Genomic DNA, 288,358 nt, shown 5'->3' on the forward strand with positions numbered 1-288,358 from the left:
AAATATAACTTTTTAAGGTCTGATTGTCAAATCTTATCAGCTAGCATTGCGCGCACGTGCTTAAATTGGTGAGTTATGTATACCTCAAATATATATAAATCAAAGTACTTAAAATCGCCTTTTCATGACAGTTTTTTGAGTTAATAATAAGTTTAGTAAATTAAAAATTTGCTCGCAATTGCCGTTCGCATTAATTTCTAAAAGTACTTTAATTAATGCATCCTATTCATAATTACAAAAGTGCTTATAATGTCCAGGGTTAACACTTTAATAATAATATCAACAAATTTAGAGCTCTCATTAGGCTTATTAGATTAGTAAATAAGATATTAATAACATTTCATTAATTCCTAATACCATAATTAAGTTGTCACTTTTTCAAAATGGAAGATCGACATGTTTCTTTTTGCGCTTGGGAAGAGGAATCGGAAGACATTCATAATTATGATGAAAAAATGTCTTTAGAATGTCCCGGTCCTAGGCCAGAATAACTTCAGCTCATGCTTTGCAATCCATGTCCACTTCACGATTATTTTCCTACACAGTGCAGTGCTTAATTTGACCTTTTCACATCGGAATATCCAATATCAGTTTGCGCTTCGCGCTCACATTATTGATTTCCGTGATAAAAAGTGTATTAAGAATGCACAAATTCTAGAACACGCATGTTTATTGAGACGGGCTGCTTATCCTTTATTGAAAACAGCATGCTTAAATTATCTTGCTTCAGATTAGAATATAAAAAATTTTCTTCTCGCTCTTGCATTATAAAATAATGTAAGACGGTAACCAATTACCCACCCTTTTCACGATTTAGAAAACATGAATATAAAATAGTGTTCCTTTTTAGGTCTATATATCTCAATTGTTATCCGCTCACGCTTCGTGCTCCCACTGTGTACCTAAAATATTACTTAGGCCCTATTCTGTTCTGTTCATACACAAAGTGCTTGGAATGTCCATTTTTATGGTCAGAATTTCAAACATTTTAGCTCGAGCTTTGCGCTCGCATTATTTTGATTGAAATATGCATCGTCTTCTTGGCTAACTGTAAACCGCCATTAGCAAGTCCCTTTTCGATCAGGCCAGAACGTATATTTCTCTCTTTTCTTACTTACCTTTTTTTTTTGCTCCTTCGCGCTCGCAGCAATTTTAGTAAAATACGCATCTTGTTCAAGTTCACAAACATTGCCCAGAATGTTCAATTTTGAGGATAAAAAACATGAAATTTCAAAAATATTTTAGCTCGCGCTTCGCACTTGCACTATAGGGGCTATGAGATTATTGTATATTGTGTTTTGTGTATGCTGTTTAATGAGAATAAAGAAGTGACTGTTAGGACTACCCCTATTAACTTTGAGCGGCTGATTCTGGAAAATACGGGTGCACAACGTTTCCGCTACCACGCGTCACGGTTGGCGAGCGCCGCCAACCCTGAAAATTTTCAGGGCAAATCCGCCAACCGTGAACTTCCCCGCCAACCGTGGCCGACAACTGTAAAGCAGGCCTAGATCTACACAAAAACTGAATAATATATAAAAAAATAATCTGCTTTTCAGATCCTAAAATAAACTTGTCGATTATTTCTTCCCCGATTTCTTCCCGGGATTTCTTTGACTCACTCACTACTACTAGTGCGCTATATACGATACAACCTCGACTCGAGGCCCAATCTCTTTTGTGGGAAGCGCGAAGATGTTTACCTCGTATTTGCGTATCGCACTGCTCACATTATTTACGTCTTTAAAATGGTAGTAAATACGCTCAAAAACAAGTGAGGGGAGAGGGGTATCGTGGGTTACTGGCTTGGGCAATGTAATTTAGATTAAATATTTCAGTTGATATTGTCACTTATTATGTCAAAAATAAAGTGTGTCAAAATTACTATCAAAATTCGATAGAAATATAGTTTCATCTCGTCCCAGGCCCCAGCCTTTATAGCTACATCTACATGAATTCATTGAATGCATTTATGATGACACTGCCGTAGAGCGAATTGAGAAAACTATTCAAAGATCACTTTAATAATGACAAAGCCAATGGAATGGATAGGGACAGTGATTTTCCGTTTCAAAAAATTGCCTTTTCCATTTCAGAAAATCTCAAATTCCGTTTCAGCATGTCAGAAAACGGAAATTCCGTTTCCCCATAGACTTTGTACACACGGAAAAGTGACAATTCCGTTTACACATTGAATAGCACAACACGCACACTCGCACTGGTCAAAATTTGTATCTGCTACTGTACCAACAACACAATAAAATCCGTTCTAATCGGATCTATGCGGGTGCATAAAATATTTTTACACACCCATTTTGCATGCATACATCCTCATCTTTCATATTATTAGCATTATTTCACGGTGAAATGATATTTCATCGATAATTTTGGGGGTTTTTGGACATCGTTATCATCAGTCAACGGCTTTTCCCCAATCCGCCATCTTGGATTTGAAGACCACGATATCGTGCTGTTACATCTTCAAACGTAGAGGGCAGCAACACACGACCGTGTACATGTAGTTGAACGATATGTGTGCATGTGAAGCCCAACCCGGCCGGCCGGGTACGGGTACGGTGCGGGGTACAAACGAGTGTGCTGATGTCGAGTGCAGTCACGATGTGTGAATTGTCATGATAGTAGCGAAGTGAGATCGTGTTTTCTGGGTTTTTTTGGCCATTTAATATTCTCATTTTGCTGTGATTTTGGAGTAATTTCTGTTGCTATTCTGTGTATTTTGAGGGAAAATACGTTTTCTGTGATTTTCCGTTTGAAATGCCACTTTCCGTTTCAAAAGGCCCTTTCCGTGAATTCCGTCCGTTTTCCGCGATCGCGGAAAATCACTGTCCCTAAATGGATTGATATAATGTCCAACTCATTTACTTACATCAAAATGATTTATTCAAATTTAAATTCCGATTTTACTCCATTATTTCCAAAGTCTTGATCTCTACATCGATCTTTTGAAACTGTTGATTAATTTCGCGACGGCATGTCTACCAAGTTCTGTGCCACTGCACTTGCGCTCGCAACGGTCACATTCATAATACAAATCGCACATGACATCAAAATCCTTGATCCGGCCGGGGATCCGATAGTCTTTCAAAATTAGATGGGATCCAAAACTAATTTAATTTGATTTTTTTCATATATTCATTGAATCTGTTATAATTTTCATAATTAATAATCTTTATTAATATTATTCACATTTTTTATCATTACGACTCATTTTTAATGTGATTTATACGTACAGTGTATTTTCATTTGTATTGTTCTTTATTACTCTTTGCCTGCCAATTAAATAATGAGCGCACCTGTCACGGGCCTGAGAAATGTTTTTAGTCATCACAGTGAATGCTTTATGAATTTGTTGTACAATTGCTTAAATACGATTTGAAATAAAATATCATTTGAAATTAATTTGTACAAATTAATTTGTGTAAAGGAAAAAAAGAGAATGGGGGTGGCCGTGGGCAATTATTCACATTTTTTATCATTACGACTCATTTTTAATGTGAGTTATACGTACAGTGTATTTTCATTTGTATTGTTCTTTATTACTCTTTGCCTGCCAATTAAATAATGAGCGCACCTGTCACGGGCCTGAGAAATGTTTTTAGTCATCACAGTGAATGCTTTATGAATTTGTTGTACAATTGCTTAACTACGATTCAAAATAAAATATCATTTGAAATTAATTTGTGTAAAGGAAAAAAAGAGAATGGGGGTGGCCGTGGGCAATGTCATGAAAATGATGGGATGTTTGTGACTTTGTGGGGAGGGAATTGTTCGTAGCGAATGAAATTAATATTCATTTGTGGATGTGTCTACTGTGATTGTGGCTGCATAATCTTTATGGCGATTGGAAAATCCACCTTGGGTCGGGAGGGGTACGTGATTCAATAGATTTCGATAGAAGTACACATTCAACAAAGTGGAATTGGCAATTCATTCACAGATATTCGTTTCAAGTACGAATTATTGAAGTTGATATGTGTGAACGTTTTAGAGGATATCGGATATGTATATCGTTTTTTCACGCCCACAATGAGTTGCTAGTATAATTTGAATATCGTTGGATGAATTTTTCAAGTTCACTTAATATGTCTTTATGTTTTATATCGGAATTGTGCTTTTAATATATGAGTTATATCTTGGCAACGTCGTTAGCCTAATTATACTGCGAGTGGATGATATTTATGAAATGAGTTGGAATGTGAACGAGACGCCCCAAAGCCGATGGCACGTGATCTAATTAGTATTCACTTTCTGGGTTGAGCCAATCATTCTTCTCAAAAACTCTTCACGGTGTTTACGCTGGATGGGGGCTATAAAATTAAGAAGATCTTTCTCTTTTATTCATTTTTAATAAACTGTTCGTGATTTTCAAACTACACCTATAGTGATATTGTGATGCAATTTATTGAATCACGTACCTCGACCACTCATGGTGCAAGAAAATATTTTCTAAATTCACCAAAATATACATGTAAGAAAGATTATTCGGCCGTCATCATCGGTAGAAGTATAGACACGTCTATAAAAATGTATTCGCTTCGAATATTTTTTTTTGTAATTCATGTTTTATTGATCCTTTTCATCAAAATATACATAACAAAACATACATGATATAATGGATCACATATAAAAGTTCAGATGACGTTGGCATATAAAATAACATGTCTAACATACAGAATAGTATATAATAAAAAAAACATATGTTTGTATACAACAACACAAAAAAAAATCAGGCACTTGGCCTATAAAAAAAAATAAATAAACATAACAAAAACAGCCTTCTGCTTTATCGCCTCTTTAAAGTATTCAGTATGATAGCCCACTTGCCATCATGTTTTTCTAATTTGCATTTCCTTTGTGCTATGGTATGTTCAACAGTTTCAAATGATAAAAGAAAGTTACAAAAATGGGGGAGAGTAGGTTTTGTTTCGTCACATCGACATCTAAAAATATATTGTTTACCTGACAGGAGCAGAAAGTTCAATATAAATATATATCTTGGAATTTGGGGCTTACAGATACCAAAAAGAACATATCTTTCTGAGAGGAAATCAGGAAGATCTAGTGAAGCAAAAAGTGTACCAACATTATTCCAAAATTGGTTAACAACATGGCAAGAATAAAAAAGATGCACTAGAGTTTCTGGTGATACTTTACAAAATGTACAAAGTGTATCAGTTACCTTGTTAATACGGAATAACCAAACCTTAGTAGGAATAAAATTATTAATAATGTAAAGCTCGAAGTCTCGTATCTATAGTAGTACGTAGAGGTAGTTTTAAGAGTTCTCTTACTTCTTCTTGTTGAAACCCATAAGTGTCTTTTAAACGTGTAAATATATTCGAAATTGATGGGTTATTTTCATTCATAAAAAATGTGTAAAAAATATACTTTGGTACACCCGTTACTTCTCTAGTTTTGCTTCTCTAGTTTCAATATTCGCTTCGAATATTGACTTCTTCACCAATCCCACACACACGATCTCAACATCCCCTTGTCATTGTCCACGCCACGACCCCTCCCCTATCGCTCTCCCTTCGACCATCCTACAACACCACCCCTCTTCCTCTCTTTCACACACGCTGTATTTGTAGGCCTACATAATGTATTATGTAAAAATAGAAATCTTATTTCCTGTCAATTAACCTATACTTTCAAAACATTTTAAATCGCAGTTAAGAAAAACAAATTCGTAATATTAGAGTATTATGAATGACTAAAAATATTTCTCACGCTCGTGATGAAGCACAGCACATTCATTATTTTATAGGTGAGTAACGAACAATACAAATGATCACAGCAATAATTGACAGTGATAAAAGAATCTCGATTGGAAATTATTAGTATAAACATCATCAACAGAAGTCTTGAGAGTTATAGTTTCAGTGAGTATCGAATAAACCAAACAAAAAACCATGCAAATTATATAAGTTGGGGACCCCGTCTCATGAATACCGATGCCCATTATTTGGAAGCCTCGGAAGAAAACTTCAGAGGCTTCCAAATAATACCTCGGTCACATTTGCTCTACGGCGAGTACCACCTATATTCAGCTGGTACAAAAAATGTTAAAACGGCTGTTTTCGACTCGCCGTACGGCCACCGTAGAACAAATGTGACCGAGGTATAAAATCGGAACAATCTTTGGATTTAGTAAGGGCGTGACGCAGCGCAAGCTCAAAGGGCTACGCATGCGGTCCGTAGATGCAGTCGGTCATTGACATAAGAAACAACACGCATTCACAAAATTAATCGCACTTTCTAAGGATGTAGCGATATCGATCTGAACATTGGAAAGTATGGAGTTAATTTATCGATGTAAATAATCTATAAACTGTAAGTATAAAATGAGATTGACTTCAATTTTTAAGTTATCAGTAATTGCCTTTCTGCTTCAATCGCAATTCGCGCAACCGTTACGGCTGTGTGGCCGGAGAAGCATTAAATAGACATAAAATGTGTTGCATTTAGCAGCAATCTAAGCTCGTCGATATTGATATTTTCGATAGCTACCCCCCTCCCAAACCCTCCCCCCGTGTGTGCTTCGCACGCACCGAGGCCGCTGCGCGGCTTGCGTCGCTTCGCGCCGCCAAGCGTCAGAGTGAACCTGGCGAGAACGTTAAGTGAGTCAGTGTTTATTGAAAAACTCAAAGCTGTAGCTGCCCATTCACTGCTTGCCGCTGGGGCTCTGCAAGGGCAGTCGATGCTGCACATTATGCTGTTTGATCCATCCACAAAAGGCTTCATACCTTAAACTAAAGTCAAGGTAAGCATGTTTGGAAATTGTACTTGTATGGTCTGGTATCTGACTGACGATGCACTCAGGTCAGATGACAGATACAGATCTAATAATACCGGTAATTTTAGAATCATGCATTATTTCAAGCTGTACTAGTTGACTACGTATATAGGCCCTAAAGTCTTTTTTAAAAAGGTTTTTGCAGCAGATTTTTTCTTCAGTCAGATTTCTAAATAAACTGGCCAGGCAATGGCTTGGTTATACTGAAAAATCTGCGGTTTCGTTTCAGAGGAATGTTCAATTAAGCTTTTTTTTTCTACTTGGAATTAGGATGTCATGATTCATGAAGCCAGACAAAATTTCAGCAGTGGTTACCCTGATTCCCTGATTAGTATACTAACACTAACCTCGCAATACGTGTGAGTGCCCTGATTCCTGACCGAAATTAGAGTCTGGTGTTTCTTTCAAAAATGAAGATAAATGCACTCTTTGTTATGACCCGGAGAGCACGGCTCAAGTGATGTTCGTGTAGGCTCCACTTCACTTCCGCTACACTACGCTACACCTATACCGGGTAGCGTACATGTAATGTAGCGATAGTGAAGTGGAGTGGAGCCTACACGAACATCACTTGAGGTAGAGCACTGGTGCTCTGAGTAGAACTTTTCAGTCTAAACCCACTATTATTTATCGTCGACCATGAATTACATGCCACTACACCGGCTTATTCCTGTATCAGATGATGATAATCTGTGCACCAAAACTAGAATATAAACTGATTAAAGTCAAACTAAAAATGTCTGGTAGGCTTCCTACTAGTGTACACTTCCTACCATAGCCTGTAGTACATTTATTAACCAGTTTGTTCAAAAATATTGTGGCTGTTGAAGACTGTATTTCTTGTAGTCCTTCTTAATCATCAACATAATAAAATTAATACTTTGATTATTTTTATATTTAGACTATTTCTTTTTTCTCTCTCTCTTCTACATACAGATCTGCACACTTGCTGACTCTGGTCTCTGCTTACTACATCAATCTGGGAGATTCTGATATGGACATGTAGCCATTTTTTCTTCACTCTGCTTTCCTGGAGCTACGGTTTGCAAGTTTTGGACTGATAATGATCTTAATTGATCTTGGAAACAACAATTTAGAGCAGTTTTGGAGAGGACTATAACATTAAATTGTACAGGAATACAGCTTGTCAAAAATAAGAACACAATTTAAAACGAAAGAACAATTGTAATGTAACTAGGGCATTTTGTGAGAAATTTTCTTCTCAATCACACGTCCCAAATCAAGGGTAAGTCCTTTGATTAAACACAAACATGTAGTTGAATTGCACATGCAACTCAACCTTATTACACTCGAATTTGAATTTGAGACTTATGCTTTGAACATAAGTTTCTTGCAAACCCCCAAAGTTATATTTTGTTAGCAACTCTGTATCAGTTATATACCATGCTGATTGCTGAAAGTTAAGCGTCGTGTATACATAGTCAGAATTTTTTTCTCGAAAGGTATTATATATTTGTCCTTTTAAATGATATTGGAATATGGGTACGCCTTTTATTTGTTTTCCACAATATTCATTGCATGTATGAACAAAAGTGAAATATTTATTGTGAAGCACTGTGAATGTTGTTTGCAGTTGTGTGATGGTGCATCATGTTTGTTATAAGACTGTAAGCCTGGTGGATGTGATAGAGGAAGTGGCCTGGATGAAAGGAAAGTGAACATGTGTCCAATTACTGGTTTGCACATTTTAAGACAAATTTGTTTCTGGATAAATATTGCTATGCATTCCATGTAAAGAGTAAAGGAGAAGTCCACCCAACCAAAAATTCATTTGAATAAAAAAAAATATTCAGAAAATTTCATAAAAACTGATTCAAATTAAATAATAAAAAATAAAATGCTAAACAAAATTTGAAATGAATAAGATGTGACATAATCAACTCTAATTTGCATGTCATTGTTTTGTGTTTATAACTGTTTTGAGTAAAAAAACAAGGGAAATTACTCTATTCAAATAAATTTTACTTGATGTGGACTTGACATTTAACTCATCCTCTACCCCTCCCATCCCTGCCCAAATAAGAGTAGAATCTAATCAAGAACTTGAAAATCAAAAGCAGCAATTAAGAAGTATGATTTAATAAATGCAGGTCTGAATAGAATCTCACATGAAAATAAAAAGAGAAAAAAAGAGCTGGGTAGGAATGGGGAAGGAATAAAATGATTTTTAAAAAGATCCCCGAACAAAAAAATATCACGAGTTTCGAACCAGGGTCCTCGTACTCATCAAAATAATGTTTACTGGTTTGGCCACAGACCGCTTCTTACTCGCACACGGGTTTTTAAGGATATATAAAAAAAGACCATTCGCCGCTGTTGCCTCATAATGCTTCGGCAATTCAACTGCAATTCCAATCATTTCGCGATGGATATTGCCATGTTTTTTTGTGGTTCCTGACTTTGCTACGTAATGAAATTTCATAATTTTTGTTCAGTCGTGAAGAAGAATGTCTATGCTTTATATTGATTATAATATTAATGTGACGCAAGTGTGATTTCTAAGTGAAAATGTACTTTGTTTTTTAATATTCATATATATTTCTTGGAAAAAAAAAATCTATTTTTCTAAGCTAAATATCGGTTACCAAAATACGTTAAATGTGCATTTTTTTCATTGTTCAGTAAATTCAAACTTTTATCTATATAACAAGACCAATCTTATGAGGAATAAACAATTCTAAGAGCAAAAAATGCTGATTGGAAGGTCGTCTTCAATGGGCTGCTGTCAGCTCAGCTGCTCACCGCTCATTGTGTGACGTCACTCAGCTGGAGCTCGCAAGAGGACCGGTGGAAGGCAGAAATATGGCATGAAAATAAATCATTTTTGAGAGCCGATTTCTGCAAACTCTAATCACCATTTCAAAAAGTGAAGTTAGATATATGATAAGTAATCCTTCCCCTTTACAATGATGACCACAAAAATTAATTATAAAATAGTTTTGATTCTTCGGGTGTGTATTTTAATTTGATATATCGCGGCTTTTGAATTAAAATCTATGCAAGTTGATCGAACAAATAGACCAAACATACTAAACGCATCACGGCAGAAATTTTCATAAAGCGACTGGCATCGTCTATGCTTAATTGGTCGCTAGGTATAATACCTGGCCACTCAAGGGTTCATTAGCACCGCCGTGCACGGGAAAATCAAGGCACGACGCATGCAACTCTCTCTATGAGCTGATCCTTCCACTTTGGAGATTCCTAGAGTTCAGATAAAACACTTCCATGCGATTTTATGAAATAAATTATTTCTACGAAGTTTAAAATGTAATCAAATTGTTCTATTTCACTTACCAATCGATATAAAGTCCCTTTGGTGACTTCTTTCAGCACGCTGTTCCTCATCTTTTCTTACTCCTTACGTCGCTGCCTGTAGAACCGCGACATCAATTTTTTGCCTAAAGAGGGCACGCAATTTATATTCATATCAAAGACACGACAAGGGAAAGACTAGGCACCCAAGGGACCGTATTTTTATTATTGAGGTCCGTTCGCTTGCATGAGAACACTGGACAGTATCTAGAACGGGTTCCGACGATTTGTGGGCGTGGCATTGAACTTGTCGGCGGAACAAAGCTGAACGGTGATCGGCGGATATCAGCGGAATTGTACCCAGTCACATCGCTGGCATCAGCGATGTGAGAATTGGCAGAACGAAGCGGAATAGAAGCTTGTCACAGCGCATGCGCGATAACTGGCGAGGATCGGCGGAACGAAGCAGAACAGAGCATAGTTACAACGCACGCGCAAAACTGGCGCGCCGAGGATCTCTGCGCTGGCCGGTATAGAATGCTCGCTCAGCTCAGCTCAGCTCACAAGAAAACAGCACCACGAGTGCGCGTGCCTTATTTTAATCTAGAATTGAACTATCAGTTGATGCTTACCACCATTATCAACCTTTCTTCCCTTATTCCTTTTCTGGTGCATGTGATATGTGTGACACTTGACTGAAGCTCGTATTTCATTTTGGATTCGAGTACTAGTATGGAGGCGAAGTGTGTGTTCAAACATCCAACCTCCATGGTTCAAACTAGTTGTGTCGCGTCGGACGTGAATGAATTCGTATTGTTTTGGTTGGTTGATTGGTTGTATTTTTTTTGCGGGGGGGGGGGTTCATTTGATTTTTTTCTCCCATTGCTAATTGTCAGCATTGTGATATGAAATGATTTTGGTACAATTATTTTCTGCATTTGATGAATTATTGTATGCCTTTTCTCAATTATTTTTTTGACATAAATTCATATGAATGGTCTAGATCTACTTTACTTCAATTTATCGTCTTTGAATTAATTCCATGGTATGAATTTAATGAATTACCGTATGATAAAACTACAAATTGGAATATAGCGACATTCCATAATGATTTGACCTAACATACCGGTACTTCCAATGCTTAGAAATGAGCCACATCATGCGTCTTCCAAATGAGTGCTAGTTAGGTAGGATTAAATGTTGGTAAAATGTCATAAAGTTATTTTCATAACTATAAGGTTTTTATTATTATTTTGTAGTCCACCTATACGTTTTAAACAACCTCATAATAGAATAGCCTTTAATTTAAAAAAACAAACCGTTCGGCAGGAGGCAAGGTCAGGGCGACCTGACGGAGGGAGAGAGATAGAAGAGGGAGGGGGAAACGGGTAGAATCAACGAGAAGTGGTGTGATTTATTGATTAAAAAGTGAACATGCTGAGTGGGGAAACCTGTACAAGCCGACTCTGAGATGGGACTGGTTTATTATATTTTTGTGGGGGGGATGACTGAGGTTGACCAACGAGTATTAGACCCTTATACTATTTTTGTTAAAACGTAGTCCAACACGACTGATAGGCACAAAGAGCTATCACTGTAACTCGACAATGAAAAAAAAGAAAGAATAAGTCATTTCACAGAAGGTTTATTGGCAATTTGACAGATTTATTGATTTCCTGATAGCATACATTTTCCCATCAAGTGACAATGTGTTTATTTTTTCAATTGTTGAACACATCGCTCACATCCCATAAACGAGGCATGAAGACGGCATATCTCGAGCCATTTTCCAGTATCTGCCCATCCCCACTCTCTTTCTCTATACCACCCCTCCCTTTATTGTGGGGAGATCGAGAGGCTCTTATAATCACCTTTGCATTACTAATTAACGCTCAAGTGGGACTTGGAAATTCTCAGTCCAATTAGAAATAAAAGTTGAATCGAATTAAAACAAATTTTTAAACAAAAATTTCAACAACCAAAAAATTGCATTTTCAGATTATTTACAACATATATTTAATCAAATTTGGCATTTATTTCCACTCATTGTTTCGTTTTGGTATAGCCAGGGAGATAAGTTGGTAAAGCCTAAACTGGAGCTGACAACTCTGAAAGCAAAATTATATGTGGTATAGCGAATGTGGTGTAAGTGAAGAGGGGGGGGGGGGTTAATGATGATCCCTGTCTTATTTTGGAAAGGCAAGGACGAGCTAGACAAACAGATGCGGAGAGAGAGAGACTGGGTATGGGTGGAGGGCGAGGGGGAAATAGAAATAGGGGAATTGACGAGAGATACTTTCTAATATGAAAAGGAGATGGGGCAATTTTTAAGACCGACTCTTGGATTAGTCTGCAGGCACAGACCATGATTGAAACTTTGATCAAAAAGTGTGTCTCCAAATTAAGACTAGCACATACAAAACTTGCTGTTTCGAGGGCCTTCTGCACACAAGGCATGAGTAGGCTGCACATTCAGACCCTTAACTCGAGTAAAGGGTTTGCACAGAAGACTACTCTGGGATATCAGAGGTTGACTAGAATTTTGTCAATCTGGGGGGGGGGGGGGGAGGGGCTGGGGTTCACCGGCGAGGATAATGTAGGCTTATTTTGTCTTATAGTCGGGCAGCATATTGATTGATTGATTCTTTATTTCCATGCAAAAGATAAATCATACAACAGAAAATATATTGACAATATTTCACGGTAAAATAACAATAAACAATCATTGCATGGGAGGGGACAGTCATAAGCACAAAGGCTTGAAAAAGGACGCCCCTCAAGAAAGACTACGGCCCTGAATAAAATCAATATAAGTCATATTTAAACAATTAAAGCAGGGCCAAAAGGAAAACACATCAAGCATGTCAAGAATAAATCAAATGATAATAACACACCAGCCGTGTATCTATTAATATTACTATGTTTAACATAGATACGTCGTATAAAATAATACAAAAAAATATAGTATGCAATATGATGAAACTGATGATAGAACAATATCTTAACTCAAATAAGTGCTAATAATGGAATGCTTAAACTCAAACTTAAATTTGTTCAATGTAGGTGCACCACGTATTGCTAAAGGTATATCATTCCAGGTATCTGGACCAGTATGTCTTATTGACCTATGGGCTAAGGCGGTTAGCGGGTTTGATAAATGTAAATTTGTTGAGGTTCTCGTAGGATAATTATGAATAAATGAATTCAAAAGGAACATATGATCAAATGTTATTGGTAATTGGCGCTTGTGAAACCTAAACATAAACAAAGCAATTTGAAATTTATGTATATCATCAATTTTTAAAGTCTTGAAACGGTTAAAGAGGGGACCAGTATTTTCATAATAACCAGCGTCGGCACACAAACGAATAGCTTTCTTTTGAAGTAAAAGGATATGGTGATTTTTTTATTTGAATGAGCCCCATACAATATTGCAATAAGTGACGATGTGGAAGTAAAATAGAATTATAAATTGAGAGTAATGCTTGGGGAGGTAAATAGTATTTAACTTTAAACATTATACCTATACATCTTGATACAGACGTCAATATTTTAGACACATGGTCATCCCATTTTAAAAACTCATCTAAAATGACACCTAAAAATCTCACATTATTTTTTTGTCCGATAGAAATCCCACTTATCTTTATTTCTTCTGTATAATGATCAGCTATTGTTTTGGAGTTCTTGAAATTAACATAATATGTTTTTTGCAAGTTTAAAGACAATTTATTACTTTGAAACCATGTGGATATTTTGGGCAATTCATTATTCAACATTTCAAAAAGCATTCTTTTATTCGAGTTTGAAGAAATAACTGTTGTGTCATCAGCATAAAGAATATATTGTAATAAGGCTGAAGAATATACTATGTCATTTACATACAGAAGAAATAAAAGCGGGCCCAGAATTGAGCCTTGAGGCACACCACAATTAATATACTGTAAATTAGAACTGACTGAATTTATACATGTAAATTGTTGCCTATTTGAAATATAACTATCAAACCAATTAAGAACAAAATATGTTAATTTGTAAAGCAATATATTATGATCCAGGGTATCAAACGCTTTACTTAAGTCCATGAAAACACAAATTACATGTTCCTTTTTTGCTAAAAGAGAAGAAATTTTATCATAAAGATCAACAAGAGCTAGATCAGCAGAATGAAATTTGCGAAAACCATATTGGGATGGATTTAATAAATTATGTAATGACAAAAATGAAACTAATCTATTGTAAACAAGACGTTCAAGTACTTTTGAAAATGACGAAAGAATAGAGATAGGGCGATAATTCTCAATAAGTGTCCGATCATCCTTTTTATAAATTGGAATGATTTTCGCAACTTTCATATGAAGTGGAAAAATTCCAGTTGACATTGAAATATTACATATATGAACGAAAGGAGTTATAATGGTTGATATAATTTTTTTAAGGAGATAGTTACTGATCTCGTCATGTCCAAAAGAATGACTGTTTTTAAGATTGTTTAAGATTTTCAATATTTCCTCAGAATTTGTTGGATTAAAAAACAATGTATTTTGACATGAATTGCGTAGATAATCTGCAAAATTAGTTGTGGTACGTGGTATTTTTAATGCTTGTTCCTGCCCAACAACAAAATAATCATTAAAACCGTTAACAATATCATCTAATGATTCAAATACAAAATCACCATGTGAATATTTATGATTTAAATTTACATCCTTTGCTTTCCCTAATAATTCGTTAATATTTTTCCAAGTGGCTGACATATCTCCTTTAGCATTTTCAAATTTTTGTGAATAATATGTTTTCTTTGCATTTTTGATAATACATGTTAAAACATTTCTATATCTTTTATATTTACTAATATTTTCAGAGGAAGGATTCTTCAAACTAGTCTTATAAAGTTTGTTCCTTTTTCGAATTGACTTTACAATCCCAAAAGTAATCCATGGTTTTCTAGGAGTCATGATTTACCGGCTACTTCGACAAATTGGCTAAGTCTGATTTTTCACTTTTATGGGATTGGTGACATCACAAGGAACAACTTTCAACTTGGTGACAAATTTCTAATGGTCATCTTGACCATGTTAGGGGTCAAAATAAGGTCAATAGGGGTCAATTTTTTAAATTGCCCCAATTCTGTCGAGTGACACATCAAATTGTTTGTCTTGTTATACTGAACAAAAAAGTATACTCTTGACCTTCCGGTCAAAAGTTATGACTGGAAATGTCAAAGGTCAACAAATTTTCGTTAAATGGCAAATTGCACTGAAGGATTAGGGTTTGTCAAGTCGTTTCAAGGCATTCCTGCAATACCATGATACCCCACTGAATGTATTCGACGTCTATCTCTGTTTATCTATTTTGTTCCTAAATAAGCACATTTGACCCCTTTATATATAATGTCTTCTTAGATATAGACTTTTCAAAATAAAGAACCCACGAAAAATAAGACTTCGAAACTTCTAACCGCTTTTAGACGTGTATATTTTGGCTTCCAATGAATTTGGACCTTTCCCTGACCTTGTATTGACCCTTTATATCTTCTGGATAAGGACTTTTGACGATGGACTTATCAAAATCAAAAATAAAATGCACACATGCATAAAAACACGGAAAAATGAGCTTTCTTCACACCTTCAGTGTAATTTGCCATTTAACGAAAGTTTGATGACCTTTTGACATTTCCGGTCATAACCTTTTAACGGGAGGTCAAGAGTATATGGTTGTGTACACTTTTTTGTTCAGTATAACAAGACAAACAATTTGATGTGTCACTCGACAGAATCGGGGCAATTTAAAAAAATGACCCCTATTGACCCCATTTTGACCACTAACATGGTCAAGATGACCATTAGAATTTTGTCACCAAGTTGAAAGTTGTCCCTTGTGATGTCACCAATCACATAAAAGTGAAAAATCAGACTTAGCCAATTTGTCGAAGTAAATTACATATATGCCTGACTATTAGAAAACATCGCCAAAATGTAGTCCAACGAGACAAGGGGAACGGAGCTTGAAGAAAAGATTCCCTCGTGATCTTTAAAAAATTATTTATTCCTTGATAGTAAACATTTCTAGTATTTCCAGCATAACCATGGAGTAAAAGTAGTTTTATGAAGACATCTCGAGCGGGAATTTCCAACTCCCCCCCCCCCCTGCCGCGCCCACCCTCTCTCTCTCTTTAATACATCTTCAGCTCGCCCCTTGGAGGAGGGCTGGGGTGTGTATTGACGCAAAAACTCTGAATATCCATCTAATTCCACACTCCGTCATGAAAAACAGAATCAATCATAGCAGGTTTGTGTTGAATGAAACAAAACAAAAATCAACATTTCGGATTATTATGCCGATCGGTCAGACCATAGATAAGCATAGCAACATACTTTTTAACAAAATATTAAATCATATTCAAGAAATGCATGCAAATGAACAAAAGTGACAAAGCGACACTCAATTGTGACAGCAGCAGCCCGGGGGGGGGGGGGGGATACCCATTCCGCTGTGTCTGAAATACGTCGTAAAGTCAGTCATAGAATTGATCATATTCTGTGAAATGAATCTAAAACTTCGAAATAATATTCGAAAGGCGACAAAACCTGAGTGACCACAATGAGGAGGGGTAAGGGGGGGGGGGGGTTGGTATGTGAGATCGAGTATCAACGAGAAATTAACCCCTGCGAGTGTGCTCCACATGCATTACTAGTATGTATTACACGTATAGGGGAAGGCGGGGTAAGTTGTGACACTTTGCATTTTGCATGTTAGAATTGATTTGACTAATAATATTGTAGAAATAAGAACCTTGCCTTTTAATTTGATTCTTGGGAAATATTTTTCACCTATATATAATTTTCTACCCCCACACTGAAAGTCACTGTGACCTTTGAAAAAACCGATGTCAAATGGCTCAACTTGCCCCATCTGTGGGGTAAGTTGTGCCACATTCTGGGGTAAGTTGAGCCACAAAAACTATGTACAAAATGTATGCGGGAAGAACCCGAATGTCAATATTTCATTTAAAGCCTTTTCACTTGATAATTCTCTGTAAATAATAACATCCTCTAAAAGAAAAAGAACTGTCATGTGAATTTGCTCCTTTCTGGCTGCATATCAATGGCTTTTAAAGTTTTTTAATTATTATTACATTACCATAAGAATTTGCAGATGATACTAATATTTTTTATGCTCACACAGAACTAGAAACTGTAATATCTACTTTAAATGTTGAATTATGTAGAGTATCTACTTGGTTCAAATGCAACAAATTGTCCTTAAATATAAACAAAACACATTTTATGCACTTTAAGCATCACAATATACATGCTGTTAACAATACAATAACGATAAATATTGATAACGTATCTCTACAGCAAAAACAACATTCAAAGTTTCTAGGGGTAACTATTGATGAAAATTTATCCTGGAATAATCATTTAAGCCAAGTCACAACTTCCGTGTCCAAAGGTGTTGGAATAATTTCCAAATTAAAATACATATTACCTGAAAAAACTCTTGTTTTACTTTATAATGTTTTGGTGCTTCCTCACATATCATTATTGTAATATAGTTTGGGGTAATTGTGGTAAAACGAAACTTAATCCGATTTTCTTATTACAAAAAAGAGCAGTCCATATTTGCACGGGATCACAATATCTTGCTAGATCTAATCCTTTATTTTTTAAATTAAAAACATTAAAAATTTCAGATATAAATACATTTCATGCTGCTATATTCATGTTCAAATACAAAAAGGGATTACTTCCCCCTTCCTTTCAAAATATGTTCACCCTGAACAACACCATCCATTCTTATCCAACACGAAACTCCACAAACTTTCATTTAATAAATCCAAAACTAATAATAACGCACAAATCAATTAGACATTACGGTGCGGATTTGTGGAATAATTTATCACATGACATTAAGCTATGCACATCACTTTATTCATTCAAAGCTGTTCTGAAAAAAAAAAGCTTTCAAGCTATAATTTCTAAAATCTTTCTGTGTACCCAAACAACTGATAATCCCATCCCCCCTTGCACATGCACACTCGCACACCTGCACTTGCACTTTCACTTTTATCAACGTTGTTAATCTTCTCTCAATCAAATTTCTCTTCCCTATCCACTTTTGATATATTCCTATTATTTTGTGCAATAAAAGATAAGTCTCTTTTATTGCACTATACAGTCTGGTTTTCTATCCCCTTTCCTTTCGAGGCCTTCATCACTTTCAAGCTCCAAGCTTAAGATGGAGGTCTCCCACATTTCTATATATATGTTCAGTAATTAAAGAAAATGTATATATAGATATAATTTTCACAGTACAGTTGATATTTTATAATGATTTATGTGCATTATTCATTATGTTTAAAAAAATATTTGCCTATTATGTAATATTGAAAAAAAAATATTATACTTGTATATTCTTTGTTTTTGTTTTGAAATGTGGAAATAAAATAAATCAAATCAAATCAAATCAATTACCATGGCTCAACTTGCCTCATGTTGGCTGGCTCAAAACACCCCAGTCCGAACTTAATGCGATATTTTCACATCCACACATACCGGTATCTTATGCATCCATCATGTTAAAGACTATGACAAGAATGAGAATCCATACTTGGACTAACAATAATGTTCTTATTTCTTTATTATATTTAAAGATGTGTGTGGGTAAAAAGCACTGATCTATTTCACACCCTTTTTGTCTCGCCTGCATAGCAGAGCGAGACTATAGGCGCCGCTTTTCCGACGGCGGCGGCGGCGTCAACATCAAATCTTAACCTAAGGTTAAGTTTTTGAAATGACATCATAACTTAGAAAGTATATGGACCTAGTTCATGAAACTTGGACATAAGGTTAATCAAGTATTACTGAACATCCTGCCTGAGTTTCAGGTCACATGACTAAGGTTAAAGGTCATTTAGGGTCAATGAACTTAGACCATGTTGGGAAAATTATTTTCAAAATCTTAACCGAAGGTTAAGTTTTTGAAATGACATCATAACTTAGAAAGTATATGGACCTAGTTCATGAAACTTGGGCATAAGATTAATCAAGTATTAGTGAACATCCTGCTTGAGTTTCAGGTCACGTGACCAAGGTCAAAGGTCATTTAGGGTCAATGAACTTTGGTCAAGTTGGGGGTATTTGTTGAATTACTATTATAACTTTGAAAATATATGGATCTAGTCCATGAAACTTGGACATAAGGTCAATCAAGTATTAGTGAACATCCTGCTTGAGTTTCAGGTCACATGACCAAGGTTAAAGGTCATTTAGGGTCAATGAACTTTGGCCAAGTTGGGGGTATTTGTTGAATTACCATCATAACTTTGAAAATTTATGGATCTAGTTTATGAAACTTGGACATTAGGTTAATCAAGTACCACTGAATATCCTGTGCGAGTTTCAGGTCACATGACCATGGTCAATGGTCATTTAAGGTCAATGAACTTTGGCCGTGTTGGGGGTATTTGTTAAATTACCATCCTAACTCTGAAAGTTTATGGATCTAGTTCATAAAACTTGGACATAAGAGTAATCAAGTATCACTGAACATCCTGTACGAGTTTCAGGTCACATGACCATGGTCAAAGGTCATTAAAGGTCAATGAACTTTGGCCGTGTTGGGGGTATTTGTTGAATTACCATCCTAACTCTGAAAGTTTATAGATCTAGTTCATAAAACTTGGGATATAAGAGTAATCAAGCATCACTGAACATCCCCTGTGAGTTTCAGGTCACAAAACCAAGTCTAAAGGTCAGTTAAGGTCAATAAACTTAGGCCATGTTGGGTAATTGTTGAAGTGCCATCATAACTTTGAAAGTTTATGGATAGAGTGAATGAAATGTGGACATGGGTGTAGTTGACAGTCTTAAGTCTCTGTTCAAATGTCATTTATGGTCAATGAACGTGGTATTATGTCATTATATGAATGATGTTTTTGTGAATGATTATTTTATAGTAGTTTTCAAAGTTAGCACTGCTGCTATATTAAATTGCGTAATGCAGGCGAGACTGCCAGAGGCGTTCCACTTGTTTACTTTTTTGGCTGAAATTTGTATTTTTCCCTCTGAAAAAGTACTTTTTGTTTCAAAGTTGAAAACAATGTGGTGGGGTTAAGGGTTATGTAATGGGTTATCAATACATGACACCACCACAATGTCTGACTCATTCATTATTGGCCTGGGGGTGGTGGCTCAACTTGCCCCTATGCTCAACTTACCCCGCCTTCCCCTACTGTTTTTTCTATCGAGTGTATCGTGTGTGTATTAAGCCCGAGTCGAATCGATTTTAAAATCGGTGTTTGATCGATGTCATCGAGCGCCGGTGCAGATTTTGCAAAATCAGTGCATCGAAAAAAAAAAAAAAATGGTCAGCCGGCCGATTCGTTTGGTTCACACAATCATCAAAATAAACAGTAATGTCCAACTTGACTACTACTTACTTGATTTATATTCCCCCAAAATGAAACCGATTGTGCAATTATGATGCCTATTCACTATTAATTTGAAGTTTATTTTGATGATTTCGATCATAGTTCGAGTCTTACTCGTCTGCTCTGCCGAGATAATTTATGCACGATGAATTCATGAATGGAAGTCATCGCCATTGATCGTGCATGCGCAGTACTGTGCTTTAATCAAACCAGAAAATTGCCGGGAAATTGACGTGATCAACATAAAATATACCTTGAATTCATGAACAATATTAATATAATGACCATAGAATAATATGTAATCGTAATATTTAACAATAAATTGCATATGATAATCATTAATATGCATTTAGAGCTTGATGTGAAACATTTGTATTTCGTTTCAATCTTCAATGACGGACATCACATGACGATCGACTTGAGTGACTGCACTTGTCTAAAAAAAAAAATTATCACGTCAGGATTGATTCTTGAACATTGTCAACATGCAGAAACTCTTTTCGAGATCGTAATATCACCATATAATAACATTTTACATGACAAAACAGAGAAAATTGCGTTTGATATTTTTTTCCCCAGGAAACCTATTGATTTTGAGGTCAAAAGGTAAAGGTCACACTGACATGTTTATATTTTACCCTTCTGCAGTCCTTGTAAATGCGATAACTTCAGTTGAAGTTAACCTAGGCTCATATAATTTGGTGTGTATGATACTAGCATGGATCCCAGGAAGCTTATTGATTTTGAGGTCCAAAGGTCAAGGTCACAGTGACATGTTTTCATCTTACCCTTCTGAAGTCCTTATAAACGTGATCACTTTAGTTTAACTTAACCTAGGCTCATATGATCTGGTACAAGCAAGGATCCCAGGAAGCCTATTGATTTTGAGGTCGAAAAGGTAAAAGGTCAAGATCACAGTGACATGTTTTCATCTTACCCTTCTGAAGTCCTTGTTAAAGCGATAACTTTAGTTGAAATTAACCTAGGCTCATATAATTTGGTGTGTATGATACTAGCATACATCCCAGCAATTCTATTGATTTTGAGGTCAGAAGGTTAGTGGTGAAGTGGCCACCTACCACTTTTCTTGCTTAACCAATAACTCCATTTTCCACGTTATAGACGGGCATATTATGTGCTCGGCTTAGCGACACTCTTGTTGAAGCAAGAAATCTCCCAACTAAAGATATGCTAATTTCATGACCTAATTTGCATATGTAAACTATTTTGCATATCTCTTGTGCATTACTTATATAATATATTTTGAAATTTTCATGAAAAACAAGCATGGTTTGGCCGAGATATTCTCCCTTGATTTCATCCTATGTGTAGAATGTCTAAAAAATTGTGAAATAGGGCCATTTTGTAGTGACATCATATATTACCTCATTTCGGTGAGAAGACCAGGGATAAAACCCGGCAGCAATGCATTTTTGTAAACTTCAGGGTCCATGCCATCCAGCTATGGGGTCATTTGATTGTCCGGGTTTTCGTTGAATAAATCTCCTGGGCTGCCGGACTACATTGTTTGGAGTTGGGTATTTTTAAGGTATGAAAATTATTGTCAAAATTGCAGTCAGATCTGTCAGTATCATTACTATTGTCATGTTCAAAATTGTTATTACTATCTTATATCATTATCATTAGTACTATCATATTATTGTTATTATTACTATTATATTTTTTGTTATTATTAATCGTCATTATCATCCTTAATCATCATAACATTACTAGTGCTAGTATTATCATTATTAATGATATTTGTTATCATTTCTGCTTTCTTTGTTATGATGATAGCTATTGATAATGGTGATAATTACAATTGGTGGCACTGCTAGTACACCTACTACCACTGCTGCTTCTGACTGGTAGCTTTGGCCATTATTGTCATAAATATTTACCACAATTAAAACATTTTTAATTACTTATTAAGAACAACTGACAGTACAAAATATAAAATGCCTTGAAAAAGCCTTGAAATTTTAAGGATCCAAATCATCAGGCCAAGAATTTGAAATAATTTTGCCTAAATGTGTGTTAATGCCAAGTCCGAGCATCAAGGCACTACAACACTGATTCAAACGTAAAGGATATTTTCTACAGAATTGTAGATATGACCAATTAGTAATTGAATTTTAATTTGATTACAATTTCTCCATCAGAAAGACTCCACTACAATCTGTTCCCCAAATCCTTGGGTCAGGTCATTAGGAAGCATCAGGTCCAGGAATTACATCTTTCTCTGACCCAAGGACTGTGGAGGCATGACAAGTGGGGCTACCCCCCAAAAGGAGCTCCACCGGGCACACAGCTCTGGGTATGGTTCACAGAGGAAACTAAAGAGTAAGTTATTTACTGAATTTAAAAAAAGAAAACATTTTGGTTTCACAAATTCTTCCTTGCAGTGTTTTATAGGCATAAAGACATGAAACTGATAGATAAACAAAATGTATCCTTTTTGTCTTGCCCGAATGAAGTTCGGCAGAGACCTCATGATCACTTTTCCTGTTGGTCTGTTACAAAAATGGTTAAGTTTTTGTTTAATTTGCTCTCATTTCATTATTTCTGCGTCGATTTTGGCACATATGATCCTTGGGTAATACCACATATGGGCGATTCCAAGCAAAACTGGAAACTTTCCAAAAATTTATATTGGCTCTATTTCAAATCTGGATCAAATGTTTCTATCAAAACTCATATGGAATTTCATAAATATAAAAGGGGAACCTAATTAGCCACAATTTTTGTCTCCCCCGCAAAGCAGAGTTAGACTGTATAGGCGCCGCTTTTCTGACGGTGGCGGTGTCAACACCAAATCTTAACCGAAGGTTAAGTTTTTGAAATGACATAACTTAGAAAGTATATGGACCTAGTTCATGAAACTTGTACATAAGTTTAATCAAGTATTACTGAATATCCTCTCTGATTTTCAGGTCACATGACCAAGGTCAAAGGTCATTTAGGGTCAATGAACTTAGGCCATGTTGGGGGAATCAACATCAAAATCTTAACCTAAGGTTAAGTTTTTGATATGTCATCATAACTTAAATATATGGACCTAGTTCATGAAACTTGGACATAAGGTTAATCAAGTATTACTGAAAATCCTGTGCGAGCTTCAAGTCACATGACCAAGGTCAAAGGTCATTTAGGGTCAATGAACTTTGGCCAAGTTGGGGCTATCTGTTGAACTACCATCATAACTTTGAAAGCTTATGGATCTGATTCATGAAACTTGGACATAAGTGTAATCAAGTATCACTAAACATCCTGTGTGAGTTTCAGGTCACATGATTAAGGTCAAAGGTCATTTAAGGTCAATGAACTTTGGCCAAGTTGGGGGTATTTGTTGAATTACCATCATAACTCTGTAAGTGTATTGGTCTTGTTCATAGAACATGGACATGAGAGTAATCAAGTATCACTAAACATCCTGTGCGAGTTTTAGGTCACATGACCAAGGTCAAAGGTTATTTAAGGTCAATGAACTTTTGCCAAGTTGGGGGTATTTGTTGAATTACCATCGTAACTATGAAAGTTTATTGGTCTATTTCATAGAACTTGGACATGAGAGTAATCAAGTATCACTAAACATCCTGTGCGAATATCAGGTCACATGACCAAGGTCAAAGGTCAGTGAACTTTGGCCATGTTGACCTCGGGTATCTGTTGAATTACCATCATAACTTTGAATGTTTATGGATCTGATTCATGAAACTTGGACATACAAGTAATCAAGTATCACTGAACATCCTGTGCGAGTTTCAGGTCACATGACCAAGGTCAAAGGTCAATGGACGTTGGCCATGTTGGGGGTATTTGTTTAATAACCATAATAACTCTGAAAGTGCATGGATCTAGTTCATAAAACTTGGACATAAGAGTAATCACTGAACATCTCATGCGAGTTTCAGGTCATATGACCAATGTCAATGGTCATTTAAGGTCATTGAACTTTGGCCATTTTAGAAGTAATTATTAGATTGCTGTCATAACTTTCAAGGTTTATAGATAGTTTATAAGATGTGGATGTAGAGGTAATCAAATATCTCTGACAAGTCTTAAGTCGCATGATCAAGGTCATTTATTGTCAATGAACGTAGTATTGTATCATTATATGAATGGTGTTTTTTAAAATAATTATTTTATAGTTTTCAAAGTCAGCACTGCTGCTATATTGAATCGCGTGATGCAGGTGAGACTGCCAGAGGCGCTCCACTTGTATTTTCTTACGCATCTCCTTATAGGAAAATCCAAACCATACAAGAAATCCTTTACATGGGACTACATATGTTGTTTTTTACTTAATTTCAATTTAACAGAAAACTATTGCTTGTTTTGTAAAATTTTATCTTGGATAATCTGAAGGTCATCATTTTACATCATATTTAAAATATAAGTTCATTTTATGTTGCCTGTGTGTGGATATTTCTGATGTCACGTTTTAAGTCGTAATTAATGAAATAATACACCAATTTGTCAATGTAATGCAGCATATTAAAGCTAGAACTTAGAATCCCATCAATAAATCAAAATTGTGATAGCAATTTACAGATCACAGAGTTTAAGCGATATGTTTTCTCCTCAAATATGCATGTCCATTTTGCGTCACTCCGTAGCCCTGTTTATGAATATTAATTTCTCATTAATTCAGTGGATCAAAATAACAAATGTTATTATTTTGAAAAGCGGGTTTCAGCAACTACTGCCAGGTACCATTTCTTTGCAAATAACTATTCAAATATGGATGATATCTTTGTTTGAATGCAAAAATTTGTTTTTGAATGTCACTCCGTTACCTTGAAACTGCCCATATGTATCTACGAGGATGATGGGGTCAAAGGTCATCTCGGGGTCAAAAGGTCAAACTATATGAGGTCATGTCCATCCTTCTTTTGAGTTTTTGTTCAACTTGGATGGTAGATGAACTTGGGGGACCTGCATGCTATGCTGCAGTTGGAGGCCACATGGTAAGGTCAAAGGTCATTTTCAGGTCAATGTTAAAGTTTACATGCAAGACTCTCTTATGACACACAACTCTGCAACCGTAAGTAAGTTTTCAGCTAAACTTAGATGAAAGATGTACTATGGGGACCTGCATGTTATGCTGGAGTCGGAGGTCATATGGTAAGGTCAAAGGTCATTTTCAGGTCAACGTTAAAGTTTACAAGCAAGACTCTCTTATGACGCATAAGACTTTTCAACCAAACTTTATAGATGGTAGGGTATAATGACGGTTGGTCTTATCACTTGGTCTTATCATCAGATGGGCTAACAAAATTCAGGCTAAACCCACTTATTCCAATTCTCTTTTGGTCTAATGACCACTTGGTCTAAAAGCCAATTGGTCTAATGACCACTTGGTCTTTTGGCCAATTGGTCTAATGCCCAGTTAGGCTAATTGTCACTTGGTCTCATGCTCATTTGGTCTAATTGCCTTTGGTCTAATGTATTTTATTGTCACTTGGTCTAATTGCATTTGGTGTAATACCAGTTCGTCTAATAGTCAGTTGGTCTAATAGTCAGTTGGTCTAATATCAGTTGGTCTAATCCTCACTTGGTCCATTATTCATTTGGTCTATATTGCAGTTGGTCTAATGTGCAGTTTGTCTAATCCTCACTTGGTCTTTTATTCAGTTTGTCTACTGTGCAGTTGGTCTAATTTCCATTTCGGCTAATTTCCACTTTGTCCAATTTCCACTTCGGCTAATTTCCACTTTGTCTAATTTCCAGAAAGTCTAACATTCATTTCGTCTACATGCCACTTGGTCTAACTTCTAAAGTTTGGTGACTTGTTTTAAATTTTCTGGTAAAATTTTTAAAGTTTCTTTTCGCGCGCCGGCTTCGAATCTGCACACGCATGCCCCTCGATATTGGAGTACAGTTAGAGTGACGTATATTTCTATTCCCAAATTTTGAAAATATGGGGATTTCGAAAGCCTGTGGGGATGAAAAAAAATATTTGGGGATTTTTTTGTTGTCTGTTTAAGGGGATTTTTTTAAGGTTTTGGTGAAAAACAATAACATTTGCTATTTTTCTGTAAAATTACGCTATATACGATCATAGAGGTAGAAAAATAAGATTTTTATTTATCCACCTCTATGTATACGATCTACTAGTTAACGACTGGCTTAACCCAATCAGGGTTCCCAGCTTTTCAAGAAAACAAAAATCCCTGAATTTTCTCTGATGAAGTTTAAAAATTCCCTGATAATTATTTAAACCCATTCCAAGTTTCTCATATTTTCTAAGTTGCAGTGAATTATGTGTATTATACATAAATGAACACGTATGTATTATTATTTTTAATTATATGTACCAGTACTTGTACTTTAGTAAAAGAGTCTACACTAAAAAAAAACACCATAACCTATCATTCAATAAATGTTGTTTTGATTTACAACAAAATACAACAGAATCTGACTGACTATCGTGCATCGACTTTTGGGTCGATCAAAATTCCCTGATTTATCCTCATTTATTGAGGCATTTCCCCCTGATTTGAGGTAATTCCCTGATTTTTCCCTCACTGGAAAAATGTTTTTTTAAATCCCTGATTTCCTTGATTTCCCTGATTGGCTGGGAACCCTGTCAATCCATTTTAAGAAGAAGTAAAACAAACTAGATTTTAATTCGTCATGCGGACGAATAAGGTGGTCTGTCGTAGAAAGATAAATACTAGTAGATAAACAGACATAATTATTTAAACAAATGAGTTGATATTAGATTGAAAGATAAATAGACAGTCAGATAGACATACATATTTAAACAGATACACATAAGAAAGATCTATAAATAGATAGATGGATGGAGAGATAAATGATAAGTGGATAGATTAATAGAAGAAAGGTAGATAAATTATATCTTTAAATATAGATAGATAGATAAATAGATAGATATAGAAATATATATGAACAGATAAATACGTATTAGATAGATAGACAGATAGACATTAGATAGATAGATAGATAGATAAATAGATAGATAGATAACGATTGATGACAAACATTACGATGAGGATGATGATAATAATGGTTGATGACAAATAAGATGATGATAACGGTGATTATGATATTATGTATACACAGATGGACAGATAGAAAATATATCGATATATTTATTGATAGATAAACAGATAGAATAACATATTAAACAGATTTAATAGATAGATAGATATTAGATAGACAGACAAATAAACAGACATAATTATTCAAACAGATCAATAGACATTAGATTGAAAAACAAAAAGATAGACATACTTATTTAAACAGATTGATGGATAGTTGGATAGATAGATAGATGGATTGGAGGATATATAAAATATAGGTGGATAGATTGATAAAAGATAGATAGATAAAGAAACATACATAATAAATTGAAAAATATAAATATTTATTAGATTTAAAGATAAATGGATAGATATACCGATAGACAGACATATTCAAACAGATAGATATACGATCGATAGATAGAACATAGATAGATAGAAAATAGATAGATAGAAAGAGAGAGAGAGACAGACATACAGATAGATAGATAGATAGATATATCATGTAGGTAGATAGATAGATAGATAAACAGACAGACAGACATATAGATAGATATAAAAAGATAGACATATTCAAACAGATAGATATATATTAGACAGAGAGATAGATAGACAGACAGATAGATAGATAGAAAGATAGATAGATTTATAACATAGATAGCGGATAGATAGACAGATATGATTAGATAGATATAATATGAAAAAAAGTAATTATAATCTGTTTTATTTTGCAATATTTTAACTATTATTCATTGGAATTCTTATAAATGATCATGCGCAAGATAGCAAAAAAAAAAAATCATGTTCACCCTCGGACTCGAACCCCTGCCTGCATGACTGAAAGAGATGCAAGTCTGACGCCTTACCGATTGAGCTACAATATTTCCCATTGACTTTACACGTATGCAAAATACAAGAATCACTAAAAGCTCAGGGATAACTGACAAGAAAAAATGGAGATATGGCTCACGAAATAGAGGAATGTAGAATATAAATTTGAGAAAAAGTCATGTCCCATAGAGATTACACGCAAAATGAGTAAAAATGACATGCCTTTATTATTTGCAATTTTTCAGGATGATCCGTTTATTAAAATGAAAAATAAAGGAAAAGTTTAGAAAGAGTAAGACCTAAGCTACAACATATTCGAAATTAGGCGAAAATTGATCAATAATCACGGAGTTAGAGCCAAATTTGCATAATTATTATGACGTCATAACATGCAAAATGGATATTTTGACTTCCGACGCCATTTTGATGACGTCATAATATACGTTAGGGTCCAATGAGACAGGAAATCATATTTCTGATTCATACTTAATCGAAATATGAAAAAAAATTGGGGGTCCCCGTTTGTTCTGAAGAGCTACAGTGAATTTTTAATAGGCATGTTTTTTTTATATTTAGAGCCTATGGAAAAAGCTCTCGCGCGCACGTGCTGCAAAGTTTAATGGGCGCTCATTCCCTCATTAATGATCGTAGAGAGCTGATCGAGATATTAATTTGATCAGAATTATATCACTAATAGATACACATAGAAAAAGCAGCAAATTTTTGCTGCGTAATGGTGTTACGCACAAAAACGCGCGCACATATGTGCGCGTGCGCAAAATGTTGAAATGCCTTAAATGACCTGAAACGTACCCAAAATTAATTATAGACGATTTTGACGCGCACGTACGCGCGCGTCATGACCTTTGCATGACGTTTGATGACTTCGACATTTGACCTAAAGTTTAATGGTTGCTCATTCCCTCATTAATGATTGTAGAGATCTGATCGAGGTATCAATTTGATCAGAATTATATAATTAATAGATACACAATTTTTGCCAGTGTTACGCACGAAAACGTGCGCACATATGTGCACGCGCGCAAAATGTTGAAATGCCTTAAATGACTTGAAACGTACCCAAAATCAATTATAGACGATTTTGAGCCTTTTTTAATTTTAAAGTCAAAAAGGGGCCTAAGCTTTCGATCCTAGCAGAATCTTCGTCGGAGGCAAAATGACAAACATATAAAGTGGAACAACCATAATATAAACCACAAACAAGCTACAGCAACACTAGAAACAAGGAGACAAAAGGGGCATTAGTGAGTAGAGAAGACCAATCAGGTTAGTGAAGGGGATGAAAGAAAAGGAGTAGGCAGACACAAAGGGAAGTTAGTGTAAGTAAGGCCAAGAGGGATTAAGATAATGAGGCAGGCAACATCAAACAGGATCTGGAACAAAACAGTGATAGAGGGATGAATAACTAGAGAATTAGTGAGAGGTGGGTCAAACAGGTTACAAAGAAAGGCTTAATAAACTGGTGCATAAGAGTGGGGGGAAAAAAGAAGAAAAAGAATGGGGAACAACTGATAATGTGCAAAAGACATATAAGTATATATGATAAAGCATTAAACAAACTAAGAGAAGAAGGTAAGTGTAAATATGTATCTATAAGTGATATGTATATATATATATCCAAAAAAGAAATGTATATGAAAAAATATATAAATATATACACATATGGTGTGACTGATATGGTAATCCGCTAGGTGTGACGGGAAAAAACATAAGACTATATAGTAGGAAAGAAAAAAAATCTGTATATGTGAAAAAGAGGAAGCAAATTGCCTAAAAAGGTAAAAGCAAATATAGAAGAGAGGGGGTGTATTATGAAGAAACCATAGTATACATGTAAATAAGCAAATGTGGTAAATCTAAAAGAGGTGAGTGGAGAAAAAACAAATATATATATATATATATATAATAATTATTATATCGCCTGAATAAGGAAGGAAAAATTGGAGCTGAGCTTGTATGAGATATGGGAGGAAAGTAGAGTAAGAAACTATAATGTAACTATTCAAAAGAGCTGAGGGGAAAAATTATATGTATATATAAATTGAAAGTGGATAGGAAAGAAAAATCAGTCGTTCCCCTCTTGGATGTTCAGGCCATGAGGTTGGGTGGTGCGAAGTCGTCTCATCCAGAGCTTCTCCCTGCTAGTACGGACTGAGTCAGGACGGGTACCTAAAGATTCGATGCCCTGTAGCATCATGTCAGTGATGGAGTGGTTGGGGAGGTTAAAATGGCGGCCAACTGGAGTGTCCAGCTTTGCTGTGTTGACGGTGGATCTGTGCCCGTAGAATCGTTTCTTGAGTGTGGTCTTGGTTTCCCCTATGTATTGTACCCTACAAACTCTGCAAGTGATGAGATATACAACATTAGTGGTAGTGCATGTGATGTTGCCCTTGATTTGGTGAGACAGGCTGGTAGAGTTGCTGGTGAAAGTATCGCCCTCGTGAAGGTGTATTTCACATATGATGCACCTGTTGCTGGTGCATTTGAAGGTGCCATGCTGTATGGGAGAAGAATGGTTAGTGAGGGAGGGCACTTCAGCACGAACAATGAGGTCCCTGAGATTCGGTGGGCGTCGGTATGCTTTATTAATTTTGACGCGCGCGTCATGACCTTTGCATGACCTTTGATGACTTCGACATTTGACCTTTAACCTAAAGTTTATTTGATGTAAATATGATTGATTTATTTATTATCCGTTATGTAGATATGATGAAATTAGAATTTTACAAAATGGCGCCTAGATGACGTCATCATAACATGATCAGAGCTGCCAACCATTACGTTTTTGCTGTAATCATTACGTTTTTTCATTCAAATTACGGCATTATGGTTTTTCTTTTCAAATTACGTTTTTTGACAATTTTGATAATGTGTGTACATAATTGTATGTATGTGTAGTGCGTGTTGAGCCCGAGATGAGCCTGGTACTTGCGAGTGTAGTCGCCCGCCGGCCGGTTTTCCAACGCACTTTAATAATTTGATAGCGCACGCGTACATATTCGTTTATAGTTGAACATGCGAGCGGCATGCATGGCACGAATCGCGATGTACAGCGACTGGTAAATACGTCTGTAAGGATGACGTCATCCAAGATGGCAACTTACGATGACCAACGAAAGGATCGAGGATGATTATGTTTTGATCATCATTTGAAAGGAAATAGCAGTAACTGCGGTCTAAGGTACAATATTTCGGAATTTTATATATCTTATCTTAAATTTGCATGTAATTTCTTTCCTATAAAGTGATATTTTATGTACAAAAAACGATCCGAAAATCGGATTTCCGCCGAATGATATAGATCTAACGCTACTGTTAATACGTTGTCTTTACGCACGGGCCAACACTCTTCTGGTGAGTGGAGCCAACGTTTGTTCTGCAGCGCAGAGCGAGTAGTAAGATGAATTGGGTAGGGTAATTCCCCAAATATATTAAGAGAAGAGTCCATTTATAATGGAGGGGGATTTGGAGGTTTTGAGGGAAATTATTCCATTTGCAAAATTTTACAAAAATACTCATCATATATAATAAAGATGGAATCATCTTAAGATATTTTTCATATACTTTTAAATTAATTGTGGTGATAAAGAAATGAAATTTTGAGGCTATTTTCTTGAATTGATTAACATAAATTCCCTTCGGATAATGGTACTGTCTGGTTAATTTTCATCAACTCGTATCAAACAAATACGATAAATTCGGCTTTGAAAAGACCTGGAAAGCTCTTCATTGTCCCCTGAAGTACTAATTCTGGGTGAAATTCAACATTTATTGATAGTTTCACATGATATATACTAGAGAGATGTCCTACTCGGGGTGCTACATAACTTTTTTGAAGCACTAGCCCAGTCGGGCAAGTGAATTTTCAAATAGTTGGAAAATACTTGCCCGAAAAAATCCTTTAAAACAAAGTTTTATTGTTTCAAAACAAGTTATCAGGGATGCCACTTTTCCGTATTTATACAGAATTCTGGCTTTTTTCCTGCTATCTGTCTTATTTCCGTATTTCCGACTTTTCCTGTTTTCTGTGTATTAAAAAAACCCGGAAAGTCCTCCTTTTTTTCCCCTATCTCTCCCGATTGCGATGCATGTCGATCGACCGAGTGAGAGATATTTCCCCGAGATGTTTGCTTTTATACAGTACATAATTTATAAACGCGCGCACTGCCTACTATGTTCATTGAGTTATGCTTTTATCAAGGCTTTCTGATTAGAATTATCGATATTTTGGCCAATCAATGCGAGCGACAAGTTCCGAACGCACGCACAAAGACAAGCGCAAAGTAGCGGCACGAATCGTGGTATAATAGCGACTGGTAAATACGTCTGTAAAGATGATGACGTCATCCAAGATGGCAACTTACGATGACCAAACGTCCCGTTAAAGACAGCACGTTAGCCATTCTCTGATTGGTCGGTTAAGGATGTATATCCTGTGCATGTACGTACGGACTATACACTGGGCCACCGAAATAAAGGACGTTATTTGCAAGATAGTAATTGAAACGATCTTCACAGGTTCGCTATCACCGTATTCAGGTGGTCTTTTTAATATCATACAACTGCAAATGAAAGATTCTCCAAGGAATTCTGAATTGGACAACAGGAGGAATAGATGATTATCTAGCGAAGAAAAACAAACTTTTTGACACTGTGACGCGCGCGCTCAATCAATGGTCAGACTATAGACTTCGGTACCAGTCGTAATAAAAGAACATATTTCATGCACGTCGCCGAAGATACAATTTTTTGTGTATCAGACTCGTGGCTCGCGGCTCGTTGCACTAGAGCTAACCGATTTGTTTTCTACGTTAGCGGATGATATTTACAATATAACGACAGAGTCTTCTTATTCGAGTGGTGTTTTTTTTTATTAAGAAGTTCTTATTTGTCAACAACTTCAATTCATACATGTCTTATACAAAATAAAATACATACAGCGCGTCCCAAAAAAAATGTCCCTCTGACATACGGCTGAATTAATTCCAAAATGGGGTAGTATTTTGAATCAAAATGTACATGAGTAGAAAGCTTATTTCATAATCTATCTTCTATGAAAATTTCGTAGGTCTTGCTTGGGCGGTTCTATATACACAGTCTATTATGTAACAATGAGTGCTTTTCAGCCCATTCCAAGTTTGCATACATCCATCACTGCTACCACTGCATGCTGGTTCTGCACTGCCTATAGCATATATCAACCCCCTTTGTTCATTCAGAATCTGATCAGGGAATTCCCTAAGCTGACTAGGAAATCTCCATGGTCTAACCAGGCTCATCAATTTACAACCTTGCACATGTTAAGAAGGGCAATAAGAGTACTTGAGAATTCATTTCAAGGTTGATAATGGGAGACGCACAATCATGACAATGATAGAGACCAAAACGTGTGTTTCATGCGTAATTCCAACAATAATGCATTCTTGATTTCATTCCTGTTTTTATCATTAAGTTAATGGGCTCAAATTAATTCACTGTACCTTTTGAATAAAAGAAAAATCAATTTCCACAAGTAGTGTTCGCTTTCGCAAAGTGTGATACACTTGTGGCTTGCTCTTCATTGTTCAGCTTATTCATGTTATTGTACTCATTCATCATGTTCATATTTTCTTTCAAGTTGGTGCGCTGATCTCCTATCAATCATAAGAAATTTAATTTTTGACGGTTATAACCCTTCTGCACATGCTCAAGTTTATGATTTGATGAGCCTGGATTGATCAGGGAAATGTACCTGCTCAGATCATGGATGGTAAAGTGGGGGTTAACATGTTAAAGACAATGCAGAAATACAGCAGTACTGCAAACTTGGAATGGGCTGAAATGCACCACCGTTACGTAACAGGGTGTGTATTCAAAACCGCTGAAGCGCGACCAATGCAATTTTCATAGAAGTTAGATTATGAAATAAGCTTTCTACTCATGTACATTTGATTGAAAATCATACCACATTTTGGAATTACTTTAGCCCTATGTCAGAGGGACATTTTTTTTGGGACGCGCTGTACATCTAATACAATATATCTTTACAAATTAATATATGAATACATTGTAAGCCCATATAATTAACACTTTACATTTTCTCTTTTTTCCTTTAGTATTACAATAAAACTCAACGTACTCAATTTTTTTTGTCCAGTGTCAAAATATTCACAACATAACAGATTTTCAAAATACACAAAACCAATCATTAATACAACCTAGTCGAATTGAAGCCATTAACAAGGATTTTCCATAACCCCCCCCCCTCCCCACACCTTGGCCTTCTTCCTCAAATATTTCATATCCTCCAACAACATCAGCCTCAGGCCCTGAACCCTACCTACCACCCCCCCCGACCCTTTGTTGTTTATATAAAGGAGTTTGAAAATAGCCAAGAAGCAAGAAAAAAGAAAAAAAAAAAACATGGAAGCAAAACAAAACAATACAAACCCCCTTCCAACCAAAGGCATGTGTCCCCTCTACCCCTCCCCATAACCCTCCCTCCCATGCCCTTCGTCGTCACAAATGCTGATTTGTATAAATGATTCCGTGTATTAATTTAAATTGGAACTCTCTAATTCGGTTGTTTAACCCTATAGCACCTACAGATTCCTATGCATAATGGCAATTACTCACTGGAGGAAACAATAAAACTGGTAATAAGTAGGCATTGTTTCAAACAAATTGAAATATTTTTTTATAAATTTACTTTTGTTCATTACAAGTTATATTTATTTTGTAGCATAGGACCTGTTGAATAGAATGGTACATGGCAAAGTTCAATCAGATGTACGAATATTGACCTTTGACAATCGTTTGCAGAGCGAAAAGAAAAAAAACTAAAGTTCGGGTTTCAGCCGCCCCAGTCCCACGCCTTCAAAAAAATGTAAAGTAATACTGACAGATTACTAAAGTTTTCGCCAAATCTTGGATCAAATATGTCAAAAATTAATTCCAACTCACATCTAGATGTCACTCTGTGTGATATCCAATGTTTTGATGAACATATAGCAACGCCCGAGCTTCTTCGGCGAAGTAAGTGGTTTTCCGAGACATGGACGCAGCCATCTTTGCTGAGATCGACTGCGCAACAGTCTGGAACTTGCTACACACCGATGCATGTCAATCGGTTTTTCTCTATTATACTCAATAGGAGCATACACTTTTCTATGCAGATCTATATAGCAGCCAACCTATACGGTACGCACACGCAATATTACCACGGTAAATCATAGACAAGAGATACTATAGCGCGAAGAAAACGTACGGGCGGTTAATGGCGGTTCAGTGTGTAATAGGAAGGGCGGTCTCGGGCGGTTCAGGTGCTAAAGGGTTAATGTACATTGCCTTGGTCTTTAAAAAATATTTTCTATGTCTTTATCTGAAAGACGGTAGTTACATGTCTTGTGAATACTCCAGGTGTTATTGCTTTCTGGTAAAGAAATGTTGTATAAAGTTTTTTTGATGCAATATCCTTCATTGCTACAACATTTTTACCTAATAAAAAAACTATGTCAGGATCATCAGGAATTGTGTCTCTATCTGTTCTCATATTTCTCTTCCAGCTGACCGGAAGTGTACCATAGATCTTGCCAATCAATTCAATGTCATTGGATTCTAATCCTCGTCGTTGAAAGTATCTATGGGATCTTTCCGTCACTATCCATTATGTGGTTCAATCTATATATTTTTTTGTCAAAAAGCTTTCTGTCAAATATACACTTTCCGTTAACTCGTATGAATTTATTATTAAACATTATTTCATTTCCTTTGTAATGTTCATATTTCTGCTTGAAATTCCTCGTTTTTATCCACACTTCCAGAAGATCTGTATAGAACTTTGGCAATGTTAAATTCAAAGGCCAAGTAAATAGTCACAAGAAAAAATGAAACTTCCGCCTACATGTTGTGTAGCGTGATTAAAATATAACTTCCATTTCATTTCGTTATTTTCCATAAGTTTTTTGACCCACATAACTCTCTGTGCTTTTATTAACAGTTCAAAATTCATCATTTTCAGCCTCCCAAATGGTAATCCAGATACATCGTATTTTTATTAATTTTATTTCTTCCACCCCACAGGAACTCAGTTATCTTTTCTAACTCCTCATAAACCCATTTTAGAACAGGCATGAGGGATGCTGTGTATATGAATTTTGAATATATAAATAACTTTAGTAACTGTATACCCATCAACGTCAATTCCCTCTGTTTCCACCAACCTAAAAGTTTTTTTGTTTTACTTAATATTTCTTTGTAATTCAAATTTTCTTTTACTTCATTGTCCGAAGAAGAAAAACACCCCTAATATCTTAACAAAATCCACTCTCTAGCCAAAAGGTATTTCAGAAGATTTTCCTTGTAAAGCCCCAATCAAGAAAACTTGTTTTATCCTTATTAACACCAAATCCTGAAATATTTCAAAAATTCTCTAATAAACCTTTGACTTTTCTAATTGAATCTTCATCTTGAACAAAAAGGGTCATATCATTTGCATACATGATTTGTTTTATTTCCTCCTTTCCAAACAAAATACCTTTAACCTCCCTATTGTATCTTATATTATGTGTCAGTATTTCTAAACATAAAATAAACAGGTATGGGGAGAGGGGATCCCCTGCCTTACGCCTCTACGTACATCAAAATATCCCGTTGACATTCCTCCATTAAAAATACAACTTAATGAGTTTTTGTACAAAATTTCCACCCATCTGCAAAACTGTGGACCGAAGTTATAAAAATGTAATATTTTATTAAGAAAATCGTGGGACACCGAATCAAAAGCCTTTTGAAAGTCAATTGCTATCATATACCCTTGTAAGTCATTTTGTGTCGCATGCAACGTTCTCGCCAGGTTTACTCTGATGCTTGGCGGCGCAAAGCGACGCAAGCCGCGGAGCGGCCTCGGTGCGTGCGAGGCACGCACGGGGGGAGGGTTTGGGAGGGGGGTGTCCCCCCTCCCGCGCAAAGCGCGGTAGCTATCGAAATTATCAATATCGACGAGCTTAGATTGCTGCTAAATGCACCACATTTTATGTCTATTTAATGCTTCTCCGGCCACACAGCCGTAACGCTTGCGCGAATTGCAATTGAAGCAGAAAGGCAATTACTGATAACTCAAAAATTGAAGTTAATCTCATTTTATACTTACAGTTATAGATTATTTACATCGATAAATTAACTCCATACTTCAATGTTCAGATCGATATCGCTACATCCTTAGAAAGTGCGATTAATTTTGTGAATGCATGTTGTTTCTTATGACAATGCCCGAATTCATCTACGGACCGCATGCGTAGCCCTTTGAGCTTGCGCTGCGCCACGCCCTTACTAAATCCAAAGATTGTTCCGACTTTATACCTCGGTCACATGTCTACGGCGGCCGTACGGCGAGTCGAAAACAGCCGTTTTAACATTTTTTGTACCAGCTGAATATAGGTGGTTTGAATAAAAATTAATAAAACGGCTGTTTTCGACTCGCTGTAGAGCAAATGTGACCGAGGTATTATTTGGAAGCCTCGGAAGTTTTCTTCCGAGGCTTCCAAATAATGGGCATCGGTATTCATGAGACGGGGTCCCCAACTTATATAATTTGCATGGTTTTTTGTTTGGTTTATTCGAAACTCACTGAAACTATAACTCTCATAAGACTTCTGTGGATGATGTTTATACTAATAATTTCCAATCGAGATTCTTTTATCACTGTCAATTATTGCTGTGTTCATTTGTATTGTTCGTTACTCACCTATAAAATAATGAATGTGCTGTGCTTCATCACGAGCGTGAGAAATATTTTTAGTCATTCATAATACTCTAATATTACAAATTTGTTGTTCTTAACTGCGATTTAAAATGTTTTGAAAGTATAGGTTAATTGACAGGAAATAAGATTTCTATTTTTACATAATACATTATATGTAGGCCTACAAATACAGCGTGTGTGAAGGAGAGGAAGAGGGGTGGGGTTGTAGGATGGTCGAAGGGAGACAGCGATAGGGGAGGGGTCGTGGCGTGGACAATGACAAGGGGATGTTGAGATCGTGTGTGTGGGATTGGTGAAGAAGTCAATATTCGAAGCGAATACATTTTTATAGACGTGTCTATACTTCTACCGATGATGACGGCCGAATAATCTTTCGTTACATGTATCTTTTGGTGAATTAAAAAAATATTTTCTTCCACCATGAGTGGGATGATCGAGGTACGTGATTCAATAAATTGCATCACAATATCACTATAGGTGTAGTTTGAAAATCACGAAAAGTTTATTAAAAATGAATAAAAGAGAAAGATCTTCTTAATTTTATAGCCCCCATCCAGCGTAAACACCATGAAGAGTTTTTGAGGTCACGAAATCAGCTGATTCGCACTCAAACAACAGGTTAACAGGTCACACATGTGGGACACATTCCAAGGGCGGGAATTCGGGGAAACCCGTTTTCAAGCACAATGATTGGCTCAACCCAGAAAGTGAATACTAATTAGATCACGTGCCATCGGCTTTGGGGCGTCTCGTTCACATTCCAACTCATTTCATAAATATCATCCACTCGCAGTATAATTAGGCTAACGACGTTGTCAAGATATAACTCATATATTAAAAGCACAATTGCGATATAAAACATAAAGACATAAGTGAACTTGAAAAATTCATCCAACGATATTCAAATTATACTAGCAACTCATTGTGGGCGTGAAAAAAACGATATACATATCCGATATCCTCTAAAACGTTCACACATATCAACTTCAATAATTCGTACTTGAAACGAATATCTGTGAATGAATTGCCAATTCCACTTTGTTGAATGTGTACTTCTATCGAAATCTATTGAATCACGTACCCCTCCCGACCCAAGGTGGATTTTCCAATCGCCATAAAGATTATGAAGCCACAATCACAGTAGACACATCCATAAATGAATATCAGTTTCATTCGCTACGAACAATCCCTCCCCACAAAGTCACAAACATCCCATCATTTTCATCTACATTGCCCACGGCCACCCCCCATTATTCTCTATTTTTCCTTTACACAAATTAATTTCAAATGATATTTTATTTTAAATCGTAGTTAAGCAATAATTGTACAACAAATTCATAAAGCATTCACTGTGATGACTAAAAACATTTCTCAGGCCCGTGACAGGTGCGCTCATTATTTAATTGACAGGCAAAGAGTAATAAAGAACAATACAAATGAAAATACACTGTACGTATAACTCACATTAAAAAATGAGTCGTAATGATAAAAAATGTGAATAATATTAATAAATATTATTAATTATGAAAATTATAACAGATTGAATGAATATATGAAAAAAATCAAATTAAATTAGTTTTGGATCCCATCTAATTTTGGAAGACTATCGGATCCCCGGATCAAGGATTTTGATGCCATGTGCGATTTGTATTATGAATGTGACCGTTGCGAGCGCAAGTGCAGTGGCACAGAACTTGGTAGACACGCCGTCGCGAAATTAATCAACAGTTTCAAAAGATCGATGTAGAGATCAAGACTTTGGAAATAACGGCGTAAAATCAGAATTTAAATGTGAATAAATCATTTTGATGTAAGTAAATGAGTTGGACATTATATCAATCCATTCCATTGGCTTTGTCATTATTAATGTGATCTTTGAATAGTTTTCTCAATTCGCTCTACGGCAGTGTCATCAGAAATGCATTCAATGAATTCATGTAGATGTAGCTATAAAGGCTGGGGCCTGGGACGAGATAAAACTATATTTCGATCAAATTTTGATAGTAATTTTGACACACTTTATTATTGACATAATAAGTGACAATATCAACTGAAATTCGTAATAATCTAAATTACATTGCCCAAGCCAGTAACCCACGATACCCCTCTCCCCTCACTTGTTTTTGAGCGTATTTACTACCATTTTAAAGACGTAAATAATGTGAGTGCTCAATGCGATACGCAAATGCGAAGTAAACATCTTCGCGCTTCCCACAAAAGAGATTGGGCCTCGAGTCGAGGTCGTATCCTATATAGCGCACTAGTAGTGGTGAGTGAGTCAAAGAAATCCCGGGAAGAAATCGTGCACGAAATAATCGACAAGTTTATTTTAGGATCTGAAAAGCAGATTATCTTTTAAATATATTATTCAGTTTTGTGTAGATCTAGGCCTGCTTTACAGTTGTCGGCCACGGTTGTCGGGGAAGTTCACGGTTGGCGGATTTGCCCTGAAAATTTTCAGGGTTGGCGGCGCCCGCCAACCGTGACGCGTGGTAGCGAGAACGTTGGTCGCATGGAACATTACGTCGTCTATTATTCGGATTGCTTCTCCAATAGTTCTCCCGTTCATAAAACCTATTTGATCTACTGAAATAATGTCTTCTAAAACATCTTTTAATCTTGTTGCCAAGACTTTAGATAGAATTTTATAATCAATATTTAATAATGATATTGGCCTGTAATTCTTAAGTAAATGAGGGTCCTTCCCATCTTTGGCAATGCAGAATGACCACAGCTTGTTTTTGTGATGCAGTTAGTTCTCCTGTTTCAAAAGCCTCGTTAAAGGCCCCCAGTAATATATCTTTTATTTTTGTCCAGAATGTAGTAAAAACTCTACGGTCAGTCCGTCATTCCCTGGTGATTTATTTTGTTTCATTTCAGGACTGCAAAACATTCTCCTTCATAAACTTTCCCTTCACAATTTGTTTTGCTTTCATATGACAATGACGGTAAGTTTCTCAAAAAATCTATATCAGATACACTATCTTCTAAAACCTTGATGGTAATTCGCGATATTGATAAAATATGAGAATCTATATTTTTATAATAAAATTTTAATAACACACCTATATAAAAAGTACCGCATATCAAATAGAGATCGAAATGCATGGAGAAGATAAACCCAGCTAGCACAAAAACATTCTAAAAATATTATAATATTAATATATTATATATTAGGTAAATGCTATGAAAATTTTTTTTAAATGTCAAAATATATGGTTATATCTATGTACGGTTATAAGGAAACTTTTTTTTATATAACATTTAGCAATAACATTTTTAAAATGTTATTAAAACGTTTTTTGCTTTTTGGGAAACGTTATAACGATGTTTCAAAAACACTATTTTCTTTTAGCATAAACAAATTTTTGTTAAAACATTCAAATATTAAGATTATGATTAAAATGTTTTATTAATGTTATAAAAACGTTATTACAAAACATGATTTGGAAAACATAAATGAGACCTTTTCGAAAAGTTATTAAAACATTATGTGCTATGGGAAAATGGACCGTTTTATAGTGATAGACTTAAATATGCTACTTGTAAGGTAAACATATAGTGCATAAACTGAAGATTATATTATAATATATGACTCCTAACTATGAAAATGGCAACACGGCTGTCTCTTAAAGTGCATATAGACTAGGCCTATATGTCATGAAAATATGGCAACGTGACATTTTCATGACATATAGTTTATATGACAATTAGAGACAGCCGTGTTGCCATTTTCTTGACATATAGTTTATATGACAATTAGAGACAGCTGTGTTGCCATGTTCATGACATATAGTCTATATGACATTTAGAGACAGCCGTGTTGCCATTTTCATGACATATAGTTTATATGACAATTAAAGACAGCTGTGTTGCCATTTTCTTGACATATAGTATATAAAGCATTTAGAGACAGCTGTGTTGCCATTTTCATGACATATAGTTTATATGACAATTAGAGACAGCCGTGTTGCCATTTTCTTGACATATAGTTTATATGACAATTAGAGACAGCCGTGTTGCCATTTTCATGACATATAGTTTATATGACAATTAGAGACAGCCGTGTTGCCATTTTCTTGACATATAGTTTATATGACAATTAGAGACAGCTGTGTTGCCATTTTCATGACATATAGTCTATATGACATTTAGAGACAGCCGTGTTGCCATTTTCATGACATATATTTTACATGACAATTAGAGACAGCAGTGTTGCCATTTTCATGACATATATATAGTTTATATGACAATTAGAGACAGCTGTGTTGCCATTTTCTTGACATATAGTATATAAAGCATTTAGAGACAGCTGTGTTGCCATTTTCATGACATATAGTCTATATGACATTTAGAGACAGTCGTGTTGCCATTTTCATGACATATACATAAATTAGTAACAGGTTATGCAAACTTCTGTAGATGTCTAAATGTGCTTAAAAAGAAAATCTTGTTTTGCAATGGCTTTATGAAATTATAAAATGTATTTTTATTTTTGTATTAGAAATTCTATTACAATATTTAGGGCCTACTATAACACTTTTTGCCTTGTATATTAAAAATTATCATGATGAAAATATTTTTACAAAATTAAATAATCCTATCTACCCTACCCTAAAATTAAAATGTTTCGTTTTTCTAACTCTTAGTGCATTGAATCTTCCACCAAGTAAAAAAATAATTGTAAATTGTAATTTCATGAAATCATATTAAATTAGACTTATAGATGCTTTTATAATGGGGCAATATAATCTACGAGTTGATGTTGTTGATATGTTTTCAAATTTCAACTCCACATATGGTATGCTGCAGAACCCGCGCTCGCGTCCCTTGAATTTATGATTGAATTTGGAACTCTAATGGTGGTAATTGCAGTGTTTCATTTTCGAAAAACGACTGGTCTCCCATCTAACTTCGTACGCGCGCACACATACCTGTGCCTGTACCTCTAACGAGTATTGCTAGCTCTGATTTAATGCTGAGTTTGTTCTGTTTCGGGTTCATAGATTCTCTGTTGTTCACGATATCGTCAACATCAAATAGATCTACATGTGTTTTAACCCATAAATCATCTGAAATTAATTCGCACGAATCTATATTACTCATTAGTCGTAAACGAACGATAGCGAGCGTACGGCCACGTAGCCCACTACATAGACTGCACGTAACACACACACGCTGTACTATCGGACTTCCTTAATTGACCAATCAGAGAATGGCTAGCGTGCTGTCTTTAACGGGACGTGATGACCAACAAAGGAATCGAGGATGACTAAGTTTTGATCATCATTTGAAAGGAATTAGCGGTAACTGCGGTCTAAGGTACGATGTTTCTGAATTTTATATATTTTCTCGTAAGTTTGGACGTAATTATTTTTTTATAATGTGACATTTTATGTACCAAAAACGATCCGAAAATCTGGTTTCCGCCGAATGTTAGATCTAACGTTACTGCTGCATGCTGATACGGAACCCAGGGAGCTCCAGGGAGTTACGTATCAGCTACCCCAGGGAGCTCCCTGGGTTAGCTGATACGTTGTCTTTATGTACGGGCCAACAACTCTTCAGTCTATGTATTGGTGAGTGGAGCCAACGCGGTTCAGCTGAACAACCAAAATACAGAGACTGAAGCTTTTGGCCTAGCGTTCTATGAGAAACACACAACTAACTACCGTCAGTTTTTCAAACCTAATTGACTTCAAAGTCATCGATCACAACAAGGTGAGAAGCCACTTTGAGGTGGGGGCGGACCCCCCCCTCCTAATTTTTTTTTGCTTGTCCAATTTTTTACCTGTGACATGTGTCCATCCCAAAATTAAAGGTGGACCCCCCCAATTTTTTTTTTCTTGGACACTATCCCGGCCCGCGATAAGTTTCAGTATTTTTGGAGGACACCTAGTGGCATCTCTGAGTTATAGCCTTATGGTACATACCATACCATAGACGGCTTTAAAAATATATTTTTCAACATGACTACTGATGTACCTTGTAGTTGTATTTCTTTTTTTTTTTAATGATTTTATCTTGAACATCATGACAAAATATATTGTCAATATGCTCTTTGATTAATTTCCTAATCTCATATATTTTCCATATATTTTGGAGGGGACTAGGACACACAATAAAAAAAGGGAAAATCACTGAAAATAACCAGAGAAAAAAAAAAGAAATTAAGAGAGGGGGAGAGAATGAAAGAAAAAAAATAAGAAAGACAGAAAGGACAAAGAAATAAAGGAAGGAAGAAAGAAAAAAAAAAGAAATTAAGAAAGAGAGAAAGAGAGAGAATGGCTGCGGGGAAGAGAAAGATGGAAAGAAAGAAGGGAAAAAAGGATGGAAAGAAAAAAGAAAGAAAGAAAAAAAAAACTGAGGGAAAGAGAAAGGAAGGAAAGAAAGGAACGAATAAAAAAAGAAAAGAGTTAAAAAGAAAGAAAGGAAGAAAGAAAGGAGAAAAAGAAAAGGTATAATGATAGATGGAAGGAAGGAAAAAAAAGAAGAAAAAAAAAAAAGAAAGATAGAACGAAAGAGAGAAAGAAATGAAGGAAGGCAGAAAGAAAAAAAAGGAAGAAAAGGATGGATGGAAAAAAAAAAAGATCAAAAGAACGAAAGACAGAAATAAAGAAAATCAGAAAGAAAGAAGGAAGGAGAAAGAAAGAATGAAAGACATAAAGAAAGGAAGGAATGAAGGAAAGAAATAAAGAAAAAAAGAAAGAAAAGAAAGAATGAAAGCGATGAAGAAAGTAAGGAAGAAAAAAAGACAGGAAGAATTAAAGGGGAATCCAACCCAAATAAACACTTGTTTTTAGAAGAAAAAGAAAAATCAGACAAAATGATAGGTGAAAGTTTGAACAATATTGGACAAACAACAAGAAAGTTATGAATTTTTCAAAGTTGTAAATATTGGTAATCACTATACCCATGGAGACTTCAAATTGGCCGCATACGGGATGTCATAGTGATGTAAGGCAAGGACTACTCTTCCATGTACTCCAATACATATTATGACTAAAATGTCATTTTTCCCCAAAGTTTTATTTCAAATCATATTTTTCTTTCATGGGGACATAAAACAATATACTACCTGGGTTATATTTAGATTACTGCCCCAGAGGAATGGGTACTTAATGGAAAACCACAAATCCCTGATAATAAAGTACATGGCCTATGGGAAAGTTGTCCTTGCCTCTTGTCATAATTTACTTACCCAGTTGCCAATTTGAAATCTACATACTATTAATGATCTCAATTTTAAAGCAGCTATAACTTTCTTATTGCTTGTCCGATTTCTTTCAAACTTTCACCATTCTGTTTAATTTATTTTTCTCCTTCCCAACACAACATTTTATGGCCAAGGCTGGATTCCCCTTTAAAAGGTAAAGAATGGATGGACAGAAGGAAGACAGTAAGAAAGAATGAAAGGAAGGGGAAAAAGAAGGAAGGATTAAAGAAAGAGGACAGGTAAACAAAGGTTGGATGGAAGGAAGAAAGAAAAAAGATAGAAAGAAAAGAATGACAAAAAGAAAGACAGCTATATATAGTAACAGAAAAAATGAACAAAAGAAGGAAGGAGATTTAAAGAAATAAAGAGAGATTTAAAAGAAGGAAAGAATGAAAAGAAAAGAAGGAAAGATAGGCAGAAAGAAAGAAAATAGAGAGGAAGAAAGCTCAAACTATCCAGTCATAAATAAAGAAGAAAATTTATAAATTTCCTTGGCTAAAAAAAAATAGTTACGAAAGAAACCACGTTTATCAACATACACACAAATGCATATGTGGGACTGTCAAACAATGTATTTCAGTGTGTGCAATACAGACGATCATTCGAAACCCGATCCTTTTTAAGCATAACAGAAGTGAAAATTTCTCCTTTTACTGCTTACAAATGACAGAGCTATCCCAATTTTTAGGAAATATGGACATTACAAGAATTTTCATTGGTAAGAAATGTGAATTTCGACAGTTCTGTGGGAGATTTCTTCCAGAGAAAACTTCGTTCGTGCAGCACCGTACTCCGTAGAAACTGAACTACAAGCATCGGTTGCGTTAGCCTCTTGTCGAGGCCCTGTCGGCTGCTTTCCGAGCGAACATGGCAAAGCAAGGGAGAGAGCGAAGCAGAGCGCCGCAGAGCGCCGCGAGACAGGGCCTCTTGACATCTGTACCGAATTTCACCGACTTTCTTTTGTTTTTTATTGTTTTTACAAATTCACCGACCAAAAACTGGTCGGTGAAAATCATCCAATGAGAGCGCGAGCTGCTATGACGTCATATTAAATATTCATGAGCTCCTCTTGAATGGCAACCCTTGGATTCTTTGCGAAGAGTGACGACGAAATATCAAAGAGCAGTAGAGCACTGAATATGCCTCTAAAACGCTGAATATTGACCGATTTAAGGATTTGCAAGTCGATGAAATTAACTCTGCACTGTAAGGACGAGATGTCTTTGTAAATCTACCCACAGGATATGGAAAAATGTAATATTTCATGCGATTCCACCGGTCGATCCGGGGCGTCGATTATCGATCTCCGCTGTGCAGTGCAGTGAGGGAAGCTGGGGTGGAGTTGCTGGGAGTTGACTCGAGTCTGACCAGCGGCTGAGCAGTATCTCCCGGGAAGTTTCGGGGCGGTGATGGGTCTGTTACGGCCAGTAGTAATAGTTGTAGTAGTAGTAGTACCACTACTTGTAGCATTTTGCTGGTTATATCCCCTTTAGTGTCCCGCAATTAAATGAATCCCCTGCAGAATAGTGGACTACTATATAGTATTCCGAACCCAAGACGAAACAGCTCTGACATTTCATTGGTTTACTCGGTGACCGGTAATATCATGACTCATGTATATTCATTAGGAAGACGTTCCTCATGAATATATAATTCAGTTCAGATGTCAAGAGGCCCTGGCTCGCGCCAGGCCTAATTCGCTTTGCGAATTAGGAGAGCCCTCGCTTCGCTCGGGAAGCAGCCGCCAGGGCCTCGACAAGAGGCTACGGTTGCGTGGACTAGGCGCTAGCTAGGTATGCTAGACTGCCATTGATTCTGTGTGTGTGTGTACGTCTCTTAGCTGTGTGTTTATTGCAGAAAATGACGAAAATTTTGCAATTCGAATCATGACTTATAAACTTTTTTGAAAGAAGAAATTAATTATATTGCTTTTTTTTGTCTCTTTTTCTTTTCTATATGTTGATGGTGAAATATGGGGAATCTTTCTAAAATATAATTTCCATAGGAGAATTTTGCTTGCTCCATTCGGGCAATCAGTTTTTGTCTTTGCTTCAAAACACTTGCCCGACTCTAACTTTTACTTGCCCCGGGCAATCGGGCAAGCGCTTATGTCGCACCCTGCTACTGCTTTTGGAATTCTTTAAAAAAGCCGGCACTGTAGCATTCAGTTTAGCAGGAATGGGAAGATTTCTTCTCCGGTTCTGGCGGCCCAGATGTCTGCTCTATAGTGCTGTCACTGCTGGGGATGATTGAGTGTGCGGCACTGTAGCATTCAGTTTAGCAGGAATGGGAAGATTTCTTCCCCGGTTCTGGCGGCCCAGATGTCTGCTCTATAGTGCTGTCACTTCTGGGGATGATTGAGTGTGCGTGCAGTGTGATTGAGGCAGAGCTGTGTACATCTCGAAGTGATCTACGATGGGACTTTTGTGGAATGATTTCAACTTTTAGATCTATTAATTATATTTGAATTTTAGATTAGATTGATTTATGAATAATTTTTTTATATTTGTGGAATGTTACATGTACTTCCATTTTATGACACTTTAATTTTAAAGGGTACTGTTTGGCAAAAACAATGTTACTTGGGAAGAGAAGTCTGAATTGATGTGAACTTTTTTTCATTTTTCTTAGTCTACAATTTGGTAGTTTGTCAGGAAACTCAACACAAAACAATGTATTATTTTAAAAGTGGAAAGGTAGCCCCAGAAAAATGGAGCCCTAAAAATGTTCACCAGAACTGATTTTGGTGCCCCTGAAAGAATTTTTTCTCGACAGATCTTTACTCTGAATCTAAGGAAGTGCTGGAGTAGGTTGCACTACAAAATTAAAGTCCTACTTGTCTTTTTTTGAAAAATTTGCCTTGGTGCCCTTTTGACTAGAATAAAAGTGGCCTTCATGCCCTTTAGAATGGCGTTGATGCCCCTTGAAATTTTGGGGCATCCAAGGCCACTTTGCCGGTTGCCCCAAGCTGAAAGTGCCCTTATAAAAATGGCCTTGCCCCTCTCAATTCTTAATTCGAGCCCTGCTACTGACTTACATGTAATTAAAGTTGGTATATTTTGTCAAAACAGGCCCAAGACTAAGGGTCCAATTTGTATACTCGGTTACTTAGCTCAGACTAGGCCTAGAGATAAATTTTTTTTTTTAATTGTTCACTGCATACATACTTTTTGCATTGGATATTTGTCGCATGTGGTTTTAAGGTTCGTTTTAACACATTCCTTTTTTTTGTTGGAAATTCCTTTTTTTTGCCATAATGATTCCTTTTTTTGCTTGCACAAGGTTGGCAGCTCTGCATGATGACCTTGAAAAGCTTAGTATGGCGTCTCTATTATAGACTTTATATATGACAAAAAATTCAGCAAAATTGATGTAGTCAATTCAGAGAAAAGTTGGCGACAAACAGGTGCGAAAAATAAATAAATAAATAAAGAAAATTCTGACGAAAATAAGAGGTGATCTGTCAGAGACAGACCACCTAAAAAAACAATGTTCACCTCGGACTTGAACCCTTGCCCGCATGACTGAATGAGATGCAAGTCTGACGCCTTACCGATTGAGCTACAATATTTCCCATAGACTTTATACGAATGCAAAATACGAGAATCTCAAATCCAATTTTGCAAGTGAAATACTGGCATGATCCTGGCATCTGATCGGAAAATGAAGGCAACTTTGCGAAAGCTTAGAATCTCAGCTATTTAGGATATTTAGAGCCTATGGAAAGAGCTCGTTTAATGGGTGCTCATTCCCTCATTAATGATCGTAGAGATCTGATCGAGGTATCAATTTGATCAGAATTGTATAATTAATAGATACACATAGAAAAAACAGCGAATTTTTGCTGCGTAATGCTGTTACGCACGAAAACGCGCGCACATGTGTGCACGCGCGCAAAATGTTGAAATGCCTTAAATGACCTGAGACGTACCCAAAATTAATTATAGACGATTTTGAGCATTTTGTAATTTTGACGGCGGACGGCACGTACGCGCGCGTCATCACCTTTCCATGACTTTTTATGACATCAACATTTGACCTTTGACCTAAAGTTTTTTTGATGTGAATATGATCGATTATTGATGATCTGTTGTGTTGATATGATCAATTAAGAATTTTACAAAATGGCACGTAGATGACGTCATCATGACTTGATGACCTTGAAAAGTTACAAATTATCGTCCTATATCACTTTTACCATGTTTGTCAAAAATATTGGAAAAAAATGTGTACAAACGATTGGATTCTTTTTTGTTATTAAATACAATTCTTACTCCCGCCCAATTCGGCTTTAGAAAAAAAATTCTCAACCGATTTTGCAATAACTAAATTACTTGATAATGTTGTTAACTCTCTTTCAAAAAGAAGTCATATAATCGCTTTATTTATGGACCCAAGTAAAGCTTTCGACACCATTGACCATAAAATTTTATTACATAAATTATATAATTACGGAATACGTGGAGTTGCCTGGTCATGGATTAAAAGTTATCTTTCAAATCGACAACAATTCGTCTCTATTAATGATATTAGATCTCCGTTGTCCTTTCTTAATTGTGGAGTGCCACAAGGTTCGAGTTTGGGACCACTTCTGTTTTTAATATATATCAATGATATAGTAAATTCTTCCCAAATTCTTTTGTTTATTTTATATGCTGACGACACCATCTTATTATCTCACAGAAATTTAGATGAACTGATTAATAGAATGAATTTGGAATTAAGAAATTTTTCGTCCTGGTTTAAATGTAACAAGTTATCATTAAACATAAGTAAAACTCATTTTGTTCATTTTCAAACTACTCATAAGAATGACGATTTTCCCCAAGACATTGTAATTGATAATGAACCCATAGATAAAAAAGAATATGTGAAATTTCTTGGTATTACAATAGACAAACATTTATCATGGAACCAACATGTAAGCAATATATCCTCATCAAGGGCTAAAGGAACTGGAATATTATACAAATTTAAGTATTTTTTGCCAGAGCATTCCCTTTTAATGATATACAATGCATTGGTACTACCATATTATTGTAACATTATTTGGGGAGACTGTAGTAAAACTAACCTTTTATTACAAAAGAAAGCTGTTAGGATCTGCACGAAACCAACATATCTTTCACTAGTGCTGTTGTCGATAGGCCTCATATCGACATTGATGTCGACATTCGAAGGATTTTCAATGATTCCGACATGTCGACATGCACGCACCCACATCGACATGTAAACATAAGATAAAAAGGGGTCTATCCTAAACTTCACGAGTGTAAAGCTTACCTGAAAAGTTCAACATTAATTGGCGCGATTAAAAGGTTTATTAAGCTTAGCAGCGCATTAAAATAAGTGCGAGCTCACCGTGCTGCGCGGCAGCAGAAATACGTCAGTGCGGGGCCAGCTTGCCCTAGCCGCCCCTGATCCCGACGATCGCTCTCGATCTAGCTCTATGCATGCACGTACCCATCCACGGAAGTGTGTACCCATCGCTATTCACAGTGCTTGATAATACGCTGCTCCTCAATGCATTACTTTTCACATAAACGTGAGCAGCAGCGAACACGTGTTATTGTCAAAGTTGTGACCGCCGTAATAGAGCGACCGCCGTAATTGAGCGCTTACTTCATTTCACGAAGTCACAGAAAACTTCCATTCCTTCATTTGGAGATCGTTGCATGGATCGCCGCGGAAGTGATAATGAAATTATCGATCGATTTTCATTATTTTTTATTGTCAATTTGAGGAGCTTGCGTTTGCAGCACATGTGTACCAGCGTATAATAGGCAATAATTATGAGGCGCCGAATGTACCAATATTATATAGAACAATTATTTGTTATATAATCATTATTTATTAAATAATAACTATTATTTATATATAATTTACATTTTATTTGTAAATAACTACTATTATATAAAATATCATTTCTAATTATTTATATATAATTCCAAGTAATATTTCATTATTTGTAAATAATAATAGTTCGACATTCCATTATTTATAAATAATGATTATTTGTTTTTCATTATTTATAAATAATGATTATTTGTTTTTCATTATTTATAAATAATGATTATTTGTTTTTCATTATTTACAAATAATGATTATTTGTTTTTCATTATTTATAAATAATGATTATTTGTTTTTCATTATTTATAAATAATGATTATTTGTTTTTCATTATTTATAAATAATGATTATTTGTTTTTCATTATTTATAAATAATTTGTTGAGTTTTCCATTATTTATAAATAATGATTATTTGTTAAATAATGAAAACGTCTACTTCATTATTTATAAATAATTTTTTCGAGTGCACCATTATTCTCATTATTTATAAATAATCATTATTTAATGTTCGAGTTTTCCATTATTTATAAATAAAGATTATTTGTTAAATAATGAAATATCGACTTCATTATTTATAAATAATAATTTTGTTTCAATATCCATTATTTATAAATAATCATTATTTATAAACAATTTTTACAGTTTGCCATTATATACAAATAATCATTATTTATATACAAATAACCATTATTTATTAAATAATGCCATTATTTATTAAATAATGCCATTATTTATTAAATAATGCCATTATTTATTAAATAATGGAAAACTCGCTATAACATGCAAATGTGGGACCGCCCATGATATGAATATTCATGATGCGATTTCCTTTTTCGTGATTTTTCTTCACAAATTTTTGTCCATTTCCTCTTCATAATGACATTTCTTGAAGCAATTTTCTAGGGATATGGTCTGATTGTAATATTCTTCATTTTCTATATAACCTTGTCTTCGTAGAAATATCAAAAAGTGTAATTTTATACGATTTTTCCTACAGTTCACAATCCCCATAGGCGCGCGTGTATCGTAGGGACAACCGGTGAATCGACGGAGTGCTCTTCATCGAAATACTACGTTGGTTGGTCCCCGGAAGTGGCGGGCGGAATTTAGCCCGAATCCTCGATGGAAGTCGATCAAGTGCATATGAGCTGAGAGAGTGAAATATCAGTGTACTTGTACAGGCCCTTCTACTTTTTATAAATATTTATTGTTGCTTTTTTTGTTAAGTTAATTTTTCCTGGTGTAGAGATAAGTTTCAGTTCTAAATGCACTTCAAATACATTTTGGAGTGTCTGTTTGAGGCGTTTGGGGCGATTTCACCCTGGCCCCAAAATGCTCGCAACGACAATACGGGGCCATGCATGGTGACCCCTAAATTTTTAAAAACTTATTTTTCTATTGAAAATTATCACAAAATTCACCAAAAGTGTGCACGAAAGCCTTCGTATTTCACTTTTAAAACTCCAAAAAGTGCCCAAATGACAAGCTTGGTCGCTTCGCTGTGTCGCTTTCAACTTGAGAACGTTTACGCGTAGCTGCTTCCCCCCCACCCCCCTCCTCCGAAAGAAATTCTGTATACGGCCATGCTCTAAAGAGCCTGGCACATTGATTTATGTATACTTCATTATCATCATGGCCTTACGCAGAATTTTTTCCGGGGGGGGGGGGGGGTGGGGGGAGCAGGACGCGCGTAAACTTTCTCATAAAAATCTTAAAAAAGCGAAGCGACCAAGCTTGTCATTTGAGCTTGGTCGCCTCGCTGTCTCGCTTTCAAGATTTTTTTGAGAAACTTTACGCGCGTCCTAGCTGCTCCCCCCCCCCCCCCCCCCCCCCGGTAAAAATTCTGTGTAAGGCCATGATGATAATGTGATAAAAATAATGAAAATGAAAAGTACATATAAATCAATGTGCCATATGCTCTTTTGAGCATGGCCGTTCACAGAATTTCTTTCGGGGGGTGGGGGCCGACGCGCGTAAACGTTCTCAAGTTGAAAGCGAGACAGCGAAGCGACCAAGATTGTCATTTGGGCTTGGTCCCGTGGCTGTCTCGCTTTCAAGATTTTTTTGAGAAAGTTTACGCGCGTCATGCTCCGGCCCCGGCCCCCCTGGAAAAAAATTCTGCGTAAGGCCATGTTGATAATGAGATAAAAATAATGAAAATGAAGTATACATAAATCAATGTGCCAGGCTCTTTAGAGCATGGCCGTATACAGAATTTCTTTCGGAGGAGGGGGGGGGGGGGGGGGAAGCAGACGCGTAAACGTTCTCAAGTTGAAAGCGACACAGCGAAGCGACCAAGCTTGTCATTTGGGCACTTTTTGGAGTTTTAAAAGTGAAATACGAAGGCTTTCGTGCACACTTTTGGTGAATTTTGTGATAATTTTCAATAGAAAAATAAGTTTTTAAAAATTTAGGGGTCACCATGCATGGCCCCGTATTGTCGTTGCGAGCATTTTGGGGCCAGGGTGAAATCGCCCCAAACACCTCAAACAGACACTCCAAAATGTATTTGAAGTGCATTTAGAACTGAAACTTATCTCTACACCAGGAAAAATTAACTTAACAAAAAAAGCAACAATAAATATTTATAAAAAGTAGAAGGGCCTGTACAAGTACACTGATATTTCACTCTCTCAGCTCATATGCACTTGATCGACTTCCATCGAGGATTCGGGCTAAATTCCGCCCGCCACTTCCGGGGACCAACCAACGTAGTATTTCGATGAAGAGCACTCCGTCGATTCACCGGTTGTCCCTACGATACACGCGCGCCTATGGGGATTGTGAACTGTAGGAAAAATCGTATAAAATTACACTTTTTGATATTTCTACGAAGACAAGGTTATATAGAAAATGAAGAATATTACAATCAGACCATATCCCTAGAAAATTGCTTCAAGAAATGTCATTATGAAGAGGAAATGGACAAAAATTTGTGAAGAAAAATCACGAGAAAGGAAATCGCATCATGAATATTCATATCATGGGCGGTCCCACATTTGCATGTTATAGCGAGTTTTCCATTATTTAATAAATAATGGCATTATTTAATAAATAATGGCATTATTTAATAAATAATGGCATTATTTAATAAATAATGGTTATTTGTATATAAATAATGATTATTTGTATATAATGGCAAACTGTAAAAATTGTTTATAAATAATGATTATTTATAAATAATGGATATTGAAACAAAATTATTATTTATAAATAATGAAGTAGATATTTCATTATTTAACAAATAATCTTTATTTATAAATAATGGAAAACTCGAACATTAAATAATGATTATTTATAAATAATGAGAATAATGGTGCACTCGAAAAAATTATTTATAAATAATGAAGTAGACGTTTTCATTATTTAACAAATAATCATTATTTATAAATAATGGAAAACTCAACAAATTATTTATAAATAATGAAAAACAAATAATCATTATTTATAAATAATGAAAAACAAATAATCATTATTTATAAATAATGAAAAACAAATAATCATTATTTATAAATAATGAAAAACAAATAATCATTATTTGTAAATAATGAAAAACAAATAATCATTATTTATAAATAATGAAAAACAAATAATCATTATTTATAAATAATGAAAAACAAATAATCATTATTTATAAATAATGGAATGTCGAACTATTATTATTTACAAATAATGAAGTATTACTTGGAATTATATATAAATAATTAGAAATGATATTTTATATAATAGTAGTTATTTACAAATAAAATGTAAATTATATATAAATAATAGTTATTATTTAATAAATAATGATTATATAACAAATAATTGTTCTATATAATATTGGTACATTCGGCGCCTCATAAATAATCACTAATCACTGTTGTAATTGGTGATTCTCAAATTGGCTCCGAGTCTTATTGCGCAATGCTTTCGAGACCGGATCGTGATACAAAAACTTGATTCTTCAGAAAAAATGTGGATTAAATCGGTGACTTTGGAAGTGAATTCACTCTAGCTTAGTGAAAATATGTTTTCCCGAACTGAGCCTGTATTATATAGATCTAGATCTATCTAGTGTGTGAGGATATCACTCGTGTCAAGGTGAACACATTTTTGATTGAGAGTGTTATGTGCCGCAATCGAATGATTTTTTTTTATGTTAGGGAGCATCTATAGGCTGAATTACGGTCCCTTTTTCATGTCGACATTGTCGATGTCGGGATTAATTTTTAAGCGACATGTCGACATGGATTTTTGTTCCCGACAACAGCACTATCTTTCACACACTGATCCACTTTTTTATCGTCTAAAAACGTATAAGATATATGATATACATACTATACAAATAGCTATTTTTATGTAAAAATATCATTACAAACTGCTTCCTCCTGTGTTTACCAATTTCTTTTCATATGATAGCAACTTACATTCATACCCAACATGGACTTGTCAGAATATTCACTTTATTAGACAATCCTAGAACACTATTAGCACATAAAACACTTAGACATCATAGGCCTGACATATGGAATACATTGCCAGATTCACTCAAACAGTTAAGATTCATTTCTCCCTTTAAAAAAGGTATTAAAACATTATTATTGAATAAATATTCACAGAGTTAATTTTAAAATTGCTCTTCCTCTTTATCTAATGAAACACATAATTTCCAAAACAAGTAAAAAAAAACCAGAATGAAAATAAAACATACATTGTGAGGACCAAGCGCCCCCGTAATTTTGCACCTGCACCCTTACGTTAAGATATGTTGGATTAATAATTAGGTGATCTGTCAATCGACAGATCAACTATTAATTTCGTACGAATTTTCTTTTTTTATTTATTTATTATTTATTTTTATTTTTCCGCCCTTTTCTTGTGACCATAAAATCTCCAAATCGACTTGATCAACTTTCTTCAAAATATCATCAGATATGGGGACTTATCATGTCATCTGTGTAAAACAAGTTCAAGGTCAAAAGGTCATCGTGACGTCATCTAGACGCCATTTTGTAAATTCACTTTATCAATCATATCTTCATTAGCAATTATCAAAAATTAACAATATTTACATCACATTAACTTCAGGTCAAGGGTCAACTGCCCATGTCATCAGAGGTCATGTTAAGGTCACGACGTGCGCGTACGCGCGTGTCAAAATTTTAAAATGCTCAAAATCACTTTTTGACCAAAGTAGAGTATGAATCAGGTCATTTTAAGCATTTCAAAAATTTGAGCGCGCGCGTTCTCGCGCGTAACGGCACTATACAACATAGGATCGGCATCTTTTTAAATATCAATGCATTGATAATATAATTCTGAGTAATTTGATACCTTGATCAACCTTCTACGACAATTAATAACGGAATTAGCCTCCATCAAAGTTTACAGCACGCGCGCACTAACCATATACAATATATGTGCAAAAACATGCCTATACAAAACTCATTATAGCTCTTCAGGAAGTCCGTTGACCCCCAATTTTTTTTTCATATTCGAATAGAATATGAATGGGAGATATGATTTCATGTCACATTAGACCTGAAAGTTTATCATGACGTCATCAAAATGGCGTCGGAACTCAAAATTCCCATTTTGCTAATTATAACGTCATCATAATTATGCAAATTTGACTCTAACTCCATAAATATTGTTCAATTTTCGCTCAGTTTCTTATATATTGTAGCCGAGGACTCACTCTATCTGATGAGTTGGCATTTTTACATTTCAAGGAACGGATTATCCCTGAAAATTTCGATTTATAGGGGTATGTCATTTTCGCTCATTTTGTGTGCAATCTCTATGGGAAATGACTTTTTCTCCAAACTGGATTTTACATTCCTCTATTTCGCGAGCCATATCTCCATTTCTTTTTGTCGGTTTTCTCTGAGCTTGGAGTATGTTGTAGCTGAGATTGTAAGCTATCGCTAGTGTGGTCTTCATTTTCCGATCAGATGCCGGGATCATGCCCGTATTTCACTTGCAAAATTGGATTTGAGATCCTCTTGTTTTGCTTATGTGTAAGTCTATGGGAAGTGTGTAGCTCAATGGGTAAGGCATGAGCCTTGCGTCCTCAGGGTCCAGGGTTCGAGCCCAGGGGGCCGGGGTGAACATGAGAATTTTTTTTTCTTTTTCTTACTTTTCAACATTTCACAAATGGTCCTTTATGACCATTACAATGTATATTAAATAAAACATTGGACAATAAAAGAGATTAAAATCCCTTTTAATGTACAATGTTCCTGTACAATTATGTGTATGACCTACACTTTTTCACACAACTTTTTCATTTCCCTCTTTTTCAAGAGTATTCAACACGTTCTTTTCGTAAGAGAAGTTCAGTTTTCATCATGATGATCATATAGATCTCAATAAACATGCTGATTGTCTTCCTGATCATGAAATCAGAGACAGATCACCTAATTCGTCCTCATGACGAATTAAAATTCTAGTTATTATTGTTTTCTGGGGTTGCCACGCAGTCAAGCTTAGCTTGTAGTGGCAACCCCTGCAACCTTCTAACAATCGATATGTGCATGGCTCCAATCATGGGTACCCCCAACGATGCAGAAATGGTCAAAGATGATGCCTTAATGATGCCAATTTGCTGCACACAGAGTGGTTTGCGTGCATAACTCAGGACGCAAAAAAACCCAATATATCTAGCATCATTTGTCAGAAATAGCAGCAAAGTATAGCAGCACTTGCTTTAAGTTTTTGACCATTTGGTCAACCCTTGTACTAAAGTAACTAACTTTCAATGTCAAAGTGAATTAAGCTTTTATATACTGTACATAACAAGAAAAAAAATTTAAAAATAACATCAAGACCAATGTTCAGTTCAATTCTACTACATAGCATGAGAGAAGATACATAGAAAGAATGTATAAACTTATGTAGGTATTAACCTGCTTTCTCATTTTAGTTAGCAAAACATTATTTTTGGAGGTTTCTTTTATAGTTAACAGAAACTTATGATTCCCACTTTTCACAATATGAAAAATAGTAGGCCAGTCTAACAGTTGAAGTATGCTTGGAAGATATGATGTCCACAGACTGGAGTGAGCTGAAATCCAGCAGTCCAACTCAGACAGGAAAAATCTCCTGACGCTACTGCAAAGTACTGGACAACCTTGGATGCATCTGGAGCTTTATCTGGAAAAAAATGAAAAGGAAGCAGGAAAAAAGACAGGATGAAGTATAGGAGTCAGGACTGTCACAATGGAGCAAAACTTTATGATGAAAAACAAGAACTATGTTAAATGTAGTTCTTAAAAATTCCAATAAGGCGATATTTAACGAGTGAAGTGAGATTATTGGTAAAAACATTGGTCAATAAAACAATTTGTCAATGACACAATTTGAAGTCTGTTGTGTGTGTTTTTTTCTTTTTATGCATTACAAAGATCATATCACATTCTAATAAAATACACAATTTCTTCACACAAGAATACTTGAAATACAGTGCTGAAAGTACTACGATACAACAAAGAATGGAAACAGAGAATAAAGAAGAAAACGTGCAAAATTATTTCTCAATTTGTTAAAAATGCTGATATGCTTACAAAGTGATTCCAGTGTTGGCTGGTGAACATACATGTTCAGCAAAGACATGGTGACCATGAGAGTTGATTGATGGGGGCTGTAGCTTCCTCACTACAGCATTAAAATGGACCCAAGACCTATCTACAACATATGGCCAGACATAGAACTTTTCCTTGGATCTCATGAAGGACACCTCCACTTCAGAGCGTGGTTCATCTAAAGTTTCAATCTATAAAAGGGGGCAGGTAAGTGGGAGGAAGAGAACAATGTATGTATTTTTAAAATTGTGTTTGTACGTTCAGAAGATTGACATTTAATTTTCTGTAAGGACAGTTTCTTCATATTTTTTTTAATTATTTTTGTCGTTATTGCAGTCAAAGGAGTTTCTGTGATATGACTTATTTAAAAATAATAGTTTAAACACAATCAGAATTTGATATTGAAATTCTTCTACTTTTTTCATTATTTATTAATGGTATTCTTATTACAGTGCACTCTCGATATAAGGAAGTCCTTATGGCCCATCAAATTTGTTCTTTGTAAAAAAAAATCTTTGTATCGGGTTGCAGAAACAATACAAAGAAAATCCAAGATATGGAACCAGAGATTTTACTTCTCTATACTATAGTGAAATTTTGTTATGTCAGTATTCTTTATAACGAGAGTGCACTGTATTACCATTATCACCATTATCGTGCATTATATTATCATCATCATTATCATGCGTCATCATCATCATCAATAATGGGCAAGTCCAAGAAAAGGTCACCCTAGAAGGCAAAATTTCATCTTTAATTTAAGAAGTTATCTTTGGTGGGGTAAGAAAGCCCAAATGTGGAATTTTAAAATTTCATTAAGAAAATTTTGATAATATGCATATTTATGCTAATTTGGGGCACCTAATTTGCATAATTGGTAAAATGGGCGTTACATATGGGACAATTATAAAAACTCATAGAAAATGAAAACAAATCTTCTGAGATTTAGTCATAGGTGGGACATGGACCACCTATCATCTTATTACTTTTGGGGGAAAAAAGTGGTGTCATCCAATTAATTATGCAAATTAGGGCTTGTCCAAGGATGGAATGTCCCATACGTAACATTTTGAGGATGTTTTTTTAAGTTATTTGTCATAATACAACACTTGTATTGTTGCATCTCTGGGAAGTTCTAATTTATTAAGTATAAAAATGTTATACCACAAAAAGTTTCAAAAATAGCTTTTACTTTTTAATTAAAAGTTAATTAAAAAATTGTTACGTATGGGACAACATATTTTACGTATGGGACATTTACACACAATGTCAATGGGGAGATTTGTGTACAAAGTGAATGGAGAAAAACAAAATTTCAAGAGTGCTCTAAAAAGTGATTATTTACCTTTTCTTTATTTCTAAAGACTGATTTGTTATGATTACTGATAAATGAAAACAATCAAAGCGAAAAAATTGTGAAAATGGAAAAATATGAAAAAAAAAAAAAACAATAGAAATACATAAGGAATTCATGAAACCATGAAAAACAAGAAAAAAATGTTGAAATGGCTTATTTCCCTTTCAGTCATATCAAATATGTCTCAATAGAACATTTTAAAAGAAAGAAACTCATTTGTTATTTCCGTATTTTGAATTATTTCCATTTTTTGAATTATGGGGAAAATTGTGTACATTCTCTATGGGGACAAAATGTCCCATGGATACGTAATTGTCCCATACGTAACATGTCATTAATTTGTTTAATTAGAGTCTGTAATTAGAGGGTTTTGGCTTATGACATGAAACTTGCTTTATATATACTAGAGTATTGTGACTTCTATCACACTTAGTAACAAGTTGTCAAATGAAATACTTTCAGAGAATTCTCAACTTGAAAAAAATGTTTTAAAAATTGTCTTTTTTCTGCGTCCCATACGTAACGGCACATCTTTTCTCTCTAAAAGGTCAAGGTCATATGTCACCATTTTTTGCATGATTATTCTTCTCCTAGATGTCTACCATCATGAGGGTATTCAATCTAATCAAAGTCATTTAAAACTATTTTTCAGGTCATTAAAGCCTCTGAAATGTCCCATACGTAACGCACGCGAATTCTTGGACTTGCCCAATATCATTATCCTCATTATCCCTAAATTCTTATGAACAATTAGTTGGTAACAAATTGCCACATATTATAACTCTTGTCTACTGTGTTTTCAATTTTTCAACCTACCAAGCCAATGAAATTCTTGGGTTGTGTTGATCCACCAGCGAAGTTGACTTCCACGTAGTCTCCATAATTAAATTTGACCTGGTCAGCTGGCTCTGTTTCAGGGGTTGGTTCTGGTTGAGCGGTTGGTTCTGGTTGTACTTCATTGACAAGATCTCCAGTTGTGCTCTCAGTGTTGTCAGCAATATTTGAAGCACATTTCACTCCAATGAGCTTCACCGTTTTCCATTTCCCAGAGATTTCTTCGTAAGGACACTGCTCCCCCTTCCTACATGCTGTGCAGAAGCAACTCCGCTCTCTTGCCTTCATGGTATAAGGACACATGCCTCTCACGCAGTGTATTTTTCTAGTGTCCTTCACAGGTCATACAGCTGCTCTCTCTGGTCTGTCTCTGTCTACTTCTTCTTTGGAGACGAAGACAAACCTCTTCGTATGGATGTGTCCATCATCTACCTGACGAGGCAGGGTCAACCGCTGTTTGCACACACTGAAAAGCTGCGATGGTGTGCACACTGTAACCTGGCTTGCAGCAACGGCCATCTTCACCGACTTTTTTATCACCCCTATTTCACGGTCACATGGACCTTTGCCATGACGGCTCCCAAAGAAATGTTTTTCAGTTACAATGTTCATGTCATTGGTAGAGAATGAGCAGTCGACAAAGTTTATTCTACTCTTGTATTGCGTTGGTGATCCGTCAGAGTACTGCAAAAGCCGTGAGAATTTGATCCCATCTGCTTGGAGAATGTTGACTGACTTGTGCAGAAAAATGTGTACGCCGTGTTGATCGTGCTTCAGGTCATCTGAGAGATACACTATGGAGTCAGTCACGTTCTTCCCACAGTCTGGATGGGGACAAGAATACGTCGCAACAACAGGGTGAATGGTGATCTGAGTGTTTGTCCAGTGATACCCCTGTGGGGCATCTTGAGCTTGACATGTGTAATTTTCACCATAGTCCATACAAACAACAACTGTGTCTTCTGGCAGCTTTTGGGTGACATTTCGATATTGATCATGCTGCCATTTAGCATTAAACAGATGCACTGAAAATGGACCAAGTTCTTCGACTTACTTGTCAACGGGATCCTGTACAGTTCCGTCTTTTGTTACCTTCATTGTACGCCAAAACTGTCCGTTATGTGTGTTTTTCTCCCACTTCTGCCACTGGATTGGTTTCTCTGACGACTCACTGAGAACAGATTGGAGATGGCTGGTAACTTGTTCTGTGCCACAGTCTAGACATTCTCTGTCCAAGCACCTCTTCTTCCTGTCCTCACTGCCAGATGTGGGACACAATGTCATGCAGGACGCTTCATACTTGTTGCTGATCTGCAAGTCGGCCTTTCTGTTTGAACACACTAGTTTATTAACGGCTTTCAATTTCAATTCTACATTCACACAATATTCGCAGAGGCACTCTCGGAACCGATTTTGTGTGTGGGGTAAAACATGCCTCGGTCGTAGTTTCTTAAATTTTAAAAAGCTAACCTTGATCTCTGGAAATGTTTCCCTGAACTGTTGGTATGCGCAGGGAAGTGACACCGCCATGACTCTCCCAATGATGCTACCACTTTCCTTGATGGCACTTCTCACATTGGGGACATCTGCACTGATGTTTCCACGACTGTAAAAGTCCTGGATTGTTTTTACCTGATTAGGTTCCATGACGTCTCTCCTCTGGTCTCAATGTTCTTCCCATCCAGGCAGCTCACCGCAGGCTTTCACTCTACGTTTGATTTTCTTCGATACCCCTATGGATCTGAGCGTCTTCTTGCTTTGTTCTTTCACGAGAACAGCATGAGCAATTAGTCTTTTGTTCATTATGTGTCGTTTACTTCGTGAATCTTTCAATGTTGCCATGGTGGTTGAAATGGAATCGGCCACTAACAATTTTTTACGACGATCGGGACTCATCATACCAAGTTTGTGCTGAATGATTCTTTTTGATGTGGGTGTTTGCTGCTGAATGCTAGCATACAGTACCTCTGCTTTTAGACTTCTGGACGGTGGCAAACTTTTCATTACTTTTTTTTATATCGACATTTAGTTGAGCGTGCTGGAGCTGGAGAAGGTGGTGCTGGTCCTTCCTGACTAATCACCGGGGTGGCAACATTTTTTTTCACCTTTTTGGCATGGTACCTTTCTCTTTTCTTCTGATTGATACACGCTTTTTTTGGGTGGATAAGCTCTCCCTCCAAGCCTTCTTAGCATCTCTCCAAGACTTGCGTTGTTTCTCTGTGTTGTTCCTCGTCCGGTGTCGTCTTTCCTCTTGCCCTTGTTGTTTTTTCTTTGTCTATAACGCCGTTGTCGCTCACGTTGCAATTCTATTGCTCTTTGTTTGGCCTACTCACTTTGCCTATTTCTGTAGTCCTTGATCCTCGCGTTCTCTTGTTTTCTGAATGCCTTGTATATCTCTTTGCAATTTTTTCTTCTGCTGCGATATTCCCTGTGGTATTCAGCCTTTCCCCGCCGGTTTGATTCCTTGAGTACGATAGGAGGTATTGTCTTCTTTTTTGGTGCTCTTGGACGTAATGCTCTTTTCTCTGCAACAGCTGCACTCTCAGTCTCAGAACCATCCATCTTGCCTGATAAAAAAAATGTTGAATTGTCTACATATTAATCTAAATTCAGAAACACATGAATAAATAATTCCTTAACCCTAATCCCATTGGGCTTTTTGACGGTCTTGATTCCATGGGGGGTTTTGCCCCCCCCCCCAGATCTCGGCACAAATGCACCGATTGACTTGAAAATTGGCACGTTTGTAAAACACCTCGAGAAGAATAAGTAAATCAAATTCTTTTTTTAAATCGGACATTTAGTTTTTTTTTAATATAATTTATTAAGTATTTGAATATTCAAATTTTTGTTTCCTGCTCAAATACTTTCAAATAATGTAATTATCCACATCCATGCTTAATATTGTGCTAAATTATATCAAAAATTTGCATAAATTTGCATATTTCTTATGTATTTTATCGTTTTATGTACGCCCCCCCCAATGGGATTAGGGTTAAATATATCAAAATTGCCTCAACCCAAACATCTATCATCATATACCCCTTTCATAAACCCAATTATGCGGCTAATAGCAGCATAATTTGGTCGTAAAATAGGAGGAGGACCAGAGTTATCCGCATTATTTTGATGCTGCAATTATCCGCATAATAGCGGCATCGGGACCAGATTTTGACTTTATGAACGCAATTCCAAAGTAATGCGGATAATTGCCATGGTGCGGTCACAAGGCCACCCTTTTCCAACACAACCGCATCGGAGGGCGGTGTGCGGTTGCCATGACGATTATCCACCTTTTTCAGGACGGGCGCTCGTAAAAATAGTGCGGATTATTTTCGGAGTTTGTGAACGCAATTTTTATTGAATTATCCGCATTACTCTTAGGCGGCTAATTGGAGGATGGGTTTATGAAAGGGGTATAATTCACACACTTGTTCGGGTGTTCACCTCAACCAAATTTGAATTCGGAAGTCACTAAATGGGTTCAAGGAAGATGTAAAGTTTTTGTGTTATTGAACTACACAGCTTACGAACTATGTATGGAACTATTAAAGTCAGTGTGAGAAAGCTCACAATATTTCAACCAAAGAGCTGACCCCTTACATGATTTTTTCTATCATACAACAGCCATACATGTAGCTTTCTTTATGCGTTACTGAGCACACCAAAAAAACTTTTAAAAAATGGCTGGCATATGTAGGCCTATTGTCCCACACATAGCATTCCACGAAAGCTGTCACACACTGCAGCCTGTTGTCAGAGTTATGAACACAAATTTTTGCAGTGAACCACCTTAAAACACCTCACAAAAATTGAAAATTTATTATGTATTGCGTTGCTGAAGTTAATTTTAATTTCATATTGCATATGTTTCATCAATGATTTCATTGATAGATTTTTCTTTTTACTTGTTTGCGTTCATCACTCGGACGCCGTTGGCTTGAAGTCCTGGTTATGAACACAAATTAGATGACTAATATAGACTCAGTTTTATGCTAAAAATGTTTAATATTGCACATACTAAACTAATATAGCTTGTTTAAAGTCTATGATGAAAAATAAAATGAAAAAATATTGGCGGCGGAGCAGAAGATTATCTTTTGTGTTTGGGGGGGACGCCTATTGTTGCGTCCCCCCCAAACACAAAAGATAATCCTCTGCTCCGCCGCCAATGGTTACCTTCACCGTTGCTCTAAAATATATCAGAGCTTTTTGGTGCATAACCAGGACATAAATAATTGTTGTCCAAAGTTATGAACACAAATTGTACAAATAAAATCCTACACACCAGGCCACATCCAACGCTGTACTAATATGGAAGTTTTATAATAATTTGTCCCGAAATACCTACTTCAAACTTAGGGAAATAATTCAAACAAATTGATCGCAAAACTGTAAATTTCTCCATTCCATTTGCGTACATAACATAAGACGGCAAAACGCCTACGTCTGAGTTATGCACGCTAAGTGGGCTGCAAACTACGATTAAAATTAAGTCTCGTAAAATAATTTTCCCACATCCCATCTTCAAGAGTGAATTGTTGTGTTATTACACATCGTGGAGAGATATTTTACCGTTTCGACGGCATTAATTTCCAGGGTTTCATAATTTCTGATTGGTATTTGTCAGCTTGTCACGTCTTTGAAAACGTGGACATGATGGATGAAGGCGAAAAAGTATGATACAAAACACTCGATAAAATTATCATCACGATATCAAACAGCAATCACAGCATTGTAATTCGGATAAAAACAGGTTTATATCATACATCTTACCTTCCACTCGACGACTTCTTTTTCTTGGAGCAAAGTGAAGAACGAAAAATAACCAATGCACCACGGCATGCGACCCTCCAATTCAATTCAGTTTGCGTGCATAACCCAACTGGTAGGACGAGACACGAGCGATACAGATCGCCTGTAGCGTGTGCACTGCGTCGAAGTCAAAAGCTTTCACGCTGATTATAACTAGTGGCATTATACGTTGCCAAACAGCGGCATATTTTGACAATTACAAATTTTCATCTTTTAAAAAATGGTGCGTTTGCGTTCATAACGGGATGGACACAAAAAATTATGACAAATTTTAAAAATGAATTATGTCATCGGGAAAATCACAAAACCAAAAATATGATCGGTACTGTTTTGCCATTAATTGAAACTTCAAATTGGCCACAAATAAGACCCAGACGATTATTCTACCTATATTTTGAGCGGGACAAGTCAGTGCCGGGCCGGAGGACACGAAGCGTTATGTACGCAAACGCATATTTTGGCGGTTAATAAAATCTTTCAAGAAGTCAATCTCACAAAATAAACAAATCAGACACACACTACTGACATTTTCTTATAATTTTATTGGCATTTTGTTAACAGAAAGATATATTTCTTACAGCAGTAAATAAAACAAAATTTGTCATTCCCGTGTGCAACATTTCATATGGCAAAAAACCTTATTTGGTGCCTTAAAAAATTCAATTAAAAATCAGGAAAACAAGTTGGGTTATATTTTCAGGTCATTTCAGCTTATCTTATATTTTCTTCTGAAGATAAAAGTAAGTTTGATGGTTGGGATGATTTTATTTTATTACTGTGAAGATTTAAATTGTCCTATGACAAGGGGTACCCATGATTGGAGCCATGCACATATATATTAATAGAAAATGCAATTATGTTCAATGTTTTGCTTGTCAGTTATACGTATATTATTGTATTTTCTTTGTTAAAGTGTTTATGAAAAAGTGTTGCAGAAACCAATAAATGAAATGAAAAGCTTAGTATGGCGTCTCTATGATAGATTTTATATATGACAGGGCGCTACATAATTTTTTTGAAGCACTTGCCCAGTCGGGCAAGTAAATTTTCAAATAGTTGGAAAATACTTGCCTGAATATAGATATCACTTGCCCGAAAAAATCCTTCAAAACAAAGTTTTATTGCTTCAAAACAAGTTATAGCCTTATAGTTTTACATACCATACCATTGACGGCTTTAAAAATACATTTTTCAACATGACTACTGATGTACCTTGTAGTTGTATTTCTTTTTTTTAATGATTTTTATCTTGAATATCATGACAAAATAAATGGTAAATATGCTCTTTAATTAATTTCCTAATCTCAAATATTTTCCATATATTTTGGAGGGGACTAGGACACACAATAAAAAAAGGGGAAATCACTGAAAATAACCAGAGAAAAAAAATGAAGAGAGGGGGAGAGAATGAAAGAAAAAAAGTAAGAAGACAGAAAGGACGAAGAAATAAAGGAAGGAAGAAAGAAAAAATAGAAAAAAAAGAAATAAAGAGAGAGAGAGAGAATGGCTGCGGGGAAAAGAAAGATGGAAAGAAAGAAAGGAAGAAAGAAGGAAAGGAGGATGGAAAGATAAAAGAAAGAAAGAAAAAAAATAGGAAAAAAATGAGAGGAAAGAAAGAAGGAAGATAGGGAGAAAGAAAAAGTATAAGGATAGATGGAAGGAAGGAAAAAAAAAGAAAAGAAAGATACAACGAAAGACAGAAAGAAATGAAGGAAGGCAGAAAGAAAAAATAAGGAAGAAAAGGAAGGATGGATGGAAAAAAGAAAAATCAAATGAACAAAAGACAAAAAAAAGAAAATCAGAACGAAAGAAGGAAAGAAAGAAAGAAAGAAAGAAAGAAGGAAGGAAAGAAAAAAAATAGAAAAAAACTGAGGGGAAGAGAAAGGAAGGAAAGCAAGGAACAAATAAAAAAAGAAAAAGAAAAAAGGTAAAAGAAAGAAAGGAAGAAAGAAAAGAGAAAAAGAAAAGGTAAAGGATTGATGGAAGGAAGGAAAAGAGAGAAAGAAAATGAGAGAAAGGAAAGAAGGAAGATAGGAAGAAAGAAAAGGTATAAGGATAGATGGAAGGAAGGAAAAAAAAATAAAAGAAAGATACAACAAAAGACAAAGAAATGAAAGAAGGAATGAAGGAAAGAGATGAAGGAAGGTAGAAAGAAAAAATAAGGAAGAAAAGAAAGGATGGATGGAAAAAAGAAAGATCAAAAGAACGAAAGACAGAAATAAAGAAAAACAGAAAGAAAGAAAGAAAGAAGGAAGGAGAAAGAAAGAATGAAAGACATAAAGAAAGGAAGGAATGAAGGAAAGAAATAAAGAAAGAATGAAAGGGATGAAGAAAGTAAGGAAGAAAAAGACAGGAAGAAAAGGTAAATAATGGATGGATGGACGGAAGGAAGGAAGACAGTAAGAAAGAATGAAAGGAAGGGGAAAAAGAAGGAAGGATTAAAGAAAGAGGTAAACAAAGGTTGGATGGAAGGAAGAAAGAAAAAAAGATAGAAAGAAAAGAATGACAAAAAGAACGACAGCTATAGTAACAGAAAAAATGAACAAAAGAAGGAAGGAAATTTAAAGAAATAAAGAGAGATTCAAAAGAAGGAAAGATAGGCAGAAAGTAAGAAAATAGAGAGGAAGAAAGCTCAAACTATCCAGTCATAAATAAAGAAGAAAATTTATCAATTTTCTTGGCTAAAAAAATAGTTATGAAAGAAACCACGTTCATCAACATACACACAAATGCATATGTGGGACTGTCAAACAATGTATTTCAGTGTGTGCGATACAGACGATCATTCGAAACCCGATCTTTTTTAAGCATAACAGAAGTGAAAATTTCTCCTTTTACTGCTTACAAATGACAGAGCTACCCCAATTTTTCGGAAATATGAATATAACAAGAATTTTCATTGGTGAGAAATGTGAATTTTGACAGTTCTGTGGGAGATTCTTCCATAGCAAACTTCGTTCGTGCAACACTGTACACCGTAGAAACTTTACTAAATGCATCAGCTGCGTGGACTAGGCGCTAGCTAGCTAGGTATGCTAGACTGCCATTGATTCTGTGTGTGTGTGTATGTCTCTGAGCTGTGTGTTTATTGCAGAAAATGGCGCAAATTTTGCAATTCGAATTATAAACTTTTTTGAAAGGAGAAATTAATGATATTGCTTTTTTTTGTCTCTTTTTCTTTTCTATATTTTGATGGTGAAATATGGGGAATCTTTCTTAAATATAATTTCCATAGGAGAATTTTGCTTGCCCGATTCGGGTAAGCAGTTTTTGTCTTTGCTTCAAAACACTTGCCGACTCTAACTTTTACTTGCCCCGGGCAATCGGGCAAGCGCTTATGTCGCACCCTGTGTGACAAAAAATTCAGCAAAATTGATGTAGCCAATTTGGAGAAAAGTTGGCGACAAACATAGATGCGAAAAATAAATAAATCAATAAAGAAAATTCTGACGAAATTAAGAGGGGATCTGTCAAAGACAGACCACCTAAAAACAGAATGAGAAGATAAGATGAATGACTACTGTGGTGATAACTGATAAAGGCCTGAAAGCGTAGACTATACTATGTTATTACATGTGTCCACTTCTACGAAGAAGGTCAGAATGAGTCATGGCTGCTACCAAGAAGGTCGCAGTGATGGTGTTGCACCTAACCCAATAAACCTGTATAGTGTTATCAAATTATATCTAACTTGCCTTTTATTTGCCTCCAAACTAACAATTGAAATAACTAAACAAAAATATTCTTAACAAAATTACATGAGGGCATTTTCACCACAGATGGACTGTTATATATAAGTAAAATTGTAAGAGCAATTACATTAATTTATTTAGTTATTTTCTCTTTAAGGATATTCCTAGCATAGAATGATTAAGAATATTCCAGAATGTCTCAGTAAGGCTCTATAGTACAGCTTTGTTAGACATGAGTAATCTTTGAATAATCTTTGTTATTTCTGGAATTTGCAAGCAATAGAGAATGTAAACAATAGCAGTCAGACTGCAGGTCCCAAGAAAGTGGCTTCTTTCATCCAAGTGATATTCATGACTTGAGATGTTTTGCATATTTAATGAGCTTGATGCGGACCAAAACACCTCTTTTCATTCAGTCATTGCTGCTCTAATTATGTATCGAATTTCATGAATTTGGTACCATTGTAAAGAAGAAGAATCATTCTTTCAGGTCATGTGTTTGGATTTATTCAAAGATTTTGTAATATAGGTTAAAATTTTGATCTAAAATATGCTACAAAATAAATATTTTCACCTGACAAAAGCTGCTATTTTCACACTTTATTTTTGTTTGAGCCCAAATGATTTTTATATCATGATAAAGCTGAATATGTATGCTTTGAAATGATATAGGTTTCAAAATAAGAATTTGTTTAATCGGGTCAAGATCACACTTTTAATTTGCCAAGTACATAAAGCAGCTTGAAAACAAGTATACTGCACTCTGATTGGTCAAAAAGACCACACAATGGCAAATTCCAACGGTTCCAGTGCCTGGGTTCGTGGGAAGGTCACACTTCCCATGTGGTAATCTCCTCAAATACCACGCGCCTGTTGTTCTGTGACCCTTATCCAGCCAATCAGAACTCTGGATTTCATGCAAGTACAAAATTTCAGAAATCTCGTCTTGTACCTTGGTGGGAAAAGTGTGATCTTGACCCGATTAAAAGGTGCCGCATATGAAGAGTGGCATTGTGAGAAAGTACAGAAGTTCAGCTTTATGGTGATATAGATATCATTGAGGCTCAAAATAAAAAGTTTTGCACAATTTGCAAAAGAAAACAGAGGAAGAAAATTCAGTTTTGAGGCACAATTTCAGGCCAGAAATTTACTTATTTAACAAAATATTGTATACAAAATAAATGACCAATATGAAAGAGTAACTTTTACTCTATCTGATGGTGCAATAATATTTCATTTAACTTGAGGTTAAAACAGGTAAATTCTTAGAGAAAGAAAATCTCACGAATCACGAGATTTTGCAAGGAGGAGGATTCAGCCACGAGATGATTTGGATGAATCTGGCCTTTTTGCTCATTAGCATAGGGACCTGCGGTCTGACTGATAGAGCCCGTCCGCAGTGTAAAATGGACAATAGGATTAGCTATTTTGTTGACATTGTTAATTTCACTGAGGTCATTCAAGAATGTTCTAAAATTAGACTGCTCTAGAAATGGGCAGAATGTTCCTTTTGTAGGCAAAGCTTCCAGAATAGTGAATATTTGTATATAAGCTGGCAGTTTCTTCAAGGAGATCATCACATCAGATCAGAACTCAAGAGTTTCACGCCAGACTTTATGTCAGAGCAGAGTTTATTTCCACCTGGAATAGTTATCTTCTGTGGAATTATTTGCACGCCATCAATGAACTGTTTGCAGTTACTTTGAGTGAGGAATTCTCAGTTCTCATCGAGATCATCAAGCTGTTTTAATGAACGCTTTTCAAACCATGGATTGCTGAGATTGACTGTTAATCATCATCAACATCGTTTTCACGGACATTTCAACTTGTTACAGTGACTCTTGTTATTCATCGTGCTTCAACATCAATTTCGTCATCGCCATCATTGTGAACTTTAATTTACGGAATCTTCGCCAACCAACTTGGATTTTATTGGGATATAATATCATAAACTGGGATTGCACATCTAACTCTTCAAGATATTTTGTTTTTATTTTTGTTGATTGATCTACATGTATTTCCTGTTATAAAAAAAAGGAAATCAAATTTAAAACTAAATTTTCATTGTTATTTGTTGCAGTATCGTAACAGGACACAGAGGCAAAAAAAAAATCAAATTGATATTCATGTCAAGTATTTCACACTCTTCTGAACATGTATTGTATACCATGCTTGTTTTGTTTATCAGTTAGGTCTGAGTGTGCATTTAAGGCCTATTGTAGGCCCCTAATGCAATATTAACCCTTATCAAACTGGGGGGGTAAATTTGAGCCCCCCTAAAAAATGTCATCACTACGCCGTCGCGCAAAATTGTTTGACTACACTGCTCGCAGACTTTTTACTTTCAAGTCTTGTGCATCATTTTAGACCAAATTTGCGATGCCTGTGTGCCCGGTTTTGAAATTACGCAACATTTTGTACGTGCATGTCGGACCCAAAATTGCTCGAAAACGTGATTCCATGTACAAGGTCAATGCAAATTGTGTTTTTCAACCAAGAGTCATAAATGTATGATTATTTATTTTACTTTTGTTGGTTCAAATAGATTTATTTAATGCTATTTATGATCGCAAATGAGTCCCGACAAAGTCTATCGGAAAAAACAAAGGTTCGAAATAACAAAGAAATACAAATAAAAAAAAATACATAAGAAATTATATTTTCTTGCAATTTTTGGTGGATATTTGTTATAAATGTGAAAATTGATACTCTCACCAAAAATTAGCATTCTACTAGCTTAATAAATAGAGTTAAAGGCCAAAACATAAAAAAAAAAGAAATTTAGGGCAAATTTCATATGCTTATTTGCATGATTGATTAATGAAAAAAATATAAACAATTAATTTTTGTCTTGTAAATTTGATGCAGAAGTAGATGAAATTGCTGATAGTACACTTAATTGCATGTAAAATCAAACGCACCCAAATATGCGGAATTCTTTAGATGCAAGGCTAGGACCAACATTGGTAAAAAGAGAATTAAATGCATTAGCAATTTCTGAAGGGTCTTGCGTTTTATGCCCGTTTAAAAGAAATCAACATTGTTAAAATAGCGCGTTTTTATATTTAACATTTCATTTACTATCGCTGATGTGGCTTACGGTACACCATGTGGAGTGTTATAGAAACAGTGGATAGACGAAGAGAAGAAATGGATAGGCGAAAAAGTGGAGATTTGAGAGAAGAGTATTCTTTCTTGAAAGTAGTCCTGAAAAGGACTGTAAACCAGGAAAGATTGATGAGTTAAGAACAGCTTGAGTAGTAGAGCTGATGAGGAGATGCTGGCTTGAGTCGGCGAGTAGAGATGATGAGTAGTAGAGAGACTCGACGTTTCGGACAGGTTGATTGTCCGTCTTCAGGAGTGAGTGTTCTCTCGGCGTGCGGCGGCTCTTGTGGCGTGGGGGAAAGCGCTGGGCCAGCAGTCACGGCGGGCTGACGTCGTAGGTGGCGCTCTGTGCGTGGGTCGGCGGTTTTGGCGGGAAACGATTTGGCGTTGGTATGCGGACGCGGTTTGTAGACGGCGGGGTAAGTTGCGGCGGCGTGTGTGTGTGTCGGCAGCGTGGTAGGTATGTCAGTGGTGGCGTTCTGTGCGTGTTGGTCTGCGGACTCGTCGGGTAGGCTTCGGTGGTAGTGAGTGGGTGACCTGGTGTACAGATGAGGTGTTGGGTCTTCAGCGGAGGTGTTGGGTCTTCAGCGGAGGTTGTAGCGAGGTGTCGGTGGTGGTGGTGTGTGCGTCGGCGAAGTCGCTGGTTGAGTTGATGATGCAATCAGACTGCTGTGTTGGGTAGGAGGGCTTGGTGGGGTGACGGTGGACGGCGGGTTGGTTGTGGATTGGTTGGAAGTTGGGTGGTGACGTAGGATTGGGTGCCAGATGTGGAGGCCAGGGTCTTGAGGTACGGTGTTGTGTTGATGTATCTCAATGGCTTCCCTGACCCTTCTGGTATTCCATTGCCGGATGTTGGTGAGTAGGTGGCTCTTGTCCCAGTCTATGTGGTGATTTTCCTGTTGTGCGTTGTTTTGGTAAATGTTTGTCATCTTGACATATTGTGAATATGGGCAAATGATCTGAAATGTCATAGTAAATTATTCCGTTGTTGTCTTTATCATTCAAAGTACCTACATTGGAAAAAATATTATCTAGTATTATGTGTGTTGTACTAGTTATCCGCGTTGGTTTATTAATAAGAGATTTAAAAGAAAATGAATGATTTGACTGTCAAAGGAGTCTATTAATTAAACTTGTACTGTTAGAGATACCTGTTTTAATCTGAGTTCAGAATATAGGCGCCAGTGTACAGGAGATGTTTGAGGTAACACAAAACATGCAATTTTAGGTTCAGCATTATTGAAGGGCAGTGAATTGCACAGTCACTGCATTATCCAGTTAAATTTATAAGGATAAAAGGGTTTGTTGTAGTATTGGCCAGTCATGGGGGAGATTTTAGTGTGCATTTGTCAAAATTCAGATTAACCAGATCTATGAAAATGTCTTCCTTTTTTCTTTAGTATTGACTGGGCATGGGGTGACCTTGTGAATGCTCTCTCTGGACTTTTCTGTGCATCCTTAAACTTCATTGATGAAACAAGCACAGTCAGACATCCACTCTCTTTTCGACCACAAGGAATATCTTCAGGTATGTCTCATTATTATCATTTTACTTTCTCCAATGCTTTAGTTCAGCGACCCCCAGTTGTTTTTAACTTGTTTTATTCGTAAAGCTTTTCAGAGAAAGTAAATTGAACTTTCAACTATATATGAACAGTCAGTACTTCACAGTGCATTTTTAATTTTACCTTCATTTTATAAATATTTTTAAGCTATATTTTTGTCTCGCCCACCAGAGGTGAAGGCGAGACTTATGGATCCAAATGTCGTCCGTCGTCTGTCCGTCACAAACCTTATGACACATAACTCCACAACCGCTTTTCAATCGCTTTTCAACCAAACTGGTAGATGGACTGGGGGGACCTGCATGTTATGCTGCAGTCGGAGGTCACATGGTAAGGTCAAAGGTCATTTTCAGGTCAACGTTAAAGTTTACATGCAAGACTATCATATGACACCTAACTCTGCAACCGTAAGTCATTTTTCAACCAAACTTGGATGGTAGATGGACTTGGGGGACCTGCATGTTGTGCTGCAGTCGGAGGTCACTTGGAAAAGTCAAAGGTCATTTTCAGGTCAACATTAAAGTTTACATGCAAGTGTTATTCCATCCCAGTCATTTCACAATGAAGTTTTGATACAATTCTGTTGCGTGCCCTCGCAAATCACGATATTTCTGGTTATTTTCATCAGTGGGTGAGACACAAAATCGCTTTTGCCTTGTTGTTAAAAGAAAAAACAGTCCAAAATCTTGCCGCAGGCTTATGGGACAAGCAAAAGATTGATGTAATCCTAATTGATTTTTCGAAGGCCTTCAACTGGGTACCACATGAGCGCTTGCTGGTATCAGAGGTCAGTTCTTGTCCTGGATCTGTGAATTCCTCGTAGGACATATCCAACAAGTGGCACTAGAGGAAGCCAAGAGTGGCACATCAATTCTGTCTTCTGGAGTGTCCCAGGGGTCTATCCTTGGGCCTCTGCTCTTTTTGGTCTATATGAATGACCTCCCTGACTGTGTTTCAGACAGCAATCTTTGAGTATGAGTAATACATGGTGCGCCATTTCCAGCCGTTGCAAAGTGTAGACACGCGAATTTCACGCAGGAGCACATAGTGTTATGTTTTCGGGTGCTCTAATTTTGTCACAAGCTTTGTGTGTGTTGATATGTGAATGCTTTGCCGTATGTTAAGTGTAAGTGACACTTCGTGCCAGAGATAAACCAATGGTCACTAAATCCCATGCTCAAGCAAGTAGCGGCTGGCCCGCTAAATGATGCGGGCCGGCAAGCCATTCTGCTACGCCAGCTCCCGCTTACCGGTGCATAATTACCTTGTGAATGTGTAGAAAAATTGGCCTAGAAGAGAATAAAAATATAAATCTGACAAAACATTCACTGTGCACTTGCATAATGTAGTTCTGCATTGCAATATTTCATTTTAATGTACGTTCTCGGCGTTATCCAACAGTGTACGCAGTTTACACACCAGGCATGTTATTTATTTCAATAACTGGGATGCATCCCTTTAACTATTGCTATTCATCCACATGAATGACTAACCGAAGGCAATAACACAAAATTCCTTGCGCGGTGACCATCTCCCTGACCGGCTTATGACGATCGTCTGCGTTCGCGGAGTGGGGATGGAGCGGGGATGGCCCCACCCTTTCGTGAAACCGGAAACCGGGGGGGGGGGGGGGGCTTTTCTCGAAAGGGTGGGTTGAGGGAGGGGAGTCAAATTAACGCACCCTTTCGTGAAAACCGGGGGGGGGGGGGGGCTTTTCTCAAAAGGCTGTGTCAAGTAGTTTTCTGAACCAGTCGTTTGTATGAAAAATTATTCATCAAATAATAATATAATATTAATAGGTTATCAGGCTTCTCGATTAACTTTAATTTTTGGAAGTCAGCCAGGCACTCTGGACTGAACTTTAGGTGGTCAAATGGCAGTTTAGGTGGTCATCACATGCATATTGAAAATATTGTATCATGACAAATTGTAAAGTGTATCAACTCTGTATGTGTAAGTTTGCTGCGAAACACTACATTACTGGTGGAACCTTTCTGTGGATTAAAAGGACAAACTCAAGCCTTTGTTTCAAAGGAGATAAAAAAAATTTCTCATGATCCTTTTCTCTTTCTCTCTTTTTCTCTGTCCATGTTTCTCTCTCTCCCTCTCTGTAACTGTCTCTCTTTGTCCCTGTCCCTTTCTCTCTGTCACTCTCTCTAAGGTAAACTCTGAGTCTCTGTGCTTAATTTGTTTTCGTTTAATGCATGATATCCTGTACTCATAGTTAGTTTTTGGATATCATATTAGTATTTTAATTTTGCATTGTGTAATTATGTGATTATTTATGATGTTTATGTAATGTTTATATTTTTGATTTGTAAAAGATTCCACAATTCAGCCTCTGGCTTCGAAAGAATTTATAGCAACTTTTTATGAAATGGGCCCCAGAAGTATACATTACAGAAAGAGTGGGAACAAAACCACAAGTGGCTTGGATGAGGCAAAACATAAACAAGTGATCATGTCGTTGTCCATTCCCCAACATCACAAAATGTGTCCTTAATCACCAAATTACACAGAACAAGCTCACCACACGTTGAATTTGATACTATAATGAAAGGACTTAACTTTATTCAAGTTCAATGGGCCGAGTCGGCCGTGTCGAAAACATTCACATGCAAACACGGTCGTGTGTTGCTGCCCTCTACGTTCCAAGATGTAACAGCACGATATTCCGGTCTTGAAATTCAAAATGGCGGATAGGCTAAAGTCGTTGACTGGTCGAAACGATGTCCAAAAACCCCCAAAATTATCGATAAAAATTAATTTAACAAAAAAATAATGCTAATAATGTGAAAGGTAAGGATGTATTTATGTCAAATGTGTTTTTCAAAATATTTTGTGCAACCGCATAGATCCGATTAGAGCGGATTCTACTGCGTTGTTGGTACAGTGGCAGATACAAATTTTGACCAGCGCGAGTGATATCTTGCTACTGAATGGTAAACAGAATTGCCAATTTTCCGTGTACACAAAGTCTATGGGGAAACGGAATTTCCGTTTTCTGACATGCTGAAACGGAATTTACGATTTTCTGAAACGGAAAAGGCAATTTTTTTAAACGGAAAATCACTGTCCCTACGATTCGTTTTAGACCTAATCATTTTCGATTTCTACATTTATTTTTTCTGGTGGTCAGCCCGGGCACTATTACCCGACTTTTAGGGTGCCCGACGGAGCTTTAGGCGGTCAATGGCCCCCGGACCGCCACAAATTTCGAGCCCTGATTATGATGGGAGAAAAAGAGGAGCGCTTGCATTTATTGTTGATTTTAAAGTTCATAATTCTAGACCCCCCATCATTATAGAACAATTGAATCAAGAGAAATAGCGTGTTTTCTTCTATTCTAAAAAAATTGCATTTGTATTTAAGTTAAGAAGCTCCATCCAATAATATTGGAAAAGAACAGAATTAAACCAGCCTTAAATATAAAGGTAGCATTTTTGTTGATTTTTGGGCCGTAACGCACATAGGCCTTCTTCAGCCCTTTGATATTTCTCCTTAAAACTTTGTTCAGCGAGGACTTTAAAACCGAAGTGGTGCTACCAGGCTGGGGGTGAGGGAACGATATACCATCCCCTATGCATGGGTATCGATCGATGTTCACAGTTGGGGGGGGGGGGTGGTGACTGACACATATATTGTTCTTTGTTAGGGATTTTTATTTTAGTTTTCGGGGGGGGGGGGGGGTGGGGGGGGGTCAGTGACTTTACGAGTCTAAAATTTGTAGGGGGCAGACATGGCGTAGAAGGCAATATTTATTTCTTTAAATAGGTGCAAGGAGCAACAATTTTGACCTTTTCTTTCCCTTTCTTTCGTTTCTCCTTCTTTCTTGGTCGTGAATCTTGTTTGGGGGTCCATGGCCTCCAAGCCCCACGTTTACATGGTTATTTCCAGGCCCCCGAAGCTACCACCATTTTGTTTAATCCATTATAAGCTAAAATAAGCCCTCATTAATATTAATGAAGGCTCATGAATTATGTATTTCGTACGATGCTCCCTCGTCAACTGTGGTTTAGTACGTGTATTAGACAATACGCACATCAGCGCAATGACAAAGGTCGTAGTTCCATCTGACAAAACATTCTTATCAAATTTGATAAGAATGTTTTGTCAGATGGAACTACGAATTATGTATTCTCAAATAGTGATGAATATGATTTAAAGACTCTGCAAGCACGGCATATTTTGTAAAATTGTGGAGACGTTTTCAAAAACTCATCGAGTGAAGCAACAATTGGAAGTATTCTGTTTATTCTTAAAGGTACAGTTTAACATTTTGGGGGGGCTATGACAAAAAAATATCCAAATTGTGAAGGACAGCAAGGAAACCATGCAAAAAACAAACACCACCAAGAGAAATGTAGTTCCCCAAAGACAATATATTTTTTAAAGGTAAAATTTGTCATAAGTGCGTAAGGGGCAAATTAGTCTTTTAGCATATCAAACGATAATAATTTTGTTTGAAACTTCCAAGTGTGACTTTTCCAGCACATTAGAAATGATTTATGCACAATTCAAGCAAAATCTAAAATAAAAATAAAATGTTAAACTGTACCTTTAATGATGTATACACAACAAAAAAAGTAAGTCCCCCCTAAGTCAAATTGCTGTAACTTTTGAACGAAATTATTTTGAGATATAATATTTTGTAGGTGATTTTCTACACTCATTAAGCAACTCCTGGAGAAAAGATTGATCGGTTGAGTCATGCATGAGTAATTAAAGATTGAATTAATATGACCATCATTGAAAGTCACAAGAGTCGTTTTTCAGATTGTGCAAATACATAGTTGGGCAAAATTTGTTTTTAGGTGAATTTTATGGTGTTATGTTGTTTTACTATCCATCATTTAGCCACTCCACACTCAATTTTGATGTCGTATGTTCAGGGGCCGCGGTCCGGGGGGGGGGGGGGGCTTCAATTCCCCCACTTTTTTTCCAAAAGCATGTACAAAAATGTAAAAATGACCATATGATTGTGATTTTTTGCATGGTCAGCCCCCCCCCCCACTTTGAAAACCCTTCCCCGGCCCTTGTAAGTAGTATAGGTGTACCTATAACGTCATCACTAATCCCTATTGTTCTAAACAATAGAAATATGAATTATGATATGATCCTATTGTTCTAAACAATAGCATGAAATATTAATCCTCTTATAGAAATATGAAATCAATAAATATGAAATATGAAGTATGGATCATAGAAATATGAATTATGAATATATTAAATATGATATTGGAAACAATAGAAATATGAATTATGGAAATATGGAAATATAGATGACGTCAGCGAGAACAATGAAATATGGACTTATAAAAAATGAAAATATGGATAATGACATAAAACAATAGAAATATGAATTATGGAAATATGGATGACGACACAGAACAATGACATATGGAAATATTAAAAATTAAAATATGGTTTACGACATAAAACAATAGAAATATAAATTAAGGAAATATGGAAATATGGATGACGACACAGAGAAGAAAGTTATGAAATATGAATTATGGAAATATGAGATATGACATCATAAACCAAAGGAAAATGAAGTTGGAACATATGGAATTATGGATGACGACATCGATGGGTGCACCGTCCGTTAAGAAGGGAACAATGGGATGCAAAGAAACAAGAGAGTCGTAACGAGGACAGGCGGTTTCAATAGAAGGATCGAGGGTTCGTCTTTCGCAAGGACATGGGTCGATGAAAAGATGAATGGGTCGAGTGGATTTGAGTCAAATCCGTTAAGACGGGAACAATGGGATGCGAAGAAACAAGAGAGTCGTAACGAGCACGGGCGGTTTTAATAGAAGGATCGAGGGTTCGTCATTCGCAAGGGCATGGGTCGATGAAAAGTTGAATGGGGCGAGTGAATTTGATTGACGTACAGGTCAAAAGACATGTTGCAAGATTGGGTGACGACATTGTAAGACCACCGCGCATTGTTTTGAAGAGAGGGTAAAAGACATGTTTTGACGTGACAGGTTCAATGCCGAGTGACCAGGAAGAAACACCCAACATAAAAGACATCGACCTTGGACTGATATTTTTCATTCACGCTTTGAATTTTATCGTATCCACAACTACCACGTTTGTATGACCCATCATGAACTACAACGCCAAGTCTTACGATATCGAGAGGATCGAACTCATGATCCTTACCGAGTACATCACCTTGATGGAGATGGTGAGGACGGTAGAGACAATGCCAGACTTCGTCGAAGTGGACGGCGAATTAACCGAGCAGCAGTGAAAGTGAAGAATGCTACCAGCCAACTGCACATGGGGCTGATAGAACTTTTTTACATACAAACAGCCCGCATCATGTGGCTGAAACCCGAAGCGTTGAACTGCCTGAGTTTTGCGGGCTATCTGAAAATCAGCCTTCCAGAGATGACGGTAGCGGAGATGAAAGACCGTCTCCGCAGTCTCTTACGCCGCATCGAGGGGTTGTGGTTGACCCTCCAAATTGTACACCAGGCTTTTGGACGGGAGGAGCCGGCAAGACAACCCGCGGAAGCTGCGAGAAGACGTCCGGACTCTGTGTAGATAAAGGGGTCTTGTCACCGATGTTAAACAGACTGTCAGCTGATTTGAATTATTGCAAGATCGCAACAGAATGCCAAACTATTCTCAACATTTCAGATTTTCAGCGTTTGGATGTGATCGACACAGTCAACCTGCAAGAAACAGCGGACTACATCATCTCACATAGCCTCGACGGACAGAGGAAACCCCCAGAGTTATAGACGCTGCCTGGTTGCCATCTGCTACCTGATGCTGCTGTTTCAACGTAGACCTATAGAACTAACTAAAGAGAAAAGACAAGAATTGATAGACATTTTCATAAAAGAACTTCAACGCTATAATATTGACTGGACAGAGACACGATTCCCTCGTGTATCCAACCTCATTTTGATACTGTGTATACATTTCGTATGTTATATCTGTACTATTGATTTTGAACCGTTTGTAATGAAAACAATATGTATCATGTCAAAAACGCAGATCTGGAGAAGAGGCTTAAATTTGAATCGAGAATAAATTTTATGGAGTAATGTTAATTTTCATTTCTTTGAGCATTTTTATTTTCCGGTTGAATGTATTATGTGTTGATGATATAACCTGTGTCATGAACGGTGTTTGTGCTGTTGATGCTATGTGGGTGTGTTGTATGATTATCATTCCTGCGTAAAGAGCGATGTCTTTGTGACGTTTTTGTGGGTGCGAGTAATAGATATAATACATGTGCAATGAACGATTTGTGCATTTGCGGAGTGTGCATTGTGGGGGTGAGATGGGTCCTTTAGAGCAAACGTTAAAGAAGATATATTACGATCCCACCCATCCAGCCAGTTTTGGGGGTGTACAAAAGTTATTATTCCATCATTACATGACAGAAAACGAGACAAAGGCCAGCATTTTGGAGAGATTCAATATAACCCTCCGCACAAAGATGTGGCGATACTTCACTTTCAAAAACATGTTTAAATACATTAATATTTTGAAAGATTTGGTGGAAGGTTATAACAATACTGTTCATTCGAGCATAAACATGAAACCTGTTGAGGTCAATATCGAAAATCAAAAAAGGGCTTTGGATAACCTGTACCAAAAACGCCATAGAGGGCTCTATAAAAGAAACATCCGCCCTTTTAAGTATCGGGTGGGTGACCAGGTTCGTATTACTAAAACAAAGATGAGGTTTGAAAAGGGATACGAGGCCAATTACTTGCAAGAAGTGTTTACAATCAGCGGACGGGTGAAGAGAAAAATACCTGTGTATAGGGTGAACGATTATAACGGTCAAGAGATCAAAGGAACATTTTATGAACATGAACTTAAAAAGGTGGTGAAAAAGAAGGGTGATAAGTATAATATAGAAAAGGTACTTAAGACACGCACGCGGAGAGGAAAAAAGGAATACTTGGTTCGATGGGAAGGATATGGAAAGGAATTTGATAGTTGGGTACAGAATGTGACCAAACGTTAAATATTGTGTCAGCGGTGCCTTAAAACCATTTTATCAGTTGTTGATCTTGTGAGAGGTGTGTGTTAAAATGGGCTCCCACTTTTATGTTACGTTACCGAGCAACAGCTCCATGTCGTATTATCCCAATAACAAGACCTGCCAGTATACAACTAAACTGCATGGTCCGACCATTTTAAGCGATAACTTTGAGGTTGGCGTTGCTGAATTGCAATTTCAAAAAACATGGAACAACGTGAGTGAACAAAACAACGTTATTATTGTTCATGACAACAATACAGGCTCAAATCGTGCACCAAAGGCAAGGTCTATTGTCTGACCTACAGGTTATTACAATTCTGGAGAAGAGCTAATAACCGTCATCAATGGTACCATGGATCGGCAAACACGCAATGTTATTGGTTTCTTTTACAAACACACAATGCGAAAGTTTCTGGAGGGAGGGCCGTGTTAATACCATGTAGTTTAGCAAGGATGATGGGTTTTATAGGAGAATGTTATCTTACAGAATCAACTTTAAGCCCTCTTCCGATGGACGTTCACATGTATTTTCATACATTTTACGTTTATTCAGATATTGTGCAACATCAGCACGTGGGGGATGCATCTGTACCTCTTTTGAGAACTGTGGCTGTTCTTACAAACAAAGAGTCTGACAATATTGTTTGTACCTATAATTCCCCTCATTATGTTCCTTTAAAATTGTACAACTTTGAAACGATAGATATTATATTAAGGAATGAAACTGGCGAAGTTGTACCATTTGAACGTGGGAAGGTCATAGTGAAGTTACATTTCAGAGAACGCTCTTCTTTACTCAATTAGAATAACAAAATACAGGTATTAAAATAAAGAAAGAATTCAACAAATTAAAATGGTTCGTCCTATTGCAATATTTCACCGTCACATAGGTTCTGGTTTACCTGTCTTTAGAGGGGCACCCATGCAGAGAGGTCACGGTCTCGGTAGTTTGGTCAAAGGATTGTTTTGCATGGCCACACCGCTTGTCAAAAAAGGGGTGTCTGCTTTGGGTAAAGAAGTCATGAATACCGGTATGAATATCATGAATGACACCCTCAACAGTCAGAGTTTGAAAAATGCTACAAAAAAACATGTATCCAGAGCTGGAAAACGATTGGCTTCTAAAACTCTTCATGGAATTAAAAATTAAATGGGACGCCAGAAAGGGGGGGGGGGGCAAAGAGGGTGGTGATAAAAAGAGTTAAAATACAACGACGTGGGAAAAAACGTGCCATTCCCTCAAACAACGTCAAGTCGAAAAGAGCTCGACTGCAAGACATTTTCGATTAACATACCGCAAACACAAACACATTTCCAATGGCCTTATTACATGAAAAAACTTCAAGGAGGGACCGGGACAGAGTTACATTCACGCTTACAATTCGCTTTTCATGGGAACAAACAGACTATTCACGGATAAGGATCGGATATCGATCGAGAAGAATACATAGGCGGGTATACCCTCTTTGCATTCGACCTGACACCAGATCTTTCAGATGGATGTCACCTCAATCTTGTCAGACAGGGAAATCTATGTCTAGAACTGCAATTTGAGGCCCCCCTCCCAAATACTGTCAACTGTATCGTCTACTCAGAAGGTCAGGGACTCATCCAGATTGACAAAGCCCGTAACATCATTTACGATTGAGGAGAAACAACCTGTTACAGTATCCATGGATACCAGACAGATCAGCGATGTTTTAAAGAACCATCCCCTCACGAGCAATTTTTTTTAAAGGGTTTATGCAGCGGATCAACTACCGACCCGTGTCCAATGCGAAAGGGGGTGTTATGTTGTTAATACAGACCCTATGCATGAACCAGGGACCCATTGGGTAGCTTTTAATTTTTCAAAGGGAAAGGGTGAATTTTTTTATTCATTTGGAAGCGAGCCCTCGTTTTATAGAAAAGAATTTGAACTCTTTTTAGAAAGAAATACAATGTCTTGGAATTATAATAAGCAGAGGCTCCAGGGAACTTTATCATCTGTATGTGGACAATATTTTATATATTACTTGCTAAAACAAAACGAAGGGTTAACTATGAATAGGTTGCTTACTGTTTTTGGAAAAGATTATGATAGAAATGATAAGAAGATAAATGAATGGTTTAATCGTCGTTACGGACCAACTCTTTCAGTGACGGACCCAAAATTTGTTTTTGATTCAAATGGCACGTTCTTTTGAAAACTTGTAATCTCTCTCTTGCTTTCCCTTTCTCTCTTATCGTAATGGGTCTTTCATTATTATCATTTTGTTTTATTTACTGTCATATGTAAACCATCCTTTCCATTACACACTCCTCATACATGCGTCTTCCCCTTTTCTTTCTTTTTCCCCTCTCCTATCTCTCTCTGTCGCTCTCACGCCCCCACCTACCCACTCCCTCTCTCTCTATCTTTCTCCCTCTCACTCTCTGTCTTTCATTCGTTTTATTCATGAAGCTAGACGCCAAATAGAAAACATGATTACTCGTTTGTTTTATATGTATCTTTTGTTTGTATAATATTGTGATAATAAAATTTCATTAATGATAAAATATTTTGCAAACGTGTGCTTTTTTGGTGGTGCTGTGTTAACATAGATAATACATATACAAATAGTTATAAAATAATAATAATAATAATGATAATAATGAAAAAAAAAAAATAGTAATAATAATTCATATGTAAACAACAGGTATGATATAAACTCAACCCAACACGTCCAAACGTTGAAATGACAAACCAATCATATTCGAATGTAATTAATTAAACAACTTTACATGAAAAAAAAAAACCGACTTTACAAAATAAATCGTAGTTTTATTTTTCATCGGTCTTTATCTAATATTTTGTAAATATAAAAAATTAAGGTAAGAAATGAATGATAGTGACTAACACGTACGATACAAAATAAAAAACCAAATCGACCAAACTATGAAATGACGAATTGACCATATTCGACCGTGAGTAATTAAACATTCTTGTAAGTTAAAATTTAATTCTACAAAAGAAATCGTACGTTTTATCGACCATTGAAAGAATATGTCTCAACCTTCTTCTAATATTATACCTATATTTAAAAAAAAAAGTATGATAGTAATAACACGTACGATACAAAACTAAACCCCAAATCGACCAAACGATGAAATGACGATTTGACCATATTCGACCGTGATTAATTAAACAACGATATACAACAAACTATATCTCTAGAAAATGAAATGCAAAATGTCCAACTGAAATAATAACAGCTCGGACACGATTAACAAAATCTCATGATTAATACAAATATGTAACCATACCGTTACCACGTTAAAATGAACACCATTTGTGGTTATGGCCCTTTTTACGCCTGGTTGAGATTTTGCTAGAAGATAAGGTAGTTTTGGGGGTGGATAATGGGGGAGGTACATGATCTATCCCGGTGGCTGCACTGACACCACGCTTTAACCGTTGGGAGTTCTTGACATCGTGCAGAATTAGAAACAAAAGTCTCTGGTACATTTAAGTTCGCCAATGCCTTTAGAAATTCATGACTGCCGGTCGGAACGAACCCTTTACGTTCTCGAAAGATGTCGAACACCAGATCACACATGTTGCTTCCGTCCAGCTTACATTGTCGTGTTGTTTTATCTTTTGTAGCAACTGCGAAGCTCTTTTCAAAATGTTTTGGTACGTGGTGTAGAATGTCACGCTCGATAAGATCGCCTTTTGTTGACAGAGCCCCCGCTCTGTTCTCATTGTCATCGTTGGAAGTGTAATTCAGGAGTTCAATGGATAACGGTCTATTTAAAGACTTGTTTGCTTTAAGAAATTGTTGAATGTATTGGGAATAGAGTTTTGCCTTTTCATATTCCCCCAAGTCTGTACGGTCCAGTACCTCGCGAATCTGTTGATCCAAATTGGTGACCTGTTGTTCTGCAGGAGAAGGGGTTTGACTTTTGAGTGTCTGGAGGACCGTTTGAGGCACGAGGATCATTTTGCGGGCGTGTTCCATAACGATGAGGAGGTCAGAGTCATTTAGGGGCAAAAAGGTTTGCAATACCCCCAATCACATAGGGGATGATTCTTGTCAAAAGTCCAATGAATCCCCCCCCCCCCCCCCGTTGGTTTAGGATCGTTTTTCTCTCTGGGAGCGAAGTACGTCGATCAGCTACTTTTCGAAGTTTCAGTTTGTGTTTTTTCAGTGTCTTTTTGAGAGAGTTTGGAATGGTGACGTTGCCGCGAAGCACATTCAGCACACATTCGCAGATGGCATCGGCAAAGTTCTTATCGGCTATCTTGAGAAGGAGTTGTCGTTGTTGTGGTGAGCAGTGTGCCAGTGTCTTGAACAAGACTGCATGGTTCTTGACGCGAAGAGACATTTTAAAGAAATAAAGTCCATGGAACGAGGGATTCAAATTTATACTTTAGGGACATACACAGTGTGATTTTCACCGGGAAATATATTGGTTCTTAATCGATACTCTTCAGGCGTTTGGGGTTTAAGGTCTACAAATAAATAACCGTATTTATCATGAATGGCATCGTTATAGGCATCTTGGAAAAATTTGCTCTTGCCGGGATACATTTGTTTTGCCAAACAGTTAACTTGAAGTTTATATCGACAATTTTTTAACAATGCATAGTACTGAGTGTTAAGAGAAATTGTCTGGGATTGTTTACCACGGTGGAACAAATACTGTGTGATGTAAATCACACTCACGTTTCTATGACATCCTTTTGTGAAGAGAGCTGCCACCTGTTTGTCATCTCCCGCAACATCCATTAAATCATCAATGGTAAATAATGTGGGTCTCGAAGGATTCGTCAAGTCATTGAAGTCCAATGGTAGATTTTCACAAAATTCAATATTAGGTATCGTTGCCGACATTTCCGTGTATCTTGATTGATATTCCCCATAAAACCTAACAATTTTATGGGGTGTCGGAACAATCATATCCGCCATATTTTTCAATATTTCAACGAATTCTGTTTTTTCCGAAATGGAAGGACCCACGACCATCATCGAAAAACTATGTTTAAGACGAACATCCATCATGAACATAAAAAATAAAATTAAAATGAAACAATGGTACAAACAAATAGAGAGGTGAGCGTAAATCTTCTGAGACGTGCGCGATTCTTGTTACATTAAAAAGCAATACGCGTACCTTAAAATAGCAAATTAAGAAAAAACGTAATATAGAATAAACCCGTTACATAAAAGTACACCACACATCTAACCCACCGAAGACGAACTAACACTGTCTTCAATATCCGATGTGTTTAAATACTCTGTCATTCCGGTGTCAATGCCTTTTAGTCTAGTAGATAGGGGGCTTTATTCAGAATTTTTGGTGGGGAAGGTTTGACAAGCTTATCCGGGGTAAAATTGTGCGCTGATTCCAAAAATGTCACTCTTATTGACCGTACTCACGCCATTTTGTCAATTTTGGCAAATTTTTGACCAAAAATGACAATTTTGACCACTCTTTGGAAAATGGTCCCTCAACAGACTGCTTTTGTAGCCACATGCAATTAAAAGGGTCTATCTTAAGTAAAAATGCACCCAGATTCCAGATAAAGTGGTTTCATTTGCCAAATCACAATAGCAGTGGTCATTTTGGCCATGATTTGGCCAAAAATTACAATTTTCAAGATTTTTTTGTCCAAAATGTGTTACAAATATTGATCAGAGCTACAATTGGATGTTTTTAGAATCCACATTTATTTTCAAAATATGCACTGGATCCTAACCATCAACCTCATGTAATTTATTCCGCCAGTTTTGACCTATGAGGGTAATTTTGGGTACTTTAGACATAACTGACCATTCGCGCAGTTTGCATTATTAACTGTACAAATAGGCAGGAAATTGAGGTCTTCAGCATGTTTTATCTTCTTCCCTTATAAAATTAGAATGCATTTAAAGGTCCTTCTTGTGTAGAATTTTATGCTGATTCCAAATATATCAGTCATAATAACCCTATTTAATAACTTATGGTCATTTTGACCACTTATGGCCCTCAAAATGGCCAATTACATCAGTTCATTTTACCCCCAAATACTTCGAACATTACCAGAATCGTTACAAGGGTGTGCTGCGACACCTAACATTGGTGTGTTAATCCTTTAAATTGAACATCTCAAAATCATTTTGACCTCATGTAATTTATTCCATCAGTTTTGACCTATGAGGGTCATTTGGGGGTACTTTAGACATAATTGACCATTCGTGCAGTTTTGCATAATAAACTGCACATAGGCACTGAGGAATTTGAGACCTTCAGCGTGTTTTATCTTCTTACCTTATAAAATGGGAATGCATTTAAAGGTCCATCTTGTATAGAATATTATGCTGATTCTAAATATATCAGTCTTAATGACCCTATTGAACACCTTATGGTCATTTTGGCCACTTACGGCCTTAAAAATGACCAATAACATCAGTTCAATTTATCCCAAAATACTTTGAATGTTACTATAATCGTTACAAGGGTGTGCTGTGACACCTAACACTGGTGTATTAATCATTTAAATTGAGTGTCCCAAAAATATTTTGACCACCTTGGTCATTTTGGCCACATTGTCCCCTGCCCCATGTGTATGTTAAATCAGCCTATAGCAAACATGGTGAGGAGACAAGACAATTCAGGATTGTGTTAATATTAGAAAGAATTATTGTTAAATGGGAAAAGTTTGAAAGCTTTTGGGTGAAAATCAAAGCGATGATTCCATATAAACCGGTGTTATTGGCCGAACTATTGGACCTTGTGGTCATTTTGATCACTTTTCCTTAATAACGTCTAGTGACCACACATTATTTGATTTAAAAAGGGCTCAAATGTTGCTTGATATTATTTTCAGCGTGAGCTACTACATCAATAATCAAGAGTTTAATGAATGTGATAAAAACCTTCACATCAAGTATATATAAGGTTGTTTGACCATGCACTTTGGTCATTTTCATGATTTTAGGCACATTGACCATTTTGTAAATATTCATGGAAACGAATTCAAAAATGAGATATTATTAGCATCATTTAATGTTAGATAGGACATATTACAAAAACTTTCTGAATCAGATTAATACAATGATTTCAAATATATCAGTCTTAATGACTATTTAGTGGTAATTTTGGTCACCTTTGGTCCCTACAATTAGCAATGACAATTGCATGTATCAAAAGTATTCCAATGTAGTCGCTCTGTATTTTTGTAGGATTTGGTGGATCAATCATAATCAGTGACAAATTATTTAATTCAATATGATATTACTAATAGTACATAATCAAAATGTGACAATTTTGGCTACTTTGACCGTTTATCCAATGTGTGAATTTCGTAATAAACATGACTGAGCAGCAATTGTAGGTCTATGAACATGATGACATGACGAAAAACCTCCATTTGATAACACTATACCCCTATTTCCCTCCGCATCAATTCTCTTCTCCAAGTACAACAAACCCTTACTGCCCCAAGCAGTATCAAAACACCTGTGTCTTGACCTCGGTCCGAAGATAACACCAGCCCGGCATATACAGTCACAGTAGGGGGCCCACACAAAATGGATATATGGCAGAGCATAGAGCATAATAGCTCTATGCATAGAGCTCTATGGGCAATGTGTGAGCGCGGTAGCATCCCTGCAAACCATGTCGTCATTTTATCCCCCTACTTTCCTAATTTCGAGGTCGATTTTCTTTGTTCGAAATTGAAAATGGGCTAACATTGGATTTCTGAATACAATATGCCTTTGAAAACGTGATTAAATATCGAATACAATAATTTCATTCCGAAGGTCCTACTACAGGCAGAGAAGTCTTACGTAATAGCACAGCTGTTGTTTATCATTTCGTCCTTGGCTCAACGCTCATAATCTGGCCTGTGGAGGAGAAATTGAGACAGCGGGATTACCTGGCCAATCAGGGTTGATCGGCGCTTTGAAATGATTTTTTCAAATTCCAAACAGAAAAAGGGGTATAGAACCGCAGTTTGCAATCTGAACTGCGGTCTTTCTCCAAACGGGGGTTTGACGTAATGAAATAATAATAATAATAATAGAGTATTTCTAAAGCGCCAAATCCACATTGATTATGTGCTCAAGGCGCTGCGAAAAGGAAATAAGAGAAAAATTACACAGTACAGGAAGGGACAAAGATAAAAGAATGACAGTCATGACAATGAAAGGAAACTACTGGAAGGCAATTTTAAACAAATGGGTTTTTAGGGTAATTTTGAAATTATCGATATTTGAAATACTACGAATGGAATATGGCAACTGATTCCACAAGGATGGCCCAGCATGTGCAAATGACTGTGGCGGCCCTCCGTCTTAGAACGGGTCCTGGATGCTGGGGGGCCGGCTTGTCCCTTGCCTCTATCACCTTCATCCGTTGATGAATTATTAGCCATCCTTAATGCGAGCGGTTTCCTTATATCTGTATATATGGCGTAATGTAGAGACCCGGGCGTGTTCCGTTTTCCCAAAATATATGGGGGTGGAGTGTTGAGGGGTAGTCTGAACAGGTGAAATATAGAAGAACAGGGGATTTCTATTGGAGCTGTATAATCTCTATGGGAAGGCTTATACTGTAGAAGTCAATCGGATTCCATAGATCACACAGGTTGGAGACGATGATTACATTTGGTGTATGACAACGGTCATAATTTAATTATACATCATTGTTCAGCATTTGTACAGGTTATCACCATTAACACCGTCACCAATTATCCAGAAATGTATTTGCAGTAGTAGAAATTAAGCGAGCATTGTTCATTTCCAAATCTTTTCTTGATTCAGCCCAGTTGGAGAGGAGCGCAGAGGGTTCGTCGTCCGACTCCGACCTCAGCCGCCGTCGAAGTGACGAGATCACTGCGAAACTCCGCTATTTATAGTCTCCGAGAGCTGCCTTACGCAGTGCGTTGCGTAAGTCGATCATTAAGTTCTAACGCACCAAAAGCTATAGCGCCATCTACGTTTACTGCATTATAACCAAAACCTGTAGCGGACTGGTTCGCTACACAGCCCCCCTCTTCAAGGAATGTGTCCTCACATTTGTTTTATCCTCACATTTGCAGAGGGATTCCAAACAATTTGACAAAGCAACCAAAATGTATTGAATTATATGCATCGCTGTATTAATCATACTTAGAGTTATGTCCTCTTTATATACACTCCTTATATGGATACTATGTACAATCAATCTCTCTGCGGCTTCCATAACTTATTTCTGTAAGCTCTTATTGATAGCATCATTATCATCATTCTCATTAGCAACATGAAACGTGTTCACTCTGTGGACATTAACTCTGAATATAAACATTACAGCGAGTGCTTCTATGCAAAATTAGTTTCATAAGTATCTGTGAGTCGAGGACACCTCCTTGAACAATATTATCCGAAAAGATAATGGTGTGGTGTTTCACAAAACAAGTAACTAACACTACGACATAAATATGGCGAAACATTTATATATATATACAAGTATAGATTGGGTTGTTTTCCACATTGGTTCAACAGTTCGTGTGGATTAATGCTTCTATTTGATTAGTTCATTCTTCAACCGTCAGAATCCTTGCGTCTTCTGTTATGCCACGCAGTAGATCCATAGATCGATTTATATTAACAGTTTGTCAGTTTTAGAATACAGTTCCACGTCTGTCTTCAGATGGAAAGTTATGAGTGTTCAATAGAAATAGTCTGGAGGTCTTCTCCGCCTTCTTGGATAGCGTGAAGGGTTGACGTCTGAGTCACTAGAATCATCAGGTAATGGAATTCCTGGTTCCACTGTAGTCTCAGTAGAAGCCTGAGTAGGTTGTCCATCATCCACAACATCTGGTTCACGATTGGTAGTCACCTCGTCTGTTAGGTCGGCTGGCTGAGTCCTCCAGGCCTCCGGTACATCAGATCCGTTGTAGAGCTTCAGTCGGTCAAAGTGGACCACTCTCAGTTTGCTCCTGGGGAATCTCTGGATACGATAGGTCACGTCGGAAAGTCTGGACACCACTCGATAGGGACCTTCCCATTTTGGTGCTAATTTGGGGCTGACTCCTTTTTTCCTGGCATTGTTGCGGAGCCATACGAACTGTCCAGCTTCATAGAGTTTCCCATCTGATTTCCGATCATAGTTCCTCTTCTGGCGTCGCAGTTCTACACCCTTACGTTCCTGGGCCCTTTGGTACGTCTCTTCCATTCTTTCCCTTAGCTGCTGAGCATAGTCAGTCCACTCACTTCCATCCTGTTTGGAGAACTGCAAATCGATAGGCAGTGAAACCTCTCGGCCAAACATCATCATGTTTGGAGTCTCCTTGATTGTGTCGTGTGTAGAGCTTCTGTATGCAGCTGTGGCATAGGGTATATACCTGTCCCAGTCCCGCTGGTGCTTCTCTGGATCCAATAGGGTAGCAAGAATGTTGATTAGCGTACGGTTGAACCTTTCAACCATCCCATCACTCTTTGGGTTGTACGGTGTCGTCCTTGTCTTTCTGACACCCAGTAGTTGACACACTTCTTGGAAGATGTTGGACTCGAAGTTCCTGCCCTGGTCACTATGTATCTCATTAGGAACTCCATAGCGGCAGATGAATTCGTCCACAAGCTTCCGTGCCACTGTTTCAGCCTTTTCATCTGGTATTGCATATGCCTCGACATACTTGGTATAGTAGTCAGCTACCACAAGAATGTACTTGTTCCCGTCATTGGTAACTGGCAATGGTCCCATAATGTCCAGGGCGATCCTCTCCATCGGATATCCACTCTGCCTCTGCTGTAGCAGAGCTCTTTTCCCTGGTCCTGCCTTCTGTCGGCGAGCGCAGTCTGGACATTGCCTAATGAAGGATCTGACATCTTCCTTCATTCCTACCCAGTAGAAACGTTCCTGTACTTTGTGTAGAGTCTTCGTCATACCAAGATGTCCTGCCATGGGAGAAGAGTGTAGGTCCTGTAGCACCTCCGGTATCAGAGCTTTAGGTAGTACATAACGCCACCTGACATCACGTCCATCTCCTGATTCCCACCTCCTGTAGAGAACACCATCTTTGACCTCTAGCTGGTCCCAGTGATCCAGAAGAACCTTGACCTTAAAAGGATATGCCGTCGCCTCTTCCCGGGCTGGCTTCCTTCCTTCCATCAGTGCATTCCTGACTGGATTTATGTTAGGATCTTCCTGCTGGGCCTCTTGGATGTCAGCTAGGTTGTCATTCCTCAACGTGATGACGTTGATATTCCTAGTGTCTCCTCCGTAGATGCAGCCTCCTTCTCGCTTACACTGCCTGCATGGTCTTCGTGATAGAGCGTCAGCGTTGCTGTGAATCCTTCCAGCTCTATGTATAATCTCAATGTCGTAGCTTGATATGACTTCCAGCCATCTTGCCAGCTGACCTTCAGGTTGCCGGAAATTCATCAGCCATCTCAGAGCTCCATGATCAGTCCTCACCTGGACGTGGCGACCATATAAATACTGCTTGTAATGTTTGAGGTACACTACTACAGCAAGTAGTTCCTTACGGGTTACACAGTAGTTTCTTTCTGGTTTGCTTAGGACTCGGCTTCCATAGGCAATGACCCGTTCCTGGCCATTCTGTATCTGGGAGAGTACACCGCCGATACCATCATTGCTGGCGTCTGTGTCCAGAATGAATCTTTCCTCCTCGGTAGGGTATACCAGTATTGGAGCCATGACTAGTCTGTGCTTCAGTTCCTCGAAGGCTTCTTGGCAGTCTTGGTTCCACTCAAACTTCCGTCCTTTCTCTGTCAATTGATGCAGAGGCCTAGCAATTCTGGCAAAGCCTTCAACAAAGCGACGGTAGTAAGATGCAAGGCCTAAAAATCCTCGGACCTCCCTCACTGACTCGGGTCTGGGCCATGTCCTGATTGTTTCTGTTTTGTCCTTCTCAGTCGATATACCTTCTGCAGAGACGACGTGCCCGAGGTATGAAACAGAAGTCTTGAACAAGTTGCACTTTTTTGGCTTCAACTTCAGCCCTGTCTGTCTTAGACGTTCAAACACCTGCTGCAGCCTCATCATCTCCTCATCAATGGATTTCCCGAACACGATCACGTCATCCAAGTAGACCAATAATGTCTCCCAGTGCAGTCCTCTCAATACCTGGTCCATGAGTCTTTCAAACGTTGCTGGGGCGTTGCACATGCCAAAAGGCATGACCTTCCAGGCATACAGTCCCCCACCTGCTAGGAAAGCTGACTTCCTCTTAGCATCCGAGTCAAGCTCTACCTGCCAGTACCCACTAGCAAGGTCCAACGTTGAAAACCATTTGGCTCCAGAGAGCGCGTCAAGGGTCTCGTCGATCCGAGGAAGAGGATATGCATCCTTGATGGTAACATTATTTAGTTGCCTGTAATCAACACAGAAGCGTTGGGAGCCATCTTTCTTCCTGACTAAGACGATGTTGGCTGCCCATGGACTGTCTGAAGGCTCGATGAGTTCCCTGTCCAGAAGATCGTTGACATGCTTCCTGATTTCATCTCGCTGTCCAAATGGATGTTTCCGTGGCCTCTGTTTGATTGGTCTGGTCTGCCCGGTGTCAACTGTATGCTTCACCAGGTTGGTTTTCCCCAGATCATAGTCTCCCTTAGAAAAGACATCCTGGTATGTAGTCAGTAGCTTAGCAATAGGTGCATGGTACTGCTCTGGCACCTCTAGTATACTCCGCTCGTACAAATCAGTCAAGTACTCTGGTAGAATAATCTCCTCACTGGAAAGCTGAGATGCTTGGATATCTGGTTCTGATACTGCCGACAAATATCCTAGCTCTGTCCCCTTCTTTATCACACGTTGTGATCCTGTAGAGTTGTATACTCTAACTGGGACTGCTCCATTACTAGTTCTGACGAGGGTCCTGGCCAAGATGATGCCTTTCTGTGTAAGTTGACGTCTATCATTTGATGCTTCGACCATGCCTGTAACGTCATCTGAAACCCCATCCAGTACTTTTCCTGTAATGATGCCTTCTCGGCCTGCCGGTATAGTGTACATCTCAGTAGCTATGATGCGGAAGCAAGTTCTAGTGTTGTCTTCATGGCGACACTGAACTGAACCCCACTTGGTTTCCATTGTAGCAGTCTCCAAGTTAAGCCTTGCTCCTAACTGCAGAAGATTATCCATGCCCAAGACTCCATCGCTACAGATATCAGCGACAATCAGGGTGATCCTTGCCTTCCCCTGGCCTATTATCACTTCTGTGTGGATCTTTCCATCCACCTCTAGTTGTGAGCCATCTGCAAGCATAACCTTCTCTGTAGTAGTTTGAATTGTAGGCTTATCTTGTAGTTTCCTATAGCCTGACTTGGAGATGTATGTATCTGTTGCTCCTGTGTCTACCAGAAAACTCAGCTGTGTCCCACCGATAGTGACTGGCACATACATGCCCTTCAGAATTCCTTTGTTGATTTCTCCATTGTACCTGGTTGTAACTATTGGCTGTGTGGCATTTGGTATTGAGGGGCTGGTGCTTCCAGGTTCCACGGCCGCGCCATGCCCCCCTGGGGCGACCTTACTTCGTTTGTTGAGCTCTGATATTGTTGCTCGGCTTGATGAACCTGAGCCTCGTCTCTCATCCTCTTTTTGCACTTCCTCTTCATGTGGCCTTTCTTTCCACAATAGTAGCAGCTACCATCAAATTTACTTGAATTCCCCTGCTGCTGCTTTTGCTTGTCACTAGGATCATTAGTCTGAGGTTGTTGCCGTAATGCGGTCCTGATGGCCTCCAATTCTTCCTTCAGTGTGGTCATCTCAGCATTACGCTTGGAGAGTTCTTCGTTCAAGGTAGCTACCATAGCTTTCACTTCTGAGATTGGTTCGGAAGTTGGTTTATCTTCCTCATTCTCTTTTGTCATTGCCCTGCTGTACTTGGGTTTTCTGCTACTTCTCTGATCCTCAGAATGATGGAAGGCCTCAGCTACCACTGCTGCATGTACCATCTCGTCCAATGTCTTACATTGGTTGTTGAACACTGCCTCTCTGAGCTTGGGTTTCACAAGGGCATCCATGAAGTGTCCCTTCGCCAATCTGTCACGGACATCAAAATCCAGCTCTGGGTAGGCCAATGCGGTGAGCTCCCTGATGCTTTGTGCAAGCTCCTTTAGTGTCTCGCCCTCCTGTCTCTGTCTTTGTTTCAGCTCCAGTAGATGATTCTCAGCCTGTTTATTATCTGAGAACCGATTGGCCAGCATTCTCTTGAGATCACTGAAGCCTACTGTATGCCTTTGTTCCCGTAGCAGCCTTAGTGCCTGACCTCTTAAGCATGATGCCAGGATCCTCCCCGCTTCTTCATCATCCCAGCCATTCACTGCTCGGCATGAGTTGAAATGTTGGCTGTAATCAATCCATGATGAACATCCATCATATTTGTCTGGCTTGATAAATTGGGTACCTCTAGGCTTCTGTTGGGCGTCCTGTGATGACCTTGGTTTTGACGTCTGCCCATGTTGGAGTGTATCTTCCAATGCCTGATGGATTATGGCCTGAAGCCTACTGTCATCAATTGGAGGGTCTCGCACAGCAGTTTGTTTCATCACTGGTGATGCAGTTTCCCTGGCAGAATTTTGTACTGGCGAATTAATAGAAATGCCTCTCCTATTCCGCCACGTAGTATTGGATGGAACTTCCTCCTCCTCAGTTGATGATGCTGTTTGTGTAGACCTATCTGTGCTTCCCCGAGTACTCAGTTTTCTTCGTCTCCGTCTGGTAGGCTTACTCTGCTCATTAGAGAATGATAGAAGCAGCTTCTCCATCTGTGCTTGCATAGATTTAGCCTGTTGCATCATCATAACCTGGGCATTGGCTTGCTGTTTCATCATCTCGTCCTGAGCTAGCTTGGCTTGATTTTTCATCATCTGTGCGATCTCCATCAGAGCCTCGGTCTTCTGCCTTCTTCCCCTACTGGTAGATAACTTGATTCCGGAATGGGTAGAACCTGATTCATCCCCTGAAGAATTGCTGCCATCTGTTCCAGATGTCCTCACGTTCTCCATCCCACTTCTGACACCATTTGTGTGGCGGCCCTCCGTCTTAGAACGGGTCCTGGATGCTGGGGGGCCGGCTTGTCCCTTGCCTCTATCACCTTCATCCGTTGATGAATTATTAGCCATCCTTAATGCGAGCGGTTTCCTTATATCTGTATATATGGCGTAATGTAGAGACCTGTGCGTGTTCCGTTTTCCCAAAATATATGGGGGTGGAGTGTTGAGGGGTAGTCTGAACAGGTGAAATATAGAAGAACAGGGGATTTCTATTGGAGCTGTATAATCTCTATGGGAAGGCTTATACTGTAGAAGTCAATCGGATTCCATAGATCACACAGGTTGGAGACGATGATTACATTTGGTGTATGACAACGGTCATAATTTAATTATACATCATTGTTCAGCATTTGTACAGGTTATCACCATTAACACCGTCACCAATTATCCAGAAATGTATTTGCAGTAGTAGAAATTAAGCGAGCATTGTTCATTTCCAAATCTTTTCTTGATTCAGCCCAGTTGGAGAGGAGCGCAGAGGGTTCGTCGTCCGACTCCGACCTCAGCCGCCGTCGAAGTGACGAGATCACTGCGAAACTCCGCTATTTATAGTCTCCGAGAGCTGCCTTACGCAGTGCGTTGCGTAAGTCGATCATTAAGTTCTAACGCACCAAAAGCTATAGCGCCATCTACGTTTACTGCATTATAACCAAAACCTGTAGCGGACTGGTTCGCTACATGACCAATCCCCCCATGGTTTCTTGGATTTAGGAACTGTAAGCAATTCTGAATCGGAAGATCTTAAACGTCGAGGAGGATTGTATGGCATCAACAAATTAACATTATATTCTGGGGCAGATCCATGGATGCAGTGAAAAACTAACAATAATAACTTAAATACAATACGATACTCAATGGGTAACCAATGCAGTGAGGACAGAACTGGAGTTATGTGAGTAGAGCGTCTGATAAGCGTAACAATACGGGCTGCAGAATTTTGTAATTTTTGCAACCGTGAGAGTTGGGATTGTGGAAGCTGAAACAAAAGAGAATTGCCAAAATCAAGTCAAGATGATATCAGAGCATGTATTATCTTTTCTGTAGCGGAGCGGGTTAAATACTTGCGAATGATGCCTAAATTACGCAATTGATACCTGACTGATTTACACACGGCAGTGATCTGGGTAGACATAGACATTGTTGAGTCAAACAAAACTCCAAGATTCCTGCATGATTTGGATGGCATAACATTATCATTACCTATTCTCAAAGAGGGAAGTCTTATCTTATCTAGTGCAGCTTTAGAGCCAATAAACAACAGCTCAGATTTATCTTCATTTAATTTTAAAGAATTGTTGCTGATCCACCTATTGATATCATGAACACAAGCCTCAAGATTTTTTTACAGTATCAATGGCATTGGTCTGGTTAGGTAGGAATGATGTGTAGAGTTGAATATCGTCTGCATAACAATGATATTTAAAACAATGGCATCTTAAAATCTGTTTAAGACCACCCAAGTACAATGAGAAAAGGGTCGGGCCTCCGACTGATCCCTGCGGTACACCATGAACTAATTCAGCAGGATTGCTCTTTGAATTGTTAATACAGACTACTTGAAACCTTTCAGATAAGTATGACTTAAACCACTCTAGAGCTATCCCATCAACCCCAAGGGATCTCAGAGTATTTAGCATGATTCTATGATTGACAGTGTCAAACGCTGTAGATAAGTCAAGAAGTAAGAGAACAGTAATTTTTCCATTATCCATGTCTTTCAAGATGTCATTAGATAGATTGACAAGCAAAGTCTCAACGCTATCGATGCACTCGATATGCTGACTGGTGATTGTCCAAGAGATCATTCTCCTGTAGATATTCTGATAGCCTTGAAAAGACCACACGCTCAAGGATCTTGGACAAAAAAAGGGAGGTTTGACACAGGTCGGTAATTCTGAATAGCTTCAGCATCAAGAGATGGCTTCTTTAAGACTGGGTGGATGTAAGCTAGCTTCAGTGAACTCGGAACCGATGCCTGCTGAATACTCTTGTTGACAATGCTGGCTATGATAGGCGCAAAAACCTGAGCACAATCCTTCACTAAGGCAGTAGGAATCTGATCCAAGTCGCAGGACTTCGGTGGCATATTGCGAAGAAGTCTCTCAATCTCAGCTGGTGTCGTAGATTCAAAAGATAGCAGAGATGCAGATGTTTGCACAGATGAAGACCGCGTGACGTCTGTGAACATGCTGCTACATATCTTATTTGTCTTTGACTGAAAGAACTGCATGAAGAGCTGTGCTAAACTTTCACCATCAACATGAGCTGGAAGAGGTGATGACTTATTGCGACCTAGAAGATGATTGGCCACACTGAATAGTCGTTTAGAGTCCGTTCCACAGTCTTTGATGAGACTAACATAGTAATTACACTTTGCTTTTCGAACAAGGGAGTTGACAACCTTTCTTTGATTGCAGTACAGCTGCCGATCAATTTCCAACTTGCCCTGTGATCGCCATTTCCGTTTAGCTTGTCGACAGCTACGCTTTGCGAGGGCAATTTCATGGTTGTACCACGGGCTGACAGAGTGATCTCGCGTTAAATCCCTTTTGATGGGAAATATTAAAGGCTCACCTTGAGTAAAAATCGTGCCAAATATCTTGTGACTGTCTACTGTGGCCCCTTTGGTCACTGTATGGTCCTAAATAGCCAGCATTATTTTCCTTCTTTAAAGTGAAATTATACTGAGAATCATTACAAAGCAAAATAGGTCACAGTGAAGTTAACTAAGAGTTTTGACTATCATTCAATTTTTACCATCTTTTTTTTGTACAATGCTTCACAAACCTCACATTGGCATGATTGGTGAGCAGCAAATTTACCCTTAATTCTTTTGAAGACGTACTGGGTAATTAAAGACATTCTCTATATGAAATTTTTCTCTGTGCCGACTTTTGGTCACTCTTTAACAATTTAGGGTAAGTTTTCCACTTTCAACTTTACCAATCATGCCAATGTGAGGTTTGTGAAACATTATACAAAATGGCTAAAGGTAATAAAAATGCATCATGGTCAAACCTATTCGTGAAATTCACTTTGACCAATTGCTTTGTAATGATGCACCTTTGAATTGAGGATTAGTGCCTTCCTCTAGAACATAGTTATCTGTATAATTTGAATTAAAAAGGAGGGACTGATGTTATGGCTACTCAATGACCATACAATGACCAATTGGGCCACATTAGACAGTGGTAAGGTATTTGGCACAATTTTTTACTCAAGGTGAGCTTGTAATATTTCCAATCGAAATGGATTGAACGCATTTCCACAATTGCTCCTGTCATGTTTATTTACAAAAGTCATACATGCGATATATAGTCAAAATGGCCAAAATGGTTACAACATTTGATTATGTACTATTAGTCATATCATATTGAAATCAATATTTGATATAATACATATTATTAACAATACGGAGCGACAACAAAATTTTAATCCTTTTTGATACATGCAAATGTGATTGGTCATTGTCGGGACCAAAAGCAACCAAAATGACCACTAGCTCATAAATGGTCATTAAGACTGATATATTTGGAATCATTAATCTACATTAATCTAAAAAATGTCCTTAACATAACATGTAAATGATGCTAAAATGTCTCATTCCTGAATTTGCTGCCCCATATATGTGAGGTTTCCATAAACATTTACTGTGTGGTCAAGGTGGCTAAAATCATGTAAATGACAACAGTGCATGGTCAAACAACCTTATGTATGCTCGATGTAAAGGATTTTATCACAATTATCAACACTCTTCACCGATTATTGGTAGCTCATGCTGATAATGATACTGACCAACATTTGAGCCCTTTTGAATCATCAAAGCATGTGTGGTCTCTCTCTTAGCTGATCCCTCCACTATCTGGAGATTCCTAGGGTCCATGGTCACTGGTCAATATTGAGGGAAACGTGGTCAAAATGACCACAGGGTCCAATAATTTGGCCAATAACACTGGTCTGTGTGGAATCATTTCATTAATTTCCACCCAGAAGCTTTCAAACTTTCCCCATTTAACAATAATTGATGCTAATATTAACGCAATCCCAAATTTGATGATAATGATACTGACCAACATTTGAGCCCTTTTGAATCATCAAAGCATGTGTGGTCTTTCTCTTAGCTGATCCCTCCACTATCTGGAGATTGTTAGGGTCCATGGTCACTGGTCAATATTGAGGGAAACGTGGTCAAAATGACCACAGGGTCCAATAGTTTGGCCAATAACACTGGTCTGTGTGGAATCATTTCATTGATTTCCACCCAGAAGCTTTCAAACTTTCCCCATTTAACAATAATTGATGCTAATATTAACGCAATCCCAAATTTGATGATAATGATACTGACCAACATTTGAGCCCTTTTGAATCATCAAAGCATGTGTGGTCTTTCTCTTAGCTGATCCCTCCACTATCTGGAGATTCCTAGGGTCCATGGTCACTGGTCAATATTGAGGGAAACGTGGTCAAAATGACCACAGGGTCCAATAGTTTGGCCAATAACACTGGTCTGTGTGGAATAATTTCATTGATTTCCACCCAGAAGCTTTCAAACTTTCCCCATTTAACAATAATTGATGCTAATATTAACGCAATCCCAAATTTGATGATAATGATACTGACCAACATTTGAGCCCTTTTGAATCATCAAAGCATGTGTGGTCTTTCTCTTAGCTGATCCCTCCACTATCTGGAGATTGTTAGGGTCCATGGTCACTGGTCAATATTGAGGGAAACGTGGTCAAAATGACCACAGGGTCCAATAGTTTGGCCAATAACACTGGTCTGTGTGGAATCATTTCATTGATTTCCACCCAGAAGCTTTCAAACTTTCCCCATTTAACAATAATTGATGCTAATATTAACGCAATCCCAAATTTGATGATAATGATACTGACCAACATTTGAGCCCTTTTGAATCATCAAAGCATGTGTGGTCTTTCTCTTAGCTGATCCCTCCACTATCTGGAGATTCCTAGGGTCCATGGTCACTGGTCAATATTGAGGGAAACGTGGTCAAAATGACCACAGGGTCCAATAGTTTGGCCAATAACACTGGTCTGTGTGGAATAATTTCATTGATTTCCACCCAGAAGCTTTCAAACTTTCCCCATTTAACAATAATTGATGCTAATATTAACGCAATCCCAAATTTGATGATAATGATACTGACCAACATTTGAGCCCTTTTGAATCATCAAAGAATGTGTGGTCTTTCTCTTAGCTGATCCCTCCACTATCTGGAGATTGTTAGGGTTCATGGTCACTGGTCAATATTGAGGGAAACGTGGTCAAAATGACCACAGGGTCCAATAGTTTGGCCAATAACACTGGTCTGTGTGGAATCATTTCATTGATTTCCACCCAGAAGCTTTCAAACTTTCCCCATTTAACAATAATTGATGCTAATATTAACGCAATCCCAAATTTGATGATAATGATACTGACCAACATTTGAGCCCTTTTGAATCATCAAAGCATGTGTGGTCTTTCTCTTAGCTGATCCCTCCACTATCTGGAGATTCCTAGGGTCCATGGTCACTGGTCAATATTGAGGGAAACGTCAAAATGACCACAGGGTCCAATAGTTTGGCCAATAACACTGGTCTGTGTGGAATAATTTCATTGATTTCCACCCAGAAGCTTTCAAACTTTCCCCATTTAACAATAATTGATGCTAATATTAATGCAATCCCAAATTTCTCCTCACCATGTCCGATATAACCTGAATTAACATACACAATGAGCAGGGCTGGCCGGGGGTCAAGGTGGCGAAAATGACCAAGGTAATCAACTTTGGGGATGCTCAATTTTAAGGATTCATTCACCAGTGTTGGGTGTCACAGCACACCCTTGTTAAGATTCTGGTAACATTCGAAGTATTTTTGGATAAATTGAACTGATGTTATTGGCCATTTTAAGGGCCGTAAGTGGCCAAAATGACCTTAAGCTGTTGAATAGGGTCATTAAGACTGATATATTTGGAATCAGCATCACATTTTACATAAGATGGACTATAGAATGCATTTCCATTTTATATGGGAAGAAGATATAACACGCTGAAGACCTCAAATTCCTGCCTATGTGCAGTTTGTTATGCAAAACTGCGTGAATGGTCAGTTATGTCTAAAGTACCCCAAATGACCCTCATAGGTAAAAACTGATGGAATAAATTACATGAGGTCAAAATACTTTTGAGATGTTCAATTTAAAGGATTAATACACCAATGTTAGGTGTCACAGCATGCCCTTGTATTACAATTCTGGTGACATTCAAGTATTTTTTGATAAATTGAACTGATGTCATCGGTCATTTGAGGGCCATAAGTGGCCAAAATTACCATAATCTATTAAATAGGGTCATTAAGACTGGTATATTTGGAATCAGCATAAAATTCTACACAAGTAGGCCATTTAAATGCATTCTCATTTTATAAGGGAAGAAGATAAAACATGCTGAAGACCTCAATTTCCTGCCTATTTGAACAGTTAATAATGCAAAACTGCGCGAATGGTCAGTTATGTCTAAAGTACCCAAAATGACCTTCACAGGTCAAAACTTACGGAATAAATTATATGAGGTTGATGGTTATAATCCAGCGCACATTTTGAAAATAAATGTGGATTTCTAAAGACATCCAATCGTAGCTCTGATCAATATTTGTAACACATTTCGGACAAAAAAATCATGAAAATTGTCATTTTTGGCCAAATCATGGCCAAACTGACCACTTCTATTGTGATTTGGCAAATGAAACCACTTTATCTGGAATCTGGGTGCATCTTTACTTAAGATAGACCCTTTTAATTGCATGTGGCTACAAAAGCATTCTGTTAAGGGACCATTTTCCAAAGAGTGGTCAAAATGCTCATTTTTGGTCAAAAATTTGCCAAATTTGCCAAAATGGCGTGAGTACGGTCAATGAGAGTGACTTTTTTGGAATCGGCGCACAATTTTACCCCGGATAAGCTTGTCAAACCTTCCCCACCAAAAATTCTGAATAAAGCCCCCTAGACTATTTGTTATGATCTCGTAATAATAGAAATTCAAGATAGAAAGACAGGAAGAAAATAAAAATAAAAACAATGACATTTCGACCCTCTTTGGGGTTGTTTACAGCTCTTTGCAAAACTGAAGACATGTACGCAATATGCCGACGATCCATATTAAAAACAGTAATGTCTATATAATATCTATTAATAAAGGTAAAATAATATATTAGCTCCTTCATCCACGGTGTGATAATAGTAAATGAAACCTAACGATGGATGGGTGTAATTTATATATTGGGGATATCATTGTGTCCATAGGGGAGAGTGGTGTCATCTTGAAGACGGACTCGTTTGGTAAACACTATCTTATACCTTTTTTCTCTGTCTTCAGTATGCATTGTTTAAGTCTTTATGTCCCTTACTATTTTAGATTCCTTGACTGTTTTGACGCTGCCTGGTTCCTCATGAATAAGTTCTTTCATGCTGTTATGGTTAATGATGAGAGAGTTAGATACATTCAAAGTGAACCCCCGCACTTTACATACCTTCGTACCCTTATTAGTAGCGTAGCTGTAATTTTTTGGTCCACCGCACAACCATGTGACAATGTGTTCACCTTCTGAGAGCTCGTCCGTCAAATCACCCAGAAAATACTTGGTAGGGGGGTCTAGGTGTTCTATGTCCGGATTAGTGATGAACACAACACTGTCTGTGTCGTAATACAACACCCTCTCATCCAGCTGCTCTAACACTGAATATAATTTTAAACGGGCCATGGCTGTAGTAAAAGAGGCGTTGATGATATTTGTGTTGACATTGTGGTCAACAAAATGGCTGGCCTGTTTATAGTGGACCTCAACCATATCCTCATTTAAAACAAGGAGATCCACGACTTCTTTTGATTGGTCGTTGAAAAAATCAAGGATCTCGGCACTGGTCTTGACAAATTTGGTTTGCCGTAAATTCGGTCTCTAGGCAAATTTTCCCCACAGAACATTTATGATAGATTTAGAAATTGCTCTCAGACCGGGATTTTTTTCGATTTTATTCTTGTCTAATGCTATTCCTTCATGTGATTGGTATCGCTGAATGTATGCTTCCCGGTCTGATTCTGTTTGTACATGTGCAGGGTACCCCGATGATTCCTGTTTAATTTTCATAAAAGCATCGATGTATGGCGCAAACAAACCACCGGTCCTTGTTTTGGGGTCATATACCGTGGAGTTGTCAAAGTGCCACACCTCGATCATGTCGGAGATGACGTAACGCTTTTCGACAGCTTTCTTAATTTCTTCCGAAACCCACGTACCCTTCAAGGCACGTTCATCCGTGTCGCATACATTCGTAATTCCGAAGCTTCGTTATTCCGAAGGTTCGTAATTCCGAAGGTTCGTTAATCCGAAAACGAAATAAGGTTCGTAATTCCGAAGGTTCGTTAATCCGAAACGAAACGAGGTTCATAATTCCGTAGCTTCGTTAATCCCAAAACAAAATGAGGTTCGTAATTCCGAAGGTTTGTTAGTCCGAAAACGAAATGATTAACGAACCTTATTTCGTTTTCGGATTAACGAACCTTCGGAACAACAAACCTTATTTCATTTTCGGATTAACGAACTTTCGGAACAACGAACCTTATTTCGTTTTCGGATTAACGAACCTTTGGAATAACGCCACAAATGTTCGGATTAACGAACCCTTTTACGTTTTCGGATTAACGAACATCGAGGTATAGGCAATTTACGTGTTTCGGAATTACGAACCTTGGAATTACGAACCTTCGGAATTACGAAGTGTAACCCCTCAGTGTTATGTGCGCAAGCACCTTGATTTAAATTATCAGCGCACGTACTACATAGAGGAAATGTGAGTTTTCCCCCCGAACGGTACGGCAAAACAGGGTAAAACAATCGTCTCGGAGGAATGACGGTACACTTGACAAGCCCGAATATACGATCGAGCGGGGGAAAATCCGAATGGATGATTCGTGGATGGCCAAGCGGGTACCTTTCGAATTTGTTGATAAATGGATAGAGACTTGTGAAACGTGATATCAATTTTTCTCATCCCCTTTGACCTCCCTAACAAAGAACACCCACCTGTCCTACCCCCAAAAATGAATCCCTGGGATTTAACGATTCCTTGAACGCGCGATGAAGCGTAGCTATGTGGAGAAAAACATCCAGGTCCTCGCGGATTATCTCCCACTCATGCTCCCAAATGTAAAATAACATGTATCCCGCTCTTTCCAAAAGTTCCAGACGTTGTATTGTCTGTTTGTTCAGAGAACCCATGGTTGTATTTAGTTTCTTATTCTCTACCTCTGGTTTATAACATTGCTTACAGCCATGGTAGAAGTAACCCAGAAACTCCCAAACATATTTTTTACCATCTACTTCCGCATAACCATCCACGAATCGTCCATTCGCTTTTCGCTCCCCACCATGAAAGGCATGTCGTATATTGAGACCCGTCTGTATAGCCTCCAAGTGTAACCACTCACCCGCGCTGACTGATTGGTTCTTCCCTTTTGTGTATCCGTCCTGGGGGATTAGGCCAATTGTGCCTGGTTTCAGATAATTGGTCCTGAAAAGAAGATTACACGCGCTGGGAAGTGTGAGCGAGCGAAAGAAAGGGTCAATACCTGAAGGGTTTGTTTTTGTGGCACTTACTGTTTTAAAGTGATGTCTTAAGAGTTTACAACTCTGATGTAAGATGTCAACATCACTCTTACAGTAGGCGGCCAATTCTTCTTTGAAACAAAAAACGTAATTGTTCTGAAACAGTTTGTTGTACCAGATGTCAAACTCCTTTTGCATTGTTTTCATCATGTTATCGTAGCCATAATACTTCTTGGGAGGTAAGGGTCCAACGTAATTCTGGTTTGCAGGTTTATTGAAAAAGTGGGGGAAGTGACCCTTTTTCATTTCTTTCAGACCGAATGTCTTGGGGAGTTTTGATGGGCATTTGGAAAAAGTTCAAGGAGTCTTTAATCGTAATGTCAGGTTGTTTTGTTTGTATGCTGATTATCTTTGCGCCATTGAGGATGACATCTGGTTCAATACCTTTTTCTACCAGTTTGTTGAGGAGGAAATATGAATCGTATGCCTTTGCATTGTGTGCAAAGGCTACGGTGTTATGGTTATCCAAAGAAAAAAGCCAAGTTGAAAAATCTTCCAAGGTACCAACACCTTCAAATGTAATGCTCCTTTTATCGGGCTCTCCACAGCGCGGACAATATTCCCCAGGACCAATGATCCCATCCATGCACCCTACACACTCCCACGTCGCATGCACGTAACTGGGGAGGTGTACACCTGTATCCTGGGAACACTCGAAATCGAAAAATAAATATTTGGTGTAATTTTTTTCTTCTCGCGTTTATGCAAATGCTGCGAGTCTGAAGGTGTTTGACACTGATCGGTGGTGTTGATGTTTTCTTTTCCTTTGCAATGAGGGCTTTCTTTTGACACCTTCATGTAGCATTCATGGTATCTACCATCTACGATCACCTTACAGACATTACACCATGTTTGCGAACAGTCATGTTGTTCAACTGACACAATAACAGTTTCAAACACCTTCTCGCATTGCATGCATTTGTGATTTCTTTGACACGCTGTCTTGTTGTTGAACAGAGTCACGCTATGTAACTGGAAACAGCGTTCTGTTAAAAAGGTTACATTACATTCAGTACACGTGATTGTCATGTTTTTCTTTTCCTGGAAAGTTGGGCGGTCACAGTCCGTAGCAAAACAGTCATGGCATATACGACAACAGACATGAAATCTCGATCTTTGAATTTCTCGTGACAAATGTTGCAGACAAATTTGGTGCAAAGAAAGGCTTCAATATTGGTGATTACGTCGTGATGTCTGTTGTCATGGAGATACAGAAACAAGGTCTCAGCTGCAGGCTGACCAGCGTATATCATGGTTTCTGTGTTACGACCCCTATATACCATGAGTCTGTAATACGGAAGCAACACACGTTGAAACGCATCGTACTGTGATCGGTCAACCACGCCCTCGGGTACCCCAGCCAGCTGATGTAATTTTCGCGCTTTGCGCAGCAATTGTTTAGTGGGTTCCCTGTCTTTACGGGACCACGATTTGTAGAGTGCATTGTTTTGCTTTTGTAGCTTTGCAATTACCAATGCTTTTGCAAGACACATCTCATCGTCTCCCACAGGTACAGAGACGATGGATTTTTTCCTCAAGGCGGCAACACCGGCCGGAACGCCGGTGTATTTCTTGGCCCTACCACCTCCAGCTGGATTTACCACGTGATGAAATTGAATGGTAAAGCCTGGGTTGAGAAAAAAAATCCTGATAGCTATTTAGAACTTGCCAAATGCGCTCCAAAATGGCGTCAATATCAAAATCGCGCGCTGTAGACCAGGGTGTCGAGATGGGTACATTGAGTTGGTCTGAAACCAAAACCAACCTTACGTAATCCCTCTCCCCTGTGTTGTCGAATATGAGTTTTTGAAGCTCGTTGAAGCAAGTTCGGAGGTATGTCATCATAGCAGACATGGTCGTGATGTGATCTGTATCCGCTTTGAGGTCATACCATACCTCCCTTACTCTGAATCGCTTCGACATGCGCTGGTCAACAAAGACCCATTTGGGTGTGGATACAGGTGGTGTGTCAGAAAACGTCTAAAAGGGCATACTATCTTCGTCCTCAGTCAGACGGGCGGATTCTTTTTCAGACATTTTACTTTTTTTCTTTCCCATCCCCCTTTTTGACCATCACCCCCCATTTTTATTTTCAAGGGCATAATTTTTTCAGGCGTTTTTACAAACTCATCTCCCGAATCATCGGTAGAGCTGTAATAATTGACCCGTGGTGGTGGTACAGCCTGGGGGTCGATGGCATAGCTTGTACCGGGAGCAGAGCTGTTATTGTTTGATTTATCGCCGCGCACGTCTCTATTAGAATTACGGTCACCTACCTGATTGTCTGCCGTGTTCCTCTCTTTCACACCCTCTATTGCGTTGATGGTTGTGTCCACCGTCTTTTCAGCTTGTGAATTCGTAAAATTATAATACATGTAGGTGTCTAAAAGATGCTTTAACTTTTGACGAAAACGGGAGGTTCGTTGGGAAGGTGACGAGCTCTCTTGCGATGCCATGATGTATACCTTCTAAACCAAACTAACTACCAGATGCCAGTGGATACGTGGTAACGGTATGGTTACGTATTTGTCAAAAAATGATCAGTCCCCCATATTTCTAACGTCTTTAAAACGTATCTTGTTACTCAGCGTACTTGGCTTCGTTTTCGTCGTTCCCATTGGTCAGGAGAGTTCTGACGTGGATTGTGCGACAAAAAGGGTGAGTGTATCTCTTGCCCGGACGGTGAGTGCTCTCTTGCGTAAACCCTCTCTGCAGAACTACAAGTTCTAAATGCGGAAATGCTGAATTCTTTTTGTTCTCGTTGTTCATTGTTTTTTTGTGTTCTTGAAAACAGTCCATCAATCTTGGTTTGGTATTGTATAATTCCTGCCAATCGACATCGGTAAGGACCATTCCGCTGTCACTCATAAAATAATGTCCAGTCTTCGTTGAAAATGGTGCCCAACGTATTGCCGTACGGTTGTGCGACTGGAATACAATTCCTTGTATGTGAAAATGACCCCCTTTTACAACTGACATGTCATACACATTTCGACAAAATGGTATTTTGGTAAAAACACAGACCGAGTTATTCACATCGCGGTTTATAAGTTCCATTTTGTATTTCAAAAATTCTTCAAATTCAGCCTGCTCGATGATGATAGAATGCCCTCTTAAGGTAACCATTCCATCTTCTTTATCAAATTGATGAAAATGGGCAAATAGAAACCCTTGGTAAACAGAAACCCTTGGTAAACCAATAGGCTGAAAACTTTCATATACTCCTTGTTGTCACAAAGCGTGTGGTGGTAGAGTTCTTGCGGGTCTTGTTGCGATGAAAATGCTTCGGATCGAGGCCTTTTCCAGCCTTGATGATTTTTTTTTTGCTCCGATTCCATGCTTGTATCGTCAATAATGTTTCGTCTTCGGACACCAAACTATGACTGAGTAAAACTTTTATTACTTTTAATAAAATTTGAGTTGGTTTGAGATCCATGCACTATAAAGCAGGATTAAGAAGACTCATTAATACCCATTCATATTTATCCCTGACCAGTTCTTCACGAAACGATTAACCATCCCTGATCTCAATACGGTTTCACAATGCCCGTCATTAAGAACAATTGTGATCAAAATAAACAAAACCGTACCTTCACTCGGGGAAGTCTATCAAACAAGAAAATAATGTCTGGTTACATGTCATTCAGGGGCATGAAATACAATGAAAGTTACCCTTTGTACCTCATATCCCTACTTATGATATATCTTTTATACTATTTTTTAACGTTATATGATTGACACATGTAGATCGCTTTCCTCGTAAATACACTTCACCGTTGTTTATATTTAATTTACCCATTTGATTTAATTTAATTTTCATTTAAATCACACATTTATTTTTTTCTAGATATCGGAAGCTCTCATTGTTTAGTTTTCTCTTTAATTTACCATTTTAAAAATCTGTTTTCTTATTTTGTTTATTGATTTTATTTCATAGACTGTTAGTTATTAACATTTTTTAAAATTGTATTTCGTATTTATTATTTTTTAATTTTATTTTTACTCAAAAACTCTTTTCCCTTTTCATCATAATTCATAGTCCTATTCTTTTGTCCCACATATTCATTACCAACTTTAACCTCATCGCTTAAACATGTTTTCACACCCTCTTTTACAAACACTCTAATCCTTTTCTTTTTACACCCACTCTATTCCTCATCATGATTCTTCAATTCATTTTACCGCACATTTTTATCAAACACTCTTACTCTTTTTCTCTCACTCTTTTCGATTTGTATATTCTGTATCTCTCATAAATCAACACATACGCTCATTCATACACAGATACTTAACCCGTTGGAGATTGGGTAATGTTGCTATGGCACATGTGTCCATAGACTCCAACCACATAATGGGGGCTTATAGTCTCCAACGGGTTTTCTTTTTTTTTACGTAGAGTACTGATACAAGACATCATAAAATGACAGATCGTACACAATATGTACAGGAACGGATGAGTTTTTATTTAAAAAAAAAAAAAAAAAATACCATAATCAATTCGTTGTTCTTTGGTTCATTTTTTTATTTAAAAAAAAATAGTGTTCTCTAAAGTTCAATATTTCTGCTCTGCTCTTCAGACCCGTCCGTTCTGCTCCTCTAGCTAACTCCAACCAACCACTTCTGCTCCGTCTGTCTGGTAAATTGCTCTTCCAGCCCGATGCACCGTCTGTCTCGTTTTGCTATTCCAGTCCATTCTGCTCCTGTAAATAGTTGACCTACCTCCGTCTCATCGTTCAGACCCGTCCGCCTACATGTTCTTGGCCTTGTAAATTGTGGCGTTAATCTGCTTCAACGACATCTGTAGCTTCTTAAAGTCCATTTCTGACAAGGTGATGCCTTTTTTTGTGGGGTGCGTTTGACCTCCTAGCAGGTAGAATTCTCGAATGTCCACGTAGACGCACCCACCAAACTTTCTGACAGTTACATTTTTGGGCTTCACACCCTGGCATATTTTAACCTGTAGTACGTTGGCGCCAGTCGGTGTTGGTCTTGCTGCATGCGTTGTCCCAGCCGATTCTCTCCTCGCCTCCTCCACAAACTCTCCCACGGTCTGCTTTGCTGGTGCCTCCGTCTTTCCCTTGAAGACAAACCTTGCCTTCTTCGTGTTTGGGGCTTCGTCTTCCATCGGCTGGGTATCTTGGACGAGCACGATCTCTTCTTGGTTCGCTGGGTGCATGTTGATATATAGAGATTTACGTGAGTGGCGTTGTGGATACGATGAAATTCAAAGCATGAATGAAAAATATCAGTCCAAGGTCGATGTCTTTTATGTTGGGTGTTTCTTCCGGGTACTAGCGGGGGAAGATGCCGTTGGGTCTCGAATCATGGGATTTTGTCAATATGGTCGATACATGCAAATAATTCAGGGTGTGGGTCACCGCCGCCCCTAATAATTCAGGGTTCAAAGGGTTAATTAGAAACATGTAGCTAAATCACAGAAAATGGTCAAGAAATAACAAATCAAGAATTTCATGACATATAAGAACCACGAACAAGCAAGAGAAGGATCCATGTGTTAAACTGCCTGTTGACTGTCGCGGCAACTCGACAGCTTTGGCCAAGTCATCAGAAATAATTATTATACCTGTTGTTGAAACACCTTCTCACCTCTTTGAAATCAATGAAATGCCTGCAAGCCTCATCGATTGTTGCCCTTTGTTACATTGCCTTGGACATCTGTTTCAAGTTGATATAAATTCTAGATGTAGATTACCCATGGCAATATATAAACACATGGGACTTCGTGCAGAAGTTTTTGTTTGGTTTGGGGGACGACAGATGTTCTCAGTCTGTTCCATCAGTGGCACTTCTGACGAATTATTTGCAAAAAAAATGTGAAGTAAGTCATTAGTAATTGGGTCAATCCACATCAAATTACCTGATTTTCAGAGAGTTGTTAACCTGACCCCTTTGAATTTTGCTAAAATTTGCACAAAATGTTCCCTCAAGTGTGTCATAGAGAAATTGAACAGAAAAAATTTGTTAGTGTTGTGAGCAGGGCTTTAAAGTTTGGTGCAAGATAGTACTGCAGTGATGACAGGCATTGTGTTGAATAAGTAAAAATGGCCCGAATTCACAAAGGTGGTTTTGAAAACCAAGGTCGAATCCATGGCTTATGCAGTTTCCTGTATAAATTACGCTTAATTTAGCGCGTATCGGGCGCGTGTATAAAACATTCCAATGCTGATGCGCGCTTTTGTCACAGTGCACCAAATTGACGCCTGTTACCATGGTAAGATATGCTATTTTATTCATGAATCCACTTTTTGAAGAATTGACTCATTATTTAAAACAGTGGACTCAACAATAAATTAGTGTGGATAACCACGGCAACAGGCTTCGATTTGGCGCACTGTAACAAAAGCGTGCATCAGCATTGGACATTTTTTTAATATACGCAGTAAATAAACGTAATTTATACAGAAAATCTGCATAAACCATGGACTCAATCATTCATTTTTTGTTCCTGTGGATATGTGGACACTTAGAAACCCTCTTGCATTTGAGGGAATGTATAGTTTGGGTGTCTTTACTTTACAGATATCATCTGCTCTTTGAGGCATTATTTCCAGGATGAAATATACCTGGGAACTACTGGTGATTTCACTTTGGCAGCTTCAGCAGCCCCTAAAGTTCTTGAAACCCAATTCTGTGGGGCAACCATTTTCTCTATTCGGCCTTGCCTCGGCTCCAAACAAGCAGACCTCAGAGCAGCAGATTTATCAAATAAGGAGAACATTTGGGTATTAGCAGTTGAATATGGCGGCTCCTTTGGGCCAACTGACATATTCATGTAAAGGGTGATTCCATACGTGTCGTACGGGACATTTAGAGAACATTTGACAGTTTTTTGACAAGAAAAACTAAATATATTCCAGTAACTAAAGGTGATCATCAAGTACTACCAGAGTGTTAGAAAAACAAAGACTTAACATAACTTGAATTCACATCCTGTATAATACAGATTTAAAATAGTAATGTGTCGTACGGACGCAGAAAAAGTGACTTTTTTAGAAACCTCAAGTTTGTACTCTAAAGTCTGTGAGTTGGACAGATAATTTTCATAGAAACTGAACTCAAATTGATATTCAATTACCCAAGAACAAACACATCTATGAAAGAAAGCAAAATAATCCTTCATGAATAAATAAAGCAAATTGCAATTTTCGAGAACATTGTGGCGTACGGGACACTCAAAATGTGTCGTACGGGACATCTCTAAATTGAAGCCAAACTTTCTTACTTTATGTCTCTTTGACTTCTTCAATCACTTTATTTGGCTGATGATAATGATAATCCTATCAAACTAAAGACATTCATTATGTTAGAAACCGCTATTGGCTGAATATTTCTGTCAATTATCATAAACAAAATAATGTGTCGTACGGGACACTTGTGTGTCGTACAGGACACTTCTGTGTCGTACGGGACACTTGTGTGTCGTACGGGACACTTGAGTGTTGTACAGGCACTTGCGTGTTGTACTCGGCAGCCTGAATAAAACAATGAACTTTTTATTAATCAGAAGGGGAGCATTGCCCCTAAATTCTTCCTTTTTAATGAAAAGTCTTTTAATAAGTAGTCATTCAGGACAATATAATTAAGTAACCTCAATATATACAATCGGAAGCAATATGTCATCATTTTATTTTCATGATGGGAAATGTACAAGGGTTCACAGCATTTTTACGGGCTGAAAAACTTGAGGTTTTGTGTGAAGTTATATTCAGTGAATTAATTGATGATTTCCAATACACTATTTAAACAATGAATGAATGAAACTGTTTGTGTAAATTATGGGGCTAAAATGTTATAATTTTTCATATAAAATGTATATATACATGACAACTGTCACTTGTAATTCCACAAAATATATTTTTCTAAAGAAATTTTTTTCTACTTGTTCAAACCTTTCTGCATTTCATGAAACCATATGGTTTGTCTTATTTTCCAGATTTTTTTGTGAACAACATGGTTTGTCTTATTTTCCAGATTTTTTTTACAACTTGAAAAAAGTAAGGAGTTTCAATATTGTATATAAAAAAGTAAGTGATCATCAAGGGAAGTCCAAATAGATGATTGATATGTAATTTTTTTACATCTTATAATAATTCCACATTAGCATGCAAGAGGAAGTCATCTTCCAGGCTAGGGTGAATCAATTATAAAGGTTTTCTTTTCACGCTCAATGACAAAGAAATTAACCTGCTCTGACCAAAGAAAATCACCAGTTTAGCTGGAGGGATTCAAAAAAGAATACGCCTACATGAAATCAATTAAAATGGTTAGAATCACCTATTTCATGTTCTATGGAGATAAAAAAAGTACCTTTTCAGTACACTTTATGTCAAATCAATTACTTGAATTAAAATAGGTCTACTATTTATAGTTTCTGAATCCAAATCATGTAATTAAATGCATTATGTATTGTGTGTCGTACGGGACAACTATTAATAGGACAATTATTGAAAAATGAAGGACAGTAATTAGATCCTTATGGGATAAATCGATCACCCATGGGTCAAAGATAGAGAAACTGATTTTGTGAAATTGCATCATCAAAAAAAAAATTGTAGGAAAAACTTTTGCACTTTCATGTGTGGTACGGGACATTGCCAAAAATAGGTTCGGAAAAATCAGGGCTGCCCCTATTATGGATCATGAAAATGTTGTAGATATTATTTGGAACATTCAATGATACATTATTCCATTGACCTGCTATATTTTCAGTCTTCTCGTGCTTTGCCAATAATTGTTTCAGGCAGTGTTTGTACTTGACTATTTAATCAGCAAAATTATTGTCCAGTTGTCATGACGATTATCCGCCTTTTTCAAGACGGGCGCTCGTAAAAATAATTTATGGAGTTTGTGAACGCAATTTTTATTGAATTATCCGCATTACTCTTAGGCGGCTAATTGGAGGATATGTTTTATTGGGTTTATGAAAGGGGTATTAGACACTCACCAGAACTACACACATCGCAATCCATCGTGTGTGGCCCCCTGCTGTGACTGTATATGCCGGGCTGTTGTGTTATCTTCAGACCGAGGTCAAGAAACAGGTGTTTTGATACTTAAACTGCTTGCTTGGTACAGTTAGGGTATGAGGCTGTTCTCACTCAGTTCCTGAAACTAGTTTAGTGGAAACTAGTTTAACGCTAAGTGAGAACGGTCGAAGCGCTCTTGGAAGCGCTCTTCCAAACCAGTTTGGAAGACCACCTCGCGATGTAGTTTTCAAGATCGCTTCGCATCGGAAAAGTGGTTTTAGCGTAAGTGAGGACACAACCGTTCTTCGGGAAGCGATCTTCGCACATTTTGAGCGCGCTACTCCACACGACAGGTGTAGAATGCCTATGCTGCGGTTTCGAATTTCGCGCGAAACGTGTCACCCCACTGAGAGCGTTTCCATAGCAACAAGAGCGCTTTACGTGAAGTGATTTTGAAAACCACTTTCGTGTGATCAAGTGAGAACGCTAGCAAAGCGATCTTCCAAACTGGCTTTCTGAACCGGTTCCCAGTAAACTAGTTTTAGGAACGTAGTGAGAACAGCCTCTTTGTCTTACTTGGAGAAGAGAATTGATGAGAAGGGAAACTGAGGTATAGTGTTCTCAAATTGAGGTTTTCGTCATGATTTGTTACTCTTTTGGTTTTATATCAAATTGAGTATACTTATTCTTACTCTAGCACGAATAGTAAGTACTGTATAAACAATAGTATAGAATAATTTACAACGTTCGAACCGTGAAATCTTTGCTGTTCTCGATAATTCTTGTCTGGTCTCTGACCCTGTACTCTAGGCTGAGCTCGATTCAAATTTCGAAATAATGTGTTGATGTACGTCCGTCCAGGCCAGTCCGCACCTCCGCTCGCTCGATGCAACTTACAAGTAGTTACGGGGAAGGGGGTATGTACATGGTCGGCTTGTATAAATAGCCATCGAAGTCTCCATATCACTATAGGGTCTGGGAAGGAGACCGCCAGGGGGACATTCCCAGCCTGCACAAGGGGACGTTTAGCGATAGGTCAATCCTTGGATATTTTTTCCAATCTACTCCCTTTTTTAGGCCGGGGCAATGATGGGACAAAATTTGAGCGGGTAGCCAACGCACCCGCGCTCTCTGTGCCTGCTGGCAGGTTTTTTCTGCCCGCCGGCGAGGTTGTGTTCTCATGTTCAGTACTTGGTGGGGTTTCCATGCCCACTGCAATATTGGGTTCTTTATCAGGCGGATTTGAACTCAGACATCGGCAGCGGTGTAAGAAAAAGAAAATTAGAGGCACAAAAGTTGCATTTTATCACCTGTACAATGCACTTATGTGTTGTTGGAAGGGCGCGCGGTCGTGAAAGAGGAAGTGACGAGGGATGTAGGTCACAAGGTGACCCTGACGGGTTGCACGCTGTATGTGCCAGGGGCATGCAGAAATTATGTGGGAGATCTTACCAGTGTTGTTGAGGGTGGGGTGGGGGTGAATAGCAATGTTTAACAGGGACAGGTGAGTATGCCTCATTCGTAAATAAGACACTCACTGACTGAGTGTCGTTCTTTACTATACATTCAGCTAAGTTCATCTCATCATCTTGGCTAGCAGCCCTCTTTTCTAACACTTGGTTTGCCTTCTCTTGCTATTCAAGGTGCTTCTCCGGGTCCAGGTTTTTCCCTTTTAATTCAGTTATTCTGTGACTCTCAAATTCCAAGGTCCTCTGGTTCTTTTTATGCTATCTTGCATTGACTTGACTGCCTTTTCCATGATCTTCTCGAAATTGTCTGTTGCAGCTTTAAGATGGACTGTAAGCTGAGGTATGGCCAGGGGAAGTGGTGGAGCGTGCAGCATGGTTAGCTGGGCCAGTAGGGTCGGCAGCATCACCTTCCAGTTCATCGTTCAAGATATTGAATCTTCCACTGGTCTCAATGTTGGATTTATTAACAAATTTATCTCCTTTATAAGACATGATAAATATTATTAGTTACAAGTCAACAAGGGTAGTAAGAACTATCAACGTAATATGAAATATATGATTGAGAGATGGTATATATGGTGATAATGAAGTATCTAGGGAGATACTGTCACTTAGTTAGCAGCCATTTGGTCTTATTCGGTCTATGTTACAACGTATAAATGTCAAGTCATGCTTGTAATATATTACATAGAAACACTGTAAAAGATTTTGTATGAGCTGTTGCATGAATTAAATTTTTTTTTTTTTTTCAATTTAATTTGATGTACACAGAAGCATATGGTAGAAACACAAGTCTTCTTCGCCATGCCAGTCTTCCACGTGAGGTGGTATGCACTGAGAACTTGACCCCCTGGAAAAAACTGCTTCCTTGTGACTCAAAGGTATGTGATTAAATTAATTTTTGCTTTAAAAGTGCATGTATTATTTATTGTATAATATTGGTATCTCATTATAGGTTTAAGGTAAGCAGGATTTCAATAACGTGTGTTTGATATTTATCCTTGTATATTTGAGGATTTTAGAATAATCCTAGTATTTCAGGAAAGAGTGGACTGAAATTCTTGTTTAGTCAGGACTGATTTCTGGCTTGCTACACCAAATTTGTGAGATGCCTCCAAGAGGCTGAATGAATTTTATAGGGTACATTTATCTACAGTTTGTGAATTCCTCAAAGTGATGCCTTGTAGACATATTTTCTAATATCTACAAAGCCATACAAGAAAACATTTTCTTTAAGGAATAATTTATGAATGTAAATTTAGGAATTAAGCAGAAATACATTCTGTTGCATTATATATATATTCATTCTCTTAAAGTATAAAACAACTCTGTGATGTGCATGGTGCACGATGTTATAAAAAAATGTTGATAACTTGTTCATCTTTTTTTTTCTTGGAAGGCTGGTCTGGCATCACTCTTCAAAGCTGATAAGTTGTACAATGCCCATTATCATTCCTTGGCAGTCGATATACGACCAGTTTGTCGGTCAGGAATGATCCCTTGTAGGGAGTCAGCAGTACAGCTCAGTCAATCACTGAATGTTGTCTTTGGACCCTTGGCACAGAACAGACAAGGCACTCGCCAAGATGTTTCTTTGAGAGTCCTGTTTGGGAAGGTTTTGAGTGGTCCATGTCCAATGGCATCTAGCAGCAGGGTAATCGTGGATTTATCAAAGAATTATGTAAGTCTGTTTGGATTCAACTTCAATGAACACTTTTACTTCAGTTTATGTAAGTTTTGTACATTGTTATACCAAAATACTTCATTTAGTAAGGTGAGACGTTAATATCTGAGCTCTCATGCCGTGAAGTTCATGAGGTTGAATTTGTATATCAATAGAGAACCCCTGCGGCCATCGCGGAGTCACATAACCAGCCTGTGCAGCCGTGATTTTGGCACCTGCATTTTTTTCGCGGGCATTGGGCCAGCAAGCTAAGAGTTCTTCACGGGTTCATAACCTGTATTGTTTGCCATGAGAACTTGTAGTAGTGCAACTATTGTGATTCGAGCAATATTTTCGCCGTGCGAAATTTTTTGACCACGTCGCTTGCTGAATTTTTACTTTCAAGTCTTGTACAACTTTTGAGACCAGTTTTGTGTCATCCAGGTACGCCGTTCCGAAATTACGCAACATTATGTAAGTGCATGTCAGACCAAAAATTTGCTTAAAAACATGATTTCGTGTACAAAGTCAATGCAAACTGTGTTTTCAACCAAAAATCATAAATGTATGATTATTTTTAGTTTTGCCAGTCTAAATGTATTTATTTTATGCTGTTTATGATCTCAGAAGAGTCCCCTACAAATTTCATTGTAAAAACAATGAAAAGCGAAAGGTCCAAAAAAACAAAGAAATACATAAGAAATTGCAAAAAACAATATAATACATAAGAAATTGATCTGATATAACAATTTTTTAATGTACACTTGCTAAGAACAGCACAACGTTTTTTATACCAAAAATTAGAACATTTTGAGCTTTATTTAGGGAGCTAAGGGAAAAATATGATTTCACATACTAATTACGCATAAATAATAGCATAAACCCTAATAGCAATTTGCATGAAATAAATTACTATACAATATTGTACATTATGTCCCAGACAACCTGCGTGCCAATTTTCGGCGCGATTGCATGGCCAATGGCCGAGATCTCAAGGGGGGCCTGGGAGGACCGCCCCCCCCCTCCCCCCATAATTAGCATAATCACTTAATAGCAATTTGTATAATATAATTTATAGCAATAAATAGCATTATATCCCAGACAACCTGCGTGCCAATTTTCAGTGCGATTGCATGGCCAACGGCCGAGATCTCACAGGGGGGGCTGGGAGGACCCCCCCCCCGGCCATATGAACTTCCAAAATACCCCGGCCTAGATAGGGTTAAGGGCAGGGCTCGAAATTAGCGGCTGCCTGGGTGCCATTGGCAACCAAAACTACCAGTGGGCAACCTGAAAGTCCCGCCATGGTTGCCCTGATGTCAACCAAGAAAATTCTGGATTTTTTTTTCTCAAATAGAATAAAATTCTCCGGAATTTTGCGGCAAGTAAGAATGCTTTTCCAGTCCAAAGTTTACAACTTCGGGAACAGGAAAAACATCTTTCAAGATCACATTGTCGCAAAGTTTCAGCTCCAAAAGATCGCCCAAATCTAAGCACATGTTCTCGATCAAGCCATGTGCTATGCAATCCAATTGAGTCAAAACTTTGCCTGCCGATGAGGTCTGAGATTGACTGCCTGTCTGTCAAAGTTTGGCTAAGTCCTCGATGAGAATCGTACAGCTTAAAATTGTGACATGACTAAAGTGGGGTGTTGCAAGTTTATGTAGAAATAATGTAGCACTTCTGGTATGGTAAGTGAATGCACAAAATGTAGAGGGCGCAACAGTTTGTTCGTCAATATATATTATCAGATCAAGAATGTGGAAAGGTGTCTCAGGACTAACCTTTACTTGCTTGTGTAGTTGTAACATCTTCACTTAAACAAAGACAGAAAAAATTGACATATTTTCAATTTTTCCTTCATAATGATTGCTACTTCATGAACCTGTGTGATCTTACTCATTAATATGCATGAGCATGATTGCCTATTCATATCAGATTCATGAATATTATTGATGAGCCATTCAAAATATGGCATTTTCTAAAGATTGAGGATATTTTTGAATGCCAAGTTGCAAAAAGAACTGGAATCATGTGTACATATTTGAGTGACAATGATCTGATTATATTTGCGCATCATGAGGTCAAAGGTCGATGTCATATTGCTATACATGGAAATATAGCAATAAGTGAAAAACCGTTTGAATGATATACTTCAAACTTGGTTCCTACATTCATATTGGATGGACAATGATCCGAGTAGATGTTGGGATTACAAGGTCAAAGGTCATAGAGGTCATTACTGTATGTATGGACATATCTCATTCTCTTGACAACTGTAGATCCGTTTGGGGAATCTACTTCAAAGGACATAACCATGTATGCATGTCGGCTGACAATGATGTGATAAGAAATTGAGAAGTTTTCAGAACTTGCTAGAGACTTGACAGACATAGTATCAATTATTTACAAACTGGATTCTAACCAAGTATCGGAGTTAAGAAAATTATATGTATTCAAATTTCATACATGTATGCTTTTTAAACAATGGCTGCTTATTGACAGACAGCAACAAGTAGTGTGCAAACTGGATTATAGCCTGCATGTATTACATTGCAAATAGACCTTCAGCTATAACACATAGGCCTACATTTGTACATGTGCACACGTATATTCATATTTTATACTTCCTAAATAATGGCTGCTCTTGACATCCTGAATGCTTGTCACAGATGTGACTGACGTATCAACAAATAGTGTATACGAACTGGATTCTATGGTTTGCATATATATCAAATTACATGTACACACCTATTCAATACTCTTCATTAAAAATAGCTGTGCAAGCCAACATGAACAATGCTTGCGTGCTCTGACATAGCTACAATAGTGTCTATATTCCAATTTTCCCAGTTCATTCATTTCTTTGTATCTTTTTATTAGTTTTTGACAACCTGAAAGTTTGCCGCAAGCTTTCCAGAGCAACACAATTAGTCTATAATGGTGCAGACGCCAAGTCCAAGTTTTCCTGAAATTATTTACTGATTGGTGAGCAAATCACATAATGTTATCATTTTATAATAAATACCTTCATAGGTTGACTAAATTAAACACAGGAGTAAGATAGCTTGAAATACCTTCCTCTCTAGTAGTTATTTGTCTGAAGGAAAACAAAATTTGCTTCGCTCCCTTGCTCAAGGATTTCTGTGAAAATTTGAATGCTCCCTTTGGCATGAGCTTATCTAAACCAAGGAGTGGCTGGTTAAAAACCAAGGGTTTCACAAGGTCTAGTATGATTTATCCGAATTTCAGTTATTACATTTAATAATAATGATAGGACTATGTAGGTCTTGTGAAACATGCAACATTTTTAAGGAGTTTGCTATCAATGGTTTCTCACATGCTGTGTAGTACAATCATCAGCTTTTATCTGAACATTATGGCAACCTAAAATGCATTTTGGCAACCTAAAAAATTGTATAGGTTGCCCGGTTGGCAACCAAAGAAAAAAGTTAAGGGAGAGCCCTGAGATTGATGATCTTGATGAGAACTGATAATTCCTCTCTCAAAATAACTGCAGACAGTTCATTGTTGGTGGGCAAATCATTTCCACAGAAGTTAATGCTGTGTTCACATAAAAGTGAACAATGCTCTGACATGAAGACTGGCATGAAACTCTAGTTTTGATATGATATCACCATGTCCTTGAAGAAACTACCAGCTTATATATAAATTTCCACTATTCTGGGAGCTTCTAGTATTGTCTTTAAAAAGAACATTCTCCTTTTGTCTAGAGCAATCCTAATTCTAGAAGACTCTTGAATGACCTCAGTGATATTAACAATGTAAACAGTACAGCTAATCCAATTGTCCTTTTCCATGGCTAGCAGTCTATTGCGAGTTGTAGAAATACCAGACATTACCCTACCTCATTGAATATGCATGTACATAGCAAAGCTTTATTGACATTCTGGAATATTCTCATACAATGAACTTCCTTCGAGAAAAAATAATAACTAAATGAATGAATATACATGTAATTTATCTTACGATTCTTCTTATACATAACATCATGATCACAGAAGTTAAATAAAGAACTATGTGCGGTATATAATCATTTATTACCAAAATCGACATTCAAACATGAAATTCAAATGTTTATATAATGATGTCTTAGATACACATTTCTAAAACCAATTTTGATTTAAATGATTATCTTGAAGACATTTTTTGATTCTTTAAATCGATTCTATATATAGGCTCATTTCCTTAAAAATAATTTACATGATATCGGGTCCGCGGAATGGTTTTGAATGGGGGCAGAGCTGATAGCTGGGGAGGACCATGCAAAAAAGAAATCACAATCAGATGGTCATTTTTGAATTGTACATGGTTTTGAAAAAAGTGTATGGTGGCGGGGCTGCGGCCCCTGCATGTCTTTAAGATCACAATGCCCAATTGAAAACAATTATGACCGTCTTTGTTTAATGACAACATACTTTTTCAAATGTTCCCCCTTCTGAATTTTCTATGCATTGATAAATTCCTTGTAGTTTTTATGAGATTTACCTTTATTATCTGATATTGATGTTATAATGATTTCAATGAGTTATACAGCTATTGCCCTTGTTTAAAGGACAAGTCCACCCCAACAAAATTGATTTGAATAAAAAAAGAAAAATCCATCAAGCATAAAACTGAAAATTACATCAAAATCAGATGTAAAATAAGAAAGTTATGACATTTTAAGGTTTTGCTAAATTTCACAAAACAGTTATATTCACATCCTGGTCAGTATGCAAATGAGGAGACTGATAATGTCATCCAATCACTATTTCTTTTGTATTTTATTATATAAGATATGAAATATTCTTATTTTCTCTTAATTGTCAGGTGAAAAATTAATTAATTCCTCCCTGAACATGTGGAATTAGCATTGTTTAATACTAAATGGTTCAGTCAAGTCGGTCCTTGTTGTCAATATGTAAAAAATGAAATATTGTATACTTTAAACAATAAAAAAAGGTGAGTGAACGACATCATCAACTGTCTCATTTTTTTGCATATCACTTAATTGTGCATACATGTATCACTATTTTGTGAAAAATAAGCAAAACTTTAAAATGTTTAAAATTTTACATCCGATTTTGATGATATGTTCAGCGTTAGGCTAATTTGATTTATCTCTATTTATTCAAATCAGCAATTTTCTGGGGTGGACTTGATTTTAATGCTTTGATAACCTGGGGTGGTATTCTGGAACACTGTCAAAACTTTTGTCATAGATTTTGTCATTTCTCTCCGAGATATGACTCCGCTATGATTGTAACAAATCGGTATTCTGAACATTGTCTTTTCCCTGTCATATCTCTCTGACTTCCCGCCCAACTTTTTGGAAGCAAACCAATCAAAATCATCGTTAGTTTTCAGTGGGAGCCCTTCTAGCCAATAGAAAGACCCCGTGGCAGGTAGGGCGTATCCTCAATTAGTCGATTTGACATTTTCCAAACCTAGAAATGTTCTATCCGATGAAGTTTTTTTCTTGATTCATGTTCCTATGGGGTCCTAGAACAAATTCAGCTTGGTTGCCCAAAGTTGCCGTTTGGGCTATTTTGCTAATTTGCATAAATCCAAAATGGCCGCCACATGCCGTCTTAAAAACCTAAGTTTTGAACCACTTGCCCCAAATTGACGAGGAATAACTCATTTCAGGGGTTTTGGGTTGTGTAGAATCCATTTCTGTTATTATTTTTGCAATATAAGGTCATCTTCATGTCAAATCCAAGATGGCCGCCATCAGATGCCATCTTGAAAAAAAAAATTTGAACCCTTTGCCCCAAAATTATGAGGAATACCTTTGTTTCGGGGTTTTGGGGTGTGTAGAATATATTTCTGCTATCTATTTTGCAATATAATGTCATCTTCAGGTCAAATCCAAGATGGCCGCCAGATGACGCCATCTTGAAATATTAACTTTTGAACCCTTTGCCCCAGAATTATGAATAATAACTATTCGTGAGTCATTTGGTATGTTGATTCAATTTTTGCTGTGATTTTGCATAAAGGAAAATATTCAGATCAAATCCAAGATGGCCGCCAAACGCCATCTTGAAAAAATACATTCCGAGGCTTATACGTGTAAGAGCTAATGTAAAGTGATTTCAGTAAGAATACCCATTTGTTTTGTTAATTCTCAAATCTTAGGTCAAGTTGGAGTCACATCTGAGATGTCAGATTTCGGCATTAACTGCTCACCTTAGAATGAACCCTCTTTAAGTTTGGGCTATGATCCATTTCGTGTGTATTTTTAGTTATTTTAATGTCCATCCATACTTTTGTACTGAAGAGGCTTTTAGAGTCTTATTTGAATTTGAAAGTGTTTTCTCCAATGATTGGTAGGCATCAGTTCGTCTTAAAACACGATGGTTTAGTGCTAGGTCTTACATTTTCGAGAGTGGCTGTAAGTGGCAGTCTCTAGAACAAATTTGTGCAGATGAAGGAGAATTACGCTGAGGCTGGTTTAGATAGAGATGTTGTCCTAGCCTTCCTCCTAGGTCTTTGGTCTGCCAATTCAGCATTCCGATTATTTTCTGACGTCTTGACCCCTGTACTTAGTAGCTCTTCATAGAATGGCGACTATCATCTACATCTTCATAAGTGTTAGTGTCAATGCCGGCAAGTTTTATGTCACGTTTGCAAATGTCTGGGATGAGACTGGGATGAGACCAATCACACAGCTCACCTTACCTTGGCGAATCGCTTCTGAGATTCACCAGGGTTTCATGCGGCGAACATGCCCCAACCGCTTGAGGCGCCTTTGACTAGAGAGCGAGAATAAACTGAGGATGCCAGCACGTACGCTGAAGGGCCTCTGTATTTTTCACTTTGTCTTGCCATTCAATGTGCATGATACGTCCAAAGCAGCTGACATGAAAGGTGTTTAGCCGCTTTTCTTGGTCGGCGTACGTTTTCCGGGACTTACTTCCGTACAGGAGCTTTGCCATGACTGTTTGTGCATGCTGTTGATAGAGATATCTGGAGGACAGTCAGTGTCTTGAGTCGATCAGGATTTCTGTCTCACATGCTGATGGGTGATCCAAACTCCTTATATGCACAGAACAGGCGGCTGTATGACTGTTTCTTGTACCTCCGCTTCTTGAGAGGCAAGGGCGACATCGTTTCCGTACAACGTCTTACGATTGACAACCATCCTGACCATTGTTTTGGCACGTAGTCGATCTCTGGTACGGATATAGAAGCCTTCTGTGCATTCGCCAAATGCATACTGGTGAAGCATGGAGAAGAAGATCCCAAAGAGTGTCAGGGCCAGGCGCAGCCTTGCTTCACGCCACTGCTCACAGGAACTGAGGGAAGCTACCAGATGTTCCAGCGTTGTAGCAAACTGTTGTCATGGAATGATACGACCATGGAACAGTCTTGGGGGAGCCTATTTTCTGCAGGAGGCTAAATAGTGCACTCCTGCTAACCAAGTCAATGGCTCTTGTCAGGACGAGAAGTCCGATAATCATAAAGGAAGGTAATAAGTTAACTAATTTTCTGAAAAATCACTTTTTAATTCAAATAACACTTCGAAGTCCTTTCACTAGAAAAATATAGTTGGATGTAAAAAAATGATATGGACTCCCGAAATAGATCATAGCCCGAACCTTGAATTGTTTCAATCTAAAGTGAGCGGTTAATGACGAAATCTATTAACCTTCTGACCATCTTAGACATGACTTAACCTCGAACTAAAAATGGAGTGATTAAAAGATATGAATCATTCTTACTGATATCCTCTTGAATGAGCTACACATAATAGTAACCTCTTCAGGAAAGCGTGTACGCTTTTGGGGAGAGTACTTCTTTACGGTTCAATAGTCTCGGGAAGTATTTTTTTTAATATGGCGTTTAGCGGCCATCTTGAACATGTTGGATTTGATCTGAAGATGATCCAATATTGCAAAATTATTAACAGGAATGGAATCAACATACCAAATAACTCACGAAAAGAGGTATTATTCATAATTCTGGGACAAAGGAATCATTAAGTTAATTTTTCAAAATGGCATCATCTGGCAGCCATCTTGGATTTGACCTGAAGATAACATTGTATTGCAAAATAGATAGCAGAAAGAGATTCTACACATTCGAAAACCCATAAACAGAGGTATTACTCGTCATTCTGGGGCAAGGGGATCAAAAGTCAATTTTTCAAGATGGCATCTGGCGGCCATCTTGGATTTGACCTGAAGATGACCTTATATTGCAAAAATGATAGAAAGCGGTTCTACACACCCCTAAAGCCCTAAAAAGAGTCATTCCTCATAATTTTGGGGCAAGGGGTTCAAAAGTTAGGTTTTCAAGATGTCATCTGGCAGCCATTTTGGATTTATGCAAATTAGCAAAATTGCCCAAACCGCAACTTTGGGCAACCAAGCTGAATTTGTTCTAGGACCCCATAGGAACACGAATCAAGAAAAAAACTTCATCGGAAAGAACATTTCTAGGCTGGTGTATTGAGCCTATGGGACTGTCAAATCGACTAAATACAGTGGCTGTATTACATCGCGCAACTAAGTGTATCTTCATGCACTTAATTACAAAGAGAGACAAGGAGATGTGTAGGATTTTAGAAGAGAAGTAGAAAAAGAAGGAAAACAGAGAAAAAAGGAGGAATTAATATGTAGGGCGTAACTAATTGTAGCATGAAAAAATAATTTTTAAGATTGTCATTGATGATGAGTGAAACTAATATCACAATCTTATCTAATTAATATTATATGCTTGACATTCAGTCAGCAGGGTATCAGGATATTTGATACTAAAAGATATGACAAAATTTATGACTGCTATCCCCCTGTCATAACTTTTGTCATATCTTTTGCTTGAATAAAAGGATTACGTGCATTTAAAGCCGCATATTTATGATGCGTGCTAAAGAGAAGAGACAAAATTTATGACAATCTTTGTGACAAAAGTTATGACATCCACCAGAATACCGATTTTGTCATATCTCTAGAAAAGATAAAATATGGAGAATACCACCCCCTGAATTACATCCATGCTTTTATCATGCACATTCTTTCAATCACCTGTTGCTTTCATTCCAGACTCTGAGTACCCCCATTGAATATGTTTGCATGCTAGTCTTAAATTGGAGGCTTGTCTTATACCCCTTTCAGACTGGCCTCTTCATTTTTCCCAAGCGAACTTCGCCAGGGAACTTCTCTGGCACGCATTCCTCACTTCCCCGTCGAAGAAAAAAATGTACCCTTTCGCACTGACATCTCTTCCCCGGCGAAAGTCGACGGGTGATTTGCTCGGGCGGAAGTAAGTGCAGACCCGGTGTCAAGAAAGTGCACGCTTTTTTTTAATTTGAATTTCAATTGTACTCTTTCCTTATTAATTGCAGATACCTAATTAATTTTAACAGTGAAGTTTTGGTGATGACGGCAGGTAAACACTTCTCAGCTGCTGCTGCTGCTGATCAGCTCACTCGGCACGTGCATGCAGAATTAGAACGAACGAAAAGAAAATTATAAACATTGCTGCTTACCGATTACAAAAAAGGTATAAAAAATAAATTACAACATATTCTAGAAATATTAGAAGCCAAAAAAAATCAAAGTATTTTGATATTTTAAGCACATTTTCAGCATGTAAAATATTAACCCTTTTTTTAATAAACATCGTTAGTGAAAAAAACAAACTGTATGTTCGAGGGTATTTAACTCTATGAAATGATCAAATCACTCATAAAGCGTGGCCTTCTACATATAGCCATGGTAATAATAGCTAGCTAGCGCGCTGAATCTCAGTTCAGGGAGAAAAAAATGACCTCTGACATCATTAAAGAGGTTAGCTTTCATACCGGCTGTTTCACCGGCGAACTTCGCCGAGTTTCACCGGCAAAGTTTTCCACCTCTTGAGGTGAACCTCTTGAGGTGGAGAAGTTCGCTGGGGAAGTTCTCCTGTGGACATTTCATACTGGACACTTTCCCCTTCGCTGGCGAACTTCACCTGGGAAAAGTGCAGTATGAAAGGGGTATTATTGACAAGAAGTTTATGATAACATGATATTGTTTTGTCAGTATTGAAAGTATTGATTCAACTATGGACATTTTTCAGTCATATTTGATGTAATCTTAGTAATTTTTATTGTAATATTAAATTTTGATTATATAGTACACAGCTCCTCGTCATAATATTTAAGGTTACCAAAAATTTTCTGTAGAATCTGATTTTTTGTGCTATTTCCCCTATTTTGAGGGTGCTGAACATGAATCTGCTTGTTGCCAAATTTATAAATGCCGTCTTCGACCGTTGCCATGGCAACGGATTAATTTATCAAAAATGGCATGTATATCCCTGTAAATAAACATGATATAAATTAGCCAATAGATTGAATTCAAGGTTCCAATTAAATACAAATGAAATTCAGAAATATTTAAGATCATAAAAATGGTTCTAATTGGCCCGTTGCCATGGTAACTGCTCATTTTTCCTCCAGAAAAGTAAAAATTTTAATTAAGCAAAAACAACTCCTATGTTTAACACCCTAAACGCCGGGAAAATGAAACAAAAAACAGATTCTACAACTGTAAATCAAAATTTTTACTTTTCTGGAGGAAAAATGAGCCGTTACCATGGCAACAGGCCAATTGGAACCAATTTGATGATCTTAAATATTTTCGAATTTCATTTGTATTTAATTGGAACCCTGAAATCAATCTATTGGCTAATTTATATCATGTTTATCTACCATTTACAGGGGAATACATGCAATTTTTGAGAAATTAATCCGTTGCCATGGCAACGGTCGAAGACAGCATTTATAAATTTGGCAACAAGCAGATTCGTATTCAGCACCCTAAAAATAGGGGGATAAGCACAAAAAAATCAGATTCTACAGAAAATTTTGGGAATTCTTACTACTTGCCGCCTACTAATATGCCTATTTTTTTTGGAACAAATATTTGGCAAGGCAGTTCCACATTTTCTTAGACGTGACTAAAAAAAGGCTAGTCCTGTTCATGAAAGCACATGGTCAGAAATCTGATACTCTTGTGCCAAGGCTAAGCCTTTTTATTTACTTGACTACACGAGGAAAATTAAGAAGAGGCTTTCAACAGATTCATGATGGATGATGCATACCAGAATTAGGTGGCCCTTCTTGGCATTTACTATGAAATAGGCCTATACCATGGAGCTACTCCATGCCTATACAGTCTGTTGAAATAATTGGTTAGAATTTGTAATGTTTTAATGATATTCATCTCATGACTTTTGGAGGGTGAGCAAGACGATGCTCACAAGCATTGCTAACAAGATTGCTAGGCAACCTACCGCAAGAGGGCTTTGATGTAGTCGGGTAGATATGACCAAAATTATTGCATGACCGTCAAGTTGGGTATGACTGCGATCTTTTTGCTGGAAGTTGTAGTATGGGGTGTCTACTTCAAGAATCCGACGGATGCCACCTTGGCACCCATGGGCATTTTTTTAAATTGACGTCATATGCAACACCCACTATTTCACATACCTGTTAAATATGAATTTCATATTTTAAGGAATAAACATGTCATGTTTGGTATAAAATTGAAGCTAATGAAAAATAAAATGTAAATGTATGGATAACTGGACATTTAAATCACGCATAGGTCAGTTAAAGGTCATTTAAGGTTATAAAAGGTTAAATTGCCTTACAAATGTAATACATATAATGGGGAACATATCATGTTTTAAATACAAACAAGTTGGATATTATATGAATTTATTGGCAAAGGTTAAGCTGAGGGTGTGCATATTAAGAATCCGACCAGTGCTAGTTTGGCACCTTGAGGATTTTAATTTTTGTGACGTCATAAACCACACCAGCTTTCTTATATTCCTCTTAAATATTTAGCGGTAATTAATGTATTACACACAATTTCAGGTTTAAGATCGATCATGTTGGAGCCACCTAAGAAAATGATTTCTACAACACAAATTCACATTCTTAGAAAAGTATCCAATTAGAAAAAAATTCACATTTTACATCATCTTAACTCCACTACATTTTGTTCTCTCATTCATCTTCAGACTGATTTCCCCTCTTTAAGTCTCAACTGCATGTTCAATTTTCCTTGTATTTAGAATGTTATTTACATACGATACACGATGGCAAATGCTTATCCTAGAGCATGGTGGCCCGATTTAAATCCACATGGAGCAAGTTCTGATAATTCCTTGGGAGTAACTAATTTGCTATAATGTACAGGTTCAGGAGTGCCCTCCTAACTTATACTTCCCATCCATACATGGGAGGCAAGTTGCAGGGGAGTCATTCTGATCAGTTGCTCAGATAAAGCTGAGGAAGAGCACCTTTTATTATCATGCTCTTTTGCTGACTTTTCAGTTTGGGGTTGGGCGGCTAGTGATCTTTGAAGCATCTGTCTTCTTGCTAAATAATGTGAAGTAGTGCTTAGTAATTTTAGAGAGACCATTACATTTGTTATATTAGTTAAGAAAGATGAAAAGTATAAATATTACACCTTTAATTGATCCAGTCCACTTCTCCTGAATCAGACTCACAGAATAAGATTAAGATCTTATTCGAGCAGCAAGTTTAGGGTGAAAAATTTTCCCTTTCCAAATTAACAAAACATGGTATCACAACCTGATAGGGAATTATCTGTGCAAAGCTAGCATTTTTCTCCAAACTTCAATGCCATACCTTTAATGTCAATTACTTTTCCATCAGTATGCAAAAGACTTATAAACCCATAATGACTGGTAGAACAGAAATGTCAGTGTCGTCAGAGAAAAATTATATATGCTTCAACTGCCATTACATCTTCAGAAGATAGCTGATAGTATATGGAACAGGACATTGGGCCCAACCGTACTGTCTTGTTCATGACACAGTGGTTGTTCCAAAGGAATTAAAAGAACTTCCTTGTCGATACAAGTCAGCATCACCCTGTTCTATAACTTTTAAGGATTAATGCAGAACGCTGGTCGGCCGTCGAATCCTATATTTCATAGTTCATACTGCAAGTGTGAATCGAAGTAATACAGCTCTGGCAGAGGCATGTAGTTGAGATTGTTGGTGAAGGGGAATCCTATGAGCATCTTGTGTTATTTATAAGAATAATTGTAAGAGCAATTACATTAATTTTATTTAGTTATTTTCTCTTTAAGGATATTCATAGCATAGAATGATTAAGAACATTCCAGAATGTCTCACTAAAGCTTTGTTAGGCATGTTCTTTAATAGGCTGAGGAATGTTGTTATTTCTGAATAGAGACTGCAACACAAAAGAAATTCCTAATGGCAGTGAAAAGGACAATAGGATTAGCTATTTTGTCTATATTTCACTGAAGTCATTCAAGAATGTTCTAAAATTAGACTGCTCTAAAAATTGGCAGAATCAACGTTCTCGCCAGGTTCACTCTGACGCTTGGCGGCGCGAAGTGACGCAAGCAGCGCAGCGGCCTCGGTGCGTGCGAAGCACGCACGGGGGGAGGGTTCGGGAGGGGGGTAGCTATCGAAAATATCAATATCGACGAGCTTAGATTGCTGCTAAATGCACCACATTTTATGTCTATTTAATGCTTCTCCGGCCACACAGCCGTAACGGTTGCGCGAATTGCGATTGAAGCAGAAAGGCAATTACTGATAACTTAAAAATTGAAGTCAATCTCATTTTATACTTACAGTTTATAGATTATTTACATCGATAAATTAACTCCATACTTTCCAATGTTCAGATCGATATCGCTACATCCTTAGAAAGTGCGATTAATTTTGTGAATGCGTGTTGTTTCTTATGTCAATGACCGACTGAATCTACGGACCGCATGCGTAGCCCTTTGAGCTTGCGCTGCGTCACGCCCTTACTAAATCCAAAGATTGTTTCGACTTTAATACCTCGGTCACATTTGGTCTACGGTGGCCGTACGGCGAGTCGAAAACAGCCGTTTTAACATTTTTTGTACCAGCTGAATATAGGTGGTACTCGCCGTAGAGCAAATGTGACCGAGGTATTATTTGGAAGCCTCGGAAGTTTTCTTCCGAGGCTTCCAAATAATGGGCATCGGTATTCATGAGACGGGGTCCCCAACTTATATAATTTGCATGGTTTTTTGTTTGATTTATTCGATACTCACTGAAACTATAACTCTCAAGACTTCTGTTGATGATGTTTATACTAATAATTTCCAATCGAGATTCTTTTATCACTGTCAATTATTGCTGTGATCATTTGTATTGTTTGTTACTCACCTATAAAATAATGAATGTGCTGTGCTCATCACGAGCGTGATAAATATATTTAGTCATTCATAATACTCTAATATTACGAATTTGTTTTTCTTAACTGCGATTTAAAATGTTTTGAAAGTACATGTATAGGTTAATTGACAGGAAATAAGATTTCTATTTTTACATAATACATTATGTAGGCCTACAAATACAGCGTGTGTGAAAGAGAGGAAGAGGGGTGGGGTTGTAGGATGGTCGAAGGGAGAGAGCGATAGGGGAGGGGTCGTGGCGTGGAAAATGACAAGGGGATGTTGAGATCGTGTGTGTGGGATTGGTGAAGAAGTCAATATTCGAAGCGAATACATTTTTATAGACGTGTCTATACTTCTACCGATGATGACGGCCGAATAATCTTTCTTACATGTATATTTTGGTGAATTAAAAAAATATTTTCTTGCACCATGAGTGGGATGATTGAGGTACGTGATTCAATAAATTGCATCACAATATCACTATAGGTGTAGTTTGAAAATTACGAACAGTTTATTAAAAATGAATCAAAGAGAAAGATCTTAATTTTATAGCCCCCATCCAGCGTAAACACCGTGAAGAGTTTTTGAGGTCACGAAATCAGCTGATTCACACTCAAACAACAGGTTAACAGGTCACACACATGGGACACATTCCAAGGGCGGGAATTCGGGGAAACCCGTTTTCAAGCACAATGATTGGCTCAACCCAGAAAGTGAATACTAATTAGATCACGTGCCATCGGCTTTGGGGCGTCTCGTTCACATTCCAACTCATTTCATAAATATCATCCACTCGCAGTATAATTAAGCTAACGACGTTGCCAAGATATAACTCATATATTAAAAGCACAATTCCGATATAAAACAAAGACATATAAAGTGAACTTGAAAAATTCATCCAACGATATTAAAATTATACTAGCAACTCATTGTGGGCGTGAAAAAACAATACACATATCCGATATCCTCTAAAACGTTCACACATATCAACTTCAATAATTCCTACTTGAAATGAATATCTGTGAATGAATTGCCAATTCCACTTTGTTGAATGTGTACTTCTATCAAAATCTATTGAATCACGTACCCCTCCCGACCTAAGGTGGATTTTCCAATCGCCATAAAGATTATGCAGCCACAATCACAGTAGACACATCCATAAATGAATATTAATTTCATTCGCTACGAACAATCCCCTCCCCAAAAGTCACAAACATCCCATCATTTTCATGACATTGCCGACGGCCACCCCCATTCTCTTTTTTTCCTTTACACAAATTAATTTCAAATGATATTTTATTTTAAATCGTAGTTAAGCAATTGTACAACAAATTCATAAAGCATTCACTGTGATGACTAAAAACATTTCTCAGGCCCGTGACAGGTGCGCTCATTATTTAATTGGCAGGCAAAGAGTAATAAAGAACAATACAAATGAAAATACACTGTACGTATAACTCACATAAAAAATGAGTCGTAATGATAAAAAATGTGAATAATATTAATAAAGATTATTAATTATGAAAATTATAACAGATTCAATGAATATACGAAATAAATCAAATTAAATTAGTTTTGGATCCCATCTAATTTTGGAAGACTATCGGATCCCCGGCCGGATCAAGGATTTTGATGTCATGTGCGATTTGTATTATGAATGTGACCGTTGCGAGCGCAAGTGCAGTGGCACAGAACTTGGTAGACACGCCGTCGCGAAATTAATCAACAGTTTCAAAAGATCGATGTAGAGATCAAGACTTTGGAAATAATGGAGTAAAATCAGAATTTAAATGTGAATGGAATCATTTTGATGTAAGTAAATGAGTTGGACATTATATCAATCCATTCCATTGGCTTCGTCATTATTAACGTGATCTTTGAACAGTTTTCTCAATTCGCTCTACGGCAGTGTCATCATAAATGCATTCAATGAATTCATGTAGATGTAGCTATAAAAGCTGGGGCCTGGGATGAGATGAAACTATATTTCGATCGAATTTTGATAGTAATTTTGACACACTTTATTTTTGACATAATAAGTGACAATATAAACTGAAATTCGTAATAATCTAAATTACTTTGCCCAAGCCAGTAACCCACGATACCATTTCCCCTCAAGTTGTTTTTGAGCGTATTTACTACCATTTTAAAGACGTAAATAATGTGAGCAATGCGATGCGCAAATGCGAGGTAAACATCTTCGCGCTTCCCACAAAAGAGATTGGGCCTCGAGTCGAGGTCGTATCGTATATAGCGCACTACTAGTAGTGAGTGAGTCAAAGAAATCCAGGGAAGAAATCGGGGAAGAAATAATCGACAAGTTTATTTTAGGATCTGAAAAGCAGATTATTTTTATATATATTATTCAGTTTTTGTGTAGATCTAGGCCTGCTTTACAGTTGTCGGCCACGGTTGTCGGGGAAGTTCACGGTTGGCGGATTTGCCCTGAAAATTTTCAGGGTTGGCGGCGCCCGCCAACCGTGACGCTTGGAAGCGAGAACGTTGGGCAGAATGTTCTTTTTGTAGACAATACTAGAAGCTTCCAGAATAGTGAATACTAGAAGCCTCCAGAATAGTGAATAATTTGTATATAAGCTGGCAGTTTCTTCAAGGACAACTCATCACATCAGATCAGAACTCAGAGCTTCACATAACACCAGACTTTATGTCAGAGCAGAGTTTATTTCCACCTGGAATATTTATCTTCTGTGGAATTTTGCACGCCATCAATGAACTGTTTGCAGTTTCTTTGAGAGAGAAATTCTCAGTTCTCATCGAGATCATCAAGCTGTTTTAATGAATGCTTTTCAAGCCATGGATTGCTGAAATCATCAACATCGTCTTCACGGACATTTCAACTCGTTACAGTGACTCTTTTGTTATTCATCGTGCTTCAACATCAATTTCATCATCGCCATCATTGTGAACTTTAATTTAAGGAATCTTCGCCAACCAACTTGGATTTTATTTGGATATACTATCATAACCTTGGATTGTACATCTGACACTTCAAGAGATAGATGTAAGATCATTGTTTGATTTTATTTTGTTTAAATACATGATCTATTTCCTGTAATAAAAAAAAAGGAAATCAAATAAAAAACTAAATTTTCATTGTTATTTGTTGCAGTATCTTAACACTGGTCAAAGAGGTATGGTACAGAGGGTAGTTGTGAGAGGAATATAACAGGACATGGTGTAAAATATTAAATTGGTGTAGATTATATGAAATCACATAAAATGATATGATACAAACCTGTTAAACTCGCGCGATCATCAACCTTTCATGCGTGTAAAGCTGATTTGATACCAAACATGATTATGTTTATTTTGTACACCAGATAGGTCATAATTAAGAGGTTGACATATGTGAATTGTGAGGTTTATAACGTCAGAAAATGACGTTGCCCAAGGTTGCCAAAGTAGCCTTCGTCGGATTCTTAATCTGCACATCCTCAACATAACTTTCAACCAAAAATAGCCCTACATAAATAATGACCAACTTGTTTGTATTCCAAACATATATTCCACATTATATGTTGCATTACTTACATCTGTGACCCAATTTAACCTTTAATGACCTTTCATAGCACTGGACATGTTTTAAATGCGTAGCAATTCATATGTGGATTTTATTTTGCATTTTATTTAATGTGATTTCAAACATGATATGTTTATTCCTATTAATAGAAAAAGTATGCATTATATTTAAAGTGGGATGGTTTGGGTGATCGAAGAAGACATGGAATAAAGCAAGTGGTTGTGCAGAATATTGAGGTGAACGCACCGAATAGTTAAGTTGAGGGATGGTGTGAGGGTGAATCTAGCCACCCTTGTGCAAGTATGTAGTCCCCTGTGCCCCCCCAACCCGTAGTTACGCCACTGCTAAGATATATATTATGATTATTGTTATTATAGTTATGATTATTGTTATTATTAAACAATCTCTCTATCTCGTCTGCCAATACGCTTTATAAAGTCTAGCAATATTTTTGTCGGGTATTTTTGCTTGTTGTTCGGACATTCGAACTTTTCTCATGAAATCAGTTACATCACAAAAATGTTGCAGAGTCAATTCACATTGTGTATAATTAAGAGATTGAATCAGTGGCAAATTTCCTGCTTACAAAAAATGATGTAGAGTAACAATCACGGCAAATCTTCAGCTGAGGGGGGGGGGGGCACTCACTATGTAAAGCCCCTCATTTCATAGCAACTATGGTTTCAGATTTTGGTCCGCACACCACGATACCCTTTCTAACTCCAGACTCGTGCTCCCCTCCTCCAGGTAAGTAGCTATTGTTCTTTTGTTGAGTTCCTCACTCCCTTTCTATTGTTCCCCAAAATACGGTATCAACGCCGGATCTCTCTTACAAGGATTTTTACTGTTCCACCTATTGTCCGGGCCCACTGTACAAATAATTGCGTGACTTAAAAAGTTATATTTGGGGATATGCTTGATATCTACAGAGAAAATGGCTTTCACATTAGAAACCTTTACAACAATCCCAGGTTGATTAGGCCTATAGAAGAAGGTTGTTTTGGTAATAAATGCGACTATGCCTTTTGAACTCGCCCAACACCAAGGTGGTTTTTCATCTTGGGTCAAACGGAGAGAAAATTTCATGATTGAAATTGATGTCATTTGAAAGCTGAAAATTCTGGCATGTCTATATATTCTGAACACAATAGCATCGACGTTAAAATTACACTGCGTTTGATAGATTGAAAATGGCCTGGGGATTTCCTAACAAAGTCTTTGTAATAATAGAAACGTTTCATAATTATGTTAAACATAAATAAACTTGGTATTCAGGGGCCAGAATGGTCTAATTTTAAAGCTTATGTGACTATTATAATAATCCGATTCTTTTCACTGTTGGGGCCCTGTTTATTCTTCCACTTTTCAGGCCAGAATCAGCGTTTCCATACATGATAAGTCCAAAACACGGTTGCATCCATGCTTACTTTCATTTAATCAACGTTTCAGAACGCTGATCGTAAACTCACAAAAAGGTTTGTATCAAAACGTTTGACCAGAATTAGGGTTTCTGGGGAAGTATAAACAGAACCATGATCGTAAACATGTTTAAATGACGCCATTTGGTACTTGCTTCCGGTGAAATGAAAATCCGCGGGCAAATACAGTCACATGGTTCTACTTACCTCCCCGAATTACCTCTCATCTCCCTGGTTCTGATAACGACAAATGTGCATGTGTGATTATTAATTTAAGTACTATCACTATACTCTTCTAATTTGTTATCACCATGAATGTTGAGGGATTTACAAAAAATCCCTGAACATGAGATATGATGAGGAGATATCGCTGAGCCAGAAGCCCCAGTAGCATAAACAAATAGATGTCTTATTATTTTCTTATGTATACAATAATATTCTTTATCTTGTCTCACTATTATCATCACCATGGTGGAAATTCTATCGCTATGTCAAGTAGCTCCATGCAATTACTAAAATATTGAGACATTTTTCAATGTTTAAATAATAGTTGACCATAACAATACTCAGAAAAAATAAACTTTCGAAAAAGGGCGCGCCCAATTTGATCTTGCTTTTCTGTTCAACGAAAATTATGATGCGAAGCCAGCTGGAGATCATGATTTCGCCTCTGGAGAGTTGAGCATAAACAGCACTCCCAGAACCACGTTTACAATCGGCATTCTGAAACGACGTTTGAAACACTGATTCTAACTACGCAACGGAAGCATAAACACACCCTTAGTTCAGTTAATTATTGTGATGATAAATAAGAAACATTGAAAATCCTTGTATTAACCAAAAAAAACCACCACTAATTCTCGCAGAAGATCACATGAACACATAGAGAAACGGGAAATACGTATCATTACAGACTGATCACCCTTTTCACATACCAATCCTTTACTTCTCAAATTTAGACAACTGAAAATTCATGATATTCATGAATTGCAAGAGAATTATCTAACTGTTCCATACACAACAAGGCAATCAAATCACATTTGTATCCCTAAATTTAAATATGACTTTTCTCCTTTTACAATTATTAAATTGGTCCGAAGCTATGGAATTATTAAAATTCTGATATTAAAAGTTGCCCTACACTGTCTAGGTTTAAAAAGGCATTTGTTACTCAAATATGATCGAATTCTATACCTTCTGATTCTATTTTTAATTCATAAATAGCTTGGGTTTTTTTTGTCTGTTTATTTATTTGTTCATGATCAATTAAATGTCTGTATATGTTGGGGACAAGCCATTGATAGGACTCAGGCTTTTGTTTGTCCCACTTATTGATATTTTGTTCATTTTGTCTATCCGTATCGTAAGCATGATTTTATTTATTGTTTCATTGTTTTTTGACTGATGATTGTGGAATTTTGATGTGCTTTATATTGAATAGTGGGAAACAAATGAATTTTAATAAATCAATTAGAATTAGAAATCAAATTAATTAAATTATGTGATTTAAATGCGAAGTGTAAGCAATATTATAACGTTGATCTGCAATATTGCGCTATGATATATCAACAATAAGGCCTATAATATATGCATTATAAAAAAAAACTGGGAGGGGGGGATAGAGGAATGACGAAAGCTGAGCACATTACATGCAACTCGAAGGGTATTAATATATTGCTAGTACTGCTTGATGAGTTTCTTTGGTTTTTAATGGGGGTACCGACATTGGTAAGTTCTCCATGTCAGAGCCTATTTTACATTCATGTAAACGATGTCGGGTTATGTCTGCGAACACGGGAAGAAAAATGTAAAGGATAAGACGACGACTTCAGCTCCTGAACATGTCGGGGAGATAGCGCCGACATCGGCAAGTTCTCCAACGTCAAAAACCATTTTACATTCACGTAAACGATGTCAGGGTATGAAATAAAGGATGACCACGGGAAGAAAAATGTCAAGGATAAGAGGACGACTTCCGCGCCTCATCTGATTTCGGAGTGATAGCCCCGATATCGGTAAATTTTATGATGTCAGAACCTATTTTACAATCATGTAAAAGATGTCAGGGTATGAAATGAAGAATAAACATAGATCTAGAGGCAGGCCCCTAGGGTGATAAATTTATAATAAGCTGCCCGAGAAAGTGAAATCCATTAATCAATCAAGATTAGCAGTCTTCAGGGACAGATTTTAACATGAGGCAGCACTTGCGATCCTCGCATCTGGGTTGCGTTGATTGGATTAGTGGCGTTAATTGGACCATCGCGCTTCGTCCCGAGACCAATCAATATTTGCATCAATTGGAGACAAACCCGACGGACTGCGACGAGGCATTGAATTTAATAATAATAATAATATAGGGTATTTATATTGCGCACATATCCACCTTGCTAGGTGCTCAAGGCGCTCCTATATTACCCGGCTAAGGTCAATGAACTTTCCATGACTGGCACTGTGCTGTGTTGTACACATAATAACTTTCTATATCTTCGAGGTGGGATCACCAAATTCATACCAGAGGTCCATCTCCTGAAGGCACAGGTCAAGTTCGAATATGAGTCGAATTTGAATAAGGTCAAAGGTCAATGAACTTTCCATGACTGGCACTGTGCTGTGTTGTACACACAATAACTTTCTATAGCTTCGAGGTGGGATCGCCAAATTCATAACAGACGTCCATCTCTTGAAGGTACAGGTCAAGTTCGAATATGAGTCGAATTTGAATAAGGTCAAAGGTCAATGAACTTTCCATGACTGGCACTGTGCTGTGTTGTACACACAATAACTTTCTATAGCTTCGAGGTGAGATCGCCAAATTCATAACAGAGGTCCATCTCTTGAAGGTGCAGGTCAATGAACGCATGCGCAGCGGAATGGAGTAGGAGCGCCATTTTTTAGTTCTAGTCATGAAATTTTCATATGACTTTTATCGTCAGGAACCATTATTTGAGGTAAAGAACGGATTTATTATATCAATATAACATTCGGTGTATCATCTGACGTATTTTGGGGGATTTTCTCCTCATGAAGAAAGGATACGATCTGAGAAGTAAATCCAGACCCGGTCAACATCAACGCAATACCAATACCAGTGCGCGTGCTAGTACATCGAGCCAACGCCCACTTCAGGTAGACCCAACGGCGCCATGTAAGCACATGAATGCCGACAACATGCCAGCTATGGAGGCATCGATCGCGGATCTTCAAAAATCATTCTCCGAGTTCTCTAGTCGGGTATGTGCTAAACTTGATATCATTCACACAGACCTGTCTTCAATAAAGAAAAAAGTATCGGATCTAGAAGCGGCTGCTGAGGATAATTCGGTACGAATGCTGAATCTGGAGAAAGAAAAACTGCCTCAATTGGAAAAAAAGTTACAAGATGAGATCGACTCTCTAAAGAAAAAGCTACTACTATCCGAAATATATCAAAGGAAATCAAATCTCTTGTTTTATGGGTTGGAAAGAAAAGAAAATGAAAATGTTATGAATGTTCTTCGTGATGCATTTATTTCGCTTGGTTTGAGTGACGAGGAAGCACAGTCCGTAGCCTTGATCAATGCTCACCGTCTCCCATCAACTCGTAGAGCAACCAACACCAACGCACCAGAGCCTATCATCGCCAAGTTTGTTTACATGGCCCAAAGGAATCGGTTGCTATCTGCATTTGAAAGGAGGCCACAACGTCCAGGAAATGAGCAACCCAGAAAAGCAAGAATCAGTGTTCGCACTGACTTACCCCCGGTGTTGAAAGCTGAGAGAGGAATTCTGGCTGCAAAAGCGTACAAATTCAGGAAAGAAGACAACCTTTCAACCAAAATAGTTGTTGCCGGCACAAAAGTTATCCTGTACACCAAATCAAAAGAATCAAGAGAATGGAAGCGTTACCAAGAATAAAAGAGTAAGAACCCACGATTATTCTTGTTGCCCTAATACTAGAGCAAAGTTGTCTTAAAAAAATAATATAATGATAAGCACAAACAATTTTTCCAGAATGTTCTTCAAATTCTAGTAACTCATATCCTATGTAAAAATCAAACGCCTTAGTTGGATCAAAGCTCACCAACACGGTCATAGGCCTACAGACTTAATACACAGGTGTATGCTGTTTGAATTGCTTACAAGAAGCTAACCTTGTGTTAGTGTCTCTACCAAATATCTGTAATATCGAATTCTTATAGGCCTGGTAGTATATAATCCATATTTTGACATAAACATTGTTTCCAAATCGTTCAGTAAACGAAACACATTTTAATATTCATACAGCTATAATGTAAAGGTTGTAATTCATCCCCCAAACAAACCGAAACAACAACATCCAAATCTTCATAAGGGCATTTTCACGGTAACTGACATTACACGGCACAATGTTTTCACACCTTTCATTGTGTGTATCTCTAAAACAATAAATGATGGGAGTTTGTTTTTGATAGAGTTAATAAAGTGAGCCTTGCTGTATACTCTGATACTAAGTTTTCCTATGTAACCACATTTTTTTACGCATCAGCAAGCAAAAATGTGTCGGTAACTGACATTACGCAAAAGGACATGCAATTTCAGGGTGTTCATTAAAATTTAAATATCTCATGTCCCTGAGTAGATAGAGTAATAATTTGAATATGTAAATATACCTCCGTTACTAGGTTAAGATGTGTCAAAATATTAAACAATTCGTTTTTGTCTTTTGGGGGCTATGATAATTTTTCCACAACCATGCTGGTAACTGACATTACGGTAACTGACATTACACTTAATATGCCATAGAGATAACACATGGAAGTCAAATGTGTGGAATCATTGCATTGTATCTTCTGTGCAGGGCTTCACCTGAAAGTGAGCTTGATGTGGAAGTATACCCAAGTTTCTAGGAACATTTCAATGAAAAAACTTTTTCTTTTTCTTAATTCCTTTCTTTGATTTGAACATTTTTATCATTACTCGGTAACTGACAATACACATTAACATTTACCAGTGCTATATGATTTTCAAAAGCATAATTTTCTTGGTACTTATATGTAAGGCTTTTTAAAATCATAAAAGTTTCATAATACTTCACAATTTTTGATTATCAAAAGATAAGAAATGTATGTTTTACTTACTCGGGGGGGGGGGGGGGGGGGTGGGTCATAGCAGCTACATGTTTTCCTATAGTAATTTAATATTGCATTGACTGTACACATGGATTTTTCTGACTATACACCCATAATATATTCATCAGTTTTATATTGACCTTTTAAACCTTTTCCTTCTCCAACCTCCCCCTCCCCTCAAAAAAGGCAAAATGAATAAGGGTCTCCTCCCCTAGGCTTCACGTACCCCTCCCCCGAATCTCATGCAGCCATGTAGTTTTATTGATTTCTATTCTGGTCAGTACAAGCAATGCTTGTTCATATCTATCAGATTTCAATTCTCTTCATAATTTGTTTAATCATTTTCTTTGCTAATTTCTTTTTCAAGCTGTCAACAAAAAATAAACTCCAGCTTCTAAACTGAAACTGAACTATTTGTAAATTAGAAAAAGAAAACACAGTTTTACTAGATCTATGCAACATTGATCAGAACTGTCAAATTTCACTTTTCATCTATACTTGTAAACCAAAAACAAAATTGCATCACACATCCACATACTAACAGGTATAAAAACCAGGAATTTACTTTTAGCGAGGCAATGCTCTAAAGAATCCTAGAAACTAAAAAAGGGACCCTGGAAATCCCCTTCATCACAATGTTAAGCTTAAAAAATGTTGCAGATTCAGGCAAAAGGTTGGGAAAAGTACCCCCTACCACCCCCCCCCCCGAAAACCAAACAAAAAATTGCCTGATACAAACAATTAGGTACTTGGTTAGCGCATGTACAAAACAATTTCATAGTAATTTTTTTTTGCACAATGGGAATGCAAATTCCTTCATAATTTCATATAGTATTCCTTGTGAACTATACCTTTTAAAAGTCAATAGCAAGCTCCTTCTGGTGTGACTTTTAAAGTGAAAGACTTAAATAACAAGTATACAATATTTCTTCACCATAAAATTGACCACATATTTGCATTTCAATATTGGTAACCAACGTTTTATCATGGTAACTGACATTACATCTCGGTAACTGACATTACATTTTCCACTTGGTAACTGACATTACATATATTTAATGGTACCCTATGGCTTCATTGTTAATTGGTAATCTTTAATTTTGGTGTAGAAGGGAGGGGTGTTACCTAGAGAGGAAATCTACCAAGTTTCATATAATATATCCTCTTTTCCAGGAAATGAGAAAAAAAAGTTCATGTTTTCGGTAACTGACATTACATACCATATCACATACTTCATCAATGTTTTTTTATCAGATGAATAAATTACTGGTGTTTCTTTCTGTGGGATTTTAAAAAGTGTTATAATAGCAAGCTAAATCACAGGCGAAAACAACATGATCAAACCTGTTCTTTAAAAATCTGTCAAAACAAAATATGTATCAATATACTATTTTCAACACTAATTTGTATCCATACTTTGGCAGCCATTTTGAAATAAAAAATGGCTGCCAGAGTCGGAAATTTTTTTTGTCTCAGTAACTTCAGGTCTTGTTTTATTAAAAAAACATACAGCATTTGACATGAATATCAACTTGATTTTTTTGCCTCTGTGTCCATCTGTGGTGAAAATGCCCATAAGTCCTTCACCTAAAGCAAATAAAAAAAAAACAATCTCTGCAATGATTAGTAAACAAAAAATATATATTGTGAGATGCATTCGCCAAAATGTGAGGACTTGTACTAGTATGTAAATCTTTTATTTGAAATCTGTCAATTTCTACAGAGATTGCTAAACATAATATTATCTTCATACCTTACAATGCACTTATGATATCCATTCAGCCAGATGTGCAGATATTATGTGGTTTTGTTGTTTGGGGAAAAGAAAAACTATAAATGTCACAATTCATATAGATTGTATAATGGAAGAATATGGAGAAAAAACATTTTGTAAACAAATCAATTTGAATGAATTGAAGATACAGTGTGTATTTCATCTAACTACATATGAATTTGCACGCGGTTGTATAGCTTGCTCAAATACATCCGAGTCGGGATCTATCTTTAACTTAAATAGTGACGATTTATGCAGATGTTAAACACAAGACTATTTTAAGTATATAAATCCTTCACTAAATGTGAAATATATATAGTCCTAAAATACATCTAATTCAATGTGGAACTTCTGTTTCAAATGTGACAATTACTGCAGATATTGTCATCAAAGCATAAGATTATCATTAGTATATAAATCATCTCACTATATATTATCAGATCCATTCAGCCAAAAGTTGAAAATATTTGGTTGTGTTTTGTTCGAGGAAATTATTAAATAAATTATTTTTGTAAACAACCAAATCTGAATAATTTGACAATATATCGTGAGACTCATAGATGTGAATGTTTACATGCGGTTGCATTTTATTAAAATACATTCGATTCATTATCAATCTTTTACTTGGAATGTAACGACTCTGTAGACACTTTTTTTCAATCATAACTAAAAAATAAATATGTCATTTTTTGTATCAAATATATCTAGCTCCAGTTAAATCTTTTATTTATTTTATTTATGTGATCCGACAATTTCTGGAAAAGTTGTTAAACATTGAGCTATCATTAGTATACAAACCATATATACAGTGAGATGCATTTGCCAAATGTGAAGATATGAGGTAATATTTTATCCAAACATATCTAAATCTATGTGGATCTAATATTTGAAATTTGTCATTTTCTGCAGATATTTTTTATTAAACATATAAGATTATCATCAATATACAAATTATATTTCAATATACATTATTAGATTCAATCAACAAAATATGAAAATATGTGGTTGTGTTTTGTTCGAAGGAAAACAACTACCTGTAAGTCTTTATAGAGCTTCAGTTAAATGCGATAATTTCTAGATTATCTAGAAGGAAAATATTGAATATATTATATTGTCTTTGTAAACACCACAATTAAATTTCAATTTCAATATATCATGAGATTCATTTAGCTAGTTGTGAAAGTGTACGCTAAATCTAGCTCTATGTGAATCTTTCATTTTTTCATACTGGAGATGCGAAATTTCTGCAGAAATTGTTAAAGAAGTGACTACCATTAGTATACTTCATATTTCATCACATATTGTGAGACTCTAATATGAAGACATGTGGATGTATTTTGTGGATCTTGTTTTTTTTTTTATTGCTGTAGAACTAGAATGTGAAGGTGCACACGCGGATGTAGTTTATTCACCGTGAGCTGATATCAATCTTTTACGGGAAAAGTGAACTCTAAATTGGAAGGCTCGAATTGTTACATTTTATTTTATCTTGTTTTTGGCGCCTCAAGTGAAAAATTAGACTAAATCGATAAACAAAGGGAAGGGAAATACAAAAAAAAAAATGTTTTATGTAATCAACTTCCTGATTGCTGCAATTCACTATATGAGTGAGTTTAGGGACACCTTATTGCTTTGTCCCCGGATAATATCAACTGTGCCTATGGCGGTTTACTGGACCGTACCTTTATACATGTTTCTTGCTATCTCGGTGGCCATGTGACGTGACGGGGTGTTCCATTGTTATTAATCGGTGAATAAACTCATCACGTTGTCCATGTATTACCCGTTGCCAGGTCAGGGCAGTTTTTATAATAATGATTTGATCGTCCAGACATTTATTGACAATAGTAGCAAATTTATTGGACATTGTGAAATTTTCCCTTTCTTACATCCACCAGCTTTTGCTGAATCAACCTGTATGCAGCCATTATGTGTATAGGCCCTATGCAACCATGCATTATGTGATTATACCAGCACGCATGCAGTATATCCATTATGGCACCACCCTTTGGTTGTACATGACATTATGTGCTAATTTATCATCCTTTTCACGAACCATCCTTATGTTTTCAGAGGTCATTAACTAATTTTGAGAAACTTGTGTCTAATTTCTAGCTTTTAGAATTTACTTTTTTTATTTTGAATACCAACACAAGTGATCGATCAAGAAAAATAAAAGACTGAAATTTTACGAGATATTCAACAATTGACATCTCATTAGAAATTAACAAATTAAAATTATTCTTTGATTTTGTATTTACTCTGACCTCTGAGACACTTCGTGATGTCAATGACCAATTATATCAATATATATATAAATGTATATTTTTATTCGATAGGATCGTAACCTTTATTTTTTTGTCGTTATTATTACAGTGCCACTGATACTTCGTGTTTAAAAGGTTCCTTCGCATACAAATCATGGCTGAGACATTTAGAAATAAGAGTGTTCATTACATTTTGATTATGAATATTCATTATCAGGTTCCGGTTGTAGGATTTCAATTCTCCAATCATCACCTCCATCATCATTGTCATCATTTTCATCATCATCATCATCATCATCATAATCACCAACAGCAAATTCGATTTCACATTCATCCTTTATTAGTTTTTTTAAACTTCATCCTCTCTTCATCTCATCACCATTACTACCACCATCTTGCTGTTATGACACAGAACATTTACACACAAATCACATATCATACCAATAATCTTGAGTTTTTGGTAATATCAAATTATCCTCCTGAGTAATGACATGGACATTTTTTCTATTTTCAATACAAACAATATATCATCTGATAATAACTATTACTCAACCGAAGATTTTACTTCTAGATTTAGAGACATGGAACATAAATTCAGTTTGCTTCATATTAATGCTCGTAGTTTGAACAAAAAATTTGAGTCATAGGAATCATTACTTTTCACTTTAAACAATTTCAAATTTTCCATTATTGGTGTCACGGAAACATGGCTTCACAATACTTCACCTAACATATTCAGTTCGGAAAACTATAATCTCATTAGGCGTGACCTGGAAGATCAAAGAGGAGGAGGTGTAGCATTTTACATCAGTGAACATTTACAATTCAAAGTAAGGAAAGAAATATCATTAAAACAGAGTGAAACTTTATTCATAGAAATCACGAAGCCAAAAAGCAAAAATATAATTATTGGATTGATTTATAGACCCCCTCATGATAAAGTAAATTTATTTTGTGAAGACCTTGAAACGTGCCTTCATACTATTAGAAAAGAAGAGAAACAAATATATTTAATGGGTGATTTTAACATCAACCTGTTATCCCAAAATAATGAACATGATTTATTCCTACACACAATGCATTCATTTGGCTATTATCCCCATATAGATAAACCGACTAGAATTGATAGCCATTCATCAACACTTATCGACAACATTTTTTCAAATATATTAAACAGAGATATTACCAGCGGATTGTTAATATCTGATATATCGGATCATTTGCCGGTTTTTTCATTTTGCGATAATGATATTCAAAAAGAAAATATACTCAAATCGACAATGTATAGAAAAGAATCTCAAAATAAAATTGAATCGTTTAAAAGGGATCTTGCTATTGAAGAATGGTTGGATGTATTTCATGAGTCTAATTCAAACATTGCATACACAAATTTTAACAATAAATTGCAGACATTTTACGAGAAAAGTTTTACTCTGATACCACTGGTCAAAAGAAAGAAGGCAAAAATGCCATGGATTTCCAAAGCAATTTTAAGATCCATACGTACCCGAAATAAACTTTACAAGGCATTTTTAAAGAACCCTTCTATTCAAAACAAAAATAAATACAAAACTTATAGAAATAGACTAACCAATACAATTCGAGCTTCTCGCAAATTATTTTATTCCGAGAAGCTTTACAAAGTCAAATCAAACATGAAAGCAACATGGGAGATTATAAATGATTTGATTGGCAAGAAACCCAAAATATTACCCAAAGATAATTTCACAGCTCATGATGTTGCGATAAATTCAGAAGATGTAGCTGATACCTTTAATTCCTTTTTTGTTAACTTAGGACCCTCATTGGCAAACAAACCTGACAGAACCGATGAAAATTTTGGAAAATTTCTTCCCACACCCATTAACTCTTCTTTATTCTTTAACCCAACAAATGTTCAGGAATTAATTGAAATAACAAAAAATCTAAAATCAAGCAAATCACAGGGAATTGATAGAATTAGTACTTTCCTTCTTAAGCAGATCATACACTATATTGCCTCTCCTTTGTGTCATATTTTTAATCTGTCGATTAGCACCGGAATATGTCCTGATTCCCTAAAAATTGCAAAGGTAAATCCTGTTTTTAAAAAAGACAATCCGCATGAAATAACAAATTACAGGCCTATTTCTATTCTTCCCAGCATTTCCAAAATATTAGAGAAGATTATTTACAATAGACTTTATAAGTTTCTAGATACTTTTCATTTTCTAAATTCTAACCAATATGGATTCAGGAAAGGACATTCGACTGATCAGGCGTTAATACAAATATACGATAAAATTACAAATGCAATGGCAAAAAAAGAACATATAATAGGCGTATTCATGGACTTAAGCAAAGCCTTTGACACTCTTGACCACCAGATATTACTTAAAAAACTTGAAAATTTTGGAATACGCGGAATTACACTATCTTGGTTTAAGAGTTATTTGTCCAATAGAAAACAATATGTAATTCACAATAATATTTCTTCTGATTTTCAGTTAATACAATGCGGAGTTCCACAAGGATCAATCCTAGGCCCCTTGCTTTTTTTAATATATATCAATGATTTGACTTCTGTAACACCTTTATTATCATATGTATTATTTGCAGATGACACCAACATTTTTTGTTCACATAATAGCTTAGAAACTTTAGTAGATATAATTAACCGTGAATTACCAAAACTATCTTTGTGGTTTAAGTGTAATAAGCTTTCACTCAATATAGAAAAAACAAACTTTATATATTTCAAGCATACACACTCACATGATAACGAATTTCCTTACAATATAAACATAGACAATACTCCTCTCAAAAGGAAAAGAGAAACAAAGTTTTTAGGTGTCACAATAGATGAAAATTTAAATTGGAATGAACATGTACGTTGTATAACTACTAGTATTTCTAGAAACGTTGGTATACTTTACAAAATGAAAAACATAATTCCACATACAACTCTTGTCATACTCTACAATTCATTAATATTGCCTTATATATCATATTGCAACATAGTTTGGGCAGCATGTGCAAAAACTAAAATTAATACAATATACTTATTACAGAAAAAAGCAATTCGAATCTGTACTGATTCCCGATATTTATCACACACAAATCCATTATTCCAATTGTTTCATAATTCTTAGCTTCTTGTTGAACTGTTTTAAAATAACAGGTTTATAGGTCCTACTTGACAGTGTTAGTGTTAATAGTTGCGTAATGGACTTTCAATATTTCTACCTATGAAGGTGTCTTTTTTTACGTTTTATCTATTTGCCTTATTTCTTTCTTGAAATTAAACCGAAAATAAATTTTCTAAATATCAGATCAGTTGGAATCAGAGATATTCAGCATTTGTGATTATTTTGACTAATCATGTTCAATTGTTCCATGAAAATTTAGTATGAGGGCCAGTTTACACATTTTCTGATGTATATATGCATAGCCAAACGGGAGGTTTCGGGTGCAAGCCCCCCCCCCCATTTTTCATGATGCAGAAGGCGCCGCTAAACAAAAAAAATGAAGAAAAAGGCAGAAAAGGAAGAAAAAAGGAAAAAGCAAGGAAAAAAGAAAGTGAGAGAACAGGAGAAAGAGCAATATAAAGAGAAAGAAAAAGTTAATAACGTAAGATGAAGTAGAAAATATTTCGAAAACCTATGCCTCTGACCAAAACTTACAATGGGTCCCGCTTAATTCTACCATTGATGCCGGAGAGAAGGGGGGATTTTCTGGGGGTATTTGTCCGGGGGGTAATTGTCCGGGGGTAATTGTCGAGGGGTAATTGTACTCGGGGGTGATTGTCCAGGGGGTAATTGTCCTCAGGGGGTAATTGTCCTGGGGGGGGGGGTAATTGTCCGGGGGGGGTAATTGTCCTCAGGGGGTAATTGTCCTGGGGGTAATTTTCCTCGGGGGGTAATTGTCCGGGAGTAATTGTCCGGGGGTAGTTGTCCGGGGGGTAATTGTCCGGGGGGTAATTGTCCTAGAACCTCGTTAGCTATATCGAGAAGGTCTCGACACATTGACGCCTTCTGCGATCCTGACTTTACGGTTTGTGAATCCCAAATGATGTCACCTAGGTTAAAGTCGCCACCTAGCCAGACATTGCTGTACTGATCTACATTCACCTTACCTAGTGAGTTCTTAAGAGAAGCCAGGTAATATTTATCTGTGTTAGGGGGCCTATAAAAACAGCCAACATGCACTGGTTTGGCACCATGTATTTTAATTTCTATCCATACACTGTCATTTTCTAAGCCTAAGTCATACCTTTGGATAGCAGTAATGTTCTCTTTGACCGCAATTAACACACCGCCGTATGCCTGTCCTTTGCTGTTTGGGTCTCTGTCTTTACGATAAACATTGTAGTTATCTAGGAAGATCTCATTACTACTCACGGAGCTGTTTAGCCAAGTTTTTGTACCTAACAATACATCAGGGTTATCAAATTCTAGACAAGTGTGTAATTCTGCTATCTTGTTTCTAATACTCTGAAAGTTCATCACTAAGATTTTTAGTGGTTTGTATTCCCTAGCATTGGTTAGACTCTTCTTACTTCTAGCATAGGGGTTAGTCTGTTTTCCTGTATCCTTGTGTGGTGAGGACGTAGCAAGCGGTGTCTTGTTTTGACAACCGCCATCATCTCATGACGAAATACCTCCGTTTGAGAAGGCTATACCCCAGATCGTTTTCACCAATTCTCTTCTCCAACCACTATAATCCCGAACTGCCCCCAAGCAAGAAATTTAAGTATCAAAACACCTGTTTCTTGACCTCGGTCTGAAGATAACGCGACAGCCCAGCACAGCAGGGGGTCACACACGATGGATTGCAACGTGTCATACACGCGGTGAATGCATCGTGTGCGCAGCGCTTTAAGGGCAGTCCCTGCATGCAAAGCATAACCTAATTTTTATTCGCTTATTTTCCTTATTTCGAGGTCGATTTTCTTCGTTCGAAATTGAAAAAGGACTAATATTGGATGTCTGAATACAATATGCCTTTGAAAACGTGATTAAATATCGAAGACAATAATTTAATTCCGAAGTTCCTTCTTCAGGCAGAGAAGTCTTACGTAATAGCACAGCTGTTGTTTATCATTTCGTCCTTGGCTTTACTGGCCAGTGGAGGTGAAATTGAGACAACGGGGATTACCTGGCCAAGATGGGTTTATCGGGGCTTGGAAATGTTCAAATGAGAAATGAGAGTATTAAACGAAAAATGGGGTCTATTACCGCAGTTTGCGACCCCAACAGCGGTGAAACCCCAAACGGTGTATTTTCGTAATGTGTACTAGAGAAATTGCTAGAATCATTAACTGAGTCGCTATTAATAGATGTTGATCTGTTTGAGTTAGAGGAATGTGAGAAAAGGCTGGAAGAGCAGTTAGGTAAGCCGCATGTCCACGACATCGAATCATGCTGGACCAATACATCATAACAAGCCGTATCCATTCCCATACAGTCAACATGATACCATTCATCACACGCATCGCAACATACAGCCCTCTCACCCCACAAACAAGCAACATTGCACACGTGACGGGAATTTCGGAACTTAACATAGGCTCATATAATATGGTGTGTATGATACTCCCATGGTACCTAGAAAGCCTATTGATTTTGAGGTCAAAGGTCAAGATCACACCAACATGTTTTCATCTTACCCTTCTGAAATCCTTGTAAACGCATTAACTCTTTGCCCGCCACGGACGACTCGCGGCACATACAGCGGAATGCCAACGACGACTCAAGTCACAGTTCGCACACAATGCATACGGAACGCATTTAATTGTTATTGTGTGCACACACATACAATAGCGACGCGTGTATTGCATTGTTTACAAATCTAGCTTTCGTGTTATAGCTTTCACCGACGTTATTTACATAGAGATTTTTCGTGTAAAATTGAGTTTTTTGAACTGCTTTAGGATATATTTCGATGAGCTTTCAATAGCTTGCACTGCTTTCCTTGTAATAAAAGAATGATACAAATTGCCACCTCCCTATAACAATAAGGGGATCAAAGTATCAATAGACTGGAAGTCTCCCATGATGGGAAGTCTATTGAGAAGTAGCCAGGGACAATTTCAATAGAAGAGTTTAGTTCATTGTCAGTTTACTTTTTTTGAATGCCCCATTTCAATCCTAAACTGCTTAGCTCATAATGACCACAAAGACATGGATTTGGTATGTAATGAAAGCTAAAGAACACATCTTTTCAATGGACTAACTTAGAAATTTAACCTTCATTAGAAAGTATTGAATTAGAAAGTATTGAATATAAGAGGTATAAAATACCCTCCTAAACGAAAAATTGGAAACAGAATGTAAAGTTAGATTCTTAAAATCTATGATCTTATACATAGCAAACATGATACCATTGGCAAGAGTATTCATTTCTCTAAAACCTTGCTACACAATTTTTTCAATACGACAAACCAGTAAAAAGTTATTACAAGTTGAATAAGACAGTGCACGCAAACCCCCTCTGAATGTGGCACCCCAAAATTAATGTGGCGCAGGGGGGATAGTGTACGTGGCAGGCAAAGAGTTAACTTTAGTTTAACTTAACCTAAGCTCATATAATCTAGTGGTTATGATACTAGCATGGATCCCAGGAAGCTTAATGATTTTGAGGTCAATATGTCAAAGGTCACGATCACAGTGACACTCTTAATTGTTAGTTCATTGTTATCTTTCTTTGACTCAAATTTGTAATGAGTGTGAATTCATATTTCTGGGCAAATTGTTTCTGCCATTTCTCAGCTTTGGTCAGTTTAAATCTTCCATGAAAATTGCTCCACTACGTATTTTGTCTCTAATCAAGAGTAGATTTAACTTATTCTCTTAGTCACAAATTTTAAACTCACAAATTGATGAGTTTGAAAGATATCTCTGAAAATCGGTTTCCTTTTTTGTGGGATGCAGTGTATGGTAAAGTCGGTGTATTCCATTTTATAAGATTTTTGCCACACCAATTAGTAATTTAGATGTCTCCAGGATAGGTTTTAATTTTGTCTATAGGCCTAATGCCTTCTATTTTCTTAATTCAACTACAAGGTCCACTATGGTTTTCTTATGACAAACCTTCATTTCTGTAGTTAAGTTGTATTGATACATAATTTGAAATGTGATGGAATGAGTTGGCATTATTGTGTTAATAGACTACTGTATAAGATGGAATCTTTCATTTTAAAGTGTGAGTTGTATTTATTCTTTCTTTCTCAAGTCTTCTAACCTCCTGACCCTCAGCCCTCCCCCCTCTGAAACCATCATCTCATCTACTGGGGAGCGGAGCATTGTTTATGCTATCTATGATGTCAAGGAATGGTCAGCAAGAAAAGGCACACTTAATGTAGCTCTCACCTGGACAAAACAACTCAATTATGGTAAATTCATATGAACTTCATTTTCATTAACCCTTGTGAACTTCTCAAGCATATTAAAGATATTGAAATACAACTTCGTGAGTTATTTTTTAATGAGATATATTTTATTGAGGTATAAGATTTTGAATTAGCATGTTAAAAATCCAGGGGTGTCCCACAAATGGTAGTATTGAAACTATTAAAAAGCAGCTTGGTTTTTAACCAATCAGAAGCTCCCATTTGGTCACGATAATGAATGCAGGTTATTATGTAGTGCTTATGTCTGACACTGCTGACGATCAACAACTTACCACAGCTTTAGTATGCCTGCATGTCAAGGATACATTCCTGCCTGGTTCCCATTTACCTTACCTTGATGGAGTGGGAAAATGTAGATCAATGCTTTGCTAAGGGATGTTAGACTTATATTTGATTTTTAGGGTTGGTTATCATTGACTCTTATAACTCGAGTTTGTTTATGTGTTCAATAAGAATATACAGCGTATATCTTTTTGTTGCATTATCATTAATAAAACCTGACACATCTCATCAGACTGCTCCCGCACAATCATTGTTATCTCATATTTGAAATGTATTTCCTGCCATCTACCTATTTTATCAATATATCTTATCATTTTTCTAATTTTAGGAAATGTTAAATCACCCCCTCTATTGGCATATCGCTACCTGTCTGGCTATGGTCAAGAGAAGGGAGGGGTGAGTTGTCTCCTACGGAACAACCTTGACCAACCGTTCAAGGTAATTTACACTGAGACATTTCCATGGTATATGAGGCTCTATTTACACACACTGCAGATCAGGATTGGGGACAGAATTATTGAACCAGGTATGAAAGACGGGGGGGGGGGGGGGGGGGGGGGAGCGCTTGGTAACTAGAATCATTACACTAAAAATGCAATTCTCTGGAACTGACCTCGTAAAAAAAGGGTATCTCCAGAACTCATTAGATCGTAGGCGTAGAGTGATAGTGGTTGTGTAGCGGCTGTGTGAAAACACTAGATTCATAGGAATTTAGGAATTTAGCATTTTTAGTTCACGCCCTCTTTAAAAATAGGAACAAATTACAAAATGCGAGCGCAGAGCGTGAGCGGAAAATTTTGAGCTACGTAATGGATGTAAAAAAATCATTTAAATGTAACCTGAATACTGATAGTTTCTACGTTTAATTGTAATTTTCGGATTTCCCAAAATTTCCTGGAATTTTTTCATTTCCTGAACCTCTCCTGGAAAAAGTCAAAATTTCCAGAAATTTCCCGATTTTCGGGAAGAGTGGAAACACTCGTTCAGAGCGTCTTCTTGACCGACATCTCTTGATTGTTGCTTACACTCGCTGCGGCTAGGGATGTCCCCGTCCAGTGGACATCCATCGTAGCCTAGCCTTATGGGCCCTCACGCCGATGGTGGCTTGGGTCAAGCCACCTTCCACCTCTCCCGCGGGCGCTGCACCCTTGGGCGGGTGCTATCTTAGTACGGGAGAGATGGGATCCGGGTCCTCTCTCGACCGCTCGATCTATAACACATGTTTATGTCGTGATGCGAGCCGTGTTTATTCTCTAACACGTCCAGTTGAGCTGTTTGACCAGACTGTTGTATTCCGCATAGACAGCAGGTCCGTGGCATTTTTTTTTATTGGCAGGATGGCACTCGGTCGTTTTTCTCGACACATTGACTGCCTTACGAGTGGTTTACTTCAACCTTTACTCTCTGTCGTTCCATGTCCTTATCGGGCCGCTGGAAACGGCCTGCCACAGCTCTCTATCAGAATCCGCAGATGGTCTGTCGTCACGCATATGAGACAGAGATCCACTTCTGGGTGCTTTCCCCCACGCGGGGGCATCTGAGATATCTTGCATTCCTTACGTTTGCGTTGAAACGGCTTGGCTTTTTTTTTTAAGCCGGTGACTCGACTTTAGCTTTTATAAGCCCTGTCTTTAGCCCCTTCTTGGATTGATTTATCGATCATTTACTGAACCGTACAAGTTTCAGTCCTTCCGATCACGATTCTTGTCGAATTTTTCAACAAAGTCGGATCGATTTTTGATCATCGGCGATTATCATCCCACCGGTTCCGGATGATTAATACCCTCAATCCGAATCTTACAAACTCTTGAGTTTTCTTCTCAAACGTCGAGCTTGTATGGTTTAGTCTGTCGTGGTGCCTGTTGGTCGTTCTTGACGTTTGACTAACTCCCTCTTGGGTCGGTAATCAGGGCATCTTTCGTCTGTTTATCAGTCGAGATCCCTCCTTGTATCCGTTTATCTGTAACCATATACAGTACGTAGCTTTGCATACTTATGCATCGCTCCCGGAGATTTGACGGGATTTGCATAGATTAGGCGTGACTTCCACGCCTTGTTATCGAAAACCAGTCGTTTGCACTTGTTCCAATGGAGTTCCTTAACTCTCTCCAGATCCCTTAACTTCTGGTAATAGGATCTGGTGTCCGGGTCCTTGAATCGGTTTTTGATCAAACAATGTGGGTTCCCTGTTTCAACCCTTGTCTTTGTTTGCCAATCTTCAGACAATTCCCAACTCTGTCCAGTTGTTTGTATTGTCGCGCGAGCCGCGGCAGCTTCTCGAGACATCATCTCACGCTGGATTGTTGAAACGATCAAGTCAGCTGGTGATGATGTTCTCCTTACTGACACTAGGCCGAGGGCCCACGATACTAAAAGTATCGCTACTTCTTGGGCTCCTTTCAATGGAATCATCGTAGACGACATCTTGAGGGCCGCCTTTTGGGGATCTCCTAATTCCTTCATTTCCTTTTTACTTAAAGGACTTTCCTTCGGGTGAGGCCTTATTTGCCTCCTCTGCCTTTAAGGCAGCGGCCTTTGTGTCTTCATCTCCCTATTTTTTGCGCACTTTTCTTTAGTCTAGACATACCTCCCTTCACGTTGAATCTGTGTTGGTCTAGCAAATCAAATGAATATATCCCAGTTATTGACAGTAAATTATGAAAATACCGTTATTTTCTTATTAACGAGATAACTGGATATATTCATTTGAACCCTCCCACCGGCCCCTCGCCTTGCGTGGCAACATGTCTTGCGTTCAGGCTCATAAGAGGAAATGGACGCCAATTTGCGTGATGATCTTGGGATAGTGCGTGCGTAGGGAGATGCTGCGTGCGCGCAGGAAAAATTGTGAAGAATTTTTTTAAATTCTATACGCTTCCGGATTGGCAACCAATGTAACTTTTGGAGAATTGGTGAAAAATGTTGATATTTTGACGTACCAGTTAAAAGCCTGGCAGCGTGAGGCTACGTACATTGAAAAGATGAGCATTTCCAACATCTAATCGAGTACAAATGAGTGTATAAGCATAGCAGCAGACTTATGGTCAAGGACTTTCCAATAATGTTAACATAATGAATATTATAGTATACTGATTGACATATTTTCTTTACATGTGCATCCATGGACATATTTTCATCAAATACAACACCAAGATTTCGAACTGATGACAAAGCTTTAATCAAGGAGTCCCCAACCTGTACAATGCGTCACACAAAAAACAAAAAAGAGATTTAGCGATGATTTATCATAACTTAATCATAAAAACAATAGACAAATGACCTACCAATGTAAAGCTTAGAATCTCCTCTTTCATCTAAAATTACTTGGATTATTCCTCATTCAGGCATGAGTGAGCAAAATAATTTAAAGAAATTATACCAAAAACTCATTTGGCGGGGGGTATTGGAATTTCAAAAAGAAAATCACATGCCTAAAAAGTTCAATATCTGCTCTTTGATTTAATACCTATAGAACAGAAAATGGTCAAAGCATGCTTGTATTTTCCAAAATTTCATTAAACGTGTTTTCACCGGTTTCCCACAGAAGCTAGCACACGGTTAACAAAAGACTTAACCAAATCGCCCCTGAACCGCCCGAGACCGCCCTTCCAAGTTCCTTTCCTACCTCACGCCATGTGTCGATGCTTGCCATCTTTTGCTAGGTTCAGCTCTAGGTATACCGCCGAAGAGAGGGAAGACCGTTAGCACTTGAAGGAATCGTATGGTGTTGGCAAATTGCTCCGAGGTCTGGTCAGTCAGCCCAAGCTTACAGTAAACCTTGAACAGTAAAAAGATTCAAAATCGAATGAGCATGGAAATACATGTAACATAAATTATACTAACTCTGATGTCTGTATAATACAACTTTGTCCTGCCCGGGTTCTCCACCAAAAAAATGTCAGAGTTAGTGACTTTAAATGAAATACCGGGAGACAAGGATTAAGATATCGAACCAAAAATCATCAATTTATTATATAATGATAGAAATCGGCAAAAGAACCATTTCGGTTTCGTTGTCCACTTGACAATCATACATTTTTCATTTTATACATAATAAATCAAACCGTTTTACTGATAACCTGGGTAAGCCTCTTGCCTTTTAAATGAACATCTATACAAATGGAGCGAACAGCTTTACAAGATTGATCTCCTTGCAATACAATGAAATAGTACAATATGAATTATTTTTAAGAAATGCAAACCAATTTGAATGAAACAAAAATAATCGTTTACAAGCTTCTATATGATTAATGTCTAATACCCTTGCATATTAACAGGATGCAGTTTTTCATAAATTTCGTCAAAGCTTGCCGGTCTGGTCAAAACTCACTTATTAATATTCAAATTTCAAAATGCTAGACGGTATCCCTTATTCCGTCGTACCAGTAATTCTAATACCAAACTAACTTTGGGAAAATGTACTTATTTGCCAATAATCAATGTCAAAGAGTGCCGATAACATAAAGTTTCATTTCTTATTACATCAATTGCATCACATGGAGAGGTTTATCATAACCAATATCAACTTACACCAATCCTCTTGTCACTAAGACACAACTATACCAATTCAACTGATCACCAAGATCATTGGAAACTTCGTTATCACACTCGAGGACCAAACGTGGAAAGGTGATCACCAAGATCAATATTTCTTTTCTTTAGTCAAATCTCACTTCTACTACCCATTTACATACATTGCAAAAGATCACCAAGATCAATTGTTCACTAGTGCAGTGGTAGTACTCCCTCTATCTCTATCTGCATTTTCCTTCCTCCTCGATCCTCTGTGTCATCGTGTTCCTTATCAGTGCTCCATGCTGCTAATTGTGCCAGTTTAACGACGACATAAAAAACAAAAGGGCCTACTTCTCTCACCCGGTAGGGTAGCTCTATTGGACATCCGCCCAAGGAGTTACCTGAAAAATATTATATACTGTAACATCAACTACCCAGTCCTAATTAAGAATGCTTTCTGGTTTTGATCACTATTAATTAAACTTAAAAGACTAACATAAATTAATCAAATTGGCTTATACATTGCTCTAAAGTTTTATTTAAACCTGATTTCACCTGCGATTTAAATTACTCAGCGAGAAATTACATTACTCAGTAATGTCGAATATTTACAATATCTTAGTTACTCCATATATTTTGCATTTTATATATCCTGCACTGAAGCTTATTTTTATTGATACTTTCGACTACATTATGGTTGAGATAAATAAAAATACACGAATTAATTTACTTACATTTCCTCACAGGATGAAACTGCCCAGATCTAATCAGAGAATTTGCCTGCCCATACAATCCAGCCACAGGTCAAAACTTGCTAAAATGAGGCCATATAATGCCATATAATGCCATATAATTGTAGGATTGCGTGGTAGAAAACAAGTTTCAAGTCCAACATGACAGGCTCTCATGGCTAGAAGCAATGGTGGAACTTGGGCGTGCCTCTCTCACTCCTTGCACACCTTGCTCAAGCTTCTCACCATTTACACTCACACACACCTCTCCTCTAAAAATGAATTCACTCAAGCACATATCTCAATACCAGCTCAATTAGCATTAGCCTAACAACCTGCACAAAGGAATGTGGTAATGCCGTGGATGCCCTAGGAATTCCTGACTGCACCTGTTGGTCAAGGCTTAAAACCCTATTTACCTCTGACAGTGGCACATGCTCTGATTACAAGTAAGCTTGTCTACTGTAATGGTTTATTGTTTAGAATGCCTGATAGTCTTATTTCTAAGTTACAAAGAGTCAAAAATTCATGTGCAAGACTTATCTACCGTTTTTCAAAGTTCAGTTCCACTACACCTCTTCTGAGAGAACTCCACTGGTTGCCTGTACGTCAAAGAATGTCATTCAAAATTCTGTTAATTGTATATTAATCATTTATCAGTCAAGCCCCACATTACATGACAGAATTACTCAAACTTAAAACCCAATCACACAGTCGAAGCCTGCGAAGTTCCACAGATAAATTATTGTCTCAGATCCCATTTCACAAAACAAAAGTCACACTCGGTGATCGTGCGTTTGCACTTGCTGCCCCCAAACAATGGAATAGCCTGCCAATTTATATGAGAAGCTCTCCATCCTTGACTCTCTTCAAATCAAAATTAAAAACATATCTCTTTAAGTTAAGAAAATATGCTGTGTAGACATAAGTAACAAGAGCTCTGAACAAGTGCAGCTGAATAAATCCATATAAAAGCTGCGCTATACAAATTAATGATTATTATTATATAGTTTTGGAATGTGGAAATAAATCAAATCAAATTAAATTTGTCGACCGATTTCAATCTTTTTTTTCTTCAATCTGGTGGAGCTTCATAAGTTTCACCAAACTTGTACACAGAACTTGTTAAATTTTGACTAGAAAATTATTTATGCTAATTTACAATTTATTCATAATCATAAAAAATGCTTCTTCTTCTTCATTTGTTGACCAATTTTTTTTTTTTTTCATCCATCTGGTAGAGCTACATGAAGGTCACCAACTTTTCACACAAAATTTTGAAATTTTTACTAGAAAATTATTTATGCAAATTTGTGCAAAATTCATTCATAAATCACAAAAATGCTTTTTTCTCCTTCATTTGTTGATCAATTTCAATTTTGTTTGTATTATATGATTGCTCTAGGTGGGGATGAAAAACATCAACACAAAATTTTGAATCCAATTGAAATATTGTCTTGCATATTTTTCAAAACTCACAAAAAATACTTATTTATTTGGTGACTGATTTTGTTTTTGGTATTGTTCCATCTGAGAGCTACATGAGGTTCACCAAGGTTCTACACAGAATTTAGAAATTTTGACAAGAAAAGTATGCTAATTAATAAAAAATTAATTCATAAATCACAAATAATGCTTCTTCTATGTCATTTCTTCATCAATTTCAATTCTGTTTCCTCAATTTATGTCACCAATATAATTCACTACAGTGTTAACTGAGCTGAAATTAAAAATTGTGTTAAAGTTTGTTGCGAGATGCTGGATGAGCTCCACATCATTGATGTGCTAGTTTTATTCATTACTAAGGTATGTTTTATTTCTACATAGAACATACATAGATGATACATATAGAAATAACCAAATACATAAGAGACATTAAGAACATTAATTCCTCTTTAACAATTTTACTTTTGCTCATTTGTAAAGCGCTGCGATACAATTATTGTGAAGAGCACTATATAAATACTTGTATTGTTTAACTGCAATGACTTACATTTGCTAAAACAACATTTCATGTAACACACAATATTAACATTTCATCTCATTGTTACATAACACTTATGCAGTAATTAATACACAATTATAAGCTTAATATCACATGATACAGACAATTGACACCTTGTATAGATTTTATGATTGAAATGAGAATCTTGTTAGCACCCAAGAATGTGTTTTAGTTGTTTGTAAAGTTATTTGTAACTAACAAACGGCTTCATAAACACCCCCAAGATTAGCATTCACTCTAAAACTAATTTCAAAGTGCTCCAGTTGTGCATATTAAACTTTTTGGCAGGTATTATAGGAATATTTTTTTCTTTTGTCTCGAGAGTAAAATGGGAAAAGAATCAAGCTAAAACATGATATTGATATTCCGTAATGGAATGTGGCTCTGTAAGAAATTGTTTTGAGTATTTTTCTTTAGCATCAGATGTTCTAAGCTTTAAGCTAGTATAAGCTTAAGCATTTTTCATTTTGCGGGGTTTCATTTCTGATGCAGCTCAGTTCTCATTCAATTGCCTTTCACTGTTAATTCTTAATTTTTCAACAATGTCAATTTTTTTCAGATAACGTCTTTTACGTGCCTGGTAGAGATCGGTCCAACCCATATCTTCTTGAGGTCGTATTAACCCTTCCTGCAACCTCTGACATGACCCTCAAGATTGACTTTGACAAGGCTTTTCTTCGATGGACAGAGTACCCACCAGATGCAAATATTGGATTCTTTATAAAGTATGATTGCCCCTCTAGCTTTGTATATCTATTGTTAATTATAGATCTATGTCTGGCAAAACAAGATATAATACTACCGGTATTTAGTGAAAATTCAAAAACATTTTTAATGTATGATCGCAAATAACATTCAGCAAAGTAGGTTTTTTTTCATGTGATCCATATTGTAACAGTTATTAAACATACACATTCACATAATTTAGTAATAAATTGAAACAATGAATAATTAACACTTTTTGGAATTCACCAAAACTCAAAATGAGGGTTTATCAGGGTTGAAAATACACGGGAGCGATTCCCAACATGAAAATCGCTCCCGTCCGCCCCTGTCCAGTCTCCAATTTATGACTGCATATAGAGGTCGGACAGCCAGCGCAGCTGCAGTTTTTACTTCCACGAATCGTCACATTCTGACATGTAACTAAGTGGATTTTTAAAAAAAAAGGGCGCGGGGCTTCAGAAAAATGCGTAGGTCTATCGAGTTTCAAACTCTCGATATCCTGGGCACCAGGGGCCTGTTTCATAAAGAATTACAACTGTTGTAACTTTGTCATTATGGCAACTACCATGGCAACCTTGATTTTGATTGGCTGCTGAGCCCCGTTTCCATGGTAGTTGCCGTAATGGCTAAGTTGCAACAATTATAACTCTTTGGGGCCCGTTTCATAAATTGTATAAGTCTTGTCTTGTAAGTACTGCACTTGAATGCCTCAATAGGCTATAGACGTGCAGGCCATTCATGCAATCGCTGCCTCTATATCCTTTTAATTAGCACGTTTTTGCTCAGCTGTTTCTTAAGAAATAGCCAGAATGTTCAGTTAATTTAATATACGAAATACAAACAATAAAGATTAGACCTACGTGTAATTGTAAATTAACAACAATGAATTAAATGATAATTTAACAATTAATAACAATGAAGAAAAAATAAATTACAATTAAATAAACAATGTTTAACATTAAATGAATTTGTAAACAAGCAGGACAAACTGCGATGCGAAACCATGCGCTGAATCATGAAAAAAAATGGCTCTCGAAAACTGAAAATGGCTCTGGTAAAAATGAAAAATGGCTCCCTAAAAATAATTTCAACACTGGGGTTTATACATGTTAGTTGTAAGAAAGTACAAGCCAGTATAGAAAGTGAAAAGGGGAGAGCATTTCATAAAAAAGAATTTGTCAGATGTTTTATCCAACAAAATCTCTTATTTAACAGTTAACACCTGAGGGCAGTTCAAGCGTTACGGACATTACATTACAGACAGTTTTTTGCAACTTCAAAATGGTCATTAAGATACCACAACTTTTTTTTATTCTGAATGCATATCTGAGAATCACATATGACCATGAATTATATACAGTGCATTCGTATTTGCTGTTTTTACAATCAAGTTGGTTTTTACCTTGTGAGCTTTTGCCTACTCGTTTCTGCAGGCTTCTTCAGACTAGCGCTGTATACGTTGTACGCACTATGGTACTTTTTGTTTTTAGCGCCTCTAAATATCCATTATTATTATATTCCACCATGGCTACATTTGATGTTGAAGAATTGCTTGCAATGACAAAATTGTCATATGATCATTTGAAGTCACTGAGAAAAGATGATTTGATAGCAGTTTGTGATCATTTGGGTGTATCTCTAGCCGCAGGTTTAAAGAAGGCATGAAGCTTACAGAAGAGTCTGAATCTTCTGTGATTGTTTCAAACGATACTCAGATTCAACTGACAAAGTTTAAAATGGAAATGAAAATGAAAGAGAATGTTGAGAAGGAAAAAATCAAAGAAAACCTTGAAAAGGAGAGAATCAGAGAAAACCTTAAAAAGGAAATAGAAATGGAGAAAATGATATTGGAGTACCAGGCATTTGACGTGGCGAAGAACATTCGCCTTGTGCCAAAATTTGATGAAGAGGGAGTTGATACATATTTCGGGTCATTTGAAAAAGTGGCCAAGAGACTAAATTGGCCTGAGGAATACTGGACTCTTCTCCAAAGTGTTTTTGTTGGAAAGGCTGCAAAAGTCTATTCTTCGCTCTCTGAAATGCAATCATGTGACTATGCTACAGTGAATGAAACAATTCTCAATGCATACGAGTTGGTACCAGAAGATACAGACATAAATTTAGGAACATGCAAGACAATCAGGCCAGACTTATGTTGAATTTGCTAGGGAACAAGAAATGATGTTCGATAAGTGGTACAGATCACTGAAAGTTGACAAAGATTTTGATCGCCCTAGGGAAGTTGTCCTAGAAGAATTCAAAAAGAGTCTTCCTTTTGGCATTAAATTTCACTTAGATGACCATAGAGTTACTGAAGTCAGTAAAGCAGCCATAGTAGCTGATGAATTTGAGGTCACACATAAGGGTAGTGGAGATAGGCCCCCTTTCAAGAATTATTGGAAGAAGAAAGCTACATGTAAAGGGTCATTTGAATCCCACAATAAACCAAGTGAGGGAAAATATGCTAGCAAGGACAAAGACACTAACGAGAATCAGGCTAGTGGGGGTACAAAAGGTACGAGAGTCGTTCCAAAATTTATTCTCATTGTCATAAATCTGGACATTTGAAAGAATCATGGTGGAAATTGGTTGGAATGCCAACCAAAGTAAAGAAAGACATGGGTTTTGTCAAGCAAACAAGTGTTCCCTCGATGGACTTTGTCCCATCAGAGCCCATTCAAGATGTTGAGAGTGTTTGTCTGGTATTTGCTGATAGAGTCAAGCAGGTTGATGAAAGCTTTAGAAGCTTTTTGTATGATGGTGAAGTATCCCCTTGTTTGGCTGGTGCTGCTGGTAGGTCAGTGGTGATCCTTAGGGATACAGGGGCTGCACACTCCCTAATGGTGCCAGGGGATTTGGATCTTCCTCCGGAGAGTTCAGAGAATGCCAAAAAGTCTTAATTCAAGGTATTGGCCCAAATTTCATGTCAGTTCCTTTGCATAAAGTCGACTTAAAGTGTGACCTAGTTAGTGGTCCTGTGACTGTTTGTGTTGTTCCAGAATTTCTTGTTAGGTAATTGCTTGGCTGGAGATAGAGTTGTTGCATCTCCAGTGGTTTCGGAGAAGCTGGTTGAGGTAGCTGAAACTGAATTGTTGCAGGAAGATTTTCCAGGAATTTCCCGGATTGTGTTGTTACTAGATCTCAGACTCGTAGAGCTGAAAAGGATGATGCAGATTCTGCTGATGTAGAGGAGAGTAATGATGTCTGGTTGGCTGAAACCTTTTTCAAGGATTTGAATGGGGATAGTGTTGAAGGCTCTGTTGCTAACAATGATAGTTTGTTTATTAAACCCATCCTTGTACAGGCACAACCGGCCGACCCAGAATTGAAAAGCTTGTCACAGAAAGCATGTTGCTGGTATCCGTAAGAAACAGCTTGATCTTGCGTTTGGTGACAAATCTGACTTTGATCTTGCGTCTGGTGACAAATCTGACTTTGACATTGCAAATGAGTTGAACAGACATTTTGCTGCTATTTGTTCCTCTTTGCCTCCACTTTCTTTGACTGCTCTTCCAGCTTTCCTGCCAGCACCCTCACAGGCTCCAGAGATTGACCGACGGGAAGTTTATAAGCGTCTGTGTCGAATCAGCACTACCAAGGCTTGTCATCCCTGTGACCCCCCCTCCAGATTGTTGAAGGAATTTGCCTTTGAGTTTTCTGAACCTTTGACCACTCTCTTCAATCTTTGCCTCAGTGAGGGCTGCTTCCCGGACATTTGGAAGACTGCATCTATTAGTGCTATCCCTAAAACTAGTCCAGTTACTAGCTACGACCAACTCCGGCCCATCTCTATCACACCAACTCTTGCGCGTATCTTTGAAAGTTTTCTCGCAGACTGGATCCTGAATGACATTCGCCCATTAGTTGATCATCGTCAATTTGGCAATCTTGTGGAAATTCAGTCTCACACTACTTAGTTAGCCTTCTTGATACTATTCACAAAGAGATTGACAAGGGAAGGACTTTTGCTAATCTTTGTACTGTCGATTTTAGCAAGGCTTTCGACCATGTTAACCACACGATTGTGATTAACAAGCTGATTGACCTAGGTGTTGATAGAGCAATCATCCCTACCATATGCAGCTTTCTTTGCAACAGGAAGCAAACTGTACGCTACCATGGCAAGGCATCAGAAGAAGATACCATCATGTGCGGTGTGCCCCAAGGTACGCGACTCGGGCCCATTCTCTTCCTTGTTTTAGTGAACGACGCATTCTTTGATTGTGCTAACAGATGGAAGTATGTGGATGATTTAACCTTGGTTGAGATATTGAAGAAATCACAGCCATCCCAGCTGCAATCCAATGTCGACGCCTTGGTTCAATGGTGTAACTCTAATGATGTTGTTCCAAATGCTTCCAAGTGTAAAGCCATGCAGCTCTCTTTTCTTCGCCAACCACCACCACCAATTATACTTGACATCAACTCTAATACACTAGAAGTTGTTTCATCCCTGAAACTTCTTGGGATCTCGCTTCAGAATAATCTCAAATGGGATGAACAAGTGAATCGTCTGATCTCCAATGCCTCTAGAAGACTTTACATCCTGACCAAGCTTCGGAGAAATGGTGTGAACGCCAAAGATCTTGCCATCATATACATGTACAAGATGTATATTCGACCTACGCTTGAATTCGCAGCTCCTGTTTGGACATCTGGCATCACATGTGACCACTCTGCCTGCATTGAGCGTGTTCAGAGAAGAGCTCTTAGGATTATCTCATACCCGAACATTAAGCCGTATGATCAATTGCTCTCAGAATTCAATGTAACCTCTCTAGAAGAGAGACGCTCTACCCTTTCACTTAAATTTGCTCAATCTCTTCTCAAATCTATGGTGCATCGACATCTCCTTCCTGCAGATAGAGGTTGTGACTGTGCATCTGCACTATCCCTTCCCAGGATGAGAACTGACAGATATCGGAATTCCCCCATCCCTTATTTCATTAGAACTTTAAACAGTCAGTGAATTTACTATGTGCAATTTATTCAGTTACATTGTAATTTCTGCTAGCCTATTGAATACATGTATGGTTAATCTAAGACTATATCTGTATGCATAAATTCTTTTTCTCTCATTTGATGTGCAATACTCCTTTGTGATGTTTTCTTTCTCTCTCCTCTCTCTCACTTTTTCCTCCTCTCTTTTTCCTTGTTCCTTTGATCTCTTCCCCTTTTTTCACTTTTCTACAACTTCTCTTTTCTGATTTCATCACACTGTTATCTACCACATTTATATAAATCTTCAGATAGCTCTATTTACACATGTACTTGTCAGTTACTCATCCTGGGGATGATGATGATTTTGATTTTAATGTTTGCCCAAATGTATTCAAAATTAACATTGCATGTACCTGTTTTGCAATATTCCCTAACTGGATGCGATGTACTTTTTCTTTTCCTGTCTCTCTCTCCCCCTTTTTTTCTCCTTTTTATCTCTTTCTCTGTCTTTTTACTCTCTTGCCTCTTTCTCCTTTTCTATAGTTTTCCTTTCATCAATGCATCAAACTCCCAATTGCTTCATTCACTCTGGACAGCGTTGTATTGTAAATCAGTATTGCAAATCATTAATGTTATATTTTTGTATTTCTCCTTTTTATTTGGTGTCTGACCAGTATTCACTATTGATGCTTACCTTTTTTTTTCTTCTATGTATATCTTGTTTACTTAGTTAATTTATGATTAGATATGATGTCCTTTCAGTTTCTGTCTGACTTTTCTATTTCTCTCTTTCTGTCTTTCTCCCTCCTTCTCTCTCTATCTCCTTGTTGCTCTTTCCCACTCTCTCGTCTATTTTGATTGCCATCATGTCATTTTTTTTAGTTATTTTTTACACATAATTCTTATATTTTTTAATCTGCAATTTATTATTTAATTGTGGGTCTTTCTTGTTTTCCTCCTTCATTCCTTTAATCCCTCTTTATCTTTTGCTACACCACTCTCTACTCTCACATTTTCACATGCTCACTCTTGCCATTCTTGCTCCCCTTTCTTGCTCCTCACCTGCTTTTTTTATATATACAAATTACATGCAACTCCTCATTCTATTTCTTTTTATACTATTATTGCATTTTAAACATAATGTATATTTTTTTCTTCTTTAATGGTCACTGCATGTTATGTATTTATTTATTTCTTTGTAATGTATTTTTTAAAATGTAAACTCACATTGTTAGTCCTCAGACTTTTTGATGAGTATTGCTTAATGAAACCGAATTGAATTTGAATTTGAATTTGAATGTTCTGAGGCTGATAAGGTTCCTGAGTGCTTTTATGTCAAAGATGATATTTTGATGAGGAAGTGGAGACATCCTCGGAGACCAGCTGATGAAGATTGGTGTATAATTCACCAGGTAGTAGTTCCACCCTGTTACCGCACAGAGCTTCTGAAAATGGCTCATGAGTTTCCTATGGCAGGTCATGTCGGTATTCGGAAGACAGAAGATAAAATAAAGAGGCATTTCTATTGGCCTAAGACGCACAAGGATGTGGTGCATTTCTGTAAGACATGTCATACATGTCAGATTATTGGTAAGGCACAGCCTTCTATCAAGCCTGCTCCCTTGATACCCATTTCTGCATTTGATATACATGTACAGTTTACTAGGGTTCTTGTTGATTGTGTTGGACCCTTACCCAGAACGAGGGCAGGTCACAGATTTCTCCTGACGATTATGGACTTGTCTATACGGTTTCCAGAGGCGATACCCTTGAGGAGTATCACTGCAAAGACAGTGGTACAGGCGTTAGTGCAGCTTTTCACTCGGTATGGTCTGCCTAAGGAAATTCAGTCCGACCAAGGGTCAAATTTCATGTCAGGAATATTTCAGCAAGTTATGAGGGAGTTGGGAATAAGGCAGATCAAGTCCTCTGCTTATCACCCACAGTCCCAAGGAGCATTAGAACGCTATCATCAGACCCTGAAGACCATGATTAGGGCTTATTGTGAAGACCATCCCGATGACTGGGATAAAGGGATCTCATTCCTACTGTTTGCAACTAGGGATTCCCCTAATGAGTCCAGGGGTCTCAGTCCATTTGAATTGGTCTATGGTCATGAGGTTAGGGGCCCACTAAAGCTTATCAAGGAGAGGCTTATGGTTCAGGATGATGATGTAAACCTTCTAGACTGTGTCAAAATTTAGAGAATGGCTCTCAAAAGCTTGTGATGTGGCTAAGGAACACTTGAAAGTGTCGCAGGGAAAAATGAAAGCTCAAGCTGACAAAAATGCAAAGGAGCAAAGTTTCAAGCCTGGAGACAAAGTGTTCGTGTTGATGCCTTTGCAAAGTGAGCCATTGAAAGCTAGGTTTAGTGGTCCCTACATAGTCAAAAAGAAATTGAATGATGTCACAGATAATGTAGATGAGAGTATTTTATAAGGCTATACACAAATAAAAAAGAATCATTCAGAAGTATTGATACAAGCACATAATAAAATTCAACGATACGAGTTTGAATAATTCCTTCCTTATACATGACAAATATAATAGCAACAATAAATATAAATCTAAGGTCACCAAAAGTCGCTTTAATATCAGGCTCATAATTAAAGCTGTTTTGAAAATAACTAATCTTCAGACTTAAACCTTCTAATTTACTATCAATAACTGGGATATACTCATTTGATTTGCTTGTTCATTACGATGAACCAGCACGCCGCATATACAGTACACAATTTTCCTGCGCGCGCGCTGCATCTCCCTATGAACGCACTATCCCAAGATCATCGCGCAATTTGGCGTCCATATCCTCTTTTACTTTCGCCTGCCGCCGTGATCAGACGTTAGCTAAGTACACTCCCACTTTTCTTCTTAAAAGTGTCCGTTGTTTACATATTTATCTATGTATTTACAGCCTATTTCAATCCTTTGCCTTTCGGCTTTAGATTGATTTCATTTATATCATAGTGCATGGAGCTTTCGGGTTATTATTCACGTTTTTCTTTAAATAAACTTGTGAGTTCCGAACCGTCAGTTTCGTTTTCTCACAGTCGGGTTGCTTCCGCTTCCCTTACCCGTAGCTCCGCACACTCTTCCTGCGTGCCGCAGGCATTGATACGACGCCAAATCCTTTTTAATTCTTTATTATTCTTGACTTGCACCTTTGCCTCGTCTTGAATTGAATTGATTTTATTTCCTCCCCACAGCTTAGGCTATGGGACAGATAGGAGCGTCGTCCTTGTTTGATCTCAAACTTGTTTTCAACTTGTTCCTTTGTGAGTCGGTTGATTGTCTCAATCAATCTTTTGTTTTTGTTTGATTAATTGATTGATTGATTAATTAATGAATTAATTAATTGTTATTTAACCAATTGGTTAATTGTTTAATTATTAATTAATTTTAATAATTATTTTTGTATTGAAATTTTTTTTTGTAGACTTATTGTCTTAAAAAAAATTTTCTCTTAGAATTTTTGGGAAGCCCCCCTGTTATCTATTAGCGTCCTTTAAAAAAGTTTTCGCTAATGAGTTTTCGGCTTTCCAGTTTAAGGGAAGTAAGTTTTTACTTCTTCCTTTCAGAAAAGCTCCTTTACTTATTTCTTTTGACCCTTGTCAAAAAAAAAAAAAAAAAAACCTTGTGTTTTTTTCTCTTAGCTGATCCTGCTCTTCGTCCTTGGACTTAGACGTTTCTGTTTTTAATTAATTAACGTCATGTATACGTGTAATTGATAAAAAATAAAAATATAAAAAAAATAAAAAAAAACTAGTTTTTTTTTCACTTCAGCTTCTTAAATTTGTTTGATCTCATGTTTAAGAAGTCGGTCCTGTTCCTTCCGAAGTTATTAATTTTATTATTAATATTTCTGATAAGGATCTTGCTTTGTCACCTTTCTTGTCCACCCACCCCTCCGCCCCCTCTCTGTTTTCGACCCTCCTTTTGTTCTTTCAGGCTAAGAACTTACCAGGTAGATGAGCTCTTTTGACTCATCTCCTGATGACTCCAAACCTGCCGCTGGGAGAGAACCAGACATGGTATTATTGTTCCCGTGATCAGCGGCGGTGAGTATGAGGGCAAGAGAGAAAAAGGAGGGTGGAACCGTGGAGTTGCGTCCACGTGCCCAAGAGGGTGGAACCGCGCCCACGTGCCCGAGCTTTTTAGGGTGGAACCGTGGCGCAGCGGCCACGTGCCTGAAAGGTGATAGCCAAGGCTCCCTCGACGGGACCTGAACCTATTTTGGGGAGTGTTGTACTAGTATAGAAAACTTCACTCCTCCAGGGCTGCTTTACCCACCGGCTATCGGGTCCAACAAGTCCGGGTTAAGAGCATGGGACTCTTTTCCCGGCACAGACTAGACTCGATGCTTTGTCAGTCTCCTTCAGGGAGCATTAGCAAAGGGCTACCAGCCCCTAGTCGCTAGAGACACGTGAGCTCGACTCCGTCAATCTCACAATTATCTGATCAGGGTGGAACCGTGGAATCGCGTCCACGTGCCCTTAAAGGTGGAACCGTGGAATTAGCGTTCATGTGCCTAAACGGCTTGATCAGATTTGGGTGACTTTTCTCATGCGAGATATCACGTCCCCCCTGTCTCTTGTGCCCTCTTCTGTCCCCCGGCGGGGGCCGCATAGAAGAGGAAGAAGAAGAAATTCTAGGTTGCTAACCCCGCTTCGCGGGCAGACCCTTTCTTTCTAATTCTTGTGCCGATGGTCAGGCGTCGTAACTTCATGTTACAACAGAACGCCCTCGAGCATCACGGATTTTTATCCTCATGCTCTCTGTCAGCTAAAACCGCCGTGTCAAACACCGGGCAGGTCAAGCAGACATTCGCCATCTCACACCTCGGAGAGTCACCGGCAATTTCATGATTCGCCGGCGCACGCACCTGCAAGGGAAATTCCCGCTAATACACAGGTGTTATCGACATACGGGCATCGCCCCCCATTATGTCACCAGACTCCCGATAATTGTGGGTCAGGCGTCGCAACTCTCATGTTGCTTCACACTGCTTTCTGTTGGTCTTATTGCCGGTGTCGGGCATTGAGCGGATTGAGTTTCTCCCGCCAGCCCGCACTCCGGGGAGCCGTCGGCGAGTTCACCTGCATGGGTATCCCCCATTAATATGCAGGTACTCCCGAATTCGCCCTATAGGTTAAGCTTCACAGTTTGACCAAGCATCGCTTACGGCCACGGCTCTTTCAGCAGTAACTCTCTCCATTCTACCCCCTAGGCGGGCCTGTAGATTGGAGGTAAGAATTTCTAACATACCACATGCCTTCCTTCTCTCATGAGAATGTTTGGCTGTTTTTGAGAGGGCAACCTAACACGCCCGCGGACCGTCCGCCCAGGCGACGGGACCGTCAGCTTTTGGCCTGAACCTCACTTTCTATACGAAAGTAAGGGTGCCCTGTCTTTACTTTTAACTCCTACTCTTCCTTGTAAGGTTAGAGTCAGGGCTAGTACAGACACCCGTCCTCCAGCGATCGCCGCTGTAGTGAGGGCGACTCCGATATTAGCACCATCACCGCTCAGCGGTATGTCTCACTATCTCATAGCTCTGCCGAGCTTATGAGCTTAAATATCGGATCTGAATGTCACGGCGATTAATAGTTCTCCTATACTTAATAATCGCTATGCCTTCACCACCCGGTGCATTATGGTTAAGAAACAGCCGTATATCTCATTAGATTGTCGGCTGTGTACGTGCGTTCAGGCTTGTTTCAAGCCCCATTTCTATGCCTACTTCCTGGGCGCACCCACCGTGCCGGGTCGACGAGTTCACACCAAACTGTCCGCCGCCAGGCCATCGGTCGAGCTCAAACAGTCTATCAGATAGACTTGCACTCTATGTGGGTCAAGCTTGCGGGCATCTCCGCCGCTTCCTCGTGTGGAGTGGGCTACGGTCGATGCATTTACCGTGCCCGTGTGTCGAGTTGTCTTCTTTTTCAGAAGCTTTTTCACTCGGCACACTTGAGTCGCCTCGCAGGCTGCTTTCATCCTCCTTCCATGCTATGTATGTGGCCATGGTCACTGCGTGACCGAGGATGATGTGATCGTGGATAGAAGCTATGTGCATGCATATGTATATATATATATATATATATTTGGATATATATTTATGTATATGTATGCGTGTGTGTACGTATGCTTATGTCTGTCTAACCACGATCACCGCGACCCGCTTTCTCTCGGGCCGACTGTGGATGAGTCCCTCCATGAAAGTGATTTACTTCACTGGAGCTCTTCTTTTTAGAAGCTTAGATTCTCATCCCCCACTGCTTATGGCGTCTGTTTTGCCGCCCCCCCCCCCCGCAGCTTTCGGAACTCCTTGTCTTACCGATATCGGACTGTTCCATGCTTGTGCTTGCCCTTGCGATCATGAGAGAAACCAGGCCTTGTGGCTGTTTTCGTAAACAACTGGTTCTCATCGCAGACGGAAGGGATATATTGGTGTTTATTTTCCTCAAGTCGCCTTACTCCTCCGCTTGTTTCTTCAAGCGAGGATTTAGACACGCTTAGCCAGTTTCCGTCCCTAACCTTGATAGGACAGGGCCGTTGTTACATGTACCTCACTCGATTCCGTCGGGAACGTAACTGTTGAGGTATCATGTCTGGCGATGTCTGTTGGTTCAGAGCATCATCGTGACCGACATCTCTTGATTGTCGTTTACACGTAAGATCATGCCAGAGGCATTTTTTCGCCAGCTCACCTCTGGCGTACGCTTGCTGCGGCTAGGGATTGCTCCGCTCAGCGGACATCCATCGCAGCCTAGCCTTACGGGCCCTCTCGCCGATGGTGGCTTCAGTCAAGCCATCTCCCACCTCTCCCGCCGCGGGCGCTTCACCCTCCGGCGGGTGCTTTATTTAGTACGGGAGAGATGGGATCCAGGGTCCTCTCTTGACCGCTCGGTCTATCACACTTGTTATGTCGTGATGCGAGCCGCGTTTTTTCTCCGACACGCCCAGTTGAGCTGTTTGACCAGACTGTTCTATTCCACATAGACAGCAGGTCCGTGGCAGTTTCTTATTAACATGATGGCACTCAGTCGTTTTTCTCGACGCTTTGACTGCCTTACTAGTGGTTTAATTCAACCTTACTCTCTGCCGTTCCATGTCCTTATCGGACCGCTGGAAATGTCCTGCCACAGCTCTCTATCAGAATTCTGCAGATGTTCTGCCCTCACGCTTTTGAGACAGATATCGAATTCTGGGCGCTTTCCCCCACGCAGAGGCTTCTGAGATATCTCGCATTCCTTACGTTTGCATCGTTGCGGCTTGGCTTATTTTATTAAGCCGGTGACCCGACCGTGGCTTTTATTAGCCTCGCTGTTGCCTTCTCGGATTGATTGATTGATCACTTACTGAACCGTTCAAGTTTAAGTCTTCCGATCACGATTCTTGTCGAATTTTCAACAAAGTCGGATCGTTTATTGATCATCGGCGATTATCATCCCTCCGGTCATGGATGATTAATACCTTCAATCCGAATCTTACAAACTCTTGAGTTTCTTCTCAAACGTTGAGCTTGTATGGTTTAGTCCGTCATGGCGCCTGTCGGTCGTTCTTGACGCTTGACTAACTCCCTCTTGGGTCGGTATTTAGGGTATCTTTCGTCTGTCTATCAGTCGAGATCCCTCCTGTATCTGTTTATCTGTAACCATTTACAGTACGTAGCTTTGCATTCTTATGCATCGCTCCCGGACATTTGCCGGGATTGGCGTAGATTAGGCGTGACTTTTAACCCTTGTCTTTGTTTGCCATTCTTCAGACAATTCCCAACTCTGTTCAGTTGGTGGTATTGTCGCGCGAGGCCGTTTGCGGCAGCTTCTAGAGACATCATTTCACGCTGGATTGTTGAAACGATCAAGTCAGTTGGTGATGTTCTCCTTCTGACACTAGGCCAAGGGCCCATGATACTATAGTATCGTTTCTTCTTGGGTTCTTTCTATGGAATCGTCGTAGACGACATCTTGAGGACCGCTTTTTTGGCGTAAATAAGAAAATCATGGTATTTTCATATTTTGGGGTCTAATTTAGGGATACTAAAAAAAGGAAATCAAATTTAAAACTCAATTTTCATTGTTATTTGTTGCAGTATAGTAACAATATTAATATGTTTTCAATTTCGAACGAAGAAAATCGGCCCCAAAAGAAAAAAACTGTTAATTAGAATAAAAGTCAAAAGGGACCTGTATGTTATGCTGCAGTTGGAGGTTACATGGTAAGGTCAAAGGTCATTTTCAGGCCAACGTTAAAGTTTACATGCAAGTCTCTGTTATGACCTACAACTCCGCAACCGAAAGTCACTTTTCATCCAAACTTAGATGGTAGATTCATTTAGGAGACCTGCATCTTATGCTGCAGTCGGAGGTCACATGGTAAGGTCAAAGGTCATTTTCAGGTAAACGTTATAATTTACATGCAAGACTCTCTTATGACACATACATGTTACTTTGCAACCATAAGTCACTTTTCAACCAAACTTGGGTAGTAGATGAACTTCGGGGACCTGCATGTTATGCCGCAGTAAGAGGTTGGATGGTTAGGCCAAATGTAATTTTCAGGTCAATTTTAAAGTTTACATGCAAGACTCTCTTATGACCTACAACTTCTCAACCAAAAATTATTTTCACCCAAACTGGGGTTGTTGATGAACTGAGGGGGCTTCCATGTTATGCTGCAGTCGGATGTCACATGGTAAGGTCAAAGGTCATTTTCAGATCAACGTTAAAGTTTACATGCAAGACTCTCTTATGACACATAACTCTGCAACCATAAGTCACTTTTCAAAGAAACTTAGATGGTAGATGTATAGGAGACCTGCATGTCATGCTGTAGTCGGAGGTCACATGGTAAGGTCAAAGGTCATTTTCAGGTCAACGTTAAAGTTTACATGCAAGACTCTCTTATGACACAACTCTGCAACCATAAGTCACTTTTCAACCAAACTAAGATGGTAGTACTTAAGGGACCTGCATGTCATGCTTCTGTCAGAATTCACAAAGGTCATTTTCAGGTCAACTTTAAAGTTTACATGCAAGGCTCTCTTATGACACACAACTCTGCAACCATCAGTCACTTTTCAACCAAACTTAGATAGTAGATGTACTTCGTGGACCTGCATGTTATGCTGCAGTCAGAGGTCACATGGTAAGGTCAAAATTCATGTTGAGGTCAACATTAAAATTTATATGCAAGACTCTCTTATGACACATAACTCTGCAACCGTAAGTCACTTTTCAATAAAACTAGGATGGAAGATGTACTTATCGGACTTACATGTTATGCTGCAGTCGGAGATTACATGGGAAGGTCAAAGGACATTTTAGGTCAACATTAAAGTTTACATGCAAGACTCTCTTATGACACATAACTCCACATCTGTAAGTCAATTTCAAATCAAACTTGGGTTGTAGCTGTACTTAGGAGACCTGCATTTTGTTTGGAGGTCATTTGGTGAGGTCAAAGGTCATTTTGAGGTCAAAATTTAATTTTACATGGAAGACTCTTAGGACAAATTTTATTCTATCCCAGTTATTTCACAATGATCTTTGTGATACATTTCTGTTGCTTGCCCTTTCAAATCGAGATATTTCTGGTCATTTTTACAAGTGGGCAAGACACAACATCGCTTATGCCTCGTTTCATATATACAATTTTTTTTATACGGTTTCTTGTCAATAAGAGGGTGCTTATTACGAATCTGAGTGATGCCACTCGTGTAACCTTGAACATTTTCTGCAAATTGGCAAAATCCAATATGGCTGCCAAAATATGCAAATTACCCATGGAAATCATGAAATTGAATGCCCTATAAAATGTATGTAATTGTGTTGCAGGAGTGAAATATGCCCTGATTGCAAGACCCCTGTTTTGAAACATCTCGGTTGCCCTGCCAAAATTTCCAGCGCGAGCAGCGCATGCGAGAGCTGCACGCACGGCTTCACAACTCCATCCGTAATTCGATGAAGTATTGTGGTGTTGCTACCCCTTTCCACGACATCAGAGTTTACACCCGTTGTGCTATGGGTATGCCGGGATCAGAGACGTCATTGGAGGAGTTGATGTGTCGAGTGCTGGGAGATCTATTGTTTGAAGGTGTTGTCAAGCTTGCAGACGACTTGTACTGTGGTGCTAACACCTGGCAGGCCCTTTTGCATAACTGGTCCAGAGTGTTACATGCACTAACCTCCAATGGTCTTCACCTTTCTCCATCTAAGACTACCGTCTGTCCAAAAACCACCACTATTTTAGGGTGGGTTTGGTCTGAAGGGAACCTCAAAGCAAGTCCTCATAGGATAACAACTTTGTCAACGTGCTCATGCCCTTCAACCGTGAAGGGAATGCGGTCTTTCATTGGAGCCTATAAGATGCGTTCTCCCGAATTGCGCATCCTATCTGGGCCCCCTGGATGAATCGATTGCAGGTATGCATGGGCAGAAATCTGTCCCGAAAGGTAGGGGGGACAACAGGGGCTGATCCAGCCTTCGCCAATAGGGGGGGGGGCCGAAAAATGATTTCAGCCATATGTTAATCCCCGATCGGCCGCTTAAAGGTAATTTTTGTCTGTTTCATTGAAGGAGTAGTCCTCATTGTCAATATATAATATCATCGTCCTTATTTATATAATGCGAGCGCGAAGCGCGAGCAAAATTTTTTGGGCAAATTTATGTATTTTTTCCTAAAATTTGAACATTCTGGGCAATGTTTGTTATCCTGAAAAAGATGTATATACAACTAAATATTTACTACGAACGCAAAGTGCGAGCAGAGGTTAACTGATGGAAAAGGTACCTGTCAAAGACTGCTTGTAATTAGCCATGAAGACGTTACATATTTCAACAATAAAATAATGCGAGCGCGAAGCGCGAGCTGAAATTTTTTGAAATTTTTACCCAAAGACTGGAAATTCTAAGCACTTTTTGTAACTTAAACATATAATAGGTACATAACTAAACAATTGTTGCGAAGAGCGAGCGGAAAATTTTGAGATTTATAGACCTAAGAACGAGACACTCTATTCATGTTTTGTAAATCATGAAAAGGATGAGTAATTGGGGGTCTTCCTTACACCCGGTCCTTACATTAATATTGCGAGTGCAAAATGCAGCCAGAAAACATTCATATATGTTTAATTTGAATCGATCGAAAAGGTACTGTTAAGGACTGCTGGCACTTAGCCATGAAGACGTTACATATTTCAACAATCAAATAATGCTAGCACAAATTGCGAGCTGAACATTTTTGACATTTCTACAAAAAGAATCAAAAATTTTAATCAATTTTTGTAATCGTGAACAGGGTAGCTATATAACTAAACAATTGAAGCAAGCGAAGCGGAAAATTTGTGATATTGTGATCTGAAACTGGATTTTTGATCTAAATAAAGAACAAGTTGAATATCTGAATAAACATGCGCGTGTTTCAGATTTAGACCTAGAATCTCAGCATTCTACACATTTATCAGCGAGCGCGAAGCGCGAGCTTAAACTATTTGATATTCCGATCTGAAAAAAAGAGTCAATTTCAGCTATATATTTCAAGCACTTTGTAGGAAAATTGTGAGGTGGATATGGATCATTAAATTAATATCTTATTTATTAATGCCTAATGAGGGCGAGAAATCTGATGATATTATTGCCTGAAAACTGGACATTTCAAGCACTTTAGTAATTATGAATAGAATGCATCAGTTAAAAAATTTTGTAACCATCAATGCGAGCGCAAATTGCGAGCCAAACTCTCATGAAAATCAATATTGAGACATACATAAATCGCCAATCAAAATGCGAGTAGCGCTATCTGCTACGTTTTGACAATCAGACTTGAAAAGGGATATTTTTCAAAACTAAATGGAATACACAAAAATAATAGGTTCTGAATAAATCGAATTTTGCAAGCGCTCAGTGCGAGTAGAAAATATCAATAATCAGACCATAAAGCTGTCTCTTTTACAGAGCACGTTGAAAAATCAGTTTGTAAATCACACAAAATAATGAAAGTTCGATTTCCGAGGTAAAATGTATAATGTATATTGACTTCCAAACTTGATATTTAAGCTCCATTTTGAAAAATCATCTAACAGGCAATGCGAGCGCGAAGTGTGAGCGAAAATTTTATATAGTGACATGAAAGATTCTTTTTATTTTCCAAGTCTTCCCCTCATCTTATTTTATTCACTCTGGAACACTTGACAAGCAAAAAAAAAACAAAGGTTTTCACTCAAAATGTAAGGTCATTTAGTCCAAAATACATGTATTATTTCGAATTTGAATGATGCAATTTTATCCATCATAAAAGACCAAAAATAGTAGGGGGGACATTTGATATTGTGTCCCCCCTACTATTTTTGGTAGGGGGGACACATCCCCCTTGTCCCCCCTGGGATTTCCGCCCATGCAGGTATGAAATCTCAAGACCGCATCTGCTGGACGGATGAGCTTCATGATGCCTTCAACAAAGCCCAGTTTGGCATCAAGTCTACTCGTACGGTTACTCTACCCCGGCCATCTGATCAGCTATGGATTGTCACTGATGGATCCGTGAAGAACCATGGTCTCGGCGCTACCATGTACGTCACAAAAGACCGGACGCCTTTCGTAGCAGGTTTCTTCAGCGCGAAGCTCCGTGGTCGTCAAATCACATGGTTACCTTGTGAAGTAGAAGCACTGTCCATCGCTGCTGCCACCAAGCATTTCAGCCCATACATCATCCAGTCTCACCACCCTGTCTGCATTCTTACTGACAGCAAACCTTGTGTTCAGGCTTATGAGAAATTGTGTCGTGGTGAGTTTTCTGCAGTCCACGGGTTTCTACCTTTTTGGCAACCATTAGCAGATACCAGGCTTCCTTACGTCACCTGGCGGGCTCCACTAATGTCCCATCTGACTTTGCGAGTAGGAATGCTCCCCCATGCCATGATGTTCGATGCCAGGTCTGTACTTTCATTTCACGGATGGAAGACTCTGTTGTCCATCTTACGTCTGTTGCTGACATCCTCTCAGGGAAGATACGCCTCCCTTTCACATCTCGTCACGCGTGGGGTAGGATTCAGTCTGATTGTCCGGCCCTCCGCCGTGCCCATGCCCACCTTACTCAGGGTACTCGCCCGTCAAAGAAGTTGACAGGTATCCGTGATGTGAAGCCATATCTCCAGGTTGCCACCATCGCCCGTGATGGCTTACTGGTCGTCCGCCGAGATCATGCATTCTTGCCACAGCAGGAGTGTATCGTCATTCCTCGCAATGTGCTACAGGGGATTCTTACTGCCCTGCATCTTCAACTTGGTCACCCCACATCACACCAACTCAAGCAGGTTGTCTCACGGTATTTCTATGCCCTGGATCTTGATGCAGCAATTCAACAGGTGACTGTCGGCTGTCACAGCTGTCTCTCCCTCCAGGATGTTCCTCGTGTTGCTACTCCCCAGTCTACAGGTGACCCTCCATGTGTCATTGGGGTGTCTTTTGCTGCGGATGTCATCAAGCGTTCCCGCCAACTCGTTTTCATCCTCAGGGAGAGTGTCACTTCTTATACTGTAAGCGCTTTGATTCCATATGAACGCAAGGAGACTCTCCGCACAGCCCTCCTTCAGCTATGCGCACCTCTCAGGCCACTTGATGGCCCTCCATCTGTCGTCCGCACCGACCCTGCGCCAGGATTTTCTGCTCTCCAACACGATGAGTCTTTGCGCAGTCAGGGCATCACTTTGGAGATTGGCCGTGCCAAGAACATCAACAAGAATCATGTTGTTGAGAGGGCTGTCTGTGAGCTGGAAGATGAGCTGCTTCGTGATGATCCCCGTGGTGGTCTTGTTACTCCACTTGCGTTTGCTCGGCCACCGCACGTTTTAAAAGCCATATCCGTGGCGTTGGTCTCTCTGTTCGTGAGCTTTGGACCCAGCGTGACCAATTCACAAGTGAACAGATTCCGTTTCGTGACATGGACGTTATTACCAATCAACATGAGAAACGGCTCTCCAACCATGGCCCCAGTATGGAATCGAAGGCACCCAAACGCCTATCTTCGATGGGAGAGTCTCTTGTTCACGTTGGTGACCTTGTCTACCTGCGCTTGGACCGGACTAAGACCCAAGCCAGACCTCGCTACCTTGTCTGCAGTGTCGACAACGATTGGTGCAACATTCGCAAGTTTGTTGGGAGCCAACTCCATTCTACGTCATACCGTGTCCGGCGCTCGGATTGCTTGAAGGTCCCCCCAGGGATTCCTACCTCATCCTTCTCGACCGAGGGTTTCTGATGACGACGACGATGACCACCGTGATGAGGAGTTGACCAGTCCCACCCCAGCGGATGACTCACAATGCTTGCCTAATGCCTCTGACGTTACTGATGCGCCGGATGTCCTTTGCCCCCCTCCTGACCCCCCTGATATTCCTCACGAACTTTCTCACCCTGTTGTTAGTCCTTCACTTTCTGGTCAGTCAGATCCCCCAGGGCCTCTTGACGTCACTGCCCCCAATAATGGCCGGCGGTATCCCTTACGCCGTCGTGTCCCCCCTTCGTATTTTAGCGACTACGTTTGTGATTGACTTTGGCCTGCATTTATGCCCCCCCCCCCCTTCCCCCCCATTGCCTGTGCCTTGTCCAGCTTGCCCTTTACTGATGGACTCTCGCTGATGGACACTATTTTTTCGTGTATATCTTTTGTTTTTTATGCATTTTCGTACGCTTTACCTTTATGAGTGTATCTATGTGTGCTAATGGGTTCCTTAACTCATTGAGTGCTTCGTGCACGCTACGTATCCTACTATAACATGCCACACTCGTGCTCGCACGCCTACTATTGATTGCTTTGTTTCCTACCCTCGCCTGCTCGCCTGCATGACTGCGCACATTCGGAATTACAATCATTGTTACGCCGTTTTGCATTGTATTGCGCATCGCATGCATGCGGTAATTAGCACTATTGTGTGCAGTGTGAACTCTGCTTTCTGACAGATCAACTTACTCATGCGGTTTACATTCGACTTTTTCAAGTATTTCTACATTTCTTACAAGATATGGCTCCGCCTCCGAGAGGGAAGAGACCTAGGTTTTTTGGTTACAGCCCGATAGACCGCGGGTCCGATAGACCGCGGTGTGTGTAAAATTATGATAAGGATATAGTGAGATCCAATGTCATCAAGAGGTCAAATGGTCAATGATACGAGTCCATGGGGTTCTATAACGATGACCCAAAGGACAATCGCCCCCTGACAACTACTTCAAGGAAAATATTTTCCCCATATTTTTATCGTCGGGGACTGTTACCCCCCCCCCCCCCCCCGGAAATTTACCCTCTAGACGCCAATTACCCCTAGTACGGAGCCTTTCAAATGCCATTGACTTGACGACATGGCGAGATATTTTATCTTGCCATGTCGACTGAATAAGCTTATTATGTCCGCATGGCGAAATACGTTATCTAGCCAAGTCTACATATTATAAAAAGTTATACGTCAACATGGTGAGATATTTTATCTTGCCAAGTCGACTTGTAACAAGTTATAAATATGTCAACATGGCGATATATCGGGATTCTCGCCGGGACTTGTACACTTCATATCTCGCCATGTAGACATATCGTCTTGACAAGATAGAATATATCGCCATGTCGAAATAATAAGCTTATTAATTATACATGGCAAGATAAAGTATCACGCCATGTCGTCACGTCGATGGCATTTTAAAGGCTCCGTACTAAGGGTAATTATCCAGGGTAATTGTCTGGAGGGTAAATTTCCGGGGGTAACAGTCCCCGGCGGTAAAAATATGGGGATCATAATTATTTTCCTTGAAGTAGTTGTCAGGGGATGATTGCCCTAATTGGGTTATTGTTATAGAACCCAGGCGTGGATCCAGGATTTCGTGAGAAGGGGGGGCCCAAATTTGACCTGATTTTTGGCGCCCATGTGTACTTTTCGAAAAATGGCGCCCACTCCCTCCCATCCGGTTACACTTCGTAATTCCGAAGGTTCTTTATTCCGAAGGTTCGTAATTCCGAAACACGTAAATTGCCTATACCTCGATGTTTGTTAATCCGAAAACGAAAAAGGGTTCATTAATCCGAATATTTGTGGCGTTATTCCGACGGTTCGTTATTCCGAAGGTTCGATAATCCGAAAACGAAATAAGGTTCGTTGTTCCGAAGGTTCGATTATCCGAAAACGAAATAAGGTTCGTTGTTCCGAAGGTATGTTAATCCGAAAACGAAATAAGGTTTGTTGTTCCGAAGGTTCGTTAATCCGAAAACGAAATATGGTTCGTTAATCCGAAAACAAAATAAGGTTCGTTAATCCGAAAACGAAATAAGGTTCGTTGTTCCGAAGGTTCGTTAATCCGAAAACGAAATAAGGTTCGTTAATCCGAAAACAAAATAAGGTTCGTTAATCCGAAAAATGAAAACTGGGAAAGCAGAGGCAGAGGCAAGGGGGGGGGGCGGGGGACACTGTTGCCGTTCAATTGTTATGAGGATGGGAAGGCAAGGGCGGCCGAACGAATTTTCGTTCGGGGGGTAAAGCCAAAAAATGAAACTCATACGTCAAAATGGGCACTTTGGTGATATTTTCACCTTAAGATTATCATCTGCTTGAAGTCATTTTGTGTTTGATAGTGATTAAGTAGAGAAAAACTTTTTTGAAGTGACTTCTTATTATGGCAAAATGTATATTTAGGCTTTATTTTTCGGGAGAGAGTATAATGAGCGAGCGGCTTGGTAAAAAAAAAATTTAAGGTGAATTGTAAAACTCGTTTAGGGGTAAATTATTCTTAAAATGGCATTATTGCGAGGTGTTGCGAGCGTAAATCACAAGCTAAAACTTAAGGGTATTTCAATAAAAAATGAAAATAAGTTTTTAAAAATCCGAGCAGATTTCTGCTGTCATTAAAAAGATGTGCATCTAACTAAAGAATTAACACGAGCGCAAAACGCGAGCTTAAACATACTGACCAGAAAAGGAACCTGTTAAAGAAAGCATTTAGTGACCTCTTTAGGATACATATTTCTCCAATCGAATGATCAAGAGTGCGAAGCGCAAGCTGAAATTTTGCAATATTCCAGCCTGAAAACTTAACTTGTATACTATAAAAAGAGTATTTTATTTCGAAAAACATGAGAAACGGCATATTTATTTTTGAAAAAGGAACTTTCCCATTTTGGAAAAATATGCATTTCCCTGTTTTTTATTTCTTTTTTGGAGTGCAAGTGCCCCCTGCCTCCCTCCCAGCGGATCCAACTTTTGTCAAATAGGGGGGGGGGGGCAAATTTTTTTTTCAGCCATATTTTCCTCGATCGGCAGCTTAAAGTTGATTTTTCTTTGTTTCTTTGAAAGGGTAGTCCTAACAGTCAATAATTAGCTTTATACTTATAAAATAAAGTAAATATGTAATAACATGATAAACCCTTTTTAAATAATGCAAGCGCGAGCTATTTATTTTTTTAATATGATGGGCAATATGTTTGTGATCTTCAAAACGAGATGCCTATGTAACTAGATAATAACTGCTAGCAAGAAGCGCGAACAGAAATTTTAAATATAAGCTCTGACCTGATCTAAAGGGGACATTTTAAGAACTTTTTGCAGTTAGCCATGAAGACGATGCGTGTTTTTAAACCAGTGGCGGCCGAACGTATTTTCCTTTTTTTTGGGGGGGGGGGGGCATAGCCAAAAAACGGGCCAATAGGGGCATTTTGGTGCAAACGGATATTTTCGCCATAAGATTATCATCTGTGTAAAACAGTTGTGTGTTTTGTAGTAATTAAGTTGAGCAAAATTTTTTAAGTGATCTCTGATTGATAAGTTATATATTTACGTTTCATATCTGCGAGCGTAGCGAGCAAGCGGTTTGGGGGAAAAAATCAAGTCTGAAGATGTAAAATTCACCTTTTTGGTCAATTACTGTTAAAAGGGCATCCTTGTGAGATGTTGCGAGCGGATCACGTGCCCAAACTTTTGGAAATTTCATGTAGGCCTAAAATGATAATAATGATAATAATGGTATGGATATCCAGGGAAGCCACTTTAGTTCTGAAAACTGTTCTCCCAGCCATTATTATTATCCCGGCTTTAGCTGGGCTGCCTAGGCGCCCAAAGGAAGGCATTAACGAATTTCTACCGGGTACCCATTCACCTCACCTGGGTTGAGCGCAGCACAGTGTGAATAAATTTCTTGCTGATGGTAATAATTCCATGACTTGGATTCGAACCTACGACCCTCTGCCTTAAAGTCAGAAGACTTATCAACTGGGCCAAAACGCCCCACATAAAAAGTAAACGTTCCGATTTTATTTCGTAATCATGAAAAAAGGATGTGAATTTAACTAAAGAATCAAACGCGAGCGCGAAGCGCGAGCTGAAATTTTTCATATACTGACCAGGAGAGGAATCTTTTGCATTTGGTGACTCATGAATGGGATATGTGCTAGGCCTACATATCTCACCAATCGATTAATGCAAGCGCGAAGCTCGAGCTGAAAATTTGTGATATTCTTTCCATGAAACTGGACATTCTAGGAATTTTATTTCACCAGGATCAGAATGACTACCTTAATGAGCAATAATTAATGCGAGCGCAAAACGCGAACCAAAAGTGTGTGATATTCCAACCTTAAAAGTGGACATTCTATGCATGTTTTGTTACCAAGAACTGGACGAATACCTTATACCAAATAAAAAACTGATGAGGAGCGAGCTTCTTTTTTCTTTTTTTTTGAAATTTCATGATGGCCATTTTCTAGTCAATTTAAGCAGATTATTGTGCTCACGATTCGATTTTTGTAGCTTTCAGCGAGATACGCGATTACGCATAGTTTTCATGATTACAAAACTACTGAATATGGAAAAAAATTTTAGCTTGCGCTACGAGCTCCCATCATTTGATTAGAGAGATTTATATCCCATTCCTGAACTCCAAGTAATAATCTTTGAAATATCCACTTTTCTTGTCAGTCGGCCACTCTGCCTATCTGCCTATATGCATTCGCATTAATTGTTTTGTTTAGATGCTCACCCTATTCATGATTACAAAAGGAGTTTAAGTTGCTAGAGCTAAATCGCCCATGCTCCAAAATCTTGCTCGCTTCACTTAGGGGTGGCGGAACCGGGGACAGGGGGGGGGGGTGGATACTTGCCCCAAGAAATCCCGTCGGAAAAAAAAGTGACCTTTTTCAAAATGGAATACCCTTTTGGGCTCGCGCTTATTAGCACTTGCATCAATTATTTTTTTTACAAGAATGCTTAGAATGTCCAGTTTTCAGGTTGGAAAATCGGAAAAATTTGGCTCACGTTTCTCGCTCGCATCAAGTATTGTTTATTGAGGAACTCATTCTATTCCTGGTTACAAAAAAAATGTATAAAATGTCCAGTTTTCAGGTTAGAATATCACAAATTTTAAGCTTGCGGTTCGCGCTCTCATTATTTAGTTCGTGAGATATACTATTCATGAGTCACTAAATGCAGTCCTTAAAAGGTTACTTTCTAAAGCCTGTTGCATAAAACTTTTTACCTGAGAAAACTCTGGTAAAAACTGAAAACTAAGGTTAGTCTGATTTCCGCCATTGACTTTAGCACAGGGCAAAAACTCCGGTAAAAACAATCTGAGTTTTCTCAGGTAAAAGTTTTATGCAACGGGCCCCAGGTCAGTGTATAAACAAATTACAGCTCGCGCTTCGCGCTCGCGTTAATTCTTTAGTAAGATACACATCTTTCTCATGATTACAAAAAATGCTCAGAATGTTTAAGTTCAAGTTTTGTTACATGAAATGTCTACTAGTTTGAGCTTGCGATTCGCGCTTTCAAATCTCACAAGGATCATTATTAGTATTATTTTTATTACCAGCAGAAGCTGACATCCCCTCCAATACAAATCCTATTATCTGGAGGTTACTCGCCGCGCACGCGACCAACAAACTTAATCCCCTGCATCCTTAAACCATTTGCTAAAGGCAGCAATTGCTCAGATAAAATCGAAATTAGCCTATGCTTGATCCGGGCGCCTATTCTTAATGAAATACATGCTTTTGGCCACAACACACGCATGTATCATCGATCCTTATTACTATCATTGCATAATATCGTGTTATCTTGTAATGACAACACCGTGTTTGTTACCAAAATGAATAATTTTCATTTTCGGAAATACGAACCTTATTTAATTTTCGGATTAACGAACCTTATTTCGTTTTCGGATTAACGAACCTTCGGAATTACGAACCTTATTTCGTTTTCGGATTAACGAACCTTCGGAATTACGAACCTTATTTCGTTTTCGGATTGACGAACCTTTCGGAATTACGAACCTTATTTTGTTTTCGGATTGACGAACCTTCGGAATTACGAACCTTATTTCGTTTTCGGATTGACGAACCTTCGGAATTACGAGCCTTATTTCGTTTTCGGATTAACGAACCTTCGGAATTACGAACCTTCGGAATTAAGAAACTTCGGAAATACGAACCTTCGGAATAACCTGAACCTTCGGAATTACGTAGCTTCGGAATTACGAATGTATGCGTAACCAGGCTAACTTAAGTGCCTTAAATGGATTTTGAATTATCTTATAATCACATTAAAAAAATATAATCAAAGTCCACTCTTTTAATGTGTTCTTGAAAAAAAATCCATGAATATATAATGAAATATCAATGGGAGCGCGAAGCGCGAGCGATTTTCGGGGTTTCAATTTGGTTTAACTTCTCTCCAGAGTAGGCCCTACTAGAATATTGTGTGAACGGGAGCTGTTGTTTCTTTACTAGTTGTTTTAGAATAGCCTTCAATAATATTAATTATAACTTCTTGGAAATAATGCAATCTCGAAGCAATCGACTCATTCTCCTCATTAGTGGCGTATTTATTCAGCATGGATGCACGGGGGGTGGGGGGGGGGTTCTTGTTGAACTTTTGTAGAGGGCACCAAGATAAAAAAAATAAATGAAATGGGGGGGGGGAGAAGATAAAGAATATCTGAGATTTTATTTTTTTAAACACATTGAGGTATTTCACAAGGCCTAAATAAATAATGAGAACGCGAAGCGCGATCTGATTTTTTTTTTTTTTTCATGTATTTTATCCTGAAAGCCTAATTCCGGGGGCGGACCCAGCTTCCGCAAATAAGGAGGGGGGCGAATTTTTTCACCCATATTTTCCCCGATCGGCCGCTCAATGTTGATTTTTTTTTTTTTTTTTTGAAGGGGTTGTTCCATTGGCGTAATGAGCCAACAATTTTGAGGGGGCTCGATATGGCGTATCGCATAAAATTAATAAGAAGTTTCCAGTGAGCGAAGCGAGCAAGCAAATATGCTGACATTTTTATTACAAAAATACAAGGTTGTGATAGATTTTGACATAATATTTGGAAAATAATATCATATTTCATCCTAATCCCTTTCCTTTTCTCTCTCTTTTTTTTTTCATTTCCTAGCTTTACTTTATAAACAACATAAATGTGTAATAATCTCATAAGCCCTATGCAAGCTAAAAAAAAATGAAATTTCATGTATTTTGTCCTGAAAATTGAAAATTCTGGGCAATGTTTGTGAACCTGAACAGAACGCGTTATGTAACTAGATAATTACCATGAGCGCGAAGCCCGATCAGAAGTGTTAAATATGCATTCTGGCCTAGTCGAAAAGGGACCTGTTAAGGACGCTTTACAGTTAGCCATTAAGACGATACATATTTCAACGATTAAATAATGTGAGCGCGAAGCGCGAGCTGAACATTTTTGATATTCCAACCTAAAAAGATGAGATTTCAAACCCCCCAACGGGACACTCGAGTCATGTTTTGTCAATCATGAAAAAGGATGGGTCATTTTTGGTATCTTCATAATGCGAGCGCAAAGCGCGAGCAGAAAATTTTTGATATTCTGATCTGAAACTGGATAATTTTAGTACGTTTTGAATAAGATCAAGCTGCGTATCTCAAAAAACATGCGTGCGCGTGTTTTAGAGTTAGACAGAATCTGCATTCTGAATACATTTCATTTTTCATCATGAAAATCAATGCGCTCGCGAGTTGAAAATAATATTTGAAATTCTGATATGAAATGAGTCAATTTAAGCACTATTTACAGCACTGTGTATATAGGGAAATTGTGACGTCGATGTGGATAGCACTAAATAAATTATGCGAGCGCGAAGCGTGAGCTGATATTTCATTATTATTTTAACCTACGATCGAGACATTTTAGGCCTAAGGATATTTTGTCATCATATAAGAATGATGACTATCTTCATTTTCTTTTCCAAAAACGTGTCGATATTTATTTATGAAAAAGGGACAATTTAGTTATTATGAATTCATAAATATTTTATTTTATATTTATTAATCTAATAAGCCTAATGAGTGTGTGAAATTGGTTGACAGTGTATGATGCCTGAAAACTGGAAATTTTAAGTATTTTTGTCATCGTGAATAGGATTCATTGGTTGATATATTTTTAGCAAATAACGCGAGCGCAAATCGCGATCCGAAATTTTTAAATTGGGGGAATTTAAGTAGTTTGTTATAGAATTAATATATAGGTGTACATAACTCACCAAAATGTGAGAGCACAGTGTAAGCATAGGCCTTCATTTTTTTTAGAATCGAGACACCTGAAAAAGAATATTTAGATAATCTTATATGAAATACAATAGCAAATACTTAGCAAATAATGCGAGCGCACAAAATGTTGCAAATGTTGATTCACACCATAAACGGACATTTTCCAGAACACTTAAAAAAATAAATTGGTTAAAAAAAAAAAATGAAAGATCGATGTCCGAGCTGAATTATGTTTTGTATATTGACTTCAAAACTTGATATTTTGAACTATATATCAGCCTATATTGACCGAGATATGTATCTCATCGAACAGGCAATGCGAGCGTGATGCGCGAGCGAAATTTTAATATAGTGACATAAAATATTTTCAAAAATTATTTTCCAAGTCTTCTCCTGACCTTATTTTAATCACTCGTCTTCCTCCTTTTATGTTTGGTCTTCTTTTTTTCTCCTATCTTTCCCCTTCTTTTTTCTTTCTTTCCCCTTTTTCCCAATTTATTTGCTCCATCAATAGGGGGAGGGGCCCTTGGGCCCCCTGGATCCGCCTATGTTAGTAGTTGTTAAGATGAACACGATGCATATCTATTAAGAAATGAAGGCAAGCGCAAAGCGCTAGCTAAAAACTTTTATAATGATGAAATGAAAATATATTTTCAGTTGTTGGGTTAGAATATCAAATATTTTCAGCTTGTGCTTCTCGTTCGCATAAAAAAAGCTGTGAGGTTGGGATGCGTATATAACTATAAAATTTATTGATGCCAGCGCGAAGCGCGAGCTCAATTTTTGTCTCGCCTGCGTAGCGGAGCGAGACATAGGTATCACTATTTCCGGCGTCGTCGTCAACAATTGTGTTGTACACCCAATAACTTTCTATAGCTTTGAGGTAGGATCACCAAATTCATACCAGAGGTCCATCTCCTGAAGGCACAGGTCAAGTTCGAATATGAGTCGAATTTGATTAAGGTCAAAGGTCAATGAACTTTCCATGACTGGCACTGTACTATGTTGTACACCCAATAACTTTCTATAGCTTTGAGGTAGGATCACCAAATTCATACAAGAGGTCCATCTCCTGAAGGCACAGGTCAAGTTCGAATATGAGTCGAATTTGATGAAGGTCAAAGGTCAGTGAACTTTCCATGACTGGCACTGTGCTATGTTGTACACATAATTACTTTCTATATCTTCGAGGTAGGATCACCAAATTCATACCAGAGGTCCATCTCTTGAAGGCACAGGTCAAGTTCGAATATGAGTTGAATTTGAATAAGGTCAAAGGTCAAAAGTCAATGAACTTTCCATGACTGGCACTGTGCTGTGTTGTACACACAATAACTTTATATAGCTTCGAAGTGAGATCGCCAAATTCATAACAGAGGTCCATCTCCTGAAGGCACAGGTCAAGTTTGAATATTAGTCGAATTTGATTAATGTCAAAGGTCAAAGGTCAGTGAACTTTCCATGACTGGCACTGTGCTATGTTGTACACATAATAACTTTCTATATCTTCGAGGTGGGATCACCAAATTCATACCAGAGGTCCAACTCCTGAAGGCACAGGTCAAGTTCGAATATGAGTCGATTTTGAATAAGGTCAAAGGTCAATGAACTTTCCATGACTGGCACTGTGCTGTGTTGTACACACAATAACTTTCTATAGCTTCGAGGCGAGATCGCCAAATTCATAACAGAGGTCCATCTCTTGAAGGTGCAGGTCAAGTTCAAATGTGAGCCAAAGTTGAAAAAGGTCAAAGGTCAATGAACTTTCCATGACTGGCACTGTGCTGTGCTCTACACACTATAACTTTCTATATCTTCGAGGTAGGATTGCCAAATTCATACAAGGGGTCCATCTTTTGAAGGTGCAGGTCAAGTTCGAATATGAGTTGAATTTGATAAAGGTCAAAGGTCAATGAACTTTCCATGACTGGCACTGTGCTGTGTTGTACACATAATAACTTTTTATATCTTCGAGGTAGGATTGCCAAATTCATATAAGAGGTCCATCTCTTGAAGGTGCAGGTCAAGTTCGAATGTGAGTTGAATTTGATTAAGGTCAAAGGTCAATGAACTTTCCATGACTGGCACTGTGCTGTATTGTACACACAATAACTTTCTATAGCTTCGAGGTGGGATCGCCAAACTCGTAACAGAGGTCCATCTCTTGAAGTTGCAGCCTCAGAAGTCATATAGCATAGTTTTGACATGCAGTCTCTTCAGGACTGCAATATGCAGGCGAGACAACACTTGGCGTTTGTCTTGTTTTAATATACTGACTTAAGAAGGACTAAGGTATAATTCCTATTCTAATTGCTTGTCCTTTTTCTCTTCTTTTTCTGTTTCTTACCCCTTTTTTGCGCCACCATGGGGGGGGGGCAAAATCTTTGCCCCTTGGATCGGCCTATGTATGTTGACTTGAAAAACAATAACACTTACATGTGGGATTAATGCAGAGGATGCATACCTCATTGATGAAATATTGCGAGCGCGTAGCGCGAGCTGAATTTGATAATAACCCTTTTTTGTGACCCTGAACAGGATATCTATCTCGCTAAACAGACTTAAAACTCGGATATTTTAATTCAGCCGCATTAATTTAAGCTTTTTTGGGCAGGACATATATTTCACTATAAACAGGCAATACGAGCAATGTTGCACCCCCGGGCGAAAATGAATTTGCATGAAGCCCCCAAAGTTCAAGGTCAATTTGGCGCCCTCGGTTGAACATAAACTTGGTGCCCCCATGTGAAATATAACTTTGCCCTCCCCCCCTCTGAAACGTGTATTTGTCGCATTATGGTCAAAATTCAAATTAGCGCTTCCCTAGTTCGAACATCAATAAAAATTTGGTTCCCCGCTAGATCGAACATCAATTCGGCGCTCCCATAGTTCGTACATCAATTTGGCGCCCCCCTCCCAGTCCAAACATCAGTTCGGCGCCCTATAGATCGAACGTCATTTTGGCGGCGCCTATAGTTCGAACATCAAATCGATGTCCAGGTCAACATCTCCCTCTTTCGTTTCCCATCTCCTATTCCTCTTTTTTTTCTTTCTCTTATCCTCATTCCCCTTCCTTTCTCTTTTTTTTCTCTCTTTCTTTCCCCCTCTTCCTCTCCCCTTTTCTTCCTCTCTTCTTTTCCTTCCTCCTCTCTCTCTCTTTTTCTTCTCTTTATTTTCCCATTTTCTTTTCTTTTTTCATGTCTTCCTTTCCCCCTTTTCTTCTCTTTTTTCCCCATCTTTTCTTTCCCCCTTTTCTTCTCTTTTTTCCCGTCTTTTCTTTCTCTCTTTTCCTCTCACTTTTCTCTTTTTTTCTCTTCCTCCCCCCTTACTCTCTCTTTTTCTTCTCTTCTTTTCCCCTCTTCATAGGAGCGCCTTGAGCACCTAACAAGGTGGATATGTGCGCAATATAAATACCCTATATTATTATTATTATTATTCCTCTCTCTCTCTCTCTCTTTTTCTTATCTTTCTTCCCATCTTCCTCTCTATTTAAATATTTTTCTCTTCCTTCCTCTTTTTTTCTCCTTCTTTTTCCTCCTTTTCCTTTCTCCTTTCTTTTCTTCTCTTCCTTTTCCCTCCTCTCTTTTTTTTCTCTTTCCCCCTTTCCCCCTTTTTCTTCTCTTTTTTTTCTTCTCTCCCTCTCCTTCCCCCCTCTTACTCTCTCTTCTATTCTCTTCTTTTCCCATCTTCCTCTCTCTCTTTTTATTCTCTTCCCCCCTCTTTTTTTTTTAACTGGGGGTGGGGGGGGGGGGGCTGAGGCAGTTCCCCCTCGCCCCCCCCATGGATCCGCACCCGATGGTCTCGTATCATTTGACCTTTGGACCTCTCGATGACATTTGATATATCTGATCATAATTTTACACACACTGCGGACTATCGGATCGCGGACTATCGGACCCGCGGTCTATCGGGATGTCCCCGGTTTTTTGTCTCACCTGCATAGCAGAGTGAGACTATAGGCGCCGCTTTTCCGACGGCGGCGGCGACGGCGGCGTCAACACCAAATCTTAACCTGAGGTTAAGTTTTTGAAATGACAGCATAACTTAGAAAGTATATGGACCTAGTTCATGAAACTTGGCCATAAGGTTAATCAAGTATTACTGAACATCCTGCCTGAGTTTCATGTCACATGACCAAGGTCAAAGGTCATTTAGGGTCAATGAACTTAGACCATGTTGGGGGAATCAACATCAAAATCTTAACCTAAGGTTAAGTTTTTGAAATGACAGCATAACTTAGAAAATATATGGACCTAGTTCATGAAACTTATACATAAGGTTAATCAAGTATCACTGAACATCCTGCATGAGTTTCACGTCACATGACCAAGGTCAAAGGTCATTTAGGGTCAATGAACTTTGGCCGAATTGGGGGTATCTGTTGAATTACCATCATAACTTTGAATGTTTATGGATCTGATTCATGAAACTTGGACATAATAGTAATCAAGTATTACTGAACATCCTGTGCAAGTTTCAGGTCACATGATCAAGGTCAAAGGTCATTTAGGGTCAATGAACTTTGGCCAAATTGGGGTATCTGTTGAATTACAGCCATAAATTTGAAAGTGTGTTGGTCTAGTTCATAAAACTTGGACATAATAGTAATCAAGTATCACTGTACATCCTGTGCGAGTTTCAGGTCACATGATCAAGGTCAAAGGTCATGTAAGGTCAAAGAACTTTGGCCACGTTGGGGGTATTTGTTGAATTTCCATCATATCTCTATAAGTGTATTGGTCTAGTTCATAAAACGTGGAAATAAGAGTAACCAAGTATCACTGAACATCTTGTGCGAGTTATAGTAGTTTTCAAAATCAGCACTGCTGCTATATTGAATTGCGTGATGCAGGTGAGACGGCCAGAGGCATTCCACTTGTTTATCCATACAAAACACTCCACAAAATGGAACTACTTGATACAACTCATATTTTAGCGGTAAAGATACATGTAATAACCAATCCATATAATGAGGACACCATAATAAGGAGTATGAAATTTCCTACAACTTTACTACACAATGTTTTGTGAATAAACTAATCGTTAGAGAGTTACAAGCAATTGTAATCATGACTATTGAAAGGGGTGAATATGACTCGCGATCCCAAAATCAATGTGGCACAGGGGGGTTTTGTGGCTGGCACAGGGGATTAGCATCGGATTAGCACTGTGGCGTTGGGTTAGTAGTGTGTATGGCATGTTAAGAGTTAATGCGTCTAGCTTTTTTTCAGCGAACAAACAAACAAAAACAACAAGCCAACTCGATTTAAATGTTTTGATTCTAATTTGATAGTTTATTGCTTTCAGGATCCACACCTTACCAAACGAATACCTCTTCTCACTCCAGTTAGTTCGCCTACTACCAATTGCTGCGCATTTTTGCGCTTGTGATAAATTATGCTGCGCATTTAATTTTTTTGGTTATTATTTTGGGTTTTGTTGGCCCATCAGTGGGTATGTCTTCACGTTAATGTTTGCGCATTTGCTTTGCAGTTTTTGCGAGTTTACACCTTTATAATATGACAATACTTTTACAAAGCTTCTTGCCTTGGATCATTGCAAAATTCTTTTCATTTACATAAGGAAAAAGTGATTAAGCCAGTTGATTTGCATCTTATGTTATAGCGCCATCTGCGTCAGTTATGCGGCAAAACGTTTGTCTGACTCTTGACTTGATTACAGTTAATTAAAGTATTGATCTTAACTACAAAGTTGCTTCCGAGTCCTAATTCATTGTCGCTGGGAAAATGGGTATTATAGGTGAAATTTTGGATTTTGTTTTTTATGTTTCCTGGTTCTTGGACACATGTACAATGTGTATACAAAATATTAGAGTCTAATTCATATGTACATTAGAGATATGGCCAATTGAAACAGGGGTACCCCCCCCCTGGCTGTATGGGTAGTCGGGCTAATTATTCATCTTTTCATGTTAGGGAAATTTTGATTCTTTTGTAATACCGAAAATAGGCGAGGTGATCTCATGTAGTGCAGACATAATTTCATACTTACACAGCTAGGCGAATACAATAAAAAATAATTCTACATATTCATCAACACCAGAACCCACACCCACATTACATGCAAAAATCTTAAGGAGACTATTTGTCATACTATATATAGTTTGTCATAGCGCGAAGTTTTAACATTGGAGGAAGTCACCAAATCCATTGACAAGGGGCAGATGGGGGAGGGGGCAGCTTTTCATTTTTTTTTTTTTTGGGGGGGGGGGAATTCCCAACCCCACAGGCGCCACAGAACATTTTCGAAAATGGGAGGGGGCTGTCAATGCAAAAAAAAGTCACAATCAAATGGTAATTTTGTACATGTTTATACATGTTTTGAAAAAAGTGGGGGCCAAAGCCCCTGCTCACCTCAATCGTAGATTCATCCCTGCCCATAGCCCCCCACACACAAAAAAGACAACACCTAGCTCTTTGTCCCTATTTCACTTTCTCGCAAAGAAACATCTATAAAAAAATGCTTAAGCTTTGAAACATAATAGACATCAACAAAATTCAATTTTGCAAAACCAAGTTTTTTTCTGTGGCAATAATCAATAGTGAAAAACTGAGTCGGGCTTCATTTCATAAAAAGTTATTATGAGAGCAACTCTTGATGAAATATCAACTTTCGTTGAACGAGCGAATCAGGAAGCAAAAGTTTTAATGTTGTCATGGCAGTTTTCATTCCAGCAAGGGATCATTTTAACATTTTATGAAATGGGCCCCAGTTGGTTTCTTTATAGGGATGAAGTAGTCATGGAAATATATTTCACAAACTGCTGTCAAATCACCTGGATCACTGAAGGATTATGGTTTCTTTTTTTGTGTGACTTCATTTGAAAAGAAGAAAGAACTATGTGCCTAAAAACTTGGTTCTACATGTTAAAACGACAGGCATTATAAGTAACAAATAATCACAAATACACAGGTATCTGATCTTACTTTTTACAATCTTCTTTTCCCTGCTACACTCTGTACACGTGTGTAATGGAAATGCTTTGTAAACATCTTATGCTTCAATGAAAAAAATATCAGTTTAATTCTTAATATGGTAAGGTCATAGGTCATTTTGAAGTCAACATTAAAGTTTACATGCAAGACTCTTACGACAAATGTTATTCAATCCCAGTTATTTCACAATGAACTTTTGATACAATCCTGTTGCGTGCCCTTGCAAATCATAAAATTTCTGGTCATTTTCACAAGTGGGCGAGACACAACATCGCTTATGCCTTGTATTTTAGGGGTTGCCAATTTGAGGACTTTTTGTTTGGTTTGGTACTTTGGTCCTAGGCTTTATCATATACAAATGGTGACAATTTTTACTTCAAAAGAAATACATGCAAAATGCACTGAATTTTATGGCAATGTCTTTGAAGAAACATTTTTTTTTTCATCTGGTGAACAAATATATTTTCTGACTTGGACAACCATTTTTTTTATTAGATCTTGTTGATATAACCCTTCCTGAATACTTTACAGGTAAAAACATATTCGTTTATCCATTTTCATTTTTTCACCCTTGTTTATCATTTTTCATGGAATTGCCCCTAACAGACACTATTGCTTCTCAGCCAATCAAATTCAAGGAAAGAACTTACTACTTGTCAGATGATAAATGTTGATAAAAAGCAAGAAGGGATCAGTAAATAAGCAAATACAAAAATTGATTTGAAAATTAAATGTTTATTTAGCTATCGTTTATTTGTTTTCATGGCTAGAAATGTCAACGCCTCTTCAATTGAGCCCACAGGGACATATTTGTCAGTGATATGGATTATATTAGTATTGTAATATTCTTTTTCCTAGTTCTGCCATTGTGAGTGTGATGCTTCCAAGTACAAGTAACATGTCTCGATCTGGAATTATTGGTTCTACACAAAGGTTTGTTATTCTTCATGTTTACTATCATCCACTAGTCCAGTCAATCTAGCCAGAATAGGGGGGTAACCCACCACTAATTGCAACACGAGATATTCCACTGAAATGCTTTCCAGGAAGGTCCCCTAAACAACATACTAAAAGTCCCAAGAAATCCATGCAGAGGAAATTTATGAAATTTGCATATTATGCAAATTAGCCATGAAAAATTAGAAAAAGAAGGGAAATAATCCAAAGATTACAAATTAAATGTTCAAAACAATTTAATTTGAATGGAAATTCATGATTAATAACTGAATTCAATGTTTTTAATCAAAAGTGCAAAATACAAAATGCAAATAAGCATCCTTATATGGAAAAAATGTCAAGATATTGTGATTTTTCTCATATAGACTGCTTGAAAACATTTCATTTATGTTGACATTAATATGCTTCTATATCACTAAGCATGAGAATTCATCCCAATACCTGAAAATTAATTTGCATATTATGCAAATTAGCCATTTAAGAAAATAGAAAATGAGGCAATTAATCCAAAGATGACAAATTAAATGTCCACAGCAAGTGATTTTGAACAAAAGTTCATGATGAATAAATAAGTTCAATGTCTTTATTTAAAAAAGCTAGCAAATCTTCCTCATTTGCATATTATGCAAATAAGTATCCTTATATGGAAAATGTCAAGAAATTTTGATTTTTATCACATTGACTGCAGTGAAAGCATGTCAGTTTTTCAAATTAATATGCTGCTATCACTAAGCATTCAAATCCTAATACGATTTATATCCAAGGAAAAATACTGGAAATATGTTCTTCGCTTCCTATTAAAGCCGCGTTGATAGTCTTACAAGATGATGGGATTGGCAAGAACAAAGCACAGTATTTGAATTGGTGTGTAGCTTGTTAGAGTTGACAACCCTTTCTTATATGGATGGGAACAACTTAGACTTTCTTGAAATTTCACCGTATAAACATGATAAAGGGAGGCCAGGAAAAGCAAACTTATGGCAGGTAAGATCTAATGAGTAGTCTCATTAAGAAGTGTAGCAGAGATTCTGTCTGGCCTAGTACATGTAGCTTCATGCAGGTTTTTTTCTTTAACAATTTCTTCAGTAGTCTGTCTACACCTGCTTGACCAAACAATATGTTATCTGGCCATATCTGGGTCAGGACTGGGTCCCAGGACTTGTAGATCAGCATCATCATCATCATGATCAGTGGTGAATACTAAGACTAACAATCTTTGCCTTCCTTTAATAATGCTATTCCAATGTAGTCATAGCTATTGGTATTAAGGGCTCCCAACATGCTAAGTGTTACAGCCTGGATCATTGTCAATCCGGTCAACAAATTATATATTATAGGCTTGTCTACAAACCCCCTTATGGTCCTCTTTAATGCATTGTAGCAATTCTGAGCTTTACCTTACTGATGCTTTTAGAGCTCTAAAATGTGCAAGCTTTCCTAACCTTTCTCTGAAACTCTTGACATCTTCCGACACAACTTATGTCCATTGTCTCATTGAGGCAACTTGTGTCGGAAGAAGACGTGGTTAACGGTGTGTTCTTGTTAAAGTCCTCTTGATTGGCATTCAGTCTCCTATGCTCGACTTGGCGGATTTCAGTACAGAGAGTTGTATGATTGTCCAAAGTACATCTGCATGACACAGACACTATTAAAGTCAGCATTCCTCCAGAAGAACATCCTTAGTCGTACCATAATTACTTAAAGGTTTATTCCTCTGGATAACCTCACAGTATACCCATGAGTAACACATTGTGGCAAATAAATCCTGGAAGTGGTACACACTGTCTAATCAGTGTTGGATAGTATTTGATGGTGATGTTAAGGGCGTTTCATTATGTTGTGTCCTCTTGTTGGAAAGGCAATAATCTGGCTTAGTTCTCCATCTGGTTTGTTCATTGTCTCACTGAGGAATTTCTGTTTACCATAAATATCAGGAAATTAATATTATTATTTGCATACGACTTACTTAGAAACTATAGCTTTAATATTTTGAGATGGTTGCCATAGGAGATTTATCAAAGAGGAAAGAACAGAAAATGGATGCTTCATCATGAAGCAGCAACTGGATTCAGGAAGAACGTCTAATCACGATTCCTGTATCTGAGAAAGATGCCTATAATGCACTTTAAGCCTTCATCATGAATTTATGAATGGCTTTCATGTCGCTCGTATAGGCAAATGCCCATTGTTACTCTTATCAAGCATGCCCAGAGATCTTGTGATCCAAGCAAGTACTCATATTCACCACCAAGACAAGTGATGATGATGATGATGATGATGGGTTCTTATAAAGCGCCGGTATCCACCTCAGCTGGGCGCTCATGGCGAAAAAGAATGGGGAACAACTGATAATGTGCAAAAGACATATAAGTATATTATGATAAAGCATTAAACAAACTAAGAGAAGAAGGTAAGTGTAAATATGTATCTATAAGTGATATGTATATAAATATATCCAAAAAAGAAATGTATATGAAAAAATATATAAATATATACACATATGGTGTAACTGATATGGTAATCCGCTAGGTGTGACGGGAAAAAACATAAGACTATATAGTAGGAAAGAAAGAAACTGTATATGTGAAAAAGAGGAAGCAAATTGCCTAAAAAGGTAAAAGCAAATATAGAAGAGAGGGGGTGTATTATGAAGAAACCATAGTATACATGTAAATAAGCAAATGTGGTAAATCTAAAAGAGGTGAGTGGAGAAAAAACAAATATATATATATATATATATAATAATTATTATATCGCCTGAATAAGGAAGGAAAAATTGGAGCTGAGCTTGTATGAGATATGGGAGGAAAGTAGAGTAAGAAACTATAATATAACTATTTAAAAGAGCTGAGGGGAAAAATTATATGTATATATAAATTGAAGGTGGATAGGAAAGAAAAATCAGTCGTTCCCCTCTTGGATGTTCAGGCCATGAGGTTGGGTGGTGCGAAGTCGTCTCATCCAGAGCTTCTCCCTGCTAGTACGGACTGAGTCAGGACGGGTACCTAAAGATTCGATGCCCTGTAGCATCATGTCAGTGATGGAGTGGTTGGGGAGGTTAAAATGGCGGCCAACTGGAGTGTCCAGCTTTGCTGTGTTGACGGTGGATCTGTGCCCGTAGAATCGTTTCTTGAGTGTGGTCTTGGTTTCCCCTATGTATTGTACCCTACAAACTCTGCAAGTGATGAGATATACAACATTAGTGGTAGTGCATGTGATGTTTCCCTTGATTTGGTGAGACAGGCTGGTAGAGTTGCTGGTGAAAGTATCGCCCTCGTGAAGGTGTATTTCACATATGATGCACCTGTTGCTGGTGCATTTGAAGGTGCCATGCTGTATGGGAGAAGAATGGTTAGTGAGGGAGGGCACTTCAGCACGAACAATGAGGTCCCTGAGATTCGGTGGGCGTCGGTATGCTAGAAGGGGAGTATCGGGAACGGCCTGTTGGAGACGATCAGAAGTGTGTAAAATGTGGTGGTTATCGAACAGGATTTTGCGGAGAGGGGGTAGATTGGGATGGAAGGTGGTCACAAGCGGTATTCTGTCGGTGGTCTCCTTGTCACTTTTTGGTTTGAGAACTTCTAATGTATTTGCCATTCTTAGTGATCACATCATATTGATCTAGACTGAAATGTTTTCATAACTGTTTTTGTGAGAAAAATCAAAATTTCTTGATTTTTTTTTCCACACAAAGATGCTCATATATATGTAAATGAGGCAGATTTATTTGTGATTTTTTTTTTATTTAGAAAATAAATAAATTTGGAAAACTTATCATGGGCTTCAGTTCAATTTGTATTGTTTTCTGCACTTGATTTCCAATATTTGGATTATTTTCCTTATTTGTATTTTATTATGGCTAATTTGCATAAAATGCAAATTTTGTGATTTTCCTATGTGCTTGTATATTCAAGGACTTTTAATATGGTGTTTAGGAAACCTTCCTGTAAGGTATTGTCATATTCCAATTTCAATAGATAATCTACTTGCAATTTTTGAGGGATGTTTCACCAGTGTGTTTTCTTGAATATTCATAACATGTTAGATACTTGTATTTGCATAATATGTAAATTACACTACAGACACTAAGCTAAATACAAATGTATTCAATGTCCTTAGTGATAGCAGCATGTAACTTTCAACATTAATGAAATTTTCAAGCAGTTAATGAGAGAAAAATCATTATACTTTGACATTTTTACATATAAGGATGCTTATTTGCATATTATGCAAATGAGGTAGAATTTTTTTGCTTTTTTGTCAAAAAACATTGAATACAGTTATTTATCATGAATTTTCGCTCAAATTAAATTGTTTTGGACACTCAATTTGTAATCTTTGGGCTATTTTTCTTATTTTTCTAACTTTTTATGGCTAATTTGCATAATATGCAAATTTCATAAATTTTCACTGCTTGGATTTCTTGGACTTTTAGTATGTTGTTTAGGGGACCTTCCTTGAAAGCACTGCAGTGGAATATCTTGTGTTGCAATTAGTGGTGGGTCAAACCCTATATTGACTGGACTACACCTTTCATTTCTTGTAGAGTGGATATAAATTGAATAGTGAGTGATGTGAGATTTCTCGTATGGTTGTTTAAGGCCCGTCACACATGCATGTCGCATGAGGGACATCCAGTTTTACAGTTTTTGCCAGTTCGTCATTGTACGTGAAGCGTTCGTCAGCGTGCTAGACCAACGTTATCTGTTCAACGCCATTTAGTTTGTGTGTCGCTTATGCACTGAGACTTTTTAAGCATGCTCAAAAATGTGCACAGAGCTCAACACATGACTCTACATGCTAAATGAATGCCAGACATGTGCATTGCGAGCTAGACCAACGCCAGACATACAAGGGGCGTACATTTAGTATTGGTAGCAAGTTTGGCGGTGAACTACTAGCGCACACACAACGCACACATACATTGTTTTTAACGTAATGTCGTGTTGGGATCAGTAATTATAATTTAGAAGGGAAGCGTAATGAAGAAACTTTGGAGAAAGTTATACAGTTCAAAATCACAGGGTATTTTAATCAATCAGTAAGATTCAGATATAACAGGAGGCGATGAATAAATTAATTTTAAGTCTCAGATCGAGATTGTGAAGTTAAATTAATACTGGATGGACGTCTAAGTCTTGAAGTCAGTCAGTCTATCTGGATGAGTGGGTCTAGTCTTCTATTGTATCCCTCTCTAAGAATCAAGAAGTCTTATTTATATCATTAGTTTTGGAGGTGTAACAATTTAAGGTGGGAGTGATCTAAACTTGATCTGATTGGTCTGTTACAGCCCGATAGTCCGCGGTGTGTGTAAAATTATGATCAGGATATAGTGAGATCCAATGTCATCAAGAGGTCAAAAGGTCAATGATACGAGTCCATGGGGTTCTATAACGATGACCCAAAGGACAATAGCCCCCTGACAACTTCTTCAAGGAAAATATTATCCCCATATTTTTATTTCCCCCCCCCCCCCTGGAAATTTACCCTCTAGACGCCAATTACCCCTAGTACAGAGCCTTTCAAATACCATTGACTTGACGACATGGCGAGATACTTTATCTTGCCATGTCGACTAAATAAGCTTATTATGTCCGCATGGCGAGATACGTTATCCTGCCAAGTCCACATATAAAAAGTTATACGTCAACATGGTGAGATATTTTATCTTGCCAAGTCCACTTGTAACAAGTTATATGTCAACATGGCGATATATCGGGATTCTCGCCGGGACTTGTACACTTCATATCTCGCCATGTAGACATATCGACTTGACAAGATAGAATATATCGCCATGTCAAAATAATAAGCTTATTAATTATACATGGCAAGATAAAGTTTCACGCCATGTCGTCACGTCGATGGCATTTTAAAGGCTCCGTACTAAGGGTAATTATCCGAGGTAATTGTCTGGAGGGTAAATTTCCGGGGGTAACAGTCCCCGGCGGTAAAAATATGGGGATCATATTTTCCTTGAAGTAGTTGTCAGGGGATGATTGCCCTAATTGGGTTATTGTTATAGAACCCAGGTGCGGATCCAGGATTTCGTGAGAAGGGGGGCCCAAATTTGACCTGATTCTTGGCGCCCATGTGTACTTTTCGAAAAATGGCGCCCACTCCCTCCCAGCCAGGCTAACTTGAGTGCCTTAAATGGATTTTGAATTATCTTATAATCACATTAAAAAAAGGCAATTAAAGACCACTCTTTTAATGTGTTCTTGAAAAAAAAATCCATGAATATATAATGAAATATCAATGGGAGCGCGAAGCGCGAGCGATTTTTTGGGGTTTCAATTTGGTTTAACTTCTCACCAGAGTAGGCCCTACTAGAATATTGTGTGAACGGGAGCTGTAGTTTCTGTACTAGTTGTTTTAGAATAGCCTTCAATAATATTAATGATAACTTCTTGGGAATAATGCAATCTCGAAGCAATCGACTCATTCTCGTCATTAGTGGCGTATTTATTCAGCATGGGTGCACGGGGGGTGGGGGGTGTTGCACCCACAAATGTAATAACGCCCACAAATGTAATAACGCCCACAAATGTAATAACACTTTACCCACAAATGTAATAATGCACTTTACCCACAAATGTAATAATGACTTTGCCCACAAATTGTAATAAATTTGAAGGGATTTTTGGCGAATCCGTTCTAAACTAAAATCCTTTAGTAATGCGTTCATATAAGACCTATTGTAATGTAGGTCCATGATATAGCACAAAAGTACAAAGTCTTTTTTCCAGACCCGGTTAATTCAAAAAATATAATATAAGTCCAAAGTCTTTTTTCCAGACCCGGTTGTTAAAAAAATATAACATAAGTCCAAAGTCTTTTTTCCAGACCCGGTTATTTCAAAAATTATAATATAAGTCCAAAGTCTTTTTATCCAGACCCGGTTATTTCAAAAATTATAATATAAGTCCAAACTAAGATACAATAATGATATTCCAGTGGAATAAAAATGAGAATCAAGCTTAGTCTTTTCTCCAGACCCAGTTAATCAAAACTGGTGGAATAAATGTCTTTGTTGTTGTTTCAACTTATACAGCGCGTATTGTGAATATATGCGCAGAGTAAATTCAGAACCAAGCGTAGTCTTTTCTCCAGACCCAGTTACTTGAAACTAAAACCCCTATAGTTTTAAAACTCGTGTTATTCCACGAGAATAAGAATATGATAGGGTCTTACGTTAGAAGATATTTTTTGTAATTTTTTTTAGCGCGAAGCGCGATCAGAAGTGTTAAATATGCATTCTGGCCTAGTCGAAAAGGGACCTGTTTAGGACGTTTTGCAGCTAGCCATTAAGACGATACATATTTCAACGATTAAATAATGTGAGCGCAAAGTGCGAGCTCCTTTTCATTTTAATTTATGAAACATCAAAAGCTTTGCGCAGGAGGGGAAAACTCCCCCTCCCTGCACCCACCCCCTAGGGAGTGCGCTTCGCGCGTTCTGTAAGTGTTGGCATGCTTCTTGTGTGATTACCGCCCCCTCCAAAATGAAATCCTGGCTACGCGGTTGTATGAGATGAAAATAATAACCTATAGAATCACATTGTAAACAATGCAAGACATATGTTATGATGGCTACAGATGAACCTGCAAAATTATCTCTTTGGTGGACCACAGAAATCTTATTTTACATGCAGAAGATGTAAATAACACATTTTGCATTTTCTAGTGTGAAAAAAAATATGTTGACTTGGCTGATTGTTCAATATATGGAAGGTTGACTTATATTACAAAGGCTATGTAGATTCGAATCAGTGATAGGTCAATATGCCATCACATGATCATAGCTGCAAGGATCGCATTATCGCATATTCTGGGTTTTGATGTCACCTCAGTGAATATATCTGCATTGTATATAGGAATCAGTGTACAGTCGGGCGGTTGGTCCTTTGCAAATCTTATTCCACATTGAACTACTTCCTCAAGTTTTAACAAATTTTCATGAAATTTGAAATACATATCGGTGTTGGGGTAAAGATATGCAAGACCCATTTTTGGCACGTGTCAGAAATTGTGTTGCCATGGTAACGATATATTATGGCAATAATTTGATTTGATTTGATTTATTTATTTCCACATTCCAATAACAAAAGTATATACAAGTGTAATCATTTTTTCTTAGCATAACATAACAATAAGCAAATGATATAATTAATAAGGTAAAAGTCTTGCAGTTCGAACTTCTTTCTCAGTTTTTAACCAATTATGTAATTTGGCACCCATACACATTGGTCTTGAAGTAAAGATGTTAAAGGTGTATTATCTTGTGTCAGAAATCATGTGGCCTTGGTAATGACAAATATGGCGAAAAATTGTTAAATATCTTGCACTTTGAATTACTTTGTCAATATTCAACCTGTTCTCATGAAATTTGTTTCACACATTGCTCTTTGGGTAAAATAGGCAAGACATATTTTTTCATGTATTGGAAAATGTTGCCATGTTAATGGCATATGGCGGGGTATTAATCACCTTCAGTGATAGTTCTAGTTTTTAAATGAATTTCATTGATTTTTGTCTCGCCCACCAGAGGTGAAGGCGAGACTTAGGGATCCAAATGTCATCCGTCCTTCACAAACCTTATGACACATAACTCCGCAACCTTAAGTCACTTTTCAACCAAACTTGGATAGTAGATGGACTTGGGGGACATGCATGTTATGCTGCAGTCGGAGGTCACATGGTAAGGTTAAAGGTCATTTTCAGGTCAACATTAAAGTTTACATGCAAGACTTTCTTATGACACCTAACTCTGCAACCGTAAGTCACTTTTCAACCAAACTTGTATGGTAGATGGACTTGGGTGACCTGCAGGTTATGCTGCAGTCGGAGGTCACATAGTAAGGTCAAAGGTCATTTTCAGGTCAACGTTAAAGTTTATATCCAAGACTCTTATGACACCTAACTCCGCAACCGCAAGTCACTTTTCAACCAAACTTGGATGGTAGATGGACTTAGGGGACTCGCATGTTAGGCTGCAGTCGGAGGTTTCATGGTAAGGTTAAAGGTCATTTTCAGGTCAACTTAAAAATTTACATACAAGACTCTCTTATGACACATAACTCCGCAACCGCAAGTCACTTTTCACCCAAAATTGGATTGTCGACGTAGTTAGGAGACCTGCATGTCATGCTGCAGTCGCAGGTTACATGGTAAGGTCAAAGGTCATTTTCAGGTCAACGTTAAAGATTTTGTTCAAAACTCTCCTATGACACGTAACTCTGCAACCGTAAATCACTTTTCAACCAAACTTGGATGGTATATATACTGAGGGGACCTGCATGTTATTGTTTTGGGAGGTCACATGATATGGTCAATGTTCATTTTGAGGTCAACATTAAAATTTACTTCCAAGACTCTCTTATGACACCTAACTCTGCAACCGTAAGTCACTTTTCAACCAAACGTATATGGTAGATGGACTTGGGTGACCTGCATGTTATGCTGCAGTCGGAGGTCACATAGTAAGGTCAAAGGTCATTTTCAGGTCAATGTTAAAGTTTACATGCAAGACTCTTATGACACCTAACTCCGCAACCGTAAGTCACTTTTCAACCAAACTTGGATGGTAGATGGACTAAGGGGACTCGCATGTTAGGCTGCAGTCGGAGGTTTCATGGTAAGATTAAAGGTCATTTTCAGGTCAACATAAAAGTTTACATACAAGACTCTGTTATGACACATAACTCCGCAACCGCACGTCACTTTTCACCCAAACTTGGATTGTCGACGTAGTTAGGAGACCTGCATGTTATGCTGCAGTCGGAGGTCACATAGTAAGGTCAAAGGTCATTTTCAGGTCAACGTTAAAGTTTACATGCAAGACTCTTATGACACCTAACTCTGCAACCGTAAGTCCCTTTTCAACCAAACTTGGATGGTAGATGGACTTAGGGGACTCACATGTTAGGCTGCAGTCGGAGGTTTCATGGTAAGATTAAAGGTAATTTTCAGGTCAACATAAAAGTTTACATACAAGACTCTGTTATGACACATAACTCCGCAACCGCACGTCACTTTTCACCCAAACTTGGATTGTCGACGTAGTTAGGAGACCTGCATGTCATGCTGCAGTTGCAGGTTACATGGTAAGGTCAAAGGTCATTTTCTGCAGGGGATTCATTTAACTTTGAATGTTTATGGATCTAGTTCATGAAATGTGGACATAAGGGTAATCAAGTATCACTGATTATCTTGCACAAGTCTTCGGTCACGTGATCTAGGTCAAATGTCATTTAGGGTCAATGAACATAGTATTTTATTATCATATGAATGATGTTTTTGTAAATGATTATTCTGTAGTTGTTTTCAAAGTCAGTACTGCTGCTATATTGAATCGTGTAATGCATGCAAGACTGCCAGAGGCGCTCCACTTATTCAAACCCTTTTTACAGCTGATTATTTGTGCTGAACCCTAGTTCCAGGGTAGGGTTAGCCTCTTGTCGAGGCCCTGACGGCTGCTTCCCGAGCGAAAGAAGGGATTTCCTAATTCGCGAATTAGGCCTGGCGAGCGCAGCGAGCCCGGGTCTCTTGACATCTGAGCTGAATTATATATTCATTAAGAACGTCTTCCTAATGAATATACATGAGTTATGATATTACCGGTCACCTAGTAAACCAATGAAAGGTCAAAGCTGTTTCGTCCGGGGTTCGGAATACTATAGTAGTCCACTATTCTGCAGGGGATTCATTTAATTGCGGGACACTAAAGGAGATATAACCAGCAGAATGCTGCAAATAGTGGTACTACTAGTACTGGCCGTAACAGACCCATCACCGCCCCAAAACTTCCCGGGAGATCGGCCTGGTCAGACTCGAGTCAAGGGGAAGCAACTCGACTCCAGCATTCCCTCACTGCACCGCGGAGATCGATAATTGACGCATAGTGGAATCGCATGAAAGATTGCATTTTTCCATATCCTGTGGGTAGATTTACAAAAGCATCTCGTCCTTTCAGTGCAGATTTAATTTCATCGACTTGCAAATCCTTAAATCTGTCAATATTCAGCATTTTAGAGGCATAATGCTCTTTGATAATTCGTTGTCACTCTTCGCCAAGAATCCACAGGTCGCCATTCAAGATGAGCTCATGAATATTCAATATGACGTCTTAGCAGCCCGCGCTCTCATTGGATGATTTTCACCGACCAGTTTTTGGTTGGAATATTCGTAAAAAGAATAAAAAAGAAAAGTCGGTGAAATTCTGCTCAGATGTCAAGAGGCCCTGTCTCTCGGCGCTCTGCTTAGCTATATCCCCTGCTTCGCCATGTTTGCTCGGAAAGCAGCCGACAGGGCCTCGACAAGAGGCTAGGGTAGGGTGGGGTGGGTGTACTTTGGAGATGGATTGGCGGGTAATGGAGGAAAATTCCATTGAAGAATAATAATACTAGTACAGTTCTTAATAAACACCCAACACCTAAGAGTCTCTATGCATGAGCAAAAGAGGGGAATGTGGTTACAATAGTAGATTAAAAATTAAACATTGAATATGCATGAAAGACATCATAGAAAAACAATCATACATTGAACCTAAATTTAGGACTGTAAGTATTTAATGTGTGATGTCATTTGCGAGTAGCTTCCAAATATATCATGTAATATGAATTCTATAGATTGATTTTTTAGAACATAAGTGAATCGTCTTATAGAAGGGAGTTGCAGTGATGTATCTCATAATGTATCTACTCCACAAATAAAGTCTCTTTCAATTTTTGTCTCGCCTGCATAGCAGAATGAGACCATAGGCGCCGCTTTTCCGATGGCGGCTGTATGCACTAATCATTCTTTTAATCAAGAGCTCAAACAAAGCGCTGTGGTACCCTCTGATCTTGAAGTGGTGTGGGTGAAAATTCTTCAAAAACAACTTCCCCGTTCCATCTCAACCATCGTAGTAGCCACGATTTATCACCCTCCCAATGCTTTTGACTGTGAGCGACTTAATTGATCACCTTCTCATGACAATGGATGGAATAGCATCAAAGCACCCAGATGTCGGATTCGTCCTCAAGGGTGTCCTCAATGATTTGGATATCACCCCTTTGACCTTGAACCGTGGCTTCGTCCAGGTTGTTGACAAGCCCACTAGGGATAATCAAACTTGATAAAATTGTTACCAATATCGGAAACTTCTACTTGACCCCTTCAATCCTGCCCCAGTTATGATCCAGTGATCATTCATCTGTTTTATGGTCTTCTGCTGAATACGTGAAGAAAATGAACAAAACAAACACAAAAGTAACTAGCCTGATGCCAGTCAGTGCATGACGTAAGTTCAGACAAAAAATTATGAACTGTGATTGGTCAGAAGTTTTGAGGCTGACAATAGCAAATGTGAGTCATTTTAGTGAGTCATCATAGTACACAATTTTTAGTGTGATAGCGCCATCTCCTTGTGAACTAATGACCTTGCACTTCTGTTAGAATCAATCCCAAGCAAGGTCATGCCCAAATCATCTTGTTTCTTCGCCCTCAGAGCATCAGGACGCCTTTCAGAGGGCCGTTTCCGTGAATATCTGTGAAATCGCGGAAAATTACTGTGTCCCTACATAATAGCGGGTATTATTGACAAAGAGAGAAAGGTTATCGATATCGCTAAGTGGCAAAAACAAGCAATTATCGACAGGACTATCGATAAAGACGTTATCGATAACAGCCCTAATATTTTCAGACGATAATTTACTCATAGATCACGATTATATGCATTTTATGGTTCTGACCCAGATATCCCAGATAAAAGCCAGATGCTCTGCTGTCCGGGTACTCTTGTGAAAATTAGTTTCTCCATCGTACCTAATAAATATAGGGCCTATGGCGGCCATTTTTTATTTCAAAATACAACATTTATCACATGCAATGCATATTAAACATTAAATTTCGTTAAAAATTATGTTTTAAGTCAGCATTCCACTTGTTTATCTTAATAATATGCATTTTAGTACTCATGCACTCTTGTGATTTTTCTTGCCCCATTAACATTGTACATAATACTGTTTGGGCATTTGGTGGCATTTTGAATATCAAAATACCTCATTTATCAGATACATGACATCAAATGATACAATTATTAGCAATCATATTTTCATTCATTACTTCACTCAAAGATCACAATCACTTGCATTTTAGTGCTCTTTTTTGTGAAAATTAGTTTTCCTTATTCATATTGTACATAATAAATACTCTCTGAAAAAATGATTTTTAACAAAATGTCTATTTACATCAATAATTGGGATATACTCATTTGATTTGCTAGTTCATTACGATTAACTTGCACGCCGAGTAAAAGTACACAATTTTTCCTGCGCGCGCGCAGCATCTCTCTGAAAAGGATCTTGCTTTGTCACCTTTCTTGCCCACCCACCCCTCCGCCCCTTCTCTGTTTTCGACCCTCCTTTTGTTCTTTCAGGCTAAGAACTTACCAGGTAGATGAGCTCTTTTGACTCATCTGATGACTCCAAACCTGCCGCTGGGAGAGAACCAGACATGGTATTTTGTTCCCGTGATCAGCGGCGGTGAGTATGAGGGCAAGAGAGTGAGACCCTTTGAGATGGGCTCTGTAAAGGGTGGAACCGTGGAGTTGCGTCCACGTGCCTTGGAAAAAGGAGGGTGGAACCGTGGAGTTGCGTCCACGAGCCCAAGCGTTTTAGGGTGGAACCGTGGCGCAGCGGCCACGTGCCTGAAAGGTGATAGCCAAGGCTCCCTCGACGGGACCTGAACCTATTTTGGGGAGTGTTGTACTAGTATAGAAAACTTCACTCCTCCAGGGCTGCTTTACCCACCGGCTATTGGGTCCAACAAGTCCGGGTTAAGAGCATATGACTCTTTTCCCGGCACAGACTAGGCTCGATGCTTTGTCAGTCTCCTTCAGGGAGCATTAGCAAAGGGCTACCAGCCCCTAGTCGCTAGAGACACGTGAGCTCGACTCCGTCAATCTCACGATTATCTGATCAGGGTGGAACCGTGGAATCGCGTCCACGTGCCCTTAAAGGTGGAACCGTGGAATTAGCGTTCATGTGCCTAAACGGCTTGATCAGATTTGGGTGACTTTTCTCATGCGAGATATCACGTCCCCCCTGTCTCTTGTGCCCTCTTCTGCCCCCCGGCGGGGGCCGCATAGAAGAGGAAGAAGAAGAAATTCTAGGTTGCTAACTCCACTTCGCGGGCAGACCCTTTCTTTCTAATTCTTGTGCCGATGGCCAGGCGTCGTAACTCTCATGTTGCTTCACACGCCCACGAGCAGTGCGGGTAAATTCCCCCACGCTTCATGTCAGCTTCAGCCCCCATGTCAAGCACCGGGCAGGTCAAGCAGACATTCGCCATCTCACACCTCGGAGAGTCACTGGCAATTTCATGAATCGCTGGCTCACGCACCTGCAAGGGAAATTCCCGCTAATACACAGGTGTTATCGACATACGGGCATCGCCCCCCATTATGTCACCAGACTCCCGATAATTGTGGGTCAGGCGTCGCAACTCTCATGTTGCTTGACACGCCCACGAGCAGTGTGGGTAAATTCCCCCACGCTTCATGTCAGCTTCAGCCGCCGTGCTAAGCACCGTGCGGTTCAAGCAGTCACCTGCCCTCTCACGCCGGGCTTTTATTGAAACGCTGTTCACCTACACGGTGACCCCGTTTCTATGCAGGTGCTTCCAACATACGGCTTTCAAGCCAACATGTCGGCAAGCTCTCGGTGACCGACGGCTGGACGTTGCATCCTTACAGGTTGCATCAACACGTCCCGAGCATTACGGGTTCTTACCCTCGTGTTCTCCGTCATTATAGACCGCCGCTACGCGACGGCCGGGCTTATCAAAAGCCTCGCACCAGCCACCGGCCCTTTTCTTTGAAATTGCCGGCCCTTTCACCCGCACGGGTGTTTTCACGATATGCACAGGTGCTGCTGACATATGGGTCTCACCCAGCAAGTCGGCAAGCCCCCGTATGTCGCTGGTTGGACGCTGCAGCCGCTTGGCTGCTTTCTGTCGGTCTTATTGCCGGTGTCGGGCATTGAGCGGATTGAGTGTCTCCCGCCAGCCCGCACTCCGGGGAGCCGTCGGCGAGTTCACCTGCATGGGTATCCCCCATTAATATGCAGGTACTCCCAAATTCGCCCTCTACGTCAAGCTTCACAGTTTGACCGGGCATCGCTTACGGCAACGGCTCTTTCAGCGGTAACTCTCTCCATTCTACCCCCTAGGCGGGCCTGTAGATTGGAGGTAAGAATTTCTAACATACTGCATGCCTTCCTTCTCTCATGAGAATGTTTGGCTGTTTTTGAGAGGGCAACCTATCACGCCCGCGGACCGTCCGCCCAGGCGACGGGACCGTCAGCTTTTGGCCTGAACCTCACTTTCTATACGAAAGTAAGGGTGCCCTGTCTTTACTTTTAACTCCTTCTCTTCCTTGTAAGGTTAGAGTCAGGGCTAGTACAGACACCCGTCCTCCAGCGATCGCCGCTGTAGTGAGGGCGACTCCGATATTAGCACCATCACCGCTCAGCGGTATGTCTCACTATCTCGTAGCTCTGCCGAGCTTATGAGCATAAATATCGGATCTGAATGTCACGGCGATTAATAGTTCTCCTATACTTAATAATCGCTATGCCTTCACCACCCGGTGCATTATGGTTATTTTGTAACCTATTTGTCTCGTATTCGGGCGGCTCGTGCGAGCCCTGCCCGAACTGCCATCATCGGTCGTCCCCCCGGACCCCGCCGGCAGCACCCACACCGAACGCCCGGAGGGAATTGGCTATTTATATGCCAGATACCCCTCCTGTTGACATTCACAACTTGTTCCGCGAGTCTTTCCCGGTCTGGTAAGCATCATCTCGGTGGAAAGAAACAGCCATATATCTCTTTAGATTGTCAGCTGTGTACGTGCGTTCAGGCTTGTTTCAAGCCCCAGGTTTTTTCTGTCGGCATTTCTATGCCTACTTCCTGGGCGCACCCAGCGTGCCGGGTCGGCGAGTTCACACCAAACTGTCCGCCACCAGGCCATCGGTCGAGCTCAAACAGTCTATCCGATAGACTGCCCTCTATGTGGGTCAAGCTTGCAGGCATTTACCGTGCCCGTGTGTCGAGTTGTCTTCTTTTTTAGATGCTTTTTCACTCGGCACACTTGAGTCGACTCGCAGGCTGCTTTCATACTCCTTCCATGCTATGTATGTGACCATGGTCACTGCGTGACCGAGGATGATGTAATCGTGGTGGATATACATTTATGTATAAAATGTATACGTGTGTGTATGCATACTTATGCCTGTCTAACCACGATCACCACGACCCGCTTTCTCTCGGGCCAACTGTGGATGAGTCCCTCCATGAAAGTGATTTACTTCACTGGAGTTCTTCTTTTTAGAAGCTTAGATTCTCATCCCCCGCTGCTTAGGGCGTCATTTTTGCCGCCCCCCGCAGCTTCTCGGAACTCCTTATCTTACCGATATCGGACTGTTCCATGCTGTTGCAACCGGCGCCGGCGGTGCTTGCCCTTGCGATCACCAGAGAAACCAGGCCTTGTGGCTGTTTTCGTAAACAACTGGTTCTCATCGCAGACTGAGGGAAATATTGGTGATTATTTTCCTCAAGTCGCCTTTCTCCTCCGCTTGTTTCGTCAAGCGAGGACTTAGACACTCTTAGCCAGTTTCCGTCCCTAACCTTGATAGGACAGGGCCTTTGTTACCTCACTCGATTCCGTCGGGAACGTTACTGTTGAGGTATCATGTCTGGCGTTGTCTGTTGGTTCAGAACATCTTGACCAACATCTCTTGATCATCGTTTACACGTAAGATCAGGACAGAGACATTGTTCGCCAGCTTGCTGCGACTAGGGATTGCTCCGCTCAGCAGACATCCATCGCAGCCTAGCCTTACGGGCCCTCTCGGCGATGGTGGCTTCAGCCAAACCACCGCCCACCTCTCCCGCCGCGGGCACTGCACCCTCGGGCAGGTGTTTTATTTAGTACGGGAGAAAAGGGATCCGCTGTCTATCACACTTATTATGTCGTGATGCGTGCCGCGTTTTTCTCCGACACGCCCGTTTGAGCTGCTTTGACCAGACTGTTCTATTCTACATAGACAGCAGGTCCGTGGCATTTTCTTAGCAACAGGATGGCACTCAGTCGCTTTTCTCGACACATTGACTGCCTTACGAGTGGTTTACTTCAACCTTACTCTCTGTCGTTCCATGTCCTTATCGGACCGCTGGAAACGTCCTGCCACAGCTCTCTATCAGAATTCTGCAGATGTTCTGCCCTCACGCATTTGAGACAGATATCGAATTCTGGGCGCCTTCTCCCACGCGGGGGCTTCTGAGATATCTCGCATTCCTTACGTTTGCATGGTTGCGGCTTGGCTTAAATTATTAAGCCGGTGACGTGACCGTGGCTTTCATTAGCCCCGCTGTCGCCTTCTCAGATGGAGTGATTGATCACTTACTGAACCGTACAAGTTTCAGTCTTCCGATCACGATTCTTGTCGAAATTTTCAACAAAATCGGATCGTTTTTTGATCATCGGCAATTATCATCCCTCCGGTTACGGATGATCAATACCTTCAATCCGAATCTTACAACCTCTTAAGTTCTTCTCAAACGTTGAGCTTGTATGGCTTAGTCCGTCATGGCACCTGTCGGTCATTATTGACGCTTGACTAACTCCCTCTTGGGTCGGTATTCAGGGTATCTTTTGTCTGTCTATCAGTCGAGATCCCTCCTGTATCTGTTTATATATAACCATTTACAGTACAAAGCTTTGCATACTTATGCATCGCTCCCGGACCGTTGCCGGGATTGGCTTAGATTAGGTGTGACTTCTAACCCTCGTCTTTGTTTGCCATTCTTCAGACAATTCCCAACTCTGTGCAGTTGGTTGTTTTGTCGCGCGAGCCGTTTGCGGCAGCTTCTCGAGACATCTTTTCACGCTGGATTGTTGAAACGATCAAGTCAGTTGGTGATGATGTTCTCCTTCTGACACTAGGCCGAGGGCCCATGATACTATAGTATCATTCTTCTTGGGCTCTTTCTATGGAATCGTCGTATACGACATCTTGAGGACCGCCTTTTTGGCGCTCTTCTAATTCCTTGTTCTTAAGGACCTTTCTTCACATGAGGCCTTATTTGCCTCTTCTGTCCTTAAGGCAGCGGCCTTTCGTGTCTTCATCTCCCTATTTTTGTACGCACTTTCTTAGTCTAGACATCCCTCCCTTCACGTTGAATCCGTGTTGGTCTTGCAAATCAAATGAGTATATCCCAGTTATTGATGTAAATTATGAAAATACTTACCATGATTTTCTTATTTACGAGATAACTGGATATACTCATTTGAACCCGACCCCTCGCCTTGCGTGGCAACATGTTTTGCGTTCAGGCTCATGAGAGGAAATGGACGCCTATTCGCGTGATGATCTTGGGATAGTGCGTGCGTAGGGAGATGCTGCGCGCGCGCAGGAAAAATTGTGTACTTTTATTCGGCGTGCAAGTTAATCGTAATGAACTAGCAAATCAAATGAGTATATCCAGTTATCTCGTAAATAAGAAAATCATGGTAAGTATTTTCATAATTTTCTTGATATTCAAAACGGCTTCCATAGACCTTCTGTATACAGGGGTCTATGGCGGCCATTTTGAATATCAAGAAAATAAAAATTTTGTTAAAAATCTTTTTTTTCAGAGAATATTTCTCTCCTGCAACACAATTGCGTACATTATTTACTGTCAATAACTGGGATATATTCATCTGATTTGAAAGTTCATTACGATTAATTTGCACACCAATAAAAGTACACAATTTTTCTTGCGCACGCTGCATCTCCCTATGTTCGCACTATCCCAAGATCATCACGCAAATTGGCGTCCATTTCCTCTTTTACTTTCGCCTGCCACGGTGATAGGACGTCAGATAAGTGCACTGTCAAAATTTGCGATTGACATTTATTTTGGTACTCTTATTTTGCATTTCGTTCTCTTTCAATCTATTCCTTTTTGGTTTAGATTGTCTCTTCTGTATATAACACAGTGCGGAGCTTTCGTGGTATTTTCTCAATTTATTTCTTTATTTTCTTGTGTCTGAACCTTTTGATTCGATCCTCGCAGACAGGTTTCCTCGCTCCCCCCCCCCACAGCCCCCGCGCTCTCCTGCGTGTCGAGGGCGTCTGTTCGACACTTCCTTTTATTTCTTGTATTTCTTGACTTGCTGATTTATTCGCTTCGTCTTTAATTTATTTTTTATTTACTCCTCTCCACAGCCTAGGTTATGTTCGGACAGGTAGGAGCGTTGCCATTTTGTTTTCTTGTCGAACTTGTTTTCAACTTTGATGTTGTTTTTGTTTCGAGTTGGTTTCTTGTTCCCTTGTTTTTCAATCAACCTGTTCTATTTATTCATTATTTTTAATTGTGTTAATTATTAATCTATTTTATTAAATTTTTGTCATTTAAAATTTTTTTATTAGACTTGTCTTTTTGAAAATTTTCTTTGATATTTTTGGGAAGCCTCCCTATTTGAATTAATAAGCGTAATACTTGTTCTTCGCTGATTATTTATTTAAATCTTCTAGCAAAAGAAAGTTAGGTTTTTACTCTTTCCTTTTCAGATCAGCTGCTGTTTCTCTTGAAATTTGTTTATTTTCGTCTTGCTTGTTAAAAAAAAAAAAAAAACTTTGTTTTTGTCTCACCTGCATAGCAGAGTGAGACTATAGGCGCCGCTTTTCGGACGGCGGCATCAACATAAAATCTTAACCGAAGGTTAAGTTTTTTAAATGACAGCATAACTTAAAAAAGTATATGGACCTAGTTCATGAAACTTGGCCATAAGGGTAAAGTATTACTGAACATCCTGCCCGAGTTTCAAGTCACATGACCAAGGTCAAAGGTCATTTGTTGAATTACCATCATAACTTTGAAAGTTTATGGATCTGATTCATATAACTTGGAAATAAGAATAATCAAGTATTTACTTTACATTCTGTGCGAGTTTCAGGTCACATGACCAAGGTCAAAGGACATTTAAGGTCAATAAAGTTTTGCCAAGTTGGGGGTATTTGTTGAATTACCATCATAACTCTGTAAGTGCATTGGTCTATTTCATAAAACTTGGACATAAAGGTAATCAAGTATCACTGAAAATCCTGTGCGAGTTTCAGGTCACATGACCAAGGTCAAAGGTCAATTAACTTTGGCCATGTTGGGGGGAATTGTTGAATAACCATAACTCCGAAAGTGTATGGATCTAGTTCATAAAACTTGGACATAGAACATTCTGTGTGAATTTCAGGTCACATGACCAATGTCAAAGGTTATTGAACTTTGGCAATATTGGGGGAATTGTTGAATAACCATAACTCCGAAAGTGTATGGATCTAGTTCATAAAACTTGGACATAGAATAATCAAGTATTACTGAACATCTCATGGAGTTTCAGGTCACATGACCAAAGTCAAAGGTCATTTAAGGTCAATGAACTTTGGCCATTTCGGAGGTAATTATTAGATTGCTGTAATAACTTTCAAAGTTTATAGGTATAGTTTATGAAATGAGGATATAGGGGTAATCAAGTATCACTGACAAGTCTTAGGTCACATGATCAAAGTCAAATGTCATTGTTTGTCAGTGTACATAGTATTGCATTATAATTTGAATTGTGTTTTTTGTGAATGATTGTTATAGTAGTTTTCAAATCTTTGTCATCATGAGCCTTTCGGAATCTTCCTTGGAAGAGCTCAGCATGGCCGCTGAAGAGTTGTCAAACACAGGAGTAGTTTTCCCGATCAGTGGTAATGTTGATAATGGTAGAGAGAGACCCCTTGTGGGCTCTAGTGAGGGTGGAACCGTGTCCACGTGCCCATGGGGGTGGAACCTTGAAAGTGTGTCCACATGCCCCACAGAAAAAGGGTAGATCCGTAGAATTGCGCCCACCCTTATCGAGAGGCCGTATTTGTTCCGATTTTATTCCTCCAATTACGGTGTTACGGCAACAATAAAAAGGTTACGGAAAAAACAACTACAATACATGTGTATTGTGTATTGCTTTGCTGTGCATGTGTATATATGCGTGTATTGTGTATTGTGCATGTATATGCGTGTATTGTGTATACATGTATCGTGCATGCAGCGTGTGTGTGGCCAACGGTAAACCAACGGGAGTTTCTCTACTGAGATTTCTATTGCGCCTCTGCGCGCTGCTGCTGAATACACAGCGAAGTGCGGAGTGCAAGCCGCGGGTCATGCATGCACAATGTCAATGGCGATTGACTGTACACATACATGTACATGTAATCATTGGGTGGTTGAGCGTATAAACAATGCTACTTCGCGGGATGTTCCTGAGAAACTCCCATTTGTTCCTGACAAATATGGTAAATATTCCTGACAACCATCCCTTTAGGTTGGCATCTCTGCATCGGACTAACGTTTCAATCTGACCCCGTCAGATGTGGCAGATCTTTCTTCATGATCGGAAAGCAATCCCCATGGGAGGACTAAGTTGAAGAAGTCAGGACCCGCCCAGCCTCTTGCCCCTACTTCTGCTGTGCACCCGGAGCCGAGAAGAAGAAATCTTTGGTCGTAAGTCCTGCACATCCGGGCGGATCCTTTTCTGATTATTGTGCCAATAACCAGGCGTCGCAGCTTTTGAAGTTGCTCCAGAACGCCTTTGAGCACTGTGGGTTTTTACCCCCTCGCTCCTCATCAGCTTCAGCCAACGGTGTCACCCAACACCGAGCGGACCAAGCAGACACCAGCCATTCTGCACCTCAGGGAGTGTCCAGCGACTCATACAAGTTGCTGACTCTTGAGCCTACACGGGAACCCCCTGTGAATGCACAGGCTCCGCCGACCACTGGGGTCCGGTTCACGCCCGTACAGGCTCGCAAATCGCCCACGGGTCACCGCAGCCCTTGGGGCTCCGCCTGGAGAGAAAACTTGGGTTGACCCCCTCCTCAGGCGGTGGAACAGGATTTGTCTGAGGATGATCCAATTCTAGACTCAGTAGATAGTGCGGCGCCTCAGCCGTCACGACCATTGACATCTTGCAGTGGTACCTCCACCACATTTACCCCGCTAGTGGCTCTGTAGATGGGGAGGAAGAATCTCTGTTTTTCACCCAGCCGCGCAAGGCGCCACAGGGTATACCTCTTACCAGAGATTTTAAGGCTGCCTACGAGAGGGCAGCCTCACAGGCTAGCATGCCCTCTGCACATGGGAAGGAAGCCAGCAGTCTTCGGAAAGGCCTTCACCTTTTCCAAAGGAGATACTGAGGCCTTTTTCTTCCCCAAATTATTCTCGCCCCAACTCAATGGGGTGGGGGCAAGGATGGGAACCAATTTCTCTAGGGTCCAATTCGCCACAGTGGAGTAGATGGACTTCCGATACGAAGGTCTGACTCGTTAATTGCTCAGGCTCACTGCCTTTCTCGGCGCCCTGCTGGGTTTGCGAGCTCAAGCATTGGAGCTTAATGTGTCAGCGAATGATAGCATTCTCCTTGATGAAGCTCTGCTCTCGCTGGTCGGAGAACTGTGGATGCAGCTGTCTACAGCAGCTACCACTGCGTCCAATACTCAGAGATCTTGGGGGCTTGCCAAGTTTAGTATCTCGCCTAAGGACATACAAGAATTTCTCCCGGGTGTTCCTCAGTCGGACAAGCATCTTTTCGGGGGAGAAGTGTCCTCCCTTCTCAAAGAAGAGATTGAAGGTCGCAAGCAGGCATCTAAACTCCTCAAGGAACTCAAGGTCTCTCGCCCACCGGCACCTTCCACTAGGAAGCCTGACCCGAGGGCACGCCCCCCACCAAAGACGTCCCAAGGCTGCCCAAAATCAGCCTCGAGCACCCGCTCCGTTGGGTCGTAGACCCCGTACCAGACCACTGGTTAGTGCTTCCCGTGGTGGTCAGAGCAGGGGCGGTCGGCCAGCCTCCAAGGCTCCAAACAGACCCAAGCAGTCTATTTGACGGGTTTTCTCGAGCGCAGGGATCAGTCGGCGTTTGTCTCCATCATTTTTTCCCTGCATGGGAGGGTATAACGAAAGACGCATTTATCTTGTCCGTCGTGCGAGATGGCATTTATATCCACATAGAAGCTTTCCCGCACGGCGCGATTTGAATCACTCCCCCAACCGTTCCTATCCTTCACCAGCAATGCATCGAGTCGCAAACCGACGCACTGCTGGAAAAGGAGGCAATAGAGAGTACCAGACAATCACTGCCGTGGCCGCCCACCTGAGAGGGCAAGGACTAAGGCTGTTCGTCTACCTAGACGACTGGCTACTAGACTATAGGCGCCGCTTTTCCGACGGCGGCGGCGTCAACATCAAATCTTAACCTAAGGTTAAGTTTTTGAAATGACATCATAACTTAGAAAGTATATGGACCTAGTTCATGAAACTTGGGCATAAGATTAATCAAGTATTAGTAAACATCCTGCTCGAGTTTCAGGTCACATGACTAAGGTCAAAGGTCATTTAGGGTCAATGAACTTTGGTCAAGTTAGGGGTATTTGTTGAATTACTATCATAACTTTGACAATTTATGGATCTAGTTCATGAAACTTGGACATAAGGTTAATCAAGTATTAGTGAACATCCTTCCTGAGTTTCAGGTCACATGACCAAGGTCAAAGGTCATTTAGGGTCAATGAACTTTGGCCAAGTTGGGGGTATTTGTTGAATTACCTTCATAACTTTGAAAATTTAAGGATCTAGTTCATGAAACTTGGACAATAAATTAATCACGTACCACTGAATATCCTGTGCGAGTTTCAGGTCACATGACCATGGTCAATGGTCATTTAAGGTCAATGAACTTTGGCCGTGTTGGGGGTCTTTGTTAAATTACCATCCTAACTGAAGGTTTATGGATCTAGTTCATAAAACTTGGACATAAGAGTAATCGAGTATCACTGAACATCCTGTACGAGTTTCAGGTCACATGACCATGGCAAAAGGTCATTAAAGGTCAATGAACTTTTGCCGTGTTGGGGGTATTTGTTGAATTACCATCCTAACTCTGAAGTTTATGGATCTAGTTCATAAAACTTGAGATATAAGAGTAATCAAGCATCACTGAACATCCCCTGTGAGTTTCAGGTCACAAAACCAAGGTCAAAGGTCAGTTAAGGTCAATAAACTTAGGCCATGTTGGGGTAATTGTTGAATTGCCATCGTAACTTTGAAAGTTTATGGATAGAGTGAATGAAATGTGGACATGGGTGTAGTTGACAGTCTTAAGTCTCCATTTAAATGTAATTTATGGTCAATGAACGTGGTATTATGTCATTATATGAATGGTGTTTTTGTGAATGATTATTTTATAGTAGTTTCAAAGTTAGCACTGCTGCTATATTAAATTGCGTAATGCAGGCGAGACTGCCAGAGGCGTTCCACTTGTTTGTATCTATATAGTCGTAACAGTTACTCATAAGCCCTATAAAAAATGCGAGCGCCAGGTAAAATTTTCGGAAATCGTGTATTGTGTCCTGAAAATTGACGGATCCATGCAGCACGGGCCGGCTGTGCCCCCCGCCCGCCCTTCAGAGGCACAATCAATATTTCTTATGTAAAATTCTATCGTTATAACCATTTTATTTTGCTTGTCAAATTTTCCTCGGAAAAATGTGCCCCCCCCCCCCCCTTGGAAAATCCTTGATCTGCCTCTGAAGATTAATCATATAATAAAACAAAATAATCATAACGGTACATAGGGCCTATGGTGCTCCGGGTAGCCACTTCAGTTCCGTAAACTGTTCTCCCAGCGGGCCATGCTAATACCCCGGCTTTAGCTTGGCTACCTAGGCGCTCAAGCATTTGAATTAGTAAATGGTAGTTCCTTTGTTTGTTTTACTAAGGCCTGTTTTTGTTTACATTGATCAGCTGATATTTCTTTAATTTGATATGAATAATACCTCGTTATTGTAATTGCTATTTTACTTTGTTTTATTATACATGGACCAAGATGAAAAAAAAACATTAATTACAAATCTGATCTTATGAACCTGTTTAAATATGACTGAATGAATAAATAAATGAATAGGTATTGATAAATAGATATTCCATCGAACAGGCAATGCGAACACGAAGCGCGGGCTAAATTGTTTTATATAGTGACATGGTTCCCCCCCCCAGTCTGAATTACCCTCACCTTATTTTATTCATTCTTCCTCCTTATATTTTTTCTTCTCCCCCCACCCTCTGCTTTCCATTCTATTACTTGTTTCTCTTTCTTCCCCCCTATTATGTGTCGCCAATAGGGTGGGGGCGCCCCGTTGGCCTCCTGGATCCGCCTATGATACCGGTACGTCAGGCCTGTATATTATAAGTAATTGATGTTTATGTAACATCGATTACACCCCCCCCCCCCCCCGAAAGTAGGAATTTTTTATTTTTTTTTTAAAATGGAAAGTGCCCTTCTTTCAAAATGATGTGTGCCCCTTTTCAAAATAAAATACCTTTTTTGAAGTCAAACAATACATTTTAGGTTAGAAAATCACAAAAATTTTGGCTCGCGCTTCGCACTCACATCATTTTGAAAGAAGGGCACTTTCCATTTTTTCCCTGCTGGGATTTTTTTGGGGGGAGGGGTGTGTTACACCCACAAATGTAATAATCGCCCACAAATGTAATAACGCCCACAAATGTAATAACACTTTACCCACAAATGTAATAATTTTGATCGCCCACAAATGTAATAATGACTTTACCCACAAATGTAATAAATTTGAAGGGATTTTTGGCGAATCCGTTCTAAACTGAAATCCTATAGTAATACGTTCATATAGCACAAAAGTGCAAAGTCTTTTTTTCCAGACCCGGTTAATAAAGGAAGTATAATATAATCCAAAGTCTTTTCTTCCAGACCCGGTTGTTTCAATAATTATAATATAAGTTCAAAGTCTTTTTTCAGACCAAGTTGTTAAAAAAATTATTATATAAGTCCGAAGTCTTTTTTTCCAGACCCGGTTGTTTCAAAAATTATAATATAAGTTCAAAGTCTTTTTTCCAGACCTGGTTGTTTAAAAAAATTATAATATAAGTCCAAAGTCTTTTTTTCCAGACCCGGTTGTTTAAAAAATTATAATATGAGTCCAAAGACTTTTTCCAGACCCGGTTGTTTCAAAAATTATAATATAAGTCCAAAGTCTTTTTTCCAGTCCCGGTTATTTCAAAAATTATAATATAAGTCCAAACTAAGATATGATAATGATATTCCAGTGGAATAATAATGAGAATCAAGCTTAGTCTTTTTCCAGACCCAGTTAATTAAAACCGGTGGAATTAGTGTCTTTGTTGTTGTTTTCACTTATACGGCGCATATTGTGAATATATGCGCTAAGAGTAAATTGAGAATCAAGCATAGTCTTTTCTCCAGACCCAGTAACTAAAAACTAAAACCCTATAGTAATGTGTTCGTATAGCACAAATGTGCAAAGTCTTTTTTCCAGACCCGGTTAATTCAAAAATTATTATAAGTCCAATGTCTTTTTTCCAGACCCGGTTGTTTAAAAAATTATACTGTAAGTTCAAAGTTTAAAGTTTCGCTTAATTTGTATTTTTCAGAGAACTGGGTGTGGGGTACAGACAACACTCTAAACCCAAGCATTTTAACTGGGCTTAATTTTGAAATTTGGTCTTAGTTTTTTTTTTCAATATTGTGTTTTTAAGACTGTTTGAATTATTTTTTAAATGACTGGGTCTAGAATAAAGACAACGCTCTAAACATGTGCTTTTCTACATGGTCTTAATTTGGAGGATTGTTGGTTCTTAGATTCGTTGTTGGGGTTGGGTTTTATTGCTTTTTTATTCTTGAAATAACTGTGTCTGGAGGAAAGTCTACAATCGATATTCATGTTATTCCACAGTAATTAGATTATTGGGTATTCGTTTTAGAATATTTGTAAAAACTATCTTTTTTTTCAAATAATAACCAAGTCTGGAGAAAGGATGTTTGCTTTTACCCATGCATTATTACAATGTTTTGTAGGGGTCTTAGTATTATAAAAAAAAAAAACTGACCTGGGTGCGGAGTAAATACATATTTTTACACCCAGTAAGGGTGTAACTGTTGAAGATTGGTCTTAGATTTGAACTGTTAAAAGTTTTTTTAATTCATTTTTTTTAATAACCGGGTCTGGAGAAAAGAGTACGTTTTAAAACTTGTGTTATTCCAGAAAAATTAGAATATGATATAGTCTTTCGTTAGAAGATTTTTTTTGGGTAATTTGTTAATGATTAGGTCTGGAATAAAGACAATGCTCTAAACCTCTTTTTAAAACAGGTTCTTAGGTTGAAGGATTGTTTGTTCTAAGATTTGGAATTTACTTATTATTACTGTTAGCGTTATTTTGAGAAAAAAAATAACTGGGTCTGGCTGAAAGACTATGCTATATGTCCATGTTATCCAGCATTAATAAGATTATGGGGTCTTTATACTGTTTTTGTTGTTGTTGTATTGTTATTTATAATTTTTGTATAACAGGGTTTGGAGAAAAGACTGAGCTCGATTTTTATTTTTATTCCACTGGAATATCATTATGGTATCTTAGTTTGGACTTATATTATAATTTTTGAAATAACTGGGTCTGGAAAAAAGACTGGACTTATGTTGTAATGTTTGAAACAACCGGTCTGGAAAAAAACTTTGGACTTATATTATAATTTTTGAAACAACCGGGTCTTGAAAAAAGACTTAATTTAGACTTATGTCATAAATATTTAATTAACCAGGTCTGGAAAAAAGACATTGCACTTTTGTGCTATATGAACGCATTACTATAAGGATTTAGTTTTTAGTTTTAAGTAACCGGGTGTGAAGAAAGACTACGCTTGATTCTCAATTTACTCTTAGCGCATATATTCACAATACGCACCTTGTAAGTTCAAACAACAACAAAGACATTAATTCCATCAGTTTTAATTAACTGGGTCTGGAGAAAAGACTAAGCTCGATTCTCATTTTCATTCCTCTGGAATATCATTATCGTATCCTAGTTTGGATTTATTTTATATTTTTTTCAATAACCGTGTCTGGAAAAAAAGACTTTGGACTTATATTATAATTTTTGAAAATAGACTTTAAATTATATTATAATTTTTGAATTAATCGGGTCTGGAAAAAAGACTTTGCACTTTTATGAACGCATTACTATAGGATTTTAGTTGAGAACGGATTCGCCAAAAATCCCTTCAAATTTATTACATTTGTGGGTAAAGTCATTATTACATTTGTGGGCGATCAAAAATTATTACATTTGTGGGTAAAGTGTTATTACATTTGTGGGCGTTATTACATTTGTGGGTAAAGTGTTATTACATTTGTGGGCATTATTACATTTGTGGGTGCAACAGGGTGCAAGTGTTTTGGTTACAACTTTTGCTTACAATGTTCAATTTTCAAGTTTGAATATCACAAATTTTCACCTCGCGCTTTCAGCTTGCATCATTTATTATTTATTCTTGGTTTCAAAACTTAGAATGTCCAGTTCTCAGGTTGAAATATCACAAATTTTCGGCTCGCGCTTTGCGCTCGCATCAATTATTATTTATTGGTTTCAAAAAGTGCTTAGATTGTCCAGTTTTCAGGTTGGAATATCGCACTCGCGTGCATTATTCAGTTAGATACACATCTTTTTCATAACAAAAACAATTGCTCGGAATGCTTGATTTTCAGGTCTTATTAGTACATGCAATGTCCAAAATTTTGAGCCCGCGATTCGCGCTCACAACATCTCGCAAGGATGCTCTTTTAACAATAATTTGCGCGGTAATAATTGACCAAAAAGCGAGTTTCACAACTTCAGATTTGAAAATGTTTCCAAACCGCTTGCTTGCTATGCTCGCTCCCGGAAAAATAAAGCCTGATTACATATTTAATCAATCAGAAAAGACTTCAAAAAGGCTTTGCTCAACTTAATTACTATAAAACGCACAACTACTTAACGCAGATGATAATCTCATGGTGAAAATTTCAATTGCATAAAAAAATTCATATAAGTGCCCTCTTTTGCCCCCAAATGAAAATACGTTCCGCCGCTCCTGATTAGCACCCATCGCACTTGCTGGTATTTTTATTTATCGTCATTCCCCCCTCTCAAAGAAAAAACTTATACTTTTGCCCTTTATTTAGCCTGCAATGGAACTTGCAGGAAATTTTATCTAAACGCGAGCATATCAAACAGGATGCAAATGGATGTCTATTCAGCCGGGCATTGTGTATACGCTTTAGATTCTTGTTTGCCTAGAAAATGTAAAATATTTCAAGAGTTCTTATATTTTCATTACATCTTTGTCCTTATTTCTCTATATCCGTAGCTCCACCATGTGCGTATTCGAGGGCCCTCGGGGCACGCCCACCCCCCCCCCCCGGGTAGGCGAAAAAGGGGCGCCAAAAATAAGGAGAAAAGGGAGGGAAAGAAAAGGGGAGAAAAAATGAGGGAAAGAAGAAGAGAAAGAGAAAAGGGGTAAAGAAAGAGAGGAGGAAAACAAAAGAGGGAAAGGGGAGCGCCGAATTGATGTTCACCCTAGGGAGGGGGGCGCCTAATTGATAATCGACCTATAGGGGCGCCGAATTAAGGGGGAGCCGAATTGATGTTCGACATAGGGGGCATCGACTTGATGTCCGAATTAGGGAGGCGCCGAATTGATGTTCGACCTATAGGGGGTGCCAATTGATGTTCAGCTTAGGTGGGGGGGGGGGGCGAATTAATGTTTTACCTCAGGGCGCCGTATAGATGTTCCACATAGGGGCCGCATTGAAGTTCGACATAGGGGCACCGAGGGGGCGCCGAATTGATCTCCAAACTAGGGGCTGGGGCGCCGAATCAATATTTTCCATAGTGTTGCCGATTTGATGTTTGACATAGGGGGGCGCCGAATTGATGTTCAACCTAGGGGGTGCCAAATTGATTTCAACCTAGGTGGAGGGGGGGGGGGCGAATTAATGTTTTACCTCAGGGCGCCGTATAGATGTTCGACATAAGAGGGGGCCGCATTGAAGTTTGACATAGGGGCTGGGGCGCCGAATCGATATTTTTCATAGGGTTGCCAAATCGATGTTTGACATAGGGGGGCGCCATATTGATGTTCAACCTAGGGGGTGCCTAATGGATGTTCACCACACGCGGGCGCCTATTTTATGTCTGTCCCGGTGCGCCAAATTCAGGTTCAATTAACCAAGGGAGGGGGGTGGGCGCCAAATTCATCAAATACTCATCCTGTTCATGATTACCAAAAGTGCCTATAATTTTAGATCAGAATACCAAAAAAAATCATCCTACTCTACGCGCTCGCATTAATTGTTTTGTAAGGTGACGATCCTGTTCATGGTTAGATAAGTGCTTAGAATGTCCGACTTTGGATCGTAATATAAAAAAAAATCAGCTCGCGCTTCACGCTCGCATAAACTGTTTTGTTAGTGCTCATCTTGTTCATGATAATCGAAAATGCTTACTCGAATGTCCAAATATTAGGTAAGAATATGAAAAATTTTCATCTCGCTCTTTGCGCTCGCATCAATATTGTTTAGTTAGATGACAATCCTGTTCATGATTACCAAAAGTGCTTAGTCAATGTCAAAATTTTAGGTCAGAATATCAATCACTTTTTAAGCTCGCGCTCCGCGCTCGCACAATTGTTTAAATAGATACCCATCCTTTCCATGGCTACAAAATATGCTTAGAATTTCCAGTTTTGGGTCGGAATACCAAAAAATTTATGCTCGCGCCTCTCGCTCGCATTAAATGATTTGTTAGATACCCATCCTGTTCATGATTACCCAATAGTGCTTAGAATGTCCAAATTTTAGGTTAGAATATCAAAAAATTTCAACACTCGCTTCGCACTCGCATTAATTATTTAGCTAGATACCCATCCTGTTCATGGTTATAAAAAGTGCTTATCATTTCCAGTGTTGGGTTGGAAATTCAAAAATTGTCAGCTCGCACTTCGCAATCGCATAAAATGTTGACAGATACCCACCCTGTCCTTGATTACCAAAAGTGCTCATAGATTTTTCCAAATTTTAGGTAAGAATATGAAAATTTTTCATATCGCTCTTTGCGCTCACATCAATATTGTTAGGTACATGTAGATGACAATCCTGTTCATGATTACCAAAAGTGCTTAGAATGTCAGAATTTTAGTTCAGAATATCAATCACTTTTAAGCTCGCGCCCCGCGCTCGCACAATTGTTTAAATAGATACCCATGCTTTCCATGATTACAAAATATGCTTAGAATTTCCAGTTTTGGGTCGGAATACCAAAAATGTTACGCTCGCGCCTCTCGCTCGCATTAAATGATTTGTTAGATACCCATCCTGTTCATGATTACCCAATAGTGCTTATAATGTCCAAAATCTATGTCAGAAAATCAAAAATTTTCAACTCGCGCTTCGTGCTCGCATTAATCATTTAATTAGATACCCATCCTGTTCATGATTATAAAACACATATGAAAAGTGCTTATAATGTCCAGTGTTGGGTTGGAAATTCAAAAATTGTCAGCTTCGATCCACTTCGCGATCGCATAAAATGTTGATAGATACCCACCCTGTTCTTGATTACCAAAAGTGCTCACAGATTTTTCCAAATTCTAGGTAAGAATATGAAAAATTTTCATATCGCTCTTTGCGCTCGCATCAATATTGTTTAGATAATTATACCCATCATGTTCACGGTTGCAATAAAACTCAGAATGATCGATCGGAAAAGAGATGAAAATATCCCCTCCCCTATTGGCGAAAGCTGGATCCACCCCCGGTTAAGAAATTACAGCTCCCGCACATAATTTTAGTATGGTCTACCACTCTGATGAGAAGTTGAACTAAAGTGAAACCCCAAAATGCTTAAAATGCTGTGCTTTCTGGTCGCATTTATTTTTTTCAAAAGGTGGTTACAACATATTCATGGATGGTTTTTTTCATGAACACATTAAAAAGTAGTCTTCGATGCCTTTTTCACGTGATTATGAAATACGATAATTCAAACTGCTGGGCGGGTCGGGGTGCCATTTTCCGAAAAGTTCACAGGGGCGCCAAAATAGTCGGGCTCAATCATGGATCCTGGATACGCACATGTCCGTTGGGCATCGTTTCCAACATTGTACCTCCTTATCTATACCGGCGTGATACTAGGCGCTAGTCCATGGATCGGATCGGTTTACTTCCATTTCGTCTGATGCCAACTCGTCTACTATCATTATTTGGTCTACCACCAGTTCGTTCACTATCCACATGCGTGCATTCCGTCTAATAACCAGTTGATCCAATAGTCATTTAGTCCATATACAATTTGGTTATTGGAAGTGTTATTGTGCAAAATGAATGAAAATGAATTGGATACTGGACTAACTGGACCAAATGGTTGTTCGATGAAATGTTGATGGACGGATTGGCATTGCATGGACTAAATGAAAGTAGACCATGTGGTGAATGGACGAGTTGGTATTTGACGAATTGGCAATTTACCAATGGACCTACTAGTACTAGGCCACTGAATTGAACTTCCCCCCTCCATCCTAGCTCGGCCGCCCAAATAAAGGGAAGGAGGAGGAGAGAGAAGAAAGGAAGAAAGAAATAGATTGTTGAAAGGGAATCAAAAGAACGATCAAAAGGGAATTTGAACGCAACATAATATAATACTCTGTTATTGTTTGAATCGTTTCTCTCTCATGAGATTTATATTTTGAATATATATTGTTTCAGTCATTCTCATTTTTGTCTCACCTGCATAGCAGAGTGAGACTATAGGCGCCGCTTTTCCGACGGCGACGGCGGCGGCGACGGCGGCGTCAACACCAAATCTTAACCTGAGGTTAAGTTTTTGAAATGACAGCATAACTTAGAAAGTATATGGACCTAGTTCATGAAACTTGGCCATAAGGTTAATCAAGTATTACTGAACATCCTGCCTGAGTTTCATGTCACATGACCAAGGTCAAAGGTCATTTAGGGTCAATGAACTTTGGCCGAATTGGGGGTATCTGTTGAATTACCATCATAACTTTGAAAGTTTATGGATCTGATTCATGAAACTTGGACATAATAGTAATCAAGTATTACTGAACATCCTGTGCAAGTTTCAGGTCACATGATCAAGGTCAAAGGTCATTTAGGGTCAATGAACTTTGGCCAAATTGGGGTATTTGTTGAATTACAGCCATAAATTTGAAAGTGTGTTGGTCTAGTTCATAAAACTTGGACATAATAGTAATCAAGTATCACTGAACATCCTGTGCGAGTTTCAGGTCACATGATCAAGGTCAAAGAACTTTGGCCACGTTGGGGGTATTTGTTGAATTGCCATCATATCTCTATAAGTGTATTGGTCTAGTTCATAAAACGTGGAAATAAGAGTAACCAAGTATCACTGAACATCTTGTGCGAGTTATAGTAGTTTTCAAAATCAGCACTGCTGCTATATTGAATCGCGTGATGCAGGTGAGACGGCCAGAGGCATTCCACTTGTTTTACTGAATAGCGAATTACAAAACGTCCTATCCTCGTTTCCGCTAACCACACATGACATTATTTATCATTTTATTATTATCATGCAATTAATGAAATTCATACTGTTTTTACACGCTGCGTCGGCTGCCACTTGACTACCTTGTAAATATTTTTCCGATGATATTCAGTTGAAATCAGTGGCGTTCAAAATAAGGCTTGGGGCTGTATGGATTCCCAAATTTGTCACGGCCAAGAAAAAAAAAGGAAAGATCAAAGGGAAACTATTATCTGAATATCACGTCAACATCTATCATAGATTACAAAAAAAAAATCTAGATTTGTGCCCTATATGTATATCTGGCCCCTTCATATTTGTTATGTTCATTATTTACGCCACTGGTTGAAATTAAATTAAACTTAAAACATTTTCCCTTTATCATTGCATTATACATTCATGAATAGTGAAAGCATGTTCATAACATCTTTCTGTATTTTTCGCTGTTTATACAATTCCTAACCTTAGGTTGTGTGTATTCCTTATGTTCGCATTCTCAATGTTATTTTTCTCTTTATTTCAATATTATTCTCACCAACTTTATTATGGTATGCCTATTCAAGAAAGTATTACTTGTTTGGTTGCCCCATGACAGCTTTGCCTTCACTTTTGCAGATCGGAGTGTCTCTCAGTCAGTATTCAGAGCTATTACTGTATTCTCCTTGATCCCCCCCCCCCGTGAGTTGTAAAACACCCATAAAGGCAAAATATTATATTTTTATCGGCAACATATTTGCATCACATCACCATAAATTAAGTACATCAGAATAGGCGTATACCCATTGAACCCCGCCAGAATGGGCTTGCCCAAAAATTTCAAACACAAATTTCTTTTTTTTCCTGAAAGTCATCACCACTTGGAAGTAGGCGACTTTCCCGCCCCAAAATATTCTTATTCCTACAATAGTGCAATCCGTCACGAACACCATGCACGATTGGCCTTTCATAACTGATCGCCAAAATAGTTGAACCATATTCCAACACTTTCTACGATCAATACGATCGCCTTGACTGATCTGATACTTTCTGATACGATTAATTATTCCGCGATTATATGCCTCTTGGAAGCGGGGGGGGGGGGGAATCTGGGGATGCGGCATGTATTATTTTCCACGGGCAGCACCCCCTGGAATTCTGATAGGTGTCATATTGGAGAAATGTATAGAATTACCAACATTTCGTGTTAGAACCTTTATGTTTTTCTTTTGCTTTCTCAATTTTTTTTCAGCAGGTAACCCCACCAAAAAAAAATCGTGACAGTGTGAACTGAGCACATTTTTTTTTCAATCAAAAATTATTATATTATTTTCCCCATGAGTTATGAAATGTTGACACGCCGGGATCTCCTTGGTCCCAATCCCAATATGAAGAATACATTTCCTCGGCTATAAAACAACACTTATCATTCGTTTTTCCTATATTTATAGCAGGAAAATGGGAGTCCCAATTCCCGGTTCCACTTTCATTGCTAAATAAGTCTATGTTATGCCAATCAAGATGTGAGTGATGTCTTTGTCCTGCTCACGTCGCCACGCACCACAGTCATTCACATTTTTTTCAACAGTTGAACTGCTCGTACACACACTGTATGCGTAGGCCTATATCCCGGAGGCCTATCTTCCTCTCATTTGTTGCAATAAAAGTTCATCTTTCCATCTATTTTTATTTGTTTATTGTTTATTTAATAAGGGGTAGCCCATTCAACAACAGCTCCCATGGGGCGCCCCCATCTATTATTCGTCATTGGTATCCATTTGTCTTTGTCCATCCATTCTTGGGGTTATACATTCATCGGATGATCCATTCATATATATGCCTATTCATCCATCTATTCATTCTTTCAGTCATCCATCCATCCACTGATGGATTGATTAGGCCTTTAGGCTAAGGAGGCTACCCCCACCCTCCCCATGCAGGAGAAATACTCTGCGACCCATTCTCTAGTCCAGATGCTGGACCTTCGAGATTTTGTTTTCCTCCACACACTGCGCTCTAACCACTGCTCACTTTTCCTACACACTGCACTAACCCATTGATCGCGCGATCCCCAAATTTACCCTCCTACCGTCGGTAGGAGGGCAAATTAGGGGATCGCGCGATCAATGGGGAAAAGCGAACAGTGGTTAGAGCGCAGTGTGTGAAGGAAAACAAAATCTCGAAGGTCCAGCATCTGGACTACCCATTCTCTGGAAATCCTTATTGATACACGTTTCAAAGCAGACGTAAATTACTAGTATGTGCAATCCCCTCGGACGTTGCTTCTCCAAGTTTGCTTAGTCTTCTTTCACGTACATCGTTGCCATGTTTCACACGGCATGACTTGTAATGTTCTGTTGTAAAACATGCCGGTCGGCCCCCGGGGTCGGCTCCGAAATTCACCCCTCTGCATACCTAGAGCGGTTCTGCCATAGACCATAGCGCCGCGCAATATTGAATATACTCAACTTCTCATTGGCTCCAAATCTAGCTAAAAGCTTTCTTGTGTGGCTGCAAGAATAACAGTTTTCCGAAAAATCTTGCCCCTTACGTCTACCCTCCCCCCCCCCCTTTTTTTTTTTGCTTTTGCTCATGACGCCTCTGCTCTGCTTGTAAAGATTGACCAAATGACACTTTATTCTAAATTTGCAACTTGATGCATTGGTCGCATATACACACGGTCTACACGATGTAGACTACGCTACATACTTCGCATCAACAGGTTTCTCAGCTCACCTTTTGACCTCGCAAGTTCAGTCTAAACAACGAATAATAATCCTACTTTCATGTCAATACTGTGTGTCCTCCATGGTCCTATCAACTTTTATTTTCCTTTTATGTTTTACTATTTTGTATCCCGCCCTGAAAATAATCGTTTTTCTCTTCCCTTTCTTCATACTCGGCCCTAGACAGAATGGGGGTGGCCGTCTATATATATGCATATGAAAATTTTTCATCTCGCTCTTTGCGCTCGCTTCAATATTGTTTAGTTAAAATTAGATGACATCATGACAATCCTGTTTATGGTTACCAAATGTGCTTAGAATGTCAAAATTTTAGGTCAGAATATCAATCACTTGAGCTTAAAAAGTGATTGATATTCTGAACTAAATTTCTGACATTCTAAGCACTTTCGGTAATCATGAACAGGATTGTAATCATAGATATCTCTGATTGTTATCTACCTAACAATATCGATGCGAGCACAAAGAGCGAGGTGGCCGTCTAATCAAACTCGGCCCTTGCCCTTCTCTGGGATTCTCGTATCTCGATCTTTTAGACTTGGAGTACTTTCAGATTCATGACATAAGATTCCGAAAGTAAGCCGTATTGGGCAATCCTTTGCTTCGTCATTCACGTCCGATAATCCACGTGTCTGAATCCTTATTCACGTACGATACAATCATGGAGCTATAGCTCCAAATAATATGCTTGTCCTGTGTGTGCTATCGCTATTAATGGATTATGTCTAAAGTAAACGTGCATGCAAAGCGCAAGCATATCGCTAGCTAGTCCACCTCCTGGACTGTTGTTATTTTGTACGATACGGCTACCAAACACAACACACTACATCCCCATAACACGCATACACACACCCCTGAATGGTCACACGAAACAACATTTTTTTTGGGGGAAAGTGAATCACTGGGTTAGGTGAATCACTGGGGGTAAGTCAATCAGTGGAGGACGTGTGTGTGTTGGTTATGTGTGAATAGGGTTTGCCCAATCAATAAAAATCGTCCAGGACGTGGATTAATCGCTAGCCGGCTAGCATCGGCTCATTGAGCTTGCACGCACCGTTCGGTGTTTGCTTCTACTCAGCTACTTCTGCACACAGCGCTGCACTTTGTTGATACGGGGATTTCTTGATACCGCGCATGCGCCATGACGTATTTCATCAATATGCATGAGGTCGTAATGAATATGCATTATTCGAACAGTGTTCTAATATCAATTTATTTTTTAACCCGAGAGGTCGTCAACAAGAAAGTCCCAGGTTAAGTAGGTTAACCGACACGCGTTATAATTATGTTTCACCCTCAATATCATGAAAATAGAAAAGTTATGCAAGTTTCTTTTCCGTGATAAAATCGAGCAATAATATAGGTATCTCATTAATGTAATAATTTTGAAATTGATTCATTGCCCTTTTCTGAGAACAACCAATCATACACTATACCTTTAAGATTCAAATTAAAACGGGGCACGCTTTCATTGACACCGGGTCTGCACTTACTTCCGACCGAGCAAATCACCCGGGGAAGAGATGTCAGTGCGAAAGGGTACATTTTTTCTTCGCCAGGGAAGTGAGGAATGCGTGCTGGAGAAGCTCACCGGGGAAAAATGAAGAGGCCAGTTTGAAAGGTTTGAACAGTTTATGATGCAAAACTGCGCGAATGGTCACTTATGTCTGAAGTACACAAAATGACCCTCTTAGGTCAAAACTGAAGGAATATATTACATGAGGTTGATTGTTATGATCCAGCGCACATTGTTAAAATGAATCTGGATTTCTAAAGACATCCAATCGTAGTTTTGATCAATATATGTAACACATTTTGGACAAAAAGAGTCATGTTAGGGGTAATTTTTTGTCAAAACATGGCCAAAATTACCCGACTTCTATTATCATTTGGCAAATGAAACCACTTTATAATAATAATAATCTGTTTTTATATAGCGCTTAATACATCGGAACGACGTGTCTAAGCGCTTTACAGATATATTATTACCCCGGTCATTGGATTCAATAAGTCATTCCCGCACACAATGTGTGCACATCCTCCACTCCCTGGGGAGTATTCCAGCCAGTCGCCGGTGAGGCGCACACAGTACTGGACAAGCTACAATGACTTTCACATCCTACCGGGTACCCATTTAGCACCTGGGTCGAGAGTGGCAAAGTGTTGATTAACGCATTGCCAAAGGACGCCAGACCGCGGTGAGATTCGAACACACGACCCTCTGTTTACAAGGCGAGAGTCAGAACCACTACACCACGGCTCCTCCACTTTATCTGGAATCTGGGTGCATTTAAATTAGGATAGACCTTTTTTGTCTCGCCCACCAGAGGTGAACGCGAGACTTAGGGATCCAAATGTCGTCCGTCGTCCGTCCGTCACAAACCTGTAATGACACCTAACTCCCCAACCGTGAGTCAATTTTCAACCAAACTTGGATGGTAGATGGATTTGGGGGACCTGCATGTTATGCTGCAGTCTGGGGTCACATGGTAAGGTCAAAGGTCATTTTCAGGTCAACGTTAAAGTTTACATGCAAGACTCTCTTATGACACCCAACTCCGCAACCGTAAGTCGCATTTCAACCAAACTTGGATGGTAGATGGACTTGGGGGACCTGCATGTTATGCTGCAGTCGGAGGTCACATGGTAAGGTCAAAGGTCATTTTCAGGTCAACGTTAAAGTTTTTATGCAAGACTCTCTTATGACACCTAACTCCGCAACCGTAAGTTACTTTTCAACAAAACTTGGATGGTAGATGTAATTAGGTGAATTGCATGTTATGATGCAGTTGGAGGTCACATGGTAAGGTCAAAGGTAATTTTCAGGTCAACATTAAAGTTTACGTGCAAGGCTCTTATGACAAGTGTTATTCCATCCCAGTCATTTCACAATGAAGTTTCGATATAATTCTCTTGCGTACCCTCGCAAATCACGATATTTCTTGTTATTTTCATAAGTGGGCGAGACACAAAATTGCTTTTGCCTTGTTATTTGATGTGGATACAAAAGAATTCTGTTAAGGGACCATTTTCCAAAGAGTGGTCAAATGGTAATTTTTGGCCAAAGTGGCGTGAGTACGACCAATAAGAGTGACATTTTTGGAATCAGCACACAATTTTACCCCGGATAAGCCTGTCAAACCTTCCCCACCAAAAATTCTAAATAAAGCCCCCTATCTCGATCCTAGACTATTTCCTCTCCCTGTTCTCTTGCGTTCATTTGCTTATTAGACATGCCTCCCCATGGTTGAATCCGTGTTGGTCTAGCATAGATTAAAGGGATGTATCCCAGTAATTGATAGTAAATCATGAAAATACTTACTGTTATTCTTTTATTTACGAAATAACTGGATACATCCCTTTAAATCCTCCCACTGGCCCCTCGCCTTGCATGGCAACATGTCTCCTCGGTTCGCACTCGTAAGAGGAAGTGACGTGTCCGTGATTGAGTAACTGGGCGTAGTGCTCGGGTCAGGGAGATGGGTCACCGTGTACTAGGAATTTTGTGTGTTTTTGTCTCCGGTATAGCCATTCAAGTTGATGAATACCATAGATTTAAGGGTGTATCCGTTATTTCGTAAATGAAATAACCGTATTTTCATGTTTCATTTTTTAATGCAAAAACATGAATAAAGAGATCCCTATATTGATTTTGTTTTGCACATCCTAATTGTAAGTTCTTTATATGAAAAGTGACATACTTCCTATACATTTCATAGTCTTTTTTAATATTAAAAACTTTTGTTATCTTCATTCAATCCACAGCGATGGCAGTATTGCATCCAAGTTCTTCTTATGTCTGTATACAAAGCCTCTGTTAATCCAGCTACCTACACCAGACTTCAGTATGCCATACAACGTGATCTGCCTTGCATGTACAGTGGTAGCTATAGGCTTCGGCTCCCTTCACAATCTCACCTCCAGGAGGTTTGACTTTGTTGACCAATCCAGCAGTGTTGGCAGTCTGGGGATGAAGTTGCTTGCTAAGTTCAGAAAGTTCAGGGAAAGTGGGAAGCGGAGTTAGAAAAGAAAAAATGGGAGAAGAAATATGGGAGAATGGTGGTATAAAAGATTAAGGAGACAATGACAGGAGATGAAGGCTTTTGATGTTTCGTGTTTCTTCAATATGATATTGGGGTTGTTTGTCTTTATCCCTTTTATGAATCTGTATCTATCATGTAATGATTTGAAATTTAGTTACATCTGTGATTTATTAAAAAGAAAATGACTCATTAATTCATTATATCAGATTTCTCTCACAAACGATATGAAGTCCATGATTATAATAATAATTATATTACATGTGACTTGAAAAGCGCCAAATCCACTTTGTAGAGTGCTCAAGGCGCATAAAGAAATTAAAAAGTAAAAAGAAAGGTTTTAAGAACATTTTGGAAAGACTGGACAGAGATACAATTTTTGATGTCTTCAGGAAGTATGTGCCATAGTATGGGGCACACATGAACAAAGGAAGGATCTTTCGCCCAAGTTTTTGAAACTTTTGAACCAGAAGCAAATAAGTTTTTGAAGAGCATAGAGACATAGTGGGTATGTAATAATTGATCAACAGGGGCGTCGCTAGGCCTTTTCCAGTAGGGGGATTTTTAGGCCCTGATTACTGACAAATATCGGTAGCGATTATACTGACACGCCCGGCAACCATGAATCTTGGAAGTGTTCTACATTCTCCTCAGTTACATTTTCTTTTGTTATACCCAGGATCAGTTTCAGCTTTTATTTTCATCAATATTTTTATTTTCATCAATATTTTCCCGTCACGGCCGCCGAAATGGAACTCAGAGACCAAGTGAGAACAAAATACATGGAGCAGTTGGAACAATCCTCCGCGGCCCGACAGTGTCATTTTCCCGATAAGCGTCAGTCCAATATCTCTGCGTTTGCGTAACAGACAATAATTTTTCAAACATCTCAGACTCCGCATTTTTAATTACACCGACACACAGGTTTACCTAATCAAAACCTTGTCTACCCCATTCTCTTCTCTCTCTGATTTTATCTCCTTCCTTTTGTTTTCCTCTTCCACTTTGTCCCTTTCTTTCTTTCTTCTCCCCCCCCCCCTTTTTTTCCTTTTCTCTTCTTTCCCTTTTTCTTTCCTCTTTCTCCCTTTTCCCTTTTTTTTCCTTCTCGCACTCCCCTCCCCCCATTTTCTCGACGGCAGCGCTGATATACCGACGATATCCAAATTATTGGGGGGCGGGCCGTCGCACCCCCCACATCTTTCCTTTAGCGACGGCCCTGCCAGGGGTGGATCCAGGATTTTCCAAAGGGGAGGCACATTTTTCCGAGGAAAAATTTGACAAGCAAAAAAAAAAGATTTTAACCAAACATTAAGAAAATTTCGTCCCCGACAAAATTTGACCTAAACAAAAAGTGGGGGGTATTTAAAAGGGGGCACGCTTCTGTTTTAACGGCGTTTTTACATTACAAATGTTTATTTGCTGATGGGTGACGTCACTGGCGGATCCAGGGGGACACGGGCCGGCTGTGCCCCCCCCCCCCCTGGATCCGCCAGTGATGTCACCCATCAGCAAATTACATCCGACCTGGATAAGAAAGTGGATGGCATACCCGTTCAGAAAGCCGTGCAGAGAGTCTTGGCCAAGCACGGACACAAAGTCGAGGGCCTGTTCCAGTATCAAGAGGAAGAAGAGATGGAGGAGAGCAAAGAGATCAACAAGGGACTTTTGAAATATCAAAAAAGGGAAAAATGCTACTTCACCCCGTTAATCCCGAACTCTCTTTAGAAAAAGTATGCCCATCGTGTGAAAGAAAATAATAACAAATAAAATCAATCTAACGCTTGATTTCGTTTTGTAACTGTGTTTTTTTTTCTTTGTCCGTGGAAGACAGAAAAGAATGGATTGCGTTGGAGTGTGTACGTGTTTTGTCGGAAGAATGTCAAATTGTGGTGATGGAAGCTAGTATTAACGTATGTGTGCTTATGAACGCAATGAGACATGCAGTGGCTGATGTGAAATGCGTGCGTAGAGAGGATTTGAATTTGCCGCCTGGACCCATTCCCCCCCCCCCGGTATATAATCGAATTAGTTTCAATGCCTGCGCTACGTATACGCTAATTTAATCACGTCCCATTCCCGTGCTAATCCAATTACATCGCGCACAACTACTCTTACCTGACAATGACAATGACATTTATTCCCATGTCACCCATAGAATGGGTATTGGAGAAACAATCATACAAATGTACAAAATCATCAATAGTATTTCATCAAGTAATTTACATATCATTTAGAGTACATTAAGAAAAATTGAATTAAAAAGAATACAAATTTTAGCATTAAAAATGATTTTGTAATTACGGTTAAATAGTACCCTGAAGCTTCAAAAATATAATAAAAAATTTACATATGATTAAAAAAAAAAATCATAATAACGTCATCACATCGTTGGCTATTTAACCACAGTTAAAAAAGCTCAAAATACTATATTTCGAGCGTAGCAAAGTTTCAAATTTTTGATAATTAGGGGCGGTTATGACGATGCGAAGACTTAATTGAGTAGTTACGAGACTTGGTGTTCTGAAAAGTCATACAGCGCTCAATTAGCGGACTTTCCAGTGGGGAAAGAGAATGGTGATAAGAGGTCCATTAAGTCTAATCATCTCTTGCTATAGTCCAGGATAGGCCCCATAGACAAGGGGTCGAACCTTGTTTTTTTAGATATACAATGTTTTTTGATGGTTTCTTGTCAATTCGAGGGTGCTGATTCCAAATCTGAATGATGCCACTCTTGTAACCTTGAGCATTTCCCGCAAATTGGCAAAATCCAATATGGCCGCCAAAATATGCAAATTACCCATGAAAATCATAAAATTGCCAACACATTAGCTATAAAATGCATGTAGTTGTTGTGCAGAAGTGAAATACCAATTGGAAAAGCGATATTTGACAAAATATTTATTTTATTGATATTCAAAATGGCCGCCATAACCCCTGTATACTTTATTATGTAGAATATGAATGGGGAAAATATTTTTTCAAACAAGAGCACTATTATTGCATGTGATTGTGACCTGCGAGTGGACTACTGTCTGAAAACATGACTATTAACAAAACTATGTCATTTGTATACTATCTAATGTGATCAATGCTGTATTATGATATTCAAAATGGCTGTCATAGACCCCTTATACTGTGTACAATATATAAAAGGGGACAAATAATTTTCACAACCTTTGAATTTGTTTGACTTTAAAATGCCAATAACTGCGAAATATTGGTGTAACACTGTCTGACAACAAGGATTTCTAACGAAACATATAATTTCCCTTGCAATTTCGGTAATTATGCTGCATGTTGACATTCAAAATGGCTGCCATAGGCCCTATCTGTATTATGAACAAAGCGAATGAAGAAACTAATTTTCACAAGAGTAAAAACAATAAAATGAATGTAATTGTAATCTATACGAGTGAAATATTGTCTAAACACATGATTTCTGGCGAAACATATCATTTCATTTTTCATGCATGAGATAAATGCTGTATTGTAAAATTCAAAATGGCCCCTATGGGCCCTTACAGTATTATCTACAATGTAAATGGGGACAAATACTTTTGAAAGAATTAGGATTTGCCTGACTATGAAATCCATATAATTCTGTTGTATAAGGAAAATATTGTTTGAAAACATGATTTTTTTAATGAAATATAACATTTCCTCTCCCATAGGTGATAAATACTGTATTTTGCTTTCAAAACGGCCGCACAAGCCCCTACAAATTCTGTAACATGCGTATAGGGAAACTAATCATCACCAGAATGAGAACCAAAAACGCACGTAACTATGTGATGTATAGGTAAAATTTGGTCTTGAACATGATTTCTGACTAAATACATCACATAATGGTTGAGAAGGTAATAAAGGCCTTACTTTGAAATTCAAAATTGCTGCCATAGCCCAAAGTAGTATGTACATTGTAACTGGGGACAGATAATTTTGACAAAATTTTTACTATGAAAATGGCTTAATTTTGATGTAAGTGTTAAGTATTGTCTAAACCCAATGGCCCGTATTCTGATAGCATGGTTCAACTTAACCCTAGTCTAAGTGTGGTAATAAACTGCCATATTTAAACCTAGGTTTAAGTTTCATATTCCGATAGCAAGGTTTAAGTTAACCCTGGTCTAAGTGTGGTAATAAATCCTCAAAAAGTTAAACTTGCGCAGGGGGTAGTTTAAGCCTGGTTTAAATCCAACAAATCATGGCCAACAATTTTTTTTAGAATTTATGCCTATATTGCATTATAAGCTACTTCCTCAGTTTTTAACCGATTCTCATGAAATTTGGAACACACATTGGTCTCAAGGAAAGGAGGTGTAAGATTTTTTTTCATTTTTTGGGAATTGTGTTGCCATGGTAACAGTATATTATGGCAAAAATTTTGCCGTTTAAAATACTTTCATCAGTTTTCTACCAATTCTCAAGAAAGTTGGCTCACACATTGGTTTTGAGGTAAAGATGTGTAAGACACATTTTTTCATGTGTCGGAAATTTTGTTGCCATGGTAACGGTATATTATGGCAAACTATGTATAAATCTTGCTGTTCCAACTACTTCCTCAGTTTTTAACCAATTCTCATGAAATTTGGCACATACATTAGTCTTATTGTGAAGATGTGCAAAACATATTCTATGCCTAAAGTATATAATTGCGTTGCCATGGTAACAACATATTAAATATCGAAAATTAGGTGAAAAATTTGTGGTTTTAATTACTTTATAATTTTTAAACCTTTTCTCATGATATTTGGCACATACATAAGTCTTGAGGTGAAGATTTGCAAGACACATTTTTGCATGTGTCGGAAATTTTGTTGCCATGGTAACGGTATATTATGGCAAAAACTATATAAAAATCTTGCAATTCCAACTACTTTCTCAGTTTTAACCAATCTCATGAAATGTGGCACAAACATTAGTCTTGATGTGAAGATGTGCAAAATATATTTTATGACTTAATAAAAAAAATCATGTTGCCATGGTAACAAATCAAATATCAAAGTTAGATGAAAATCTAGTGATTTGAACTACTTTATCAGTTTCCAACTGGTCAATTCTCTTTAAAAATTGGCACATACATTAATGTTGAGGTGAAGATGTCTAAGACATATTTTTGCCTGTATCAGAAATTGTGTTGCCATGGCAACATATTAAATAATGAAAATAAGGTGAAAATTTTGTAGTTCGAACTCCTTTATCTTTTTTCAACCAATGCTCATAACAGTTGTCTCACACATTGGTTTTAAGGTATAGATCTGCACGACATATATTTGTGTGTGTTGGAAACTGTGTTGCCATGGTGACAGCATATTAAATCAATAAATGTGTAAACACGTGTAATGGATTGAACTACTTCTTCATTTCATGACATAGGCCTATGCTCATGAAATTTAGAACACATAGGTTTTGACTTGAGGTAAAATAATCTGCAAGACACATTTTCTCATTCATCAAAATATGTGTTTGTATGGTAACTACACACACCAAAATAAGAATAAGATTAAGACAATGGTCAATGCTAACTTTTGTTTGGCTACACAGAGAAATACATGTAGCTGTAGGCTTAGTTCTAGTTTTAAGGGGGGTGCTAGACCTCTAGATCTCGAACTACAGTCCCTAGCTTTAGATCTATGCCTAGATCTAGATCCTTTAGATCTAGTAATAGAAATAATCCAACGTTAGATCTCTGGCCTAATGTTACTTCCTTTAAAGGCCTAACATTAGATGAGTAGATCTACTGTAGACTAGCCTACATTTACCCGGTACTATTTTTTTTATTTAGAATCTACATTGAGCATGTTGAGAGTCTACAGATCTCTAGATCTAGACCTATTAAATGTAGACCTAAATTGATGTAGATCTAGTTCTAGGTCTAGATAGGGTCTAACTTTTAGTCTAAGTTATTTTGTCTAGATCTAGCCTAGGCCAGCGTTAGAGATTCTAGATCATACAGAATGGACTAGATCAGCCAGTCCTAACGTTAGGGCTACCGGCTAGGCTAGAAATAGAATCTAGAATGAATAGATAGCACAGAGTAACGTTAGGCCTAGATCTAAATTCTTACATAAATCTAGGTCAGGCCTAGTCTAGTCAAGACTGAGCCGTTGGTCTAGGTTTAGGCCTGTTTTCTAGTCCTGGACCTGGAAACCTAAACGATTCCCCCAAAATGTTTTTAAAAAACTCTTCAAACTCAAAGAAACAGATATGGACCTAAAACAGGAGTAGAGAGATGTCCAGGACTAATTCTAAATTTTGCCAGGCCTAGTTACTTGGCAAGCAATGCAGCGATAGTCAGATCTAACGGGATTTATTTTTAAAATTCTGACATTTTACTGTCATATCACATTGCCTTGGTGAGACTGAGAGAGGCCAAGAATGTCTGTCATAGTTCAGCGGAACAACCAATGCAGAGACTGTTCAAAGCTTTTTGTCTATGTAAGACAAATCAGATCTATTCCACTAAGTTAGATCTAAGGTTAGAATAGTAATCTATATCTATCCCTGTCCCAAGGCTAAGCCAGCCTAAGTCCTGAATGTTGTTCTAAGCCCAGACCAATATGTAGCTTCAGTCTCGGTTGCTCCACTAGGTAGTATTAGACTACGGTACCGGTACATTTTGCTTAAGTTCAGGAAAGTAAAAAAGTCAAAACAATGTTCAATTCTCCTCCAAACAATTGGGCCTAGGCTAGATCTAACTATAGACCTAATGTCAGACCCAAGACTACTCTAAAAAAATACAATTTTCCCTTACTTAAAGTTAGAATAAAGATGTCGACCATTTAACTTATTGTTTTAGATCTAGGACTAGAGTCTAGACTCTAGTCTAGAGTGGGTGAGGGGAATCTATTCAATTTAGATTTTGACAAAAATGAAAAGCAATAAATGGGACTGATACACAAAAGACTGTGCAAGTCACTCGGTTTGGGGTTGAAATGTTTTAGTAATTAACAAAAATAAAGATAATATTAATGAAAATTTCTTAACATATATGGGTGATGAATGCTTTTATTTCACTACAATAGTTGTAATTAGTTTCCATAAAATCCAATTTTTTAAGAAAAAACAACTTAAGTGACATTTTTTCAACTTTGTTGCAGTCATCCCTGCAGCTGTAATTTACCAAAAAGTGCTAGTCTTGGTTAAAAGAGGGTTATTATTTCAAAAAAGAATTTTAAACCCGGGTTTAAGGACGTTCCACAGTTATGTTTGTGCGCATCATGATCTGCGCATATTTTACACTCTGCGCGCTGACGTCACAATGGATGAACTGGTGATTTAACCAGCTGTGGGTAATATGAGCTGATTTTACTCCTTATCTGCAATAACTTCAGATCTGATGTGTTATTTTATAAAGCTAATAAACTAGAATTATTCCATGGACCATTTTTTTATTCCTCAGTTTATTACAGTTTCAAAATACTTTTCTCTGTAGTGCTGCAAAGTATGATAAATATGACCCCGAGTATATATGAATAAATGGAAAAGTGGTTCGGAATTTTACCTCACATAGATACAAAGCTTTTGGCACGTTTTCGGGTGTTTTAAGAAGCAAATTTGCTCTAATAAGAGTGCTGATAGTTTGAAAACAAGCACATGAACCCATATTTTTTTATGTTTGCACCTCTTCGGTATACCTTCCTCTACAACTTTGCAAAGTTTGGTGAAAATGACATGGGCTTTGACTAAAGTGCAGCATTTCTTTTACTCCTCAAGTTTGTTATTGAAATTTGAAATGTTTGACGTTAAGTATCTTTCCCGCAATTTCTGAGAATTGAGAGTGTTGTTAGACTTTAATGAGCAAACAATTGACAGCAATATAAATAAATAATCCATCTTACGGATACAATTATTGATCATATAACAAAATTTGATGAAATCTTCCTGGATTTTGACTGAGTAATATAGCTTTAAACTCATTGTTGTGATCTCGTGAGGTCTAAATATGCCAAATACTTTTGGATGCACAATTCTTAAGAACATCATCCATTTTGGGTTAACTTTGAAGCTCTATAGCAAAAAATCAAGCACATGGACACATGTTAATTTTTGTGTATTTGGAATATTCAGATGCTAAAGTATCTTTATGCAAAGTATGATGAAAATGACATGGATTTTCAAAGTTTGGGAGCAAGACTGCGGAACTACTCGCATTTTAGACGGTATATCAACAGACTTTTGCTTGTTTTCAGCGCATTTTTGGCTGTTTCAAGCCAACTCGCAATATTTTGGACACTGATAATTTGAAAACGAGCACATGGACCCCATAGTTTAAATGTCTTAACTTCTTCAGAATATATTTCTCTACAAATCTAGAGAGTGTGATGAAAATGACATGGATTTTGAATGTTTGGAAACAGAATTACGGAACCATTCGTATTTAAGACATTTTGGACGGTATTATCAGACTTTTACTTGTTTTCGGCGCATTTTGGGCTGTTTCAAGCCAACTCGCAACAGTTTGGACACTGATAACTAAAAAACGAGCACATGGACCCTATATTTTTAATATTTTAACGGCTTTAGAATATATTCCTCTACAAATTTAGAGAGTATGATGAAAATGACATGGATTTTGAATGTTTGGGAGCGAAATACGGGACCATTCGCATTTTGGACGGTATTATTAGACTTTTGCACGTTTTCGGCGCACTTTAGGCGATTTTCAAGCCAACTCGCAACAGTTTGGACCCTGATAACTAAAAAACGAGCAAATGGACCCTATATTTTTAATATTTTAACGGCTTTAGAATATATTCCTCTACAAATTTAGAGAGTATGGTGAAAATGACATGGATTTTGAATGTTTGGGAGCGAAATACGGGAACCATTCGCATTTTTAGACGGTATTATTACACACAAAAAACTGAGGTGCTAAATGTTCGGTGCTGAGTGAGATTCTACACATGAAGTGCCAAAATCAGCACTTGAAGGGTTAACTTTTACAAGGAAACCGAAACGTGCTGAATATTTGAGTGCTGAAAACGAGTGCTAGACGAGAAAAAATTAAAATGTAGCACTTCACATTGAGTGCTGACTGCAAAACTTGATCTGATTGGTTGCTTCGCAAAGCTGGGATCCGGATTTGCATACTCATGTCCTGACTTGTTCGCTCGCCGCTCGCTAGTGAGTTTGCTACACACGTTTCTTCGGGACCACCGTATACCCCTGGGGCAGGTCCGGCCTCGCGATCAGGCCGCGCCTGGCCCTGGCCTGATGAGGCATGGAATGCGCGCACCGTCTCCGATCTATAGTGTGCACAAGACGTTGGTTCCGTCACGGTGTAGTCCGAGGCAAAGCAAGGTAAGCATGCACTAAATATTTAAGTTCAGGTTTAAGTTAGAAGTATAATACAGACTTCTTTCATAGTTTAGACTCTAGTCTAGAGTCTTGTCAAACTTAGAAGATGGGGTATCTTTGCTATAAATGTCATTTGATTATTCCAGGGCCTGTTGCAAAGTTGATCAGCCATCTACACCTGGCTCATGCGTTATTTGACATGCCCCATCTTCATTTGGTTTGTGGTCAAGGTGCATGTCCTTCATCATTTACCACTTTCAACTCGTACAGGAAACATTTATTAAACCAACATCCACAAGATGAACCTGAACCTGAAGTTGTACAAGGTATGGATGGTCTAGTTGATGCTGATTTGGGTGTTGGTGTTGGTGAAATGCATAAAATATTCTCATTTTGTTTTCATTCTGTCTCACATTACTGCACCTAAAGGGGTGTAAATTTAGCACTTAAAGATCCAATTTTAGGAGCTTGGATAGTGACTGCACTCGATGTGCTGGTTTAGCACTTGCATAAGGGTTGATCTGATAGCACCCAAAAGGGAGCTGAAGTTAGCACTTTAAGTGCACAACAATCAGCACCTTTCGGTGCTAGCAAAGTAGCCCGGGTGCAAGTGCTAAATCAGCACTTCGAGTGCAGTCACTATACAAGCTCCTAAAAAGTGCTAAAATTGAATCTTTAAGTGCTAATTTTAGCACTTTATTTTTTTGAGTGTAGACTTTTGCACGTTTTCGGCGCATTTTAGGCGATTTTCAAGCCAACTCGCAACACTTTGGACACTCATAGTTAAAAAACGAGCACATGGACCCCATATTTTTAACTTCCCTACACCTTTGATATGCATTCCTCTACAATTAAGCCGAATTTGATGAAAATTACATGGATTTTGAAAAAAGTGCAGCTTACAAAATACTTTTTTAATTTTTGAATAGATTCATGTCTTTGAAGATTAGTTTTTTCCGAGTTTTTGCACCATTTTTGCCAAATGAGGGCGCTGCTGACTCCAAATAGATATAGTTTTACCAATTAAAAGACTTTCTTTTACTTTGGTATCTACTAAGTTACATATTCTGAAAGTTTGATGAAGTTTGATGCGTTATCCTGAGTAAAGATGACTTAAACTCATTTGGTGAATTCGTGAGGTCTAAGAGAGGCATAATTATCTTGATTGCGTAACATTTCATATCTTTCAAATACGGCGACTTTGAAGACCCGTAGAAAAAAAATAAGCACATGAACTTATATTATTTTTTGCATTTTAATAATGCATAGATACCAAAGTAACTCTCTGCAAAATTTGGTGAAAATGACATGGACTTCATTTTAACTGTGGAACGTCCTTAACCCAGGTTTAGTTAAACCTGGCTATCAGAATACCAAAATAATTAAACTACACTTAGACCAGAGGTGAGGTTTAGTTAAACCAGGGTTAACTTTAGACTAGGGTTAAATTAAACCTGCTATCAGAATACGGGCCATTGATTTCTAACGAAATATATCATAGCTTGTGTCATAAAGGTGATGAATGCAGCCTTTTAAAAAATGAAAAATGGCCGCCATAGTCCCTTATCTTAATATGTAAAATTTGAATGGGGAAAGATAATTTCCAAAAAGAAACATATTGCAGCCATTTTGAAATTTAAATATAGCATTTATCACCTAAATAACATAAGAAATGATCTATTTGGTTACAAAATCATATTTTCAGACGATATTTCACTCATACATGCAACACCATTTAGTCAAGCAAAGCCAAATTCTGTTAAAATTATATGTTCCCATTCACAAAGTACATAATAGGCCTACTGTTAGGGCCTGTAGCGGCCATTTTGACTTTCAAAATACATTATTTATCACCTACCTGGCAGAATGAATGATATATCTTGTTAGGAATTATGTTTTCAGACAATATTTTACTCTTAAATCACAATTATATGCATGTTATGGTGCTGACTCATGTGAAAATTGGTTTCCCAGATCGATTGTACATAATACAGTCAATGTCTTTTGGCGGCCATTTTGAAAGTCAAAATACAATATTTAACACAAATATGAAACCCGAATAATATATTTCGTTGCAAATTATATTTGAAGACAGTATTCCACTAATTTACCACAAAAAATACGTTTTAGTGCTCACCTTGTGATTGTTTTTGTCCTCTCTCGCATCGTAGATCATAATTTTAGGGCCTTTGGCGGTCATATTAAATATCAAAATACAGGGTTTATCACATACATGGCATGTTAAATAATAAATTTCGTTAACAAAAATGTTTTTAGTCAGTATTCCACTCGTTTATCTCAACAAAATGCATTTTAGTGCTCACTCTTGTGATTTTTTTTGGTGTCACCATTCACATTGTACATAATAGTGTTAGGGCTTTTGAAGGCCATTTTGAATATCAAAATACAGGATTTATCACATAACTGACATAACAAATGATATATATCGTTAGCAATCATGTTTACAGACATTGCTTCACTCATAGATCATAATTACTTGCATTTCAGTGCTCAATTTTGTAAAAATTAATTTTCCCCATTCATATTGTACAGGGGTCTATGATGGCGGCCATTTTGATATCAAGAAAATAAATATTTTGACAAAAATCATTTTTTCAGATATTATTTCACTCCGGCAACACAATTGCATGTACTTTAAGCCAATGTGTGGACAATTTTATGATTTTCATGGGTAATTTGAATATTTTGGCGGCCATATTGGATTTTGCCAATTTGCAGAAAATGCTCAAGCTTACACGAGTGGCATCATTCAGATTCGGAATCAGCACCCTCGAATTGACAAGAAACCATCAAAAAACATTGTATATATAAAAAAACAAGGTTCGACCCCTTCTATCCTGGACTACTAATTGTGGCTTCCATTTCGTATAAATATCATCGAATCGAATCGAATACTGCGACCAAAATTAGGAGGAAGGAAGATAATCAAGGAGAAAGGTATAAAAAGGGAATAGAATAAAGGGAAAGAAGGTGGTATATAGAAACAAGTAAAACAAGGAATAGGGACTCTATTTGGTAAAAAAGACATTAGAAAAGAGGGAAAAGGAATCAGAAATTGTGAACATATAGGGGAGATATGACTATTATTTTTCTATATTTTCTTTTATTATTAGCATCATAAAGTATTTTGTTTTTGCACATTATTTTGACAATTATGAGATTGCCAAATCACGGTAGGTGCAACAATGTTCAGGGGTTAATCAAACCTTGTTTCCGACAATAAAAAATAAGCATAGACCCCTTTAGTATTTAAATGAATATTCTCTCAGAATAAAATACAAGAGAAAAAAAATAGTGAGTGATGCCATCGTTTTCCCCACCTATAATATCTTAAATGTCATAACATTTGTACATCCAATTTTAATAAAATTTAGTTTTTTTTACTTATGCTTGTTTGATTTTTAAAATCTTTTTATTCAAATCAGCATTTTGTTGGAGAAGATTTCTCATATAAATGAAAAGTACGTTATTTTAAAAATAAGTAGGAATTAAGTTAAAGAAGAACCCCCCCCCCCCCCCCCGATCAGGGCCCCGAGACAGAGGCAAATAAAATATTGAAAAAAAAAGAAAGAAAGCTGCAAATGGATTCCAATACATGAATAGGTTGATGTGAAAATCAGAACGCGTTCAAAAAAAAAAAGAGAAAAGCACAAAGGTACAATAAATGAGAGAGAAAGGGACAAGACAACAGTTAATTTCAACAACATAAAGAACCTCTGATCTCCGATGCAAATACTTTTAGCATTATTTTTCAGCAAAATTTATTTGTATTAAGATCCCAGCAGTAGCTGGGCGCTGCGCTGCAAGCCAGCAAAGTGAAGAAACAATGCACGCTAGTAGAAAATTTTACGTTGTAAGAGCGCATTTGACTGGCTAATTAGGCTCGGTAGGGGAGTGGCCTAAAGGGAGTTAATTGAGCGATAATAGAGGTTTCAGAATACGAATTTGGAGGTACATTAGCGCTCCATTAAATGGGTAACTTTTGAGGAAAGTTAAGTGGAAAATTACGAGACTTTTCAGAATACCCCCCAGGCTTCCAGTTGGGTCATTCTCAAAAAAATGTTACAATTCACAAAAAACGTGTCTTGACTATCTTATGGCTGCTAGCTTCACAACCGTGAACATGTTCTACAAAATTATCATCAAGACAATGACATTAATAGACTAGCTCCACAAAGCATATACGACCAGTGACTAGTAAAGCTCTAGTTTTATTACAAAAGCCTTTTATTTTTGCTTTTTGTTAGAATCGACACTGTCTCTGGTCAGTTTTAGATTGTACTATCATTCTCTTTTCTAAGTTGTCTGTATTTCTTACCTACATTAATGTCTGGTGAGGGCAGCTTGGTGTAACCGTCTGACATATTGCGCTTATCCTAGTATTTGATGATCACTTTGTGATTATTTTCACTTTTAACTTTGTCCCAAATTCATTTTAACCTCCATTACAAATACTGCCACAAGTTTTTTCTCCCTTTCAAACTGACTGATATTATATGATAAAATGTCTGCAAGTATAGAGTGATATTCATTAATAAATAACTGATAGGGAATTATCATATGTGTTACCTGTGTTACACGGAAATGAAGGACTATTCTAAAAACTGAAATGTATGACTAAAAAGCTTTAACATCAGTAACGCACATTTAAAGAATATGAACTTTGGCAGTTCTGTTAAGGATTCAGTATTATATAAGATAAGAGACAACTTTTATAATAAATACAGTTTTCAAAGGTAGGGCTGCTAAATAAGGACCACGTTGGACCATAAAGACATTAACTTCCGTAACGCATTAACTTCCGTAACATTTTTTCTTGAATATGCTACAAATTTGTGCTTTACTGAATCACTCCGGATCATACAGATATAAATCATATAAGGTACCCTCCACCTAGGTACCCATCAAAAGCATAGCTATTCATCCTTGTCAAATTATTATTACACAACTTATTTTCAACATCACTTTGAAAAGAGGGAAAATTGCCAACGAAAACAATTTCCCGAGAATTATATACGATATTGAATGCTTTTGGAATTTTGAATAATTCATACTACAAATGTTGAATATTGGCATCTTCTTTAGAACTTAAAATTTATGAGGAAAGTTAAGTGGAAACTTACGAGACTTTTCAGAATACCCCCCAGGCCTACAGTTGGGTCATTCTCCAAAAAATGTTACAATTCACAAAAAACGTGTCTCGACTATCTTATGGCTGCTTGCTTCACAACCGTGAACATGTTCTACAAAATTATCATCAAGACAATGACATTAATAGACTAGCTCCACAAAGCATATACGACCAGTGACTAGTAAAGCTCTAGTTTTATTACAAAAGCCTTTTATTTTTGCTTTTTGTTAGAATCGACACTGTCTCTGGTCAGTTTTAGATTGTACTATCATTCTCTTTTGTAAGTTGTCTATATTTCTTACCTACATTAATGTTTGGTGAGGGCAGCTTGGTGTAACCGTCTGACATATTGCGCTTATCCTAGTATTTGATGATCACTTTGTGATTATTTTCACTTTTAACTTTGTCCCAAATTCATTTTAACCTCCATTACAAATACTGCCACAAGTTTTTTCTCCCTTTCAAACTGACTGATATTATATAATAAAATGTCTGCAAGTATAGAGTGATATTCATTAATAAATAACTGATAGGGAATTATCATATGTGTTACCTGTGTTACACGGAAATGAAGGACTATTCTAAAAACTGAAATGTATGACTAAAAAGCTTTAACATCAGTAACGCACATTTAAAGAATATGAACTTTGGCAAGTCTGTTAAGGATTCAGTATTATATAAGATAAGATACAACTTTTATAATAAATACAGTTTTCAAAGGTAGGGCTGCTAAATAGGACCACGTTGGACCATAAAGACATTAACTTCCGTAACGCATTAATTTCCGTAAAATTTTTTCTTGAATATGCTACAAATTTGTGCTTTACTGAATCACTCCGGATCATACAGATATAAATCATATAAGGTACCCTCCACCTAGGTACCCATAAAAATAATAGCTATTCATCCCTTGTCAAATTATTATTACACAACTTATTTTCAACATCACTTTGAAAAGAGCGAAAATTGCCAACGAAAACAATTTCCCGAGAATTATATACGATATTGAATGCTTTTGGAATTTTGATTAATTCCTACTACAAATGTTGAATATTGGCATCTTCTTTAGAACTTAAAATTCATGAGGAAAGTTAAGTGGAAACTTACGAGACTTTTCAGAATACCCCCCAGGCCTACAGTTGGGTCATTGTCCAAAAAATGTTACAATTCACAAAAAACGTGTCTCGACTATCTTATGGCCGCTAGCTTCTTCACAACCGTGAACATGTTCTACACAATTATCATCAAGACAATGACATTAATAGACTAGCTCCACAAAGCATATGTGTCAGGATAGAAATTTAATTACAGATTTTAAACATGTGTTTAAATAGTTATTTGGTCCAAGCATGTTGATATGTTTTGGATACTTTGAAAGCAAGCATTGGAAACGCTTGATACCCCCCCCCCTTTAGAGTACAAGTGTACCAGGTTTATGTCATATTTTATACAGGTGTTCGAAATATTTCTTATTAGAAGTATTTTCATACAGGTGGCGTAAATAACCTAAAGTGATCTAGCATTGATGAGTGTAGATGTATAGATACACAGGAAGTGTCTTTTATTAATAAGAATGTGTTTTATGCACTCATCTGTTATCGAAATTCTTTGAATTACTTTATAGAAATCTTACAGTTAGTCCTAGTAACGGTAGGGTATATTAGGAGGTTAATTTCAGTAATTCAGGGAGAACCACTTTAGCTAGAATAGACTACAGATGTTCGTGTAGGCAGTCTAAGTTATAACTGAGGGACTACGTCGGTGACGAGATAACGACCCCAGCTGCCGCCGGTTCTCCACCGACATGATTGGTCAAAATTCATGTCAACATTGGGGGCTCGATCTCGTCCAATAATTCGTTGAAGCCACATCTCTGATCTGAGGGCTACTCATCAGGGGGTAACTGTCTGCGGAGGCCGAGGCCGAGTGGAAGAGACATCGCAAGCTGCGGAGGCCAGGAACTGGACCGACTACCAGGGCCGAGTGGGGCATGTCAAGCCAGAACAGATGACCGGGGCTCTATTCAACTATTGTTTAAGTTAAGTTATATTTTGTTATAACCATGTATATTTCCATGTAAATCATTGTAAAAGATATCAAAGGAAACCACATAATGATTTAAGAGCTTTGATTAAATCTTTTACTAACTGTATTTATCAGTTTTACGTATTCTTTATTTGGCGTCAAGCAGCAGTAGATAAATAATTAAAAAAAAGTCACTTCCCACGTGACAATTTGGAGGTCCCACCGAGACACTGCTGCTTGAAATAATTCAAAATTATTTAGGAAAGAAATAAATCTGTGGTCATCTTTCCGAATGGATACTTTAATGATGGTCTATTGGTAATAGCTCTTAAAGTATTTCTCCCCAAGGTGTGCATTGAAGCCTTGGTACTATAATCATACTTGCTATGCTTGAATTTACATTTGGATAGTACAGTGAATTATTGTGGGAAATTTTCGCTAGGAAAATATATTTCATACCTTTTTCGGCCGGGTAAACAGCATTTAGGGAAAGCAGACCCTGTTTTAATTCTATGGTATATAGTGGGCTGTTGGTCGTTAGGATAAAGGATATGTCGGGAAGAACCGTTTGTTCTTAATTCACATAATTACTGTCTATTCTTACGGGTAACTCGTTGGCATGGTAGCAAGCATTGAATGTTCAAGTTTACGTGCTTGAATAGATTCCAGTGTTGAATTTGACTAGGCTTTGAATCCTCTTGTGTGAAGTGGATTGGTGTGGTTCCGCATGGTTAAATTGTATGCTCATTGGGAGATACATTCTAGTGTGCTTGATAAAAGGCACTAGGGGTTTGGCATTTGTTGCCAGGTGTTAAAGCTTTTGCTTTGTTTATGCGGATGGTTAAAGCCTGTTAGGATATTTGAATTTGTTGGAATCTATTGTTAATAGTCGCTATGGCTAGCATTGAACAAATGAAAGAATTTTCCACGTTAGGTAGGGAAATGGGCCTTAGTGGTGGCGAGTTGAGTAGGTTTGTGTCTGAGCGTTGCCAGGCGATAGAACGTGAGAAAGAAATTAAGGCTGAGCGTGAAGCTCGGGAAAAGGAGCTCAAAGCTCAAGAAAAGGAAGCTTACGAACGTGAGCGTGAACGAGAAAAGGAACGTGAGCATGAACTGAAGTTAGCGCATATGCGTAAGGAAGAGGTGAATAATGTACCTCAGTTAGGTGGGATAAAGCTTGAAGTAGGTCGTTTTGACGATGCCCACGATAAGTTCGATGCTTACATAACCAAATTTGAGATGTTAATGAAAAGCCAAAAAGTTTCTGATGACTTATGGGTAATATATCTAATCTCTAATCTAACAGGGAAAGCTTTAGATGTAGTGAATAGGATGAATGTAGATGATCGCCAGAAATATACCGCGGTAAAAGATGAGCTGATGCAATACTATCATCTCACTGAGGAAGGGTATAGGCGAAATTTCAGATTAAGTAGGCCGTTAAACTCTGAACGTCCCAAACAGTTTGCTACTAGAATGAAGGCTCATTTTGATAAGTGGGTATCTAAGATAGATAGTAGTAGAGGGGCTCTTGAGGATCTGATATTGCGAGAGCAATTTTTGACTGATTGTCCGAAAGAGGTTGCTAGGTTCATTAGGGAACGAAAATGCATGAATTTTGATGAAGCCGTTAATTGTGCGGAAGTTTATGTTAGTGCGCATGGGCCTCACGTGTTATCTAGTGTGCAGAAATCCGAAAGGTTCCGATCAGATCCGAAGTCGGGTAGTAAGAATCCTATGTCAAAACCATTTGGAAAGACTAATCAGAATGAAATTCAGTCTAGAATAAGGAAGAATGAAGGTAATAAGCCTTTTCAAACGAGAGGGTGTTACATGTGTAGGAATCCTAATCACATAAAGAGGGAGTGTCCCATGTTGTCCAGGCCTGCGGCGGCTCAAGGTATGATGTTTGTAGGGGGAGCAGGCCCTAAGTCAGACATTGGTGAGGGGAGTCCTCAGGTAAATGAAATAGATTCTGAAGTTGTAGACATGACGGCTTGTTGTGTGTCTGTCGAGTCTGTGGTCGATGATTTCAGTGGTGAAGACGAAGTCGTTGAAAAGGTTGGAATGGCTTATGATGATATCGATTCAATGGTCGATGATTTGCCTGTCGTGTCTGGGAGGTTGATGCCTGGGAATGTTCCCGTATCAGTGTTGCGTGATACAGGTTGCACTACCTGTGTAGTGAAACAGGCATTAGTTAGGGAAGATCAGTTTTTAGGTCGATGTCGAGCAGTCAGATTAATAGATACTACAATCAGGCGTTTTCCATTGGCTAAGATAGTTGTAGATTCGCCGTATTTCGAAGGAGAGATTGTGGCTGTGTGTCTGCCGGATTGTTTGTATGATCTAGTTATTGGTAATGTAAGAGGGGCTCGTAAAGCGAGTGACCCCAATTTACATTGGGTCCCGAAGAGTGATGTTGAGGTCGTTGATGTGGTAGAACAAAAGGAAGGAATAGATAGGGAGTGTTCAAGTGACTTGAAGTCTGACGCTGAAGGCGTGATTTCGGAGGAAGTTGATGTTGAATTGCAGGCGGTTCAGACTCGTTTGCAAAAATTGAGAGACTCTAAGCCCATTAAAGGCTTGACTTTGGTTGACCCTTTAGTTAACATAGTATCCAATGAGTTTTTGACAGAACAAAAAGATGAGGTAACGTTAGGCCCTCTATGGCAGAGAATTGATATGCTTAACAATTCACAGTACAAGTATTTGTGTGAACGTGAGCTTCTGTTCCGACAGAAAAAGGATGGAAATGATCGAGGTATAGGTCCTAAATTCCTTGTAGCTCCCCAGTCTCGAAGAGAAGAGATAATGCAAGTTGCGCATGAGTCATTACTAAATGGACATTTAGGTATCAATGATACACTGTCTAAGACCAAGGCGCAGTTCTTCTGGCCTGGGATGTCAGAATATGTTGCAAATTTCTGTAGGTCATGTGTAATATCTCGGAAAAATGTGGTGGAGGCTCATGTTTGTAACAGAGTCGATATTCCCTCGGTCAATATGTGTAACTTAGGTACTCGAGTCGTTTCGGATCTGATGTTTGAAGCATCTAATTTGTTGCCAGTCAAGCGACTGACCAGTTCTCGGTACTATCCTGCGAAATTATGTAACTGGTTGCTCAAGCGTTGCAACGTTGTGAAGTCTGTTTTGAAACGATTGTGCACCAAAGAAACGTCAGAGTCGGATAAATATCCGCCTTGAAAATAAACGAGCGAATTGTAAGACAGATTTTGTGCCTACAATGTTTTAAGTTTCGCTTGGTCTCAAATAGAAAACAAAGCTGTTAATTTAATGAAGAGATTACTGTAAATATTGACTTGTACCCAAAACCATTTATTTCATTTATAATGGTATATGAAAAAAATGAATCGTTTCATATCATATTTATATGATTATTACATGACAGATACTTCATGAAGGTTTTCTCATTTCTTTCAGGAACCCTGGAACCAGCACACAACGTTCACGCTTCAACAGGCTCTTCAGTATTCTGTAATTTTCAGGTTTAGGAAACTGTGTGTGGTAGGGCTTAGTTATACATAGTATAGGTTAGTTTAGGGCCGATAGATTTTAGTTAAGTTGATTTAAGATTGTAATTGTAGTTTTAAGAAAAAAGAATCTTGTTTATTTTGTAAAATTGAAATAATGAGCCATTTGTTAATTGCTCTAAAAGGAAAAACTCAGTCATTTTAATGACACTATTCAATTGTGAAATGTTTCGACTATATATAAATCACTTAAAAAAAAGGAAATACGTCTCATTCATTCATCGAAATAATGTTGAATATAAAGTTAAAATTTGAATTGACAGTTTGCGAAATTGTACGCTGCTTTCTTGCAGATTCAGAAGTGTTCTAAATTATACACTGAATTGTAACATTACATTAAAAAAAAAAAAATTGTACTTTAACTAGTCAGGATTTGAATGAAAAGTAAAACTCGTATCTTGCATGTCATATATATACATACCTGTGTCAAAGATATTGTCTCTCAGATATGAGACATCTTGTTTTTATATATGAAATGTCATTTTTGAATTTTCAAATCTAAAAAAAAAAAAGTGATTTACTTATTTTGGAAAAAGACTGATTTTGATTTAGCAAAGCAATGTTTAAAAGTTGTAAAAGATGTAAAATTTCTGTGATGTAGAATTTTAAACCACAATATAAAAATCATTTCACTTTGTTAAGAAAATACAATTTTAAGACAGTTTAATGATTTTGGTTTAAAAGCATGCAGTTTTTAAGCACTGTACTTAAAAAAAAAAAAAAATCAAGAAGTTTACTGAATTTGATAATTCTCTTTATTTTATCTTAAACAAGTTTTAAATTGATTGTAGAAATTAATTCAAAACAGCTTTTGCAAAACACATTGACATTTGGACTGTTATCTTTAAAAGACGATATGTTTTAAAACTTTAATACAGATGGCTTATTTGGAATAAGCTCTTGACATGTATATTTGGATGTTTATATATCTTTATATGTATCACTGAATGTAGATAATGAACTATTCGTAATAATATGGATAGTTAACTTTTTCATTATGATAGAGATTTGAGTAATACCTTGTTAAAGGAGACTGTTATAAATTTATTTAATGGATATAATTCAGGTTCCCTTAATTTTATCTTAAGGTGGGGGATATTGTCAGGATAGAAATTTAATTACAGATTTTAAACATGTGTTTAAATAGTTATTTGGTCCAAGCATGTTGATATGTTTTGGATACTTTGAAAGCAAGCATTGGAAACGCTTGATACCCCCCCCCCCTTTAGAGTACAAGTGTACCAGGTTTATGTCATATTTTATACAGGTGTTCGAAATATTTCTTATTAGAAGTATTTTCATACAGGTGGCGTAAATAACCTAAAGTGATCTAGCATTGATGAGTGTAGATGTATAGATACACAGGAAGTGTCTTTTATTAATAAGAATGTGTTTTATGCACTCATCTGTTATCGAAATTCTTTGAATTACTTTATAGAAATCTTACAGTTAGTCCTAGTAACGGTAGGGTATATTAGGAGGTTAATTTCAGTAATTCAGGGAGAACCACTTTAGCTAGAATAGACTACAGATGTTCGTGTAGGCAGTCTAAGTTATAACTGAGGGACTACGTCGGTGACGAGATAACGACCCCAGCTGCCGCCGGTTCTCCACCGACATGATTGGTCAAAATTCATGTCAACATTGGGGGCTCGATCTCGTCCAATAATTCGTTGAAGCCACATCTCTGATCTGAGGGCTACTCATCAGGGGGTAACTGTCTGCGGAAGAGACATCGCAAGCTGCGGAGGCCAGGAACTGGACCGACTACCAGGGCCGAGTGGGGCATGTCAAGCCAGAACAGATGACCGGGGCTCTATTCAACTATTGTTTAAGTTAAGTTATATTTTGTTATAACCATGTATATTTCCATGTAAATCATTGTAAAAGATATCAAAGGAAACCACATAATGATTTAAGAGCTTTGATTAAATCTTTTACTAACTGTATTTATCAGTTTTACGTATTCTTTATTTGGCGTCAAGCAGCGGTAGATAAATAATTAAAAAAAAGTCACTTCCCACGTGACAATATGCGACCAGTGACTAGTAAAGCTCTAATTTTATTACAAAAGCCTTTTATTTTTGCTTTTTGTTAGAATCGACACTGTCTCTGGTCAGTTTTAGATTGTACTATCATTCTCTTTTCTAAGTAGTCTATATTTCTTACCTACATTAATGTCTGGTGAGGGCAGCTTGGTGTAACCGTCTGACATATTGCGCTTATCCTAGTATTTGATGATCACTTTGTGATTATTTTCACTTTTAACTTTGTCCCAAATTCATTTTAACCAACCTCCATAACGAATACTGCCACAAGTTTTTTCTCCCTTTCAAACTGACTGATATTATATGATAATGTGTCTGCAAGTATAGAGTGATATTCATTAATAAATAACTGATAGGGAATTATCATATGTGTTACCTGTGTTACACGGAAATGAAGGACTATTCTAAAAACTGAAATGTATGACTAAACAGCTTTAACATCAGAAACGCACATTTAAAGAATATGAACTTTGGCAGTTCTGTTAAGGATTCAGTATTATATAAGATAAGAGACAACTTTTATAATAAATACAGTTTTCAAAGGTAGGGCTGCTAAATAAGGACCACGTTGGACCATAAAGACATTAACTTCCGTAACATTTTTTCTTGAATATGCTACAAATTTGTGCTTTACTGAATCACTCCGGATCATACAGATATAAATCATATAAGGTACCCTCCACCTAGGTACCCATCAAAATCATAGCTATTCATCCTTGTCAAATTATTATTACACAACTTATTTTCAACATCACTTTGAAAAGAGGGAAAATTGCCAACGAAAACAATTTCCCGAGAATTATATACGATATTGAATGCTTTTGGAATTTTGAATAATTCATACTACAAATGTTGAATATTGGCATCTTCTTTAGAACTTAAAATTTATGAGGAAAGTTAAGTGGAAACTTACGAGACTTTTCAGAATACCCCCCAGGCCTACAGTTGGGTCATTCTCCAAAAAATGTTACAATTCACAAAAAACGTGTCTCGACTATCTTATGGCTGCTTGCTTCACAACCGTGAACATGTTCTACAAAATTATCATCAAGACAATGACATTAATAGACTAGCTCCACAAAGCATATACGACCAGTGACTAGTAAAGCTCTAATTTTATTACAAAAGCCTTTTATTTTTGCTTTTTGTTAGAATCGACACTGTCTCTGGTCAGTTTTAGATTGTACTATCATTCTCTTTTCTAAGTTGTCTGTATTTCTTACCTACATTAATGTCTGGTGAGGGCAGCTTGGTGTAACCGTCTGACATATTGCGCTTATCCTAGTATTTGATGATCACTTTGTGATTATTTTCACTTTGTCCCAAATTCATTTTAACCTCCATTACAAATACTGCCACAAGTTTTTTTATCCCTTTCAAACTGACTGATATTATATGATAAAATGTCTGCAAGTATAGAGTGATATTCATTAATAAATAACTGATAGGGAATTATCATATGTGTTACCTGTGTTACACGGAAATGAAGGACTATTCTAAAAACTGAAATGTATGACTAAACAGCTTTAACATCAGTAACGCACCTTTAAAGAATATGAACTTTGGCAGTTCTGTTAAGGATTCAGTATTATATAAGATAAGAGACAACTTTTATAATAAATACAGTTTTCAAAGGTAGGGCCGCTAAATAAGGACCACGTTGGACCATAAAGACATTAACTTCCGTAACGCATTAATTTCCGTAACATTTTTTCTTGAATATGCTACAAATTTGTGCTTTACTGAATCACTCCGGATCATACAGATATAAATCATATCAGATACCCTCCACCTAGGTACCCATCAAAATCATAGCTATTCATCCCTTGTCAAATTATTATTACACAACTTATTTTTCAACATCACTTTGAAAAGAGGGAAAATTGCCAACGAAAACAATTTCCCGAGAATTATATACGATATTGAATGCTTTTGGAATTTTGAATAATTCATACTACAAATGTTGAATATTGGCATCTTCTTTAGAACTTAAAATTTATGAGGAAAGTTAAGTGGAAACGTACGAGACTTTTCAGAATACCCCCCAGGCCTACAGTTGGGTCATTCTCCAAAAAATGTTACAATTCACAAAAAACGTGTCTCGACTATCTTATGGCTGCTTGCTTCACAACCGTGAACATGTTCTACAAAATTATCATCAAGACAATGACATTAATAGACTAGCTCCACAAAGCATATACGACCAGTGACTAGTAAAGCTCTAATTTTATTACAAAAGCCTTTTATTTTTGCTTTTTGTTAGAATCGACACTGTCTCTGGTCAGTTTTAGATTGTACTATCATTCTCTTTTCTAAGTTGTCTGTATTTCTTACCTACATTAATGTCTGGTGAGGGCAGCTTGGTGTAACCGTCTGACATATTGCGCTTATCCTAGTATTTGATGATCACTTTGTGATTATTTTCACTTTTAACTTTGTCCCAAATTCATTTTAACCAACCTCCATAACGAATACTGCCACAAGTTTTTTCTCCCTTTCAAACTGACTGATATTATATGATAATGTGTCTGCAAGTATAGAGTGATATTCATTAATAAATAACTGATAGGGAATTATCATATGTGTTACCTGTGTTACACGGAAATGAAGGACTATTCTAAAAACTGAAATGTATGACTAAACAGCTTTAACATCAGAAACGCACATTTAAAGAATATGAACTTTGGCAGTTCTGTTAAGGATTCAGTATTATATAAGATAAGAGACAACTTTTATGATAAATACAATTTTCAAAGGTAGGGCTGCTAAATAAGGACCACGTTGGACCATAAAGACATTAACTTCCGTAACATTTTTTCTTGAATATGCTACAAATTTGTGCTTTACTGAATCACTCCGGATCATACAGATATAAATCATATAAGGTACCCTCCACCTAGGTACCCATCAAAATCATAGCTATTCATCCTTGTCAAATTATTATTACACAACTTATTTTCAACATCACTTTGAAAAGAGGGAAAATTGCCAACGAAAACAATTTCCCGAGAATTATATACGATATTGAATGCTTTTGGAATTTTGAATAATTCATACTACAAATGTTGATTATTGGCATCTTCTTTAGAACTTAACATTTATGAGGAAAGTTAAGTGGAAACTTACGAGACTTTTCAGAATACCCCCCAGGCCTACAGTTGGGTCATTCTCCAAAAAATGTTACAATTCACAAAAAACGTGTCTCGACTATCTTATGGCTGCTTGCTTCACAACCGTGAACATGTTCTACAAAATTATCATCAAGACAATGACATTAATAGACTAGCTCCACAAAGCATATACGACCAGTGACTAGTAAAGCTCTAATTTTATTACAAAAGCCTTTTATTTTTGCTTTTTGTTAGAATCGACACTGTCTCTGGTCAGTTTTAGATTGTACTATCATTCTCTTTTCTAAGTTGTCTGTATTTCTTACCTACATTAATGTCTGGTGAGGGCAGCTTGGTGTAACCGTCTGACATATTGCACTTATCCTAGTATTTGATGATCACTTTGTGATTACTTTAACTTTGTCCCAAATTCATTTTAACCTCCATTACAAATACTGCCACAAGTTTTTTTTATCCCTTTCAAACTGACTGATATTATATGATAAAATGTCTGCAAGTATAGAGTGATATTCATTAATAAATAACTGATAGGGAATTATCATATGTGTTACCTGTGTTACACGGAAATGAAGGACTATTCTAAAAACTGAAATGTATGACTAAACAGCTTTAACATCAGTAACGCACCTTTAAAGAATATGAACTTTGGCAGTTCTGTTAAGGATTCAGTATTATATAAGATAAGAGACAACTTTTATAATAAATACAGTTTTCAAAGGTAGGGCCGCTAAATAAGGACCACGTTGGACCATAAAGACATTAACTTCCGTAACGCATTAATTTCCGTAACATTTTTTCTTGAATATGCTACAAATTTGTGCTTTACTGAATCACTCCGGATCATACAGATATAAATCATATCAGATACCCTCCACCTAGGTACCCATCAAAATCATAGCTATTCATCCCTTGTCAAATTATTATTACACAACTTATTTTTCAACATCACTTTGAAAAGAGGGAAAATTGCCAACGAAAACAATTTCCCGAGAATTATATACGATATTGAATGCTTTTGGAATTTTGAATAATTCATACTACAAATGTTGAATATTGGCATCTTCTTTAGAACTTAAAATTTATGAGGAAAGTTAAGTGGAAACGTACGAGACTTTTCAGAATACCCCCCAGGCCTACAGTTGGGTCATTCTCCAAAAAATGTTACAATTCACAAAAAACGTGTCTCGACTATCTTATGGCTGCTTGCTTCACAACCGTGAACATGTTCTACAAAATTATCATCAAGACAATGACATTAATAGACTAGCTCCACAAAGCATATACGACCAGTGACTAGTAAAGCTCTAATTTTATTACAAAAGCCTTTTATTTTTGCTTTTTGTTAGAATCGACACTGTCTCTGGTCAGTTTTAGATTGTACTATCATTCTCTTTTCTAAGTTGTCTGTATTTCTTACCTACATTAATGTCTGGTGAGGGCAGCTTGGTGTAACCGTCTGACATATTGCGCTTATCCTAGTATTTGATGATCACTTTGTGATTATTTTCACTTTTAACTTTGTCCCAAATTCATTTTAACCAACCTCCATAACGAATACTGCCACAAGTTTTTTCTCCCTTTCAAACTGACTGATATTATATGATAATGTGTCTGCAAGTATAGAGTGATATTCATTAATAAATAACTGATAGGGAATTATCATATGTGTTACCTGTGTTACACGGAAATGAAGGACTATTCTAAAAACTGAAATGTATGACTAAACAGCTTTAACATCAGAAACGCACATTTAAAGAATATGAACTTTGGCAGTTCTGTTAAGGATTCAGTATTATATAAGATAAGAGACAACTTTTATGATAAATACAATTTTCAAAGGTAGGGCTGCTAAATAAGGACCACGTTGGACCATAAAGACATTAACTTCCGTAACATTTTTTCTTGAATATGCTACAAATTTGTGCTTTACTGAATCACTCCGGATCATACAGATATAAATCATATAAGGTACCCTCCACCTAGGTACCCATCAAAATCATAGCTATTCATCCTTGTCAAATTATTATTACACAACTTATTTTCAACATCACTTTGAAAAGAGGGAAAATTGCCAACGAAAACAATTTCCCGAGAATTATATACGATATTGAATGCTTTTGGAATTTTGAATAATTCATACTACAAATGTTGAATATTGGCATCTTCTTTAGAACTTAAAATTTATGAGGAAAGTTAAGTGGAAACTTACGAGACTTTTCAGAATACCCCCCAGGCCTACAGTTGGGTCATTCTCCAAAAAATGTTACAATTCACAAAAAACGTGTCTCGACTATCTTATGGCTGCTTGCTTCACAACCGTGAACATGTTCTACAAAATTATCATCAAGACAATGACATTAATAGACTAGCTCCACAAAGCATATACGACCAGTGACTAGTAAAGCTCTAATTTTATTACAAAAGCCTTTTATTTTTGCTTTTTGTTAGAATCGACACTGTCTCTGGTCAGTTTTAGATTGTACTATCATTCTCTTTTCTAAGTTGTCTGTATTTCTTACCTACATTAATGTCTGGTGAGGGCAGCTTGGTGTAACCGTCTGACATATTGCACTTATCCTAGTATTTGATGATCACTTTGTGATTACTTTAACTTTGTCCCAAATTCATTTTAACCTCCATTACAAATACTGCCACAAGTTTTTTTTATCCCTTTCAAACTGACTGATATTATATGATAAAATGTCTGCAAGTATAGAGTGATATTCATTAATAAATAACTGATAGGGAATTATCATATGTGTTACCTGTGTTACACGGAAATGAAGGACTATTCTAAAAACTGAAATGTATGACTAAACAGCTTTAACATCAGTAACGCACCTTTAAAGAATATGAACTTTGGCAGTTCTGTTAAGGATTCAGTATTATATAAGATAAGAGACAACTTTTATAATAAATACAGTTTTCAAAGGTAGGGCCGCTAAATAAGGACCACGTTGGACCATAAAGACATTAACTTCCGTAACGCATTAATTTCCGTAACATTTTTTCTTGAATATGCTACAAATTTGTGCTTTACTGAATCACTCCGGATCATACAGATATAAATCATATCAGATACCCTCCACCTAAGTACCCATCAAAATTATAGCTATTCATCCCTTGTCAAATTATTATTACACAACTTATTTTTCAACATCACTTTGAAAAGAGGGAAAATTGCCAACGAAAACAATTTCCCGAGAATTATATACGATATTGAATGCTTTTGGAATTTTGAATAATTCATACTACAAATGTTGAATATTGGCATCTTCTTTAGAACTTAAAATTTATGAGGAAAGTTAAGTGGAAACTTACGAGACTTTTCAGAATACCCCCCAGGCCTACAGTTGGGTCATTCTCCAAAAAATGTTACAATTCACAAAAAACGTGTCTCGACTATCTTATGGCTGCTTGCTTCACAACCGTGAACATGTTCTACAAAATTATCATCAAGACAATGACATTAATAGACTAGCTCCACAAAGCATATACGACCAGTGACTAGTAAAGCTCTAATTTTATTACAAAAGCCTTTTATTTTTGCTTTTTGTTAGAATCGACACTGTCTCTGGTCAGTTTTAGATTGTACTATCATTCTCTTTTCTAAGTTGTCTGTATTTCTTACCTACATTAATGTCTGGTGAGGGCAGCTTGGTGTAACCGTCTGACATATTGCGCTTATCCTAGTATTTGATGATCACTTTGTGATTATTTTCACTTTTAACTTTGTCCCAAATTCATTTTAACCAACCTCCATTACAAATACTGCCACAAGTTTTTTTTATCCCTTTCAAACTGACTGATATTATATGATAAAATGTCTGCAAGTATAGAGTGATATTCATTAATAAATAACTGATAGGGAATTATCATATGTGTTACCTGTGTTACACGGAAATGAAGGACTATTCTAAAAACTGAAATGTATGACTAAACAGCTTTAACATCAGAAACGCACATTTAAAGAATATGAACTTTGGCAGTTCTGTTAAGGATTCAGTATTATATAAGATAAGAGACAACTTTTATAATAAATACAGTTTTCAAAGGTAGGGCTGCTAAATAAGGACCACGTTGGACCATAAAGACATTAACTTCCGTAACATTTTTTCTTGAATATGCTACAAATTTGTGCTTTACTGAATCACTCCGGATCATACAGATATAAATCATATAAGGTACCCTCCACCTAGGTACCCATCAAAATCATAGCTATTCATCCCTTGTCAAATTATTATTACACAACTTATTTTCAACATCACTTTGAAAAGAGCGAAAATTGCCAACGAAAACAATTTCCCGAGAATTATATACGATATTGAATGCTTTTGGAATTTTGATTAATTCCTACTACAAATGTTGAATATTGGCATCTTCTTTAGAACTTAAAATTCATGAGGAAAGTTAAGTGGAAACTTACGAGACTTTTCAGAATACCCCCCCAGGCCTACAGTTGGGTCATTGTCCAAAAAATGTTACAATTCACAAAAAACGTGTCTCGACTATCTTATGGCCGCTAGCTTCTTCACAACCGTGAACATGTTCTACACAATTATCATCAAGACAATGACATTAATAGACTAGCTCCACAAAGCATATGCGACCAGTGACTAGTAAAGCTCTAGTTTTATTACAAAAGCCTTTTATTTTTGCTTTTTGTTAGAATCGACACTGTCTCTGGTCAGTTTTAGATTGTACTATCATTCTCTTTTCTAAGTTGTCTGTATTTCTTACCTACATTAATGTCTGGTGAGGGCAGCTTGGTGTAACCGTCTGACATATTGCGCTTATCCGAGTATTTGATGATCACTTTGTGATTATTTTCACTTTTAACTTTGTCCCAAATTCATTTTAACCTCCATTACAAATACTGCCACAAGTTTTTTCTCCCTTTCAAACTGACTGATATTATATAATAAAATGTCTGCAAGTATAGAGTGATATTCATTAATAAATAACTGATAGGGAATTATCATATGTGTTACCTGTGTTACACGGAAATGAAGGACTATTCTAAAAACTGAAATGTATGACTAAACAGCTTTAACATCAGTAACGCACCTTTAAAGAATATGAACTTTGGCAGTTCTGTTAAGGATTCAGTATTATATAAGATAAGAGACAACTTTTATAATAAATACAGTTTTGAAAGGTAGGGCCGCTAAATAAGGACCACGTTGGACCATAAAGACATTAACTTCCGTAACGCATTAATTTCCGTAACATTTTTTCTTGAATATGCTACAAATTTGTGCTTTACTGAATCACTCCGGATCATACAGATATAAATCATATCAGATACCCTCCACCTAAGTACCCATCAAAATTATAGCTATTCATCCCTTGTCAAATTATTATTACACAACTTATTTTTCAACATCACTTTGAAAAGAGGGAAAATTGCCAACGAAAACAATTTCCCGAGAATTATATACGATATTGAATGCTTTTGGAATTTTGAATAATTCATACTACAAATGTTGAATATTGGCATCTTCTTTAGAACTTAAAATTTATGAGGAAAGTTAAGTGGAAACTTACGAGACTTTTCAGAATACCCCCCAGGCCTACAGTTGGGTCATTCTCCAAAAAATGTTACAATTCACAAAAAACGTGTCTCGACTATCTTATGGCTGCTTGCTTCACAACCGTGAACATGTTCTACAAAATTATCATCAAGACAATGACATTAATAGACTAGCTCCACAAAGCATATACGACCAGTGACTAGTAAAGCTCTAATTTTATTACAAAAGCCTTTTATTTTTGCTTTTTGTTAGAATCGACACTGTCTCTGGTCAGTTTTAGATTGTACTATCATTCTCTTTTCTAAGTTGTCTGTATTTCTTACCTACATTAATGTCTGGTGAGGGCAGCTTGGTGTAACCGTCTGACATATTGCGCTTATCCTAGTATTTGATGATCACTTTGTGATTATTTTCACTTTTAACTTTGTCCCAAATTCATTTTAACCAACCTCCATTACAAATACTGCCACAAGTTTTTTTTATCCCTTTCAAACTGACTGATATTATATGATAAAATGTCTGCAAGTATAGAGTGATATTCATTAATAAATAACTGATAGGGAATTATCATATGTGTTACCTGTGTTACACGGAAATGAAGGACTATTCTAAAAACTGAAATGTATGACTAAACAGCTTTAACATCAGTAACGCACCTTTAAAGAATATGAACTTTGGCAGTTCTGTTAAGGATTCAGTATTATATAAGATAAGAGACAACTTTTATAATAAATACAGTTTTCAAAGGTAGGGCTGCTAAATAAGGACCACATTGGACCATAAAGACATTAACTTCCGTAACGCATTAATTTATTGAATATGCTACAAATTTGTGCTTTACTGAATCACTCCGGATCATACAGATATAAATCATATAAGGTACCCTCCACCTAGGTACCCATCAAAATCATAGCTATTCATCCCTTGTCAAATTATTATTACACAACTTATTTTCAACATCACTTTGAAAAGAGCGAAAATTGCCAACGAAAACAATTTCCCGAGAATTATATACGATATTGAATGCTTTTGGAATTTTGATTAATTCCTACTACAAATGTTGAATATTGGCATCTTCTTTAGAACTTAAAATTCATGAGGAAAGTTAAGTGGAAACTTACGAGACTTTTCAGAATACCCCCCCAGGCCTACAGTTGGGTCATTGTCCAAAAAATGTTACAATTCACAAAAAACGTGTCTCGACTATCTTATGGCCGCTAGCTTCTTCACAACCGTGAACATGTTCTACACAATTATCATCAAGACAATGACATTAATAGACTAGCTCCACAAAGCATATGCGACCAGTGACTAGTAAAGCTCTAGTTTTATTACAAAAGCCTTTTATTTTTGCTTTTTGTTAGAATCGACACTGTCTCTGGTCAGTTTTAGATTGTACTATCATTCTCTTTTCTAAGTTGTCTGTATTTCTTACCTACATTAATGTCTGGTGAGGGCAGCTTGGTGTAACCGTCTGACATATTGCGCTTATCCGAGTATTTGATGATCACTTTGTGATTATTTTCACTTTTAACTTTGTCCCAAATTCATTTTAACCTCCATTACAAATACTGCCACAAGTTTTTTCTCCCTTTCAAACTGACTGATATTATATAATAAAATGTCTGCAAGTATAGAGTGATATTCATTAATAAATAACTGATAGGGAATTATCATATGTGTTACCTGTGTTACACGGAAATGAAGGACTATTCTAAAAACTGAAATGTATGACTAAACAGCTTTAACATCAGTAACGCACCTTTAAAGAATATGAACTTTGGCAGTTCTGTTAAGGATTCAGTATTATATAAGATAAGAGACAACTTTTATAATAAATACAGTTTTGAAAGGTAGGGCCGCTAAATAAGGACCACGTTGGACCATAAAGACATTAACTTCCGTAACGCATTAATTTCCGTAACATTTTTTCTTGAATATGCTACAAATTTGTGCTTTACTGAATCACTCCGGATCATACAGATATAAATCATATCAGATACCCTCCACCTAAGTACCCATCAAAATTATAGCTATTCATCCCTTGTCAAATTATTATTACACAACTTATTTTTCAACATCACTTTGAAAAGAGGGAAAATTGCCAACGAAAACAATTTCCCGAGAATTATATACGATATTGAATGCTTTTGGAATTTTGAATAATTCATACTACAAATGTTGAATATTGGCATCTTCTTTAGAACTTAAAATTTATGAGGAAAGTTAAGTGGAAACTTACGAGACTTTTCAGAATACCCCCCAGGCCTACAGTTGGGTCATTCTCCAAAAAATGTTACAATTCACAAAAAACGTGTCTCGACTATCTTATGGCTGCTTGCTTCACAACCGTGAACATGTTCTACAAAATTATCATCAAGACAATGACATTAATAGACTAGCTCCACAAAGCATATACGACCAGTGACTAGTAAAGCTCTAATTTTATTACAAAAGCCTTTTATTTTTGCTTTTTGTTAGAATCGACACTGTCTCTGGTCAGTTTTAGATTGTACTATCATTCTCTTTTCTAAGTTGTCTGTATTTCTTACCTACATTAATGTCTGGTGAGGGCAGCTTGGTGTAACCGTCTGACATATTGCGCTTATCCTAGTATTTGATGATCACTTTGTGATTATTTTCACTTTTAACTTTGTCCCAAATTCATTTTAACCAACCTCCATTACAAATACTGCCACAAGTTTTTTTTATCCCTTTCAAACTGACTGATATTATATGATAAAATGTCTGCAAGTATAGAGTGATATTCATTAATAAATAACTGATAGGGAATTATCATATGTGTTACCTGTGTTACACGGAAATGAAGGACTATTCTAAAAACTGAAATGTATGACTAAACAGCTTTAACATCAGTAACGCACCTTTAAAGAATATGAACTTTGGCAGTTCTGTTAAGGATTCAGTATTATATAAGATAAGAGACAACTTTTATAATAAATACAGTTTTCAAAGGTAGGGCTGCTAAATAAGGACCACATTGGACCATAAAGACATTAACTTCCGTAACGCATTAATTTATTGAATATGCTACAAATTTGTGCTTTACTGAATCACTCCGGATCATACAGATATAAATCATATAAGGTACCCTCCACCTAGGTACCCATCAAAATCATAGCTATTCATCCCTTGTCAAATTATTATTACACAACTTATTTTCAACATCACTTTGAAAAGAGCGAAAATTGCCAACGAAAACAATTTCCCGAGAATTATATACGATATTGAATGCTTTTGGAATTTTGATTAATTCCTACTACAAATGTTGAATATTGGCATCTTCTTTAGAACTTAAAATTCATGAGGAAAGTTAAGTGGAAACTTACGAGACTTTTCAGAATACCCCCCCAGGCCTACAGTTGGGTCATTGTCCAAAAAATGTTACAATTCACAAAAAACGTGTCTCGACTATCTTATGGCCGCTAGCTTCTTCACAACCGTGAACATGTTCTACACAATTATCATCAAGACAATGACATTAATAGACTAGCTCCACAAAGCATATGCGACCAGTGACTAGTAAAGCTCTAGTTTTATTACAAAAGCCTTTTATTTTTGCTTTTTGTTAGAATCGACACTGTCTCTGGTCAGTTTTAGATTGTACTATCATTCTCTTTTCTAAGTTGTCTGTATTTCTTACCTACATTAATGTCTGGTGAGGGCAGCTTGGTGTAACCGTCTGACATATTGCGCTTATCCTAGTATTTGATGATCACTTTGTGATTATTTTCACTTTTAACTTTGTCCCAAATTCATTTTAACCTCCATTACAAATACTGCCACAAGTTTTTTTTATCCCTTTCAAACTGACTGATATTATATGATAAAATGTCTGCAAGTATAGAGTGATATTCATTAATAAATAACTGATAGGGAATTATCATATGTGTTACCTGTGTTACACGGAAATGAAGGACTATTCTAAAAACTGAAATGTATGACTAAACAGCTTTAACATCAGTAACGCACCTTTAAAGAATATGAACTTTGGCAGTTCTGTTAAGGATTCAGTATTATATAAGATAAGAGACAACTTTTATAATAAATACAGTTTTCAAAGGTAGGGCTGCTAAATAAGGACCACGTTGGACCATAAAGACATTAACTTCCGTAACGCATTAATTTATTGAATATGCTACAAATGTGTGCTTTACTGAATCACTCCGGATCATACAGATATAAATCATATAAGGTACCCTCCACCTAGGTACCCATCAAAATCATAGCTATTCATCCTTGTCAAATTATTATTACACAACTTATTTTCAACATCACTTTGAAAAGAGGGAAAATTGCCAACGAAAACAATTTCCCGAGAATTATATACGATATTGAATGCTTTTGGAATTTTGAATAATTCATACTACAAATGTTGAATATTGGCATCTTCTTTAGAACTTAAAATTTATGAGGAAAGTTAAGTGGAAACTTACGAGACTTTTCAGAATACCCCCCAGGCCTACAGTTGGGTCATTCTCCAAAAAATGTTACAATTCACAAAAAACGTGTCTCGACTATCTTATGGCTGCTTGCTTCACAACCGTGAACATGTTCTACAAAATTATCATCAAGACAATGACATTAATAGACTAGCTCCACAAAGCATATACGACCAGTGACTAGTAAAGCTCTAGTTTTATTACAAAAGCCTTTTATTTTTGCTTTTTGTTAGAATCGACACTGTCTCTGGTCAGTTTTAGATTGTACTATCATTCTCTTTTGTAAGTTGTCTATATTTCTTACCTACATTAATGTTTGGTGAGGGCAGCTTGGTGTAACCGTCTGACATATTGCGCTTATCCTAGTATTTGATGATCACTTTGTGATTATTTTCACTTTTAACTTTTTCCCAAATTCATTTTAACCTCCATTACAAATACTGCCACAAGTTTTTTCTCCCTTTCAAACTGACTGATATTATATGATAAAATGTCTGCAAGTATAGAGTGATATTCATTAATAAATAACTGATAGGGAATTATCATATGTGTTACCTGTGTTACACGGAAATGAAGGACTATTCTAAAAACTGAAATGTATGACTAAAAAGCTTTAACATCAGTAACGCACATTTAAAGAATATGAACTTTGGCAAGTATGTTAAGGATTCAGTATTATATAAGATAAGATACAACTTTTATAATAAATACAGTTTTCAAAGGTAGGGCTGCTAAATAGGACCACGTTGGACCATAAAGACATTAACTTCCGTAACGCATTAATTTCCGTAACATTTTTTCTTGAATATGCTACAAATTTGTGCTTTACTGAATCACTCCGGATCATACAGATATAAATCATATAAGGTACCCTCCACCTAGGTACCCATAAAAATAATAGCTATTCATCCCTTGTCAAATTATTATTACACAACTTATTTTCAACATCACTTTGAAAAGAGCGAAAATTGCCAACGAAAACAATTTCCCGAGAATTATATACGATATTGAATGCTTTTGGAATTTTGATTAATTCCTACTACAAATGTTGAATATTGGCATCTTCTTTAGAACTTAAAATTCATGATGAGGAAAGTTAAGTGGAAACTTACGAGACTTTTCAGAATACCCCCCAGGCCTACAGTTGGGTCATTGTCCAAAAAATGTTACAATTCACAAAAAACGTGTCTCGACTATCTTATGGCCGCTAGCTTCTTCACAACCGTGAACATGTTCTACACAATTATCATCAAGACAATGACATTAATAGACTAGCTCCACAAAGCATATGCGACCAGTGACTAGTAAAGCTCTAATTTTATTACAAAAGCCTTTTATTTTTGCTTTTTGTTAGAATCGACACTGTCTCTGGTCAGTTTTAGATTGTAGTATCATTCTCTTTTCTAAGTAGTCTATGTTTCTTACCTACATTAATGTCTGGTGAGGGCAGCTTGGTGTAACCGTCTGACATATTGCGCTTATCCTAGTATTTGATGATCACTTTGTGATTATTTTCACTTTTAACTTTGTCCCAAATTCATTTTAACCAACCTCCATAACGAATACTGCCACAAGTTTTTTCTCCCTTTCAAACTGTCTGATATTATATGATAATGTGTCTGCAAGTATAGAGTGATATTCATTAATAAATAACTGATAGGGAATTATCATATGTGTTACCTGTGTTACACGGAAATGAAGGACTATTCTAAGAACTGAAATGTATGACTAAACAGCTTTAACATCAGTAACGCACCTTTAAAGAATATGAACTTTGGCAGTTCTGTTAAGGATTCAGTATTATATAAGATAAGAGACAACTTTTATAATAAATACAGTTTTCAAAGGTAGGGCTGCTAAATAAGGACCACGTTGGACCATAAAGACATTAACTTCCGTAACGCATTAATTTATTGAATATGCTACAAATTTGTGCTTTACTGAATCACTCCGGATCATACAGATATAAATCATATAAGGTACCCTCCACCTAGGTACCCATCAAAATCATAGCTATTCATCCTTGTCAAATTATTATTACACAACTTATTTTCAACATCACTTTGAAAAGAGGGAAAATTGCCAACGAAAACAATTTCCCGAGAATTATATACGATATTGAATGCTTTTGGAATTTTGAATAATTCATACTACAAATGTTGAATATTGGCATCTTCTTTAGAACTTAAAATTTATGAGGAAAGTTAAGTGGAAACTTACGAGACTTTTCAGAATACCCCCCAGGCCTACAGTTGGGTCATTCTCCAAAAAATGTTACAATTCACAAAAAACGTGTCTCGACTATCTTATGGCTGCTTGCTTCACAACCGTGAACATGTTCTACAAAATTATCATCAAGACAATGACAGTAATAGACTAGCTCCACAAAGCTTATACGACCAGTGACTAGTAAAGCTCTAATTTTATTACAAAAGCCTTTTATTTTTGCTTTTTGTTAGAATCGACACTGTCTCTGGTCAGTTTTAGATTGTACTATCATTCTCTTTTCTAAGTTGTCTGTATTTCTTACCTACATTAATGTCTGGTGAGGGCAGCTTGGTGTAACCGTCTGACATATTGCGCTTATCCTAGTATTTGATGATCGCTTTGTGATTATTTTCACTTTTAACTTTGTCCCAAATTCATTTTAACCTCCATTACAAATACTGCCACAAGTTTTTTCTCCCTTTCAAACTGACTGATATTATATGATAAAATGTCTGCAAGTATAGAGTGATATTCATTAATAAATAACTGATAGGGAATTATCATATGTGTTACCTGTGTTACACGGAAATGAAGGACTATTCTAAAAACTGAAATGTATGACTAAACAGCTTTAACATCAGTAACGCACCTTTAAAGAATATGAACTTTGGCAGTTCTGTTAAGGATTCAGTATTATATAAGATAAGAGACAACTTTTATAATAAATACAGTTTTCAAAGGTAGGGCTGCTAAATAAGGACTACGTTGGACCATAAAGACATTAACTTCCGTAACATTTTTTCTTGAATATGCTACAAATTTGTGCTTTACTGAATCACTCCGGATCATACAGATATAAATCATATAAGGTACCCTCCACCTAGGTACCCATCAAAATCATAGCTATTCATCCTTGTCAAATTATTATTACACAACTTATTTTCAACATCACTTTGAAAAGAGGGAAAATTGCCAACGAAAACAATTTCCCGAGAATTATATACGATATTGAATGCTTTTGGAATTTTGAATAATTCATACTACAAATGTTGAATATTGGCATCTTCTTTAGAACTTAAAATTTATGAGGAAAGTTAAGTGGAAACTTACGAGACTTTTCAGAATACCCCCCAGGCCTACAGTTGGGTCATTCTCAAAAAAATGTTACAATTCACAAAAAACGTGTCTCGACTATCTTATGGCTGCTTGCTTCACAACCGTGAACATGTTCTACAAAATTATCATCAAGACAATGACATTAATAGACTAGCTCCACAAAGCATATACGACCAGTGACTAGTAAAGCTCTAATTTTATTACAAAAGCCTTTTATTTTTGCTTTTTGTTAGAATCGACACTGTCTCTGGTCAGTTTTAGATTGTACTATCATTCTCTTTTCTAAGTTGTCTGTATTTCTTACCTACATTAATGTCTGGTGAGGGCAGCTTGGTGTAACCGTCTGACATATTGCGCTTATCCTAGTATTTGATGATCACTTTGTGATTATTTTAACTTTGTCCCAAATTCATTTTAACCTCCATTACAAATACTGCCACAAGTTTTTTTATCCCTTTCAAACTGACTGATATTATATGATAAAATGTCTGCAAGTATAGAGTGATATTCATTAATAAATAACTGATAGGGAATTATCATATGTGTTACCTGTGTTACACGGAAATGAAGGACTATTCTAAAAACTGAAATGTATGACTAAAAAGCTTTAACATCAGTAACGCACATTTAAAGAATATGAACTTTGGCAAGTCTGTTAAGGATTCAGTATTATATAAGATAAGATACAACTTTTATAATAAATACAGTTTTCAAAGGTAGGGCTGCTAAATAGGACCACGTTGGACCATAAAGACATTAACTTCCGTAACGCATTAATTTCCGTAACATTTTTTCTTGAATATGCTACAAATTTGTGCTTTACTGAATCACTCCGGATCATACAGATATAAATCATATAAGGTACCCTCCACCTAGGTACCCATAAAAATAATAGCTATTCATCCCTTGTCAAATTTTTATTACACAACTTATTTTCAACATCACTTTGAAAAGAGCGAAAATTGCCAACGAAAACAATTTCCCGAGAATTATATACGATATTGAATGCTTTTGGAATTTTGATTAATTCCTACTACAAATGTTGAATATTGGCATCTTCTTTAGAACTTAAAATTCATGATGAGGAAAGTTAAGTGGAAACTTACGAGACTTTTCAGAATACCCCCCAGGCCTACAGTTGGGTCATTGTCCAAAAAATGTTACAATTCACAAAAAACGTGTCTCGACTATCTTATGGCCGCTAGCTTCTTCACAACCGTGAACATGTTCTACACAATTATCATCAAGACAATGACATTAATAGACTAGCTCCACAAAGCATATGCGACCAGTGACTAGTAAAGCTCTAATTTTATTACAAAAGCCTTTTATTTTTGCTTTTTGTTAGAATCGACACTGTCTCTGGTCAGTTTTAGATTGTAGTATCATTCTCTTTTCTAAGTAGTCTATGTTTCTTACCTACATTAATGTCTGGTGAGGGCAGCTTGGTGTAACCGTCTGACATATTGCGCTTATCCTAGTATTTGATGATCACTTTGTGATTATTTTCACTTTTAACTTTGTCCCAAATTCATTTTAACCAACCTCCATAACGAATACTGCCACAAGTTTTTTCTCCCTTTCAAACTGTCTGATATTATATGATAATGTGTCTGCAAGTATAGAGTGATATTCATTAATAAATAACTGATAGGGAATTATCATATGTGTTACCTGTGTTACACGGAAATGAAGGACTATTCTAAAAACTGAAATGTATGACTAAACAGCTTTAACATCAGTAACGCACCTTTAAAGAATATGAACTTTGGCAGTTCTGTTAAGGATTCAGTATTATATAAGATAAGAGACAACTTTTATAATAAATACAGTTTTCAAAGGTAGGGCTGCTAAATAAGGACCACGTTGGACCATAAAGACATTAACTTCCGTAACGCATTAATTTATTGAATATGCTACAAATTTGTGCTTTACTGAATCACTCCGGATCATACAGATATAAATCATATAAGGTACCCTCCACCTAGGTACCCATCAAAATCATAGCTATTCATCCTTGTCAAATTATTATTACACAACTTATTTTCAACATCACTTTGAAAAGAGGGAAAATTGCCAACGAAAACAATTTCCCGAGAATTATATACGATATTGAATGCTTTTGGAATTTTGAATAATTCATACTACAAATGTTGAATATTGGCATCTTCTTTAGAACTTAAATTTTATGAGGAAAGTTAAGTGGAAACTTACGAGACTTTTCAGAATACCCCCCAGGCCTACAGTTGGGTCATTGTCCAAAAAATGTTACAATTCACAAAAAACGTGTCTCGACTATCTTATGGCTGCTTGCTTCACAACCGTGAACATGTTCTACAAAATTATCATCAAGACAATGACATTAATAGACTAGCTCCACAAAGCATATACGACCAGTGACTAGTAAAGCTCTAGTTTTATTACAAAAGCCTTTTATTTTTGCTTTTTGTTAGAATCGACACTGTCTCTGGTCAGTTTTAGATTGTACTATCATTCTCTTTTCTAAGTAGTCTATATTTCTTACCTACATTAATGTCTGGTGAGGGCAGCTTGGTGTAACCGTCTGACATATTGCGCTTATCCTAGTATTTGATGATCACTTTGTGATTATTTTCACTTTTAACTTTGTCCCAAATTCATTTTAACCAACCTCCATAACGAATACTGCCACAAGTTTTTTCTCCCTTTCAAACTGACTGATATTATATGATAATGTGTCTGCAAGTATAGAGTGATATTCATTAATAAATAACTGATAGGGAATTATCATATGTGTTACCTGTGTTACACGGAAATGAAGGACTATTCTAAAAACTGAAATGTATGACTAAACAGCTTTAACATCAGAAACGCACATTTAAAGAATATGAACTTTGGCAGTTCTGTTAAGGATTCAGTATTATATAAGATAAGAGACAACTTTTATGATAAATACAGTTTTCAAAGGTAGGGCTGCTAAATAAGGACCACGTTGGACCATAAAGACATTAACTTCCGTAACATTTTTTCTTGAATATGCTACAAATTTGTGCTTTACTGAATCACTCCGGATCATACAGATATAAATCATATAAGGTACCCTCCACCTAGGTACCCATCAAAATCATAGCTATTCATCCTTGTCAAATTATTATTACACAACTTATTTTTCAACATCACTTTGAAAAGAGGGAAAATTGCCAACGAAAACAATTTCCCGAGAATTATATACGATATTGAATGCTTTTGGAATTTTGAATAATTCATACTACAAATGTTGAATATTGGCATCTTCTTTAGAACTTAAAATTTATGAGGAAAGTTAAGTGGAAACTTACGAGACTTTTCAGAATACCCCCCAGGCCTACAGTTGGGTCATTCTCCAAAAAATGTTACAATTCACAAAAAACGTGTCTCGACTATCTTATGGCTGCTTGCTTCACAACCGTGAACATGTTCTACAAAATTATCATCAAGACAATGACATTAATAGACTAGCTCCACAAAGCATATACGACCAGTGACTAGTAAAGCTCTAATTTTATTACAAAAGCCTTTTATTTTTGCTTTTTGTTAGAATCGACACTGTCTCTGGTCAGTTTTAGATTGTACTATCATTCTCTTTTCTAAGTTGTCTGTATTTCTTACCTACATTAATGTCTGGTGAGGGCAGCTTGGTGTAACCGTCTGACATATTGCGCTTATCCTAGTATTTGATGATCACTTTGTGATTATTTTCACTTTGTCCCAAATTCATTTTAACCTCCATTACAAATACTGCCACAAGTTTTTTTATCCCTTTCAAACTGACTGATATTATATGATAAAATGTCTGCAAGTATAGAGTGATATTCATTAATAAATAACTGATAGGGAATTATCATATGTGTTACCTGTGTTACACGGAAATGAAGGACTATTCTAAAAACTGAAATGTATGACTAAAAAGCTTTAACATCAGTAACGCACATTTAAAGAATATGAACTTTGGCAGTTCTGTTAAGGATTCAGTATTATATAAGATAAGAGACAACTTTTATAATAAATACAGTTTTCAAAGGTAGGGCTGCTAAATAAGGACCACGTTGGACCATAAAGACATTAACTTCCGTAACGCATTAACTTCCGTAACATTTTTTCTTGAATATGCTACAAATTTGTGCTTTACTGAATCACTCCGGATCATACAGATATAAATCATATAAGGTACCCTCCACCTAGGTACCCATCAAAATCATAGCTATTCATCCTTGTCAAATTATTATTACACAACTTATTTTCAACATCACTTTGAAAAGAGGGAAAATTGCCAACGAAAACAATTTCCCGAGAATTATATACGATATTGAATGCTTTTGGAATTTTGAATAATTCATACTACAAATGTTGAATATTGGCATCTTCTTTAGAACTTAAATTTTATGAGGAAAGTTAAGTGGAAACTTACGAGACTTTTCAGAATACCCCCCCAGGCCTACAGTTGGGTCATTGTCCAAAAAATGTTACAATTCACAAAAAACGTGTCTCGACTATCTTATGGCCGCTAGCTTCTTCACAACCGTGAACATGTTCTACACAATTATCATCAAGACAATGACATTAATAGACTAGCTCCACAAAGCATATGCGACCAGTGACTAGTAAAGCTCTAGTTTTATTACAAAAGCCTTTTATTTTTGCTTTTTGTTAGAATCGACACTGTCTCTGGTCAGTTTTAGATTGTACTATCATTCTCTTTTCTAAGTTGTCTGTATTTCTTACCTACATTAATGTCTGGTGAGGGCAGCTTGGTGTAACCGTCTGACATATTGCGCTTATCCTAGTATTTGATGATCACTTTGTGATTATTTTCACTTTTAACTTTGTCCCAAATTCATTTTAACCTCCATTACAAATACTGCCACAAGTTTTTTTTATCCCTTTCAAACTGACTGATATTATATGATAAAATGTCTGCAAGTATAGAGTGATATTCATTAATAAATAACTGATAGGGAATTATCATATGTGTTACCTGTGTTACACGGAAATGAAGGACTATTCTAAAAACTGAAATGTATGACTAAACAGCTTTAACATCAGTAACGCACCTTTAAAGAATATGAACTTTGGCAGTTCTGTTAAGGATTCAGTATTATATAAGATAAGAGACAACTTTTATAATAAATACAGTTTTCAAAGGTAGGGCTGCTAAATAAGGACCACGTTGGACCATAAAGACATTAACTTCCGTAACGCATTAATTTATTGAATATGCTACAAATGTGTGCTTTACTGAATCACTCCGGATCATACAGATATAAATCATATAAGGTACCCTCCACCTAGGTACCCATCAAAATCATAGCTATTCATCCTTGTCAAATTATTATTACACAACTTATTTTCAACATCACTTTGAAAAGAGGGAAAATTGCCAACGAAAACAATTTCCCGAGAATTATATACGATATTGAATGCTTTTGGAATTTTGAATAATTCATACTACAAATGTTGAATATTGGCATCTTCTTTAGAACTTAAAATTTATGAGGAAAGTTAAGTGGAAACTTACGAGACTTTTCAGAATACCCCCCAGGCCTACAGTTGGGTCATTCTCCAAAAAATGTTACAATTCACAAAAAACGTGTCTCGACTATCTTATGGCTGCTTGCTTCACAACCGTGAACATGTTCTACAAAATTATCATCAAGACAATGACATTAATAGACTAGCTCCACAAAGCATATACGACCAGTGACTAGTAAAGCTCTAGTTTTATTACAAAAGCCTTTTATTTTTGCTTTTTGTTAGAATCGACACTGTCTCTGGTCAGTTTTAGATTGTACTATCATTCTCTTTTGTAAGTTGTCTATATTTCTTACCTACATTAATGTTTGGTGAGGGCAGCTTGGTGTAACCGTCTGACATATTGCGCTTATCCTAGTATTTGATGATCACTTTGTGATTATTTTCACTTTTAACTTTTTCCCAAATTCATTTTAACCTCCATTACAAATACTGCCACAAGTTTTTTCTCCCTTTCAAACTGACTGATATTATATGATAAAATGTCTGCAAGTATAGAGTGATATTCATTAATAAATAACTGATAGGGAATTATCATATGTGTTACCTGTGTTACACGGAAATGAAGGACTATTCTAAAAACTGAAATGTATGACTAAAAAGCTTTAACATCAGTAACGCACATTTAAAGAATATGAACTTTGGCAAGTATGTTAAGGATTCAGTATTATATAAGATAAGATACAACTTTTATAATAAATACAGTTTTCAAAGGTAGGGCTGCTAAATAGGACCACGTTGGACCATAAAGACATTAACTTCCGTAACGCATTAATTTCCGTAACATTTTTTCTTGAATATGCTACAAATTTGTGCTTTACTGAATCACTCCGGATCATACAGATATAAATCATATAAGGTACCCTCCACCTAGGTACCCATAAAAATAATAGCTATTCATCCCTTGTCAAATTATTATTACACAACTTATTTTCAACATCACTTTGAAAAGAGCGAAAATTGCCAACGAAAACAATTTCCCGAGAATTATATACGATATTGAATGCTTTTGGAATTTTGATTAATTCCTACTACAAATGTTGAATATTGGCATCTTCTTTAGAACTTAAAATTCATGATGAGGAAAGTTAAGTGGAAACTTACGAGACTTTTCAGAATACCCCCCAGGCCTACAGTTGGGTCATTGTCCAAAAAATGTTACAATTCACAAAAAACGTGTCTCGACTATCTTATGGCCGCTAGCTTCTTCACAACCGTGAACATGTTCTACACAATTATCATCAAGACAATGACATTAATAGACTAGCTCCACAAAGCATATGCGACCAGTGACTAGTAAAGCTCTAATTTTATTACAAAAGCCTTTTATTTTTGCTTTTTGTTAGAATCGACACTGTCTCTGGTCAGTTTTAGATTGTAGTATCATTCTCTTTTCTAAGTAGTCTATGTTTCTTACCTACATTAATGTCTGGTGAGGGCAGCTTGGTGTAACCGTCTGACATATTGCGCTTATCCTAGTATTTGATGATCACTTTGTGATTATTTTCACTTTTAACTTTGTCCCAAATTCATTTTAACCAACCTCCATAACGAATACTGCCACAAGTTTTTTCTCCCTTTCAAACTGTCTGATATTATATGATAATGTGTCTGCAAGTATAGAGTGATATTCATTAATAAATAACTGATAGGGAATTATCATATGTGTTACCTGTGTTACACGGAAATGAAGGACTATTCTAAGAACTGAAATGTATGACTAAACAGCTTTAACATCAGTAACGCACCTTTAAAGAATATGAACTTTGGCAGTTCTGTTAAGGATTCAGTATTATATAAGATAAGAGACAACTTTTATAATAAATACAGTTTTCAAAGGTAGGGCTGCTAAATAAGGACCACGTTGGACCATAAAGACATTAACTTCCGTAACGCATTAATTTATTGAATATGCTACAAATTTGTGCTTTACTGAATCACTCCGGATCATACAGATATAAATCATATAAGGTACCCTCCACCTAGGTACCCATCAAAATCATAGCTATTCATCCTTGTCAAATTATTATTACACAACTTATTTTCAACATCACTTTGAAAAGAGGGAAAATTGCCAACGAAAACAATTTCCCGAGAATTATATACGATATTGAATGCTTTTGGAATTTTGAATAATTCATACTACAAATGTTGAATATTGGCATCTTCTTTAGAACTTAAAATTTATGAGGAAAGTTAAGTGGAAACTTACGAGACTTTTCAGAATACCCCCCAGGCCTACAGTTGGGTCATTCTCCAAAAAATGTTACAATTCACAAAAAACGTGTCTCGACTATCTTATGGCTGCTTGCTTCACAACCGTGAACATGTTCTACAAAATTATCATCAAGACAATGACAGTAATAGACTAGCTCCACAAAGCTTATACGACCAGTGACTAGTAAAGCTCTAATTTTATTACAAAAGCCTTTTATTTTTGCTTTTTGTTAGAATCGACACTGTCTCTGGTCAGTTTTAGATTGTACTATCATTCTCTTTTCTAAGTTGTCTGTATTTCTTACCTACATTAATGTCTGGTGAGGGCAGCTTGGTGTAACCGTCTGACATATTGCGCTTATCCTAGTATTTGATGATCGCTTTGTGATTATTTTCACTTTTAACTTTGTCCCAAATTCATTTTAACCTCCATTACAAATACTGCCACAAGTTTTTTCTCCCTTTCAAACTGACTGATATTATATGATAAAATGTCTGCAAGTATAGAGTGATATTCATTAATAAATAACTGATAGGGAATTATCATATGTGTTACCTGTGTTACACGGAAATGAAGGACTATTCTAAAAACTGAAATGTATGACTAAACAGCTTTAACATCAGTAACGCACCTTTAAAGAATATGAACTTTGGCAGTTCTGTTAAGGATTCAGTATTATATAAGATAAGAGACAACTTTTATAATAAATACAGTTTTCAAAGGTAGGGCTGCTAAATAAGGACTACGTTGGACCATAAAGACATTAACTTCCGTAACATTTTTTCTTGAATATGCTACAAATTTGTGCTTTACTGAATCACTCCGGATCATACAGATATAAATCATATAAGGTACCCTCCACCTAGGTACCCATCAAAATCATAGCTATTCATCCTTGTCAAATTATTATTACACAACTTATTTTCAACATCACTTTGAAAAGAGGGAAAATTGCCAACGAAAACAATTTCCCGAGAATTATATACGATATTGAATGCTTTTGGAATTTTGAATAATTCATACTACAAATGTTGAATATTGGCATCTTCTTTAGAACTTAAAATTTATGAGGAAAGTTAAGTGGAAACTTACGAGACTTTTCAGAATACCCCCCAGGCCTACAGTTGGGTCATTCTCAAAAAAATGTTACAATTCACAAAAAACGTGTCTCGACTATCTTATGGCTGCTTGCTTCACAACCGTGAACATGTTCTACAAAATTATCATCAAGACAATGACATTAATAGACTAGCTCCACAAAGCATATACGACCAGTGACTAGTAAAGCTCTAATTTTATTACAAAAGCCTTTTATTTTTGCTTTTTGTTAGAATCGACACTGTCTCTGGTCAGTTTTAGATTGTACTATCATTCTCTTTTCTAAGTTGTCTGTATTTCTTACCTACATTAATGTCTGGTGAGGGCAGCTTGGTGTAACCGTCTGACATATTGCGCTTATCCTAGTATTTGATGATCACTTTGTGATTATTTTAACTTTGTCCCAAATTCATTTTAACCTCCATTACAAATACTGCCACAAGTTTTTTTATCCCTTTCAAACTGACTGATATTATATGATAAAATGTCTGCAAGTATAGAGTGATATTCATTAATAAATAACTGATAGGGAATTATCATATGTGTTACCTGTGTTACACGGAAATGAAGGACTATTCTAAAAACTGAAATGTATGACTAAAAAGCTTTAACATCAGTAACGCACATTTAAAGAATATGAACTTTGGCAAGTCTGTTAAGGATTCAGTATTATATAAGATAAGATACAACTTTTATAATAAATACAGTTTTCAAAGGTAGGGCTGCTAAATAGGACCACGTTGGACCATAAAGACATTAACTTCCGTAACGCATTAATTTCCGTAACATTTTTTCTTGAATATGCTACAAATTTGTGCTTTACTGAATCACTCCGGATCATACAGATATAAATCATATAAGGTACCCTCCACCTAGGTACCCATAAAAATAATAGCTATTCATCCCTTGTCAAATTTTTATTACACAACTTATTTTCAACATCACTTTGAAAAGAGCGAAAATTGCCAACGAAAACAATTTCCCGAGAATTATATACGATATTGAATGCTTTTGGAATTTTGATTAATTCCTACTACAAATGTTGAATATTGGCATCTTCTTTAGAACTTAAAATTCATGATGAGGAAAGTTAAGTGGAAACTTACGAGACTTTTCAGAATACCCCCCAGGCCTACAGTTGGGTCATTGTCCAAAAAATGTTACAATTCACAAAAAACGTGTCTCGACTATCTTATGGCCGCTAGCTTCTTCACAACCGTGAACATGTTCTACACAATTATCATCAAGACAATGACATTAATAGACTAGCTCCACAAAGCATATGCGACCAGTGACTAGTAAAGCTCTAATTTTATTACAAAAGCCTTTTATTTTTGCTTTTTGTTAGAATCGACACTGTCTCTGGTCAGTTTTAGATTGTAGTATCATTCTCTTTTCTAAGTAGTCTATGTTTCTTACCTACATTAATGTCTGGTGAGGGCAGCTTGGTGTAACCGTCTGACATATTGCGCTTATCCTAGTATTTGATGATCACTTTGTGATTATTTTCACTTTTAACTTTGTCCCAAATTCATTTTAACCAACCTCCATAACGAATACTGCCACAAGTTTTTTCTCCCTTTCAAACTGTCTGATATTATATGATAATGTGTCTGCAAGTATAGAGTGATATTCATTAATAAATAACTGATAGGGAATTATCATATGTGTTACCTGTGTTACACGGAAATGAAGGACTATTCTAAAAACTGAAATGTATGACTAAACAGCTTTAACATCAGTAACGCACCTTTAAAGAATATGAACTTTGGCAGTTCTGTTAAGGATTCAGTATTATATAAGATAAGAGACAACTTTTATAATAAATACAGTTTTCAAAGGTAGGGCTGCTAAATAAGGACCACGTTGGACCATAAAGACATTAACTTCCGTAACGCATTAATTTATTGAATATGCTACAAATTTGTGCTTTACTGAATCACTCCGGATCATACAGATATAAATCATATAAGGTACCCTCCACCTAGGTACCCATCAAAATCATAGCTATTCATCCTTGTCAAATTATTATTACACAACTTATTTTCAACATCACTTTGAAAAGAGGGAAAATTGCCAACGAAAACAATTTCCCGAGAATTATATACGATATTGAATGCTTTTGGAATTTTGAATAATTCATACTACAAATGTTGAATATTGGCATCTTCTTTAGAACTTAAATTTTATGAGGAAAGTTAAGTGGAAACTTACGAGACTTTTCAGAATACCCCCCAGGCCTACAGTTGGGTCATTGTCCAAAAAATGTTACAATTCACAAAAAACGTGTCTCGACTATCTTATGGCTGCTTGCTTCACAACCGTGAACATGTTCTACAAAATTATCATCAAGACAATGACATTAATAGA

General features: G+C 37.6%; 3 protein-coding genes across 3 annotated transcripts; 1 reads left to right on the forward strand and 2 right to left on the reverse strand.

Moving 5' to 3' along the window:
* Positions 1–56,522: 56,522 nt before the first annotated feature.
* On the reverse strand, positions 56,523–61,322 carry LOC129255339 (uncharacterized). Its single transcript, XM_064095851.1, has 3 exons — positions 60,979–61,322; positions 58,788–58,996; positions 56,523–58,377 (listed from the first exon to the last, which is right to left on the reverse strand). Exons 1-3 carry the CDS (start codon positions 61,297–61,299, stop codon positions 58,374–58,376), a joined length of 534 nt encoding a protein of 177 aa, XP_063951921.1. The 5' UTR covers positions 61,300–61,322; the 3' UTR covers positions 56,523–58,373.
* Positions 61,323–111,619: 50,297 nt separating this feature from the next.
* LOC129279538 (uncharacterized) lies at positions 111,620–112,048 on the reverse strand. Its single transcript, XM_054915645.2, has one exon. It carries the CDS (start codon positions 112,046–112,048, stop codon positions 111,620–111,622), a length of 429 nt encoding a protein of 142 aa, XP_054771620.1.
* A 5,298-nt stretch (positions 112,049–117,346) lies between these two features.
* LOC129279527 (GPI transamidase component PIG-T-like) lies at positions 117,347–238,790 on the forward strand. The gene is made up of 8 exons (XM_064095649.1): positions 117,347–117,363; positions 117,645–117,703; positions 118,100–118,209; positions 118,728–119,009; positions 154,514–154,673; positions 155,302–155,499; positions 162,784–162,949; positions 238,320–238,790. Exons 1-8 carry the CDS (start codon positions 117,347–117,349, stop codon positions 238,576–238,578), a joined length of 1,251 nt encoding a protein of 416 aa, XP_063951719.1. The 3' UTR covers positions 238,579–238,790.
* The last annotated feature ends 49,568 nt before the right edge of the window (positions 238,791–288,358 follow it).

Source organism: Lytechinus pictus, chromosome 2, assembly GCF_037042905.1.
Source record: "Lytechinus pictus isolate F3 Inbred chromosome 2, Lp3.0, whole genome shotgun sequence".
NCBI lineage: Eukaryota > Metazoa > Echinodermata > Echinoidea > Temnopleuroida > Toxopneustidae > Lytechinus > Lytechinus pictus.

Excerpts from the sequence above, each read along its gene's own strand:
- LOC129279538 (XM_054915645.2), bottom strand. The coding sequence starts at position 112,048 with ATGCACCCAGCGAACCAAGAAGAGATCGTGCTCGTCCAAGATACCCAG.
- LOC129279527 (XM_064095649.1), top strand. Across the intron at positions 119,010-154,513 it reads TGGATTTATCAAAGAATTAT|TCTTCTAACCTCCTGACCCT; the intron begins GTAAGTCTGTTT and ends TTCTTTCTCAAG. Across the intron at positions 162,950-238,319 it reads AATATTGGATTCTTTATAAA|CGATGGCAGTATTGCATCCA; the intron begins GTATGATTGCCC and ends TTCAATCCACAG.
- LOC129255339 (XM_064095851.1), bottom strand. The coding sequence starts at position 61,299 with ATGTGTCCTTATACCATGAAGGCAAGAGAGCGGAGTTGCTTCTGCACA. Across the intron at positions 58,997-60,978 it reads CCAAGAATTTCATTGGCTTG|ATTGAAACTTTAGATGAACC; the intron begins GTAGGTTGAAAA and ends CCCCTTTTATAG.